The sequence below is a fragment of the Aulostomus chinensis genome, chromosome 16 (genome assembly GCF_037954235.1).
Source record: "Aulostomus chinensis isolate RoL2024-O1b breed Wild chromosome 16, RoL_Achi_v1.0, whole genome shotgun sequence".
In the NCBI taxonomy this organism is placed as follows: Eukaryota; Metazoa; Chordata; class Actinopteri; order Syngnathiformes; family Aulostomidae; genus Aulostomus; species Aulostomus chinensis.
In genome coordinates, this window is record NC_141335.1 from 22,642,229 (window position 1) to 22,930,586 (window position 288,358).

General features: G+C 43.5%; 7 protein-coding genes and 1 long non-coding RNA gene across 23 annotated transcripts; 5 read left to right on the top strand and 3 right to left on the bottom strand.

Annotated features, from left to right (window-relative positions):
- Nucleotides 1-266: 266 nt before the first annotated feature.
- Nucleotides 267-44,550, top strand: disc1 (DISC1 scaffold protein). Of its 2 annotated transcripts, none has more exons than XR_015109514.1 (14): nucleotides 267-825; nucleotides 5,849-6,741; nucleotides 8,255-8,324; nucleotides 9,479-9,635; nucleotides 10,230-10,317; nucleotides 11,290-11,522; nucleotides 14,499-14,553; nucleotides 16,397-16,499; nucleotides 16,657-16,845; nucleotides 25,498-25,558; nucleotides 32,418-32,661; nucleotides 33,645-33,680; nucleotides 35,110-35,154; nucleotides 40,437-40,532. XR_015109514.1 is itself a non-coding variant. In XM_086180830.1 (14 exons), exons 1-14 carry the CDS (start codon nucleotides 756-758, stop codon nucleotides 43,237-43,239), a joined length of 2,520 nt encoding a protein of 839 aa, XP_086036956.1. In that variant the 5' UTR covers nucleotides 267-755; the 3' UTR covers nucleotides 43,240-44,550. The 2 variants fall into 2 exon arrangements, 1 of the variants encoding a protein (XP_086036956.1); XM_086180830.1 differs by lacking the exon at nucleotides 33,645-33,680 and adding an exon at nucleotides 43,052-44,550 and having other exon boundaries at nucleotides 40,437-40,560.
- A 14,521-nt stretch (nucleotides 44,551-59,071) lies between these two features.
- Nucleotides 59,072-63,510, bottom strand: LOC147247868 (uncharacterized). Of its 2 annotated transcripts, XR_015109476.1 has the most exons (4): nucleotides 63,399-63,510; nucleotides 63,266-63,287; nucleotides 62,960-63,187; nucleotides 59,072-60,312 (listed from the first exon to the last, which is right to left on the bottom strand). It is a non-coding gene; the product is annotated as an uncharacterized LOC147247868 (long non-coding RNA). The 2 variants fall into 2 exon arrangements; XR_015109475.1 differs by having other exon boundaries at nucleotides 59,073-60,312; nucleotides 63,266-63,405.
- A 22,080-nt stretch (nucleotides 63,511-85,590) lies between these two features.
- sipa1l2a (signal-induced proliferation-associated 1like 2, genome duplicate a) lies at nucleotides 85,591-171,954 on the bottom strand. 6 transcript variants are annotated; one of them, XM_086179732.1, is made up of 22 exons: nucleotides 171,663-171,954; nucleotides 138,690-140,472; nucleotides 135,096-135,229; nucleotides 132,404-132,592; nucleotides 126,760-126,934; nucleotides 126,450-126,553; nucleotides 125,354-125,511; nucleotides 124,174-124,750; nucleotides 115,650-115,924; nucleotides 109,232-109,486; nucleotides 105,093-105,239; nucleotides 103,702-103,805; nucleotides 103,488-103,576; nucleotides 101,877-102,250; nucleotides 98,626-98,892; nucleotides 97,435-97,488; nucleotides 95,203-95,335; nucleotides 91,939-92,158; nucleotides 90,390-90,521; nucleotides 88,208-88,325; nucleotides 88,034-88,109; nucleotides 85,591-87,666 (listed from the first exon to the last, which is right to left on the bottom strand). In XM_086179732.1, the coding sequence occupies exons 2-22, from the start codon at nucleotides 140,200-140,202 to the stop codon at nucleotides 87,520-87,522; spliced, it is 5,241 nt and encodes a 1,746-aa protein (XP_086035858.1). In that variant the 5' UTR covers nucleotides 140,203-140,472; nucleotides 171,663-171,954; the 3' UTR covers nucleotides 85,591-87,519. The 6 variants fall into 6 exon arrangements, with proteins under 6 accessions (XP_086035858.1, XP_086035857.1, XP_086035861.1 ...); XM_086179731.1 differs by having other exon boundaries at nucleotides 88,034-88,112; XM_086179735.1 differs by lacking the exon at nucleotides 90,390-90,521 and having other exon boundaries at nucleotides 88,034-88,112.
- Nucleotides 171,955-172,755: 801 nt separating this feature from the next.
- map10 (microtubule associated protein 10) lies at nucleotides 172,756-175,479 on the top strand. Its single transcript, XM_086181119.1, has one exon. It carries the CDS (start codon nucleotides 173,045-173,047, stop codon nucleotides 175,346-175,348), a length of 2,304 nt encoding a protein of 767 aa, XP_086037245.1. The 5' UTR covers nucleotides 172,756-173,044; the 3' UTR covers nucleotides 175,349-175,479.
- A 1,175-nt stretch (nucleotides 175,480-176,654) lies between these two features.
- Nucleotides 176,655-179,201, top strand: ntpcr (nucleoside-triphosphatase, cancer-related). Its single transcript, XM_086181120.1, has 5 exons — nucleotides 176,655-176,782; nucleotides 177,202-177,364; nucleotides 177,444-177,546; nucleotides 177,917-178,123; nucleotides 178,560-179,201. The coding sequence occupies exons 1-5, from the start codon at nucleotides 176,749-176,751 to the stop codon at nucleotides 178,635-178,637; spliced, it is 585 nt and encodes a 194-aa protein (XP_086037246.1). The 5' UTR covers nucleotides 176,655-176,748; the 3' UTR covers nucleotides 178,638-179,201.
- A 4,631-nt stretch (nucleotides 179,202-183,832) lies between these two features.
- mymx (myomixer) lies at nucleotides 183,833-213,781 on the bottom strand. 8 transcript variants are annotated; one of them, XM_086180785.1, is made up of 35 exons: nucleotides 213,534-213,781; nucleotides 212,928-213,450; nucleotides 212,195-212,284; nucleotides 210,853-210,990; nucleotides 208,050-208,196; nucleotides 207,355-207,546; nucleotides 206,016-206,099; nucleotides 205,777-205,895; nucleotides 205,556-205,670; nucleotides 205,393-205,470; nucleotides 205,177-205,292; nucleotides 203,861-204,023; nucleotides 199,139-199,275; nucleotides 198,943-199,039; nucleotides 198,483-198,632; nucleotides 198,118-198,267; nucleotides 197,373-197,629; nucleotides 196,277-196,412; nucleotides 195,351-195,548; nucleotides 194,797-194,949; nucleotides 193,632-193,849; nucleotides 193,151-193,334; nucleotides 192,898-193,053; nucleotides 192,197-192,562; nucleotides 191,299-191,409; nucleotides 187,108-189,009; nucleotides 186,458-186,577; nucleotides 186,311-186,364; nucleotides 186,130-186,216; nucleotides 185,959-186,050; nucleotides 185,779-185,864; nucleotides 185,634-185,691; nucleotides 185,338-185,555; nucleotides 184,927-185,085; nucleotides 183,833-184,822 (listed from the first exon to the last, which is right to left on the bottom strand). In XM_086180785.1, exons 1-35 carry the CDS (start codon nucleotides 213,635-213,637, stop codon nucleotides 184,563-184,565), a joined length of 7,218 nt encoding a protein of 2,405 aa, XP_086036911.1. In that variant the 5' UTR covers nucleotides 213,638-213,781; the 3' UTR covers nucleotides 183,833-184,562. The 8 variants fall into 8 exon arrangements, with proteins under 8 accessions (XP_086036911.1, XP_086036909.1, XP_086036908.1 ...); XM_086180783.1 differs by lacking the exon at nucleotides 191,299-191,409 and having other exon boundaries at nucleotides 198,943-199,036; nucleotides 212,928-213,583; XM_086180782.1 differs by lacking the exon at nucleotides 191,299-191,409 and having other exon boundaries at nucleotides 212,928-213,583.
- An 18,015-nt stretch (nucleotides 213,782-231,796) lies between these two features.
- On the top strand, nucleotides 231,797-264,621 carry klhdc3 (kelch domain containing 3). 2 transcript variants are annotated; one of them, XM_086180681.1, is made up of 11 exons: nucleotides 231,797-231,960; nucleotides 233,639-233,884; nucleotides 235,248-235,424; nucleotides 236,518-236,633; nucleotides 236,715-236,786; nucleotides 237,992-238,205; nucleotides 238,663-238,749; nucleotides 240,027-240,135; nucleotides 255,473-255,546; nucleotides 256,686-256,764; nucleotides 261,035-264,621. In XM_086180681.1, the coding sequence occupies exons 2-11, from the start codon at nucleotides 233,731-233,733 to the stop codon at nucleotides 261,099-261,101; spliced, it is 1,149 nt and encodes a 382-aa protein (XP_086036807.1). In that variant the 5' UTR covers nucleotides 231,797-231,960; nucleotides 233,639-233,730; the 3' UTR covers nucleotides 261,102-264,621. The 2 variants fall into 2 exon arrangements, with proteins under 2 accessions (XP_086036807.1, XP_086036808.1); XM_086180682.1 differs by lacking the exon at nucleotides 231,797-231,960 and adding an exon at nucleotides 231,996-232,636.
- A 3,341-nt stretch (nucleotides 264,622-267,962) lies between these two features.
- npas4l (neuronal PAS domain protein 4 like) lies at nucleotides 267,963-273,410 on the top strand. The gene is made up of 10 exons (XM_086180657.1): nucleotides 267,963-268,383; nucleotides 269,174-269,337; nucleotides 269,530-269,675; nucleotides 269,760-269,865; nucleotides 270,385-270,643; nucleotides 270,732-270,841; nucleotides 271,172-271,301; nucleotides 271,397-272,382; nucleotides 272,497-272,634; nucleotides 272,733-273,410. The coding sequence occupies exons 1-10, from the start codon at nucleotides 268,250-268,252 to the stop codon at nucleotides 272,759-272,761; spliced, it is 2,202 nt and encodes a 733-aa protein (XP_086036783.1). The 5' UTR covers nucleotides 267,963-268,249; the 3' UTR covers nucleotides 272,762-273,410.
- Nucleotides 273,411-288,358: the final 14,948 nt, after the last annotated feature.

Consider the following 288,358-nt stretch of genomic DNA (forward strand, 5'->3'; position numbering starts at 1 on the left):
CAACAAATGACGTTGAACGCGAATAATACGCACGACTGCGGATCTCTTTAGGCGTGATGTTGACTTAATCTACTCGTGAAAACTCCCAAAACGACAACAACTACAATAATCCTACATTTCATGCTGGATTAAATCGATCCGGTTGAGCGTGAAATCGTGTTTGTGTGACTTTAACAAAGAAAAGAGCGTTGCGGTCACGGCAGATGAAAGCGTGCGTGATGGCAGCAGCGGCGGCGGCGCAGTGATGTGTCGAGGCGGTGCTGAAGAAGTCTGGAGTCAAATTCCTCAACGCGGAGGACGCGACGCGTGACGCAGGCAGGACGCAACCGGGGCCGAGTAACGGACCGCTGATCAACTCTTCGATCCCATCTTCCACCTCGGCCGTTACTTCTTGTCAACACAGTGCAACCACCGGATGTTTTACCGTTTATTATCCCGCTGGTGAAGACGCGGTGTTTTCCTCTCCGGACCCGCCGTTCGGGGCGAGCGCACTTATTTGCCGCACCGAAGACTTAGATCGATACCGCTATCGGGAAATATTGAGGACAAACGAGTGCCGGTAGTCACCGGGCACACGGGCTATTCCGTTGAGTGGAGAGTAAAAGGAAGGGGGGAAAAAATCCGAGTTCACTTTTCCACAACGGAAATGAGATCAGTGTTGCCTGGCTCCACTTCTACTGAGAACATGGTCGGTGGGAGTCCGGGGAGGATCTGACATCGTTCGACTGCTGGAAAGCTTGTCGGTGAATGGGAAGATGTTTGCGGGGCTGATGGGGCTCGAGTCTCGGAGCAGTGCTCGGCTTCTCCACCGAGAAGTCCCGGAAGGTAAAGTACTGATTCTCCTCATGAAGCCATAGACAGCAGTGATGATCAGCAGATGTTTTCCAGTTTGGTGGAAGGACAGAAACCGCACACACACACACACACACACACACACACACACACACACACACACACACACACACACACACACACACACACACACACACACATATCGGTGTACAGTTATGCGTTGGGACGTCTAGCGTCAGGGTCTCTGGGTTTCTGTTATCAACCTCGTTGCCTCAGTTGGTGTGAGTGTGTGTGTGTGTGTCTGTGTGTGAGGAATCCAGGTCACCTAGGTCATAGAGGTCAGACAAGTCCTCCAAGTCTTTTCCTATTGACTCCTGCTTTCTGTCTGCTTTTCAGACCTTCTCCTCTGCAGGGACAGACGATGACCCGTCACCCGGGACATTAGAATTTATATTCTTATCAAACAGGTTGTTGGTATGCAGTTGTGCAGCTGTAAACATGCACTGCTGCTACTAATAAGATTCAGTCGCTGCTGACTGAATGTGTTGGACAATGGTTGTTAAATATTTGTTAATTAGGCCTTTGTCATATCATATCGTCCATAAAATATCATTAAAAAATCCTCCTTGTGATGAAAATGACTACAATAGTCACTACTGGCATTTACATGTCCACTATTTTAACATGACCTGCAGTTTTAGAGAAGAAAATTGTTGTTGTTTTTTTTCGTTTTTGCAACATTTCTAACCTGTAACGTTGTGTTAAATTATGAATCCACTCAGCATTTGTAGTTTTACCAGAACTTTGATTTGTGAGTCAGATTCATGCTCAAAATCTTTCGCTACAGTCATGGATGTTGCGCTTTAATCGGTGTATTGGTGAACATGTTCAGGAAGAAAGGGCCATGGTGTGATTCACAATTATTAGATTGTGGGCGAACTATTTTAGTACGCTGGTGTAATTTTGGATGAACATTTATTGTTAAACTCTTCATTAGCCTCCATCGCATGTCTCCGTCAAAAATGTTTGATTTCCATATTTGGTCATAATCGGAAAAAAGGGGTCACATTTATATTTAGGCCAATATTGTGGTGTCGTAGTTTTCTTCATTTCTCATATTGGCATCCTCCCCAAAAGTCCTCGTATTTTCTCTCATGTCATCTATTAGCTACCACAAATAATACCTCTAAATATGAATAACATTTTTATCTTCCTCCTCTAGTTTGAACATATATTTTAACACAACTTTAATAATATTACACACAGACATTACATGGCTCATGCACACGTTCACTGTCAAGAAATAAATACGTTTAAAATGAATCCCTAAACAGAGCTAGCGATGAAAGAAAAGCGATGTCTGCAGTTTATCGTCTTTGGTCCTCCATATATTTTGTGAGTAGTTTTTAATTGCAGTTCAAAACCATGAAATAATATTTTAGTCGCATTTGTGAGGAGTTTCAAGCTTTTCTCACAGCTGAACCTCCAGAACACTAACGCAGCCTCATTCAGCTGGATTATGATCCCCATGTGACCACACAGGAAGTCTGGAGCCGATCTGGGACAAAAACTTCACAACGCTCCATAGCAGAGAGGGGACGTCCCAAGTTAAGGGTCGTCAATGCTTGGAGTCATTAAAGATCGATGGATAGCTTCAGTTCCAGAGAAGAAATGCATTTAGAATCAGAGAAACACTTTCAACACTCAGCGCTGACTTTCACTTCCTAAACTCAGTCGCAAGTGGTGAGGTGTTGCACATCTGCTGAGCAGCACTGCTTCTCAGGAGGCTGCTGACATGTGGATCGGCTGATTCGTGTGTGTGTGTGTGTGTGTGTGTGTGTGCTGAGTGCGTGTGTGTGTGTGTGTGCTGAGTGTGTTGCTCAAACGGTTGTGTTTTTATGAGATCCTCCACATTCCTCCCCTCCTCAGTTGAAGCGCTGTCAGCAGCCAATGGGATACGATGTTTAACCTAAGTAGGGCCTCCTTAATCTCCGAAGATAAATAATCTGGCCTCGTCTGGTTTAAATACTTCATTTTCCCAGGCCACAGCACTGTCAGATGCTACAGCGGTGACCAGTTAGTTACACTCGAGACATCTGGTCACGGAGCAGTGGTCAGTGGCGGGTCTCCCCTTCCTCATTCTGACGGAATTCCTGCAACTATATTTTTTGCACAAAGCCTGACAGGAAGCAGCACATAACAAACCAGTGCAGAGATGAAGTGTGTGCCCATAACACACACACACACACACACACACACACACACACACACACACACACACACACACACGCATAGATACACACACACAGACACACACAGGGGCCCTGAGGCATTTCCTTCCCCTTTCCTAGGAGTCGTCTTTGTGTAATTGAAGCGGGGCCAGAATAACAGTAACAAACCCTATCAACCACCCAGCCCTCCATATAATACGAACCCCTCCAGATGGTGGGCGCTTGTCTGTGCTACCTGAGAGTGCTGGCTTTCTTTCACGGGTTATGGACTAGAGGCCACCTTTATCAAAGACACACTCATCGAGCTGTATGTAATCTGAGAGTGGCGGTCCCAGTGGTACACACACACCACCACTTGCACTCCAAAGCCAGCCTAGAATCCTAAGTCTCCCTTAAGTGCTCCCTCTTCCTCTCCAGTCACATGAGATGGTTAAGAGGTGACATCATCGGAGGTCATCACTTGGGGGGAGGGGGGGGTTTGAGCAGTGGGTGGTGGTCGCGGTTTAATTGTTGCCCTGCATTCCTCTTTAACATGCAGAAGTCGTGTGATGCACAAAGGAAATATCAGAAATGCTACCAGTCTAGCATGTTAATGCTAGCCTGTCCGACTACATGCAGCTATGATAAAAACCCCTGTGTCTGACGGGGTCCCACAATGACAGACTATGAATGCTCCCACTGTCTTTAGTGTGTGTTTGTGTGTGAACGAGTGTTTGAGTGGGGAGAGAAATTTGAGAGACAGAGGTGAAAGAGAGAGCAGCACAGCTGTACACAAAGGGCCTGTTGATCCTCAACATTTCAGCTCGTCTCCTCTGAATCCTACACGTTATGTGTGTATAAATCATGTAGCAGGTGTCAGTTCTGACCACTCAACAGCGTTCTGCCGCTTCTCTTTACACTCTTTTATCATGTCTGCGTGCTTGTGCTGCTTATGAACATTTACCAACATTTCAAGCTCATGAAATTGAATCAATTCTTAAAGGAATGTCGCGGCTTTATGGCCTCTTTGGTGGTGATAATAAGTTATCGTCCATCCAGTTCTGAAAGTACAGTCATTATCTACTCGCCCTCATGCTGGTGGAGGGGGAGGTGAAGCCTTTTAGGCCACCAAACACCGCTGGAGCAACAAAAGAAAAACTGTGACTGTGACCTGAAGTAAATGTTGACCAATTTCAAACTTACAAAACAAAAAAACCCCAAATAAAAGCCTGAAATGCCTCCACACTGCTTGTCTGAAGTAATCTGAGTGTTCTGAAGCGTCGATATTTTGAAAAACAATGACTGACACCGTGTTTCTCGTGCATATTGAGGCTTCAGGATGGAGCCATTTTATAGTTTTTAAATGGTTGAAAAATCAGCATGAGGGTGAGAAGACAATCACTAACCTTTCATTATTGGGTGAACTGGCCCTTTAATCATAAACTTTTTTTTTTTAATATACCAATATTGGATCCGATAACCACACGTGACATGAAAAGTTGCGGCTCATCCGAAGTTCTTCCGAGTGTTTGAGTGTCCTGCAGCTGAAGGTTTCTCTGTTTATGGTCACAACTCCACTGTTTAGGGTCACGTCTGCGTTTTGGCAGGGAAAAACAAACTTAAACCCTGTAAAACCTGAACCATCAAATAACTGACTTTCTTTTTTTTTCTTTTTTTCTAACTTGAGTATTCAATGGCAGATTAGAAAGCAAAAATACAAACTGACTAACATTTAAGCAAATACGAGTTTGGTTTTGTATCCTTTCTCTGACAGCTGGATTTTTGGTGCAATTTATTGCTCATAGTATGTTGTTTTTTATTATTTAAAAAAAAAAACAAAAGAAAAACTAAAACATCACAATTTCACAAAAAAAACGCCCACAAAAAACAAACAAACAGATCTTGCAGAAACCCCAAAGTGCGCTATCAGCTCAATATTTAGCAGATAAATCGTGATATTTGAATGTTTTCTTGTCATTCGTCTGAAACAACAACTCCATTGATAAACCGCTGCTAGCAAAGACGATGAGGTCAGCAACACCTGTTACTCATCATTCGGGTTAAATTAACCTCTGATTGTCCTTCAGTATTTGGGTCTCTTACTTGCCCGATGTGCTCACGACAGAAACTGCAAATAAATACAAGCAGCCTTTTTCTGAAAGGGTGACACGAAGTGAATTTCAGGCCCTGAAACGGCGAGCGATATTATCTGAACCTTTAAGAAAAGTGAAAAATTGGAAGAAATGTGATGAGAGTGGATGTGGCCTCAGGTGTCAGAGCTGATAGTAGCATCGGAGCTCCACATCACTGCTTATTTTGCCAGACACAGAAACTAGAGAACAAAATAAGCATCTTAAAAAAATTGGAATCCGAGCAGCTCGGCAAGAATCAAAGCGTTTTTTTCTTGTTTATGCTTCAAGGGAATCGTATTTATGTTTCATTCACAATGTTTCAGGGGAGGGGGAGCGCGCCACAGCTTGAGAACCACGGCTCTAAAGCAACGTGGCTTTGTTTTCAAACCTAAATAAATTCACATGTAACTTAACTCTCACAGGGAGAGGCGTGTCCTAAGTGACTGTGTGGCTTTGGTATTTCCCAACAGCTGGAGCAGAACTCTGGGAAACGTCCCACCGCCGCCTGAATTGTTTTTCAACATGCGAGTTTAAAGAGCAGCAACTTATGAAGATCAGTCTTCATTTGAATATGAATATGTTTGACGTCCTTGTGTAATAAGCACAGCTAACGCCTCATGATGGAGTGTGACTGTCCTGCCAGCTCTGTGAGTCATTCTCTATCCTCCTCATGGTCTTGTTCTCCAGCTTAATGGTTAATCTGTGCATCGACAGGTGGCAGAGCTTCAGGGACAGCTGGCAGCTCCGGCCGTAAAAGGCTGCACCGGAGGCCTGGCTACATGAGAGGAGAGCAGTCCCGACTACAGAGCAGTACTGGTGGCCAGGAGGAGGAGGGGGAGGAGGAGGAGGAGAAGGAAGAGGAAGAGGGAGGGGCCATTTGCATAAGGAACATTAAACCAGGACGTCACGCTGACCCACCCAGTTGTCAGAGGATGAGTCTATCGCCTGCTGTCAAAGTGTCTGTAGTGAACATGCAACAGTCTGGTCAGCTCACACGGCACAATAAGAACTTAATGTCCATTAACGGTCCTGAGTGCCTCCTGAACAGAACATCCAGCCAGCTGTCATCACTACCAGGGGGTGAACTCGAGTCAAGCCCCAGTAAAGCACACCAGCCCGCTCCTCCTCCCAGGCCGACCAGCCCGGAGGAGTCCTTCAACTCCAGCTTCAGTTTTATACAACAGTCTCTCACCTCCAGTCAGAGGACAGTTTCTAAACCCTCACAGGAAGCAGAACCACTAGCTCGGATACCTAGTTCACCTCAAATTAAACCAGCCACCTCATCTGTCACGAAGCAGTCGATGCCAGTCGCCTCTGGCCCGTGTAGTCAGGCAGAGAGGGAAGAGATTTCATTAGGGGGACGGTTTTGGCAGGAGTGTGCGTGCGGCAGGGACGTAACATCGTACCTGCCTGACTGCGACTCTCGATCTCTGGATACTGAGGGGACTTCCTCCCTGTCAGTGGATTCAGACACCGCCTCTGCATCGTCCATCACCTCTGGGTACGAGAGCGCCACGCCTGCCTCGGACCAAGGTTGGGACAGTCTGGTGAAGAAGTATGAGGGAGTGCTGCAAGACTGTCTCCAAAACAACCGAACACACACAAAGGTGGGCATGACTGACCAAAGTACATCAAGGAATTGTCTATCACATTGGGAAATTTTATTATTTGCTTTCTTGTTGAAGGAACATGCCTACATTTTGAGAAATATACTTATTTGCTATCCCCCTTGGAGCCAGTTAGATTCCAGCTAACAACAGGTCAAGTTAGCTTAGCGCAAGTAATGGCAGCGGAGTGGCAGGTTAGCATACCTCCGTCTTGAGAATGAAGTTCAGGACCTTTATTTGTCCAGAAATAATCATCCTACTTCTTTTTATCATAACTGGCCATTATTATCAGCAAAAGTTTGTTTCTTCCCTGTCAATAACTGTTTTCGTGGCTTCTCGGTGCCATGTCCAATCACCAGTCAAGCAATTTCGGTTATGTGTCAGATTGTAAAATTGTAAAAATCTTTTGTTATTACATTTTTTTTATTTTGTTACAATCCATGATTTATCAATGCAACTAAAGACAGTTTCGGAGAAAACAGAGGGAATCTGATGACTCTTGCCAGATGTATTCTAACTGGCCCGCCATTAATATTTATTGCACTAAGCTAATTAGTAGTCTGTGGGTTGCCACCTAATTTATTGACTCTGAGGAGGATGGCAAATAAGTTTATTTCTCAAAAAGTGGGCGTGTTCCTTTAGAAAAAACTGATGCCACTGGTAAATTGGTGAATTAAATGCTAGGTCAGCCTTACTTTGCAAGTCTTGAAACAGTAGCAACTCGCTAGCTCGGCTGTTGGTCCAAAGCTACAAAATCCCTCCCAGACTAGCTAACCGATTAAGATGTTGTCCTTTTTTTCCCCCTCCTTAACCTGCAGTGGGGTATTTAAACCGTTTAAATCTATAACAGTGGGTGACTATTTAAACGCAACCAAAAGAGAGAGATTTTGAGCTAATTAACAGCTAGTGGTAGGTTCTGTAGAAACCTTTTCATCTAGTACTGCTAGTCCCCCCCTTAAAGGATGAGCGGTATAGAAAATGGAGGGGGGGGGGCTGCACGGTGGTGCAGTGGTCAGCACTGTCGCCTCACAGCAAGAAGGTTCCAGGTTGGAGCCCCGGCTGGAGCACAGGATCTTTCTGGGTGGAGTCTCCATGTTCTCCCTGTGCCTGCGTGGGTTCTCTCTGGTACTCCAGCTTCCTCAGGGTGAACCCCACTTCACGCCCGAATGCCGGTGGGAGAGGCTCCAGCCCCCCTGCGACCCTTAACAGGATAAGCGGTAGAAAATGCATGGATGGATTCTAATGAAGTATTATGCTGAATTTCAGGGAAGAAAATGTTCTTTTTTCATGTTTTTTTAATGCACAAGATCCCTTTTTGAGATTCTGAATCTGAGTTGAGTAATAAATGCTTTTACCGTCATCTCCACTCTCAACCTCCTGACCCGGTATCGCTTTGACACGGCGGTCATTATCCTCTGCAGGTTTTTTTCTTTTTTTGAAAGCAGCGTTTGCTGTATAAAGATCATCGCCATCTAGATCGCTTGGTCATCATTTCCTCTGTCTCTCCTCTCAGATCGAGTCCATGATGCTGAAGCTGCAGAGACTCCAGCAGAAAGCCATTTTGGATGACGACTATGACGCAGGTGAGCTTTCAGCTTAAACAAAGTAGGTCGGCTTCTTGTTGTTGTGAAACTGTCAAAGATATTTCCAGTTAATTTAATAATGCAACATTAATGTGCTTGGATGGCAAATGAATGCATTTCCAACAAACGTCGAGATCATGAAACACATGCAGTTCCACATGTTCAGTGCAAATTTTCACATAAAATGACGTGTTCACTTGGGATCCAGATATTTACCAGCTTGACGTGTGAGCTCAAGATATTTGAAGCCACCCAGCCGCCTTGATTGGATTTCATACTAACTGGATTAGTTCAGGATTAAACTGACATATTTGATAACGCACGTGAGAACTGAAGGCCTCACATTAACTGTAGCTGAAGAATTTTTTTAAAAATTCATCCTGACATACATTTCACATCAAATTTAACACGGAATATAGACGCTTCAGTTTAAAAAATAAGCCAGTTTGTGTGGTGTGGATGAAAAACGTTACACAGACAATAAGAGAGAATGAAATCTGAAAGTTTATTCACGGGACGACCTGGTTCCTCTCAGGTTTATGAGTGCTAATGTGGGTTTTGGCATCAGTGTCCTCAAATCGAACAAGACTGATCTTGATTTTATTTTAAATGTGATTTCAAAAGAGTCTGCGTTTACTGCAGACCCTGCTTGACCTAGTTAAAGCCCCAGGGAAAGTACAGAGGGAAGGACAGTTTCTGACCCATTTCTTGAACCTTGTCACAGAAATGAATACCAACATCTGCTGCTGGTGTCCTGCAGACTTTGAACTATTGAAGTGTGGTGATTATTTCGGACAGTGTGTCTTTTTTAGATGTTCTGTTTGTCTTTTGATCCTCTGCAACACAAACCTCTCTGACATTTCAGACTTTAACTCACTTTCCAGACTGTAAGCAGGATGCCTGGAAATCTCAACGGGTTTCCCTGAAACTAAAGATAAAGACACTTGATAAGATTTTCTTGCTGTTGACATTTTACTGGCTCTCATTTTTTTCTCAATGTTGAGTCATCAGATAGCGACATGTCCTTATATAACAGGTTTGTTTACTGGTAGAGCTGTTTAATTGAGGAATAATGTGTGATCTTATGTCAATGAATGTACGCTGCATGATGCTGAAATCCCCAGAGGCTGAATCGTATTCATGTGTGTTTTCAGCTGAGCGTTTTGGGAAGAAGCTGGAGGAGCTCTGCAGGGAGCGAGGAGCTCTGAAGCTGGGTTTGCCCTCCAGACAGCCCAGCGTGGCTCTGTTCCTCGAGAGGCTCCGACAGGTGGTGCACAGCGCCCTCCAGAGGGCAGACGTCAGCCAGCACAGGTCAGTCAAGCAACAGTCACAGAAAGGATTGGTCACGTCCACTCGCAGAAGAACGCTGAGATTCAGAGTTAGCTGTTATTGTATGTATTAATATAAGTACAGCCATGTATGAACCAAGCAGAATCACAAGTAGAGTGAGAAGACATCAGAAAATTAGCATTTTCCCATCAGGATCGCATTCTCTTCTCAGTTAAAGTGTTTTCAGCCAGGGCAGAGAAGAAGAGATGTCAAAAATAGCTCTGTAACAGGAAGGAAATCCAGAGGGGGCTCTGCTGTGCGTATCCTGCAAAAAGTAGCCTAACGCTCAAAAACAATAGTTGCGTGTTTTTTTTCCCTCTAACTCAGAGATACTGTTTTAAAATGCGGATGAGGAACCAAGGCAAGACATGCCCAGTCAAGATTCTGACCTCTGTGCTAGTTGACCCCTGAATGATGCAGGCTGGTACAATCAGTATTAACTGTCTCCTCAGAGAAGTTTACTCCTTGAGAATCTATAATTAGATGCTGCTGCAAAGTAGTGACTGTGCGTGTGTGTGTGTGTGTGTGTGTACATGTGTGCGTGTGTGTGTGTGTCTCTTTGTGGCTGGTGGGCAGGGAGGCTGATGCAGTGGAGCAATCAGCTTCATCCCAGGATCCACTACATTGCAGAGATCGTCTGGTCCAAGAAAGACGGATAGTGGAGGTAAATCAACTCATCACTCATGGTGTAGTGTGTGTGTGTGTGTGTGTGTGTGTGTGCGCAATTGACATCTGTCCCCTGGACTTAAGGAGTAACTTGGAAGATTTTGGTGTGTTAAGGTCACATGACATGTTTATGGCCATAACTCAAAAATCCACACGTTGATGTGACAAAATTTCATACTGTTGTCTGATGGAATGAGGATGAAGTGATGATATTTTATCCCAAAGGTCAACTTCAACATGACAGCAATACGGTTATATATATATATATATATATATATATATATATATATATATATATATATATATATATATATATATATTTTTTTTTTTAGGACTGGTCAATGTAATAATCTATCACCATCATTAAAAACAGAAGTATTTGATTTGTTTTTACTCTCATAACAGTATCATTAATGTCATTGCATGCAGGATCAGAATCAATGATGATGCAAGTCGGTGCAAACACTGCATGATTGTTCAGCTCAGAAACGGGACTCTGCTCCTTCCCAGTTAGCTCAATTATTGCTGACTAACATCAGACACTTCCACTGTATGGTTTTAGACTGATGAAGAACAATTGATCTGCAACAGGAGTGATCAGCACATGCAGGATGTCAAAAATGTTTCAGTGTTTTGCAGTGGATTTGTTATGTAACAGCGATGACATCTTGCAAGCTAAGTAGTGTACTAGTTATTCTTTGTTACTCGCTGGTGTCAGCCAATAAAAAAACCCAGGTATCAGAATCAGTGTGTGCATTAAACGTGTGTATGGTAATGGATATAAAACTCATGTCGCTAAAAAGTGATGGATAGAGAAGATGCTAAGAACTGAAAGAGAGGTCTCTGACTCATGCAGCGGCTCCAACAGCGGCAAAATACACTTTAGTTGTCAAGACAAAAAAGATAAAAGTCCTACTGCTGGAGGTCTTGTCATGCTGCGTCCATTATACAGGTTGATGTTTCAAAACAGGATGAGATCGAGGCGCTGCAGAGGAGGCTGATGGAGCTGAGGGACCGTAGTCGGTGTTTGGAGCAGCAGATCCAGCAGGCGGAGCAGCAGGTGGAGGCTGAGGAGCTGGAGGGCTCCGTACTGAGGACCTGCACCGTGGCCCAGCTCAGCGACATGAGCCGAACCCTGCAGGACCTCGTCACATCCGAAAACCGCATGCAGATCTCCGTCTCTCCTCCACCCTCCATGCTGAGGTGAGAGCCAAAACATGTATGAATGTGAAAAGACAAGGAATCAGGCAAGATGAGGGGCAGTTTACAGACTCTCCTGGACACGTTAGGTATTTACTGCAGATTTTCTGTGAGAGTTGATGTATTCCAGACTCATAAAATATATTTAAAAAGTAAATCAAACTGAAAAACCTGTTCACTCATGATACTTTAATGATCCAAGATGCTTACATGCCTTTTCGTGCAGTCTGGAGAAAATGCAAATGCACAAGGAAAAAAAATGTAAAAATGTACTTTGAAGTGCTCCGTTATGAGGGTTCTCACACATTGCACATTTGCATTTGACACCGTCTTGTTACTGTTCTTGCTAATTGTCGTCGGACTCTGGTTGCACTTGACATTTGCGTCACGCCAACGTGGTGAACATGATGTGCCGACTCGACCATTGGGAGCATTTCTTTTACTCACAGGTGATCTGATTGAATGCAGGCTAGACTCACCCTTTGAAAAACCAATCAAAGCTCCCTATAAAACGAATAAACCCACACCAGTACATGTTGTTCACACAAAAAAAATCATGATTAAAAGTAAAATAATAATAAAATCTGACAAATGAATCCTTTTTGTTGTTAACACATTGGAATTATATATCTAAAAAAAAATAGCCATTTTATGGAATGCTAATAATTCATCCCAGGAATGGTTTCACAGTTTGAAATTTATAGAAATTACACAACAGCAAAATAGTGCAACAGAAAAATAAATAACAGCAGTGACAAGGAATTCAGGAAAAAAACAATCCACCAGCTGTGCGTCTATCGGTGCAACAGCCACCAGTCCCCAGCCTGTATCAGGTGAAATATACTGTATCCGTACGGTTACTAATGTCCTATATAATTACAACACTCGCTAGTAGTGGCAGACATGTTGGAGGAATATAATGACCATAAACTCTTCGGAGTAGTCTCACACTCACATGAAAGTTTATGGAGAGGATTTATCGACCTTGTGTTTCCCTGTATCTCAATACCTGCAGTACCGTCAGTGGCCAGGTGGAGCTGCTGGAGAGCTGCAGTGATGCTCCATTCGTTTTTATAATGTATCTTCTCTTCATCAAATTAGCCAGTTTCGGTGTCAGTGTAGATCTTGAATACCATTAGATCTTTGCCTCTGAGTGCCACTCATCCACTGTCAAACAAACATTTTGAAAAAACTCCTCACTGCCTTCTCCGCTGCCAAGAAACTGGGTCTAATTCGCATTGTCGTATTTCAGCCATGGCAAATAAAAGCACAGACGAGCTGCACAAGTGAGAAAGAACAGATGACACTTTCACTTTCCATCTCAGGGTTTTTTGTTTTTTTTTTAAACATACAAAATAGCTAAAACCTCATACACTATCAGTTCTTTCTTAAACTGAAAGATTTAGCCTAGCTGTTCCAACAGGGGAGGGTAGATGCGCAGACAGTGACTAGCATTTGATAAACGCATCTGAAGCACAGATTTTTAGGATCTTAAGAATGCATATTTGATTGGTTATTTATTTCCCAGATTGCGAGTCTGTATCCAGCAGCTACTTCATGTTCCCCGAGCTCTCTGTCTCTCACACCTGCTTGAACCTGCTTTGAATTTTAATGTTTTTTTCTCAGATGCTAATGATTACTTTGCATCATATCCTCAGATGTTAATAGCTTGCGAGGGAGCCCTGTGGAAAGCCTCTCTGTCTCGCCACTCGTTAGACAGACATGTAAATTGTACTTTTCGCCTCTGCGGCGGAGTGACCCACCGTCTCTGGCGTAATTTGATACCTGACATACTCTCATGCCAACTGGAATACATTTATTCTCCCTGCTGATTGAAATTGTGACCTCAGATTGGATATCGCTGCATATCTCCAGGTGGCGGGTGCCGGGTCAGCATGATGATTGTATTGCAGTTGCATTTCCAAAGAAATATCAAGGTATATTTTCTTCTTGGATTTTTGGGATAAAAGAAATTCCCTCCAGTCGCTGCACCCTTCAAAAATAGTGCCGCAACTCACCCTGAACGTCAGCTTGAATCGCATTTGAAGGCAGGACTGATTCTTATGATACCAGACATTTGGGACGGTTTCAAGGTGACTATCGTGTAAAGTAGATTTTATGCTCCTTTATCCTCATCTACTAATTGATTTTTTTTCTCTGCCACCAGATCATGTGACCTTAATGGGTTGTCCTGTCTATTTATTTACACTCATTACATCTTCTTAACACTGGTATGACGTTCACATCTGATATCCGGAGCACTGTTTGTGACACCGACAGTTTGTGAATCTGTGGGTTCTCTTCGTGGAAGCGGTGTTACAGCTTGCAGTGAACCGTCTAAACAATAATGTGTCCAGAATTTTCATTTAAGGTTCGTGAAGTGCTCATCGCCCATCAGACCTCAAATCAAAGGCCTTTCATTTTTGTATAATCTTTATACCTGTGCACCAGCGAACACCGTGGGCCCGAGGCATGGTGTTTTCAGGTTGTCCATCCGCATGACCAAATTTTCCTCAACAGGATATCTTAGGAATCCCTTGAGGAAATTTCTTCAAATTGGCCACAAATGCCCACTGGGTCTCAAGGATGAGCTGAAAAAATTTTGGAGGTCAGAGGTCAGGGTCATGTTGACAGGCACGCATCGCAGAGGAGTACAGCCACGGCGCTGGTTTTCTATTCAATTTTAAGTCTCAACTAGCATTATGTCTATTCTTTTATTGGATATTTTCAATTTTTACTTGAAATATTTTCAGATTCAGTGACGTGACATTATCTGTGAATAATATGCGCCAACTCTTGCATGACCTTCGGAGACAACTTGTCATAGAAGTTATAAAACATTCAGCACCTCTCTTAAAAGATAATGTCGTGTGTAGCAGCCAGACGAGCAGATGCATGCTCACCCATGCATTTGCATCACTTGACGCATTCAAAGGAAAGAAGCGACCAAATCTATAACTATTTTTTTTCCTTTTACAGACTCCAGGAACAGGAGCAGGCATTGAATCTGTCCATCAAGGAAGCCACCGCTAAAGTAAGGCACTGATTTCTCTCTGGCTCTCAGTCAGCATGCCAACAATGACTGAATGTGTATGAATATCTAATGAGTAGCAAGTCAAAATAGAACGTCTGTGCTGTGTGCCAGCTTCAGTGTGCCAGCTCAGTATAATAAACGCCGAAGTCTGTATTCATGTTCTTATTTCTATTTGACAAGGCGGTGAACTCTCCATAGTAGTGTCTGAAGATTCAGGAGCAGCAGGAGACGTCATTTGGAGTAAATCCTCTATGACTCAGTGCAACAGCAAAAAAATACAGCTGTCTGGCTCTTTCTCTCCTTCCTGATGAGAAACCCAATAAGTGAATTTGCCAACTTTAGTTGTTTAATTACCTCCGCCAAGGAGATTATGTTTTCACCCGCATCTGTCAGTTTGTTTGTCTGTCTGACGGCAGGATTACGCAAAAACTAGCAGGCTGATTTTCATGAAACCAAGTGGAGGGGTGGAGCATGCTCGGGCAGCCACTGAGCAACAGTTTTTAAAAATGTGTTGGCCTTGACGGAGGTCTCTATCGTCCAAACGCTCTTGCAGTTTTTGTTGTTTTTTGTTTTTTGTTTTATTTCATAGATGCATCATGTGATATGTCTGTTCAGCTAGCATGTTTTGTACATGGTGCCTCGTCTCTGCCTCTCGAGTTCCCGCGGTTTGTTCACTGATCTCTACTGACTGTCGATCTCTGAGAAGCAGCAGTAAAACGTTGTGGTTCAAGGATGGAGGGAGTGGAGCACAGCAGGCAGCGGGGAGGTCTGTAAAGACCTTTTCATTCTCACTGAGTTCTTTAGAAAGCTGCCATTAAATGGTTGGTGGTGCTGCAACAGCACCTCAAAAGAATATATGGTTTTTTCCATGAAGAGCCACTTTCACCACAATTGTTCATTGTCAAGTTCAAATGAAAAGTTTTGTTCCTAAATGAGATATCCGCCATGTGGAAAATGGCACACCCTGCTGTGACAAAATGATTGCCGGCATGAAAGTAACTCTGGCTTTCTCTATTCGCTTTTTCAATTCCCTCAAATTGACAAGTAGCCTGATGTTTTGAAATTAAATCACCAATGTCAGAATTCCAGTTTGAGTGCAGTTTCCAATTCATGTGTTGCATGAAATAGAATTATGCAAGGCTGTATGAAGTGTTTCTGTGGGAAGAAATGTCCCCGGAGATGTTCTGCCTCAGAAATACCAACCTATTTGACAGCCTTTTCAAAGTGTTGCACAAAACTGTGTCAGATTCAAGAAGAAAATGCGTCAGAAAATCCGGCTCCGTATCCCTTTGAGCAGTGAAAATAGTTCCTCAAAAGAAGAGAGTGCATCATGGGGATTGTCTGGCTGTAACTCAAAGTGAATGCACTGGAAAAAACAGAGGTTTAAAGGGCAGAGTTGGGGCAGATGGGGCCAGACAGGCGCTATCTGAAGCCATCAACTCCTCTGTGAATCCTGGCGAGTGGAGGTGCTGCATCCCCATCAGACCCATGACATTCATGGCCTTTTTTCCTCTCTGACATTCTAATGGCATCTTTTATGGAGATTTCACATTTCCCTGTCTGTCCAGATGAAAGAAGCAGTCCTCTCTTTCATTTTAAAGGTTATAGACAAGGTAGCACCTGGGCGTTGATGCTCTGCTGTGTATTCAAAGCAGGGAGAGTGCCGAAGGATGGAAATGAATCTGTAAGGTCTTGTAAGAATGAGTGTCAGAGAGAAAATGAAAGCGGAATTGGAAATGAGCAGTGCATCCTGTGGGATCCATGTGTCTGCAAAGGTTTTGTTAGTTACCACCCTTTCCTCCTGCTCCCCCCCTCCACCTCCTCGTCTCTTTCTTTTCCCCAGGTGGTCATGAGTCAGAGGCTGGGCAGCAGCCTGAGGAGGAAAGTAAGCGAGACCGAAACTCAGCTTTTGGCACTGCATGAAGCCAAACTGGCAGCCATCTCAGGTGACTTTGAGCCCCACCTTCCTCACTTCACCTCATTTCACATCTTTTATTTTGCTCATTTACTTGAATCTTGTACCATTAGTCTCACTTAATTACGCCATTAATGGTAGAGTCAGTCATTAAAAAAGTAATGTCGTCCTGTGGTGCACCGCTGCAGGTAATGACTTCAGTAGTGCCAAGGAGCTGAAGGCTGAGATGAAGGCGGTGTACCTGGAGCGCGACCGGCTGGAGGCGCTGGCCAAGAGGCTGCACAGTCTCAGCTCGGGGAGCAGCCAGGAGCTGGCCCGGATGAAGGAGCAGCGGCAGCAGCTCCGGCAGGAGCTGGAGCAGAGGGAGGCGCAGCATGGTGAGACAATTGAGTCCCGTCTGAACTGAGATCCATTTTAGATTTTCTTGTTAACAGAGAACTCAATATTACAAGTAACTAGAGGAAGAAGATTTAGCCGTCTCATTACTGGAGAAACATTTCCAAGGGCAACAAAAAATTTTTACTCATGGCAACCAACATGACCACTAGCTGTTGATTAGCTTAGCATAAATACTGGAAACTAGAGAAAGTGTTTTTGGCTTCGTCCAAAAGGGAAAGAACCCACCCACCAGCACCTCTGCAGCTCAACAACTCACACAACAGTGAAGCTCTTGATGTTGCCGTGAGGTTGCTAGGCAACCAGCAGGGACAACAGAAAGTGGTTGGTCCTCGCCAATAAACAGTTCTTCCCATAATTCCCCATAAAACCACAATATGTTTTTTTTTACATATCGGCGTGTGTATGGCTTAAACAAACAAGAAACAACATGCGGGTAAAATTTACAGGAGCTGTGGATTCATGTTTTTATTTCCAGACAGAGCCAGGTGAGCTGTTTCTCCCAGTTTGTTGTCTTTACGCTATGCTATGCTAAGCTTAGCGGCTTCTGGCTGCAGCTTGATATTTCATACCTCTTCTTTTATATCTTTCTTGAACCAGGTCCATCCTGGTTTACATCCATGTTGTTGTATTTGCTGGGTTACTTGGCCATACCCCAGACAAATGTTATATCTCAGCTTACTAAACTGAAGTTCTCAAATACTTTATTAAAAGGAAATATATTGATTCATATTTTATGTCCCCTTTTCTAAAAAATAATTTCCTCTACAAAAGTGAGCTTCAGCTTGAAAGCATTTCGCTGCCCATTAGAGCATGCTCATGGCCCTCCCGTGGTCCCCCGGCCCAGTGTTGAGAAACACTTTATTAAGAGGTTTACAAAAATACTCTGAACTAATAAAGTGTCTGTGTGGCATTGTTCGTGCACAAAACAAAAATTAACCCACTGAAATCTGTAAAACGCCACCTACTCTCCTCCCTTATTAAAAATCCCAGATGACATGAAGATATAGATATTTTTTTATTTCATCTGTTCATCACAGGGTGTTTCTCACGTCCCTCCTCAGTCCATTCTCGCGTTTCTTCTTCAGAGTTCCACATTATCCTGGACCAGGATCAGCTTCCAAAGGATTTATGGTGTCACGATTCATACCTGTAGGACTCTCACAGTCAGGTTGTCAGTGAACACAGAGAAATGTTCTCGTTCAAAAATCTGGGAATGAAAAGACTTGCAACTGGTGGGGGGGGGGGGGGGGGGGGCTTTAGTGGCTGTAAGCTGTGATGCAGGTCACTGGCTTTAAAGTGTCATTTTTTAATCCAACTCTGAGCTAGAATGTGTCACACTATCTTTTTAACCATCTGAATTCCTTCTCCGGACCAAATTTCACTCAAAATTGTAAAAACTTTCATATTTAGAAGACATCTAGTGACAAAAATAACTTGCGTGCTGTTATGTGATCGTCCCTCACAGAAACTGCAGATAATGTTTTGTTTTCTGCACATTTATGGTGCAAAAACTTACTTTTTTTTTTTTTTTTTTTTAAATAAAACGCTTTCATCTGACAGCAGCAGGTTTTCACCTGCCCACTGAGACAAAACCACATCTGATGTACTTTTAAAAAGGTAACCCTCTCTTTTCATCAAAATACCCTTTAAAATATCAATGTAGATGTGACTCATCGGGACTCTTTGAAAAAGAGGTTCTCTCTTGATGTTGCTCCACGCTGGGATGGCATCAATGGACCACCTCTTTTCTCCCAAATGAAGGAGAAGTGATCGGCTGTCAGTCGGGACTCGGCATCAAATGAGTTCGCAGCAGGATTGGCAGTTGTTCAAAGGAGGAGGGGTGGCGGGGTGTTAGGGGGAAATGAGCTTTAGATTGTGTTAAGTAGCCAATTACCTCCGAGCCACTCTCTGCAGACGTGATGTATCAGCGCTCACACACTCTCCGACTAGACCAGATGTGAATGCTGCTTAAGGAAGGGCCTTGCTTTTTTTGGGGGGGGGGGGGGGGGGGGTGGATCACTTTGGCCTCCTGGCACTGGCAGAGAGATGAATGGATTTGGACGGTACCACCTGCAGTGCAACTCCACTCCATCAGTCACAGGCTGATTTCTAAAAAAGGTCACTTCCCTGTATGAGGCGCTTAGACACGAGCATTAAGAGGGGGAGGGAAATGGTGAGGGTAGTTCTTGAAGGACCAGACCAGAGGGACCTCAAGGCGTGAAATAAGCCGTCTAGCATCTTCTAATATTTAGATCATGACGGCCCTTGGCTACAGCATAAATTTAGAGTTGAGCCATTGTCTTGTCTTGAAAGCAGCATACCCTCTCGTCACTAGGGGGCACCCTTTCCTTTTCCCAATCAGACTCAGCTTTTACTGGTTATTGAATGTACATGCACTGACCTGGTCTTTTTGGTCACATAATGTTCTTAGGTGACATTATTCCCTTGACCTTTGTTGTGTTAACATGTGGCTATTAAACTCTGTCACCTCCCTGGTTTCATACACTGAGACACACTTGCACACACTGACTTGCTCCACAAAAAGGAGAGATTGCATGTTCAGATTCACCTCAGTTTGCTGCCTCCTTGCAGGATAATGCAGCTCTCTCACACAGTGACATGCAAAAGCTGCGGCTACACAAAAGAACAGGAATCAGGTGGGTAACACGTCACTATGTGGGAAGAGACGGCAAGTTAATGATTGGTTGTGTGCCTTCCTCAAATGCTCAAGTGGGCGCACACAATATGGCAGCAGGCACAATTTCACAATGTGTTGCTGACACCAAGAAAGGGGCTCATTAAACTGTCATCCTATTTGGTAATCAGGGGCTGGCACACACTAGCTGGAAACTGATAGCCCACAAACAGCACATTACCATTTCTTTAGCTGGAGGGAATTAGAAATTACTGTCTACTTCAAAGTCAAGATGGCCATCTCTATGGTTACTGAGGCGTTTCTAGCACATGCTTATGATACTAGAGTCAAACCATATATATGCATGCTCTTATAAAAGCCTGATTGTCATGGTGGGAGCTTTAAAGTTCAGCCGATACCTTGAAAAAAAGTCATCTCACACACACACACACACACACACACACACACACACACACACTGCTGAGCATCCCCCCCCTCAGCGTCCTCTGGAGCCTTACGTCCCTAATTGCCATTGGCACGATTGCTGATGAATACCAAACCCATTATAGCCAGAGGTTTGTTTCCCAGCTGAGAGTATAATTCTGCCCCCCGGAGAGATTTCGAGTGATGCTAAATTTACAAATAAATAATTGAAGAGCTGAATAAGATGAGTAAATGACCCCCAGGAGTGAGGACATTCAAAAACGTGGAGGCGGTGTCAGTGTGTGTTCCTCTTGATTTATCCGAGTCTTCTGCTGAGGCTTATTTAAGTCTACTGTTAGTATGCAGGCAGTATATTCAGAATTAGTCAGGTAATTTGTCTTTCGGTGATGGAGACAGTGAGTTGTCTGCTCTGCATGGCTCCAACGTTTAATTAGTCTGTCTATTAATGGATCGTCATATTCTTTCTGCCATGACTCCACCTTTGGACTTTGTGTCCAAACTGGAGTGCACATCTAAACACTGCCACCCTCCATGACTAAACAAATGTGATTTCCCCTCTAATGGGGTGCTGATAGTAACACGTGTATGATTTATTCATCATCCTGCCTCTTTTAGGGTGCTTCTGTTGAGAACATGATGGAACGTATGACAGCTCTTCTCCTGAGGAGTGTCTGAATGATTGAGAGCGGTGTAGTGGTTAAGTGGACCCGCGAGTATTGTTTCCTGGTTTTTGTTTCGGAGGTTTTGGCGTTACTCATTTGTACTTTGATTAAGTACAGGACGCTGTTCCATTGTGAATATGTCAGATGTATCACATACCCATAGGAATGATTAGAAAAACAAATGTGTGTTCCCGCCACAGGGGCTCCAACCACAGCATCAATCAACCTCTTTACTTTCAATCACACAGCAAACGAAGCCCAAAATTGGATGGGAGGTATGGGATCGACAGCCATGAAATCAAACATCCAGAGAATTCATCATTATCACTTTGGTGATGCTCTGATTTGTCATCTAGCGCCACTTGCAGGTTCTCAACATCTATTTGATCGACTGACATTGAAATTGTACAGACGTTCATGATCCCAAGAGGATGAAAGATAATGGGGTTGAGTTGAGAGGGATTGAGGATCGATTGCTATAAAGAATTGTCCGGACATTCACTTCCCCTTCAGGATGAATTGTAATTAAAACTGCAATGATTTCATTTCGTGAATCTTGACAACAACAGGCAACAAAGACATTTAGCTCAAAGCACAACTGAGCCCAAATGGAGAGCAAGAGAGCCACGACCATGCCTGCAGCCTCACTCGCCTGAGGGTTTTGGGCCACTCAGCGATGTGCGAGTATTTACAGCAACAGCCCCCGAATGAGCTGTTTTCAGTTGGCATTCTGGAGTTTCATTATGATAAATTTGCAACAGCTTTGATCACATCATATATGCGACGGTGTTTACTTCCTAAAACAAGGACAAAATAAAAAGAAGAACAACCCCCCCCCACCTTTTATTTAAAAAATGTACAGAAATGTGTCACAAATCAGTCAGGCTGCATTTACGAACTGTAACCACATCCTAAATTACAACATGTGAACAAAAATAGAAAACAGTAAACGGTATGGAAAATGGATGGGGGCGGCATGGTGGTGCAGTGGTCAGCACTGTCCCCTCACAGAAAGAAGGTTCCGGTTACGAGCCCCGGCTCAGATATGGGGTCTTTCTGTGTGGAGTCTCCATGTTCTCCCTGTTCCTGCGTGGGTTCTCTCTGGTACTCCAGCTTCCTCCCACAGTCCAAAGACATCAAGACGGGACGAGGCTGATTGATACTCTAAATTGACCGTAGGTGTGAGTGTGAATGGTTGTCTGTCTCTATGTTTTGGCCCTAAAAAGGGACTGGTGACCCGTCCAGGGTGAACCCCGCCCCTCTCCGGAAGGCTGCTGGGATAGGCTCCACCCCCCTGTGACCCTTAACAGGATAAGCGGTAGAAAATGGATGGATGGATAATAACAAAAAATACATATAAATAGAGATGCATAATCATAGTGGTAAACTCTCCTGTATGCATGCACAGGAAGTACATATTTAAGCATTTTCCATTTCTGTCAATGCAAAATAGAGCAAATGGAACACACCTGATGCCACCTAGCAGACTTTCGTTGATCGGATGAATGACTTTTGAGATAATCGATCCACGGACTGACAGACAGACAGAGATTTCTCAGAGATTTTTTTTTTTTTTTTTAGACTGAGTAGCTTGGTGCTCATTACATTTCCTAAAAAGATCCAGATTAACTAATGAGATAACGGTTTCAATTGAGGGCTGGAATGTGGATTCAGGTTGTGTTGTTTGTCCATCTCTGTTGGTCTTTTTTTTTTGTGCTTCCAACAACCAATCATCATAGCAACATATCAGTATGTAACATTTCACTCAGAACTGAAATATATATATAAAATATATATATGTGTGTGTGTGTATGTATGTATGGATGTATATATATACCCTGTATATCCACCCACACACACCGTCTGTTTACACGGGCAATTTTTTTGTCAAACGATTCCCTTTGTTGTGCATCCGTGCATGGCCTCACAATATGTTCCGCTGTGCCAGCTGCAACGCTTTGTGATCCTGGAGTCTTAGACTATCACGGGTTACTGAGTGTCTGTCTGAGATACCAGCCTGTCCCTCCTCGTCCACTGTGAGCTTGGCTGCTTTTCTACATCCGTATGTTGTGAGTGTCTTCTACATATGCTGACGGTGTTTGTGTTACCTGCAGTGCTGCTGCATCCGAACAGCCCGAGCCGAGCTTAAACACATTCATCACAGTTGCTGCCTTCAACTTCATTACAAAGACACACAGTTTTTCTTCTGCCTTATTATACGCTGGCTTTTGTAAATCGCACATTTTTGGTGCTGTGTTAGCATGGAGCTGCCTCTAATTTGTTTGACAACACGGAAGCCTCGCAGATGTTGTGTGCTTTAATTGTTACAAGACAAAGAAGAAATGACACCACACATCATGCAGCCGGAAATCTTAGCATCTCGCCATGGTTAACGTTGGCATGCTCATGAAAGCTCGTCTTAGCATTTTGACCGCGTTTATCCTCTTTGCTACATCAAGTAACACATTCTCATCCTCTTTCAATAGTGTCTCAGCTTATTGTTTGTATTTTGAATCAATGGCCTCTTGATTTTTGGCCAAAGTCTGTGGTAGCAATCATCGCCTGCTGAGTTGCGAGGGGAGGCTGAGCTCATGAATTTTTCCAGTGAATGCTCTGTGAAGGCCTTTGTGATGTTCCCTCAACTCCAACGCCAAAATACACAGCCACGTTTATCACACACTACAACCACTCTCCTCTTTATTGGCTTTTTAGTGCTGATTTGACTCGCATGGCCTGCCAATGACAGCCGCCTCCTGCAGACTGACAGGAAGTGGTAATATTGCCGTGGTTCCAACAGGCACAGGAGGAGGCTCTGCTGCTTGTCTTGTCCCATTCAGTAAAGATGAGATTATTTTCATCTGTCATGCCTGAAAAAGCCTCACTAGGCCTGCCACTGGTTGGCATAGCGACAGGATGGCTTATATCAGCATAGGTGGAAATATTAGGTCAATACATCTTCATCTTCCCCTCCTGTTGACTGTTCCTGGCTTTATAACGTTTCTAAATCTGGCTCTTGTTTAAACCTACTTTGTCATCTTGTATCTGTACGTGCTCCCCGCCACACAAAGTCAGGTTTAATGCCCGCCATGTATAATTCAGTGGCTATCTCCTTGCACGCTGCGTAATGGAGCCGGCATAAATGAAAGTTGACAAGGGAGACTGTGTCAGGTGGGAGAGCAATTAGAGGGATGGTAAGTGAGCTGCCGGGTCCACGCACACCTGATCTGCTCAGCAGGTACGTGACCACGCGTCCCCCTGATTGAACAGATTTGGCCTCTTTGTAAGGCAGCGACTCTCAGGCAAGATCCCTCTGTTTTATCTGTCTCACACACACACACACACACACACACACACACACACACACACACACACACACACACACACACACACACACACGAAATAGCCTCCATCATCCAAACACTATCGACAAGAATAAGTGTGTGTCACAGCTTCTCTCTCTCAACCATTTTTCTTTTGTCCCCACTGTGCCAGCTTGTCTCGTCCTGGAGCTGGCGCTGTCTAATAACGAGACAATGAGAGAAAATTATATTTCAAACCTCAGCGTGATTCAGAAAACCCAATTAGGTTACTGATGAGTTCCAGTCTGTGGCTAGGGGACGGGGATCTACTCAGCCATGATTATTGGCTCTCTTGTTGGGACTTCGATGCTCTGATGTCTGTCTGTTGAATGTAAAGCTTTACCTGGTTAGCTTAGCTTAGCATAAGGGCGGGAAACAGATTGCCTGGTTTTGTCTAAAGACATCAAAGCAAAACCTGACTACTTGCAGAAGTAAAGCCACTTTTCTACAACCGTTCTGGGATATCACTATAGAAATGACCTGCTGTTACGACGCTTTTCCAGGGTGTGAATTTGTCTTTGTAAAATAGAGATGCGACATGTAAACTCAACTCGACATCACGCCTGTCGTTTGAACAAAGATGCTGACAGATAACGGAACAGTTCCAACATGAACAGGCTGTTTGTTTATCTGTTCAAAAATTGGAGGTGTTTTTGTGAATGTGAGCTTAAATGCTGTAGGCTGTAGCTTCTTTTTTTATTTTTATTTTTTTTTTTTTGACGACATGAGAGCATGGTATCAATTTTCTCATCTTACTCTCGGCTAGAGTAAGCATACAGTATTTTCCCTGTAAGAATTGCTATTGTTTCATCAGAATATTTTTATTTTTGTCTTTACTTGATTGAAAAAACGTTGACTCTGTCTTATTATTGCATACGCGTACAAATGGGACTGTGTGTTTATATGCGTATGCAGGATTAGATTGAACATAAGTGTGTGCTTGTGTATACATGGAGTGTATATATATATACAGTGCAGTGCAATTGGACATAAGTGCAGCCAATTGTGTTTCAAAGATGTGCTGCTGCGGGGGGCATATTCTCATGTTTCATACATGAGCTCATTAACGGCGCTCGGATTGCCCTCCTCTCCATCCTGACTAACGCTCAGCCAGCCTGCGTCTGCCTCCTCAGGCGCAGCTCACTGCTGGCAGGAGGGCACAGGAAGCAACTCAAGCTATCCATCCAACTTTATGCCCCTAAGAAAATCTGGCATGATATGAGGGCCTCTGCATTAGAAAATCCTCTCGTATCCTCAGGCCCTTCTCGGAGGAGTGGAAGTGATCTTTACTCGATTGTGTTTTACGAGAGAGACTCAACTGTGCGATTGCTGTTTCTCAACACAATACCATCACTAACTGTGATGGTTGCTGTCTCTCCTAATAGGGCCCATGTACAATATAGCTAATGACAAGTCCCTTTTAATGGTATTAGAGCTGCGATTTGTTGCTAGGATACCCCATCATGCTTAATAAAAGTAGTAAATGCAGTGCGAGTAACACGCTGTTGTCTTTCTGTCCTCTCCATACAGAGAGCCGTCTGAAAGACAACACCAGCAAGTATATTGAGCTGTTGGAGGACAGACTACACAGGTAAGTGTCTTTCACATTAGCCATCAACTCAGTATTCCTCAGGAGTAAAAACAGGAGAGACATAAACAGAGTAGCGGCCTCTAAGGAAATTTCTCTCACCTCCATTATCCTCTCACCGAAGCACCGTCTCCCCAATTCCTCACCCACCCACCGCCTCATACTCTCACACCTTTTTCTTACGCTGTTGTTTCCTAGAGCCCCTTTCTCACATATCAGTCTGTCTCTCACATGTACAATTGGTCCTCCATTTCTGCCTCCTTCTCACATATTCCCTATACCTTCGCTTACATATTTACCCCTCCTCTCTGGAAGCAGACAGCAGCGTCTCTTTGTCTCTGCCCCGTGATGTGCTGAGTGGCTGACCTTTACCCGATGATGCTGACTGTCAACCTCTGTTTGCATCCTGATGGAGCTGCAATCCCATCTGCAGGGTTTTATTTTACAGGTGGATGAACAGAGCTCGTGAGGTCATGTGGTTGTTTAAATAGGACGAATGTGAGGCCTAACCAGCAATATATTGACATCATGTCTGGTTGACCCTTGCATCTATTTGTGGGGAGCTTTCATTTTTCCTTCCTGGAGGAGGCGGAGTCATCTCCTTGGCTGGGAGCCAGGAGTCACCGCGGGCTGTTTGTTGTTGTTGAGGAATGCAACGGCTGGGGTCTGCGTGGTCAAGGAGCAACATGGCAGCCGTCTCAGTGCCCAGCAGGGAGCCCCGCATCAGGACCTCGCCTGTCAATAGGGCAGATGGCTGCTTTGTGTTTGGCGTGTTTGATTTTCCGAGCGTACCTGTTGGCTCCGTGTATCTCCTGGGATAAACGTGAAGGGGGAAAAAACACTCACTTGCTGACTTACAAGAAAAATCTGCTCTGTGTTTGTCACCCAGATTGGGTTTTTTTTTTCCCCCCAAAACCCCCCGTTAAGGGCATCATAATGGATTTTTCAACCACAGACATTTTTTTTCCCCTCTTTAGATCCAATCGCTGTCAAAAGCTTAGTTACCAGCTAATAAATGCACAATAAAATATCTATTACTTTTTAATCAAGTAACTGAAAAACATTGTGAAGGTTTAACACTGAAATATTATTGAAGTTGATCTCATAATCTAACCATAAATATGTTTATGATACTTGTAACTCCTAGAATTAGGATAACATAATCAGCACCTTATAAAGCCTGACAGTGTGTTTATTACCTCCTAATTCTTTCTCACTTCCAGCAAATTAATATGAAGAATTATGAAAGTAATTTAGAAATACGAGGACATACTAGGACAACAGTCCTGTTATTCAATTAGCATTTGTGATGGGTGTGACTGATTTAGCTTTGAGGGAACATTCTCGCGACAAAGGCTAACGTTAAGTTCCAATGTTTGTTTGGAGTTTATGATGTTTTAGGGATGTTTATCATGTAATGTTCTTATTTAAATGTTTATTACAACATTTTGAGGATGAGTTTGGGTTGTTTGTAGTTGCCTCAGCAACATCCCTAAAACATCCTTACATTTGTCTTAGTAAGCATTTGAACGTCTACAACCAGTAACAGGACCAGTAGCTTCATCCAGCTCCAGTTTTGACAGAGGGACACATATTTGGATTGACCAACCAGTTGCCCCTAAACAAGCTGTGATGCGCACACACACGCACACACACACGCACATGCACCCATCATGCACTGTAAATGTTATCAGTCGGCTCTAATGTACCTTACTGCTGATTGAGTGCTGCGGTGACGGAGGTGAGGTGAGGAAAGAGGAATGGGGGAGGTTGGAGAGCGTCAGATTAGTACTGCTGAGATGTCTGGTCTCCTTGGAGACGGATGGTTTTGAAAAAACCAATTATCTCTTCCTTGCTAAAGACTAGAACAGGATGTTAGAGCAGCACAGACGCTCTAAGTGTGGCACCAGAACAAAAAACATGTTATTCAGAGTATCAGCACAGTTGTCTAATAAATAATCTTTCAGTAAGAGCAGCTGCCCATATATCATCTACATTTAGCCTTCATTTTATTCAAATTTGTTTGGGGGATGGCAAATTGCATAGAAGCCATTAAAATACTTAGACAAAACAGGCTGAAACATCCTTGGAGCATCTTAACTAGCAAACACGTAAACGCTCCGTTATCTTTTGTCGTCAAAGTGTAAATTGTGTTAGGCAGAGAAAGCCTGGGTGCTTGGATGGCTGCTTTAAAATAAGTTAAACCAACCACTTCACAAAGAGTTCATTATACCGCCCATAATCCATCATCCATCACATCCAATAGTCACCGCCTTGCTTTTCACCAGATTAGTGTCTCTGCTCAGCATTTGAAACATTCCCCCTCTTTTCCCTTTCTAATGTGTGAATTTATGTTAATGGCTATCGTGGATCCAGCCTGCATGAGGCTCGTTTGCCTTTTTTGAGGGTATTTTTTTCTTCTGTTAGATATTGTCATGTGCTGTAGAACAGGGTCCCCAACCACCAGGCCACGGACCGATACCTAGCCTTGTGATCGCGTAGAACCGGCCTGTGAAAACCCAGTTGGAAGCAACAGGGTGGATGCAAATGAGCAGAGTTTAGGGTCGAGATGAGCTTCCTGCACCTGTCAGCGCTGATGCGGGACCGCATGTGTGCACTGTCAGCGGTGTCTGAGGAACATTCCAAGAATTAAGACAACTGTATTGTGGATTTAACGCTGGCAAAAAAAAAAAAAAGTACACTTTCCTTCCGCTGGGTGTGAGCTCAATTAAATATTTGAGAAAACAACAATACATGTAATAAAATCTCAGATAAGAAGTCCACCAGTGGCAGTTAATAATCCAGTTATTAATATCAAGTGTCGTGTGCAGTGAAGTCCAGATTTCTATGGTGCTGGGTTGTGGAATGGCAGTGGGGATATATATCCCTTTACTTCTGAGCCATCACTTTTGTGTGTGAGACTGGTCCAATAGATTGGGAACCCCTGTTGCAGATATCTTTCAGTACACTGAGAATGGTTATGGTAGCCTACTTCATTAGCCACCGCAAGTCAGTAGCCTCTAGCTGTTATTCATGGTATGGACCTAAAGATGTAGCATGTGACCTATAAAAGCTGGACTTGCTAAAATATCCCGACAGTGTGTAAAATCACCATGTGCCTGTTCCCTTTGGTGAGCAGCACCAAAGCACACCTCCTCCGTTCAAGTCCTAATCCTTCCTCCGCAGCTGTCTGGACACAACGCCTTGAGCAGAAAGAGCAATCCTGTCAGTCAGCGGTCCCTCGGGGGGTTGGGCTGAGAGACGGGCGAAGGACTGTGCCTGCCCGCCTCTCTGTCTTATTACCGGGCCATCAGCGAAGTAGCACGCCCACACCCTGCCACTGGGAGATGGCAGACTGAGCAGCTGCCACCAATTAACCCCTGGGTGTAGAGTTCATGGCGACCAGGATGCCACCATCACTGGGATGCTGGGGAGATGACGCGTCTGCATTTTCATTGGCTGTTATCTGAAATGAATGGTGGCTGTCCGTTATGAGGAGAAGCTCCAGTGATAGATGTTCCCGGCTTTGACATTTTTAGAAGAATTTACAACACTGAATCCCCACGGAGGGTGATTTGTGCGTGTTCGAGTTAACACGTGTGAGTTCGACCATATCTGTGTGAGTGTCCCTCCACTCCAGAAGAGACAAATAACAATGGCATGGATGGACGGTTGCACCCCTCCCTCACCACTAGAGCACAATACAGAAACAGCAGCGTTGAGGACTGAATCGCAGGGCAGGGGGGCCAGCATGAGCAATTTTTCTATTGTCTGTGTGCCAAATGAAGGTTAGAGAAGGACTGAGAGGCATGCGCTGGCAGGGTACAGAGGTTGGCAGCCTTTTCAGATGGAGATGGGCTGGAAAACAAGTGGCATTCAATTTTCAGGAGGCCTCATCACAGTGTGAGAAGAAGGAATAGAGGGAGAGATTAAACATTATTGTCTGGCTGAGTTTGTTTGCATATAAAGAAGAATATCTTAAATGCAACTGTGGGGCAGGAAAGGCACAGAAAGATATTATAGAGGTATTGTTCATAGACTTGGCGGCACATTGGAGGAGTGGTTAGCACTGTTGCCTCACGGGTTTGAGCCCGGGGTTTTTCTGTGTGGAGTCTCCATGTTCTCCCTGTGCCCGCGTGGGTTCTTTCCTGCTACTCCAGCTTCCTCCCACAGTCCAGAGACCTGTAATTTAGGTTAATCAGATACTCTGCTGCTACTACTACTACTACTACTACTACTACTACTACTACTACTACTACGTCTCTAAACTGACCGTAGGTGTGACTGTGAGTGTGAATCGTTGTCTGTCAATGTGTGTTGGCCCTGTGATGGACTGGCGACCCGTCCAGGGTGAACCCTGCCTCTCACCTGAAGGCAGCTGGGAGAGGCTCCAGCCCCCCCCCCCCCCCCCCCCAACCCTTAATAAATAAGCGGTTGCAGGCTGGGTGATGGAGGACGTTTCTCCCTTTAAGATATTTGAAGCATCTCCAATGTCAGAAACACTCATCTTTGTCCCTGGATCTTGTCAGCTTTAGTTTGCTTTCGAGGCGAGATTCCTTGAAACAAGGTTTGTTTGTTTTTTTTTTGTTTTTTGTAGTGTATTTTTACATATAGGTTCGCTGCATTTTTTTTCTACATTGAAAATATAATCATAATTTATCAAGAATTTTAAAAACAAACTTGGCGAAGAAATCCAAATTAAAGAATTTATTGTGGTGTGCCCTAAAAATATAGACAATTACAGTATGTCTGCAAGTCATATGTGAAGGGGTTTGAATTTTAGGTGAAGCATAATCCATTAAAAAACTGCTGTCAACCTGAGCTCCTACATTTTTAAGTGCCGTCTCTTAACTGTGAAACATTGCTAGGAGGATGTGGGCTTTTCCAGTTCAGGAGAATTAGCCGATATGCTCGTAACATTGTGAAATTAGCCTTTGCTCCAGAGTAACCACTGTCAGAACAATACAGCAAAATGGCAGACATGGTGGATTTTGGTGGCTCATTCAGATCTTTTAAAAATAATTATGCACTTAAGTATTTTTAAAGGTGGTGTAAAAATAGAAGGGTGCAGTAACTCCAATTCTGTTCATAAATGTCACGAATATGTGAGTGATTTATTATCTAAAGGTCACTGAAGGACAAAGTGGAATAAAAAAAATCGAAAGGTCGCAGGTCTGAAAAATGAATCAGTCAAAAGGATTTTCATTTTTAAGAGCTAGAAAATGTTTTTTTTGAAAAGCTGAAATCCCTGACAGTAATTCAGATTTAAGGCTCTCAGGCAACCAAACCATAAAGAACAACCAGATGTGTCTGACGTTACTGTCGAGCAAATGATGAACATCCTCTGATAGAGATAAAAGGTGCTACTTATTGCGCGTCCTCCTGTTAAAGCCCTCACTCTTACAAACCAAATCACAGCAGTGGATGGGTGACTGCACTGCTCACTTTCCCTCCTTCCTTGATGTCCTGGGGTCAGGCTAACAGAGAGTAGAGATGGAGGGATGGTTGTAACTCAATGAGTGGATAAACAAAAAACAATCTCCTTGTCCTCACCCTGAACTCTTGCTCAGTGACCCCAGCAGAAGACAAACACATCCAGGGTCTCTTTGAAGGAAAGTTCACCCGACCAGGCGGAGATTCACTCTGGTTACAGTTTGCCTGTGGAATTCCCGTCTAGGAATATTTCATGTTTCCTTTTCACTCTTGGGCAGGGATTTTTTCCTGGAATGTTGTTAAAGTTTACCTTTACAGGGTTCAGTTATTGTTCACGTGTCACGTGACTTCGACACGCCTGATATGTATCGGTTCATATCACACTATACTGTACAGTATGTGAACAGCCTTGTGAATAAAGACTAAAGCCCCATTCACACATGCAGCCCTTCCCTGAAATGTTCCAGCATTTTCCTGGGAGCGGATCGTGGATGAAGGAGAGCCAGAATTGATTTTCTGGGAGATCTGCCCTGCCAGTTACACACCTGAAGACTTGCTAACATTAGATAAAACTAGAACACTACTGGGGAGAACCTTACACGGCCCTCCTCTGGCCATCTTGCCCCACCTATTGCCAGTGTAAGACCATAATATTCCTGAACAGACCAGCATTCAGGAATAGTGAATATCACGAGTGGTTCCTGTAAGGTGTTCCAGCGATCTACTGGGAACTAGAAGAGGCTTAAGTGTGTGCGGTGCCTTCGAAGGAACCTTACATATTGGCTGTGTTTACATGCACACTCATACGCCACTATTATTCTGATAATAACTCTTCTACCTGGAATACACTCCAAGTCTGCATGTCATTAAACATGTCACAACTAAGTAAAGAAACACTATAGCGTCACTCGCTTCTCTTTCATGAATGCGCATTCGGAGAAATTTGAACTGTAAAGTCCCCCAGTGTGTAATTCTTCAACTGGACTGGAAGGAAACAACAGCAGAAAACTTCAGTTCTGCCTTTCAGTCGCTTTGCTAAGTCTAGCAAATTTGTAGCTCCATGTAAACAGGCTATTAGTGGAGAATTCATTTTCGTGACCCTCATAAAGAACTTAATCTGAATATTGTCATTGTTGGAATAAAGACAAAAGAAAAACGTGATAAAGGTGGAATATCAAGTGCATGTAAATATAGAGATTATTGTGTTCACATTGCTGATAAACTTGGACCCACCTGAGCGGTCACGTTGTTGGTATGTTCCTATCTTGAAGCAGCACAAAGCATTTGAACCACTGAGTGAAGACACAAACATGTCTAAAGTCTGTGGTGGAGTATTTTTCCTGTTATTTGAAAAAAGGTTGCAGTGTTTAGACTGCGTTGTTCACCCTGGCATACATTATGGTAACACATGTGCTTGTTCCCTCCGAAGCTGTGGCTGTCCGGGCTTGGAGCGGATATGGGAGGCTGACCTGGAAGCCTGTCACCTCTTCTTGAGAGGCCTCCAGCTGCGAACTCCCAGCTGCAGCGGAGCGGACACGGAGGACCTCCCCGCCGCAGCTGCTTACCGCTCAACTCAGCTGTGCGCTAAAGACGAAGAAGACTGCGCCATGTTGACGGCGTTAGGAGGCCGCTGGTGTCCTGAAGCCAATTTGCAGAACTCTGAGTTCACCAAGGTAACTCAGCAGGACATGCCTAGTTAACAAGATAATGGATTATTCATTGGTTGGACACCCATGCATACATGCTGTAGTACATTTACATTATCATATCAGATCCATGTTACATGTATTTTTTACCTCTGAAAGGTCAAAGGAGAAGAACCAGGTTTTCAGATTTTCCTTTCTTCTTCTATGGCGTGAAACCTCAGACAAAGCCTGTCTGCTCCGTCAGTTTTACCACTTGACTGGAGAGGACATATTAATTTCGTACATTCAGCTGTTGTCAGAATAGAGAAGTCTGTCGACTACGGCGAGATGAGCAGCACACTATTAGCACGTTTGCTCAAACAAGGAAAATGTGGGCGTGAGAGTGGCGAGCATTTGGAAACAGTCTGGCGTCCTTGTGGAGTTTCATTCCACTGACTGCAGATTTAAGAGTCTGTTTCTACATGTGTTTAGAGGGAATACGTGTGTGTGTGTGTGTGTGTGAGAGAGTACTATCCCACCGTGAGTTGAGATCCACTGCCCCAGGGCAGAGCCTGGCTCATTCACTCCTCTCTCCACCCACATAGTCTGTCAGTCTCGCCTCAGATAGGAACAAAGCCAACAAAGCTAATAAAAATAAAATAGTGGACTTGCCAGACATTTTCCTGTGTAGGAATAGTTTGTTAGTTTAGCGCACAGATTGGGATTTAACCTGATAGAAGCAGTTTTTCATTTGCAGTTGATATGTATTTAAAAATGTAAATGCGTTACTTCAGCAGGGATCATCTGGACTGTCGCTGTTAGCAAATATTTGAGCTCGTTTACTGGAGGATGAGGACTTTCATTGTCATGTTTATTCGCCCGCTGTGCTCGAACCTCTTTCACCCTCTTTGCTTTGTACAACCGTAAATACACACTTTTCACTGATGTCTTCTTAACCTGCCCTCTGTAACTGCATGGATCTATTTTCTGCTTTCCCTTTGTTTCTCTCTGCTTTTGTTTCCCTCCAAAAGACCGGCCCCTCCTAACATTTCTGCGAGAACTAAAAGGTGAGAGAGCCAACAGTTTCTCTCTTCTGTCCTCATCCTGTGTTTACTCTGTCCTCCACCAACACGCCTGCATTTATGGGTTAATACGACAGTTGTCAGGAATCTAACCTATTTGAATGTTTGTGCAACAGTGGAGACAAATGATGATGCATTCAGGTGGATTACAAGCGCGGTTGCTGTCAAGTTTTAGCTCAATTTGCCTGTATTACTAGACTGCTGTTGTCCCTGTATGGAAGACCTGGGGAAGAATCAATTTATTGACCTAAGTATGTCCACCTCAAGAGCAGTAGGTGTGTGTGTGTGTGTGTGTGTGTGTGTGTGTGTGTGTGTGTGTGTGTGTGTGTGTGTGTGAGTGAGTGAGTGTGTGTGAGTGTCTGTGTGCGCTCCTTACAGCTGGTTGGTACCAGTTAGGAACAATCATTCCTGTTGAATGGTGGACATGAATTCAAAGATTCAGAAATCTTTAACTTCTGTCACGACAATAAATGTGGCACAGAACACAGAACTTACTATACTATCAACAAACACCTCTCAAACTAAAAGCAGACAGTACATAAACCCTAAAATCATAGACCACTGTGTGCGAAGTGAGACGTAAGGGGGCTTTTCTCATTATTTATCAGCCGCCTGTTTGGAGGGCAGTTTTCATCTCGTCTCTTGGTTATTACTCAGATATTTTATGGCTACTTCGTGTCACCCTGTATATCTGGGGATATACATGGAGATTGTTCATGCAGCTTTAGTGCTGATTTTGTAGATACGTTTATACTTAAAGACCACAGGCGATGAAAGACGATTTATCAGTTGGATTCCAGAAAACTGCCTGTGCTAGATTGTATGATGTTGCTGGGAGAGACGTGTCATCAGAGAGAGCAGCTGGGAGGACGAGCTGCAACCAAGGCAACCAAGGCCAATGTAAAATAAATAACAGTTTGTTTTGCTATATTAAATGGATCTGCCCCAAAATATAATGGCTTCTTCATTGACCTGTGCTGCACCCTTCCATGAAAATAGTTCTGGTTGTTGCATAATCACTCCTGAATTCATAGAGAGCTGATACACTTTATACAAATAGAAATCGAAGACTAATAATCCAACTTTGCTCGTTCTTTATTCGTGTTGCCTTCTTGTTTATGTACCCTAAAGCCACAAACAATATGTTAGTCTCCAAACAGCACAGTAATTACCTCCTTCCCCTGTGAAGAATGTACACGAACACACTTTGAATACTAACAAAGGAATGTGCAGTACAGATGAGCTAGTTAATCTATTTTCTCCTTGTCAGTTTTGGTGATGAATAATTACAACCTCCTCTCGTTGTGATGATGCTGCACACATACAGTACACAGACAACATAATTGCATTTTCAATAATTCATGAGCAGGTTTATGACTGTGTTGCCTCAACAAATGTTTCCCTTTTGTTGCAGAAACTGGAGGAGTTTTTGTTCTGCATGGAGGACAATCACCCCGAGGTTGGTAACGCTAATAATGTCACGGTGTGGTTGAACGTTATCGATGTAATTAAAGCGTCTGTGCATTTGCTGACCTCAACTTCAGCATCCCTGATCAATACTGAGCTGCGTATGAATTCTTGGTTGCAGACGGTCCGAGTTCGCTTTATTTATCCTCGGAACATTTTTACTCTGCTTGTACTCTCCTTTGTTCCTGCTTTGAATTCCTGTCCTCATTACCCCTGGCAGCTGATACAGGCACCTGTGTTTGTTAAGGGAGTGTGGCATGAAGGATTTCACACCAGAGTAAATGGTAAATGGACTCAATTTTATGTAGCGCTTTTCTACCTTCGCGGTACTCAAAGCGCTTTACAGTGTCATCTCATTCACCCATTCACACACACACTCACACACTGATGGTGGAGGCTGCCATGCAAGGCGCCAACCTACTCATCAGGAGCAATTATGGGTTCAGTATCTTGCTTAAGGACACTTCGACATGGTCACCGGGGTCGGAGATCAAATTATCGACCCTTTGGTTGCTAGACGGCCACTCTACCCCTGAGCCATGCCGCCCACAGAGTCAAGTGGTGATGGCAGCCTGATGATTGTATGTACACAGTTGGAACTGCTCTGCATGTGTTGGCCTACGCGTCACTAGAATATATTATATATTTATGATAACACCTAAAAGATTCATCATTTGACAGCTCCTCACCACTGGATCGTGCATTGACATGAAAATCTTGTCTTGTTCCAGTTGTTATTATTATTTCCTCAGGTAAACAAACCTCTCCCTGAGCAGTATATTGTCCAATCAGAGCATAGCAGCTGTGACTGGACGCAGTTGGCTGGTAAAGATTTCTCTGCATGCTGAAAAAGTTTTTTGTTATGTTCACCGATCCTAGAGAATTAAAAGTGTGGCTAAGGTGGTTAAGGTGCTAAAGTTAGCATTTCCAGCTTACTTGCTGGCCATACTAACCTCATTTTAATGGCACTGCGTTTACATTTAAGAGATTATTTTGTAAGCACCTGATCTTACAGCTGTGTTAACATGTCTACAAATTTAGAATAGTTTCGATTCTCCTGTATTTTTTGTAAACTTTGCATGTGCACTGCATGCAATACTGGCGAGAGTATGTACTGGTGGTCAGGGCGATGCAACATTACTGGATTGGCTAAAATGGCCATAAAACTAGCTAACGACTGACTGAGGAAAAACTGGATGACGTATAATGATTCAATCACGATAAAGTACAATGAGTCCATCATTATGATGGCTGCTAACTGATATTAGCATCTTTATCTTGATGGCATTGTGATAGGAGAGCTGGATCCTCAGCCCAGCAGAGTCTGACCTTGTTCTCCTTCCCATAATGACTTTAAGTAAATGATTTCCACTTAGCTGCTGCCGAGCTGCTACCCGCCTGTCACAATGGAGATTGATTGGTGTGTGTGAAAGTGTGTGTTTTAGCACTACTTTATTACTTCTAATTTCCCCTAATTGTTCTTTTATCCTCTCAAGGTTCTTGCATTCTCCTCCAAACCCTCCAAACGACAAACTAGGAACAAAATACTGAGTGTTGTATTCCTTAGTAGTTTTGATGATGGTGATGAGACGCTGGATAGAGTCGATGTCTGTCCTCCAACCGCAGCGCTGATTGAATCAGCCATTGCCTGCGTAATTGTACGAGGTTTTTTTTGTGTGTGTAACCGTAGTTTTGTCAGAGTGCCAGCAACATCCACATTTTACTTTACAAGTTGCATCCAAATTGTGTTTACGCTTTACTGAATGCAGAATGTCAATACTAATCTTTAATTATACTGGTGTAATACTCATATGCAATATTTACGTATATAACAAGAAATTACTCATCGGTACACCATGGGCCATCAGTTTATTTTGATTTATTCTGTTGTTTACCAACAACTTTTGCAGATTTTGTTCACGTTTGCAGTCGTTAGCAACCTCTCCATATAGTTTTGGACATGCCGTGTTCCCTCCCTGCTGCAGAAACCCTCCCAGGAACAGTCTTTGGAATGAGAATACATGTTTATACAAAAAGATTTAAATTTTTATAAATACAGCACAACCACAGACCTCCCCGTGAGTATATAAACGTAGAAGATCATGTAGATGGTCAGATCGTGTTTTCAAGTGTGTACCCATTGTGATAACGGTTGGAGTTGTTAATCACAATCTGCTTAATTTCCTTTCTATTTTGAAATAAATTTGGCTCTTTTATTGTTGGTAATAAGCAGTTATGACTGTGAATGTAGTGCTGACACCATATTGCTACTCTGTGTTGCCCAACTCGTGCAAAGTGTCTGGCCTAACAGCCCCCGTGGGAACACGCGCAATTACGTGCTGCCGTTCACTCATTATTGCTGAAATAACCATACCAGCACATACATGATTGTACATATTGAATTTCTGAATAATTTTCACCCTGCTTTGTTTCCTTGAGCTTCACTGACATTCACTCTAATGGGCATCAGGCGTCAACTTGCCTGCACACATGTTCTGTGTGTGTTTGCAATCCTATTATGTAAATTACATGTTGATATCTCATTCCCTGGGTCCTCTCTGGCTCGTCAAAAGCAGAAATAGCGCAGAAAGTAATTTGAAGTGATTTGATCACCACTAGGAGCAACTTAACAGCTCTAGAATGGCTTTAGTCTTGTGGTTTTTTTTTTTACAGAGTTCTGTTGAAAGTTTCCAACAAACTGTCGAGCATGTCTTCATCGGTGTCATGCTGAGCTTTTGTTTTCCCTGCTCTGGTTGTATTGACTTTACAAAGGCTGACTGGAAGCTTTAAAGTATAGAATCAATCAGTTACACAAACACGTGGCTCTTATCTACTAAAGAAGCTGCTAACCTTGACAGTGTAAAAACAAACAGCTCAGTAATTCTATAGGTCGACCAGCTTTCCTCTACACGGTTCCCAGCATCACAAAAGGCGACGCCTGAGGACGGACGTGTTCTGGTGATTGTTTGTCCTTTAAAGCATCTCAAATTCAAGCAAAATGAGGACATTGTTTTTAAATCTGATGTCCTTTGGGCTTTTAGCTTAAGTCTTCCCTGAATCCTTGATTGCATCACGGGGGAACTATACATATCGTCCCGCCTCGGGCCTATTGTTGTAGCTCACTTCTTTTGGAGAGTTGCATCACCCTGCGAAGGAGTGCTATTCCAGGACACAAACCAGAGACATGACTTTGCTTGGATTGCTGTGACACCTCTGAGCCTCAGGGAGTTGATATTTCCTACCTGCAGCTATGAGTCAGATTAGGTGCTCTTCGTGTTACTCGATAAGAACACCGTGTGAACTAGCGTGTGTCTATCTGCTTTAAGTGTATGTGTATGTGTGTTTGCTACACTCAATAAGTGTGAAGAAACTAGGACACGAGGTCTTCAACAAAGGGGCCTGTTCTAATTATGGCCAGCTCTGCTCCCTGAATGCTCTTCACTACTGCACTTTGCTCCTTCATCAAGTTGACATCCTGAGGTACACTCGGCCACGCAGCATCCCTGGGTCACCTGTAGCACGCACACCCCACGCCACCCAGTGTACCATGTATCTTTTGACCTTGGCGTCTTACCAAACACATTGCTGGCAGCTTCATGTTTGCTACTCTCCACGTCAGACTTGTTCCTAGTTCAACAGTGTGGAAGATGGATGAAATATGTCTTATTTTGAAATTTGACTTGCGGTCACAAGAGCAAATTTGTAAGCAAACTAAAAATAAGGGGAGAATAATAAATCAAGAAGTTGTGGGCTTCTTTTTTTTTTTTGCAAGAGTTGACTCTTTAACGGATGAATGCAAAAGTGTCGATCAAAAAAACATAAGAAGTCAGTCTGGAAAAATCTGTAGCAGAGTGACTGAATGACACAAGAAGCTCTGGTAACGGCAGGAGAAAGAGACACTGCAGCAAACTGAGAAGGAAGAACCACGACTAACTAAGCTGGGGAGGGAAACTAATGAGGAACAGGTGCCAGTAATCAGCGCAAATCACCCAAGTTGGGGGGAGGGGCATCTGAAAAGAGATAAGAGGAACAAAATAGGAAATTATGTGAAAGAAGTGGGGTTAAGACATGAAGTTAAGCACTGTCCTGATTGAGACCAGCTGATACTAGTTAGCTCAGCACAGTGAGTTGGAAGCGTTAGCATGCCGCAGTCAAAAATCATCAAACACACATTTATTTATTTTTTTATGTCAAGAAATAACTTGCTCAAAGTAAGAGACACTGTAATGTTTTAATCAGACGCATGATTCTACCTTCCCATCAAACTGTTTTGATTTGATGCAGCACCTCGAAACTTCGCTCAACAAAACAAAACGTTTGTTGAAGACTCGAAGTACAACTACAGCTACTAATCAAGGCTGGCTTTGTAAGAGAGGATGAGGAGGATTATATTTAAAGATCCTCAACATTTTCCATTTGAAGACTTTTGACAGAGGTATGATAACGCTTCCTGCCCTCTACCATTCATTGCGCTAAGCTAACTAGCTTTGGGCCTCAGCTCCATAAAACACACACGGCCTCTAGCCACTAGTCTGGATAAATTTGAACTTTGTCCCTGGAATATTTGATGTTGTTTTGTGATTAATTCAATGTTAATTCACATTTTCTGTCATTGTGAGTATCTTTATCTGTGTGGATGTGGAAACCTCATACCAATGGAGAGGATAACTCTCCTCTGCGAGAAATATGATCAGTACACCATAACAATGATCACGTGTCATTGAGCAGGCATTAAACATCACCATCGGCATCGTTTGTGCACGTTAAACAAGCTTTTTTCCATTGCTGTGTGCTGCTTGAGGTTGTTTCATGAGATGATGAAATCTAATCCAGGAAATCCAGATTGTGTAACAGATGCATCAGTAATAGACCTTAAATGATGCCAAAATACTGCAAATACTGTGCAACTCCTGAGCATTTTACCGCCGAGGGAATTTATCTACTAGAAATATAGATAGCATGCATATATTTGAGTTGGCCAGTGCAGCGTGCTGCTAGATTGATAATGTGTGATTAATGTAGAAGGAACCTGTTGCTTTTCATTTCTGAGTTCATTGCAAGCGATCTTGCACAACAACGACGAGAGAATTAGTGCTGACTGAACACCTGTTTTGCCAGGTGATTTCAAGCATCATATTATTCTCCTTACAACATTACCTGACACTCAGACGTTATTTATGGTAGGGCGGCTCTTTATTAGCTTCCAGTATCAGATATTTGAACCGATCCTTTCCCTCCCACATTATTTCATCCCTGGTTTCTTCTTCCTTCCAGGACGTGTGCAGCGAGGCTGAGGCTGCAGACCTGACCGAGCGCTGCCAGCTGATCAGTGACAGATTATTGACCTTAGAGGATGACTTGCAGATGGCCATACTGAACCGGGATCAGGCCCTGACTGATATCCTTTCACTGCACTCTGAATATACAAATATCAGTATATATACTGTGTGTGTGTATGTGTGTGTTTCCTACTTTCCTGGAGGCTTACCGTCTCAAAATCCAAAATACCTCGGGGTTGACTGATGTAAGCTCCCTGTGACTTTCAAGGAAAAAAATAAAACCTCAACCTGTCTTATCTGACATTATGGGTTCATTCAGGGAGGGAATTGAAGATGAGCGGGGATCAGGGGATTTCTCCTGACAGCCTGGATGTGCCACCTTGAGAATGAAATGGTAAAAGTCCAAGTGAGGTTATTAGGGGGCTGCCAGTCACCGTGGGCCGCGATCAAAGCAGGCAGGCAGGGGCAGTGCTGTGGCAGATAGAGGAATGTCGCTGTAATGACTCCTCTCCCGTCATATCTTAATGTCCATCTTCCCGCTGACCCCTCCTCCTCCTCCTCCTCCTCCTCCTCCTCCTCCCCCTCCTCCTCCTCCTCTTCAGCCACCACCGTCTGCCTGCTTCCATTTGCAGGATCTGATGTAGAGGAAATTACAATATCCATGATAATGACTCAAATGAAACTGTTGCAGCTGATTACGGGTCACAATACATCATTTTCCGCGCTAATTAGAAAGCTGATTGGAAATAGATTAGTATGATTTTCTCGCTCCACTTTTCCCCTCCACTCTGTGGGCTTGTTAAGACAGACAGAAAAGGCGATAGAGGTGATATTTGTTTATTTGTTGTCATGTTTCATTAATCTTCAGAATACAATAAATTAGGTGATTCATTCAGTGTTGGCGTCAGATCTCTTAATGCAGTGTTCTCTGTTGGCATGGCCGGATGGTTTTCATCTCTGATGTGAGGACCCCCCCCCCCCCCCCCCCACCCACTGTGATGCGGGGGTAGGGGTGGGGGGTAGCCATAGTCTTCCACTGTTTGGTAGAGACTCTGATTGGCTGCCGTCTCCTCCTCTCTGTTTGTGTCTACACACGTCATTCATCCCAGCTTTTTGAAGTAAGTGCACTCATGTGTAAGCACTGCGGACACTTGAGGAGGCTGAAGATGCTGGACAATATTGTTGTTTTGTTGCAGAAATTGAACAGAGACTGAACTCGGAGTGAGGCTACCGTTGCCATAGAGACAGGAAGATCAAAACTTCAGTCTCTGAGGGTTGTAATTGAGTTCCTTCTCTCAATAAAAGGAGGTGGATGGACGGCCGTTGAAGCTGGATAGGAAATATCCTGGAACACTGCGAGGACTGTCCGTCTGTGGAGTTAGTTTAAGTTGGAGAAGCTCCCAAGTCTTTTCTAGCAATTCTAAAACGAGGAGTTCTTCTTCCTCCTCTCTCCCCAATTTCGATAGTATCTCAATTACCTAAAATTACACCTTTCAACCTGGAAACTCATCCCTTAAAGATATTCAGAGAATCAAGTAGACATCTGACAAGCCAGTAGCAAGCTAATGTCTAGCTGATGCTGCTGGGCTAACATTCAAGATGCTAAATTCAAAGCTAAGTTTCATTTCTAAGTAACGGAACAATTTGGATTGGGAACTATAAGCCTTGATGGATTTGGCCCCTGTTTTTATTTTGACATCACAAAGGATTTGGACAGCAGCTTTTCTGTTTGCGTGAAGTTCTTACAGCCTAAAAGTTCCAATAAATGGTGCAGATGCTGCTGCTGCTGCTGCTGCTGCTGCTGCTGCTCACCGGGGTTTTGTATCTGTGGGCACACGCACGGGGAAGATGTCGAAGGATATGCACGACAAGAGGGACTGATACAGCGCCGCAGATAGTTCTTAAATGTTAATGTGCCATATAAAGATTGTTCCCAAAGCCCAGGTTCAAGTCCGGTCTTTGGAGGATGAGTTATGTTTGACTTAAGTGTGACTCAGTCTCTGCTTTAAGGGTATTTGATATAATTCTGTTCTTCATTATCTTGTTCGGACTGTGTTGGTCTAAAAATCTTATTGAACCTTCTGCAGTATTCATGCGGAGCTCTTTAATGGCTGCTTAATTATGAATGAGGACAATCTGTGTCCATTCAGACAGTAAAACGAGCCATCAGGCCCATCTGCCATCAAAGTCGTCCCTTTGATTTCCCACTTAAGCCGGACACTCACACACTTAATTTGAGTTTCTGGGCAGGTTAAACAATCTCTCTCTGATGGCAGCCTCGATCCCATTCCATCGATGGTTTATAAATAATGCAGCAGGGCAGTCGGGTCCCCACGCTGCTTCCCAGATGAGATGAGCTCATGAATAGTGAATCGCACCAATTCGCTATTCAGTCCAATGAGGTTAAATTGGGGATGATGTGATGATCGGCCCTAGTAATCCGTTTGGTGGCCAAATTGGAGATTGATGACTTCATGAGGTCGTGGCTGTCGTCTGCTATTGTCATTAACCATCGACGTCCACATGTGTCCCTCCTGCCCTGATATTTGTCTGCCTGCATGTCTTTTATTGTTTATGTGTCCACAGCATCTTCCTTAACTCAAGCTGCACAATCGTTAGAGAAAGAAGTCCAGGAAGTAAAAGCAAGTTTACAGCACATGCTCAGTCAGCTCCGAGAGGAAAAAGACGGGGAAGAGGATGCGCTAGAAGATGATGATCTCATGGAAAATGGGACTGTGGAGGAGGAGGAGGAGGAGGAGGAGGAGGACCAGTACTTCAGTGACAGCTGGGACATTTGAAATGGTAGCCTGTAGTGTTTTATGACCACTCACACACATGCTGGTTCTCTGAGAGCCCGACCCCGGCTTTTCAGTAGAGGTGACCTTGTATCCATTAACGCACAGCCGCACTCAAAGCATTCCACAAGCAGCCTGCGATGCTGATGAAAGTTTCCAACCAGACCAGAAACATTTAGTCCGTCTAGAAATGGAAAAGCACATGTGGAGGCTTTTGGTCGAAATACGCGAGACACATTCAGCAGGTAAAAAAGTGTCTAACAGTGTTTTATCGGTGCTGAGCACTGAGGTCAAATTTAGTCTTAACTGATTTTTTTTTTTTAAATATGTTTTTAAATCGTTGAAGGTTTGCCAGTTGCTGTGAGATAACAGCTATTAATATATTTTGCACACCGGATGGGTTTGAAATGATCTGCGTTAAAGAACAGCAAACAAATTAAAAGAGTGAATTAAAACGGACTAGTCGTTCAGCGCTGCGACTGTCTGGTTGGCTATTTCAAGGACCAAGAGGACAATCTCAATACCTTAACCTGGTAATAACTGTTTTGAAGATAGACTAACAGCTCCATTCCATTGTCAGTACAACTGGAGTTCATATATACTTCCATGAAATAACTGTTGTGGTGCTACAGAACGTTGCTAACTTAAACACTATTGTTTTTGTATATGTGTTGAAAATGCAATATTTTAAGAGTCCAACCTTTAAGAAGAGACTGCAGGACAAAATGTTAGAAAGCTTTTGTAATTTAAAAGACATTTTAGAGTTCCATATGCATGTGAGAAACATTGAAGGATAAAATATCAGTTGGCACAAAAAAAAATGTATCTGATACTGCTGTTTGCACATGATCTTGTATTCGATTTGATGCTAGTTCTTCATTCCACACATCTTTGGTCCTTCACCTGACAACTGTATAATTTACTGTGCAGCCTGAACCTGATGCACCATATTTCATACTTATTCTTTATGCTATCTCCCTAATTACAGCATGTACCACTCAGGCTAATGCTGCGTCCTGCTGTTCTCTTCTTTGTATGGAGTTACAGCCCCTCTAGTGAATTTCCCCTCCAAGAAAATGTGCACCAGGCAAGTGAGGGCAGTGGTGACATGTCGGAGCCATCAATACGGTAATAAAGGTCCTCTAGTGAGGTCTTTAGGGGATACATGGGCTTCCATTGTTATCTCACCTCAGCAGCGGTGGTGTGGCTAATTAGGAGACAACCTCACCGAGGACGTGGCAGGGAAGGGGCTGTTGCTTTGTCTCCGTCTGATTGGGCGGTGTGCTTCTGGAGCAAGGGGTGGGAGTGTGAATGTGTGTGTGTGTGTGTGTGTGTGTGGGTGGGTGGGTGGGGGGGGGGTCCGTCCTCAGAGGTGTGTCTGCAGCCCCACATTCAGGTTGTAAACACAGATGAGTGCTCAGGGTTTTTCCACAGCAGCACAATGGGCCTCTCTCACAGTACTGCCAGGCTCAAACCCACTTGCCAGGCCAGGAGACTCACACACACACACACACACACACACACACACACACACACACACACACACACACAGACACGCGCACACACTTTCCTGCCAAACAAGGCTACCTCATAATTGAATCTGTGCTTGCACCACACTGTGGCCCACGTGGCAGCTCTGCTCATGTGAAATGGCAACAGAGAGAAGCCCAGATGGTTTACAGCAGGCAGATACACCTTGATATGTTACCTGATGTATGATGAAACGTCACATGATGTTAGATAAGTGAACACGCACCTCCACCAAGGTGAACTCAGCCAAACCACATGTAAACAAATGCAATTTTTCACTATGAGAAACAGACCTGCACTTATTTACTTGTAAATCCTTGGCCCAGGTTGCAACCTCCTATTAAAAAATAGTTTCTGCATTATCCTGGCACAGAAAGACAAATAACAACAATAGTTATGTGATTGCTGAGGTAATAAGAGAAAATAAAGCACAATTGGATAACATCTCTCCTCTGAATCAACAAAGAGCTACATCAGGAAAAAGGTGAGATGTGCCAGCGGGCAACAAATGAACTTGTTTCCACTTGAGATGTATTTACACATGGAAAACTAATCATTTAGCATCTGAAAAGGACATGCAAATGTGTGAGATGTTGTCTCACATTGTTAGAAAGAATATTTCATGATTGAATATATGAATGAGTGATTTTTCTAAGCGGGATTTGGGATGCGGATTTGTTTATTCGAATCCCTGCTGAGCTGCTGTGTTGTCTGACAGGTACATGAACAAACTCTGTGAACCATGAGAGAATCATAGATCCTGTTAGAGGTTTTCCTTTCGCCTGGCTTCATCCAGTGTCTCACGCACACCACTAATGAATGCAAATGGAGTTTGTTATTTTCATCTCTCATCCTTAGAGAGTTCCGTATTCTGCACTAGAACTGACACATCGGTTCTGTGCGAGTGGCTGCATGTCGGTTCTGGTCATTGAACGAGTGAAGTCAAGTCTCCTGAGAGGAAACTGGACACAGAGATCACCTCTGTCTGCAAGTGGCCCTCTTATTTAACTCTTTATAGCACTTTTAGGACTTCATACATCCAGACAATCCATTTTCTTCCATTTATCCTGTTAAGGGTCACTGGGGGGTGGAGCCTATCCCAGCAGCCTGTGGGCATGAGGCGGGGTTCACCCTGGATGAGTCACCAGTCCCTCACAGGGCCAACAGATAGAGACAGACAACCATTCACACTCACAGTCACACCTACAGTCAATTTAGAGTATCAATCAGCCTCGTCCACTCTTGATGTCTTTGGACTGTGGGAGGAAGCTGGAGTACCAGAGAGAACCCACACAGGAACAGGGAGAACATGGAGACTCCACACAGAAAGATCCCGTGCTCCAGCCGGGGCTCGAACCCGGAACCTTCTTGCTGTGAGGCGACAGTGCTGACCACAGCCCCACTTTTAGGCCTCACTTTTAGGACTCAAAGTTCAAAATCACTTTGCTGAAGCGATCAGTTATTCAGGGAAGAAAATCCATGCAGAACCTATGAACATTTTAAATACTTTTCCCAAACATTTCCTGTGTGATAGCAGTGAAAAACAGAGCATTTATTCCGTCTCCTGTGGTCTGACGATGATATCAGAACAGTGCGCCGGGTTCCTCTCAGAAACAGACCTTCATTCTTCACCTCTGGCAGCAGGAAAAAAATCATTCAAGCTATTTTCATCTTCAAAATTTATTTGAGGAAACAGAACTGAACGTTCAACATGTGATCCTGCAGGAAGTGAATCAGAAATATTACCGTGTCATGTAATCATACTCAAATAGAAAAGCTAACCCACGTACAAGCTGTAAGACCGTGAGGGGACAATAATAATAGCCGTGTTTTCTAGAATATTATTAAAGCGTATTTAATGTGATATCTCATCTGCATTGTTGGAGCTGGACTGAGAGCTTGTGGACTGTGACAACAATGAGCTCTGACAGGCTAATTCCAATTTTAATATCATGCTCACAGAGAAATGCAACCCGTCCGTGTTCTGAACTCTTTCCCAGGACAACTGCTCCGTCTGAAGGTCAGAGGAGAGGAGAGAGGAGGTTTGAATACAGAAATGATGGCCGCTGTGTCGAACAGACAAGGAAGAAGGAGGGAAATACAGGCTCCTCAGAGGTCGTACGTGCATTATCCTGCAGAGGACTCAAACATCTGTGAGTCTTATCTCAATCCACCCAATAGTTGCTGTCACGCTGTTTGTGAAGCTAAAAATGTGACGATATCGTGAATTCCACGTGTTTCTTTGAAGTGATCTCGCAAACTAAACATATTTAAACAATATGTTACTCAAAAAGTGTATTTTGCCTCTCAAGTACAGGCTCATAAATGTCTTCAGCTCACTAAGACATCGTTTTTGCCTCATCCACCGCATCTCCATAACTCCAGAATGCAATGAAGAGCCAGCTATGTACATTTAGCTTGAAGCTAACAGCAACTGATGGCTAAGAACTGCTGCAGGCCAACTGCAAAACTGATCAAACACCTCTTTTTACAAACTCTCAAGTACATCGTCTGGTATCATCCGTGTCTTATGTATTTATTCTCAGTTATCAACAAAGACTTCAGAACCGCCAGAACTGGTAGTCCAGAACCAGAAGAATATTAGTTGGTCTTGTTTTTGCTCATATGAATGGAGGACAAAGAAATGGCGCAACCTCTAGATAATAAATACATGAATAAAAACTGAAACTAACATAGTCAATATAAATAAATAAATACAGAAATGTTCCTTCTTCTTAACCAAATGTATTTTCTTTTTATTCGTTTATTTTTTCTCATCCTTCATCCTCCGTTCTTGCAAGCACATCAAAAGCCAAGTAACACTTCAATGTGAAGTACTACTTTAACAAACCAGACAAAGGTGAGTGGACAAAAAATAAGGGAAAATAAAGACAGGAAGTAAAGTGCAACAGAAACGAGATGGAAGTACATTTCAAAATAAAGCAGGAACTGACAAGTAGCACTACAAAATAAAGCAAAACTCAAGAGACAGGCAGGAGGTTGAAAAAAAAAAATCACATTGAAAGGTCAAACTGAAAATTAACAGCAAAGCAAGACTTTGACCACACACTGAATAGTCTGGACCTAACTGACAGCACGTACTCATTTAAATATTTTTATTCTTGACTCTCTGAGTGAAAAATCCTGAAGATGTTTCGGATGAATCAGTTTGAGAGATTATGAATGGTGCTGCACGCTGTGTGTATCATCTGTGAAGGTTTTGTCGAAGACAGTCGCTTTAAAAGCTTAAGCTTTTCTCCCTGCCAAAAAAAACACCGGCGTAATAAAATCAAAGTCAAGTGGAACTTTATGTGACACCATCAGATCTCTGTTAAAGGTTTATAGTGTTAGAAGGGGCAGGAGAGGGTGGGTTTCTTTGGAGCAGAGAGATATTTGTGATGCTTTTTTCATGTGAGAGGAACGGCACGGACTTCCGTGTAAAGAGCAACGGAAGCAGCGGAGAAGTGATTATTTTCATGTCTGAGGAGGAAAAACATATTGTTAGTATTTCCTCCAGGGAGGAAAGATTGACAGAGGAGCACTTCCTCCACGAAGCTCAGCCACAGGTTCACCTTGTAAGATCCCGAGGGGACGTGACTGTCACTGGAAAGCTGAAATATTAGGCCAGCGCTGCCATCCTTCCCACTTAGTCTCAAAAACAGACAGGTACCACAGCGGGGAAGACAGGATCGATAGGGCTGATGGATAGACCTGGCTTGGTGGGAGAATGGGGAGCGCTGGCTGGGGGTGGGGGGGGGGAGTAATGAGAGCTCCTGTGAGCGATGGGGTGGGGGTCGCCCTCGTTCCTTTCACTTGAGTTTGGCCCAGATATGAGACTGCAGCGCCAGAGCGGAGATGTTCACTTCCTGGGTGTGGCTGTGACCCCTAGGGCTCAGCTGAGAACCTTTAGTCACTTTAAACAGTCTTGTCTCACGGGCGCAGACACACTCATCAGTAGTTATACTTCTATAGAACTTTAACATGTCAAAAACTGCAGTTCTCTTAATGTCAGGCTTCATGGCATCTGTCAGTTCAATATTTGGGATTTGTCAGCGGTTTCGGTTCCCGCCCACAGGTCTCATCACTGCAGCACCCACTGCTAGTCGTGCTGGCCCTGCATGAGTAGAAAGGTGTCTGTCTTTGTGTATTCTCTTTATAATCTGACGACATACCGGTGTTTGCTGATATTCCGCCCAAACCTGTCTGTGGAATAGCACAAGTGAACCCTTGATGACTGCTGCATGAGAAAGAGGGGTTGTGTTTTCGTTGGAATCATAGCTCACAACCATCAAAACATCCATAAACACACAGACTGGTCTATGCTTTCCAATCACCAAAAAAAAAACTAAACTCTCTGAGCGATCCACCAGATCAGGTGGTTTACGACTTGTAGGGGGTCACGTCCGGGCCGTGCTGATGTAATATGAGAATTGGAAGTTGAGTTTATGAGTGACAAACATCCTGCTACAACTTTCAGTTTTAAGTCTGCGGGATCACTGGAAGGTCATTCTTTACAAACACACACACGCGCAAAACAAAATTCAGTGTTTGTGACAAGAGCCCAACACACTATTTATACCACTTTAGCCTTGAGACGTGCAGCGTTTCGCTAAATGTGTCAAGAGCAGCTGTATTGGCCCTCTAAAACTTCCCCATCCTTTTTTTTTTTTTCAGTTCCACAAACAGATGATGAAGAGCAGCCCAAGGACATTACTGCCATTTGGAATTTCAAATGGAAGCAGGGTGAAAAAGAGAGGAGGGAATAGAGGATGACGCAGGAGGCAGATAGTGAGTGTGAGTACTCCTGTAGGGGAGGATGTACTGTATATCTATAAAAGATGCCAGCTTGCAGTTCATGTCTGAGAGAACACATCTTCCCTCCAACAACACAGAGTAATAGTGAAATGTTTTGCTCTTTCATTTGTCTGTTGATGTATTATTAATCATGTTGTACAGCTACAAATGTTTGGAATTACAGCTGCTGCGTGACAACCACCCCGCGATGAATTATCCAAATGAAATGGAAGTGGTCGATAAGCAGATTCACAGCTAAGGGAGACAAGATAAATATAAATGGAAACATCAATATTCATCACGGAGCTCGAGAGTGGATTAAAGCTGCATATTGTGTCATGACACCAGGAAAGTCAGCAGCAGAGTTAAAGAGTGTGTGTGTGTGTGTGTGTGTGTGTGTGTGTGTGTGTGTGTGTGTGTGTGATTCCTCTGCTGGACAGTTTAACTGATGCTGGAGATTTACAACCACGGACTGGAGTCAGAAGAATAGCCTGTTTTAATATTTTAATATCCTGCCCTGTCTTCGCCTCAGGCATGAGAAGACACTTGGTGTGACAAGGTGAGCCTGGTGTTAAACGAAGCGCTGCATTTTGGAGCCCGTGTAAAACTCAATTAGTGCATGACTAAAACATCCCTGAACCATATTTATTTTTTGACATGAGGAATTTAATTTCTCTACCGTGTCAGTGGTTTTGTTTGCAGTGGTTCCTCTTTATATGTTGGGTTGCACCGTTGACTGCCATTAAATAGCCACACACGGGCAACAGGTGGCACGGGCAATGGTGAGAGAATGAAGTTATAAAAATATAAAACTGTTGATTAGATTGGCACATTATAGATTACAGGGAGACTAATACATGCATCCCAGATCATCTTAATCTGAACTAACCCCTGTTTAACCTCACACACACACACACACACACACACACACACACACACATATCGCGTGTATTGTAATCATAAGCGGATTGCATGTCACACTTGAATATAATCCACATGTTTATAGATGTATTTGTCATATTGCAGATGCCGCCGCCACTCATCTGTCCGTACAACATTCATTTTAGAATTTTTGTATTTGTTAACCAGCGCTAGAATTGTATCTGCGTGTTTAAGAACTGTGGGAAGTTTAGCATCTCATGACCTGCAGTGTGACTGACATGTTTGTGTCCTAGTTGTACCTGAGACTAGTCTGGTCCCACCACTGAATCCAGCAGCACTTGGTGAAACAATGAGTTCAAATAGGAGTCGGACAGAAATATCCAAACGTGACGTCGCCGTGGTGACGATAACTGCTTAGTTTGTGCTGAGCCCAGGATTCGGCTCATAGCTGTAACTTTTATGTAGTACGTCATTAAGGCCGGGAGGCTTCCAAACTTGAAGATAAAAAATAAAAAATGATCACCTGCGGTATTTTATCTACTCAGAAAGTGAATGCTTGCAAACATTCTACACACTTTCTGGAAGCAACACACAGAGGCATTTGGTAAGTGCTTCCTTGCTAGCTGGAGGCTCGTTGCCATGGTAACCCGTGCCAAAGTCACACAAACTGCTGAGGTTTAGTCACAAATCTGTTACAATCTAATCTCAAACCCACTGCTGTTTGGGAAACTTCTACTGGCCTCATCCAGAAAGAGTGTCTTTCTAAATAATTCATACTAAGTTTTTGAACATACAAAAAAATAACCCCATGTAACTCTAAATAACACGTTGGTGTTTAATTTAAGACTCAGCCCTTGTGTGGAAAAAGATACATTTGTGCATGTGTGTGTGTGTGTGTGTGATTCTGACAAAAACTTCATGTGTGAAGAAAGAAAGTTTTTTGGAAAGCAGCAAGTTCAACTTTATTCCTCAGAAGAGCTCAAGACCTCCTCGGCCCCGCTGTCGCCTCTGAACATTCCGTCAAAAAAACTGTCTCAAATAAACGTCGCTGTGATTTTTGATCCAAAATGTAATGCGTTTGTCCTTGGCCCGAGCTCCATCCCTCCATTTTGTTCATCTGCATAATCACGCCGGAGGTCAGACGGACAAACATAATGCGGCAACCAAAACACTTCATGACGGTATCAAAAAACACCAAAAATATGGAAGAAATACTACATTTCTTTCCAAATTAGACTTTTTCTTATAAGCTTTTAAATGTGTTTGCGAGTTGGACATTTTTAATGATCAAATCTCCATGATCAGCTGGAATGAAGATGTCTCGGCACATTGCTGAAGTCAGTTTGATTCCTCCTCAAACCCTGAATACCACCGGGGACTTCCCTTTCATTTACCTCACCTCTGTGTGGAAAAACGCGTCTAAACAAGTTCTAGCCTGCCATATTTTCCTGAGATCATATTTTAATTTTATGTATCAGACATGATTACACGACTTGGGGGAAAATTGACTTCGTTGAAAAAGTTGCGAGAAGTCAAAGCCTTGAAAACATGCAAAGTGTAAGAAACATCAGTGGAAGCCTCTACAAGTGAGAATGTAGCTAAACACGCGACATTTGCCACCAAACCTTCCTGGGTGTGCACTGTTGTGAAAACAAGATGATAATTAGGGGGCTCATGCAGAGCAGATGCCTCCGCCGCAACACGTTCAGCTAATCCCAAAGCAAAAAACAAAAAGAAGCAGCCATGTTTGCTCTGAGTTAAATGGATCTGCCCCAAGACTGAGTGTCTTCCTCGCTGGCCCTGCCTACACCCCTCCATCGAGTTTGGTGAAAATTGAGTCGTCCCGCTGACAGACAAAGGCACAGCACCAAGAACATGAATGAGCCTCATTTACATATTAAAACCTATCAATGAACGTGTTTCTGCTCTCAGCGAGAGCTGAAATATCTATAGCTGTTTCCCGGTCACTTTCCCTCTTGGCTGCATCCCTACACACAAACGCACACGTCCACTTTCTCATTCTTCTCCCAAAAGTCAGTTTGTTGGTCGAACCGGCGAAGCCTCACTGAACGTCTAGTTAATCTATTTAAAATGACCTCAGTGTGACGCCCTCCAAATCTCTCTGGCAGCATGAAAAACTGCAAACTGCATTTTGTCCTCATACCTACTGACCTTGTCCCGTCTGGAACGTCATATAACAAAATGAATTAAGGCCAGGGCATTTTCAAGGGCAAAACCGGCAAACATGGAGCGCACCAAGAGTTGAGGTCTTTGAAGTTTATTAATATACAGCTGACAGATTAATAATATACAGCCTGCAGAGGGACAGCGGGCAGGGCTGCCATATCCTGCTCTGCAGCCGGTGCACTGCGGAGCCATGGCTTCACTTTGTAGTGGCTCCCCGGGAGCTTCCCAAAAGCAGCCATTGCTCCCGCGGTGTAGGAAGTGGACTTGAGGAGCCCTTTGTAAGCACCCGAGGGAATCTGTCTCCGCGTCACCCCGAGGTCACAGACGCGGTGGGAAGAGCTCAACTCTTCCTGGAACATTGGCATCCAACTTTACCATGTTCTCTTCTCACTTTTTCTTGAATTTTTTTTTTTTTGTGCTTAATTTATGAAAAAGAAGAGGGAGAGTGTATATTTGTTTTTATTGGAAAAGTGCAAAAAATAATAATAATTCCACAAGCAGTTCATCATTGTGAAACTGATTTTGAGTTCAAAAGATTAGAAAAAAAAACTTGCATAAAGAATGTGTGTTTTTCTAGTTATTCAAGTCGAACATATTGTATAGAAATCAATTGAACCCTCCAGCATGAATGAACTGTGGGCTACTGTGAGCATCTTGTTATTGGTGATAAGAGAAACCCACAAATAGAGAATGAACAGTCGCCTCGGGAGTCTTAGCTGTGCTGCCCCCCCTGCTTTGTTTTTGTTGCCATGGCGCTGCCTTCATCCATTCCCCTCATTCCTCCCCGTACATTACACAGTCCAGATAGTCTTACTATTATTCACACTCGATAAGCCCTCCCCTCAGCACATCCCTGTGCAATCTCCAGAACACCAGAGAGCCCCATCAGCACCGTCTTGCCATCTGCAGCCACGAACCGAGCTGGTTTATCAGTCACTGAGCAGACTGCAGGACAGGTGAGCTGGTGAGGTGAAAAATAACCTCCCGGCTGGTTCCTCGCTCACGAGAATGAGCCGTATTGTTCCACTTTTTGATGGGTGCTCACGTTTCACCAGCCGGCTGCTTGTGCGTGTGTTCACAAAGCGATCATTGTGTGTGTGAGGTCAGCAATTAAAGAGTGTGGTCTCAGAAATCTGCTGGAGAGAAAAACAAAACAAAACAAAACTTCTTTTTTTTCCCGGTGCATAAATACATCCATGCTATAATGTTGGGCAGCACCTGAAAAGTGAAATGTGAGGAGAAAATGGTACGTAAAACATGTCCCTACGGCGGCTTTACCAAAAATAGTCTTGTCGTCTCCTTCCATCCATCAGCGATGTGGTTGACTGCCTCGCGATAAGCAATTACCACTCCAATTGGGCTTAATGACACTGAGAGGGAGGCAGATCTGCAGCTTGGGGAGCAGCTCTGTGCTATTTATAAATCCTTAGAAAAGACACCTGACGCTGCTCCATCCAAGCTGCGGCGCTCCAGCGAGAGAACGCAATCCTGCGTGCCAGCCAGCAATTGGTTCAGGTGTGTGTCCTCCACATTGTGACCTACTTGTGGAGCTGCTGGACTCAGACCTGCGTGGAGTCAGCACTTATCATCGTCAGTCATAGCCACAGCATCTCTGTGTCACACTGACCATACAGCTCAGAGACGGATTCCTGATCCTGAACAGGACAGAAATACACATTTATCCAGTTTGCTTCCTGACTTGTATTCAGGTACTTACTCACGAGAAGGTGTCATCCATCTTTGTCACTCCAGCATGGTGTCACATGACAGCTTCAGTGTTAGATTGATATCTCCATTGACACTCCCACTCAGGGCTAATGGAAATGAATGACAGCGCGAGCAGCACGTCTCCGCATGCTACATTAGCTGCTAGGTTCTGCCAGAGGCACAGCTCCACTTCCTGCACAAGTCCCACACAACACGTCTTTAACATCATCACACTTGCGTTTTTTTTATAATCAGTGCAATTTAAGAGTGATGTTAGCATGGAGAGGGACTGGTTTAATGAAACAAAGACCTTCACCCTTCCTTCTTCTCTGTTCACCCCCTCCACTTCCTCTCTGCATGCAGTATAGCGCTCCAGGCCCCAATCCAATAGCTGACCATTTGTTAGCTTAGCTGCGATGAACACTAGCAGAGGGGCAGTAGGAAAAAATGTCTCAAAAGTCATCAAACACTCTTTTCTCCCAAACATCCTTTTTTTTTTTTTTTAACCTGCATTGGTAGAACTGTACTTGGTCCACTGGGGCTCTCGGACTCTGGAGCACCATAACGCACACAGAGAGGAGGGAAGGGTCTCCGTCTGCCTCCCTGCCTCTAAAAAAATGGTGGAAAAATAAGAATAATTCTCAAAAAAAAAAAAAAAAGTCTCAGCTGTCCTTCAACACTGAGGAATTTTAGGAATTAAAATAGCTGTTATCCAATTTTATTATCTTATTATTATATTAGTGTAATTTCTGCCATTTTGCTGGTAGTGGTGTAGCATGCAGAAACCACAGCAGTGACTCCAGCTGAAATAACCACTGATGACACGCTTAAACGAATCTGAACTTTTCACTGCTGTCACCTCTGACTGGTCTGAATTGTGTCATGTATCATTAGACTTTATGAATGTCGTGAGTATTAGGATTCCAAATTAAGATTCTGACGTTACCATTAAAACCACAACAGACTGCAGATTTTCCAATATGCTCCAGTAGGACTGTTGGTTGTCTTTCACACCTCCAGTTCACACACTCCACTTCTTCTTGCCAATAACACATTGTAATTCATCCACACACTCTATCTGGAATCAATGCCAACTATTTTTACTGCTGTGTTATTATCAGTCCAGTGTCTTGCATCTATTTCTAGTCGTGTTCGCTGGTGTCAGATTCGGAGGATCCGCTTCATCAAACACCAGCTTGATGACGCTGGCATTTAGCCAGAGAGATCAAAACAGTTCTGGAATACTTCTACCTTCAACCATGAGTCTCTCTAATTAGTTAAAATATATCAAGGCAAAAAGAGATGTTGTGACTGTTAACAAATGTTAAACTGGTCCTGCTGCACTTGTGAAAGATAATATGATAGAGAACCAAGAGACTCGACTCCTGCCGATAGCGGAAGGTAGCTTTTATGTGAAAAGGTGGCCTTTTCCCAGCGCATTTCACCAAGCGTGACTGGGGCTGTGCTGACTGGCTAAACCACTTGTGCAAGCCAGTTCCATTATTTTCTAGCTCTGGAGGTCGAAGGGTCTACCAGCAATCGTTCCAGGTACGTTAGAGGCAGAGATTTTTATAACCTGTAATGGAAATAAACCCAAAATATTTAAAATAATAACAAAACTAATATAAAATACATTTCATTCAATGTGTTTTTCAAGTAATAGGTTGATTTACATGTGGATTTGATTCAAACAATTTCTAAAACTGTGTAATGCCTTTACCATGCGCTTACAGCTGTTCCTGTTTCCTCTACAATGTGTGAATTACAAAAAATTTCCCCGGATACAAAATCTCTGTTGCTACCCAGAGAAGTCCAGCACTCTGGTCCTGACTGAAATATCACGCGTGCATGTTGACAGGGGAACCTGCTCTTGCTCACTGCAGGTTTTCAGGGATATGTCTTGGATAGATGACCTTGAACTTTGACACAGATATTTATGAAAATATTCCCCTGAAAACCACACGCCTAAAGTTTAGAAGTTTTGTCAAAAATTCGTTCATAGCGTAGCTTCTTTCTGCTTCTGACGATCATGAAAATGGTGCTCAAATGTGACAATGATGTCAAAAAACAAAAAGCATAAGTAGATATTCCTAACTAGATAGTGCTATTGATTTGTTAACCCAGTATCACGTCGGTCTGCAGGACCACGAGCAGACTTGCAAAGCTTGCTTAAAAAAAAAAAGTCATATTAGGTCCAACTTTGTTGTCTCAGCTTTCTCTACTTTGAAAATAACAGCGACTAATGCACTGACCCCTCACCCTGAATTCCAGTTGACCACTGAGAGCGAGGCTCATGCCCCCGGATAGAGCGCCAGATGGAACAAGCCTCCAAAGAGCTTGGAAGAAAGAAAAAAAACAAAAACCTTTCAGAGGAAAAACATGACTACACATAAGAGAGCTCACTTTTTTTTTTTCTTTAGCTGAGTGACTCACTTTCCATCTCGCTGGAAGCTGGTCGTTCTGTTGAGTGTGCAGTCTGCAGCTCACTGAGTCCAGATTGAATTAGAAAATAAATAGGGATTTAGTGCAATAAGCACTAAAACTGATAACTGTGGCAGTTCCTGGGACTGCCTGCTACATTATTTCCACCTCCTCTCATTGGGACGTTTAGCAGTCCGTAGGCAGGCCCTGCACTCTGTGTGACCTGCTAATATTGCAGAAGGTCAATGCACCACTGGTGGCTCTACACTGTCCCTGGGGGGGGGGGCTGAACAAAGCAGCCTGCATGATATATAGAGCATCCTGGTTCTACTGACAACTCTGCAGCTTTGTCACATTTTACTCTGAACCTGAGCGCGGTCCCACAAGGCCCGGTGTCTACCAGTGACTCTCTGGAGTGTGTGGATTTAAAGCTGCAGTGTATAAACAACACACCCTCACTATAAGCCTTTAATTCTATAGACAGTCATTAAAGAACTGCATGCCTCTTACACTTGAAAAATTAGTAATCCTAATCCTCATAATCCATATCAACAACTGTACATAACACATTTGTCAAGTAAAAGGACATTTAAGTGACAGACAGCTTGAATGAACCAGCGAGTGTCACTTCAGATGATGTTTTTTTTTTTTAATTTACATTCAATAACTTTATATTCAGTATGTCTGCAAGTCACATTTCCCGAAATGTACATTACATTAAGAGAGGCCAATGAGCATCAAGTGCAGGTTCAAATCCAGAAGTCTGTAATCTTCACAAATTAGCAATGGTCCAATAAAAGGGATTGGTTCAGTTCCCAGCGTCACCTCTGGGTCCGGCGGGCGTCTGCCAGACAGAACCGTCTGAGTGGCAAGGAGGATATGAGGTAGGAAAATGGCTGGAAAGGGCAAAAAAAGAAAAAAAAAGAAAAATGCAAGAAAAAAAATGAGAGAGAAAGAAGTCAGTGAAACACTGTTAACAGTGACACGGTGGTGCGGTGGTCAGCTGGTTGGGACCTTGCGTGGGCTCTCTGCTGGTGCTCAGACAGAGGGGTTTTCTGTCTCTCTATATCAGCCCAGTGTTAACGGAGGGGTAGGCGCCGGCTGCTTTGGCTTTTTTTCTTTTCCTTTTTTTACGTTTTTACTTATACATTTTTTTTAATATAATTTAACAAAAGAAAATATCTAAACAATACAGCATAAATGTGTCAAAACCTTTTTTGGATTAAATACTCTGATCATTGACCCTCCCTCCTCGCTCCCACTCGCCCTCCCCGGTAAACTATGTCACTAAATAGATCAGCGACCATTACATAGACTTTTGTTCCAGCTCACAACCTACACTGACAATAAATTTCCGCCAGTGTAGCCTCTATAGCTAGCCAGCAAAGTCGGCAAATGGGTTTCTTACCTGTCCAGAAGAAAGGCTGCTACTTGCACATCCGTAGCTAAACCTTTAGATTCTTTTTGACTCCTCCAGCGAGAAAATGAATCCCCAAGAATCACTCGCGTTGCACCAAGCCTTTTATCCTTCTCCCTCATATCTACTGCTTGTTCTACAAAAGACCTTTTCCTTTTTGCTGTGTTTTCTTCTGGATCCATGCTCGTCCTCCTTGATGCTGCTCACCCAACACCAATCCAACAAGGCGTTGATACCCACTTTAGGCTTCCTGGTCTCAGCCTTTCGACGGACAGCTAAGCTGCCCAATCAGGTGCAGTCTGGTTTTGGCTGTTGATGGACAGCTAAACAGGCCAACCAATCTAACTGGTAGCGGTTTTTGATTGAGTGGAGGTAAAGTTGGTCCTGCACTCCTTAGGTATCAGGGATTTCGATGCTTCCTTTTTTTTTAAACATCATAGTTTATTGATTGCCATCAAGACATCGTGACAAATTCAGGGATTATAACAAAAAGTACATCGAAATCTGGGAGGCTACCCCTCCTCTAAGTGAGATGGGCTCCAGCTCACCACAACCCTGGGTAGGATGAGCTCAAAGACGATGGATGAATAAAAGTTCAAACATGTAACATTTAACACCTTCAATCCCGGATGAAATTTGCTGAAAAAGCCTTGACAGTTATACCCAAAGTAAAATGACAGCTGTTCCTGGAGTGAATACATGATTTTTAGTCTCAAGGTAATCCTAAAGTTTAGGTAATCAAGCAGTTGAAGTCAGTCTGATAGCTACGGGCACTCAGTCGAGGAAGTTTGAACACAGGAACTGAGGGTTTTTTTCATTCTAAAATGATTTTGAAAACAAACAGGTGCCTGCAGATGAATAGAGCTCAGAGGTAAAGCTGGAACACAAAAGGAGCCAGTGCGTTAAGACTGACCTGATTAGACCAGAATAAATCCAGACATGTGTGCCAAATGTGCCATTTTGGATCTTGGGACAGTGTGCAGAAGGCTAAAGGCTGTGATACAAGGGAAGATAAGCAAGCCAATACACTCGTGCTGCTTTTAAGAGTTTAACATTTAACAAAAAGAGAGTTATGCGAGCGGCCCTTCCTGGTAAACACATCCTGCATTCATCTGTCAATCACATCAGGACGGTTGACACATATTTGAAAAGTTAAACATCATGGCACATAAATTATGTTGTAAAAAGGCCAAACATAAAAGAAAAACCCTTTTAAATTAGGGGTTCCACTTCCGTATCAGTACAAAGCCATTATTTGAACTCGCTTTAAACGACATCCACGTTGAAACTCAATGAATTGGAATAATAGATGGCATATTGGCTGAATATCATCACGCTAACTGCATATTACCTCGCCCACAAAAAAAACATTTCACTCACGTGATGTGTGAGAAACAGCTTAGTTGTGCTCGGGAGCAAGAAGGTAGTGAAAACCACATTACCACCCTAACACGGCGATACAAGCACATGGAGGCAGACAGACACTCTTCAGAGGCGTTTAGGTGTTTATTCTGCTCATTTTCATGAATGAAAAGCTTAAACTAGCTCAGATCCAACGCACTCTGCTGCCCTGGCCGTCACCGACACCAGCACTGTGGTGTGTGGAGCGTCATGGCAGGACATGCTGGTGTTTTGTGTTGGGGACCCATCTGCTCGCGGTGTTCGGCATGTGTCCGCTCTGTTAGCCATGAAACAACAAATCACAGCTGGTTCATCCTCAAAGCTGAATCAGTGTAGAATATCTCAGCTGAAGGTAACAGCACGCGGGTCTCACGAGAGACGACATGTTGAGAGATGTTGTTTATGCAGAGAATCGCAGCACCAGTCAGGATGGTGATGGGGGTGTGTTTACACCAGCAGTGGCCTTAAAATACGTTTGCGTCTGTTCTGCACTATTTATTCCCTCCATGCATGTGTATGCAAGTACAGGCTGGAAAGTGATGAACGAGGAGAGGATCAGGGAGTAGGGGTGAATTAGAGAAGAAGCAGGTGTAAGGAACAAAACTTGAAATTAAAAGACAATAAAACAGCTGACAGAGGCTGCTCAGCTTCCCCTTCAGGTTTTTCCGGCGGGTGGTGTCATCCCGGGTCTTCAGAGTTTTGGGGCAGCGTTGCTTCTGGGCCTCTGGCTGACAGGACTGCGATGGAGGAAAGCAGATGGAGGATTATAGCTGTCCTAATTGCCTGCCCTGCTAACACACCCCCATCTGCCGAAAGGGGATCCTTGAGGCTTTTTCCTCCTCGCCAGACGCCAGTGCTCCGTTGTGTCGCCATTGTGTGGATATGACTGATGCACCCATCCCGACCTTCACCTCCAACACACACAGCCAAGAACGTCTCAATTCTAAACCACAGATTTCCTTGCCATGACAGAATAATTCATCCTGATATCATAATGGAGCATGAGACATACAAAGTCAATATAAATCGTTTAATATTTTATATTCATGTTGCTGCCATGCAACGAGTTGTGATATTAAAGACTGGGAATGTTTGAATCCTCTTCTGGTGTGTGTCTGAGCTGCAGGCTCAGAGTAACTGTCAGAATGCATCAACCTAATACTTGACAGCAGCCACGTCTTTGTTAAATCCAGTGGCTTTTCAATTCTTAAAGAAATAAATGTCTTTCTCAACAAGTCCTGACCCACAGCAGTCGTCTGTTCCGTCCTTCTGGGACGTAACGTAACCACGTTGGAGCCTCGGTTACAAATCAGCATGTTAAAATAACAATGCTTTACCATGTGTTCAGGTCTGGTTCAGTTCAGCTTCAAACAACCTCGATACTGGAGGCAGAGCATCGTGGTTTGGGCTCAAATAACTATTTTTTTGTTCAGACACTCCTGGTTTAACACTACATCGATTCACTGCTGGCAGAGGGGACAACAGCGCTCCCAAGGGCCAGCGGCGATGGAGGTTGGTGTGTGAGGTAGACTCTGTCTGCAGCTCCACAGCTTCAACTTTGACTTTTTAAGAAAATAATTCAAGATGCTCATTTGCACTGATCTTTGACTGCTATTAGCATAGCTTAATCTATTTTTTGTGGCATTTGTTTGTTTGTTTGTTGTCTGTCGGCAGGATTAGACAGCAACCATGAGGCCAATCAGACCTAAGATGAAGGAGGTGAAGGAAGGATGCGTTATGTTTCAGAGCAGGTTAGTCATAGCGCCACTGGGCTGACATGATCAGTCCCAAATCTAGCCGGACACGCCTTTACTGCCATGTTGCATCAAGGTCCAAATGGAAATGATGTAATAGTTTTATGTAAATTAGGTATTTTCACCCCAGAGTCCACAAAGTAACATAAACCTTGTGATACTGAGCTCACCAAAAGAATGTACAGATGATAACACAAACTCTACGCCGTATAAAAGAAAATGTAATCAGACGGGGTCAAAGAGCGCACAGTCTAAGGACTCGTGTTAGTTACTAGAGACAGTAAACCCCAGGAACTGGACTCCACATGTTTACGTGTTTTCAAAACGTCCTGTTTGATGAGAGTCCAGGAATCTAAAAGCTGAACTGAAGCTACAGTTGTGATGTGTGACGTGTTCTCTAGCAACTGAGTTTGCTGTTAGGTGCACATAGGAGGTCTCCAAGTGTCCTCTGCTTCTTTTATCCTTTTAATAAACTGATATCTGTTTATACACATCTTTAATCTAACTGCTATACTTCTGGCTTCAGTCGTTTTAAAGAACAGGGCAAAGAGGCACCCCGACGTAAAGGTGGAGTAACCCAACTGTTGGTGCTTCAGAGAGCAGCAAGCACACCTCTCTGGTGTGAGTCAATGAAATGGCCTCTGAAGTGATGCAAACACAGCTATTTTGTGTGTGTGTGTGTGTGTGTGTGTGTGTGTTCATATTATGGAAAACTATTATCAAAAAAACCCTTATCCAAGACATATGGCGGTCCCATTCTGCTACAAATACCTCCCGCTCTTGCTCCGTATGGTGATGTGCCTCCAGGCGAGACAGCGGTGTTACGATTGTCCTGTGAAATGGCCCAAGGCATCTGATTTAGTGGTGATTAGCGGTGTCCGGGGGTGGAGGGGTGTGTGTGTGTGTGTAGGGGGGGTGCATTCATGGTGTTCTAGCCTGTGGACATACAGCCTTCACCGAGAAAAACAGCCTCCAGGGAGGATTTGGAGCCACTATTCATTCAGTGCGAGATAAAAGCAAACTGAGAGTGAGATTGACAATTATAGCCTGAAAGCATCCAGAGGAACAAAATCACACTCAGGCAGGGCAGGTTTGAATAATTATTGAATTAAAAGGCCATTGATCACTGACATTTTAGACTAAAATGAGACCTTACCTCAGTGTGGACAGCGGATTTTCTGGTGTGGGGGGGGCTCAGGGTGCATGACGGAGCATTTGACTAAAGACCCAATGATGAGAAAGTACTCAGGCGTGAATGAAGACGGATGAGGAGAGCAGAGCGCCACCTGTAGCCCCACAACCCTCCACCGCAGCCTTTCAAACACGAGAGGACAAGAACAACAGCTGCCGGCTGACCTACATCCAAAACCCTTCAGTATCTCAGTAGTTTATCTCAGTGAGGCTGAATTCCAAAACGTCAGTCAGTAAAACAAATTGAGTTAAGTGTAATTTTCAATCACGGTTAAGGCAGACATGAATACCTAATGGAAGAATATTTGAATAAAATGTCATTATTGCTACTGATGGAATGGGCTTCCTTTTTGGTGCGTCACTAATCTAAGCGTGATCGGGCTCGCCAGGACGCCGCCGATGCACTCTTCTGATTAATGCAAACACCAGCTGCACGCACCTGACTCACTCAAGCTCTAATCCATGATGCTCCATAACCCGCTACTGACAGCAGGAGTCTTCAGAGTAAACGCCACCAGACTGAGACCGGCGTTGACACACTGACACCGCGCTGCTAATCTCCATGAGTCGGCAGCATCAAAGCCCAGTGTCCAAGGTTACTTTCACATACTTCGCTCGACGTGCTGCAGTTTGTCTGTGGTTCTCTCCACGACGACACCGTGTGTTACTAAAGACAAAAAAGGATTTGTCAGTTTCATGCGTCGCTTTAAGACCAGGAGGATTAGTGTCGCGTGAGGTTACACACAGTTAACAAGCAGTTTTCACCACTGATGCACAAACGACATAAACGGCGGAGAAAAAAAACATCACATTAGTCACCAATAATTGATCTTAATAAACTGAATCAAGCAGAGCCATTAACTATTAGCAAGTGTAACCTTTGAGTATATTGGAAAAACAAACAGATGTGAGCTCCGGAGGACGGGCAGGGTCAGCGCAGGTGTAATTAATAACGTTAATTATAGCTCTGTTCCATTTAGGCGAGCCAGAGCTCTGATATTGTTCATGCTGAATGGCTGTGACACTCAATGGAACACAACCGTAATTAGTTTCACCAGTTACACCTGTGTTTACCTGCTATGTCGCGTCAGATGGGCTGCAGTGCGCATTTAATCCCCATAGATGCACAGCACCTGTGAATATTGACGCTGTAAAGCACCGACTGGGAGAACTGGGTTCTCATGCTGGGCATCAGACCAGAAGGGGTCACTCTGCCACCGTCACTGTGTCTGTATGCTTCAGCATGACAAGCACTCAAACACTCCACAAGCTTGTTTGTATTCACACACTCACACACGAGAGAAACCGTGCTCTTAAATGTAGCTTATCTTTTAGCTGGTTCTACCAATCTGCCGAGACAGACTTTCTGATTTATTCATTTTTGCGTTTGAGAACATCTGTCCAGGTGTGCTTAACCAAGACACACAGTGCAGATGAACTTTGTATTAGCACAGGTAAAAAAAAAAACCTGGAGATTTTGTGATGATATTTTGTTCCATGTCTGCTCTTGCACTGATCTCTCTCACACACATATACGTTGCCTCTCAAGCACAAAAAGCACTCACTGATATTTTAATCATCCGTCTCCGATTGCTCCGCACTCAGCTGCACCTGCTCCATCGTCCTCTCTCTGTTTTCCTACCTGGGGGGAAGGTGAGCAATGAGGCTCGGGCAGAGGAGAGGACTCTGATTTGTATTCATTTGCGGCTGATCTCTTGGGAGAGAGCAGGAAAAAGAGAGAGAGAGAGCGAGAGAAGCCTTTCTCCCCCTCCTACCATCGCTGCAGCAGAAACAAGAACCATTCAATCAATCTGACTCTCCCCCTAAGGCTTGTCCAATCAGCCCAAGATCTGAAACAGAAATTAATCACCTCACCATCTCTAACAATTGATGGCACCAACCAGTGCATGGAGCTTTCAAAGGAAACATGAGTAAAAAAGCCCCAACCACCACCACCACCACTCAACCTCACCCACATCCTCCCCTGGTTCACACCTGCACAAAGCAACACAACAGTTGCGGATCTCAGATCATTGTCTCTTACTATGATAAGCACAGAATCTATTCAAACCCAACGTGCATAAGCAGAAGAGGTCAGAGTTCAGCCATGACACCAGTAGACTGTGACAGAAGACCTCTGAAACACAGTGAGAGCATGGCAACAAGGGAGCGAATCATCTGGACCCTCAAATTTACTCTCGATACGCCTCCGACCCCCATTTGAAGTCATGTTGCCCAGTAAGGACCAGTGTTTCTCAGGATATGTGGTTTCATCAGGTGCTTTTCACAAGAATTAACCAGATTTCACCATCAAAAATATAAATTCAAACATGAGATTCAAGTTAAAAAGAGAGAAAATGTTGTTACACTCAGCTTAATGAAGCTTCCAGGCATTTGTGTTCGTTCAGCTTATATTTAGGTTGTGTGTTTTTAAGCTTCCATTTCGCTTCCAAGTAACATTTTAGCTTAGTTGGTGTTTGTTTTACATTTAGCTTATCGTTTACATTTTAGCTTAATTTTTATGCTTCCATTTAGCTTATGATTCTTTATATCTTAGCAACTTGGTGCTTGTTGTTTAGCTCGTATTTTTACCTTTGAAATCTTTTTTCATACATTTTTTGAACATTCTTACAGTTAGCATCTAGTTGTTCATTTTAGCTAAGTTAGCTAACACTTTACCTTGTAGATTTGCTATCTTACATTTAGCTTCCAGTGGTTCAAATATTAGCTTATTGTGTTTACATTTGACCGTGGAGAGTTTCAATCTCATGTTTAGCTAGTAATTGTTTCAATTTTGTTTTATTTATTAGGCTTACATTCAGCTTTTAATTGTATTATCTTTTTTAGTTTAGATGTTTCGATGTTTTAGTTTGCGTTTTTTTCAAGGTACGATGTGGCTTCTAGCTTTTAGCTTACATTTGTTTCTTTTAGTTCCTAACATTAAAAATATGAATCAATAAACGATGACGATGCCATTTAGAAATATTACTTTTTCTAGGAAGTAAAAGTGAAATTAATGACACCACTCTGGATGCATCAGACCTATTAAAGTAATGAGTTACGTCTGATATTAGAGCAAAATGGAAATACGAATGCTGAAATCACAGCATGGAGGAGCGGCGTCAGAAGACGTGACTGCTTCCACTTACAGGGGAAGTCAGTTGGCGATAAACTGATTTATTTCAGTTTGACTTGGCCAGGCTGAAAAAATCCGCCTCTATTTAAGTGCTTGTCAGATAGAAAAGCATCCTTGCCACTGTCATTTTTACAACCGGCGATCTAAATATTCATGCCGACTTCAGCAGCTGCTCAGTTGTGTGGAAGCAAGAAGGCTTTTTTTTTATTCTGTCCACAACTCTTTGTCCCACCTTACAAGTGTGTGGATGTTTGGAACAGCTGTAAACACTCTGTGCAGTCGTTTCCTTTGAACATTATACCTTCTTCAAGCATATAAGTACCAGAAATAACATGGCTGATTATTACTTGTGGCTATTTTATATATTTGGCAGATAACGGATAAGTCAGTGAGATTTCAGAGTTGCTATTTCACCTCCACAAATACAGATCTTCAAAGAGTCTTTGATCACAGTGTGGTCCGTCCAACCAGGAGACATGATAAAGGGCTCTAACGCCACACACACACACACACACACACACACACAAACACTGTCACTGGCCATTCCACACATGATTGCGATACCATGTGTTGCTGCGCTAAGGAGCATGGTAATTGTGCTTGGGAACAGCTTAAAGGGTAATTGCGCGTGGTGTGCAGGGTGTCTGCAGAAGGCCCTGCAGGCACCAAAGGGGATTTGAGGGGTTTGGGGAGGGGATGACTGATCAGAGCTTTGAGGCTGCTTCAGATCTCCCCTTCATCACCGACACACCCCGCTGGCATTTGACAGTTTGTCAATCAATACGTTGACTGCCTCCAAATCTCGCCAATGCTCTTGAGGAGGAAGTCTCTCTCACTCACCGTCATTCATCTGAGAGTTTTATCTCCGGTAACGGCAGCATCAGTGCGGCGTCGCTGCTACGGAGGCGTGAAGCCGTTTGCTATGAACGCACCTCAGTTAGGAAGGTCGGCGCGCTGGATGACATCAACCCTGGATGAGGAGCAGCAGCTAAATCTGTCACTACCAGGGATTAGCTTCCTAACAGGAGGACTCAGTTACACCTTCCCAGCAACAGCATGGAGGTGGATCCGTCCGGGTGGAGGTGTCTCCAGCAGTGCTTCTCTGACCTACTGGCCGTCATTAGTGGATGACCTACGCTCACTTTTACTCTGTGACACTGATTTGCCCTTCCTCCTACTGACTGACAGTCTGATTAGACTTGCAGTGGTTGTGTGAGAGGACATCAGTCACGACTGAAGCGGCTGTTTGCGAAATAACTGCCTTTCTCTCTACTTTCCTAAGAGTTGGAAGATTGATCGGGTGAGGATTGCTTCTGAAGAAAGCTACAAGGTTGAGTGGTTGTGTGTCTTTGATGTCCATCGACTGCAAAAAGCAAAGACGAGTTTTCTGTTGAGAATCGGCCAATAGAGGAAGAGTTGGAATTCACACGGTAAAAATGATACAGCGTTTGTGTCATTACCACACAGATCTACTGTGTAACGTGCATTAATTAAACTAAAATGTATAAAATGTACAAATCTAAAGCCAGTGTCAGGGAAAACTAAAATATCGCTTGATGCTCAAACTTATTCTAGTGCCACAGCGGTAATTTTGGAATTACCATCTTAAATGCAGTTGTAACGTTCTCATTCACTTCATTTTGTTACAGTATGGCATATAAATACACTTTCCATGTGTCCTTGAGGTAGTGTGTGGCAGTGTAACATACAGTATTGGTCATGGCTGCTAATCAATTGGTAGAGCCTGGGAATCAAACCCACTTGTCAGAGTGGATAACTGCTGATCCAACAAGCCACTGGTGTCCACCATCCCTCTCTGTCTGTCACCGAGTTGTCCAGCCAGGGGACACGCCAGTAAAACACGTCAGTCAGTCAAGACACAACAGCACACGGATCAAACCTGACATGTGCTTTTGTCATAATTACCAAAGCACATGTCACTTTTTTCCCTCGTTGTCCCTCACATGAGAGATGTCGTGCTAAGTCAGGCTGAACTAGGTAGCAAAGCAAAATCTGATAAGGAATCCAAAGATTAGAGTCTCCTGAAAAACACACATTAGCTCTCAGCCCATGAACCACTGACCTGATGACCAAACACACCCTGAAGGTAAATGGACTTTATGAACAAGCATCTACACAGTGAGAGCAAAGCAGGACGACCACAACGTGACAAGTTGGCTGTTGCTGATACAACACAGTCTTTGTGCTTACATATGGCCTATAAAACGGCACTGGTCTGAGGAAATAATGATCACGAATCACACAGATGATTTCTGAAGATGTATTTTCTCTCTTTAGTCCACAGACTTTGTGAAAACTAGAAATAAAGGCATGAAAGAATACTTTTGAAAATCCATCCATTTTCTACTGCTTATCCTGTTAAGGGACACGGGGGTTGGGGGGTGGAGCCTATCCCAGCAGCCTTCAGGTGAGAGGCGGGGTTCACCCTGGACAGGTCGCCAGTCCATCACAGGGCCAACACATAGAGACAGACAACCACTGGCTCTCCCAGCCACGCCTACTGTCAATTTAGAGTCTAGATTAACCTGGTCCTCCCTTGATGTCTTTGGACTGTGGGAGGAAGCTGGAGTACCAGAGAGAACCCACGCAGGAACAGGGAGAACATGGAGACTCACACAGAAAGACCCTGTGCTGGAGCCGGGACTCAAACCTGGAACCAGAACTTGGAACCCTCTTGCTGTGAGGCGACAGCGCTGACCACTGCACTACCGTGCCGCCCTATTTTTGAACATGTCTCTGTTATATCAAAGTCTCCCAGGCTAATGGATGTTGATAGACGTGTCCAAATACCACAGTAACACAAAATATATCAAACTGTCCAAGTAAACCGTCTACAAATATAACCCACATCATAAGACACCCATACAAACAAGAAATCACAAATAATCGTCGGCACGAGACCGTTGCCGGGCAGAACCCTGTTCTGATGGGCCTGTATATTTTCCCTGGTGAGCCACATGACAATTTTTTAAATCAAGGTACCTTTTTAACATCTTATTACATTGATTCATCAATTTTAAGGACTGTATGAACTGACACTCTTGAAATTGTTCCAGAGAGGATAAAACAAACTTTTAAGTGAAATACGAAGACAGTTTCAGCTTATAACCTTCAACTTTAGAGGTTTCAGATCTTAAAGATGATTAGAAGTAGACGATTTTAGTCCTAATTGTTCACTGATGTTTAGACTTGGCTCTGTACGGGGGAGGCTCAGTGCCGATGCTTCCAGCTCCTCTTGGGGGTCTGGGATCCTGAAGAGTTGAGAACCCCTGAACTTCCAACAAGGTCCATGTGATATTTCTAGAGAAATTAGTAGAAATGTCCAGAAACGAGAGGTGTTTCAAAACCTTCAAAACTGTGGGCATGAATGAAACTGCATGCTAGGCCTCATCGTGGTCAGCACACACACTCACGTACAATCCTATCATGTCACGGCTGAGGGAGGTAGGAGCCATTCCCGTGTTTATGGCTGGTGACCTTGCACATCGGACCTGGTTGACCCAAATGAGAAGTGACATAAAGGTGAGTGCCCCCCGGTACCTGTGGGCCTCTACCACCATTTGTATCATCAAAGTGAACCAAAGCAGAACTGACAAAGTGAAAAACAAACATTTAGGCAACAGCGTTGGTGGAATGTATCTGCTTGTTTTTAATCTGCTGCTCCAGTATGAATTATCTGACATGGTGACACACCCAGTAAAATCAGGCTATGAGGCTCCTGTGGCACCGTCTCCCAGTTTCAGTCTGGGATGCAGACACCCTCTCCATCTTTAAGAGCAGACTGAAGACCTTCCTTTTTGATCAGGCTTATAGTTAGGACTGCTTAGGCTGGCCCTTAGATATGCTGCTATAGGCTTAGACTGCTGAGGGATCTCCCATGATGCACTGGGCTCCTCTCTTCCCTCTCTGTCCTCCTGTATGTGTCATATATAAATCATACTCATATGTGTTACTAACTCGTCTTCTTATTTGGAGCCTTCAGGCTCCCCTCATCCCAGATCCCGGGTGCTGCTCGAGGAGGCTGCAGACCTGAAGAGGCTCAAGCTGCCACCCGTAGCTCCACCTGCTCACGTCCCCGTCTGTCCATCAGTCTCTTCCCTTTATCACTCTCTTTCTCTCTGTCCCACTCTTTCCTTCTGTATATCTGTCTTCCTCTATTATCCGTCTTTGTCGCTGCCTTGCTCTCCTGCTCTCTTTCCCTCCAACCGGTCAAAGCAGACGTCCGTCCTCACTGATCCTGGATCTGCTCGACGTTCCTGCCTGTTAAAAGGAAGGTTTTCGTCGCCGCTGTTGCAGGATGTGCTTGCTGATGGAGAATTGTTGGGTGTAGATTCATTGAAGGAGTGAGGGGCTGGACCTGCTCTACCTGTAAAGTGTCATAAGATATCTTGTAGATATCTAGTTGTGATTTGGCGCCGTACAAATAAAACTGACTCGACTAAAAGGCATGTTAGGATAAAATCTTTAAAGAGGCTTAAGATTCAGAAAGGAGAGCGCCAATGAGGCTGAGGTCCTGAGGTGGGGGGGGGGGGCACTCAGGACAGATGTTTGTCTTGCAGATGAGGGGCAGAGGAACATAAAGCAGCACAGTCTTCACTACTGAAGGAGCTCCAAGCCCCAAAGCTGGAGCTCTCATGAAAGAATCAGACTGTTGAGACTTGCCAAGGGTGCAGGACTGAGCATTGATCACTTTAACAGTTGAAGGGAGTTGAAGCCAACACTTTAAACAACTCACCCTTTTTACACGCTTATCTTTTTTGTCTTTGCTGTTTCAAGACCCTCGGGACACCGAATTTATGCAGACATCAGCTGATTTCTGCTGGCCTGAGGCAGCACAAGGAGCCAGGAGGAGAAGGAGAGAAACACAGAGAGCAAAGTCACCTAAAACTGTAAACTGGCACAGAGTGAGAATGTTTCCTTCCATCCAGCGTCCTTGAGTGGACGTCCACTCCCTCCCTCCTCTGCTGGGATCTCTGGGTCTTTGTAAGCTCTGGCTGTGGAAGAGAAGGCCTTCAGATGCTGGTAGGCAGCGTGACCCTGCTGAACGCCGACAGCTATTTCCAACTGTCATGAGTTGGTTCTCACTGGCTGCCGCTGCCTTGGCCTGCGACGTTTGAACGTCATTGGATCGTCGCATCAACTCGTTTGTGTTTCTGATTTATCACAAATTTTAACATTTTCAGAAAAGCTGTGTGTGGAATAGTGAGCGATTGCATTTAATGGCTTGTCGGCCACAAACGCACCTGCTAACAATTTTATGTGCCATCAGTAAAGAGATGAAGCACACGGCTGTGACTTGAAGGTGAGCTGATCCAACACTTGGTATTTTATTGAGACACCAACATCAGGAACACACCATACATACATACAATTACATACATACATCACGCACAACACAAGCAGCCAAAAAGACATCAGGACAAAACACAATCACAATGAGTAACTAGTGATCAGGGCCCTTGGTAGGGGCCCGATATCGGCATTAATCAATGAATGAGCCAAAATTCCCATATTAATGTCCAGGTAAACGTCAAGCTACATGCTGCAGAGATAGAAAAGTCATAGAAAGTGTCAAGTGCAGCATCACGAAGTCAGGCTGCATATATTTCTGCCTTTAATGAAGTTGAGGAATACGGTAGACTATTTGCTTCACATTTGTTGTTTCGATAGCAGGTTGCACAACCATGAAAATGCACTGTTAATAACTGCGTGGTTGTCTTACAGAGGGGAAACGACTGTAACAGTGTGGGACGCGACCAAGTGGTATTTATGAACCTCTGTCTCAGACAGGTTACTCCGACTAAATGATACCTCACTTGTAGAACTGAAGCGAAAGAAGAAGAAAAAACCCCAGCTCATTGTGGTTCTACCCTGGTAATAAATGTCTACAAGAAGCTGTCCAAGAAAAAGACCCTGTTTACTTCTCGTTTTTTTTGCCAGAACACTCAGGATAATACCTGTTAGCAAGTGAACTGTAGGGATGTTGGCTGGCAGCTTTAGCTGGACAGAGTCAAGCAAGCGGTTTCTGCTGTTTCCTCTCTTTAAGTTAGCTATGCTAATTGCTGACAGGAATTTCATATTTTCCATACAAACATAGGAGTGGAACCAATATTTTCATCTTAGTCTCTGCAAGAATGTGTATATTCCTAAACCTCCTTCCTTACCTCAAAAACTACCTCCAAGTTTTAACGTCTTTCATCAAACCAATCTATGTAATTGCCTTTTCAGTTACTTCAATCTTCTTTTTGTGGTCAAGTACAACCAAGATGGCCACTCTGCACTCAAATTTCACCATTTGCCTTGATCTGAAAGTTGCAATCAGATCAGTTACCCACTAATGCAGGCTAACTCTCTTAGCTTCACCACGCTTAAAATGCAACAAAGACCCCATGAGAAACATCAAGCAAATAGATAGCAAGATACGATGCTAATCAGCCAACCGGCATTAAATCAGGATTATCCTGGCAAAGCTGTATAGCTTACACAGTGATATTATTGAGGTATTTGGAAAAATGCCCAACTATGAGCAATCACGTCCACAGCCACTGCTCAGAAGTGACGTTAAGCCACCAGAAGAATTCGCTAATAGGTCTGCGTGGAAGGGCTCAGACTGGAAAGCAGCTGGCCAAGACCGAAAAGTCAAGACAACTCATATAACCATGACCACATTTAATCAGCAGCAGCCTGTACACCAAGACAATGAGCAGTTCATTAGTGCTCCTGCAGGGACGAGGACGCGAACACCCCCAGGCAGCAGAGAGACACTTCTGTTTGCTCAAGTTTTTACATTCGCCTCTCAGTTCCATCAAAGTGGCTACTCATGACAGTAAATGACCTCTTATGCCATAGAGACATGAAAGAGATAGACCTCACTCACGGCACTGACGATCATTTATTATAATAATAATAATAATAACAATTATGATTAGGATCCTCACTGAGTCTAACATAAATGATGATAATAACCCTCTTCCTACAATTTCACTGCGATAAATCCGTCACAGTCACAAACGGCCTATAAAATCGTATCAAAGCCTTTCGCAACTTCTTCAGACTCCAACCTGACAATCTCTGAATTTCGCATTCTCCATGTGACCTCAGGAAGAATAGCTGTAGCTATGCTCAGCTAATGATGGATCCTAATCAAATCAAATCAAGTCTGAATCACTCGTGACAGCCTGTGAGCGCCACATTAGTCCGCCCAGCACGCCCACATCCCCTCCCAGAGCCGTCAGTCTCCACCTGTCACGTAGCCTCCGCAACACAAAACTCCCAACAAACCAAAGACAGAAATCATTCATTCAGGACTTTCGGCGGGTTTAAAAGAGCCAGCTGACCAGCTGAGGTAGTTGGGGCATCAAGCAAAAAGCTACCCGGTTAAGAAAATACCAGATGAGGAGAGATTTGTTGTGAAGCGGAGATTTTTTATCTTTCCTGCCCTGCTTAGGATGCCTTGAGGGGTGTGTTATCAGGTCAGGGACTCGCAACAACTGTGGTGACAGGTTTTATTTGTCAAGCCTGAGAGGGAAGCCAGAGTTTTCTACTTTGCTGTAAACTGAGTGAAACTCTTGTGATTTAGAAACAAAATTAACTATTATGAATTCTATGTATGGTCGCTGCTACAGTATTTTTTTTGTGTGTGTGTGTGTGTGTGTCTTGCAAACCCATGTGAGTTTAGTTATAAAACGATTAGCAGTAAGTGCTTCTCCAGAGTCAGTTATACATCAAAAGTGTGAACAGTTAAAAACACAAAGCAGTCATTTCTGAAACTGCATTTTAAAACGTGTTTTTCAGCTCGCTTCAGCCAAGGTTGTTAACAGTTGCTCCAAACTTTTTGATGATGACCCTTCACCTCCTCATCTCCTCGCTGAAAAAGGCCTGAGGAGCTTGTGGGAATGTACAACATTCACGTGTGTGCCAGACTCTATTGATTTGTGCGCCGCTTCTAGGCACACATGCTTCTCAGAATGGACAGAAGACAAAGAAATGAGAAAGAATGGCCACTCAGACTATACAGCCTTGCTAGCGGGCACATTTTATGGCTCCGTCGCCGTGGAAACCCAACATTGGCTGAGCCTGGAGGGTGACAACAAGCCCCACATGAGAGCAGGGTTGGTTTGCACCCTGGCAGCGGTGTAGGTAGACATAAAGAGACCTTCTCTTTCCTGCCATGAGAGCAAACTCCCCCAACACTGGCTGACAGCTCTCTTTCACGTGGACGCCGTGTGAAGTCCTACTACAACAAGCATGAATAGTCTGGATCAGAAAATAGCGTGCCCCTCTCCCTGTTAGCTATTAATGACAGACGCCATCCCTCCATCTTTCAATTGCCTTTCATTTCTATGCCACACAACTCCACTCCACAACGTGCTGCCTTTGTGTGCTGAATCACACCTATTGTGTGTGCAAACCCTCATCTGTCCGATTCAGGATCTCTCATTGTGTCCCTTTCACACACGCGGTCAAATTCATTGACGCACTTTAATGACAGCACGCGTTGCCATCACCTACCCTTTTTCCTCTCTCTTTCTTTTTTTCGATACCACCAAATGCAATAAATGAGCCGCGCCATGAAAAGTTATAAACAGGTTTGAGCTCTTGATTTGAAAAACTACCAGACATAAACAGCAGACCTCGATGTTTTACAGCCTAAACGAACAACTCGACGCTGTTCTATTGTTTCAGAACTCGTTTGAGGCTGTAGTTCTGAGGTGATTGCCTGGCGTCTCAGTAGCATATTGTTACCGCTGCACATCCAAGACAGAAGTCCAACGCTCAGATTTAAACCATCGCTCTCAATCATCTTCTGAGACGTATGTGGATGCGCCCGAAGTGCCTGTTGACGTCCTTCATACGCGCGGTCCTACCAAACCACAGTCAATTAATGCATTTGATGGTGGGGGTGGGGGGTGCTTTTGGATTATTTGAGGGATTAAAGAGGGGAGTCTGTGCTCAGAGGAGGCAGAGTGAGGGAAGGCACGCAAACGATCACAAGTTCTGGATTCAGCAAAGATGAAACCAGATTGATTAGTACTCATAACTACTGGTGCTGGTTAACGCATACGCTGCTGAGCACAGTGAGCCATCGTTGTAGGATGATTTTCAACAAATGAAGCAGAAGCAGCGTATCTGTGGTGAATTTGTATTTCACTGATGGAAACCTGTGCAGGCACCCAGGTCTGCTGCAGCACCAGATGGTGCTTCATTAGATCCTGTGTGTTGTGTGTTTGATGTGAGGCGTAGGAGGAGCGAAGTGGATGTTTGTTCCCATCAACAGCCAGTCTTTACGTCTGGCTTCATCCCTCCATGAAGCTTCTGTGCCTCACAGTGTCTGGCAGGAAAAGTGATACGACAGTGAGGTGTGATCGGCAGAGACGTCGCCTCACTTTGTAGAATAATGCAACCCAGTCTATCACTGTGGAGAGCCGGAGATTTACACACACAACTACCGTGTTGTGGTATTTGTACAGAGAAAAACCAACTAGCGTCACATACAGTGGCTGCATCTGATCTCTACAGTTGTACAATCTTGCTTTAAATGGAATACATCTCTGCATATATGTAAATTTGAAGAAGTGCAACGCCAAATTTTCAAGTCGGGGTCTTCTGAGGGTCCACAGCCTGATATAACAGACTCACTGAGATGATGAAACCATTTTGAGCCAGGGACAGTCAAAGGAACAGGGGCAGTGTATGAAAGTCGGAGATTAGAGTCAGCGCCCGACTGTGTGACTCAAAATCAGAGATTTGTCAAGGAGGTTTTGTAACGGTTCTTCAAACATGCACTCTACTAGTTGTATAAATATACCAAAATTTGTTTTTTTCTTCCCTCTTTCAAAGCTTAGGACTTTGGGGAAAACCCAGAAATGCTAAACGCTGCATAAGATCAACAGCAAAGATAGAAAGCGAATGCAAAAGTCTCATTTAAGAGATAAACACAGTGAATTAGATCAACTCTCGATATCTATCAGTTGATGTTTCATTAAATCTTAACCTGATAAGCATGCAAGTTGTTATATCCAGAAGTTTTCGTAAAATTGAGAGTGTGGATAAGAAAGGCATGCCTGCCAATTATCTTCAAGTGAAAATGTTTACAGAAGTCTTGGAATAAACTGAGGAGACAGAATGTTGGCTTACTCAGAGCCAGCCACCCCTGAGGCCTTGAGACCTACTTTATTTATACTGCATCTATATATTTAGATCAGTCAGTATGTTCCTCATTCAGTCCGGGAAACGACGGTGCAACATTTACACCTCCCGGTCAGTAGAGGTGCTTGCTGTATTTATCTATTCTTCTGTTTGCCGGGTTGACACAACCAAACCCATCATGTTATACTGTGATTCCACACTTTAACTATGACAACATGAAACTGTCTGATGCCTAAGTTGCTAACTTGAGCGGTTTCTGTTGTTAGTTAGCAAATGTTAGCTTGCCGGTCCAGCAGGAAAGTGTCCACCTCTGCATGGCCCCTTTTGGTCTGTCAGCTTAGACCAGCGTAGAAATGCCGAACCAATACTGACCCTTGTCCTGCTCCTTTGCTGGTCCGACAGTATTTGGGACAGATGATGGAGACCTCAGGCCTTTACGAGTCCAACAGCATGCTGCCGTGCATCGTAGCTGGTGTGATGGAAACCTGACCTCCCTCCTCGCAGATGTTGGTATGGCTAGAGCTCCTCCAGGTGCTGGCAGACACACAACATGCTGACAAGAATACAGGTGATGCACTGGAAAAGGGTAGAAAACTGACAAAGACAGGATAGCTTCAGTGGTTTAAGGGCTTCCCTGATGTGCTTCTGTTCCCTCCCTTCTGGGCACTTTCTCCCAGAGATGTCGGCGACAAACGACTGTAAGAGTGTCACACCCATGCAGAGCCGTAAAAGCCTGCAACTCCCCGCCAGTGACTCAGAACTGAAGAAGCCTCCTGGATGAGAGGCGAAAACTGTTAAGGGAAACTTAAACAGTCCAGTTGACTATGATGCAGAATTTTACAGATATTATGGTGCATTAATAGCTCAACTACCACCCCCCCCCCCCCCCCCCCCAGAACTCTGGGTTGAATAGATGGAATGGCCTGTGTTTCTTGCCACCAGCCATGCTGATAGATTTTCGAGTGGTGCATCGTTTTAAAAGTTGCTGCTGCGACGGATGGTGGTACAGCATTATCTCCTCTCCTCTCAGAAAAGATGTGTATCTTCAGTAAAAGAGCCAAGATAGGAGGCACCACAGCTCCTTTTCCTGAGTGTTTCAGAGAATTTGAGCAGCTCTTATCATGGCGGCCACAGAGGTGCTCAGTTAGGGGCCTTCCTAAGCAAAACAAACGATTCAAATGCACCTATTGTCTTAAAGTCTCATAAAACCAAGGACAACTGGTGATTATCACCATCCTGTGGCTGTCCAGACAGGACATGTGACACTTTGACTCTTGGGAACAAGAACAGTTCTATAACCAGCATGATCTGCATTGATTTTTAAGACGAGAGCGAGAATGATGAGCGTAGAGCAGCTGGATAGAGGAGGTGTCGTGTGGAACCAAGGAACATTGATGGAGACGTAAGAATCTCTGAGGGAAGCTGAAACGCTCGTCTCTGACATATGGACCTGATGAGTTTTGCTTATTACACACATAAATTACACGGGCTGCTTGGTGAGCACTTCTAAGTTTGTTATGTCACACCGGGGAACAAAGTAAATAACACACAAGTGCACGTGCGAGGTTTGAAGTGGTTTGTTTCAGGAGATTAAAGCTCCTTCATCTTCAGATTATTGTTTTATGCAAATATGTTTGTCATGATGGTGTAGATTAGTAAAGCAGTTGATGCAAAACAATGACTCAGGTCAAAGGTTTGCGTAGCTGTTGTCAACACGTGCAGGTTGGGTTTACATTACTTTTAAATCCTTCCATTCCTGAATTGAAGTTGCAATTATAATGCATTATTTGTAATTTACTGGATTACAGGATCTGAATACTTCTGGAAACACAAGATCATACAATGTAAATAAATACGCTTGAGTGAACGTTCTTGTCCTGTCCACATGTGTAATCAGATTCACATTAATAAGCAACAAAGATGGTGGAAACTACAGTGCTGGTGCTGCTAAACTATGTCAACATTAGCATGACACCAGACTCATAAGTAGTGCCAGAAAAAAGATTTACAGAATGTAGAGATAAATGATGATGACACCATTATTTGTTATTGTTATTTTTAAAGCTACAGCACGGCGCCTTTGTCTCCATCTTCTGGCAGTGGCAGGTATTACATACATCCGCTGACATCATCTGATGTCGGACGGGGACATTGTAGGCAGGGGCAGTTTTAACCTGAAACAGGTCACCCAGAAAGGGGACTGTGGCCGGAAATCGGGGACATCATCGGATCTACCATTAACGTAGTCCGTTGTTATGGAGGACAAACTACAAAATGACTAGTTTCGCTACCGCAGTTCAGTCTATTGGGTATGATAACATTTGGAAAGTGGAAGAGTTGAATGATGAAATTAATTTATTCACATTCAAGTTAGCAGAAAGCTAGCAGGAAATAGCCCAACAGTTAGCATATATTCCTGGCAGCACAGGAATGCTGCCACATACATGAACGCCATCGAGTGTGAGATGCAGAGAGATTGGAGCAATGAGCTTAATGAGTATCACGTGAATTCATCTGCCGAGGGCCTGCGTGTCTTGGACATGTGAAAATATATTGCACTGTAGTTTTACAACAGTTTCTTCTGAGTTATCCAGGCCAAACTAATCCTTCGCTGCAACAAGCTGGGATGCTCAGGTTTCATAAATTGAGCTGTCATGCTTTGAGCAAGAACTGAACCCTTAATTTGGACTTATTGAAGCGGTTAATGAACTATTCAGGAAAATACCAATAGTGAGTGTTTGCTTCACTGCTCCTGCTGAACATAAAGCCTTGCTATTAAGCTGACTAATTAAAATCACAAATCAAAATCTTCAGAGTTTTATTGTTTTATCAAGTTGAATAAAGACTTTAAAAAGCATCTGGCATGTGAGATGCTAATCGTCTTCACTGCATGCCTCAGGATTTACAGGCTACCGAGAACGTTTGACATCACGTTAACATGGGAAATGATTTGGTGAAAGGTCTGTTGGTTCTCAGGAGAGAGGTCACGCTAAAATACCCTTATGTTAGCACGATGAGACCGTTAGCTTGCTGGTAGCATAGGACAAGCAGCAGCTGTTGATAATGATCGTCCTGTTCTTATCGGGTATGGTGTGGACAGTTGGAGCTGACGGTGGCGACCAGAGACACGCTCTACGTTTGACCTTCTGCTGTCTCTGTATCTCCTACTCTCACACACATGATCGATCAAGGCTCCGGTTAAGCTTTTATTGCTGATGATGGGTGAGTGGGGGTTGTTTGTTCTTCTCCGCTACTCGCCGCCCCAATCATCACACCTTCCATTCAACCTCCACACATCAATATTCCCATGACCCTTTACAACAACTCCACCGCACAGACTAAGCTGGACTACAGCAGCTATGTATAATCTATATCTCTAAAAAAGCAACGTAGAAATGTGGGGGCTCACAAACCCCGCCCACCTGCCCCGCTCCTTGAACGCACCTCACAGCCTGTTTGCACTGGAAGCAGCCGATAGAGAATCGATTGTGCTGCTCACAGAATGAAAAGGACAACCGACAAGGACATCTTGGCAAATGAAGATAATTCGGCAGCCCTGTCCTATCTGTTTGTTCTTGTCTCTTTATCTTGTTTGACAGAGGAATAAAACACACACACACACACACACACACAAAATCAGCACAGGAGGGTTTGTGGGCTGTTCAGCCAGCGCTGACCTTTGTTGTTCATGACTCTTTCTGATGTCTATTGAGGTCGAGCAGCCAAGCAGCTCATAAGACGCTGCCCTTCATTGGTTTGAGCTAAGAGAGTGGTCACCTGAGACTTGACTGACAGGTAGAAGCATCCCTGGGATCCTGCGGGGGGGAGGAAGAGAGGTGACTGCCAGCTGGTTTGGAGGATCTCCCCCCTTCCTCTTTTCGTTTCCTTCTTGATGCGTGTCCCCGGTGAGTGAGAGGGAATTTCAAAGTGCCTGCAGAGGAGAGATGAGCTGCACAGATAAGCAGTTCAGGTGAGAAAGCTAATCCTGCCATTACGCCTCACGGGTACACAACACAAGCTAAATGCAGGACTGCATTAGCAGTTAGCAGGACTGAAGACCGGCTTGTCTCACTGCTCAAAGTCATGCTTCACCCAGAGGTGTATTCTGCCTTTCAAATACTAACAAATACTTTTCTGGAGCCCACTAGGACTTTTTCTCTTTGCGACTCCAGAGTGCAGAACGAGACGGCCAGGTTGATTTAGCTGTAAGCTAATAGCACATAATAACATCCAGCTACAGAAAACAGCAAAATTATCACCAAAAAAATGTCCATTTTAAAGCACATCGGTGTAAACCACGTCTTCTTTATTCAGCTTCAGCTCAGTTAGTGACAAGGCTCGTCACACAGGTCACTGGAATATTTATTAGCTTGTTTTTAGCTCAAATTAAAGTATGTCTTGATTACTGAGCATACAACTGGATAAAGACCTGAATGATACTGCACTTGGTTTGAAGAGTTCTTTTTTGCTGTTTGCCATCAGTTGCTATTAGCTTCAAGTTCCTGTAGAGTTGGAGATCATTCTCTATTGCTGTCAACTGTGGGGGCCATCTCATTTTTCGTTAGCATGATTTCTCTGGAATGTAAGAATGTCTCTTAATCCACCACAAACATCTACTTGGATGTCAGGTCCTCGGTCTGCTCAGCGTCCTGCCAGCTGGATGTGCCTGGAACATCTGCAAAGGGACGCATCCAGGTGGCATCCTGACCAGGTGCCCAAACCACGTCAACTGGTTCTTTTCAACGCAAAAACCGTTGACTCTGCTCTGAGTCTCTTGTGGATAACTGAACTTATGACCCCAACCCTAAAGGAGACATCAGCCTCCCTGGCAATCCTTTTCTGCTGCTCGAATTTGCGATCTCGTTCTTTCGGTCATATTTAATGACCGTAGTTGGGAGAAGGAGCAAAGACTGACCGATAGATAGAGAGCTTTGCTTTCTGGCTCAGATAAAAATGAAATGAAAATAAAGTCACTTGTCAAAGAAGTGAAGTAAAGACAAATTCATCCAGATATGTTCTTGTAGTTATATTGTGAGAAGCATGATGGGACACACAGGAAACAGTCACACCGCATTCGTGATAATGACCAAAAAATGTGGTTTGGGCAATTTATTTTAAAAATGGGTTTATGTTCCCAACCCCAATCACATTAAAATCTCTCAGATTTCTTTTTGCAATAATGTGTTTACTCTCAGTCTCCAGGGTAGGCAGGATCCCTCCAGGTTTCATGAGTACCTGGAGGTGGGGGTGTGGGTGCCGACTCACACGGGCGATTGTCCAATTTGCACAGTTCGATTTGATGCAAGCCATGTGACCCGGAAGTGAAGATGAAGAAAAAAAAATTACCAAAAAAAGTACGAAGTTGAAGAACAAGTACAAAAACAAGAGCGAAATGGCTGGACAGGAGGATAACGCTGACTTACTTGTCAACTTTTTGAGGAGGGAAAAACAGACGCAGAAATATCCAGAGCTGCTGCGATAATGGTTGCTGCTGTTCTCTCTCGTTTCCGAGTAAAGTTCACTTCCGGGTCACATGGCTTGCGTAAAATCAAACTGTGCAAATTGGACAATCGCCCGTTATCCGTTTTGTCCATTTTTCAATTGTGCACAAAATCGGAAATCGGAAAAAACGATTCGTTATCCCTTTTCCCGTTGCGGGTCTGGAAACAAATATTGAAAAAACCGAGTCGTTATTTCATTTTTGTAGTTTTGGTTTTATTTTGAAAAATGAATGAACGAATGATACACGGATTTTGGTCCCCACAATGCAGACGTAGCAGCTGATTCTCAGGTAGTCACTCAGGGCCAGCGCCTCCTTCTGGATGTTGGCCAACTCCCTGGTGGGGGGCCACAACCAGAGCGGTTCGGTGTGTAGTGGAATGTGCCCAGTTAGACTGTGACGATCTAGAGAATCATCGCAGGATCCAGATAGAAATATCACCTGGTGACTGCTACCATCACCCCTGACCATCAATGCAAGAAATCTCTGTCCATTAGAATTTGATTCGTTCAACTCAACAACAGTTTATGCGATCAGAATCAAACTTGACCCTGTTGGATAAACTATCATTAAGTCCCCTGCCACTTGGTAGATTGTGCCCCAAGGGGGTGGGCCGCACAGTGTCTATGTCTGTCTGTATGCATGTTTGTACGTAGCCAGTTTTTACATGTTTTACATCTCTCAGGTAAAAAGGTTAATTGAAAAATTCCCCTCCCAGAATATTACTTGAGGTCTGCGCATGTTAAATCTGCAAGCAGACGTTCTCAAACTTCCGAGAACATGGGAATTATCACATCAGTTCACCCCTCTGGAGAATCCATAAGAAGACGATTTAATCTTGATCAAGATAACTGCTGCTGCTGTAATAATTGAGCTGAAACAACAGAACATTTGTTTTATGGCTGTAGGTTTGCTGTTGCCTTCCAGGAGCATTGACACTCCCGGCTGTTTCTTAATTTTGTCAATCTGCCTGAATTCAGTGAAAAAAACAAAAACACTTTTTATGGTGTTGTCATGAAGACTGAAACCCCTAAGACACGGCACTAAATGTAACTATTATTATTTTCCAACACTTTATTCACAAAATGTATATATTCCGGGTGTTTGGTAACTTCTTGTCAGCCTTTAAAAGAATAGAGAAGAAGAAGACGATGCTGTGAAACTATACAACTTTTGAGTAAAAAAACAATGACAAAATCCCCGTCTGATTCACTTTAATTTCACTTATGTTATTTTTCCCGATTTAATCAACGCATTCCTGTGGACCACCCTGAGTACTTTAATCCCAAGTACAGAAACCAGGATTAGGTTTTATCCCGGTTGTGAGAAACCAAGTTTTGCTACCTGGGTAACTCAAAAATTAAACAGAAAAGTGTAACGTGTGTTCCCCTCGCCGCAGATACTGACAGCTGCTAGTATTTACCATGTACACAAGGATACCAGTAGTGAGGTTTCTCTGTGTAAACACCAAAATCAGCGTGTCTGAAGGAGAATGATTGACAGCAAAGGTGTGAGTGAAGTTAAACGGTTTTCACCATCTGTTTGTACAGAGGTGCACTTGGCTAATTTAACGTTTCAACCAATGTTCAGTTGTTCAAATGGTTGTTGCACCAAAGGGTTTGATTAGTGAGACTTAGAAGGAAAAGCTGCTCATTCCTGCTCATCATTCTTTGTGTTCCTTGAAGGTAAGTCGCATTTACTTATATGGCACGTCTCAGCCCCACGGCACGTCAGGGTGCTTTAAGTATGGTGGAAAAGAACATGATGAAACAATACTTGAACACACGGTATTAAAAGACCGTAATAATAACTGTCCATAAAGTCTCTCTGAACAGAAGAGACAACGACTTTTATCGAAATATTTTTCAATGTTTATGAAAGCCAAAAATATTTGTGCATCTGTCGCAACTATAAGAGAAGAGAGACTTTATATATTTAATTAATAATTCATGGATAATTTATCTTTTTATTTGTTTAATTTTTATTCCACATGCAGCGTCGCCTCCCCTCAATTTACAGCACTCGTGTGGTGTGATAAATATGAATTGATGTTGATTTTGATGTCCCAGGAATGCAACAGAACTTTGTCTCTTGAGAAGCTGCAGCTGAAATGTGATTACATTACAGTCAATCACCAGCTGACCCCTGTCGACCTCCCCCGGGGTCCCTTGATGCGTTGCCAGCTGTGCCGCGGGTACCTCGCACCCTCTTCTGGGTAACAGGATCTTGACGAGGGTGCCACTGGCAGCGTGGGAGCATCTGCTGCAGGACCCTGCAAGCAGGACAGCAGTCACATGCTATTATTTGTGATGAGGAACCAATTTGTGTCGCGGCGGTTGACGCTGACTCCTGAGCGGAGAAGGTTGATTCCCTGAAAGTGCTGACATAGACAACCATCAGAAATCAATACAGCGTGCGAGAGCGAGCTCCCGCCATCTGGAGATCCTTAACCTATTGGGTTGGGTCAAACTTTACTGCTCGTCAGCATGTTTTGCAATAAGATTCCATTGTGTTATTGTAATATTGGATTGGCGCCATCCATATATTTGCAGCATCTCTTTTTCCACTTCTCCATCTTGGAGTGTGAGTGTATCTGCAGCGCTGCCTGGTGCTCCAGTCATTTGGCACCTCTCTTAGCCTCCACAACACACCCTGGAATTGTCCTCCATCTGAAACAACACTGGCAACACTTACGTCTTGTGCCAGCGTGAGCTCCCATCTGCTGTCCTGGCACTGTGCACGCGCATGTAGATTAACTACCTCATCTAGATGTACGCTGCTGCCGGCCAAGCACACAGCTCGTACACACACACACACACACACACACGCATCCAGGAATCTTTACTGGCTGCTCTGGTGTGGAGAGGCCTGATGGAGGGGTCAGACAGAGATCACGAGACTCCCAGGAGAGTCCGAGCAGGCTGCCTGGTAATATAACCTGCACGCTCAGTCGTGGAGAATATTGACCCACACAGAGACACAGGATTTGACATTAACCACGGCTGTAGCCTTCACGTCACACTCTGGCTACTATATTGTAAGCCCTTTACAGTTCTACAAACATCTCTTCTAACCGCTAACAGTGTCGTGGTATAACTGTTAATCCATCATTTTTAGAGCCTGACAAGCCGGCAGATACCCTCTAGATACCCTCAGTCCTGAGTGCAGAGCTCCGCTGCCGCTAAGCTAACTCTGCACCAGCAGTGAGACGGGAGAGAAAGTCGTCTCACAAGCCATCAAATACACTTTTCCTCCAAAATTGGCTTTGCTTACATGAATAGAACTAGGCTCGACATTTGCTGGAAATAGATTGACTAAACCTTCTCAAATTGCTACAGAGGAGCCAGAAGTAAAGGCAGAATATGCTCAAATGACAGCCTGACAGAAATGTAAAACAGACTGGGAGCAGGACTTTTCAAGTGTCTCAAAGATACCGTATGCAAAGAAATCTGCTTCACTGCTCTTCATGGTGTACATTTAGACCAGCCAGAATCTACTTGGGCCACAAACTTCAGGGGTTTGGTGGCCCATGGGACAAATACCTGACAGTTCTTGGATGGCACTGAGTCCCTCACAGGTGAGCCCGATGAAAACGGCACCCACACTCCAGCCTCACCCACAATACAGCAGCTGCTTACCCAGCAGCCCCCGGAGGACGCGATAGGCTGGGCCGCGCTCCAGCAGCTGGCCGGGACGTTTATGCAGGAAGTAGCAAACAAATTGAATTATTTTTCAAAAAAGCTTGAGATTAATTATTCAGCAGGTCCTTCAGCGTCCCCGAGGTGAAAGCAACATCTGCCATTTATTTAAAGCAACTCACAGGGAATCAAGTCGCGAACACGTTGTCGTCTCATGTTTCCATTTTAAAGCCTTAGAAAGGACTAAAAGGCTAATAGAGAGGCTTGTTACCGCTTTTTTCTCCCATCTGAGGGACACAAATGCCACAAAGTGACCAGGTCAGCCAGCATTAGCATCCACTATTAGACATTCTTGTTTTTGTGTGTCTTGGTGACAAACATCATTGCTGTATCATCGCCATAAGTGGAAAAATTCAGAGCTTTTCTCAGGCTGGTCTGGTTTTGTTTTTTGTTTTTTTTTTTAATTATTGGGGCCGACCAGAAGGAATTAACAAGACTTGGTTATTTTCTTGCTTCAACGCCCGTTTGATACATCTAAGATTCAAAAATGGGAAAGACTCGGATCCAGTAAGGAACGTAGGGCAGTTAATCTCACAATATCTCCCTCTCTGAATCAGGAACCCTGCCGTGATTGACATGAGAGATGACGTGTTACATTTATCAAACGTTTCAACGAGATTTCAGGACATTGTGTCAAAATATCTGCAGTAATAGTAGATTTATAGGGAGCTGATTACTGAAATGTGCAAGTAATTCTTCGTGTCAAGATGAGTTTAACAGCTGCAGCTTCATATCTGCAGTGAAAACGTGAGTCAGACTGTCTGAACACTGGCGCTGCCGTGCGAAACCCAGACATCGACAAGTCAAACGTCGGATGGGGGGGGGGGAAGCACAAATAGAACGTATAACTTTTACAACTACATTTATTTAAAAAAAAAAAACCCAAAAAAAGTAGAACGAAAAACAAACAACAACAAAAAAAAAGCAACCAATGTCCCACCAGGGATGAGACAGCTTACAGAGAGACATTTTAAAAGCATACAAACCAGCAAACTGTCATCTAGCAGCATCCAAATGTTGGAATCTCCAAAGTCCTCATTTATATATTTAAATATATACTTGTTGTTTTGTTTCTTGGTTGTTGTTTTTTTTTTGCCCTGGCAAGCTACACATTTTACAACATACACAGAGCTTTATTTCTCCTTAGTGCAGAAAAACAAAACAAAAACAAACAAACAAAACAAAACAAAACAAATACCCTTAATAAAATAAACAACTTTAGGTTAAATAAACTTAAATAACAGTGTTAAATACAAGACACTTCTGTGGCAGGTATGTACAGAAATAAACACATTTGGCATTGTAAGTGTGGTTCACTGGTGGCGCCTGCTCTCATGCTCTTGAAACCACTGCATAAGAACACACTTTGCTGTGATAAACTACTCTCTCTCTCTCTCTCTCTCTCTCTCACACACACACACACACACACACGCGCGCACGGGTTCATACACACAATGTGATATCAGTGAGCCACAGACAAGGCATGTGTTTATGAAAGAAAAGCAAAGAGAAACAATCCATTTACACCCAAGAGTTCGAGGCACAGTCTCTTCCTGCTTTATAAACACAACTGCTTGTCCACAGGAACTTTTGTGCTAACTTCTTTTTCAACACAGTTTTGTAACTACCACATTGTTATTGCTAAGACATTGTGACAGTAAATGGAAACTACTGACAAAGTGTGAAGGGGGGTGATGGTGTGTGTGTGTGTGTGTGTGTGGGGGGGGGGGGTGAAAGCACCTTCAAACATCATAATTACTGCTATGTGACCCTTCATTACATCACGGAGGGAAAGAAAACAGTTAAACAGCCCAAACATCCAACCTTTAGAGATCCAGAGGAGAAAATTAAAATAAAAAAGAGGGGGGGGGGGGGGTAGGCGCAGTTGAGCTACATTCATTGTTCCTCCCAGCGTATTTTTCAAGACGCCACATGTGGATTCCTCTTGGAGCAAGCAGACAGTAAGTACCACTTCATTATGTCCAGTACATTCTCTCTCTCCCCCCCTCCTCCCTTCCTCACCCTCTCGTCTTTCCTGCGTCCATGAAGGCCAGCACAGAAACAGCTGTGTGACAGTGTGCGCAGTATGATACAGTACAGCTGAGTACAGTACAGTAGACTGACGTGACATACGTAGGTAGATTATATGTTGACTACAGTAAATGAGCTTTACATTCCACTACTGTAAGAAGATCCGGGGGCCTTTCTGAATTCCTCTCCAGTGCCAGAGATGATGAGGCTCCCCAAGAGTCTCGTTTGCCGGGATAAAGAAACAAACAGCCCTGCACCGTATATTAGGGAGGATCCCCAAGCTAAAAGGTCCAGGTCAGGGATTCAAGTCTCTCCACACAGGGATGACCTGCAGGCTCTTTTTTAAAGAGTCTTGGGGCCGGTAATAGTTTGTTTTAAAGTTTGTTTGCCTGTGGATCATCTGGGAGTCTTAAGTAGGAGTTGAGAGGCTGTCAGGGAGGAGAGAGGGCTCTCTCCCTCCCCCCTCAGGGTTTCTTGTCAATGGTGTGAAAGAACCACTCAGTGAACTTCCTGAGCTGAGCCGCAGCCGTCTGGCTCTCCTCCTGCAGTCGCATGTTGTCCTGTCTCAGGTGCTGCACCTCCTCCTGTAGCATCGCCTTATCCTCTTTCTCCTGAACACAAAAACACGCACAAAGAGTCTGATGAAAGCCTCGCAGTTCCATGTACATCTGTCTTTCATCAGTTTACTGGAGATGGGAGGCATTAACATAGCAAAGCGGCCTTTTTTTCCCGTCTGATAAAAGTGCATTTCCTCTCTCTGTGTTTTAAGAGCATTAGTGGAGGTGGGGAAACGCCACACAATGTGGAAAGGAAGACGGATATTCAATTAAGTGAATGAGTGTGTATTCCACAGACCTTAGGGCTCGCATAACTCAATGTCTATTTTCTGCAACTGTGTGACACACACATGCCGTTCGCTGGCGTGAAGACGGGGCGCCACAAGAACCTGATCGAGGGGGGAAACTGACGTGAGGTTACCTTTCGGAGGTCCCGCTGCAGCTGCCTGAGGATCACCTCCAGCTGGTTAACTTTACCGGTGAGCGTGGATGGGGAGCTGCTGTTTGGCGAGAGAATATTCAGTGATTATTCGTGGTTTCTTCAAGTGTCTGTGCTTGTGTGTGTGTGTGTGTGTGTGTGTGTGTGTAAACCTACTCTGCTTCCAGTGCTGCTCCCTCTGCTTCCACCACCCGTCTGGTCAGCTCTCTGGAGATGTGCAGCGCCTCGGCCCGCTGCATGTCCGTCATGGTGCAGAAAGACGCCACACGTTGGTCTACAGGCACAACAGGTGATGTAATAGGTTATAATCTGCCCCCCACATCAACAGCAGGAAGGTGACAACATGCAACTAAAATAGAGCAGAAAAGCAGGATGGAGCGATTCATTCATGCTGGGCATGAATGAATGTTTGGCTTGAAAGCACTTGCGGAGCGTTCTTCTACATCAGCTGGCCTCCTGTACCCGGAGAGCTACAATAAGGAAGGTGAGCATTTATAGACGCCCCCACCCCTTACCTAGAGTCCCCCCTGACAGCTGTATGGCTCTTAATGGACTGGATCCCAGAGAGCTGGAAGGCACCAGTCATGCTTGTTTTACCAGATCACGCTCTTAAGCTTGCTCAAAGCCCCATGGAAAACCCAAACTCGGCATTTTACGCTCAGGGACTGCTCCGTTTCGAGGCACAATGCTCTTTTCTTTAGTAACCACCCTCTCTCTCTCTCTCTCTCTCTCTCTCGCTCTCTCTCTCTCAAGCCCTTGGTCTGAGACTAAAGATAGGAGGATCTGCATATTCATAGAGAAGATTAAGGAAACCCTTCCTTTAATTTAGCCCCCAAATGAAAGCTAATCCACTCGGAGACAAAAGCTGATGGAGCCTGGAGTTGGTTGCTCAGACGAGTCAGGAAAGAGAGACCGAGCTCTCATTTACATATGAATGAACATTTTTTCCTCATGTTCGATGGCTGCATCAGAGAGATTAAAGACTCCACGGAAAGCTGTGACAGGCGCAGAAAAGCAGTTTGTCAGGTTTGCACGACCCAGTGTCCAGATTTAGTGGACAAACAGCTGAAACAAACAAACACAGATAATACTGAAGAGGAAATGGGACGATGGCAGGAATACAGATGAGGAGAACATTTGCAGAGATTTCACTAAAAGCTTTTTGTTGCTAAATTCTAACCCTCTTTTAATTCCATCTGTGCCTGCAAACAAATGAGGGTACACACCTTTTTTTTTTTGCGGATGCTGCAAGTCTCCATGCATCATGAGTATGAGGAGCCCCTCAGGATCCACATGACCAAGGTCATAAATGCTAGGCTTTTCCTCCCGACTCCAACCAGAGCTGGATAAGTATACACGGCACGATGGCGGCCTGGAGCTACTTTCTGCTCAACAACAAGGCTCGGGTTTACACGGTGCTTTTCTGGGCCAAGCTGCCGTGTCAACTGGCTTCTTGCTGCCAGTCAGACTCTGCATCATCTCCGCTCATTCCTCCCCTCCTAAATGATATGCTGCGGGCTCTGCAGCGGAAAATGTATCATAGGAGGAACTCCAGCGAGTATTCATTAATTATGACAAACGGTCACATGCTACGTTGCCGGCTCACTGGCCTCGGGGTCAGAGGGAGTTCAGAGTTGGCGTGATATATGTGAAGTACACTGGTGTGATCAGAAACTACTTCAAGTTGTGGGAAATAAAAGGACCAAATGTGATGATGCTGACTATGAGGAGATGATGAGATGTGCAACTGAAAGTTGAACGCTTTCAGTTTTCATGTTGTTTAAGACGACAACAACGGTCTCATAAATCTGTGTGCTCGACTCTACATCAGGAAACAACCTTTACAGCTGATCGTGAGTATTTAAAAGGAGAGAATCCTCTGATTGAGGTCGATTTCACTCTTCAGATCATCTGCAAAAACCTCCCGGTGGACCTTATTCAGTTTTAATGGACAAAAGGCCACAAGAGGGACTGAAATTGCTGCAAATTATCAACCTGAGGGCCTCACACTAACTCTCCCTGAGTGGTGACCTGCTGGCTTTATGGTGTGAAAATTGTCTCCATGTCTTAGCTGAGAAATGATTGCTCATTTTTTTCTAGTTACGAAACCTGATGGGAATCACGATGGGGTTCAGAGCAGAGGCGCCTAAAGTAGAGAATCCCCTAAAGTCACCTCGGCACTTAGCAGACGCTTAAAGAAACACAAACACACGGCTAAGACAAACCTACGCATGCAGGCGAGCTACTAAGATCTGGCAGACACACAAACACACACGCTAAGCAGCTAGGAGGGAGGCCGGGGGAGGGGGGTGCCAGCAGCTTCAGCCACGCTGGTTACCTTCAAAGGCTCTCGCTGCATCAACCAGGTGGGACCAGTCCAGGCCCGTGGCAGTGTCTGGGAGGGGCATGAGGCCCGGGTCGCTGAACTTGGACCTGTCTGCCAAGGAGCCGTCAGAGAACCAAAACTCATCTGCAGAGACAGGCAGGCATGCAGGCACTCGAATCAGTGTCTGGGCCTGGTCCTGAGTTTAGAGCTGATCTCTGAGTCAACCAGTAACTTGCATCAGTGTACACAAGAAGGTTTGGGACAGGAGGGGGCGTAGAGGGGGGGAGGGTAGGGGTTTTTACTCCAGCGGACCTGGAATCTGCCTTGTCATCGCTGCCAAAAGGGATGATGTCTCGCCAACATCACGAACACCTGGCTTGAGTTTATACGCTCAGAAAAATCATCAATTAACAATCTGGACGCCTCTGACTGCAAACTCTTTGACTTTGAAATGAACAGTTTTGAGCACGACAGCCACATTTAAGCAACGAGTCTGGCGCGTGCATCGCGCTGTCTGAGGGGCGATAAATGACTTGTAAGTAAATGTCTTCATGTTTCAATCAATGTCGCCTTTTCCTCCTTCTGTCTCTCACTCTCCTGCCCCCTAAGCCCTGAAAGACAGCAGTAAACAAGCTCCCGTTCTGCAGAGGGGCATTTAGAGAAGCATGAGTTCAGAGACAGAGGCGGAGAGAAAGAGAGAGAGAGAGAGAGAGAGAGAAAGAAAGCTCGGGGTGATGCTGACACTCTCCTTTCAATTTACACAGCATCTTAGACCTTGAGTGATTCACTATTTACCAAACTGGGCTGTTTCAGAGAGGGAGAGAGAGAGAGAAAGAGAGCTTGTATCTCAACTAGCCTTCAAAACAATCAGGAATCCATCAGGATGACAGCCAGAAGAGGCTAAAGAGTGAAACATCTTCCCAAAAGCTGTTTTCTGTGAAATACAGCCAGCCGGAGATGGGTGAGGAACGGTATGGAAATGAGACAGGAGGGACAGTGAGGGGAGGCAGGCAGGGACTGATGAGTGAATGAAACATCATGTATGACAGACACTGTGGCACTCCTGATGGAGAAATAGCCATGTCCATGTCAGAGATCTTAAAGCCCCGTGGTGGTGCAGGCAGGACACATCACACCTCTCATCACTTAATACATATTCAGAGGGAGCTGACGGACCCCTCGCCAGCAGTGACAGGTGTCTGCTTAATGCAGACGGAGCAGCAAGCCTCTCGCAAGTTGAACGCCGCCTCACCCGCTTTCAATTAGTTGGCTGTAGTGAGGAGTATCTCTGAAGTGTGCAGCGGTTGTGTTAATGAAATTGATGGGACACAAGTAGCTCCTCAAAGAAATATATCTCATCTGGTGCCAGATGGGGGGTGGGGATGAGACACACAAGGCTCCCAGTCTCTGAGAGGCTTGTTAAAAAGACGGTTCAGAGTTGTGTTTGTGTTTTTGAGCACCCTCACTGTACTCAAGTGTGTACTGTGAGTCAGTGAGTTGGTTCTTTTGCCCCAAACTTCTGCAGCAAACAGGAGCCCTGGACTGGACTGTGGGTACTTACTCCTCAGGTTGGACGCTCCCTGGTTGTGGATCATGCGGGGGGGCAGTGTGCTGTGGTATGGTGGGGTGGTGCTGAAGAGGATGTCGTTAGGCATAGCTTGGTCCAGCATGGAGCTGTGGGAGCTGGTGTAGGACGAGCCCTTACGGTTGCTACACACGCTCTCGTCGGATAGCGTCCGGTACAGGGAGCGCCGTGGTGATAAACTGCCCATCGCCATCACCTGACAGAGGAAAGATTAGGCCATTGCCAGGGTTAATTAGCACCATGTCTCTGGACATGACACAGCATGAATTTTGATCACAATTCTTGAGTCCGTGACAGAAAGAAAATTCCAGATATCATGTTCAGAATCGCTGAAAAATTTGAAAATATCTTAGATGAAATTTATATTATTATTTATTTAACTACAAAGACAAGTAGTAAGCTCCTAGAGCTGGTGTGGGAATGTAAACTGAACCACCTAAAATCCTCATTTGTCCATTCAGGTGCTGAGCAATACCCGTGCCATCAACACAGAACCACACACGCACTTCATTGTAGCATCGCCTCTTAAATTCACAGAACTGAATGCTACGTTGCTGACAATTTTTCTTGTATGCTCGTATGTTCTTAATGTATGATATAATCACATGTTCTCTTTTAATGAAGCTAAATTTCCCCTCAGGGTCAATAAAGTTTAACCTAACCAAAGATTGTGTTCTAGATTGGTGATCCAGAAAATGGATTTTAGCAAGAGGAAAATGTATGCAGATGTTTGGATGATGGAGCGCTCGGATATGCATTAAGGTAGACAAGAAGAAGAAATGTGAGTACTGGACTCCAGCGTGTATTGTCCTTGAATTTTCCATACATAATAGAGGAACTAACGCAGTTCTCTATTTAAATATCAGTTTGTTAAAAACCCAGATACTGCCTTCTCTTCTCCTGAGTACAAACCAGCTCTTTGTGGCTAAGTGAGTGGATCTAAGGGAATACTGTAGCATGGGAACATAAAAGTGCACAAGTTGCTGTGTGTGAACTCTCTAGAACAGGGCTCATATTACAGAGTATCTAAAGACTTACAGAGGCCAATTCTGGGTCAAAAGTGAACCTAAGGTCATGAACAATCAAAAGCAATAAAGCACCGGAAGAGCAGCATGGCCCTGAGGGGATGTTCATTGAGCACGAATGAGGAATCTACCGTTGGAGTGTCATAACCGTGACTGGGATCTCCTGTTTAAACACACTAAACCACAGAGTCCGATCCAATCCATCACTGCCCTGTTCAGCTTACAGAAATATGGCAGGAGTGACATCAAAAGTGGCCACAAATGATATGCGGGGCAGCCGTCCAGATGGGTAAATGTCTGCCTTCGGCTTCCCAGCTGTAACCACCACTAGACGGGCATCTATGCAAGCCAACACCCAGGCATCTCCATTTCAAAGACAGATCTCCCGCAAATCCCACGGTGAGAATTTAACATCTAGTACATCTTTAAAGTGCTATTCAAAGGAGCCTACATACACACGCTGCCTCCGAAGAACATCTCAGAGGCTTTAGCTCAACAAGGTTGTCTGTTATTGCAACTTCTCCCACCCAACTTTACAAGATTAGACCCCATAAGGTTCCCACTCATTAAAGCAGCTTTAAACAGGATCGACTGCGCGCTCGTATAAAGCAGAAATAGCTCAGATTAGAGCTAACATAAATGGAGTCATGGCAAATGAAGCCATTTGCAGTAGAGCTTAATGTTTTTCAGAAGCTGTCTATTTATTGCATCTACGACATCAAACATGGCTGTCTGAATACATCCTGGCAGCGAACGTGCCACGCACATTAGGCAGAAAATATTAATCAGACTCTCAGCTGGCAACTATTCTCTGTTTGACTTGGGTAATAGTGTATTGTAGGAATTCTTTGGTCTTATCGGTGAAGGCAGCAGTGACACATCCACCTAGATTTCCCTGATTTGTTCCTCACTGCCTGCACTTAACAAAGACAACAACCAGCCGAGATGACGTGCCACTCGGGAGGATGTGTCGGACAACCACCTATTCATTAGCCTTTTCTTTCCCACAAGACGTTCAAAGGAGGAACATTATGGGAGAATAAAGCTGCGAGCGGCCTTTCCATTTACGTCAGCCACACAATAGCCTGCCTGTCTATGGAAGAGACGTCCCAGTGGACAATGTGGCTGCCAAGGCAAATCTCTCAGCACCTGTTCACCCACTCAGTGAACGGCATCGGGTGACTGGTGGAAGTGACACACGCTACATCAACCTTTACCGTATACCCTGATCACTTAAGGGATTAAACACGTCAGACTGCATTGAATGTTAATTTAGAAATGAATCCATGATTATTCCCACATTACTTTGATTTCTTTACATGCCAGCTGATGATTGAAAACATTCAGTCCCAGAAAAGAGCAGTTTGTTGGGATCAGATGTGTGTAAGGGCTCTGGCTCAGATTAGTCCTCCATACACGGTTTTTATCAGAATGTGATTATGCACAACTTCTCTTCGAATCCACTACCGCTGTGTTGCAGAGCTCTTCATCTCAGCTGAAACAAAATAGAATCAAATGGAAGGAGGTCCCAGTGCAGCCCTGACACAACTGTCACCATCTTTATCCTGAAAGATTTTACATACAGTGTGAGCCCAGTGCACAAGAGCGAGACAGAACAATCAGTGCACCGAGCTGTCTCATGTGAGGGACGCGGCCTCCCTTTGCCAGAGGACATGGCTGCCTCTCTTCTCTAGGGATGAAGTGCATTTGTATTAGAATTGAGCAGCATCCAAAAATAACCCATTTGTGTGTCTCCAGGGTCCCTTCCAAGTACATAATGGATGGGGGATGGCAGGGGGGAATCAAGATGCAATTAATAGAGTCTGCAGGACCCAGGAACATCAAACGTCGATGCACTCTCTGCAACTTCCTGCCTTTAATCCATGACATCCCAACCGAGCAAACTCAGCCCCCATTAGAAATTGAATTAAGCAAACACTCAATGCCAGTCAATGGGGACTAAAGGGTGTTGTGTTGGTGAGAGGAGCAGATGAGCAGCAGGGCCAGCTGATATGCAGTTGTCTGTCCTGCTTCCCAGCAGAAGGTTATCTGCTCTGGTTCAAGCTTTGTATGTACAAGTCAGCATGATAGCAGAGAGTCTGGTTGGTTACACACATCTGTCCTGAATGCTGACAAAGTCGTGTTGTCCTCGATTCAACAGGCTTTATTTGTCTGCATGCCACAAAGAAAAATCGTGACTCAGAGGATACATCACCTTTCGACACCTGTCTTCTCCTGGAGGACTGTCAGGCAGCATCATTTTGAGGTATTCCTCCTTAGAAAGTCTCTGCAGTGATTTTTCTTCGGCGGCCTGGAGCCGGCAGGCAGCCTCCTGTGCGTAAAGCTGCCTGTAGACAACAAGAGGGCATAGGACAGCAGAGCTCGTCAGAAGGGTTATATGAGCCACATGCGAGGGAGGCTTTGGGCCGTCACAGCTTTAGGGTCAGAGGCAACCCAGTTATTTCAGAAATAATGTCAGTATCACATAAAGGGTTCAAGTGGATCCGTTTTAGCATGCCAACCTCAGGTGCCTCCCTCATTCAAGTTAGTCAGGTGAATTAAGGAGACTGAGTTGGACAGGGAGTAATGGGGGGATTTGTTTTCCCTCTCTCTCTCCTTGTCCCATCTCACTGCCAAACCACGATCAAAGAGAGTGTGAAGAACATAGCCAAGAACCGTGAGAGGTAGAACGGAAGGGGGGGGGGGGGGTTTGAACAGAAATTACATCCACAGACAAGTGCAATCAATGGACTCAAGAGAAGTGTACAGACAATAGAGGAAGACACAAGAGCTGTTAGCGGTGGTAGGATGTGGTTACCAGGGTGGTGTTTTCAGAGGACGGCGCCTGGACATGAGCGACCTGGCTGGTGAAGTCATGTGGCTGTGAGACCTCTGCTGTAAGTGAGCAGCCTGTCAGGGTGACACACCGAGTGCTGTTGGCAGGGTGCTAGAAAGCCGCAGGGGGATATTCTACATGGCTGGCTGCAGTGGTTACCTAGAGACACTTCAGATGAGCATTGTCCTGTTTTAAGATGCTGGCACCATGACAACCAAGCCCCCCAAAAAAGGCCCTCTTCAAACCTGGCATTAGAAAGCGTCTCCACATGCACTTTGAGCGGCTTCTGATCAGATCTTGCTTCCTTCAATCATTGTTTCTCATTGACCAGACGCGCAGTTGCTTTTAAACTGGCAGGATGCCGACCAGGCACGTATGGAAATTCAAATAATAATAACACTACAAATAACACAGCAAATTCACATTATACAAGAGAAGAAATAATCTGTATTCAAATATAAAATATATGAATATATCAGAGTATAATGTACTTGTCAATTCATAAGCCATGTAATAATGATGTTTAATGGTTACCAGGATATGTATTTCACAGACGACCAGGTCACATTTTGTCTGAGAAGAATGTTAGCCACACGCGGCCCAGGGTGTCCCGAGTTGATCTTCAGGGGATTCACGCCTGTACTGAGAGCTGTCCACACGTACCAGATCGCATAGGACACAAGTGTGCGTGTGAATGCCATGTGTGCTCTGACTGATCCATGACATGTCTGCTTCCAAAACAAAAGGCTTCTCAGGGGAAAAGTCAAATTTGTGCTGCACAATGTCTTTCATTTAATGCCAAGAATGTGTGGCAAACTTCATCTTCACACTACAACCTGCACACGTGTGGGACAAATAAATTACACTTCCTCTATCCATCTGTTTAAAAGGGTTTTGTTCTGAACTGACGTCAACACAATCGATAATGAAATTCAACAAAACACCATTATATTGTACCTCTTTTCCTTTTGCAGTAGTTAAATTCATAATTTCCTGCTTCCAGCCACAGTGACAGGCCTCCTCTCCACCAGAAAGACCAAAACATAAAGAATACAAAGAGTAGGGGTGGTCTGCTGGGGTCTAAGCAGGGCTGCTTGTTGCATGTCACTCCCCAAGCGCCCACCCACCCGTCAGGAGCAAAGCTGATACAATCACCGAGGGGTATTTGTGGGTCAGGAGATAATAAGGGAGAAGCAGCATGAAATGCCAGGATTCATCAGGTGTTGATGCTTGAGTAATTACGCGATGATATCAAATCCTCATGAATATAAGCGTATACTTGGACGCGTATATTGATTCACAGTTTACTTTGCAGGGATTACAGCTCATCTCACATGCTAGTGGCATTAGAGCCTGAGCATGTGATGGATGAAGGGCTGACATGACACAAGTCTGTATGAGATACAGCAGAAATGTCACAGCCACCGATGCACAGCTCTTTGTCCTCCGCTCCCCGCACACACCACATTGAGGGAAAATCAGTTTAGACCTGCAGTGAGAGGGGGTGGGGTGTGAGGGTGTTGGTCTGGGACACAGAGGTGAGGGCGTGTAGGGGGGGGGGACGGGACGATAGGTCAGATCAGGGCCACAGGGTTAACTCTGACTGTGTACCTTGAACGCTCAGACAGCATTTTGAGCAGGAATGCTAACAAGCTCTCGGCTCCACTGGAACAAGAAGGAGGAGTAGCAAGAGAAAACATCCCAGAGGTTAGCATCATCCTCACGCACACAAAATTACAAACAGTGTCAGAGCAAATGAGGAAACTTTTTAGAAAGTTATTATGTTAGAACAATATCTGAGAGTAATATTAGACCATTCATCATGAGACACAGTTATGTAAGACAATGAAACAGCAAGAATATACGCACAAACAATGGGGAGGCTAACTGAATTACTGAGCTTCTTCATAAGTCGGCAGAAGATGACTTCAGTGCATGCGATCAATCACACGGCCCTCAAGTAGCAACTTTCTCACTCTAATGCAATTACTGCCGAGCGAGAGCAAAGGGGTTCTTCCGGGCCAGAGCTCGCATACTCTACTCCATGATACATACGCCCTGAGCTCCAACACAAACACCTTCCAACACACTCACACAGTGCTGGCTGTGTTTCAGTTTTGCTCTCAGTGGCTCTCTGTCCTTTACAGAAAACCATTTCATCATCAGACAGATACCGGCAGTCATGACTGCTTATTTAACGTGTGTGAGGAGAATAGCATCGCAACCTGGCTAAGCAACATCGATCTTAGTCTGATACGTTTCTAGAGGCTATTCTGCGGCTGCCTTCTTCAAGCTGTGTGTGTGTGTGTGTGTGTGTGTGTGTGTGTGTGTGTGTGTGTGTGTGTGTGTGTGTGTGTGTGTGTGAGACAGCAGAAATTTGCAGCGAGTGTATCTCGGCTCCCGGCAGAGATGCTGATCTGGTAGAGGCTCAGCCTGCCACAGTCTGGCAATCCACAGGGACCCGACTTCACAGGAACGATCAATAACCACAAGTGACATGTGCCAAGTGTATTATGTCCATGGCTTCATTGAGCTTATTTATTTTGTGGCTGTCTGCTTCAATCAAGGCTAGTTTATGCACACTGTGAGGTCAATGAGGGGGAGGAGCGTGCACTTGTATTGGAATGAGACTGACTGGAGTGCAACAGTGTGTGTGGGGATATGCAGCTCTTTAGCGAGAGATATGAAGCTGGCGAGGTCAGTTAGCATTGTTACCTGAAGCTGTTTGATGTTGGAGTGATTCATGACAAACTCAAACATGGTCACTACTGTTTTCTTCATCTCGTTCACACACCCACTCACCCACACTCTGAAATGTTGGGAGGTCCCTCAGTGCTCTGGGCATCATCATCATCGTCATCATTGCCCACTGGTTGTTTGCCGACTTGTTGCGTGCGTGTTTGTCCACAGGCCTCTGAGCTGGGACTCGGACCCAGCCCCGGTCCTGGCCCCAGCTCCGGCCCTGAACCTGAGCTGCTGGTCTGGGGGATGGTGTACACCCTGGAGGAGTCAGCAGATATACAGTATCTGGCACCACGTGCCAGCGGACTGCCAGAATGATGTGAGCCGCTGACCAGACAGCAGAAAATAAAGGAGAATGTAACTCAAAACATGACCACAAAATGAATGGATGTAAAAACAGAAAAAACTTGACCGCATAAACAAACAAACATGAGAGAAAATGATTCTTGATGTTGGCTTTGACAGGATGACATCATGCCCACCATACATGGTACTTTCGAGCTCGTTCCACTCTAACCTAGATTGGACGATGACTCAACTCCACTCTATAACGTGCTTATTCCTGTTGACCTTTGTCCTTTCAATATGTCAACAAATATCAAGTGACAAACCGTATTAAAGGTTCAGTGCATTCACAAACCCAATACACCCATTTCCCCACATACTGTGAGTGGTAGCCAGCCAGCTGTTTGTTGAGACATCTGCTGCTTTTTATCAAAGACATGAAATAAACAGCAACTGTGTGGATTTCTTTTTTTTTTTTTGGTGATGATTCAGACCTTTTCTCTGGTTGATTTCTGTCGTTTCCTTGTTTGTGATCATTGTTTGAGCTCGCAGAGCTCGAATGTGTTTCAATCTTTCACATTTTCAGTAATATGACAGAGAATGAAACACATTTCCTTTCTTTTCTCTTGTTTGCAGTAATTTTACAATTCAAGGACGACCCTATTGTCATTTCCTGTTGATCAGAATGAGGGTGGACATCTTGTCTTTTACATCTCCAGCCTGAAAGATTTAGCTGTGAGCTTGAATTGCCAGTATTTCTGAAACATCTCTAAAATATGCATTTGAGTTTTTGTAAGATTATATCAACATATTGAAGTGTTGTAGACTGTCGCACTTAAAATACTAAAATACATCCGCAACACTTTCTGCACAATGTTGCTGCATCTGAATGTGGTCTGCTGGAAATAAAATGTGCTGACTGATGTGCATAAAAAGCAGCCAATAAAGGTGAAGGACTGGTGAAATATCTTGCCTGGCATATTTTTACTGAATCATGCAAAAGCTGTTGTGTGTGTAAATGCAAGGTAGTCGCCTTAAAAAGCCCCGTTATCATTTTAGCAGAGTGCTGAGGCTGGTTTTCCCTCAAAGCTAACATTCGCATTGATCTTTTAGTTGCTGTAAAGGAGGGATGATTCTATGGGCCCTCAGTAACTCTAAGAACATATACTGCTTTTCACGGGCTGCAAAATCTCAAGTGTAATCATGGCAAACCCGGGGTACGTCAAGACAATGACAAAGACATCTGGTCTGATTTAAAAACGTTCCTTGTTAAACAACCATGTTGGAGGAGCTTTGATACGTTAAGTCATGCAGTTTGAATATATCTTTATATATGCTGTATTTTAGCATTTCTTTGGATGCACTGATTGGGGTATTTATATCTTATTTATATTTATATCTTATATCAGAGTACATTTTGGTTCATCTTTTTCTGTCTCTTGCGATTAGTGGCCAACTGGACGAAGACTTTGTTTCCAGGTTTTGATCCAAACATCTTGTTTGCTGGACAACTCGCAGACTCAGATTTGGCATTAGCCGAGGGCTCTACATTCACCGTTTCCATATTCATGACCATCTGGGCCACACCCTGCAGAATGTGCTCCTGCTGCTTCGCCGTTTGTTCAGATGACACTCTGGTGTCAAAAATCGTTAGACAGAAGGTGGGACGCATCGGAGTGGTCAAGGTGATAGCACAGGCTTTTACATCAATTCTGAATGATGTCCTGAAGTGGAAAGTTGTGACGCCTCCCAAACAGGTCAATGATCAGAGCAGATGCTGTTAACATAATCCTGAGTGGCACAAGACAAGTATGATACCCTTTCTATTTCATGAAGACAGACTGTGAGTGGCTGCAGGGCCAACCCTCTTTGACACCCTTCTCTTTCCCAGATGGGTCCCAATCTGGTGAGAAGTACATGGGTGACGGTGTGATGAAGCCCTCCCCTAAATTGCTGCAGCCTGACAGCCGCTCCACCCACCAGCATCAGCACAGCTGGATGAGTCAAGCTGTGGTTTAGGAGTACGGGAGCACAGGCGGGTGAAAAGGTCAGCCAATATCCAGCAACCATCCTTGGGTGCATCTGTTTGTCTCTGTGTGTGTTAAACAGACCTGATGACAGGCTGAACAGGGAAGTGGAGGTGGTGTGTGTGTGTGAGTGTGTGTGTGTGTGTGTGTGTGTGTGTGTGTGAGTGTGTGTGTGTGTGTGTCTGCACATGCACGCGTGTGAGAGAATGGAACACACTGGATTGTGCTGTGTGCCATATGCCAATGATGAGGGCGTGATTTTCCTCAGCGGGCAAATCAATAACCCGACACGCTAGAATTAAGCCATAACACAATCAAGTAATTGCCCATACAAGAGAAAAAATAGACCTCAGTGGGTATCAGTAGGAGTACACGGATGGGCGATGGATAAACAAGGTGCAGAGTCACAGACTAGACAGTTTTGTTTCAAGTTTCACCAAGTTCCTGAAACTCTGGAGGGATGGACACTTCTCTTCCACAAGATATTTGCTCATTTTGAATGTTTTAAAGAGCTCCGCCTGACGCATCACTCCAGAACTTTCCAGCATATGATTCACTTTGTTTTCATACTCACCACACAGTGACCCCATCATGCCCTGCAGCCAGGAGTATGAACCCTTCATGTGTTGTTGTTTTTTTTTTTTCAGATTCTTAAGGCTTATGGAGGAAGTCATGGTGAAGTGAAATATGATTTAAAAAAAATTGCTTTTGAGATGCCCGTGGCAGAGGCTGCCTGACGTGTATTTTAAGCTTTTCATCTGGCTTCTATCAGATAGCGGCTGAACTGTCACTTCAGCACTTTTTGACGTCTGTTTCATGATTGAGTCTTGAAAATAAAGTGTCCGAAACTGAGACAGTGTCAATCAGTAATTCAGCGTTTGCTTGGTGCGTGAACACTTTAATTTGCCAACTATCTGACCAAAGATCCACTTTTTTGAAACAGTAGATGTTGCAGCTACAAATAAATGAAAATCTAGTTGATTGGATGAGTCATGCTACCTTGAGTGGGAGGAGATCTCGCTCAGGTCCCCGATGCTGCCCTCTGTCACATTGCTAGCCATTATGGCGGAGGCATATCCCTGTGGCAGGTACAATTTCCCATGATCCTCTTCTGAAGCCCCGTCCTCATGGTGTTCTGACACCCAGGGGTGTCCCTGCTCCCCCACTCTGCTCTGCAGCAATACCCGGGCCCCCGGGGCCACACAAGGATTAGTGTCAATGCCACTGTCTGTGGATGCCCCTTTGATGTAAGTGAGACCCAACATCTCTGGGTCCATCAAGTCTCCCGAGCCAAAGTGCTTATCGTCACTGTTGCTGGAGGCGTTGCTGGAGAGAGTGTTGCTACTTGAGTGGCTCGAGTTCTTATCACCCGTCTGGAACAGAGAGAAAGTGAGGGAGAGGTGAAGGAGACAGAAATACAGTGAGTCAGATAAGGTCAAAAGCAGCTGCAAATAACTCTTACAGCTGTTTTCTCACATTAGAAACATGACAAAGCAGGCAATCGGGCTACATGTGTCCCTGACGGGGGTAGCAGCAGGTTTTCTACAGGCAGGTGAAACTGTTAGGCTACCTGACAGAAACAGGAAGGATTATTAACACAATATGCTGAATGTCACATGTGACCTCTAAGTTTAGAAAGTGTGATTAAGGGGTTCATGGTATATGTTATATAAAATGAGTTATGATCAGAAAACCAAATGCAGAACTGATAATGCAAGTGATGCAAGTTCAAGCAAACTCCTAGTCGTACAAGATCAAGGGAGGATAGATGCTAAATTTGTGATCATATATTCTCCTTTATGCTACATTAAACACTGTGAAGTCATGGAACCTAAATCTGATCACATTAAAAACAGCAACCCACAAACACGGTTATTAGGAACATTCAACGCCAAGAGAACAGTTTATACTTTTATCGGCAGGTCTGCGTTAATGCAACACTAGCTGAAAGATGTTCTTAACCAAATGCACCAGCCTTCAGCATGAGAGTAATAAGCAAAGCAGGAAGGAAGGAATGAGAAAAAAAAACATAAAGGAGAATCTGGAGATGAGGAGGGAGGGGGGGGGGGCAAGAGGCGGAGACATTTAATATATTCAACCTTCTAGGAAAATGTGTCCTAGAAAAGTGTGAGACATCCCGAAATGGTGATGAGATGAGACGCCCATGAGCATGCTGATGAGGGGAAAGTGATAAGTGCAAAGAGCAGCTAGAGGGGACAACATGAGGTTTAACACGCCAATTGAGCTTCTGATTGCTGCAAAGCCCATAAACAAGGGCAACCTGACCTCACCCTGATTCAAACACTGATTTGAGGTGAAACCAGGTATGACAGTGCAGAGCTGGGCAATGGGGAATGAACACACATGCACACACGCACGCACGCAGGCAGGCAGGCAGGTAGGCAAGCAGGCAGGCAGGCAGGCAGGCAGGCAGGCAGGCAGGCAGGCAGGCAGGCAGGCAGGCAGGCAGGCAGACAGACAGACAGACAGACAGAAACACACACAGGATATTAAAAGCCTGCACTCTAAAACACGGTGCCCTTCAAAACCAATGAGGTCCAAAAGCACTTCCACTAAATGTCATGTCAGCAGAGACATTTAGACTTTTACCCTGGAGAGCTTGTTGGGCGAGTCTTTGCTTCCTTCTCTCTGCTTCAGAGGGTTCAAGATCTTGGTGGAGGGGATGTGCCATTTGGCCTCTGTGGGTCAAGAGGAAGAAGGTGAGTGTGGAGAAGCAACAGAAGAAGTGAAACTGATGTAAGTCAGTGCTGTTTTATCTGCCTCTGGGCCAGCTGAGTCATGGCAGCTTGGATGAAACACTGACCTGCCGACCTGGTCCTCTCCAGGGTGGGCTCTCTTTCCCTGTGGATCTCTCCATCACCCCCTTGGATGTCCCCTGCACGCTCATGGAGGATAGGGGAAGGACATCTGCAGAGAGGAAGAGGAGGAGGGCGTGAGTCTCTTCTGCCTAGAGAGTTTTCTCTGTCTTCTACGAGGAGGAAGACTTCAAAAGATGTACAGCAGTTAGCTCCAGATCAGTCGAGGTCAAATAACTTGAGCTCCTCACAGAAGAAAGAGGCTGCTAGAAGACACTGACAAGAGGCCGTCTTTCATCGCCATGCCAGGAACTCTATTGCTCCTGACGAGGAAAAGGGGAGCACATTTTTAACAGAGGTCTTAATTAAACCCTAAAGAGCTAATTCAGGTTGTGAACTGGGACAAGAGCGTCTCGTGATCTTGAAGAGAGACTAACTGGAGATCAATTGGAAAGTCGACACGTCTTGTTCTGCATGGTGGCAGCTCTGACAGGCCGCGGCGATCCCTGCCAGTTCAGCGCTCTTTTGAGGCCTCTGACAGAAAGGCAGCAGCGTGGGGCTAAGCCTCTTGTCATGGTCTGTAACCACTTACAGACAGACTTCGGTCTCCGATGGGATTCTGCTCATGTGAGAGCCTGACATGTTACGCCTGCATAGTCTGCAACACTCATCGCCCTGCAAAACCTTTAGATGATTGAAAATAATGAGAGGTCAGAAAAGAATCAGGCTATAGTGCATATAATTAACCAGTAAATGGCACAGTAATGGAAACAGCAAAGAAGAAACTGCTGCAGCAACACTTAAGTGTGAGAGCAAACAAAGTCTCTATGTCCTGATCCTCTTGCCGTCTCCAGATTTTTGTAAAAAACAAAACAAAACCTTTTTTTTCCGCCTAAAGTGGCTGAAGTGCTAAAGTGGCACTTCAGTCGCAGTAGGGGAAGGATTTTTCATAATCACTTCCTATTATACCTAAGTGTTCATTTTTAATCTCTGAACGGCAAAAAAAAGTGCTCATTTAGAGCTCTAATCGCTATAAAGTGCTATAGATTAATTTTCTGTTTCAGGTAACTCTTCTGAATAAAATCACTAAATCAATGATTCAGGATAATTAAATGGAAACTTAAGTGTCGAATGTATCGTTCTGACCACAGCAGTCAAAGATTTAATTATGTTGTTTGATGGCTTTCTGCAAACAACACTGACAATTGTTGCACTAATGGGCTCCAGGAGGGGGGGGGGAGCTGGTTTTTTTTGTTGTTGTTTTTTTTTTTTTTTTGCAAAATTGCAAGTTCTCAGAAATAGTGTCGGGACTGAATTTAGCTACATCCGTTATTCTAAGAACACATATTCCAATAGGTGCGACATAGTGGCAGTGAAAGGTAGTGCGATAGTTACACACCCCTCATATCCAGGCTGCTGGGACCAGGTGCTGCTTCCACAGGGTCCTGGATCACTGGAGGAGGACTGGTTACTGGGGGAGCTGCGATAATGTGGGTCTCCCTTGTTACATGAGGTGACCTGGGGATTCTCCAAGTCCTGCATTGTCCTGCAGACAGCCAACAAGAAAACATCACCTTAGACATTGTCAAACATGGACCTCATCACAAACTCATTCTCGGTATTTCATTTTTTTGGGGCTGCAGTGAACAAAAACATTAGTTCCTAACTAATCTGCCAATGATTTTTATATGACAAGGAATCCATTTTCAAAAGAGAAGAAAAGAAGAAAAGATAGGCATCAAAACTTCTCAAATCCTGGCATGAAATCTTTGTCCAACCAACAGCTTCAAACCAGATGGTGTTCAGGTTAAATCGACATGAAACAGTGAAAAGCAGTGAAAAACAGGAAAATCAAAATAATTTACATTTTTGCCTGTTAAATGACTTTGAAGATCATACAATTGTCTGAAAAAAAATATAATTCAAAATATTTAGTTGATCAATTGACGACTGATGAATTGATTTTCTGATTATTTCTACCCAACTCTGCTGTTATTAGCAGCCATGACTGCGTGTGGCTCGTGTGTTTTTTCAGTGTGTCATCATCCCAGAGACTTTGGCAGGTGTTTGCATCTGTCTGTGGATAGATTACGTGACTGCTGGAGCACAGCAACTGCGTAGGGGGTGACATCCAAACAAAGGATTCAGAAGATGGGAGCGGTTCAAGTAAATAAGGCCACTGGAAGTAGGGGGGTCATTAGAAAAGGCCAAAGGATCCAACTGCAGACCAGGTCCGAGGTCTCTAGTTCTGTGACCCGATGGGGTTTGAGCTCGAGGAGCATCGTAGTACGAGAGCTCCATTATATGAAGTAAACCCTCCCTTCACCTTCATCTGCATGTCAGATCTATGAGAACCTCCTCGTGTGTTCTGATCTACTTACGCCAAGGGCACTACTAGCCTGTTAGCAAGTGGAAAGCAGAAATGCTAACTTGACTCCTCAAAAGAAAAGTCTGTGCTTCCCTCCGTGTGTAAATCTAAAATACAATGCGCTGTTAATAATGCAGCACAACAAAATAACACTGCAAATGGACAAGGAGACTTGCATAATATCTAGCTCTATACATATAAAATAATCATAAGCATTAGGAAAATAAAACAGAAAACTGCAAGCTAAGGTTTTATAATTTTGTTGACAATGGGAATTTCTGATGGTGAAATTTACGGCCCCTGGCCCACATTTGTTTTAAGTCATGATTCCATAGAGCTGAATTAAAAAATAAATGGAACTCGTGAGTGTTGAGTCTTCAAGTAATAAAATAGTAATGGCTGGGCTCTGGCTCACGGGCCAGAATGTTGACTAGCGTAGCAGCTGGCATGATCGTTGCTATGTTTCAGTTGCGTCTTCTAATCTCTTTAGAAGCTTCAAATACGAACAAAACAAGAGCAGAAATGTTCTTTCTCTGGTTGTCCTGCGTTAATGACATTATTCAAGTGTTTGACTCCAGAGAATAGAACCCGACTGGAGAGCGCTGTGATAACGGTCGGTGAGGGAGGTGGTGTCTTGTTCTCCAAAGACAAACTGAAAAGCAGATTAGTTATGGTAATAAGCTTCAGTGAGTAATCCAGATGGCGTAGACAAAAGTACATTCAGGGTGTATGAGGAGTGCTTTGAAATACAAACCTGAGTCTGCACTTGAACTCTCTCTGCAGTCACTTGAACTGTATTCCTCGGCCCTGCAATAAGCCCTGAGCCGACTTAATATCTACAGATAAGAGGTTTCTTTGCTTACTTTTTTCTGGATGGGAAAAAAAGAGTGAAAAATAAACAGTAGGCTGGAGTTATGTCTGCTGCCTCAAGGCCTTCCTTTGAACCAACACACCAAAGTAGTCGAGATGACTTGGCGGAAATAGGACCTCAATAACATAGAAGGATGGCTTTCACTTTGAGTCTGAATCCAGCTGCCTCGTCTATTCTGCTTCTTTCTGGATCAAAATCGTTTGCAGAATGAGTTTAGGGTTGACTCCATAATAGGATATCCTGCAAGCTACAGAAAAGCATGCTTTTAAAGAGACTTACATCAGATATATGTTGACATGTTCCATAGAAATGTTTAGGAGGTGACAAATTGTGAGTAAAACCCTTTCTGCTTTGTCATCAGGTTTCCTTTGTCTAGACCTCCTTGGGAAACTCAGTAAAGTGTCAGTAACTCAATCGCAGCACACATCATTGAACGCTTTAGCCAGATTTCTTCAATTCCTACCCGCTGAAGTCTCAGTGTCTTCAGCTGGGATGCTTTAATGTGAAACAGCAGCAGGCGAGTTTTCTTCTCCTCCTCTTCCTTCCTTGACATAATGTCACGTTCTAGGGGGATATTGGACGTAATTTTTCTCTCTGCGCTGCAATAATATTTGAGGCTCCTGAGATTTGTGGTCGGTCCCAGTTGCTTGCATAGTAGGTGTCGTATTTTATAGTGTGGAATCTGGTTTGGGCTTAGTGTGGATGGGCTGATGCTCGATCTCAGATATCAGATTCATATGTTTCCTGTCTCTCCAGTTTCTCTCCCGTACATTACATGAAATGTTAATAACAAGCAGTTGTTCTGAGGGATAGGGGGGGAAAAAAACACCAGAAAAGATTGACAATGTTGATTTATATTTCTAGAATGTGTAACTGCACAATATTCTCCCCTCTTCCTCCCTTCCTCTTCAGCGTATGACTCCTTCCTCCCCCTCCTCTACACCCACTGGAGCGCTACATATCGCGGTCCAGAGAAGAGCACTCTCTTTGTTTCTGCAGTAATTGGATGAGATGAGCCGAGCCATGTCAGTGTCCCCATCACCTCCTCCTCAGCAGGGTGTGTGGAAAAGGAGGGAGCTTGGAGTAAGAGGGATTCAGGAAGAATGGAGTGCTTCCACTGCCAGGGACTCTGATTAGGTAGAGAAGGGGGCCATTATCCCAGTATAGTCAGAACAGGCAACACCAGGGGGGGTGGTTGTGACACACTGGAAAGGTTATCGTGACTGTAGGGGTTTCATTAGAATGAACAAATCACCGCTTTACAAGGCGCGATGAAGATGTCCAAAAGAGACACCGTCTAGGACAGGAACAAAGTGTGAGTGTGGTCTTATCATCTGAAGGAAGATGAAAGGGAGGCCATGAATTAATTCCACTAAATGCTCCATTTAAATGCATGCAAATAAGGCAACACAATGGCAAGTACTTAAAAAGCTGGTGTTTTTTTTTTTTTTTTTTTTTTACTAAATATAAAAGGGCTGAGGGTTCAAAGATTTCATCTCAAAAGGATTGGCTCTTTGAGCGTCGGGATGTTTGATCGAAAACATCGCTTCTATCCAGCTGTCTCACAAACCCTAAGTGGAATGCCTGATGACTTCCAAGGAAAAAAAAAAGGTCTAGTTCATTTTGACATTCATTCTTTTTTCTTCTTCCATGATTAATGTCACTGTCCCTGCAATTGAATCTTGATACAGTTCAATGTTGGGGAAAATTTAATGACTTAAAAGCGTTCTTTGTTGTTGTTGTTGTTGGTTTAAATATTGTCCTTAATCGTATGAAAGTGTACTTCTATTTTGGAAATCTAAATCTACACACGTACGTCTACCAAGGTCAGTAAAAACTTCTTTGCTTTGCCATGTTACACGCATCTTTTGTGTTTTTTCCTCCAACAAGTTTTGTGATAATTGGCTTTTACGTAATCCTGCCGACAGATAAACACACCAGCAACAGGGGCAAGGGAGAACCTACCTCTAGGTGGTAGTAAAAATCCAAAGTGTTGGACTCCGATGTAGTATTTGCTCAGAGAGAGAGAGAGAGAGCGAGATCATGGAAGTCTTGCTTTTATGCACAGTAATTAGTCCTAAAATCTGGAAATAAGTTAGAATTGAACATCTGGATCCCTTGTTTTGAGTTAAGGGGGGTTTTTGAATGCGTTTTCCAATAAATTCCTGAAATAATCTGGCTAACAATCGTCAGCTAACTGTTTTAAAGACCTATTTTTAGTTACAAGATGTCATTTAACCAACTCTGGATGGAAGGAAAAGAGAGGAAAGGCAGTGGAGGCCCAAGTCAATGAGTGTACCTGGACCCATCTGGCAGCTTCCGATCGAAGGACGTGCTCCGTGGGATGGCTGCCTGGTGCTGCTGGAGGATCTGCTGGCACTGTAGGCGGTCGGGGCCCTGCGTGGGCGATCCTCGGGATAAAGGTGGTCCAGCAGCTGTGGGCACCCGATGCCAGGTGGTGTTTCTCCTGAAGGGTGTCTTGTACTCGCAGGGTGTACCCTCGCTGTCGACTTTGTACTCTACCATGGGTATGCGGTAGAGCTCAGAGCAGCCCCTGAGAGGAGAGGAGGGAGGTTCAAGGTCAGTCATGAGCCTGTAACAGAATAGCAAAAAAAACGGTAACGTCCTGGTAGATTTGCTGGTATTATTCATGTTCCTAGCGCCTCAAAATCTGTGAATATTTTTTTATTTAAGAGCTTATCCTTATTTTTGGAAGTTGTTATGCAGAACATCTTAGGATGCAGTTGCCCACCATCTGGCGTATTGGACAATACACTGTCAATGACGCCCTGCACAAAATTTTGGAGGAGGGGAAGCATTGGGTCTGTTGCCATGACGACACAAAAACACACTAACGCTGTCAGAAATATCTAGCAACAGACATGGAGATGTGGTGTATCCATGTTCTGGCACACACCTGCCTGCAAACTGTGAACACAAAAACACTCATATAACCACACTTTATATTAATAGAGCTGAAAACATCATGGACCGCTGCACCCCCCCCCCCCCCCCCCCACCCCCACACACACACACACACACCCCGTCTCTATCCCATTACTGTGAACAACACTGAAGATCTCAACGATGGACAGAGCCTGTGATGCTGTTTCATGCAACATTAATCTCCGAGGGTGGGAACACACTTGGTGTGTGAGTGTGTGAGAGAGAGAGAGAGAGAGAGACAGAGAGAGAGAGAGAGAGAGGCAGTTTACAGGATGATGGGTCAGGGTTAAACAGCCTGGATGCTCCTCTACCTCTCCAGAATCATCTCAAGCATGACCCTAATGATTACATTGGCCTCCCACTCCAAAGTCTATTTTCCAGAACTCACTGGCCGGTGGAAATCTATGTATACTTTGCTGGGGTCATACATGTACACACAGTTGGGCTTGAGGAGAGTGTGTTGACTGATTGTGAAGGCTGAGGCGGAGGGGACAAGTAATCCCCCTCAGAGAGGCCCTTTCATCAAACTGGGCCACGGCTTGCTGGGCGGTTTACAGCCAGCATCTCACTGGAGCTGCGGGTGTTATAAGATCTAACTAGATCATCCTTTGCTTCCCATGTCTCCCCGATGTCACCCATCTTGCACATCTGGTCAATGTCAACATCAAACCGCTTCATTCATGATGGAGAGACTGTCAATGGCACGAGCTACACACTTTAGATCTTTCAGTGTACATAATTTATTTACCGTATGCATGTAGCATGCATCACTGGTTTGATATATGGGGCAGTGAGAGTAATGAGAAGCATCAGAAGATCAGGTATGCCCATTCATCTGAAATGCTATCTTATTGGGTTAAACAGGGGACAAACCATGAGTCAATGCTAGCATATACATTTCTTATTCCATGAGGTTTCATCTTGTTTTACTATCACTTTCATCCGGCTCCTAAAGCCAGTTGGTCAACAGCTTTTTTCTGCAGGGATGCAAACCCACTCATTACCTTGATTAACTGTGTGTGATAATGTCAGGTTGCCACACACGATTAGCCACTGGACAGGCTAACCCTGGCTAACAGCTTGTCAACAGGAGCGGTCTCACTTGATGTCTCTCGCTGTGCTTTTTACACCAGAATGATCAAGAACTGACAGTCCAGATTTCTCTCATGATCCTAATATTCCACCTCGGTGCCTGCTAGCTAGACTGCAGGTGGACATAACCATCACGTACTGGCCTGATGTGTGAGGAATGTGTTTGTAATGTATAGGGGGACTTTGTCTCTCTGTGTAAATCATGGAGAAACAGCAGGAAACTGGTGTTAAACCTGAGCTGGAGGCTGGTGGTGGAGGAAAGGCTGTTAGACCCATCTAGCCAGCAATGAGGAGAGCAACTGGTGCGAAAAAAATCCTCTATTTCCTCTTGATTCCACAAAGAACTGCTGCAACATTTGTCCAGCTCAACGTGAATAGCTATAAATTATAGACAGTATATAAGCTTGTGGAGAAAGAGGACATCTATGGTAGCGCTTTCATTGGATCAAAAAAAATCAAACCTGAACTGGGCAACAGTTTTAGGTCAGAGCTCAACTTGAACCTGGATTTAAACTGTTTAACACTCTTGGTTTAGCGATGCAAAGAACAAGCATGAACGAAAGTAAACAAGTGCTGTAGTTTGTCAAACAACTCAAATCAAAATGTCTGTGGATTACTGAGCGTATGGCTGGACAAAGAAGACATGGATTTGAGTTGCTGGAGTTTAATGTATGTTTCTGGACAGTTTTGTTGTTCGCCATCAGTCACCACTTGCTTCAAGCTAAATGTATGTATGTGGCTGGCTCTTTCTGCATTCCGGGGTCACAAAGAAGTGATGCAGGAAGGAAAAGACAACTTTGTGGAGTCAAAGACACCTATTTTTGAGTACATGAAAGAGAAACTTTGTATGTGTTATTAAAAACACAAACTCTTTCTCTCAAAATCCAACCTGTAACCATGGTAGCAAGTTGGAGCCCCGGTGAGACAGACACGGATACAATTTGAACTGGAGAGAGAAAATTAAATCTCTAATCTACATCTGAAAACTACATTCAAGTTGACTAAAGTTTTGTTAAAATAAGTAGCTAGCCGTTTGGTGCGTCATTAGAAAATAGAACCAATAAGTAAAAAAGACCTTAGCAGTCTTTGTAGCCTGCTTGAGGTGAACAATCAGCTCCTTCAGCTATCGGCCCTCAACAAAGTAGAACAGGTCAGTGTGAAAGCAGGACCTTGGACCTCAGTCTGAGAGCTGTCACTGCAATGACATAGCCAGCGACTGAAGGACATGCTAATCCATTCCCACAGTCCATGTCACAGCAAAGAGCCACAGAGGTGGTGACCTTCACCAGCCGTTCGCAGGCTATTGTCAAGAGGTTCATTAAAAAAAAGGGGAGGTGAAAAGTGTTTATGTTGGCAAAAAAAAAGGACACTTTTCCAATGCCTCCTCTGCCAGCTGATCAAGAGGGAAGAATAGCTCCTGTGCAGACAGTGAGGGGGATTAAGCAGAGCAATTTGTGATGTGGGCTCTCTTGAGTTTTGGTTTAGCGGTGCTCTCTTTCACAGGGAGTCGGCATGGGAAGTAAGAAATCCGGCTTAACTTCAGTCCAGATGAGAATCCATGATGACGAGTGTGATGACACTTCAAAGGAAAGGTCACAAGTGACCATCTGAATGTCGCTGGCGATACTCATTCTCAGCAGGGGTCTGCAGCAGCAGGAACCAAGTTTTACTCAGTTTAGCCGCCATCCCAAACATGAATGTGCATTCTGTTAAAATAAAAAGCTTTAATGGAGAGATTTTATTTCCCCTTGTGTGTGTTTGTGCATCTTGTTGTCATCATCCATGTTGGCCCACATTGGACTGATCCACTTGTTTACCCTAACATCTCTGATGACCATATACCAAAACACAGGCTACATACACAACCATGGCAACGTTCTGTACATTACATTCCAGTTTCAAAGAGCTAATCTTTTTCATCTTTTTCTCATTAGTTTGATCCCACACTAGCATGTTGAACTTGTTTAAAGCTTTGTAGAGTGATGATGGAAAAGCCTCTGGTATTGCACGGGGCTAAAACCACATCCTGCCTCCAGTGTAAATAAATATAGTACAAGGTAAGACTAATATTAGAGCCCCATCTCCTCTGGCTTCAGACCGAGGGGGATATAACCGTTAAAGGCATGAACAGCTATAGGGGGTCTGCCACAAAGCAATGCTATACATAGTTCAGTTCAGAATATCAATTTTTCTACAAATAAAAAAAAAGAAGAAGAAGAAGAAAGAATTCAAAATTATTTTAGCAGTGAGATGGTCACATCAGTTTTGCTTTAACGGGGAGAAATTGCAGATCAAGAGGCCTAATTGCTATTCTGACAATATGCAAGCAGTGAAAAGGAAACTTCTAGCCTCTTTAAGCGCTTATAAAAACATTCTTCCTCGTAATGGTGGCAGTGTGGAGCCAGGGAGCATTGTCTGGAGGTCATGAGACTCTCGTCCATTGTTGTTACTCTTGCCCCCATCTCTCTGGCCACAGGGGACTGACTGGGGCCGAGGAGCCCCCGCTGAATTCCTTTCCTTTGAGATAATAGTGGAGAAACTGGAGCACTTATTGTTGACTGCAAGACTTTAGCAACTCAAAGATGCAGCCAGCGAAAAGAGATGAGGACCCTCAAGATTCTTCAACCGACCTCTCACCTCTTGATTTGTTAGAGCCCTGGGAGAAAATTTACAGGGGCTGAGAACTTGTCATGAGTTGATGATGAAAAAATGGTCTTTTCATTGAGCGAACGTCCCAGAAGAGATTGACAGCACAGACCAGGACTGTCTTCGACTGTAATACCAACTAATCTGCCACATGCATCTGTTAGCACACACCACATACGGGTCAAGCTCACTCCAACGTGCCTCACACTGCATGATTTCATGAACACAATTGGACATCACTATGTGGCATGGTGTATGTTCCTAAAACCACATCCTAACAAGCATCAACAGTCACTCACATCAAACCCGATGTCTTACACTGACTCAGAGACCATGCCAAAAGCTTTATTCATCAAATCCTCCATCCTGTAACCACAGCGCTTCAGAGCTGGACTTAACGTTTGCTGACACAGAAACACTTTTGGAGGATGTTAGTTTTGTCTGCTTTCTGCTTCCCTGAACTGTGATTATGATTGTATCATCATGTATCATCGCAGATCGTGGTAAGAGGATTAGATGTTGGTTCTGCCAACGACGCTGCTGCTGTGTTGGATTCACAGATGAGGCATGTTAGTCCACCATCTGGGGGAGAAAATATGTCGCTCCTTGCCTTCCAGACCAGAAGACAAAGTTGAAAAACAGTTAAATGAGTCACTCGTTGACATAACAACTCACATATACAAACATGCACACACACACACACACACACACACACACACACACACACACACACACACACACACACACACAGTTCAACATAGTAGCTGTCCCCCACAAACTAGTTGACATGGCTGCTATTAATATCACGTTTCAAAAATATACATCAAACTTAATCAAAAATTCTTTAAATTTTTGTTCAGTTTAGAATTCCCTGAGCTACAAATATGCACACTGAATAAACACACGCCTAATTCACCACCCCTCTTTGGTATAATTAAAATGCCTTCGTTGCACCGGTGTGGTCATGTGTGACCTTAAAACACAAACTCTGATACGTTTCAGCATTTGTCAGGGAGTCAAACACATCGTAGTAGCTTAAGGTCACACATGGCTGCGCGGGTACAATAAAGGCATTTTAATGATACAAAAGAGAGTAAAACAGAGAGTTTTTTTCTGGATTTGATCTCTCCACATGTCCCTGTCAAAAGACCACCTCTATGGAGTCCAGGGAACATTTCTACCTTTTCCTTTTTCATAATAAATTTACAACTTGATTTGCTAATTGTTTATTAGCTAACAACATTAGCATGACCTCCAGCCTCATAAACAATCGAGTGCAGTGCAGACTTGGCAGTGTCTTGTCACTCTGCTGTGGTTATTTGTGTGCTGGGAACAGCATTTGCCAGCAAATCTGCTGCAGCCTGAAACACACTCAAAACAAAGATGTTGAACATCAGAGTGTGAACCAGTGATGGATATGTCTCTCGCAGACAAAGCATTTTATACAGACCTTCATCTATTCTCATCATATCCTTTGAAATATGCTCCTCTCTTTTTATTACAGGAGTGACAGAGTCTCCCCGTGGGTGTGTGTCCCCAAAAAGCCAAACACTCCCACACTAATTGCTGAATAGAAGATTGGGCGAGGACAGGGGGAAAAAAAGCAATCTGCAAATGTGAGCAGTCAGACAATGGCAGGGAGAGTTGAGCCATTAATCAAAATGTTCCTCTCATTATCATTAGTGAGAAACGCTGACGGTCCACGTCTGCGTGACTCTACAGCTCTGCTGGAGCTTTCTCTCGTAACAAAGCCACATCCATACAAAGGAATCGGTAGACAACATCAGGCCTGGTGCAAAAAACCTCAATGCAAGCATTTCTCTATGCTAATTATCTAATAGATGAGAGCAAACGTCAAGCTAATTTTCCCCGAGTGCATGCAAAAACAAGAAAACCATGAGACTTCTCATCTGGTATGACTTCCTTCATGCCTGAGCAGTATCTGCCTCTCCCTTTCCCAGAAAATCTGCACATGTTCCTCATCTTATGATTGTGGTGTCATTTTAATCTGGACAACAAGTTGTGTTAATTACCTTCGAGGGGTGCCGTCTTCATGAGGTTGGATTATAACGACTTTGACAGTAACAGAGGTGCGCAGTAGGTCAATCATCTGCTCGTGGGTAAGAGTAGCAACTGCAACCTTGCAGATCTCCACCAGCCGGCTGCCCTGCCTCAGTCCCGCCTTCCAGGCGAAGCCAAAGGGCTCGACGTCGGCCACAATGCCCTCAAAGTTGACATGGAAACCCAGCTGACCAAGGCCATTCCGACGTAAAGTCATCTCTGATGTCTCACAGCCTCTGGTGGTGATCTGGAACCAGAAACAAAATTGAATTTGATTATCACGTGCGGTTCATATGTGCAACGATCTGCTCTTGAAATTGGAGCTTTACTAGACGCACTCCAGACAACAAACAGCAAGACCTGAAAGCGACGAGAGAGGCGAGAATGATTTTTTATAAAAGGGTCAGACTGAGATTGTTGCTTTCTCTCAGCTCAAACATACAAAGCTACACTAGCATAAAATAAATACAAAAATAAGCAACTGTGCTGCTCAGAAATGAATCTGGGGTGATATAATTGCACAGGCTGACATGGTGCTAGTGATTCTATTAATCATGCAGCACGAGATCATACTGAGACAGGCAGAGCACAAAATCCTAACGTCTTATTAAAGCTTTATAAATCAGTATATTCTTACAGTCAACTTCAATGTAGCACAGTTGGCATCGTACCTAATAATTCACATAAAAATACAACTATTTCGGGCAGCATGGTGGTGCAGTGGTCAGCACTGTCGCTTCACAGCAAGAAGGTTCTGGGTTCGAGTTCTGGCTCAGGCATGGGATCTTTCTGGGTGAGTCTCCATGTTCTCCCTGTTCCTGTGTGGGTTCTCTCCGGTACTCCAGCTTCCTCCCACAGTCCAAAGACATCAAGAGGGGATGAGGCTGATTGATACTCTAAATTGACCGTAGGTGTGACTGTGAGTGTGAATGGTTGTCTGTCTACATGTGTTGGCCCTGCCATGGACTGGTGAGCTGTCCAGGGTGAACGCCGCTTCATGCCTGAAAGCTGCTGGGATAGGCTCCAACCCTTAACAGGATAAGCGGAAGAAAATGGATGGATGGATGGACAGAACTATTTCAAGAACTTCCATGTTACACAACAGAACTGGTTAGAGCTGAGCCTTGCACAGAGATGGCTAAAAAGATGTGCACCACACACACAAAGACCCACCTCTCTCTCTGGATGTTAACTGCAGTGGTGAGTGCAGCATTGGGAATTAGGTTCAAATTAAGTCCTGAAGCGTGGACACGGCTGAGTCAATGAAACAAGATTCAAGTCTTTGTCATAGTTACATGTTTTACAAATGTGTTATCTGCATCCACTTAAAATGGTAGCGAAGAAAACAAACAAACAAACAAAAAAATCCCATTTCTCCAGCGGCTGCAGACTACAGGCAGAGTCTGCTTGCTCAACTGTGTGCTTGGATGAAACTTGAAGGATACACTTGCATGCAACTTTAAGCTGCTCACTTTGCCCAGTTGTGGTTGATTGCCTAATCCTCTGCTTTAATGCAGGTTCACACGAAGTTCAGGAAACCCATTTCAGTTCAGAAGCAACATGCGAGTAAAAACAGCGTGTGAAGATGACAACATGCAATCTATTTTCAGCCCGATGACATAAAGTGATCGTGCTCATTCAGAGGTTAAACTGTGGAGGAGGTGAACTGTGTTACTGGATGGTTTTGGGGGACGACCACTGCAGAAGAATTCTGACTGCACCCAACAAGCTTTAATCACCCGTCAGATTAGTCTTGGTTCAGTTGTGCTTGACTGCCTCGATTTGCCAGAGTGGCAGCTGGCTTCAGGGACACATTAACTCAGACTTTGGCCTGTCAACACTTCACCAGATTCTCACACAGGCAGAAATCCTAACCTCCTGTGTGAGAGAACCCCAGACAACCCTGATGGACCATAACGCATCTGCCGTGTCTTCAAAGTGAGACGGGGAGTTCCTAAGGTACGTTGGTGGGCTTCTTTGTCACTTCGCTCCATGTGGCATCTCATCCTCAACTTGCTCAATCTGACTCTTTAATAAGTAATAATTTAAAAAAAGGCACACCTTGGAAAATGACCCACAAACTAAAGGATCATTCTGCTTCGAGGGAAAAAGAAAGTGGAAGACCAGAAACCCTCTGGGGGCTAAGCCTGGAGCTAAATGGTCTGTGTGAGGAAGACATTGGTCTGGGTAGTGGGACCATGAATCAAACTGGCCGTTGTCAGAAATTCATTAGGCCTAAATAATTGCTTTCTAAATGCCTTCATCTGGGCTTTTTATTCAGTCCATCCAGAAAATTAATGTGCCCAGGATCTCCTTTAGCAGGACGCTCATTATCTATGAAGGATTTGTGGTCTGTAAAGTTGTTGTTTTTTTTAAGAATGGTGAGGTGCAGTCTGGCAGTGTGGATGTGCCCTGCTGGCTAAAGCGTCTGGGTTCAGATAACATGAAACCTACATTACCACCCTAAAGAAGCAGACAGCCTCCAATCTGCTGTCAAGCAGCGACTGGCAGAGATCCTCAGTGAGAAGTCTGACAGCCACAAGTACATGTGACATTGATGTCCTCCTCTGCGGTAGCGCGTCACACAGAGTTTGACAAACCCTGTCGGCCCTCTTAACTTCAAAGCACAGAAGCAGAGATCGGTGCAGGGCTGCTGGCTTCCTCTGGGCTGTTTATTTGTCTCGTAGGAAACAATAGGAATATCTGGGACAGTGGCCCCTAATGTGATTAAGCATATTCTTGCTTGGAGGGGGGAAACTGGAGCAAACAACCAGCAGTTAGCTGTGCTACTGATGAGTGAAAAAAACAAACAAATAACAGCTATTAAGTAATTTATCAAGAGCAATATAAAACGCTGATGACAAATTTGCTGCTTTTCTCTCCGATACTCAACTTGGGATCTGAAAAACAACTTAAAAATCTCACCTTTTAATCATTTGTAAAACAATGAATAGATTGATCAAATTTGATTAGGAGAACAAGAAAGTCATTGCTTGCTGAACTAGGGAGTGATGCATCATTTTGTATAAAAAAAAGGAGAAAATCTGAAAATGGTGAAAAATACTATCTCTAGATCTAGAATCTACAAATAAAGATCACGAATTTGGCAGAACTCAACCCCATCAAGCGGTCCAAATGCAAAAGATATACCTCCAAAAAAATGCAATGTTTTCATTAAGTTCCATGAATGTTAATTTAGCTTCATAGATTCTTGTGTGTTATTGCTAGCAGGCAGACGGACAAAGACCTTCAAAAGCTTCCCATCCTCCACAGGTAATGTCCTCACTGACTCTTGGCAGAGGCACATGTTCATTTTACCACAAGGTTAGGGTTCATCACGACTTCATCATGATCTGATCCAACTGCTCCTTTAGCCAAAAACTGCTGCGATGCAATTCAATCCAATACTCCAGTGTACATGAAATATGATGAAATACAACACAGTCTGTTAATGACATGTAACATTTTATTCATAATTATCACTGGAGTTGTCCGGTCTGGGTGGAAAGGGTGAATACAGTTGTACGTCCATAACACAAGTACTTGGAGTGATGTGAAGGAAGCCAGGCTTTGCTTGGAAGCCTGCTGCAACCTAGAACCCCTCCGTCGTTAGCAGAAGCTGCCCATAGCATTGTGGCTAGTGTGAAAACGGTATTTATGCCTCAGGCGGATGCCTCAGGATCATCTATCATTTACCTGATGCATCATGCACATAAACTGAGGATCGACAACAAAATAGTAACAGGTTATTTTTTCGCTCCGACGACCAACCATTCATTTCAGCTGACCTGAGTTACGCTTCCTTATCAAACTATTTAATCTGAGGCTGCCACTAACACTTACTATCATCAGCAATTAATCTGCCGATTAGCTTGACAATTATTCAGTTTATTGTTTGGTTTTTAAAATTTCAAGAAAGTAAAAAAAAACAAAAAAAACAACCCTCATCACAATTTCCCAAAGTGATGTGTTCAAGTTGCTTTTGTCCATCCGATAGCCTGGAACCCACAAAAGCAGCACAATTCTTACATCCAAGCGTTTGGAGCCAGCAAATTATTGAATTTTGACTCTTTTTTTGGGGGGTTAGAGAAAAAGGCTGAAAGAATTAATTGATTAGCAAATGATTGCCTGTCCTGTAAACTGACTGATGGATTAGCTGTTGCAGCTCTAATTGATCCACAGGTTCTCTCTTCATTTGCAGACATGCGGACGCAGCCGCACCAATACAACTTGTCTAATACCCCCCACCGCCACGCCATCCCCGTCCAGCGATGCCCCGGAGAGAGCAGGATGTTATCACAAAGCTATCGCTGCTCTTACACTGGCCTCCTCTGTGAGTTACTGTTCACTCTTCCTGTCTGGGTTTGCATGACATCACAGGTCCGGCAGGTTGTAAATCCTACCAATGAAACACGATTCGGCTCAACCTCTGCGAGTCTTAGGAAAACACAGACACCTTTGGGACCGGGTTTACAGGGTCAGCTCAAACCCAAATATGCCCACTGCAGCACAGCCGCCTGCTTCTTCGCACTTATTCAGCTTCTTCTGTGAAATATCTCTCTCGAGTCTCGTGGGTACGTGGACCGCAAATGTGAGAGGAGATTAGCATAGTGAATGAGGAAGTGATGTCCTTTGGCTAATCAAAAATGCTAATAAATCCTGCTCTGTCCTTCCTTATGATGAGTGGAGTAGATACTCAATGACTCCCATGTCCTTTTAGATTAATTATGCTATGCTTGTTCATAATCTTGTGTTTTTAAAGTGGTTATGATATGCAGAATCTTTGTCCTCATGCTCATCTAGTTTTTCATTTTACTTATCATAATTTCTTAAGTCGCAGGGACTGTAGAATTCAAATAAATTTAGAGGGGGTCAAAAGGGAAGAGGGTTGAGCATTTTTCCGTTGAAGGCAGGGGAGTCAAATTCTTTAAACTTTTTAAAATCAGAACTTATCAGTGATCAAGTTTGTTTAAAATCATGAGGCATTTGCCCAGCAGCAGCCTGGCATCCAATAATTTGATTATGACAGACGGATATGAAGAGTCAAATATTTCATGTAGAAAAGACGATTTCATTTATGTTTATTCTGTTATTTGGAATCTGGGGTGAGGCGACGGTGTCATCCTACTGGGTGTTGGAAGTTAAAAAGGCAAAAATCACGATCCCCAGACAACAATCGTCCTTCAATGATCCACAAGTGTACGGCAACATGGATCGCGATCGTCTAAGAGAAAATAAAACGCGCACAAACCTCCTTAAAATGATGAAAGCAAATATTTTTAAGGCTGAACAGCTTTACATGTCACCACGCTGGGTGAGAAGCTGCTGCATTCAGATCAAAAAGTCTCTGGGTAGAAATGAAAGCTTGAAGGAAAGTCTCTTATTTAGAAGCAGAGGGGACAAAAGGGTGTTTCCTCAGTCGGTCAAGAACCAGAACATTAACAAGGATGAGAAGAAAACCCTGAAGGACATTGAGACCTTCTTTCACACCACCGTCCAGAAGACGCTGATCTAAGAGGGTCCACACACACGTGGTCACCCGCCATTTTGGAAGTCAACACAATTGATTTGGCTCAATGATCACGACGGGGCCTCTAGTCACATGTGGTGCATGGAGAATCCAGCGGTTAGCTTGTGATGTCAGGGGCAGGGAGACGTATGCTTCTACAGCCGCTGAGTCCGGGAGGAGGGACCCAATTTGAACAACTGTTGAGTTTACAATTTGCCTTTACCCATCTAATGGCTTCTACCTTGAAAGATACCTTGGCGTGTATCTCTGATGGCACGACATGACCCAATCTTACTATATGTGAACATTTCACAGCAAAATTCTGTGTGCTTTTTATAGATTTTTGTTGTTTTTTTTTTAAATCAAGCAATTCTGTATGTATGCGTGTTTCTGAGACGCTCATCTCAGGAACTGTTCAATCAGTCCACATCAAGCCTGGCATGGGTATGGCTGATGGCTCCAGGAAGGCCAGTGTCAAATGTGTTTTTCATGTTTTCATGTGGCGTGAAATCAACATTTTCTTTTCTTTTTTCCCCCCAAGTTGTGTGACCTCGGGATCTAAACAAGCAGCAGATATTAGTACTAAACTGGAAATATTCATTTTAGCATGTCCCATATATAAAAGAATATCATCTATCTATCACTATTCATCAATACATCTAAATTCAATTAAATCTTAAAATGGAATATTGTAGTTTGGTTCTTGAAAAGCCCCAAAAGATGTATTACAAGTCTCTCTCTCTCTCTCTCTCTCTCATTAAAAGTCAATTAAACTCACCTGCTGATTTTTTACTCTCTGCAATCAGTTTAAACAAAGAAAGATAGATAATAAATAAGATATTTATGTTCCATGTGCTATGTCATTTTATGTAAAAAAATAATGATTATTAAATGCTGACATTTCAGCTTCATTATGTCGCTCTTTTGATTTTGGCACAACAGTTTTTTCGTGGTTCTGAACCATTCGTCTGGTTTCAGTGAGGTACTGTTGATGGAGGCTGGTGGCACCGCGCTGGGTAAACCCTATATTAAAATGACATATTAACATCTTAAACTCATTAAAGAACTGGAAGTCAAAGGGGATCAAATGGTTTGTTGTCTGTTGTTAACTGAAGCAGTGGGTTAGTTAGGACAAACCCTAACACAATTTCAGACAGCAGTATCTGGGCTGAGAGACCAGAGATTTTGAAATAACCTTTCCACAAGACCTGAACCTTCCTGAACCCAAAATCAGCCAGTGTAGCCAGGTCTGGAGTGTTGCAGACGGTCGAGGCTGAGAGGACTTAGACTAAGTGGGCAGCTCTCAACAGGAGTGAAGCAGTCTGGGGCCAAGTGTCCTCTATTCTTAGTCTTTCAAACCCAAAAATGTGCTTCCTCTCCTCCCCCTTTTCAAAACTGGGTTAGTGTCCTGTTTAAGTTGCCTCCCTCTTTATGTCTACCCTGATATAAACCAATTCCAAAATGGCCCCAAAATCTCATCAACACTAATCTTTCCTTCCAATAAATCAGCAGCTACAGGGTGTGGTTCCAGCATTGTTATTTGAGGAATACGCTGCAAAGTTTCATCCTGGTTTATCCCCGTCAACAGCAGGGCAGCATCTGTTAATGTGTGACCTAAATAGTTGGCTGTGCACACCTCTGCTGATCCTGTGTGATGAGCCAAAAAAAACTATCAACAGGAGGTCTCCAATCCTCTCTGGAATCTGTTGATTTCACTCTACAGTTTCACGTTCAAATAACACTCACATGTCTGGACAGCACCGTGTGGAGCAGGTGGATACAGGAGGCAGGAGGGGGTAAAGCCAGGAAAACAAACACGTTTTGGGTTCATTCTGGAAGCTGTACTTGAACACTGTTACTAACACAAGGAAAGAAAATAACGAAGCGGAAGCTCAGCACAGAAAAGAATGCGACGGCCCTGCTGACATGATGAAAATGGAAGAAGGGTTGTGGGAGGTGGAAAAGCTACATTGGCAGGAGTGATGTTAGCAGAATGCATTTTATCACCGCACACGCTAATATCCAAACATTCTTCAATCCACTTTCTTATACACATCAATGCGTGAAAATGTATCAGCAAATGTACTGGTCAACTCCTTTATAAACAGCGGGCTCCAACAACTTTGAGGATGTTCTTTTTTTTTTTGAGACAAACAAGCTGCACAAGCGAGCTGAGAGATGAGGTAATCACGACACCAAACAACACACATCAATAATACATGGACTCCCACCTTTACGACACTCACAGTGCTTTACAATGTTGCCTCATTCCACCATTCTCACACACGCACACACACAACTGATGGTGGAGGCAGCAATACCAGGCAAGGCGCCAAGCTACTCATCAGGAGAAATTAGGAGATCAGTGTCTTGCTCAAGGACACGTCATCAAAGCCTTGGGAGCATCAAATCTGCGGACGTAGAACCCTCTACATCGTTTCACACAATCATGACCAACCACAGTCACCTATTAGGAAATGTTGAGCTGTCTCTCCATCATAATGTGGTTCACCAGCTACTCAGGAGTTCAAGTGCTGAGCAAAGGTGTCATCAGGCTAACATAGCTACGCTAAAGTTAGATTTTCCTTAATCCTGCTTCAGGTTTGTGTATTTTAGGGGCTCCATGTTGGCTAATCCATTTAAAAATGTTTTCAAACACACAATTGGAATGACAACTTAATCACATAAGTCATACTTTCAAAATATCAGAAACTGGTACCTGGAAACCAAACAGACGAAACCCTAAATTAACCACAGAGAATGCAAGCAGAGGTGAGCTCGTCCTGCTCTAATGGTAGTGCCATTTTTTTTTCCCCCAGCTGATTACAGGACAAGTAAAAAGTATTTGTATGAGATGGTATGATGTGTTTTTCAGACTGCTCCTCAAGACATAAAATACCACGCACTCATCTGGTCTCTCCAGCAGTCTAATCCATCAGAACTCTACAATAGAAAGATTATTATAGATGAGTCTTTAAGGGGCTTACCTCTAATCTTTGCACCATCTCCCGGATGTCCTCTCCGCAGTTATCGTGGGCAGACAGCATGATACACTCCCCACGCTCGTAGAAGATCTTAATGCTCATAATCCCTGAGGTCCATCCAATGACATCGCGACAAGAGCAGTTGAACACTACATTTTTGGACTCCTCCTCAATTAGCACAATGAACTCATTGGATATGCCGAGCAAGCAGTCCACGTCCATGGACTGGCCAAAGTCCCGGGCGCGGACGCTCCATGTGATGGCTCCCACACTGAGCAGATGTGCGTCCTTCCTGGGTTTCACCTTCTCTTTCTTCTTGGCCCCAAGGGTGATGAAGCTGAATTTGACAGCAGAGTCGATAGTGGCAGTGCTAACAAAGTTTTCCGCCAGGTCTTTGAGGTACTCCTGCCGTGTACGAGTCGCCATGGCTCGGAACTTCTCGGACTTGTGTGCTGCATTTTCTCCGTTAATGACCTTGGCAAGCAGGAAGTCCCTGAATACCGCTGACTTTGGGAAAGTCACAGACTTGGGAATAGGTGGGCCAAATGGAGGCACGTCTTTAGATCTGGACACGGCCACGCTGGAAAGCAGGATGGAATAAATGAGTCAAGTGATACACTGCACTGCTGACAAGGAGAGAAAGTACTGAACTGCACATGTGCAGACCAGCCATTTGAAGAGTGCTGATAATGATATGACTTGATATGAAGTAAATTATTTCTGTTGGAGAGTTGGAGTCCTGCAAAGAAGACTCCTGCTCTGTTCCACAAATGCTATATCATTAACAAGCGTCAGAACCTCTCAAGGAGAGAGCTGCAGTCGTAATTTCCAGGTGTCTCTGAAGATAATCTGTATCATCACTGTGCAGATCAAAAGAGTCTTGTGATTTCCGAACTTACTATGAAGTACCACAGAGTCTTGACAGAAACCACAGAAAGCACTCAGCAGGCTATCATTATTATCGTTCCAAATTAACTCCTCTAAAAAGTTCATGTAGAGCCATTTGGTATGAAGACGTCGATGCAAAGCACTTCAAAAGATAAACACGTTCCTCTAAATTGTCTTGAGGATGTTAATTTGCCTCTCATCCCATAGCGAAGTGCTGTCATATTTGGTGTTTCGACTCTGTCCTCTGATGTTTAGTAAAATAGCTTCAGGCGGGATGCATGCTTGTGCTGTTTACCTGTAGCAGACGTTATCAGTGCAGGGGTTGTGGACTTTGACGATGACAAACACATGCTGGAAATGAGAGCGGATGTTTTTGGGAGTAAAAGGAAGGGCCCCGGGCTCCTGGAATACTATAGTGACAATATCATTTCCGATGTGCCTCTTCCGTAATAACTGCAAAAGACAGAGAAATAAGTTAAATCAGAAGAGAAGGCGAGACAAGAGCACTGAAGAAGAGTCATCTTTTTATTGTGTGTTTCAAAAGTCTTAGATGTCTTCCTGATCCCCGTAACATTTCAATCTCAATGTAAAACTTTTAAAAGCAGAAGCAGGCTTAAGGGATTTTAAGGGGAAGCTGATTTATTCCCCCAAACCTAATTTATTTTGGACTCCCTCTATTGTTACCCTTTGCAGCAGACAGATACTGAATGGCTGTCAACCGGCGTCTGAAACAAGCAGGAACAGACGGTGCAGAGGTGAAACAGAGAGGATGAAGGGTGAGATCTGACGGGAGATTACGACCAGGGATTATATTAATCAATCCCACTGTGTAAAATACAATAGGAGGAGGAAAAGAAAAGATGGCCATTTAAGATGCACATGACAGATTAGGTCTCTGCTGTGTTCCACTTGGCCTCACTCACTCACCACCTCCTCCAGTTTATTCACCCTTGACACCGCTGCAGGTTTGCACCCACAGGGCTGGAGAGAGTACTTCCATTACAGCAGTGTAAATACTAGCGTGGTGATCCAACCGTTCGCCAGTCCACCACTACATCCACTTAATTCCACTTGTTAGCGTAGACCGACATGGAGGCACGTCTAATACAACGGCAGGTTCGGCCCCCGGGGATGCATTGATTAAAATCCTACTTTGGAGGTACCGTCTCCATGGCAATGCTCATACTTTCAACTGATGGGTCATTACTGTGGCAAAATGAGCCTCTAGGGGGAGATTGACAGGATCTGGATTGAAGATATCATAAAAGGAAGCTGCTTGGGGACTTATTACCTCTATTAGATACTGGTTCAGCACACAGTCGGGCAGACATGGTGGTCTGGTGGAAGAGATAGAACTGTGGGACGGATCGTGACGTGTGGTGTTTACTGACCTGCTGTCTGTTGTTTGGCGTGTAAGGGAGCATGGTGGATACGTGGAACATCAGCTCGTAGTCCTTATATGTGGTGTAGAGAGAGTGCGTACCGGTGGAGTCGGCTGCAACGCAGGACAGTCAAGATCTCAGGGCTCAAGACAAATGAGCATTGTTTAAGATAAGCTAATCAAACAGGAATCTTTAATTAAAGATACAAAAGCTACAGGAAGCCTCCAGGAAAGAAACAGAACATCAGCACTCAGCAGGATTAGAAGTATGTTGGCTTGTGCTGTTGAGTTTGGGGTGTGTTGTGTGTGTTTTATCTTACTTTTGTTATCTAGCTGAGCTCTGTACTTGGTGAAGCCTTTGAGCCGCACTCTCTGCCCGAGCAGATCCAAGAACTCATCCAGGGCTGGTCCAGCGCTCTCATTATTGTACATCTCCTCCTCCGTGCTCTGACCCGCCTTACAGTAAAGCACCCCCACCTTGTGCTGGAAACTTAGCTGGAATGAGGATCATGCAGACACTCAGTGAGTAAGTATCATTTCCTGTAGTCCGGATAGAGCACACGCTACACTCATGCATTCTGTACAATATGCACTCAAAGCATGTGAGTGCCCACTTTCCATCATGTCACAGCTAATGTGTAGGCCTTCATAACCCTTCCAGGAGAGAGCTGAAATCCCCTTTTGTAAAGCCAGGCTATGAACTCTCATGAGCCCGGAGCAGAACATAAATCAAGACAAGCTAATAGCTGCTACTTAAGAGCAGCTGTGGAGCAACAAGCAGTGAATTAGAAACATTTATCAGGTTCACCCAGGAAAACAAACAGTAGTCGCATTTTAATCCTTTCCGAAAAAGGAAACGATAAGCGATACTTTTGTTTTGTGGCAGCGGAATACAAGCAACAGCTTTAGTTGTTGTTCAATTACCAAAGCTTTAATGAAGAGTGTTCAGGTACGCAGGTTTTTAACCACCCATCCCCTTCAAAATGACTCCCTTCCCGATCTGAATTTGATACCTTTGGTCCAATAAAATTTGGAAAGTCAACAAGAGCAGCACACATTACATAATGAATCCACGTTCAAGTTAGCAGAATGCTAACCAGAAATAGCTAGCTCCTGACAGCACTGGAGTGGTGCCACATACATGAACAACATCTAGCGTAAGTTACCTGGTTGTCATGAGCTTCATAAGCATTGTGTGAACTCGTTTGGTGATGGCCAAAATCCAAGGGACATTCAATTAGTTAAAGTTTTTAATGCACTATAACTTTAATATTAACCAGGAATGACAGGCTGGTTATGTTCTTGTCTCATGAAGAGACACTGATTCTCCCTTCACAGTGCAGGTGAGAGCCCTCTTCACCCACGTGAATCTTTTATAGCTCGCAGCTCCCTGAGGCCGACCAAGAAATGGAGTCAAAGGGGAAACGAAAGGAGAGGAAAGCCCCCTGTTTGGCACCTGTTGCCCAATATTCACAGCTGAGGACAGCACCTTGATCTTGACTCAGGGGTCAATGTGCCAATACAGCAAAGGCATCCTTCCAACTGATAGATGATCCGTGTACTGAAACGAGCTGAAATTGTCTTTTTCTCTCCCTCACAGGTCATCAGTTCCCAGGGTGCTGCTGACACTGTTGTCATGGTGACTTCCTCTATCAGGCAGTCTGCTCGGTGCTAAAGCTCCTGCGGTGACGGAAAGCTATTATACCATCAAGCCCAGTGGAAATGGCATGATGTGCTATGATGGAGTCCTCCTTTTTTTTTAATCCTGCGTTATATGGGGTCACTTAACCTCGTGCTCCTCTTAACGGACTGGACTATGCGAGGTCAATCACACGGCCCCTTGGTGGGAATTTGTCACTGCCAGCAAAGTGCAAACAACACATAACACAAGCCTGGGTAAGACTCGCTGTGTGGCTGCATGTCCTTTTAGTGGCATCACCATCTAATAAATTAGAGCATCCAGAGACAAACAGCTTTATTCACTCATATAAAATGAGATGGACAACATAATAGGAATACCTCTCCGTAGTTCAACAAATTGAACAGTATAATCCTTATAAAGGGTGGATTTATTGCAGGGATCCTCATAGCCTATGAACAGGGGCATTGTCTCCCTCTTTTACACGTCACCCTTTCAATCTCCTCAACAACAACAAAAAAAAAAACCCTCCTGAAAACACAAAGAAGGAACACATTTAATAAGTGTAGAAAGAAATGAGAACACCGTCTCCCTGGAGAGCCCTGAGGAATACATCAGTGTCCTAACAAAACACGACTGTGACATCTGCCTGCGCTGCCGTGTCCCCGTGCAACCGAAAAACTAAAATATAGCTCCCCGGACCTGGCTACTAAAATCATCATCCACCTCTACACAAACAGGGCACATGAGGCCACAGCAACAAAATGTGAAAAGAGGAACAGGTAGTGTCGAATGCTGGTAAAAATGAGGGAGGAAGCAATTCTGGTCTCTACATAATTTTAAACTAATCCCCAAGTTTGGTTATCATGACAGGGGATTGATTTCCATAAGGGAGAGAGGAGTTATGGAGCTGCAATACCAGCCTCAGTAGGAGGTAGATTACTCTCTTGAACCCGTGGAACAAATCTCACTCAAGCCTGAAATATACTCCAGAGTAGAGGTGTCGCTGCATGCATAACTAGATTTATGGTTATTTTTCTGTCAAATATCATGTGATCATTGTAAAAAATTTGAAATCAGGTACCGACTTTCTCAGCTCATGTTCTGATGAATGTATTTTGCTCAGTTTTATTGAGCGAGAAAGATCGTCAGCCTTTCTGTAACCTCATTCATGTGTTTTTGAGCAGACACCTTCAGATTGGTGGCATTTACCAAGAGGCCTGCAAGCTGGCTTTTACCATGTTCTGATCCTTTTGTTTTTAAGAACTAGAAACTAAGGATTAGAAACTGTGAGAGTAAATGTAGCTGATACAGATTTTCCTTTAAAAAAAAAAAAACAAAACAAAACTTTGTGAAGCTATCATCTAAAATCACATCTTGTTTTGATGAACAGCCGAATGCGTTTCCCAGCCCATCTGTCCGTCCACTGTGATCCAAAATACATCCACATATGCTCTCTTCTCTTCTTACATCCAGGGCCATTACAGCAGTCTACGGTGCAGCTTTCAGGGATTTTCTCTCTGAACAACTGATGGCAAGGATATTGCGAAGGCCATCTTGCTCCAGAATACTCTCACTCACCAGATTGATGGCGCCAAAAAAAGCCTTTTGATACACAGAGACTTACTGTACATCTCCACAGCCCTGTGCAGACAGAAAAAAAATGAAGCTGTCCAAACAGAGTAGAACTAATTATTCATACTAATGAAACAGGTCTGGCGGTCCACTCTTGTTTTCTCAGTTGCAGTTCTTCCTGTTCAATATGGAGCTCCACAGTAACCACACACCTTCAGGACGTCTTCTGTTCCAGAAGTAAATACCCGTTTCGATTCCTCCACTGATGTTTCAGCGGATTATAATAGCGAGCAGATGAAACGTGACCACAGAATATTTGATGTGTTGCAAAAAGATAACATAGAAAAAGTCAGGAGTAAAAGACTCGTTGGTTACTTATCATAATTACATTTTGTGAAGAGTTGCTAGTAAATATGTGACTGACGTTAATGAATATACAAAATAAAAACATTTCTTGTGAGAAAGGCAAATCATGTTTCTGTAGCCAGATCCCTACCCAACGATCACAGGTTGTTCCTACATGGCTATAACACGCCCTTTTCCCAGTTTCATATTTGCATTTTGGTGGCGCATTTACCAACATCAGCATGCATTTATGGTCAAAAGTGTCTGAGTTGTCACTCCGTCAGAAAAAGGCCGTTTGGGCGTCTGCTTCCCCTCTGAAAAACTCACTCTGTTGTCACTGACCAGTTGCTGAGTGTGTTGGAAAGGTCACGCCCTTGACCATAGCTCAACTTGCATGACACCCTGAGATGAAAACACCATAAAATAAAGGTGAGGTGGCAGATCCCATTCAAACGAAGCCCCTTGTGATGCGTTAAGAGGGATCGAATATTCTACTGAGAATATGATGGTGTTTTCACACTTTAACCTCGCTGATGAGGTCTAGTAGCTCCCCCACATTAGCCCATCCAACGGGTGGTCGATGTCCAGCTTCTCTAAAATCTAGATTAGGGGTGCTGGACATTAAAAATTTGCACTGCAAGCATAACATTAATGATTAAACCAGCAGTGAACGAAAATACTGATGTTCAAATATAAAACTGGCCTCCGCTTGGCGTTTGGTTTGAGGTCTGTGAGGATGAGGCGTGCCAGTTGGACGAGTTTTAAGTCCCACTTAGTCTGGGCTCTCCTCCACTCAAAGTAGAGCGTAGAGGGTTTCTCGGATGACTTTTTTCCTCGAATGTGTTTCAGCATATTATCAAAGTGTGTATCTGCTGAAGATCTCTCACAAACACCAAAAACCTGGAAGCTGTAAACCAGGTGTGATATCAGGTCCTTAAGATTTGGCAGGAAGAACTTCCTCGAGCACTTACATAAATTACTCTACAAGAATTCAAAACACAAAGTCTGTTATTATCTTAAGTGCACTGAACCTACTACAGAAGACACTACACTGCTCTTGTTTGTGTTTGGAACAAAATCTTAATATACAAGAGGGCCATGGCAGACACATTCTATTACAAGAGCCTATCCCCTGTCAGACGGAAGGATAGGCTTCTGCTAACAAATGTGATTACACTAATAAGCAGACAATTCTCTGATAGTCAGATAAGCAGCGCACCACTGGTGACTCTCCCCGCGCTTCTACACGTTGTGCAGTTTCATTATAACGAGAAATTAAAGGCCTTTAGATCACGCAATGAATCCATCTCTGACACCTGCGAATATAAAGGACCCATATCACTGATAGACGTTTAATTCAAACAGAGATAATGGAAGATGGCATCCTTAGCTACTCAAACGGAATACCAAATCACCAGCTCTCAGACAAAGTAAGATATTAAAAGTGTCCTGTCGACAGAGGTGTGATAAGAGTGTGGGATGCATAGTGATTCTATTTCAGTCAGGCATTGGCTGCCTTTACTCATCCATCCGAGGGCACCTATTCATCTATAATAAGTGCGCACACATGAGACAAATGCTCTTGATATCTTAAGTTAATACCAAAATATCCCTCTATATGAGAGAAAAGCCTAGAATAAAATGTAGTAAAATAGCCACTTGGAATGTCTGGGTAAGAGGGGATAGGTAATGGTTATATAATAGTAGTTTTGGATATATAGACGTTATTTTTTTAAGGACAGACATCACAAAAATAAACAGAATCATTGAAAAAAACAGTTTCACATTGTCTGATATGATGAGGATCCAAGTAGGATCAATATGCTGTCGAGCTTTTGTAGCTGTGAGTGAGTGTGAAGGGTGTCAAGATAACAAAACTGATACCCCTCACATGTCTGAATGCCAAATATGAAGCTACGGGCAGCCCAAGCCCCATCCAACCCTGTCCAAAGGTAACATAATCCATCTAACACAGACTGTATTTGTTTAAAACATGAAGAAACAGAGTGTAAAAATGTCAGCGATTCCAAAAGTGGCTTCCAGCTCAGAGCCCCGCAGAAAACACCAAAGTTGTAATTTCTTAAAATTCATTTAATGGAAAATACACAAATTTATTTCCCCAAATCTCTAACTAATTCTTTTAAAAAGCTTCTATTCATATAGCTGCAACAAATAGTCGATGGAAAGAAAATTAATCACCAAATATTTTGATAATCCATTCATCTATTCATTCTTTTTTTTCAAGCAAAAGTGTTTTCTGGTTCCATCATGAATGACAGAAGTGCTTGGGTTTATATGGACAAAAGGAGCATTCCCAACACGTCACTAGGAGCTCCGGGGAAACAGAGAGGAGTATTTGCTTTTGCTCCAGTGCAGCTGCATCATCAACAGACGTTGGTACTCACCCCCTGTTCATCCAGCTTGAGGAGCTGCTCCGGGACTTTGGGGGAGTTGAGGGCCAGCCTCAAGCACTGGATGTTGAGCTCAGGGATAACGTATTCAAGCACTTCCTTGAGCGGCAAGCCGCGGGCCGTCCCATGTCTCGCCGTGGAGGGAATGGCATCCTCCAGGATCGCTCCACGGAGTGTGGTGAGCTGAGAGAACACATGGATGACAAAGAATCATTCAGTTAATCAATAAATGTTCTGGTGTAAATTGTCTGAGTCTGTAAGTCTGAGATTTGATCTGTTATATTGGATTTCCAAAATGTTAGAAATGAGAAATAGCAGGATCAGGGAACCAGTTATAATAAGCTTTTATGTTATGCTATGTTATTTGGGGCAATGACTCCATTACAGCTCCATTGGACGGCATTAGGATGTCACTTTCTAAATAATTAAGATGGGTTAAATGAACGCGAGATGTTAAGTGGTATTTTACTGTTAAGACCATTAATGTGCCAGTAAACGTTGAACCAAACAGCTTCAAAACACCCACGCTGTAACCCTGTGTTGTTATATTGAGATCAGACACATTTATGCCTCTAAATCCCATTTCCATCTGCACAGCCCGGGGACATGGATGTCAGCAGTCAATGGTGGGTCGACAGATATTTCTGAAAAGCAGATTACTTAACAGCGAGAGGAAAGGAGAGCGAGAGTGGGACAGAGAGCACTGAGGCTGAATGATGGGAGTATATGCAAATAGACGCTCCAGCGGTTGGGGAGTTAAAACATTGTCTGCGTGCTACTTGCAGGACGAGCGTGACCCAGATACATTGTTTTATCGTGGGAGTGGTGCTTCAAACTAAGAATGGCACTGGATATCAGTGACATTTCCCTGCCTGACACATCTGTTGCACCTGAATTATTTAGTGGATGAGACCACCCAGCATCTATCAGGGAGAGGTTTCTGTACCACCAGGGACTGTGAAATAGAGCATCCCAGTTTGTGGATTAATCATATTGTGTGTGCACGCATATTTGTCTGCGCGTGGGTGTGTGAGAGAGCAAGTGAGGCCGATCACACACTGATTCTGGTAAACCACACCGGTGTCTGCATGACTGACTGACTGGGTCAAAACTGGCACCCAGTCAGTGGACAGATTTGGGTGTTTGGATTTAGGAAGAGAGAGCCGTGAGGCTTGCTCTTCTTTTCAGAGGTACTGAGGCATTCCTGCACTCTTTTCAGATGGGGTGGGGGCAACATCCGCTAGTATTTGATTTCAATGAGTAGTGGGCAGGCAGGAGATGGATGCAAGCAGGGTGGCGGTTCACTGCGGTCCAGCAGAAAGAGAACAAGAACACGCCCTTCTTCTCCATAATGAAGATATTTAACTTCTGAGGCAGCGTGGGGACCATAATTACTTTGAGGTGAGAAGATGGAGGACTATTTGGAGCTGTATAACACATTAAAATTTATCCAAGCTCATCAGGGTGAGGCTCAGAGTGACATGTTATACTCATTCACCTTAGTAAGTGGCTGTATACGCATCTGGCGCCTCCTTCCAGTACTGAACTAGCTAAAAGAACACTTTAAGAAGCAATAAAACACTTCCTGCCTGAAGTGGCAGAATATGTTACAAGTCGTTTGACTGTACATATAAATAACTATATAATATTTATATGAACCCAACTTGTTTCCAGATCGCTGAAAAGATTTACTGTCTTTTGCCAGACGACACGCTTTTCCGGTAATCAGTGTTATTACTGTCGAATGGTAGAAGCACTGTGGTGCTCCTTGAGACAGAATACTGCACATTCAGGTCCAAAAACGTGCAAAAACACAAATGTTCTGGAAACCAGCAGACCGGTCCGTGTTGTGGTTCTCCTGGAGTCCTGTGGTGCTGCGCCAGCCTGACTTTTGTCGTGCACGGGTAGATGGATGCACTGGTTGTCCAGGTGGGTGTGCAGCTTCACCAGGCTGGTCACTATTATTTGTTATGGTATACAATAAAAGTAACCAAATTGCAGTCTGAAAAAACTCCAAATCAGGCAATACAAATATCAAATTAATCTTATGCTTGACCATTACTTCTTTTACTGAAAATCGTTTCGTTTTTGTTGGAAAACAAAAGTTCTTCATGAACCAACTCTCATTCAACAGTTAATAAAAAAGAAAGGATGCAATTATTTGTAAATGAAAATGGCGGCTTTACCCTTTTTTTTTTTTGGATGTGTTCTTCTTTTCTTTTTTTCCCCCCAAAATCATAGCGCCAAATATTCAGGGTATCTTGAAAATTTAATGAATGCCAGTGGGGAAGGAGTTAAACGGTTACAAATTACAGGTAGCCTGATCATACGTGGTTGTTCCCATGGTAACCTCCCCGAGGTGGAGCAGGAGGGTGTGGGATGGAGAGCAGTTTTCTCTTCCAATCCAAAAGTACCTTTTTACTGCTTAACTGAGCCCAGACCCGGCTGACCTTAATGTGTCTCACTGAACGCAACGTATGAGAAGGAGCCTTTCAAAATATGTTGTGGGTGAATGTCGGCACTAATACGGGGAACACAAGTCAAGCAGGTGTCTTCTACCTGGCATCTGTCATAGCTGTAGTGTCATTTACAGTAAAAAGCAGAGCAGAGCAAGAGAGAGAGCGAGAGCGAGAGAGAGAGAGAGAGAGAGAGAGAGAGAGAGAGAGAACATCATCGTTTAATTTACCTGACTTGTTCTGAAGGTGACCCGGTAGTTGTACTGCATTCCGTCTTTCTCCTTCCCTTCGTCAAGTCTCTCCCGGCGGATGCTGACGGCTACAGGCCCCAGATTGTCATCTACCCCGAAATAGTTTTGATGCTCTGGAGACGAATCGAGAAAGATCAGAATTACAGACACGTGAAACATCGCATCCTCGTCTGGGGTGACACTGATTTCAGTTTGTGAAAGATTTTGTGGAAATTGTTACAGATAAACTTGTTGAAATCTCTATCAAATTACTACTTTTGTTTGAACAGTATATAAGTATTCAACATGGCATCCATATGTTTTTATAAAAAAAAAAAAAGTTTAAGCTTTTCATTCCAGATGGACAGGAGAAGTCTAATAGAGATTTGAAATTGATTCGCTCATAATTAGAAATAGCATGGACGCGACTAGAAAAAACAACAACCCCACAGTAAATCTACTTTTAAGTACAGCTGTGAGAATTTGAGCCCCTGTGACCCATCACGAACCCAGACACTCTCAGATCATGCTGCCTCTCATGGTATAGAGACCACAGTAGCATAATGGATGCATTTATTGCTGTAGATTCTAGGACATTTGCCATTTAAAAAAAAAACAAAAACCTTTTTGTTCTGCACTAAAGAGGATGAATTTGTGATCCAACCAAGTGCTCGCCGATACAAAACCAACCAAAACATGCACGTTTTATTTGTTTTTGAGATTCACAAACCAGGGGACTGATTTATCTAGATTACTAGTCACAAAAGAGGAAGGTCTATAAGCAATGTAAAAATCTTTACTTTTGCAGCACAATCCTCATATGTTGAGGAACATTTTGATCGTTACAGGTCACACTGGTAGACATTTTGCATGAATATTCATAAGGGAGGATTGGTGATCCCGCCATGACCTTTTATCCTTTTAACTCGCTCTGGTTCTGAAGTTTGCCTTTGATCAAATATCCAACAAATTATTTCCAATAGCGATTTTCCTGAATCCATCATAGCTCCCAGACAAAGCCATCTAATGGATTTAGTCACCTCTACACCTTTCCAATAGAGACACGACAAATTTGAATGGGCAGATTCACATTTAATTTCCTGGGCACCTTCATGCTCCCTTGAGGACAGATATCTTTTAATTTGTGGACAGTCACTGAACTTTCCTCTTCATCTTTGGGTCGGTTCATTTTAATTTTGTCCATTTTGATAAGAAAATGTAGGAAAAGGTTGGGGCTGCCACAAATGATTATTACATTCGATTTATGCTTTTTATCAATCGATGAATCGTTTGCTCTGTAAACTGACAGAAAATGTTAATTCTACGAATCTCAAACTGCTGTTGCGTTTTGATTAACTGAATGTCCATTTATTAAATGAATATAAATAAATCCTGTCAAAATATTTTTCTTTGAAAACGATTAATTATATTTAGCCAATTATTTTCTCTCAATTGAGTTTGTCATCAATTATTTCAACAATGAATAAGCCTTCCGTGAAATCCTAACAATGCTCTGAAAGGGCATTCGCCGTCTGAAACGTACATTTTTACCTCAAATATCTTCTTCAAATGGAGAAGTTGTGTCTATAATGTCTGTCCCTCTCTGGTGTTGGGGGCCGTAATGAACACCAGAGGTGAACTGTCGTCTTTTGCAGCACTTTTAAGTATTGTATCCACTATTATACGCTGCTAACCTTAGCTATCAAAATGAATATTATTGGGTCACAGAGTAGTTACATAAATATACATGAGTCTAGTTAAAGAGGTTCGACACTGTGTGTGTGTTTAGGAGATTGACGAGGGCAGATTTTTGCACCTGCACGGTGATGCCTTGAACACACACTTCCTAATCCAGGCTAAAGCCGGTGAGACTGAGCAGGATTCAGCAGACAACAAAAGAAAACCCTCAGTGGGGACTCAAAGCACCGACGTTCGTAACAAGATCTCAACAGAAAGTTTAGATATTCCATCCAAGCCATGTCGAGCATGCCACGGATCTTGTCATTGTGGAATTGACTATGGGGCAAAGTGCATATCAGCGTGTATAATAAATGAACTTTATGGAGGTACTGCAGGGTTAAACATCTGAGGAATGCGTGGCTTGTCAGGGACAGTGGACTGAGGGGGAATGCTCTGTGAGCCATAAGGTCAAATGCTGGTAGGAGGCTTGTCTACGCATTTGAGCCCACCAGACATCTGAATACCAACGGCAGACTGAGGGGAGACGGTGTCGACTGCTGCTGAGGAGAGATTTTTGTCGACACTTTTCTGCAACATGTCACTTGCTCACATCACTTGGTTCTGACAATATGCCAACGGTTGCAAAATGAATGACTTTGAATGTCACATCGAATTATGTCTCATCTCGGTCTTTCCTGTCACTCTTCGCCGCAGATGTGACTTCAAAATCTTCCTACAATAAAAGTTGAAACTCCATATCTGACACAGTCTATTGGGTATTAGCCTCAGTGTCTTCCCTCAAATAGCTGTGACCTATATGTATCCAGGCTTGACCGGGGGACGTGTCCACAACAGCAGCCATAGCAGAAACACTCCCATTGCTGAGGGAAGGATGGCTTTACTGTAGGCATTCTATGGGATCAATGTGCAGCCCAGGTTGATAAAAGCTTGCCCTACGGTGGTGACACTTGGTCGTGTGTGTGTGTGTGTGTGTGATGAAACAGAGGTGATGACAGACTTGTCTCTCCAATAAAACACCTCATAAAAAAGGGCAAGAGCCGCATTCACATACTGGGAAAAAGGCCTCTTTCGTAGAAACGCTGGAACATCTAAATGAACCTCACAGCAACACGAGGTGCTTGAGTTCTCCCAGCAATATCTGTGACCTGCGTTACCAGAAAGGTTAAATAGACAGACAAATAGACACTAAGTAGCATAACTGGTTCCCTCCAACATACTTTGATGAGCGTCTTCATTTTCACAGGAAACACAGAGTACTGAGTGAGGTTATGTACTGAAGCTCATTTAAAGGTGTTTTTGAGACATTCAGGCATCTATCAGTGTTAAAGGTGAAGCAGCTGTTTTCTGGGGGGGCTTAAGAATGAGTAATCTAATCTGCTGAGAGCAGCGAACACTAGGACAGTGGGAAAAACAGATAAGTATAATACTGGGATGGGCTGGGTTGGCATGGTATTTCCAGCCATGCTGATATAGGTGTTTTAATGAGGAGATTTGGGACCTTGACCAGGTTTTGCTGACCCCATCGTTTCACAAGCAGGGGTCTTCACACCCCTCTGGCTCTCACGGGGAACAGCTGCAACACACCCTCTCACTCACCTCTCTCTTCTCACATGACTAATCACAGCTTCTCCGCAGGGTTCAGGGCAATATCACAGGGAGGACATGACCACTCCTCTCCGAGGAAGTGAAACACACACCCTCACACCCAGCACAAGCCTGCTATTGTTCTGGCCCCAAATTCATCTGGTCTTGCAAAAATAACTGGGCCGTTGAGATATCTGACTCTACGAGCGGAGGCTGTTTGTTCCATTTAGGGAACTTTCTCTCATGACACTAGCATTTTTGATAGAAAAGAAAAAGTATTCCTAAAAAAATGTGTTTCTATATTCTTACCCTTTCCATAGAAGAACTTGTGGTAGTAGTATGCTCCAAGGTCAATATGCTCGATAATGTAGCGTTTCACCTTCTCTCTGTGGATAGGCTGGTTTTCTCGTGGCACCTCCAGTACAGAGACGCCTGCATTGGTGCAGTGGGAGCTCAGAGACGACTCAAAAGAGCAGCTCTCTGACATACCACTGTAGTTGGCACTGTTGGCTCTGGAGAGCGAGATCTTCCTCTCGCCTTCTCCACCGATCTCGTTACGAAAGTGCGGGCAGCTCAGCACAAGGCTGTTGCTCTTTCCGTCTCCCTCATCAACATCCAAGTTCTCCTTTGGGTTCAAGTCCTCCCTGCTGCCTAGAGGAGACTCAAACATGGGGGCGTTTCCGCTGCTACATCCTATTGCTCCACTATCTGGACCTGGTCCAGGTCCAACCCCAGCCCCAATGCTGGACACCCCACCAGCCCCAGTGCCTGCTGAGGCTGCTGAAGCCCCAGTCGTGGTGTTCTTTCTCTGGCTCAGATTAGCTCTGCTGGCTACGGCCTCGCTGATGTTAAAAAGAACGCTCTGGACGTCATAATGGGCAAAGCATTTCTGGAAACTGAGTGGTCGTCTGTCGTCTTCCATAGAAAGCCGCAGGGCGTCACTTTCACTCTTTATGGTCCGCAATTTCCTGAACAGAGATGTTTCTGATGACTCCGACTTGAGACGTCTCATGAAGGATTTCTCCCGTTCCCGACTATAAAGCAGAGAGTTGTCTATGTAGTCATAGCCTGGAATGTGGACTATCTCACCCCTGGCAATCTGGGCTGCTGTCTGCAAGCTGGGGGAGAGGGAGGCGTCACAGCGCAACAACTCAGGAAAACCTAGAGGAGGTATGCTGCGGTGGTCCAGAGTGTCCACCCGGTAGCCCCTAAGCATGGTGAAGAAGCCATCCCCGCTCAGGCCCTGGCGATCAATAGAGGATGTACTTCCATATTCACGGTGCAGTGAGGCGCCAGTGTTTGGATTGACAGCGTTCTGGTCCATTATGTCTTCAGAGTCAATGTCACTAATTGTGACATCGCTGTTACTGCGCTGGCGGATAGGGTGGAGACCTTTGAGCGGGGAGTGGCTGAGGAGGTCACTCAGTGTGTACTTTGCATCTGTGTAGTCTACCTCCAAACAGACTGCTTCACCTTGCTCCACTATTTCTACCGTGTTGTCCTGCTGGCCGTTCTGGAACACAGGTATCACACTTTGATAGTTGGGAGAAGGCCTTCCATCCCATGCATCTTTTCTTGGTGGCCATTCTGTAACCCTGGCACGGACACCCATTTTAGGCATGGCTGGAGTACCGTTTGTTTTTCCTGCACCTTCAGGTTTCCCCTGCATGTTGGAGGCTGGTGGTCCCATGCTACCATTGAGGGCTTTGAGTTTCCTGTTGAATAGCTCCTCTGACTGCATGGCTCTGGAGTATTCTTCTGGGCCTCCCACAAATCCCACAAGGTTTGATTTATTATCCGTTACAGGGCTGAAAATACTCATATCCTGCTGGCGGAGTCCTTGAAGAGCAAACTTCCAGGACCTTTCTTCATCATACCATGAGATCCGCTCACTGGCGAGCGGAGGAGGAGCCTCTTTCCTGAGTCAATGAAGCAGCCGTCATCATAACTCACAGGAGGCGGCGGGCACAATGATCGACACACAGCATTTGGATGTCAAGGACAAGTGTCTGAGGAGCGCTGAGGCGCGGCAGAGTGGAGTCTTGTCTCACAGCGTGCCGCCAATGCAGAACGACAGCTGGAAGAGTTGGATCTATGGCACAGAGACAAAAATACAGAAGAAAATGTTAGCGCACAGCGAGTGGGATAGGATACCTAACTGAGACATCTTCAAGCAAAACATAGGGAAAAACAGTTTGTGTTCCTGCAAATGGCTCCAAAACACAGAACACTCAGTTCATATTGCTGACCTAAATTGTTTGCACACTGTTACCCAGAAAAAATCCCACCAAGAGGTATTGGGGCTGTTTTAGTTTTGGAGCTAAGTAGAGCATAGCACCAAATACATCTAATTAGCATATCTGGAGAAAGGAGTTGTTGCCATTACCAGTCCATAACCAGACACAAACAGGTGATGACTTAAAGGAAAACCCAGTATACGGTCTTATTAATGCCACATTTTGGCAAAGGTTCTGCTCGTCTCGTGAACTCAACTGAAGGGAGGGAGCGTCATTCTTCCAAAATTGTTCTGTTTAGATTGTTGGTGGAGGTGGTCCTTGAGATTCTGCTGATTATGAAGGCAACAGCATAGCATTTTCAGGGACTCCTCTTCCATACATATGAAGGCACTGTCACCCCCGTTTCTCCACGCAGGTTTTTCCTTTAATTTGTCATTCGTCTGCATGTCCTTGTTGGTGCTTCCAGCCAGTGTCTAACAGATGGCAGTGAGGCAAATTACAGCAACAAGAGGCAGATGTTCAGCTAAATGTTCACATGTACAAATATCTGATCCAACCGCTTGCAGCATCATCAAGCCTGCAAATTATGCAGGAGAGATAGTTTTGCATATTCAATGGCAATTCCACTTCGCCTTTTTATCTGATGTTGTTGGTTAGAGGGGAAATTAACAAGGAGGTAAATTGACTGTGACAAATTTAAAAAAAAAAGAGATCTTATAATAGCCAAAAGTCCCTGAAATATTAGGCTCTAGCGGTGTAGCAGACTGCTGCTTCATAAATGCACGTTTATAAGTTCCTTTCACCTCGTTCAGCTCTGTTCAGCGAAACGATTAACACACAGACAAAAGGCTAGACCCAGCAGCTGCATTCAGCCTGAATGTTATGTTGCTGCACTGGCAGCAAACCCACACGAAGTCCACTGAAGTGACGTCGCTGTACATCAGCACATGTAGCCTTTCGTGAAAAAGGGCAGCAGTGTGGTCACAAGATGAGTTTCCATGTCATTGTCTGAAGAATTGTTGGTGAAATTGATAAATGTCGCAAAAAACGGAAATAAAAATCGGCTAGTTTTCGATTACACTAGGCTACGTCGTGTGTTTTTGACAAAAGATGGCAGTATTGAAAATGTACCAGCCAGCATCAGCTGCTTTCCAGGGACAACGTTTGGGAATATACATGAGGAGACAGGCGGTTGGTCACATAGGTTAAAGCTTTAACTGTTTTCTGAAAATGCAAAACCCACCAATTTTTTAATTTTATTTTACGGTTTTGAACTTTTCCAGCACGACATTTCAAAATACGCTGATTAAATAAGACAGTAACCTTGTTCAACTGCAGCAACTATTGTGACAGGTACAGCGTAAAACAGATGTGGATAAAATGCTAAATTAAAAGTACAGCTTTCCAAAAAAGAAATAAGAAACACAAGCAGCTTCCCCTCCTATCAACTATGTCCTGAGCTGTTTAGGTGTGTGGTAGATCCACTGGGGGTCAGCGATTGAACTGGATTCATTCCAGTTCCCAGACGCTGGTGCTGCATGGACAATCACGCCACACCTTGTTGCAGTCGTGACTGCAAGCCTTTCATAACACATTTTAAATGTTCTTTTCTTGTTCCTAGCAGGTGGAGTCGCTTATTTCTCCTGGTACAGCAATTATCTTAAAAACCTCAGGGGTTATCATCATGTGAACCCTCCCTCGAGTTACAACCGCAAGCAGACATTCACATCACAGATTGCTGCCTTGCAAGTTTTCGGCTTCAGTGAAAATGATAAGCCCCATTAAAGCTATTCTCCTTTTCCATGCGTCAGTGCAAACGTGATAAAAGACCAGAGCTGGGATCTCTCGCTCAGGTTTTGCTTCGGCTCTGTCCACAGGCCTTCAGCCTGATAGCCTCAGTTTCCAGACACTTTTTTTAACAATGTTGTGTCTTAAAAAAAAATGTATCTTAAACTATTAGCAAATGTTTCAGAATGAAAATAGGCCACATCGTGATTAATAACCATTCAAAACAGACAAAATAGTCTCCTGACTAGAAAGAAAAATCGTAACAATGAAATATGAGGTTTGGCTCGGGACAAATAAAAGGTTCACACATGCTCCAAATGTGTAAACAGAGATTGATAATGGTACCTGCTCAGTTTCTAAACCATCTGCAGCCCTCTCTCCTGTGAGGTAACAGCCTCCTGTAGGAGTGTGGTGTCACTGAGTTTAACAGCAGGCCGAGACAGGGTGACTAGATACTGTACTGTGTCGTATGAATGCATATAATAGCAGAAAAGACCAATCTGGGAAATATATTTGTTCATTACAGTCAGAAAATGTTGCATAATGGAATATGCAACAGGCGGCACGGTGGTGCAGTGGTCAGCACTGTACGAGCCCCGACTGGAGCACAGGATCTTTCTGTGTGGAGTCTCCATGTTCTCCCTGTTCCTGCGTGGGTTCTCTCTGGTACTCCAGCTTCCTCCCACAGTCCAAAGACATCAAGAGGGGACGAGGCTGATTGATACTCTAAATTGACTGTAGGTGTGACTGTGAGTGTGAATGGTTGTCTGTCTCTATGTGTTGGCCCTGCGATGGACTGGCGACCTGTCCAGGGTGAACCCCGCCTCGAAGGCTGCTGGGATAGGCTCCACCCCCCTGCAACCCTTAACAGGATAAGCAGTAGAAAATGGATGGATAGATGGATAGAATATGCCACTGGCAGCCATGTTGTAAACAACGCAGACTATCTGAAAAACAAGAGCAGCAAAGGACTACAAAAACCTTTATGTATTTCAGCATCTTGTATTACTAACGCATCACAAACTCATTGACGGTTGAAACTATCTCACCTGTCTTTAAGTAATTTAAGTATCAAAGAATTTACCTGAATGTTGAAAACAACAAAACAAAACAACAAAGCCAATATAAAAAGCATTTCTTCAATTTATGGGTTTTACACATTTGCGGTTCGGCCTGGTAGTTTTTGTGCTGACATACGAACATAGGAACCAATAATATAACCAGGCAAAGTACTGAATTCAGCAGTGAATGCAGTGCTATAAATCATAAACATCCATGAGATATTCTGCAGAACAACTCCCCCTTCAACAAATCTTCTGGAGGTTCCCTGGACCTTTTACTCTGGCTGAAGGGGCTTCATTATAGTTTTCTCCTGTCAAACTAAATCCATCTAAGGTCAATTTCAAGTCACGTCAGGGTGAAGAAGTGACTGTGGCTGCTGACCGACAGCATATGTCAAGCGGCGACTGAACTCTGCCTTTTCACACTCACAACTGGAGCAAGTGACAGCAAAATGTGCCACCTGTGCAAATACCTCCATCATTGCTGACACTCAGGAGGCTTTTACGGATGACTGCGAACGGGAAGAACAAAGAAAGTGACACTGTAATCTCAGCGCATGACAACACAACACCATGAATGACTTCTCACACTCCTCTGTGCTGAGCAGCAGAGTGAGGGATCTAATACCGCTCGACTTAACACTGCACATCACTGTGGCACAGAGAGCTACAAATCACTGGCAGTAGACAAGAATACTATAAACTCGAGGCAAAGACTTTCTCCTTTAAACCCTCTATAGTTTAGAATCACAAAGCAGTTTCACATTTTAGAGCTTCTTCTGAAATTTCTCCCCCTGCAAGGAAATTAATTTTTTTTTCTTCTAGCCAGCCTTCCCTTGTTTATGTTGCAACAAAAGGTCAGGAAGAGGTGAGCTGGCCTTTATTTCATGTGGAGGACAGGACAGGATAAACTAGTGAACATGGTGGTCTGTGTTTCCTTTTCCATCATTCTATTACCTTCTTTCCCACTGACAGTGATTCATGAACACAGTTGTCTCGTCTCTTCCCACCCCCCCTCAAACCAATGGCGAGTGTCACAAGCGACGTGGTCAGCAGAATCCGTGTGTGACCTGAAGGAGGCTGTTTTCTGTTCTTTCCCTTTGTGGCCCTGTGAACTTCTGAGGAGGCAAATGGAGGGTGGGCGGTCTGCTTGGCAAACCGCTATTTATTACAGGGGTAATGCATCTCTGTAGTGGGTGTTAAGGACACAAAGAAGGAGAGTGAGAGAAGTAGATTCACAGTTTATTCCAAATGGTATGATGCATCAACTCAGGAGGAAATAAAACAACAACTTTTCATCAACACAGCATAACAGCGATTCGGGGTAATGTTATTCACAGCCTCAGCCAAGTTTCTGTCACATTGTCACAAAACACCACACTCCTGCTTGAGCTCATCATCGTTGATAGGAAAACAGTTTGACTGTCAGAGAATTTATCAAAAAAGAGGACGTCTTCTGTCATATTTTAGCTATAACAGCTAAGCGCAATGCGGAATGTTTCTCCTGTGTGGCAGGCTATCAAAGCTGAGTTTAAATCATTGTACGGTGACGCAGATTTTGAAGTCACGTCGGCATTGACTGATGGAAAGGATAAAATTACAAAACAATCAGCTGTACCTTTATCTTTAACTCAGTGACCAGAGATTCATCAGATTTTTTTTCTCCAAGTTCATCTGACATTTAAATGGAGCGACTCGCACAGGGCACCCCAGGAGGTTGTACCGGCGCCTGGTTTAAAGTAGTAGTTAGTAGCAGACAGCATCTGACTATTATCCATCGCTCCTCTCTGACTCCATCATTATGTACTGAGTAAACATTAACAGACAAATCACGAGTCGAATCACCGCAGTTATTTATTATCAACATAAGAGCACAAGCCTAACAGAGTAATGAACTCATCAGGAGTCTGAGATGTCAGGTATTCTGCGTTTTATCTCGGTTCAGCCAGAGATGAGTGGCCCACCGCCTCTGCCAGCTATTAAAATAATCCTCCGACATCACGGCCTGGCAGATACTGATGCGCTGTGCGGCCAGTGGACATGTTCAGTCCACCATCCTGAGATTAACACTCCACTATTATTGATAGGCCTTTTCACCAGAGCAGGACACACAACATGATGTCAGCCAGCTCTGACAGACTCACCAGACTGACCTCTCATTAGTCACTTCCTTCTGAACAAAGCCCCCTGACTTCTTATCATTTTGCTGCGTTTTAGTTTCTGTTCTTTCCAGTTCACCAGATGATTATCTTCTGTGCCTGATCTTTAGTTTTTGGCCAAATTCACTTAAACAGAAAGTAGAGGTGGTGGAAAAAAAAGACAAAAGTCCCTTCCGGACATGTATGATATATAAAAAAGCTTGGAGGATGTGTCGAATTTACACAGACAATAACTAAAAATCCTTTCAATCAAAATAATACATTGAATATGCTGTTAATTTTAAAACTTGGCTGTCTCCCTGTTGATAAGTGGCAGAAGACATTTATTTTACATTTACATTCATCCACACAGCGAGGTAGAAATCACAAATGTAAACTGGCTATACTGCTGGGCTAATTTTTTTCCCCCCTCTACTAAAAAAGCCTCTGTGGTGCTGGCTAATTGCACAAGTTGAAAAATAGTGTGACAGGCAAGGAACACCAACAGTTGTAAAACTAAAAAAAAAAAAAGGTTCAGAAGCGTTTGTCTTGTTTTAAGTATCCTTGATAATGCACTTTAAAATGGAAATGTGTTCTTGTGGATTTAGCCTTAATCATTTCCTACTGGAGACCAGGTGCTGGACTGAGATTAGCTTCGAAACGGACTGTGACTTGATACATCACGTGCGTAAATTCAGTTTTTTGAACACTCAAACTTTCCCCTGAAGCAGGAGAGTGAGAAAACAGTAATCAGTGATTCTTCAGCATCCAGTAAAAATAAGAAAAATCTCAATGCTGATTAAACAGTACAACAACAATAATAACAATGCAGCCCTATTTGATTGTCAGTGACAAAAACATTATGAAGACAAGTGCATTCATAGCTGCAACACTTCAGTAAATCTAGCAAACAGCGAGTAGTGGATGCTCAAAAAGCGCCGAGTTATTATTATACAGCTTTAGAAAGATTTGACAGTAATTCAGGTCTCCCTTGATTTGTTAACAAGCTCATTTCATGTAGCGGTGATGACATCTTCAATTCTGAGTTTCTGCAGGTACTGAGAAACATTATGGACTTACATTATGATTAAAGACACAGCTGACACATTGAGGTAACAGCTGAATTGGACCTCTACACTCGATAACTTAAGGTTGCCTTTGGAATAAACCATGCTGCAGAAACTAAAAGAACTCCTGTCACAAAATATTAGTAAATTAGTTGTTAAAATTGCTTAAACTCACAAAAAGTCACAATTATGGGAGCAAAAATTTTTAAAAAAATCACTCTTTGCGATGTATGGCCATCACAGCTATAATTTGCCTCTTTGTTTCTGTCAGTGCACTCAAAGTGCAGGTCTACTGAAGAATATAGGAACACAGCGATGTTGAGCACAACGGCAAAGCTAAAGTGAGAACATCTCACCATTAAAGGCCGTGAATGAGGTAACAGTCCCCCAACCATCCTTCACACTCCCTTGAAGTTTTACATTCCTACACAAATGTGGCATCCTCTGATGTCCAGCCTCCTGGCCCAAAGATCAAGGTCAAACGTGTTTATTTAGTTTTGTGCAACTCTGGGCCTCGGGGTGAACACAGACCTGTGATTATGGCCAATTATCTTTAATAAAGCCTGGTGTAATTGAGCTATATTAATGCTCCTCTGTTCTCGGCGAGCAGGAAGTAGTAGCTGGCCTCGTCCCCAAGACGCCTCGACCTCCAGAGCTGAGGCCAAGCCTTGATGCAGCCCTTGTCTCCTCCCACAGCCAAATTAGGGTGCAGTGTGGGTTAGAGGCCAAGATGATTACACCAATTTTCCAGCTCATGGACTTCATCATATAGTGAGTCAGGCAGCATTGCTTTGTGAAGCCAAGTCCCTCTCACTGCATTCATAACATCATTTATCTTAGTCTCTTGCTACCTGTCTTGCTATGTTGACAGGCTGCAGTCTGTCAGACATTCATATGTCATAGTGTGTTTATCATTATCACACAGGAAGCCAAAACTTCAAGCAAACGAACCAGAGGGCATGTTGCCTATGCTTCGCTGGCTGTCATTTGATTCTTCAGTAAACTCAAAGTTAAAACAATGATGCGCACACTCCAATACCACCAAATGTGCCCTGCTTGGGTCTAAAATCAGCATTCTTTATTTTAAGCAGCGTTTATTTTAAATGTGGGTAAAGTTTAAGATAGTGGGTACAACTATGTAAAAGTATATGAGCAGAAAGTGCAGGCTTCAGTCTTCTCTGAGCACTTTGTTTACAATGTCTGTTTTTTCTTTTCTGTTTCTGTGTTGAGCAGCTCATCATCGAGTCCATCCACTGCCAAAGACTGGGACCCACACGTGGGTTGCAGGTTGAATTTCATTCGGGTCACCAAATCACTGTTAAAATGGGAACCACAGAGGAGAATGATGCTCTGCTCCTCTTTAACACCACACTGGGGGAAATTCTGAAAAGCAAGTCTGAGATGAGGACTATTAAGACTTGGGTTGTGATCTTTTATCATTCTGAAAAAGTGGGACTTTAAACAAAAAATAAATACCGACACTCCAGGCACGGAGTGCTAATAACATGCAGGAACACTTCCTCTCAGCAGGCCACAAAGGCAAAACAGAAGTGTGGATAGAAAGGGGGACTTGAAGATGAGCTAGAACTGTGGGGCTGCAAGACGGGCCAGAATTAAAAAGGGTTATTGTACCTGTGAGTCATGCGAAGGTAGTCTTGTGGAGTCCCTGAATAAAATATCGCGCTGGTAATGAGCACGATATGAGAAATGAGCTTTAAATTCCTCACACAGGCAGACTAAAGGAGGGGTATGCAGGCGTGTATGACTGCAACCAGACACGGGCATCTCCAGTCTGATCAGAACACTTTTATTTCTGCTTCACTGGAGCGATTCTTTACCTAACTGGGTTACTGCAAAGAAGAGTGTGAGGTTAAGAAGAGAAATGAAAGTGGTGGAGCGGAAGGAAAAAATGAGAGTGGGCCTTTTGCCAAAACTTTGCTCAAAGAAATCTGCGCAATTAAACCACAAACCTAATTAATTGGCAAATCTTATCCTGGAGAGTTTGTAACTGGGGCCTGGGAAACCACCACCACCACCACCTTCCCAAGTGTTTCCATAACTGCAAAGAACACTTTTATATAATCGCTTCACACACCAACCGTGGATATAAAAGTATAGACCAAAGAAGCACAAATGCATCATTCATCATCATTTGCTTTCATCTGATGGTCCCAAACCACAACCTCACAACAGGGAGGAATTGACCACCAGCTGACACTCGAATTAGCACCGATGCAAAAGCCCTGCCATTAAAGGCTGAACCCACCCTGTCCTGAACACTATATCTGAGCTGGTAATCATCTGACTCCACCTTCTCTTTTTGTGGCCAGACCACCAACCGGACACCCTGATGTGCCAATATTGCCTGTGGTGACTAATGCTGAGATTTTAATGGCAACTGTGAATGGAGAGTCACACCCTCAAGGGAGGTAAGGAAGCCAGCGAAATGAGTTTCAGCCAGCTGCCTTATCGAGCCTTACATGTGGGCTCAGCAGAGCGTCATACGCTGCCTTCAAAAGGGCTCGCATGGATGTGACTTTGGGAAGACTAAAAGATGCTCAATATGCATTTAGGCTAAGCAGGTTTGCGTTAGTAATAAGCTACAGCCTTACAAAAAAACAAGTGATTCATGCTAAACTGACAGCATCATCCACTAGAGATGTGACATTGTGACTTACACTCCTTCTGCATTCCATCTCTCCTTCACATCCCTCCTTTTCTATCATTTTAAGCTGGAGCTGGATACTTGATTTGAAATTAAATTTCATCATTTTTTTCATAGAAAGCTGACAGACACACAGATCCTTGGATCTCAAAGCAAAGAAAAGCAAAAACCTGTGTATAAAAAGTGGAAAAATACAGGAGGAGGAAGGAGGATTTAGATGCAGCTCTGGCATCATTTAACCAACAAAATATAGACCAGTGTGTTTGTTTTTCCCCCTGAACAAAGACACAGAATGGAGAGATCAGCCTCTTTAGAACAGCAGAGGAACGTGTGGATTAGGTGGGAATGTGTTCCAGCTACTTTGATGGTTTGCCAGAGTGAGTGACCCCATTCATTAAAGAACTTCTATTTATCACATTCAAAAGCAGCACACACTCCTCCTCGTAAGTTCCCTTTGCAACCGCTACATTCTGATTTTATGTTTGGACACTGAATCATGATCCAGATGTAATAAAGTACAGCTTCTGTACTTGTAGTAGATCTTTGTGCATTCAGGGAGCTCATTAAAAGGACATATTTTTCCTCAAGAAGCCAAGAAATGGCTAATAATTGTGCTACATTTAAGTCATTTAACCAGTGAGGAAATAAATAACAAGTTAACTTAATAATAAGTTCTTTGCAAACTTAGAATGTTTTGTGGTCTGTTTTCCTTGAGTAATGGTGTCTTGTAAGCCTTTTAGAGCAGGGCATAGTATTTGTGCATGATGACACGATAATAAAATACTTATTTGTTCATTCTTTAGCTCAACGCATTGACAGCGCACTTCTTGACAGTGATTTTAAACATTATAAGGGCCTTTGTACTGCTGTATGAAGTGAAAAGCTTTCTCTTTTTTTTGTTAAAAATCTTCCGTGTCCTTCAAAAACTCAAACTGAACATCCATGTCTTTCGCAACCTACCTCATCTGTCTCAGGCGGCGTGCATGCGTTCTGAGACCCTCTTCACTTTACTGGTTAAAATGAGACCAATCTGACAGGATCCTACTGGTGATGCCCGTAAACAAGATGGGCTCAAACAGAATAGTGGAGGAATGTGTGTACAAATGAGAACGTGCTTCCAGACAGAGAGAGGAGGAAGTCAGAGACGATTAGAGACTTTTTGTTTACATCTCAGCGCACACAGACCTTGAGTGACCCAACAGCAGAATAAGAACAATCAGTAGAAGAGATAAAAAAAAGGAGGTCAGACAGCGCAGAGTAAACATAGACCCTCACTGTCTCATCATTCCCCCGGCGCTGGGCTTCACAATGTACTGTGGGAAATACCCACGTTCGCTAGTATATACTCAGTTCACCAGGTGCACACACTGATGGAGAACACAGGAGTCATCCACAAACACGGCAGTGTGTGCAGGAGTCGACACTCTGGCTCCAAAAGAGCCCGTGTTCAATCTACTGAACATTCTTGAATCTGGTATTCTAGACAGGAATCTGAGTGGAGAGGAAGTGGATTCATACCCAAATCATGCTTCCAAAAAAAAACAAACTAGAAAACTGACAAAGTGAATTCCACAGATATACAACATACAACAGCTGGAAAACATGAAGCCTGAGAAATGTGTTACAAGCTGCACTATCAGATACCTGCCTCTGCTGGCTGCAGGGCTGAGCCCAGGTCACTACCGTCCACCAGTCCTCTCGCCACACCTCATCTGTCAACAGTTCTGCTCTCATGCGTAAAATTCAACACAAGATAGCCGTTTGCTTTGCCATGGACTTTTCTGTCTGGACTTGTGGTTATATCTTGATGTGGTCATATAATAGAGGCAGTTTTCCTACATAGCAAACTCCTTTGGACTTGCAGTAGCTCCATCTGGAACGTGCTGGCTACGTTTGAGTCTGCAGTGCATGGGTCACCCACGATTTGACTCTATTTTGCTTAGTTCATGGAGCAGTAAGTATTTATCAGAACAGAAAGTGCCAATTTCTTTAATTTCCCGCACACTTTTAAATGTCATAATATCTACCACATGTTTTGTTAGAAAGAGCAAAGTAAGCCAGAGAAAAGTTGTATGTATAATCCAGCGAAACAGAATGAAAGGAGAGTCATAACAAATCAAATTATGTGCACAGACAACATAATTGTACACCTTTTCTCTCTGTCTAGTCTTTCGAAGTAATCGATTGCTCTGTGAAACACCACAACAAACGATTCCAATCGATGCGCGTGAAAGGCAGCTTCGGTGCTTCAAACACAATCATGGTTTAGTGTTTTGTCACGCTCATTACACACCCAGAGCAGTTTTAAAGGGTTTTAAGAGATCTTATCACTTGGTGGCGATTAAGCTGTTTGTTCAGATTTTCATTCATTGTATCAACTGTCGCAGTATCTCTAATATAAACACGACACCCTGTGTAGCATCTTCAGTTTCAAAATTCCACAACTGGATAACGTATTAATGTGACAGGCGCTGATAAAATTACCGCATAAAACTGGGATGACAATCTTTACACGCCAAGATTAAGATAATTACCAACAGCAATCCATCAAGTGGCATCTTAACCACAGTCCTGGTAGCTTCAAATAACCACGCTGACGAGGTGCGGAGCTGAGTTGCAAAACAAAGTTCTGTTTTTAAAAGAAAAGAGGCTGTGGTTTGTCTCAGAGCAGCACCACAGCGGCAGTGCTGGCTGTAGTTAGTGCAGGGGAGCGGCAGGCCTCCTCCTGGCTCCACTGAAAATGGGAGTCTCCTACCCTGCTGCCCTGCCAGCTGGCTATGCGCCCAGCGCCTGCCAGGCAGCACATTGCCATTGTCCTTTGGTTGTTTCAGGGTGATCTGGGAATTAAAATAGACAGGACAACAGATTTTCCCTGTTTATTCACATGAGAACAAAGCACAACTGCTGCCTTGACAGAGACCCTCAATCCACCACGATAAAAGATTAAGCAACATGAACTTGGCCAAGGATTAAGTCGAGAGAGTTATTCTTTTACAAAATTAATCAAAACCGACGAACATAACTAATAGAAAAACAACTTATAATAAATGCGACAAGCACAGACTGCAGTTGCACGCCCTAGATACACATCCACAGTTTTAAAAGTCCCTCCCAGTCCGTTCAGGTCCATCAGCCTGACGCTCCTGTATGTTCCCAACAGAAGGAGATCATGTTAGGTCCTGGCTGCTCCAGCAGAGCCCCACTAACAGAGAGCGCTGCGCTGTGGCTCGACGCCAAAAGGGACCATCTGTCCCCCGAACTGGGCCTGGCCACACCGGCCTTTGCTGCAATGGTAAGACAGAAAGGGATGATGTGGCCCAGCAGGTCTCCAGAATAAACCAACTACCTAGTTTTATCAGCTCACATCCACCTTCTGCTCTCCATTAAACCAACGACAGCATGTCAGCGGAGTGCACTCACAGGGAAGGTGTGGAAATGGTGTGAGAGGAGCGCTCTAATTTCAGAAGTAAGGCAAGCTTTTAGCAGAGAAGTTGAGTTGAAAGCTGTGATAACATTGCTGTTTCTCTGCTCAGGTCAGTCAGAGTCCACATTGTCACATTATCACTGACAGACAGTGCGACACAGGAGGGAAGTTAAGTTGTGTGACACTGTAACGATTGAGACCAGTGATGCAAAACACATTCACTCACTTCACTCAGGAAGCTGAGCACACCAGTGACCTCAGAGCGTGCCGTGGAACATTTCTCCCTCCACTCACTTCAGTGGTACTCATTTTCTTTTCAAAGTTTGTTTTTCACACTGGTGTTGCTGACATAATTCTGGCATAATCCAGCGAATTTAGACCTCAGGGCAGCAGCTGGGAGCTCCACGGCTGACACACAGTAAAGTTTGGTCAACCAGAGGATGTGAACGGGGGATAACTGCTGGGCGGGTTAGCACAGACACATGGATGAATCACATTTATTCACCTTGCAAGAACCCTCAGTGCTGCCTCTACCAAAAACACTCACCAGTTCTTCCTCTGACATACCACTAGCTAAACCCAAAATGCTGTATTCTAAAAATATCCCTGCGCACATAAAAGCAAGTAAACTGCAGGCTATGCATTATTTAATCTGAACACATTTTCATGAGAGCACCACAAACTGTACCAGAGCAATATCAAATATTACAAGTGGCTGTGCTTACCTGAATAGGAATTAAGAATCCTTTCATTAGAGCCATAAATCCTGAGAGGAGAGGACACAGAGCTCCATAAGCCACTGAGATAATGAGCCCACTGTGGAGATCCTATCTATCTGCATTAAATCCATCAGCCACTTGTTGAGTCCAAGCCATCCAAAAACACACACGTGAGAGAAAAATCTGCCTCACTTGACAGCAGAAAGGCCTTAAAATAGACAGAAGCAGCGCAACTCCCCTCTCTGCTCCTTCATTTGATGGAATATCCCAAAAAATGGAGAAAGATGGTGGAATAAAAAAGGAGAAAGTAAGATGAAGACAAGTCTGGCAACCATCAGGGAGTCAATTTGGTGAACTGCATACAGCTGCCCCTTAATGCATACAACCCTCGCCCTCCCCCTGTGACAAAGCCACCAACAGCTGAATGAGACTGCAGCATTAGCATATGTAAGGGAAAGTAGGTGGCTGTGGGGGGAGAAAGGCTGCAGGGTGTTGGAGCTTGGAGGGAGGGGGGTGGACCGTGACATTCACAGCTCCTCTGCCTGACAGGAAGGACAAGAAAAAAGAGAGGAGGCAGAGGGGGGTTATTGTTTCTGGGTAAAGATGCCCAGGTCAAGCCTGTGACCTTAAAACTTCCTTGTCATGGCTGACATTTGGAGTGGAAGATGGAGGCATTCACGTATCCATACGCTGTCCTGTCAACAACAGATGGGTTCAGAGGCCTCAAACAGACAAACGTAACCAGAGCGGACATGACCACATCAAACAATGAGATAAGAAACACACACATGTTGAGTGAGGGAATGCCCTTTTTCTCATAACAGATAATTCCTCTGCCCAAATGCCACACAATGCATTTCAATATTTTTTACTTCGGCTGCAAACCTTAGCAACAGACAGGTGGGGGCAGGGAGGGCAGACGCTGTGATGGTCCTGAAGTTCACACTGCATCGCCGTCAAAGATCATTGTCATTTTCACACTCCACAACTTACTGTCTCCTATCTGGAATCTTAACGTCCTCTGAGTACTACTGTGCGTTTACATGATGTTGGAAAAAGTCAATTTATGGTGTTAGTCATGTAAACGTATCCTCCTCACTGAAATCATTCTTTTTGAGTTTGGTAGGTAATGCCATTCGGGATCCATGTACACAGGCATATGTACGCTTCAATCAGCCCTAAGCTGTGGCTCGGCATTCTACGTGTGTTAGTCCATCTGTGCTATTTAACCTGAGAGTGACAATAACGTTGCTTGCTAACTTGTTTCGTACGTGACAAAAGGCAAAAGGTCAACTGGACAAAGGCCAGATTGCAAACAGCAATATTTTTTCAGAGGCAGCCAAGCCTCTGTCAATCGATCCTTCCGTGGTTCCTGGTTCCAATTAAATGTCCTAAGTGAGCTGTAGTATGGATTATTACAGCTGTGCATGTAAACCCACTGATTGGTCCATGTTGCAAATGCACAAACCAAATCCCCTCTTGATGAAAATTGCACTTAAAAAAAACTCCAGCAAGGATTTGACCAGTTGGTGTTGGGTAGTAGTGATTACAGGCCAGCTTGTTGAAAATCAGGGCCTCAGCTAGGAGGTTGGGAAAACATACCTGAGAATGGAGAAGTTACACTTGGTTGAGGGCCAGGATTAACAGCAACCTCAACAAACATTCCTGCACACATTTTTAACCACTAACCGCTGGAGCGGAGCAGTTGGATGGCCATAGATCTCAGCAACAATGTGAGTAAGCCTGATTAAGGTTTGAGAAAATAACTGCAACTTAATGTCCAACCACAACAAAAGTGTTTGAAGCAAAACTCCTCTTCCCTTGCGGTGAAATGCCACCCTACATAGATAAGTAAAAGATACAGTACACATTTTCAGGCATTGGTGGTCTCCTGGAAGACATTCGTATTCGAAAACATGCAGTGAGTTGTTCACACGGAGTGACAGCAACTGAGCAAGGAATGAAGAGAGAAGTTTAAATCCTGCTAATGTTTTCATCTCAGCTCAACTGGCTGCCAGGAGAAGCGGGTGGGACTGTGGGTTGTGGGTTTGTTGGCTTTGCAAAGTTACAGAAATTGTTGGATCAAGCTCTTTCCCCTAATGTGACAGTAGAAAGGTTTGAGGCCACGAGGCGCTTCACTCTGAAGTGTGTTTACTGTATGTGAAGCAAGTCATTTCCGAGGAAGTCAGGCTTCCTCAGACCCATAAGGCCATGAAAAATAACAACACTGTGACGTAAGTGAGTTTTGATGATATATTTCTCCTCCTGTCTGGTGAAACATAATTGAGTTTCAGTGAATTTAATTGGAAAACACCAACACTGTCTCAGTCTCACCACTTCCTGATGACTGCTTTGCTCTATCTGTTGGAGGTAGGCGCATGTTAATAGCAGGAAATGACAGACTTTAATCAAGCTGAATGAATGGCAGCAAGTACAGGTCTTTGTGCCACACACTGCTTTGATCCAGCCTCTGCAGGCAGCCTCTCAGCTTTGATTTGTGTTAAGGGGAAGGAACAGGTTTTATTTGAAGAATGAGAAGCCCCAGGAGGTAACACTTACAATTTCTTGTCACTGCATCCCAGCAAACAGACAAACTATTCATCAGCCAACACACATGTGCTGCAGACCCTGTGGAGAAACACACAAGCCCACTAACACTGCTTGTTTACACATGAACAACTGGGTCCGATGGGTAATTTACATACCGAGGGTAGTCATTACACATACACAGCGACCTACATTCACAAACTCTAAAAACATATCTTTTAACAGCTCGTCTTTCAAAGGCTTCACAAGGAGTTTGAGGATTTGAGGAAATACGAAGACGTTTGGGGAATTTGGTGAATAGTCACTGAGCCCAAATGCTTGGAGAAAAAAAATAAATAATGCACTAAAGAGAAGGTTTCTTTTGTGACACTTGAACGGTTATTTGCCTCATTCACATAAACGTTTCATCTGATTTAAAATGGATTTCTCTGTGATGACCAGAAACGAAACACTCAACATACTACATTCTGAAAGGAATTGCTCAAAATTTGGGCAAATGCACAGTTGTGCCAAGAGTTGGCTGAGAAGAGAATGATGTTGGCATATTTCTTGGCTGGGCATAATCTATCCCAGTAAACACAGACAGAGGAAACTGGAGTAAACAATATAGACTCCTACAAACAAACAATCGCCACTATCATGTGTAAAATATCCAGCTTCAGACCTGCTGGTGGTGAGGTTTTATTACCTTACAGAGTCAAGCTAACTGTTCCCCTGTTTCCAGAATATACTGAGCTAAGATAGCCTGGCTCCATCATTCTCCCCCTTATAAACACTGTCCTCTCTGTTGCATCAACTTTAAATGTGGGCTTCATCGAGCAGACTGAAATGGGTGCAGATCTTTACACTAGACAGCTTTTACCACCTGCTGTAGGTTCCTCCGTTCTCACTTTATCTACCAGCATGATTCATGGCATCGAAACTATTTGGGAGCAGAACGTAGTCCAATGTATGCAACTTGCTCTCCATACAAGATTTCAGCTCTGATTTTCACTCACCAGCAGGTTTAGGAGCTCACTGACAAAAGCCCAAGATCAGAGGCAAATCAGCGGTTGAGTGCTGCTGCAAGTGAACTTCGATGTCACTTTAAAGATTTCATTCGTGGAGAAAACCTGAGTCACAGCACTGTATTTTAGACGCCTTCAAGTGTGTCTTGAGGGGATCTTTAATGGACAGATAAGAGCCTGGTATTGATCTTTTCATCTCATGACCACAGCAAAATGAGGACATATTTCCAGAAATGTCAACCCATTTCTTTAAGTACTGCTGAAGCATTAGTACCTCACAGAGCCTGGAGACGCTTAAGTGCTGCCATTTTGTATACTTTTACCTTATATTGTGTAAGACCAATAATAGGACAATTTAGTTCCCTTTGCACACAATCTGAAATAAGTCTAATTATCCAATATTTACACTAAACACAGTCTAGGCTGATCTACTCATTTATTATCTCTGTTCTTGGAGTACGTAGTTTCGCTTTTACAAGAAAAAAAAATGGCTTGAAGGTGATTCTTGCCATCCTTGTGTCAGAGTGCAAATACAACCAAATGCACCAGGGTAGTGTGGTAGTCATTGAGTCTTTCCACATAATTACAGTACTAAACAAGTTAAACAACATAATGTGGAAGGGAACAAAGGTTTCTGCCTGATTACTTCCAGCAGGGGACATTTAAAAATCCATAGAGAATGAACGACACCTGTATCCGCTTAGATTGAGCTCTCTTTCAAGAGCGTGTGACGATAGCCAGGCATGTGATGCATTTGCCGTCCAGTATTTTTAGTCCTGCTGATAACGGCACGCTGAGGAAGGACATGTTTCTCCTTAGTTATGCAGAGCGGGAGAGGAGCTTTTTAAGGAAATGGCTTGTTCCTCCTGCAGAGAGGAGGGGAGGAATAGCAGCTGGCAGGCAACAGGCAGACCCAGCACCTACGAATGTCACTTATCCCTCATCTGTCCCCCATCTTCCCTCTATCTCCCTCTCTCCCCACCTTCTCTCCTCCTCTCAGTTTGTTCTATATCTGTTATCTAAATTCATCTAAGAGCAGGAGGCTGAGCTGCCTCCTCTACCCTCCCATGCCACTCCATCTTCCCAAAAGAGAGAAAAGGAAGGGGGTAGTGGGCACATGAGGTTGAGGGGGTGGAGAGTAAACAGTGGCTTGCATCCCTCTAGGTTGTTGCTAGGCAACTTTTTCTGCATATGACAGCAATGAGTGACAGCAGACCTCCCTTCAGAACAAAGACAGAAAAGTTGAGGGAGGGAAAGGAGAGAGGAGCAGAGAGCAGAGCAGAGATGAGCAGTATTCCAGTGAATATAGGGACAGAAGCATTGTCAGGAGTTTTTAGGCGATACAAAGCCAAATAATTTAAAAAGAAAAAAGGATACAGCCAGTAATCATTGAGGAATCTCCCATGTGCAAGTGGAGATTACATGCCAAGGGGTTGCAAGACAAGCAGAAGAATTTTAATATTCAAAAAAATGAAACTGAAGCGAAATTTACTCCAAATTCAAGGATAAAAGTTACCATGGCTAACCGGATCTCAACCCACGGACAGACACAATATAGATGTGGTCTTGTTTGAAGTTGTGTTTTAACATACGCGGGCTTGGAAACTTTGCGTGTTCATATCTGATAAAATAATCAGAATTCATCATCCTGTTAAAACATTGCTACTGGCACACTTACTTGATTCAAGGTTTACTTATATTTTGAAGTATTGCACATGGTCTTTCATTACAAAAGAACATATGATTAAGACCTGTAAGAAACCCCTGAGGCAGAGCACCAGCATTACCACAACAACCTATAAACTATATTTTGGCAAAAGTTGGCACACACCAATGGTTCCGGCTCAGCACATTTGTGCTGAGCAGATGTTGTGCTTCATCCATAAGGCAGATAATAAGCGTTTTTGACAATTGCGGGGGCTAAAATTAGCATGTGAGTAATAATCACCGACCAGGGAGTTTGCTGCAAGTTTGGCAGGGGCGAGGGAGTTGAATGCCAGATCTGGGGTGCTGCACTGCGGATGTGTGCAGAGGTAGCAGGCAGCCAGAAAGCTATGGAAACTTGACACTGGAAGCCATATTGTTAACAGCAGATCAGGCAGTGTTGCCAGTATTTTTGATGACCACAGAGGATTCCGGATGCCTGCAACAAGGCTGACGAGTGAAGTGGTAGACATCTCCACAAACATGCGGTCGGACAAGAGGTACATTCCTAAATCTATCAACCTGTTGACACAGGTATTCCCAATGAGAATTTGACACTTATAAAGATGCAAGAAAATGCAGCTCAGTGGCTACCAGGAGCGCATGTTTCAGCGGAGCAATTCCTCCTGTAATTAATTAAATTCTCCAAAGGGAAGTCTGATTAAGTGAAAACTCCTCTTATTCTCCACAGGCTGTGTTTGCAGAGTGCAGAGAGATCGCTCCAGTACAGATCCTGAGAACGAGGCGGCCTTGGTTTGGCATACAGCTGGCATCTCTTTTGTGGAGTCACTTTCAAAGCTTCTTCTCTGCAAGTGGCATCAAAAACATCTGTTCCCAAGGCAGCCACCCACATGAGAGATTGCCCAGTCATAGCAGGACGGCCTGCAGATGTATGGAACAACCAACATGCAAATGTAGATGTTAAACGCCAGACAGCCACAATGTGACAGTTAGACAACATGCCAAAAGTCACAAAGGGGAAAGACGAGGAAAAGACAAACAGAGAGTGGCTACAAAATGATTGAGGAGACGAATGAAAGGAGGGGGGAGCTAAGTGGAGATGATAGGTTGTAGAGGAGGAGGCGTATAATAGCTAGTAATTCTGAGTCAATGTCTCCAGGCCATGTTGAAGGATGTGCAGCGGTAGTGGCAGTGGCTTTAAATCCCAGCCAGCAGACCAATTTGACCCGTTCAAAGCAGTTTCCCTGTCCTGTTCAAAGCACTCCTAGCACGGCTATATTGAGACTGGCGTGTTTAGGGTGTATGAGAAGCCTTAAATGTGCATTCTGCTGGTGCACAGAGCAGCGTAGAACACTGCGTCATTAAGGCCAGTGCGTAGTGTCCACAGACCAGTAAAAAGACTGATAGTAGGGGGAGAGCGTATAGAGGGAAGCAATGGGAAATGGTCCAAGTTATTTCCATTCCCTCAGCCCGTTTATGGAAACATTATGGGAGTAAGGTTCAGTTCTCACGGAGGAGGAAAAGATTGGGGAAGCAAGTAAGAAAGAGAGAGAGACAGGACAAAGTGAAGGAGGAGGGACTGAAGAAATGCTGCTTTTAGCCGTTTTCTCTGGATAAGACCGTGCTCCCTGTGTGTCCTGCATTGTGTAGTTTTCCCTCTGGCAAAGGGCACAAAAGCCTCTATTTATCTATCCTGAGCATCTAGCCTTCTTGAGAAAAGACCCTGAAAAGCAGGCAGCCATCACATGTGCCAAGGTGACATGGCTTTTCCCTTGTTAACACTTTAGTCCTGCACCCGGAGTGCACCCAGCACAATCTCCACTGGAGTGAGGGATTACTCCTGCCGACAAACAGGCAAAAAGAACATAGTACATCTGTTCAATATATTTGCATTTCTTTGGTTGAGATCACAATGCAGCACTTGACTCGATGGAAGGCGAACATTCTCAGTCAGGCGTGAGAAACCCACCCCATCAATGAGGCCTTTTTCCACCCTTTGGTGTCTTTAACCAGGGTAACAGCACATCACAAGAAACAGCCTGCACAAAACACAATCTGTCAACTTGGAGACAGACCGGGCCCATTTATTCATGATTCGCTCTCATCAATTTCTATTTACTCAGTGTTCTTGGGAGTAGAAAGGGGTCCAAGTGCAATTTTAGGACATAGCAATGTGTGCTATTCAGCAATCTGCAGCTCTAATTGCAGAGTGTGAGGAATTTTCTACGTCTCTAGCATTGAGGCACAACAGCTGCAGCTGGCATGGCATGTGGTGGGTGTGTTTCAGGGAGGTTTGGCGTCTAAAAGGGTGTCAAAGACTAATCTCCCACTGAGAGCCACCCACACATGTGCACCTACGCAACAACACTCACACATGCTGACAGTCTTGCATGCACTGACAAGGTCCCAATCATGCAGCGTAAGGAAGTATATTTGCATTAATAGGATGCCAAAGCAACAGGGGGAAGACTGCACGCCCTTCACTCCCTCTCTGCTGCTGCTTATCAACTTGATCACACGGATTTTGTGGTGAGTCAGCTGCCACGAAAAAAACAACAACAAAGATAAACACATGCCGTTCATACCATCATCAAGTTGTTGTTACTTCCTGCCGTACATTTGGGTATATACACACATACTGTACATCATATAATTAAAAGATAGATGCATGTGGATTTTTTACTCATTTCCTCCTTCATCTCTCTCTCTCTCTCTCTTTTTTCTGGTAGCCACCTTGTCACACCATCCTACCATCCCCCCGCCAACACAGTAAAATGGGTAGAGTGTCCAGGGAGATGAGCGCGGATGAATTCCTCCCCTCCACCAGGAGCCAAGTGCACTGATGCGACCTGACGTGAGGGCCCCTTGTGATCAAGTGACCTTTGACCTTCAGAACTGATCGAGGCCACGGATCTGATGAGGGGGTCTTATGAAAGGGGGGAGGGTAGTCACAGGAATGGAGGGTGGATAAACAAAAACAAATGCACCATCACTTACGAGGAGTATGGCTTCACACAGCAGCGTTACTCCAGGCGAACATGGATGCTCCTCTGCATTAATATTTATACATTTTAGAATGACATTAAAACAGTCAGAGTGAGATTGTTGAATAGGCTAAGAAAGACTCACAGAAGCCCTTTCTCACAAAAAAATGTGTAGACTTTACCAAAGCCTTCAAGCACAGATTTTAGGGGTGGGACAAAATATTGATACTGCAATATATTCCTCATGCGATCCAGTATTATTGTACTGGCTCAAATATCAGTATTTTTAATGCAGCAAGCTGTTTATTTTGTGTGTGTGTGTGTGTGTGTGTGTGTGTGTGTGTGTGTGTGTCTATGTTTGCATGTGTGTATTCCAGAGGCTCTAAACTAAAGCTGCACTTTGATGGACATCTCACATCATTCATTTTTTTTCCACTGACACCACAATACTGAATATAAATACATGATTCCTACTTCTTTTTTTTTCGGGGTAATTCTTCTTCAGTTACACATATATCATGATGTTTTATAAAGGTATTGTCTTGCTGTAGAATCACCTATTGTGACACTATTATCAGCAAAACACTGTAATAATATGGTACCGTGATTTAGTAGGAGATTCCCCAGCCTAATACATTTCCTTATTCCCCACTTCACTGGAGAAAAAAACTATTTGGAGAAAACTCTTGGTACTTGGCAGCAGTACAACTTGCTCCCAGGTCAGCAGCATGGTGGAAAGCCTTGTTTCTACTTTGGAAGCTTGCAGATGTAGCGTTAAATCCAGAAGGGTCTGATGAGGTGAATGATGTTCTAAATTGTGTGCCTGTTTGTAAGAGATATGAACTTTAACACTTAGTTGGCATCTATCAGGTAATAATTGCATCAGACCTGGAAACACTACCTCAGAAATATGAACTATTACATTTCCCAACATTACTATCGCTCCTGAAATATTGCAGGTGATAATCTAATTCATTGCCCAAATCAATAACAGCTACAGTTATTCAGGGTTGGGCTGAATCCTGGGGCGGAATCTTATCAGGCACAGGCTCATAGCTCACTGTTGTCTGTTTCTGGTTCTATGAAAAGCAAATGTTTGCAAACCCATCATATCATAAATTATAAACATAGCCATGGGCATGTTGTTGATTTTGCAGCACAAAAACAAAAACAGAGCGAGAAGACAAATTTATGGTGCAGCTGCAATTCATGAAGATCAACAAACGGAGCAACGCAGGCTAAGCGGGTCTGAGCAGAGTCTGGGGAAAACGCTGGAGGTCTCCTCAGGGACCCCATCCTCAGACTGCCTTTTAGTGAAAATTAAACAAAATGATAGGAAACAATTAACCTCCATTCATTCCTCTCTTTACCCCCCCCCCTTCACACACACACACACACACACACACACACACACACACACACACACACACACACACGAAGGCTGTCAGATGTCACCACCTACGAGTGGGAACCTTCGTATTTGACCTAAGGAGAACTGGTTTGTTTACATAGACTTCAGTAACCTTCTGACAGAAAATAAACCACCCTTAGAGAAAACTAGATCTGATTTATTCAACCAAAGAAATATCAGTGATTAAGTTTAATGTAGTAGCATTGTGGGAGAAATAAAAGTGCTCACATTCCCGCAAGTATGTAGAAGTTAATTCGCATTAGTAAGTAAATCCATCAACAAGCTGAAAGCTTACTCTGAGCTCTGAACGTTGGTGTTTGTGTGCTCCGCCTAAACACACATCATCTGGAGACAGATGAGAGGGGTGTAATTATACAGCTGCTCCTGTGGTCAGATATCCAGCACCTGGCTGTGCTTCCAGCAGTTAGTCCGAACCCATGCAACTCAGGCCTGAACTGTATGTGGCCCTGCAGTCCTGTTTACATTTGAGAGAGCTTCCACAGACTTCCAGTAAACAGAGCCAGCCTGGGGAAGGTAAGCACTGCATGGGCACACGACATAACTGCCAGGCATTGTAAGAGTTACTATACAAAGACCTCTTGTTAGGATCCTACCAAAGTGTCTGGGACAGTGTTTGACTGAATGTATTATGCAATCTCCTTTTCATTGCTCACTCTTCTTTTAAGGCATTAAAGCCATATAAAGTCTAGCATTCAGCGTCAAATGTGCCGGCCCTCTGGCTCTGGATCCCACTGTGTCCCACCCCCTGTGGCTAACATCCAAACACAACAGCTTTTCAATACACTTCAGTGGAGGGAAGCAGTTGATCTCGCCCCCAAACTGACAGACAGCAAGATTACAGATGAAGGAGAAAAGAACAAAAAAAAAAAAAATCAGGCCACTGTCACTCCAGATCATTATCCTCAGTCAACAGTCTTTATAGATCATATAGAAGGACGGCTAGTCAAAATGATGTCACAAATAGAGAGGAAGAATCAAGTGAGATAGCTTTGAATTAGCTCTGCTTGGCTGAGTCGGCGCTCCTAAAACGCGTCGTGCTGCTGCACCAAGTAGACGAGAGTCCCGGCCAGCCCCGCACAGTTCAACTCTCCACTTTAGCTTTCCCCTCCACTTTGTGTAAAAGGGTTTCCCCACACGCACACACCAGTAAGCCCAGTATATCAAGCTTGTCTAAAATAGTCTGACTATGTCTTTGCTAACAGCAAGTTACAAGAATAGGCCAAAGGCAACTTCATGTAGAGGCAGTTTTGTGCTTCACTAAGTACACACAAATGTCCTGGTTTAATGGTGTGCATAATTCAGAAGTACCATCTGAACTACAAGAGAAAAAAATATTTATATTTCTACGGCACTGTGTTTATTTTAATGAGATGAAGGTCCAGAAAACGAAAGAAGACTTGGAGGGAGGCTGTGACTCCTGTGATTTCTCCTTCCAAACACAAATTAAAAAGTGACACAGTCAGAATAATATCGCTCCCTACACAACTCTGAGAGACACAGTGAACAACCAACTGGTACAGGTTTTATAACACTGCTGGGATTGACAGGATAAACCACGTACAATGAGTAAAGTAAATTCATTGCCATTTGATTTATGGGCCAGTGGATACACAAACAAGAATAACACCCTTCCATCGATGCGTTTCGCCAAAACACAATGACCCAATGACACAATGCAGGCTGTGACTAGACTGTCTCATTTGTCTCATATCAGAGAACAGGCAACATGAAAGCTCCCGACAGAAAACAGACACTTTCTCACAATTGATAAAGGACTGTTTAGGAGAAAGTTCCTTCCTGTGAAAAAGGCTTGTGCACAGAAAGCGTTCACATTCACATTCCCGCTGGTGCTGCACACAAAGCGGGAGAGAACGACTGAAAACTACACACAACTGCCTCACAAACTAAACACGGCAGGATTATTTAGCCAAGAGCACGTAAACACAGTGCCATACGAGGTGGGGTTTAGTTGTCGTGTAAAACATCTAAGGGTTTTTAAATTATTTCAAAATATTTAATTCCATTGATTGGGGAAGCGCAATATTGGATGACTTGCTGATATCAGATATGCTGATATTTTACAACCGATTGGGTTGTTTACTGACATAAATATTATCCGTTTAAAAGTGTTGATTTTATAATGAGAACATTCGGTCACTTAAGCCCATAAAATCATAAACTTATTGTTGTTTCTTCATCATTACCAAGATGAACTTCTGGAACTTGGACCGACACACATATTAAATATGTCAGTATTATTGTGGATCCCTAGAGTTAATCTATTCTTCACAATTAATCACACATTTCTTATGTGTTAAAAAGGGCTGTATCTAACTTCCTGTGGCAGGCGTTTTGGATAATTAATTCCTACATAATGTCTTATATGACTACATGGATTTATTTTGGTAAATTATTCAATGAAGTAAGGCGATTTATTTGAGGAACATACGATCTGACATCTGTCCTTCCTGTGGCAGCCATATTGGAAGATTTACACAATCTTTAATGCCTTGATAGGTTTTGTGTTTATTCTTTTCGGCGAGGGATTGTGGTTGAATAATGGTGCGAGGACGAGCAGGCAAATACCCATGTCTGGCTTTCTTATATTCTTTAATGTTCTACTCATTACAGCAGTTTAGAGTGTAATATCCATTATCGCACCTCATGCTCAACAAGAGTGCGCAAGCCTTGCAGCTCACTGGTGGGGTTAAGTGAAGGATACTGGCGGTAATGCCTCAGTGGTTCAAACACACACGCACACGCACACGCACGCGCACACACACACACACACACACACACACAAGCTGCATTTTTATGGCACATCAGTCACACCTCTGCTCCATTTGCCTCGTTAATTACAATCAACCTCTATCAGAAATAAGTCAGCGCATTTTTTACGCTTTACAACTCATCCGATGGCTATTTGCTCCTTGGCTTACCTGGTTCGGGTCAATTTGAGACTCAAGGGCACAGATTTTTGTATGGGATGGTGTGTGAGTGTCCATGCGTGTGTGTGTGTGTGTGTGTTAATAGCAATTGCGTAATAAATACCAATTAACTGATTGTTTCAATATGATTGACAGAAAGAAGACAGCATGGACACCAGTGTTACCACAGGTCAAAGGAACACAATATTACATGATGATGGCTTGTGTTGAGTTATCAGGTCAATTAAATGTCATGGGAGTTTATTCAATCTCATATCTCATAGAGGGTTCCATAACTGCCATCAAGGTGACTGAATAGGCAGAGAAGCGAAGCGGCCTGCTTTCTGGTGTGTCACCTCCACCCAAGCCCCTCTGTCTCCGCTTATTGAGACAGACCCTTTCTTTTTCGCTACAGTAGGGAGGAGGTATGCACACCAAATCCCTTCTTATCTCTCATTGGAGGCTGGCTGCGACCAGAGAGGTCAGTTGTGCCAATTGTCTGTGCCCGTTCGGGGGAACACACAACGGGTTAACCCCACGGGTCACGACTGGTCCTTGGACTCGCTGGCTGTGGGGGTTAATGATCAGAGATAGACACACAGACAAAACACGCTGGGAGGGTCAGCAACTTTCAGTACTGACCACCCCCCCAAACATTCCTGATATGGAGACTAATGAGTCCCTAAGGGAACAGGAAGTGCAGAGATAATTCATCTTGGCAGGACACATTTTCCTATATGCTTGACGATTGCTAATCCATAATGCATGAGCATGATGGTTTTTGGAGTGATGCTTGAAAAATGGTGAGCAAGGAGTGATCGTCCAATGCTCCTGACTCTCGCGGTTGGTCACTGCTGACCAGTGGACAGCATGATGATGATGATGATGATGATGACCCAATTTTCACCATTGTTTCCAAAGATCACAAGGATTATCTTTGAGGATTATTGATTTTCTGTCAGCTCGAGAAATATCTTGCAGTTGCATCTGTTATGGTTACATCTGTTCACCATCTCGATACAGTGAGGATCATATGCAGTTCCGTCTGTCGGCTGTATGTGCAGGATGGAGCTTAGTGCAGAAAATCATGTGGAGGCTTCGAAAGGTCACGCTTTAAACACAGTAAAGTTCAAGCTGATTTAAAGTGGTGGAATGAGGGTGTTTTCATGACCAGTGGTGTAAAGTCAAATGAACGGACAGAATGCAATATGTCTTTCCTTATTCAGCGTCTGCACTGAAACAGAGCTGACTGTAATGGAGCAAAGCATAAATCATCCATTGCCCTGGCTCCAGTTATTAGATGCCTAATCTCATTCTATCTCCTTCCATTAACAGTCTCGCTGTGTATGAGCAGGCAGTGATGGCAAAGTCAGCCATCAGAGGTCTCAAACCTTTACCCTCCCCCTTGCTCCCACATCCACCTCCACCTCCGTTTTAAGAATCGTGGCTGTGTGTTGCCAGAGGTTGACAGGGTCCTCACCAGCAGTGGCACAATCAGCATTTGACTTCTGTCATTATACCATCTGCTCCAATGAGCAGCGTCCCCTCCAGCCACGGCACTGCTATGTCACTCGAATCGTGCCCGGCATGACAGCGAGAGAGGGCCGCAGAGTGGAAATTAGATGCAGAGCAGAAACATGAAGACACAGGGGCTGGTATTAGAACTATTTTAGTCATTTTTTGCTAAAACTATTCAGTGAGCGCCAAAAAAAAAAAAACAGACCATAAGTAAATTCTCCTAAAAACATGGAAAAGCACAGTACAAAAAGCCCTTACTAAGATGCCTTAAATTGTGGGTATTACATCAAACCAAATACTGCATCCATCTGCATCTAATCTACCTACACTCCAGTTTACCAGCATAAGTAAAGTAAGATTAACGGACGATATATCTACCAGACACAAATAAATAAACAATCAGGGGAGCATACGAGGGAACATATGTCCTCAAGAAACACGCCACAGGCCATAATGTCTCATTTCTGCATCGACAGAATGGTAATATGGCGCTTTGAATGTCTGCTCGCATCTTACTGTGGTTCCCTGAGATGCTTACTGACATTTGCCAGCATGAGCTGTTGAACATGCTCATCTTAATGTTGTCACACATGAGAGGCCAGGTCACACACTAACCTTGGAGAGCTTATAGCGTCAAGATTGTTTGGTAAATTGGTAAAGCTGGAATTGATAAGCCAGATAATTCTGGGATTTGGATTAATCATCAACATTGAATTTGAGGGAACGTCAGCTGTCTTTTTCTGTACTGAACACTTTATAAACATTGCTCCATGAACCTCCCATACCACATCCTTCACAGTGGAGCACGGGATCAATTAAAAAAAAACATCAACCTAATGATGGCATCTGTGCTTTCCCTGGCAGTGATGAGGAGGCTTAAAACCTTCCATAAATCCAGACTGCAATCAAAACAAAGGCAGGAAAAAAAAAACCAAGAGCAAGTCTGGCTCTCACAACAGGAGCAGGCAGCATGTGATCCGTTGTCTGCTGGTTGGTTGGTTTTGAAGCAACAGGATTTGGTTGGAGAGGCCCTATTGTGACTCCTGACCAGCCAGCCGGTCAGCCAGGCCAGACCAGACAAGGTTGCCTGATCCTCATCACATGCACAGAGTGAAAAATCTGTTCGTACTGGAGTGCACTAAATGTTTTGACAAGTTTCTCTGGTACATAGGGAAAATGCATCGTGCATTGTTTTTGTTTTGTTTTTTGCCGCGGTGCCTGAGGTCGGGGCTGGGAGTGCAGGAATTGGGCTTCTCAGTCAGTCAGTGTGTCACTGGGGATACAATTGGAGCATTGTAATGTGGGTGATGTCATTGATGATGCAACATGTAGTCAGATGAAGCAATCTGACTGGATCAGAATGACAGACTGAGATGCCAGTCAGCATTCTGCCTGGATACCTTCTTGACACACTAACCGTGACATCATTTGGGAGATCAAACAGAGATTTAATTCATATCAAGTTTAAAGTTTTGAGATCAAAAATAAGAGCAGTTGAAAGTCGGGGCTCTGAGACCAAATGTACAGATTAGTCAGAGAGGTTTCGTGATATCACACAACCACGTGCTCCCTCGAATTCCTATCAACTCTCCAGCAGGACACCTCGTGCAGACCACAGTACCTATCAGGGGGCTTTTACAACACCAAACACATTTCCTGCAGGGTTCCACAATCTGAGAATGTCCCATTATACATGTGCTGGGTTCATGAGCGCACTAAGCTCAGACAATAGAGACACTTCACCCTTATTGGTGCATTATCCCAGACAATAACTTTGAGTCATCGTTTTTTTAGCAACAGCTAGACATCAAAACACTCGCTGGCATTTCAACTTCCTGACTAGTTAGCACACTGGCAGGGAAGCACCGTATGGCAGAGGACAAACAACAGGAAAGACCAGGTGCTGCAAGGTGCTGCAGGTGGATAAGTGTGAAGAAGGCTGTGAGGTGATGTCCCCAACGGCCAAACAGTTCTGTGTTATGGTAACATCTTTGCAGGCAGAACCCAAATATGTAACCAGTGTAACCCTAGTAGGGTGTCTCCAAGCCCACAAGGCCAGAAGCCATCCTAAACAGCTCTGCAATGACAACAACTGGTTATGTCCTGTGGGCAAGTCACAGGAAACTGTTTCTCTGCCAAACCTGGCAGGTGCCTTATTGTTTAGCAGAGCACACATTTCACACACTGAGCACATAACTTAATTTTGAAAGACATATCTATCTGGCTCAATTACCCATTGTCTGGCTATTCATGCAGAAGGTGCTGTTAGAAATAGATGAGAACATATTTCTTCTTGGAGGGCCCTCTCAGCACCTACTGATGGCAGAATGCAACAGATCTCTATTCAAACCAGGGCTGAAAGACACTTCTTCGCTGGCACTGTCATTATCCCGTCTGCTGAATGGGTCTCCTGAGTGGTATCTGCAGGGTATCCAGGCAGCCTCGTTTTCATCTACGAGGAAGATTTTGTTTTTAATCTTTCATCTGCTTGGAAAACGGCCCGCCTCCCCTCCAGCAATGTTAAAAAGAAAAAAAACTTGAAGACCGAAAAGTTCACCATCAAGTTAATCACTTGTGTGCATTTACATAATGCAGGAAAGGACTCGAACCACCTTCAATGGGAAAAATAGGTTAAGTAGAAAAATGAACACAGTGACAGAGCAGATTACAAAGATTGTTTTTTCCGCTTTTGTGCACAATAACAGCACATTATTCACACATCCATACAGATGTGCTAATGCCCGCTGAGGAGAGTGGTCAGTTGAAAAATTACCTCCCTGATGTGCAGACCAGAGCTGAAGTATAAAAAAAAACAAAAAAACATTAAATGCTTTACCAGGCCATGAAAATACTGGGGCCTACTTAGTTCAGCAGCATGGAAGAACAGTCTTTCCCAGACATTAAACCTTGTGAAAATGTATTGATTTTAATACTCTGGGAGCTGGAAGAAAAAACAACCCTTCTGCTCGATCGGCTGAAGATGGAGGCTGAGAAACCAAAAGGATATAAAACCAGTGTACTGAAAATTAAGCAATGGAAACTTGCATTTCCACTCAAGAGTACCTTGTTGTTGTGTCTGCAGTCAGCTATCAACAGAGGAATGGGCCTATTTATTTCCTTTTATTTAATGAGAATCCAGCTATTGTTAGGGCTAAACTTCCTACAGGAAGACAACAAAGGATATGGTGCTGGAAGACAAACAATGTTTCACTTGTTTACCTTCCCAGGGAAGTATACAGTAGCCTCCATATGTGAAAGGCCATAGCTACAGCCTGCTATGAGGCCACGCTTTGGGAAGATATTATTTATGAGCAGCAGGCAAATCAGATATGAATTTGTCTGGTCAAATATCCTGACAGGCTCCTAATACTACCAAAAAAAGACAAGATAAATAAATAAATCACACATGAACAGAGGCTGAGTAGTAGCTTTGGGTACAAACTGTACAATAAATTCAGATTCCGTTCTGAACTCCTGTGAAACCTCGAGAATGCTTCACTTACAGTGGGCAAGTGAGGGCTTCATTAACCGGCTGGACAATGATGCTTTTATCGCCCCCTATCGTTACATGGACGCACTGACTCCACGGAACCAATTCATTCAAAAAATATTTCACTGCAAATCCAGTCCAATTACCCTCAGCGCACACACACTATACACACACAAACACACACACACACCATACCACTCAAAACATGACGCAATATAAAACTGTTAAAATATTTAAAAGAAACACCAAAGTCTGCCTCCGGGCACGGGAAAGTGAAACGGAGAGCGTGTATTTCGGTCTGTAGGTCAAACGGTTTTGCAGCACATAAACAAACAAAAATGAGCTTCAGCGCTCGTGCCAAATCACTGTTTTTAGTGGGGGGGGAAAGCGGGGTAAAGACAAAGTAGTCCTCAAACATTCCTCGTGTGTTCTTTCTTTGGTCATTTTTGTCCTCCACAGTGCCCGAAAGTAACTTCAAGCTTTGTGTTCACTAGTAGCACTAATATACTAAACGCCTCGCGCTCCTCACTTTTTAGCTCCTACTTTTTTTCTTTTTTTCTTTATTTGTTTCTATTCAAACACATCTCGTGCAGGAGTGAACAGTCGCCCTTACCTTACAACCGGGTGTCTGCGCGACTGCTCAGGTTGTTAGTTATCCTTGTTAAGAGTGTAAGCGGCTGTAGCTGTGCGGTGGCCGGGCTCACACCCCTCTCTTTCAGCCTCAGCCTCCAGACTGAAGCGGCTCAGGCATCCAGCACCTATCTCCGTGATGACAGCACGCAGGGAGAGAGTCCCCGCCCACCGGTGCTGCTGCTGCCGCCGCTGCTGCCGCTGCTGCCGCTCCTTCTCACCCCGGCCTGCCCCGCTCCGCTCGGAGGAGCTATTATTTCCAGCGAGTGGCTCGATATTGAAGGGGGCACTGACAAAATAAATATCTAGGCTAAATAAAGACCTACAGCCTGTCATGTAAGTAGCCGTGGTGGCCTGGTTATCATCAGACTATTTTAGTCTCTAAGCCCAATAAGCCCTGCAGTGGCACCATCTGGTGAACTGAAGGAAAGTGTCTCTTCCATCCTGAATATATTATAATCCTCATATTGATTCTATCTGTACACGTGCTCAGAAGTGGAGAGGAACTAAGTCCTTTTTTACCCCCCCCCCCCCAACATTGTATTTAATTGCAGTGTATCTGTATCTGAATATTGTGGGACTTGTACTTTACTTCTGCTCAGTGGAAGTATTGTATATTTTACACCGCTACTGGAGTGTAAAGCCATTAGATACTTTGAAGAGAAAGACTGGATGAGAGCACATAAAATATGGGCAAATCTGACTACAATTATGTACTTTCATATTTGAAACCCGCCTACTTCAAGAGAACACAACCAAGGCAGGACATCTGGAACACGAACCACAAGGATTGAACACTTCCGCAAGCACAAGAGTACACAAAAGTCACGCAGAGTGGGCTCTTATTTGTTTCGTATTTGAGTAAACTCAATATCAAACACCCCTTTACATTTAATGAAGTATTATTTTGAATGAACGTTTTCATTTTAAACACAGTACTATTTCTTTCTGGGTATTTGTACATTTACTTAATTAAAGGACAAATGCACTTCTGACATAATTGCTGGTTTGTGCGACAATAACAGCTGGAACTACATTACCCAGATGGTAGTGGCGCCTTAAGTGACGTAAAACTATCGCGACAATTGTGTGTTACCATGGAATCAGAAGAAGCCAAGGATGGGGATTTGTATTATCAACTCTGGAAAGTCGGGTTTAACGTTTGTTTTAACCTTTCTACATGACACAGGACTGACAATAACATAATAGGGACAATGTAACACGACAATTTTTGGCGATGATACACCGCCTGGCTTTCATTCGCTCGTAGAATTGAAGGCGAAGCTAACAGCTAAGCTAACGTTGGATTAGCTAACAACTACCTAGCAGGTCAGCTCGCCGTGTATTTGTGGCCACACAACTTTCATGATGTCAGCAGGACACCGCGGCAGCCAGAATCTAGAGACTATGTTATCGTTCGAGTTTCTTGTGGACTTCATCCGAGTGGGCAGAGAGGCGAATGTCTCCGACGAGCTGGCTGTTGGAGTGCGACTGCTGGATTTCCCGACGCTGCTCATCTATCAGCCTGAGCGGAGGACTGGTGAGGTCATCAACGTGGAACTGGATGGAAAGCTAGGAGAATACCGCTTTAATAGAGGCAAGTCGTGTGTTTTCAAAATGAACCTGGACTTACTGCATATGCGCCTAGCCCACACGCCTCTCTATGCCATGGTTCTCGATGTGAAAGAAGACATCCCCAAACTAGTTGGAACCTCCCTCATTTCGCTGGCTAAAGTCATGGGGAGAATCAGACAGGAAGTGGCAGAGCTGGGGGTTTCTACTCAGTCTGCTCATGGAGAGAGGGGGCTTGTTAACATCAGCAACCTGTCAGGGGAGAAAGTTGGATCTATTTCTGTCAGTTATAAACTGATAACTCTAGGTGTAAGTTTGCTGCCGGGCATGATGGAAAACAGGGGTCTTGAAGACATCATGGTCCACAGAGGACAAAACGCTCAAGAGGACAGCAAGAAGATTAACGTCACTACAAAGTCAATATGTTCTGAGTGTGAGGATGTTCAGGGGTCCACACAGGATGAGCCTCATGTACAGTCGCATGAGAACCTTAATGTGGAAAAGCAGGACGATTCAGTTTGTATTTCCACCCAGAAACCAAGATGCCAAACCCCTCAGACACCACAAGAAAATAAACACTGTCTTGATGAGGACTTAACTGTATTTTGCCCTCCCCACCTTTACTACAGGAACTCAGGGGAGGAAGAGCGCATGCATAAAAGAGGGGGTTACAAATTATTAATACCAGAGGCTTTTACAGTTGAGGACAAATTCTCTGATGATGAGGGTTCCTCAGTGAGAGACCACCAGACTGTGGAACACACGCCCAAAAAATCAAGCAACCAAGAAGCAAATGCGGTGATTCCAAATGTGCTTGGGGAAGCCGTGAGACAGTTGCCTCTCCTAAATGCCCTTCTTGTTGAGCTGTCACAGCTAAACACCCAGAACCCACACCAGCCCTTGTCAATTCATCCCAATTTAGCGTGGCTTTACCGGACGGCTGCTGCCACGGATCCTTCAGCTGGGCAGGACACTCAAAACTTGCAGAACATCAGACAGGGAGCTAGCCCCGGTCCAACACGTTTACATTCCCCCAGAAACTCTCCTCAGATCATGGGGCCTGCATCGAAGGAACTGATGAAAAACAAACACAAAGAGGCTTTGATTCAGAATTCAACATCCAGCAAATGTCCCAAGAAAACGAAGTTAGTATATGGAACAACTAGAACATTTAACCTAAGGCTAAAGAAAAATTCCTCTGTAGTTAAACGTCGTGAGTGTGTGGAGACTGAAACACAGTCAAGTGTGACCACAGGGAAGACAAAATGTTCTGCTAAGATCAGTAAATTCAGCTCCAGTCTGAGAGAAAACACCAAAGCAAGGACACAAAAAGTGGACGATGTTCTGCAACGCACAGTCACACTGAAGCAGGGGAGCGTGCATGCCAGTGAATGTAGAGACTCTCCACAACTGTCTAATAAGTCTTCCAGCTCAGGGAGAGATGCTGACAGTGTAACCAAAGAGCATGACCGCGAATCAAATCAGTCACTGCCTGATAATGACATCGGCAGAGAGAAAATAGGATCTGTAGGATGCAGCAGCCTGAAATCTGCGTATTCAGGCTCCAGCAGCGAGGATGAAGGCGAGGTGGTAGACTATGCAGATGACTTCAACAGTCTTGAGTCTAGTGATGCATTCTCTCCTGAGCTCGTCAGCAGTCCTGAGGCTGCTCCAGTCAGGAGTCCAAAGGCCCCTGCTGGGAAGAGCTCTGTCCTCCCTGCTCCCATCCAGGCTCCTGGGTCTCCACAGCGGGTCCTTCGAGGTACGCACGTCATTCAACCAGGAACCCAGGCCTCGGCGCTCAGCTTCTCCTCTGAAGATGGAGAGAGAGCAGCCTCCGTACAAAATGCACGCTCCAGAGGATACGTCACGGAGAGGAGCTCAGGAGCCGAGAGCTTAAGATCATCACGAGGAGGATGGAGTGCGTCGAGCAAGAGCAGCAGTTCAGCCCCAGGATGTTCTAACGAGTCTGTGTCCTCCTTAGAACCTCAGGAGTTAGGGGAGCTGGAGGACCAGCTCGGATCCCTGGATTTCAGAAAAGAGTACCAGCACGTATCTGAGCTTGTGGCTAACAAACTCCCTGGTTACACCATGTAAACATATTGTAACAACAACAGGCCGTAAAGTTTAACAACTTTTTTTAATAAAGAGGAATTATGCTTTAATGTTACCTCTCTGTCATTGGATATCATAATAACACCAGAATTTGGTCATTTGCATAATGTGTTGGAGTCTTTTAGTAACCTAATAAGGGTGGAAACTCTGCCTCTCCACATCACTTATGGAAATCATGTAACTTTAACACTCTCATTTCCATTGTCACACATTGGAAAGTATGCCGGCGGTGGTAGAACAGCTGCTGATTTGGAAGTATTTACTTTGTCTACTACTTTGCATTTTTCCTGTGATATTATTTGATAATCAAAGCAGAGACCGTTAGTTCTTTCATCTTTGGTGGGTTTTGCACGACACAGCAGACGTCTTTGAGGTTCAGAGTAATTTGATTATATACATTTTCCTTAGTTCTGTGCCGTTTGTGACAAAGCAACTTTAGGTGAATATTTCCCATGCAAAAGAATACAGTAGTATTTGTTTGTCATGATTAACCTGAAGGATGAAGTTCTGCCTTGATCACCTCTGTGGAACTGCTGCTTACACCTAAATCAATCAATAATCAATATAATAAGAGGGTTTTTTTTCTCCCCAGCAGTCCCAATATATTAATACATTCACCACAGCTCATTTAAAACATATGATTAAATGGTCTGAAGTGCTGTACTCCTGAGGTACTTGTACCTGAGTACTTTCCTTTCTCTATGTTCTACACGAGGCAAAGCCGGTACATTTCTGTTGTACCACTTGTACACAAGGCGACACAAGTGCTTACATGTAAACATGACACAAAGTAAAAGGAACTATTTCGATTCCATACATAGAAGACAAGCTAGCAAAAAGGGAAAACATGGGCAGAGCAAATACATGACAGACAGTTCCATTGCACTTGAAAGCGATTTTAAAAGGGAGGTAAGATATCAGATGGAATTTCTTATCAATAAAATAAATCAAAAGCTCAATGAGAGAAAACAACACCATTAGCATATAAAAACAAGAAGCCAGTCCCGAGATTCGAGTGGTGGCTCTGAATGAGTTACAGCTGCCAGTACAATGACATTAATTATATACCATTAATAATACAGGTTTCCAGTCATGAAAAGGGCTGCATTTGATTCATTTTGAGGTGTTTGCTCCTCCTGTTCTCCGAGATCAAACTTCCACTCCACTTGTCTCCGACAGCTTTGTGAGTCTGCTAAAACTTGTCCACCTCCCACTGTTACCAGCAGCGCTGACGGTGCCTCTGCATCGCCGCGCTCAACCCCGGATCAAATGTTTTCTGCTGTCTTAAACTCGGATCAAACGAGATCCCGCGTGTAGTTCTGCGCATGCGCCATCTCTGTGTGTACGGAAGCGCAGCAGCGTGGTGAAGACTGCAGTCTGAGATGATCAGACACGTTTTCCTGACCGGACCTCCAGGTACACGCTAACACACACGGACTGTGTGAATGTATTCGACCCCACTCACCTTTAGCCAGCAAGCTATCATGAAACCTTCGATAAATCAGCTAATTTAGCCATTTTTCTCCAGGTAAAAGAAGATAAAGACGTTAGCTTTATTTTAGACACCCTAGCTTTACTTATACACTTTATTGCTGTAGACTACTAAACAAATTGAAGAGCTTTTTTTTAAAATGAACAATACAATACATCTGTTTCTGATAACTGGCATGAATTTGTCAGCATGTTGCCCGTGAATGAACCTTTACAGAGAAACTCTTCCGCGTCATTGCAGCTTGAACGCAGGCGTAAAAACGGACATTAGTTATGACCCTGTTCCGCCTGATATTTCGATATTGTAATGGAATGTAACACAACAATGTCATTGTGTGTTGCAGGTGTGGGGAAAACCACCCTGGTCCAGAGGGCCTGTGATGCTCTGGTGTCATCGGGACAGGCTGTTGAGGGGTTTTACACGGAGGAGGTCAGGGAGGGGGGCCGCAGAGTGGGCTTTGATGTGGTCACTGTGAGCGGAGAGCGAGGCCACCTGTCCAGAATCAGGTATCCAGGGCTGTCACATGATCTCGGATCTTTGTCGTCTTCCATGTGTCTAACACCCCCCCCCCCCCCCAAACTCTAGAGATGCTGCTGGTGCATCCCACGGCAGACGAGAATACACGGTTGGGCAGTATGTGGTGGACTTGCCTTCATTTGAAGGCCTGGCGCTCCCCCTCTTCCGGAAGGTGAGACACAAGCGTGTCTTTTAAAAATCAGCCATCATCAGAGAACCAAACACCCCCCCCCCCACGCAACAAATCATCAGGCCTTTGATTCTCTATAAACTGATGGAATAATTGGAAGCTTGCAAAGCCATAAATTCCAGAGTGACGTTTTTAGTGCAGCTGGTGCCGTCTGGCTGTCACTGACCCTGATTAATCCGCCGTGTAAAGTAACGCCCACATATTTGCAGTAAAGGAAGCCTTGATGGTGAACATTGCAGTACTTTTTCATATGTAAGAATCACCAACACACGTCATTCATCAGTCATTAACATGATGAGCTTCTTCCTCCTGTCAGATGAACTTGGTTCTGATTATGATCCCTCGTCTCCAGGTGGGCCCCGCAGATGGCAGCAGGAAGGTGTTTGTCATCGACGAGATCGGTAAAATGGAGCTTTTCAGCCAGTCGTTCATCAGGGCGGTGAGGCAGACGTTAGACGGCTCTTCCTGCACAGTTTTGGGCACCATCCCCATCCCGAAGGGTAAACCCCTGGCTCTGGTTGAGGAGGTGCGGATTAGGAGCGACGTCAAGGTCTTCACTGTGAGTACGAACACACTCACTGGAGATATTTAGGTCAGCATAGGAGCTGAAGGACACTGTTTACACTTGGTCTTAGAGAGCAGTCATTCTGCTCTCTTACACAGAAGGGACGTGGCCTGCATTATCCCTCTCCTATGGCGGGATTAACTCTAAATCATGCGTGACTGATTAAACAACAAAGGGGTGGTCTCAAATGTCGGAATAATTTATCACGGAAGGCTCAGTTCTGGTTATTGTCATGCAAAGTACTCACCAGACCAGGGTGTAATAAACAAGGCTATGAGGCAGTGTAAATATTTGGAGGAAACATATGATTGTTCATATCACTGGAGAGACAGCAGGGCAGATTTGGGGGTTTGATGATCTCATGGTGGACACTGAACTCTCTGAAGTTTGGAGAGGAGATCTGAGTGGCGTCATGTTTACTTCTTTGTAGGTGTCAAAGGAAAACAGAAACTCCATTCTAGCGGATATTCTCTCAGCGCTTCAGGAGAGTCTAAAGCTTCCCAGCTAATGTGGAGATTCAGAGGCACGGAAAGGGAAAAACCCCTGTTTCTATGTGTAAACAGCCAAACTATTGAGCGGCGCAGCTTCATGACAGGGTCACGACCCAACCTGAAGGGCTTCCCCCAGCTGCCGGAAGGGTTAGTGTGTCACATGCATGCATTTATGTACACAATTCATTTGATTCTTTCTCACACTGCCTCAAAATGGATTGCATGCTGAATAATTGATCATGAGATGGGGCACAGCGGGGGAGTCGGTGCGTAAATACCCCCGTGCTCTCCAAGTCAAACGGCTGCAGGTCCCAGAACAGCTCTGCTTTATTCACTAATTGAGCTGTTGTCAATGGCAACGTACTTCCAGAAGGCATTTCTTGTGCATTGGTGTGTAATTTTGATTTGTTAATGCAGACAAAAGCAGCTTTCTTTTGAGATACAAGAAGCTCTGTGCACGATTCAACCTGAGGATGAGCTGGTGAAAATCAATCAATATTTAACTCTGCCGCTGTGTTCAAACTTTCATGGTTTATTCATTGTTTATCAAATAGAAAAATAAAATAAAAAAAATCTTGGAACAAGAAGACCATTTGTCTTTTCCTCTCTCCCGCTTTAAATACGGAAGTGTTACAGATGTTGTGATCAACAGCAGTGTTGTTTTCGTATTTCAGTGCAAGTAAATATGCTTCACATGGTTTTGATTTCAGGGATTTTCCGCTCCGTCCTGAGATAATGTATCCTCTATCCGCGCGGACTCAGATTACTGTAAAGGATAAAAGGTATCGCTGAGTGTAGGATTTTTCAGTTGTCAGAGTGCATTTATGTAGGATTTAGTCTGCAGCGGGAACGTGAGACGTGCCGAACCTGCAGACGGTCAGAGAGCTCCGGTCTGGCAACAAACACCAAACCAAATCTGGAAATGAATTTTCCTGATGTCCATTTATGAAAGTTAGAGGTTTTTATTGCTAAAATTGCTTAAATAACACACACACACACACACACACGGACACACACACACACAGCAGTCAAATATGAAGCTCCTCGGCTCATCAGGGGTATCTACGCATCCTTCGTTTTTCCCTTAGACTTTTTTCTCTTGGTTTTTTTATTTTTAATGCTCCACATATTTAAAACATGCATCAGCAGTGTGGAAGCTTATAAAAGTCAACTTTTTATCACCAACCTAAAAGATTTTCGTATTTGCGTGGCCACGATGATGATGATGTGTGTGTGTGTGTGAGAGAGAGAGAGAGAGAGAGAAAAGAAGGGCGATATAATTCAATTTGCCATTCCTGCAGCTCTCAGGTCTGAATAGATTTCATTCACCCATTTTATAAAAACTTCACCCAAACCATGTTTTTAGGCCCCCCCCCCCTTAAAACATGGTAAAACAGGTTTGAGTGTCTGAGCCAAAGTTTGTGTCAGAACATTTTCTTTTAGCACAAAATATTCTGGAGTGAAAATATTCAAAAACGCTCCGTGGCTTTCAACTAAAAGAAAAAAAATGCTGGCGAGGAAAGAGTTAAACTGTTGAAAAGGCTGACATTTGAATGTTCTCTCATAAAAAAATATCTCCAGAATATTTGGGGGGATGTTCAAGTCAGACAGAGTTTTTCTTTTGTTTTTACTCTCTCTCTCTCTGAGCTCCCAAGTCTGGCAGTTGTCTGAAAGTTTCTCCCAGGAACCTTCTGGCCAAGTACTCGTCTCAGCGCCGAAGCATCTTCAGGTCATTTCAAAGTGAAAATCATATTTTGCCATGTTTTTAAACACCGCTTGTATAACTGATACAACCTGTCAGGCTGGCTGCGGCGAGAGCCGCCAGCTGTGATCTGCGTCAGACGCGCTGCTGCGCCGGCATCTGCCCGCTGGCCACCTCTGGATTAACTGGCACCTCCAGTCGCTGAATTGGCTTCAAAGTCCATCTCTGAACCGACGTGGAAATGTGACATTGCATTGTCATTGTGTTAACGGGACGACCGCAGCTGACGGCTCGTCGTAGAGGGAGCGCAGCGGTGCTGTGGAGGGAGGCGGCTCTCCTGATTGGCAGGTGATTCACAGGACCCTGCAGCTCGGTAGCAGATGGGTTATGTAACAGTGAGACACACACACACACACACTGCCACTTTTATCATGTAAAGGGATGCATTCGAGGGGTCATGATGTAATTAGCAGCCATGTTGTCCATATGGTGACATTATGGCCATCATTACAGTATCATCATCCACATCATCAACAATATCTGACAGCGTGCCAGAGATTGAAATCAAGGAGACACAAACACACTGACTCATTCCGCTCCAGCCTGTTCCCTGACATCGTCAACGCCACTCAACCATTGTGTCACTGTGACAGTCGGACGCACTGTTGGGGGACTCGGAGGTGTGGATGTGGAAAGCCGTGTAGAATAGCTTGAATAAATATGAAGCGAATTAATATCCATATCGCAGAGATGCATTCGCACCATATCTGCAGGACAGATGTCTGTCTGGCACCCTGTGTCCTTTATCCTCCACACATGGAGGACACAGAAATGCAAGGAGCTTACTGACAATCCAGGACAAAAGGGAGCTTGCTGCTGGGAAGGAGGGGTGGGGGTGGGGGTGGGTTTTCTCTCCAGTTATTGGACTTTGTATTACCAGTGCAGGAGACACAATGACAACTCAAGAGTGGGGGTCATATAATGTATTGTCCAAGAAGCTCTGGGACAAAATGCCAAACCAGCTGATGAAAATCTGACATATTGTTCAAAGGCCACGTGGAACAAAAGCCTGCTCCGTCTCTCCAAAATCCAGACTTTAGATTCCCGTTTGTCTTCTCCCTCAACACCATTGTAGTTTTTATTGTAGGACGTGGAGCTAAAGCTTCTTAGCATCGGCAATGATTTCTCAGGGCTTTGCAATCCTCCCTTAAATCGTGTCTCAGTAGCTATCTAGCGGGCATGTGAGGCTTCACACTCTCTGGTGCAGGGACACATAAAACGCCAGCCAGCCACTGGGCTCTCACGTCTATTCCCCCAAAGCTATAATTGAGCTTTAATTCAGCTCATTGTGCTAATGGGCTGAACTAAGGTCCGCTGGCCTTGACAGGTGGGCAGTTAACGTCAAATGGGATCCAACGGCTGTGGAAATTAAGCCATTCGATCTGGGTTCTTAACCACTATTCCGCCCTGCTGCCCACCTTGATGATTCCTAAACCACTCTTCCCATTACATCATTTTCATGGGCTCCCCGGGGGGTGTGGGAGGCCGACCGTGTTGGGTTTCAAAGCTTGGGTCCGGTCCACCAGCAACTGCACTTTTATGGGATCAAAGAATCAAGTGAATCAAGAGACTGATTTCAGCATTGACAGTTGTTAATGTACTCTTTAGCTAAAATACTGACATGATTCTTCACTTTGGTGCTGAAGAGCAGCCATTTACATTTCCCCTGAAGGAATCTATGTAAAAAAAAAAAAAAAAAAAAACCCACAACAAACCACGCATCCTTCTCTCATCGGCAGGGGAGGGGTTGAGCCCGAGGACATCCCTCTCCAGTTACACCAGCTCCACGGTTCCTGTGATCCTGTCGAATGGTTCACTCAGCTGTGGAGCACTACCTGGGTTTAGCTCTGGGAGCTGATGTCATGTGGGCTGTTGTCAGTAATTAGACAGGGGAGATGCAGCAATCTAAGTGCGTCAGCCCTCGCCTCACCATCAGAAAGAAGCTGCGGAGACACGCAAGTAGTGTGCATTACTGTCACTGCAGGGGAGCGGTGAGGGAAGCAGTGGGAGCTGTCAGCAGATGATATGGAGGTCAGAGTTCGCAGGGAGGACAAAGCTCAGGGCCATGGCGATCAATCGATGGGCCGGTCCTGTGTCCCTGGGGGCTGCAGAGGATGTGGCTGTCATTCCAATATTGACAGATAGAACAAGCGCACAAAATCATCTTTATTGTTGAGGGCATGAAAAACATTTCAGGTCTGTAAACAAAGAAAATGGCTTCTCCAATAAATACCATGTGTGCAGGCTGCAGCTATTAACTTGTCTACGCTAATGACAGCTAGATCGCTGCCGTGGCACATGAACATGACTTGTGCGGGGAATTTGTGTATACGCTCAACAAACACTGGGTGTGTTTCACCGTGCTGCGAGAGGTTGAGTCATGCAGCCTTCAGCTCCAGAGTCTTGATAATGATTCACAGATTGCCAACCTGCCATGATTAATGCCTCCGCTGGATGCTTTTGACAAATTTGCACCACGAATGCAGAGCTTTTCCATTCCATGCACTCCTGTAGCTGCAGCGTGCATGTGCATAGGCTCATGTCAAGACCTCACCAGGACTTTGGGGAGAGCCATATATTTGGAGAGGGGAAGCAGTAGTGTTTCCTTTTTAAGAACAATTTTTACACCAGTTGAACTGAGTCACTTAGTTTTTGCAGAGATCACATATGTGTCGTCTTCATGCTGTTTCACTTTAATCTTCAACTGGAAATACCACATTGCAACTGCGAGCTGTAATTGTGAGGTGTGCCCGTGACCTCTGACCACAAATTTTTTTTCAGTTCATCCTCGATTCCCGAAGATTTGTGCCAAGTTTGAAGACACATCCTCCAGGCATTCCTGAGCTATCAGGTTAAAGTGAAGTGACAGTGGCCTTGACCTCTGATCACCAACATTTTTTCAGTGTGGACTTTTGTGCCAAATTTGAACTAATACCTTCAAGATGTTCCACATTCATGTGATGTGACATCGAAATTGGACCACCATTTTTTTTAGTCATCCTTTTGAGTCCCGGTGGACGTTTGTGTCAAATGGAAGGAATTCCATGGAGCTGTTCCTTCAGGGAGATGTTTTGTCAATGGGGATGGGATGTATGGAGGAAGAGGCCGACAACACAGAGCCTCTGACTCAGGGCGGAGGCAGAAAAAGTCTCTTTTCTCTGCTCTTAACAGAATGCTAAACAGAAGCATTTCTTAATGCGTACGACTAATTATGCAGAGTTCATCAGCATAAGTACAATGTTGATTATGGTGTTTAAATGGAAAAAGATTTTAAAATATAAAAATAAGTTGATGCTAATGAAGTGAAGATGTACTTAGCGAGGCCTGGCCTTTTATCTCTCCGCACATGTCATCTCCTTCAAAGCCTCCACCAACCACAACCGAGCCTGAATAACAAACATCGTCACTCCGGTCGTGAAGAAAATCTCAGTCACAGCGATTCATTGTTGTTGTTTTTTTTTTTAATGTTTTATTAAGAATAGCCTTTGTTATAATTAATAATTAAAAAGTTGATATCAAACAAGCAGTATCAAACTGCTGATTTACGTGTAAGTCAGAAAAGGTGCACCACACACACACATACACACACAGTCCAGGTGAGGGAGGGGCTGGAAGGATATACTGCAGTAGGGAGTCCAGTATACTATTAGTGATCACTATGCAAATGTCATTTCTGCTCTGAATGTGTGTTGTTCTTGTACGCAGACTGTTAACCCAGTAACATAACAATCTAGAGGATACAAAGACTGATATGAAAATAAAGACTACAACTACACACTCACACACTAGTGTTCCTTTCACATTAACAACTACCAACGCGCAAATAAAATACACACAAAAGGATTTATTGAAGAGAATTCTCAATCCATGGATTGATTGTACGGAATCCCAGAGTGGTCACTGGGAGAGAGACCAAAACATTTTGACGCAGTAACACAACTGAGCCAGATCTGACTTGTGGTGCATCTGTGTGTGGGGACGACTTATATCTTGTGGCCACATCATTTTTTGTCTCTCTCCATGGCTGCTCTGGCGCTCCGTAGACTTCTATAAAGCACATCAAAAATAAAACTGTGGTAGCTCGGATCATAAATATAGTCAGTAGTTGCAGTTTTTGCTCTTCAACAAATATGTGCACTGCACATTAGAAGCTATTTGTAAAAGTATCATTTTAAAAACCTCAGACGTCCTTTTTCCCAAAGAACTTTTTAAAGACAGACTTGTTACGTGGCCTCGGGAGGCTGGCGTAGCTCCTGTGAGCAGCGTCCTGGCAGGTGTCCTGCTGCCAGCCAGCCACGGTCAGCAGCGGCGGCTCAGAGCTCCGGCTGATGGATGTGCTGTCTAACGACTTGTCTCCTAGCACCAGAGTCACACAGTAATTAGGGCCCCTCTCCAGGCCCCCAGAGGTGTGCGACGTAGGTTTGATCTTCTGATAAGTTGCTGAAAGAAAATAAAGAGAGAGATGATCAGGTGACAGGGGAATCTGGCACATTCGCATGAAAAGGTTTTTTTTGTTTTTCTTTTTTTATGACTGTAAAACTAACCTGATGTGAAGGAGTAGGAGCGGCGTTTGTTGCTGAGCCAGTCCTCACTTCTGGGTACGGGGGGGAGAGGGGAGGACGAGGTGTTGTCTCTGTTTCCTCCAGACAGTCTGTGAGAGGCTGTTGGCTTCAAACTGACATCATCATCATCATCATCATCATCTGGAGAAACAAAAACAAGGGGAGATGAAGCAGAGCGCAACTGAGAATGAACACAAACTGAGTCGAACAGTCAAAAAGGCAGGGGGGGGGGGCAGGGGGAGTTGTGAGATAATCCATTGGCTCCCCCTAGTGGTTCAAAGCCCTCCTGCACCAGGTGCTCGCTGGTCTGTTTTCATGGCAGCAGTCTGAAACAGTGCTAATCTACATTACTGGAGCAAACCAGATTTTTGTCTATGCAGCAGAAGGCCTCACCGCAGTCGTGCCGATGTGACGATGAAACAGCCGAGTGCTGATTCAGACTTCTCAGGCGACTCTGTGGCATGTGACTGAACTCTCGGGTGAGGACAACAATCTCTTTGGCTTGGGTGGTGCCCGACGGTTTGCGTCTGGGGAACGTGGAGGTGACGTCATTCCGGGAGTTGCAGTAGCATTTGGTCAGACCAGTGCACTGGGAGCAGAGAGGAGGGCTTCTGAAGGGAGGAATGTTTTGGAGGGTCAGAGGTGTTCAGAGGGCATTTAGAGAGGTTATATAAGCTGCACTGTCTTACAAGGAGACGGAGAACTCGTGATCAACGCTTGATGTCAAAGACGCCGCCTCACTGGGACCTTTTAAAACAAAACAAGCAAATAAATGACACATCAGCTTAACCTGAATGCTTGTTTTTGTTTTTTTTAATCAGAACTATCTTGTACCTGTGTTTGCTTGTATTTTCATCATCCATTTCTTCATCATGAAGCGGGACGAGGCATTGAGCAGATACTCAGAACCATCACGCAGCCTGAAGGCCAGAAGCAGCCGCATTTATAACCTCAGAATACCACAAGGGTCAAAGGTTGACCACCGTTGTCATGTCATGCTGGTTAGAATCTTACCGCAGGCGAAAGCAGTTGGGTTTTTTGGTGTAATCTGGTGCAGCTGAACACTCAGCTCCAGCGAGGTTCAGAGGGAGGCCGCATGCAGAGCTCTGTGGCGGCACAGCACACGCTGATCATCACGGTCCCGCCACTTCAGGTGTTTACTGATGATGTACCATTTCTACTTACCCTCAGTGTATCCTTCCTTTCCTGATAGAAGCATAAGGTGTGTCTGTATAGGACGGCGTGGTAAGAGTTCCATCCTCTGGAGGCTGCCTGTGAGCGGAAGATAAGCGTGAGTGCTGCTGACTGTGGGCTCTACACCTGCTGACCCTGCTGACTTCAACAATCAACCAGGAGCCTTTCTTACTTTCTTTCCTCCGAGCTGCAGCTTGTGCTTCCTCTCCAATGATCCTTCCATAGACTGCGGTTCATAAAATCAAATAAACAACATTGAATCAGTTCAATCTTAACAGCCCAGTTTATAAAAATGAAAAGAACTGCTGTCCTGTCTCACCATGGTGACACAGCGCCCTCCTGTGGCTACTGACTCTTTCTGCATCTCCATTACATCCCGGCTTTGACTGGCTTCTCCGTCTGAGCCCATATGAACGGACAGTAGACTCATGGACTGGTCCTGTTTAGAGAGAGGGGCAGCCACCGTCATTACTGATGACCCAAAACCTGTGGAGCCCCAACTACATGCTCACTGTAACGCTAATAACTAGTAAGACAACATAACGCATCATTTCACTGAACTTGCTTAGTATTTTGGTTTTATTTTCCTTTCCCTTGCTGAGAGGCCGACTGGGGGCTTCAGGTGAAAGATGCTCCAGGACTTGACTTAGTAAACTGGGCAGAAAAAGAAGGAACAGTCTCACTTCTGACCCAGAGCTGAGTTTGTATTTGAAAGGATTTATCAAATTTAAATGTTTCATTGAATAAAGGAGGATGCTGACTCTGGGTCTGGGTAAGACGAGATGGTTCTTGATGTTAGACCAGTAACTACCCTTTTTCCACAGCCTTGAGATACGGCTCTTTCTCTTTGTGTGTCAAGCAAAATCAAATCTAAACAGGCTCCATATCAGTAACAGTAAGTTAGCCGAGCTGAGAAATCTAACAGATCAGGCTCATGGGTGTGGACAGTTTACCAAACGTGGACCTCACCTTTGTGTAACCTGGGTGCTCGTCCACCTCCTCCCCCACCTTAGACTCCTCCTCCTCCTCCTCCTCTCTGTACTGGTAAACGTATCTCTGATTGTCCGCTACATCCGGCAGCTTCAGTGGATCTGATGCCGTCTCATTCACCACCACTGAGGTCTTGCTAACTTGGTCCCTGTTAGGAAAAGCCGCCCAGGACCTCCTGTCTCCTATGGTGAAGGGGGGACATTTAGGACTCTGCTCCTTGTCGTAACCCAGGAGGCTCTGGATGTGGGAGGGTAGTCTGAACTCGGCCACCAGGAGGTTGGGGGCTGAGGCTGTGGCCTGGTTCCGATAGAGCACGGTTGGAGCTTTGGTGGAAGGGGAGCAGGACTGATCCGAGGATCGGGCCTCTTCCTGGTTGGACTGATACATGATGTCTGAGCAGATGCTCTGCCTGTAGTTGGTAGTTTGGTTCCAGATGTCTTCCAGTTCTTCTTCTTCCTCTTCAAACTGTTGGTGGTCGAGGTGGACTGGCTCTTTTTCTAGCTCCTCTGTGTGTTTTGATGAACCTGCACATGCTACAGTGTTTTCTCTTTTTTTGGTGCAGTCGATCCGGCCCACCTCGAGGGACATGAGCCTCCGCACTACTCCGATGGGCTGGGGGTTATCTGGACATGGTGCATCTGAGCAAAGCTTGATGCTGCTGGAACTGGAGACGCCAGAGTCCACTGAGTCTTGGCGAACGTTCACGGTTGACTTCAGGTTCACCACCATGTGAGAGGCTTGGCTCAGACACTGTGCTGGGCTGTCCTCATGCACACCTCTATGGTACAGGTGTCCATTTAGGTCTCGAATGAGCGTATGGACACTGGGGCACTCGTGTTTATGAGGAGCCGTGGCCGATGTGGGGGCTTGGTTGACATAAATTGGGGGCTGGGAAGGCTTGACGGTCCCAAACTTCCCTCCTGAAGCGACTTTAACATCTGTCGGTATTCTCTCCCACTCCTGCTCCTCATCCTCCTGCAGGTTGACCTGCGTTTTCAATATGTCACTACATGTCACAGTCAGATCTGCATCTCCTTCCAGGGAAGGAGGAGGTGGTTGGAAACTGTTTGCTACATCAGGTAAATCTTTTACTTTTGAAGTCTGTGTGGGAGAAAAGATGATTTCTGCTGCATTGTGTGTGTTGGCAAGAGTGGCTCTGGTCTGTTTGAAAGAGCTCAGGGCTGTTTGTCTCTGGGAGTGGGGGTCTGGATCCGTCCCGGCTGTCTTCTTGGACTCTGGGGGGGCAATAGTGATGATGTCCTGAATGCTGGGGATGAGTGTCATTTCCTTAGGTAGGTCGAAGCTCAGCACAGAGCCTAAAGAGAGGAATCTGCAGTGGCCCCTCACCTGGCTTGTGGAGGGCAGAGTGGTTCGCCCCTCAGAAACAGCGTACGGGGTGATACTGTACTCTCCTGCAGACTCTGTCTCAATGTCCCTCAGCAGGGGGTTCTTCATGTAGGCTGTAGCCTCCTTTCCGTCCCCACACTTCGGTGAACTCTTTTTCCTTCGACCTTCCTTCAGAGGCCATGTATGCGTGTCATATGTGATGGTCTCGCAGGCATAATGAGGCTCATCTGCCTCCTCCTCCACTCCCATGATTTTCTGAATGGTGTGTCTGCGAGCATCTCTCTTCCTCTTTCTTTTCTTGCCCATTCTCTTGAGGCTGCTGAAGATAGAGTTGCTGCTGCTCCTCGTCAAAGGGTGGAAGGATACGTTGGAGGTCAGTGGTGCAGGCGACGTGGAGGATGGCGAGGAGGAGCATGGCGAGATGGTAGGGGAGGTTGAGGCTGCAGAGCGGTTCTTTAGGCGGGGCAGAGTGATACTCTCATACACAGGAGCCCCAGCCAAGTTGTTATCCTTGACATGTAAGTAGGTACTTACCTAAAAGACACAGAGAAGAATATCAGGCATTTGAGGGGCTCACTGAAGTTGTAAGTGCTTTATCACAAATGGTTAACCCTGAGACGGACTCATGCGTGCTGCAGGCTGGAGCCTAGTTGCCTGGGAAACCTGTTTAATGTGTTACAGATGAATAATGACAAGACAGCAAGAACGACCTCGGCAATCAGCTACTTTCAGAGAAAAACATCAGCCCCCTTTCTCCTGTAGAGATGTAGAAACCACACACAGCAATGCAAATATGTAAGCTAACATGAAAAGAAAAGAACATGATTGCAAACTAATCAAACTCACATGTGCATGCCGTCATATGCAGCTGTAATGGCTTGACCTTTCAACTCTGTGACTAATCTCTTGTTTCTGTGGAAGCCCCAGACTATAAATCATGGCGTACAGTCTGGGGGCAGCAAATGACCGCACATGTACTGGCGTTGGGGCCACACTCCTACTGGGAGTTGTTCTGGAGCGCAGCTTTCATAGGAAGTGAGAGTGAAGTCACTTGTTTTACACAATTGTGGCGAAACCTGACGAGAGCAGGTTTACATGAGGCCTGGGGTGAGATAGCAGGAGGCAGACACATCAGCCTCATTCTGTCTCTGTCCTCCATGTTTTCCAGTTTAGAGTTCTGGCTCACTGAACAAACTGAGCTCCAAAGAAAAGTTTGGATTTTTTAAACCTTTCATTGTCATAGAGTCTGCTGGGAATATTTTATTCATTAAAGTTTACATAAGACAAGATGGATGGGCAAAATGACTACTGACAGATTATAGCGGAGATGGAATCACATTTAGCAAATCCAAAATATACAGGTTTATTTTCAGTGCCATTACCACATTAAATATCTATAATGTCTAACATGTTCTTGGCATTGCAGTGGCTGGAACACAGGGGCGGTCTGGTAATCTGGACAAGCTGTCAGAGTCCAGAACGTAACATTCTGTGGCCGTCCATGACTCAGATTGAGCCGACAAACCAAATACTAATCAGTCCAGTTTCACAGAGTTTCAAAAATTTAGCCTGGATAATTAGCACCCTTCTGGACTGCAGAGTGGAAGAGAAGGGTGGGACGATATTTCAAAGCCACCTCCACACCAGTTAACCCAAAGCTTGTGGGTAACTTCATTCAAAAGAAACGAGTTAGCCTGTTTTCAGGAGTGAGAATGATATCAGGGACCTGACTCCTAATCTCACAGCATCAGAGGGTGGATTTGAGGAATTGTGGTAGAAAAATAACCCCCCAAAAAACAAAGCAAGCAAAACAATAATCGAACAGCTCTGAAACTGTCACGAGGAGGACGTGACCGTTGTCAGATCAAGAAGACGGACTCAAATGTGTTGCTGGTAAAGTAATAATATCATTTAGTTCCTTCCATATAGAATCATACCTTAGGGATATTTGTAATTCTTAAATTGCACACTTACTTTTTTTTAAAAATCATGACTTTAATGTTATCAAGCTTCTGTTGATATGCATATTTTATCATGAGGTAAAAAAGATGTCCTGCCTACAGTGACATAATCACAAAACTGGATTTTGTCTTTTAACTTTTTTTCTCCACCTAAATGAAAATATACAATTAGCAATAGTTTTGACATCTGTTTTCATTTACAGAAGAATTAATGTGAGCACTAAGTGTCTTGATCAAACTCAACTTGCAAAAACAGAATATAATCAATATTTTTCAAGGGAGTGTGATTTTGAATATGAAAATATTATACATAAAATATAAAATAAAATGGTCATGTATTTATATTACAGAGTGGTACGACTGCATGCTGGTTAGATAAGACAAGGTATTAAATTGTTTGCTTTTTGGTGTTTTACTGCATCTCGTGAATTACTTCATTCATTAAACTACCTCTCCATTCCCATCCCTTTCACTATTAATATCATTATTATTATCATTATTATTATCATTATTATTACTATCGCAGGGTTTTGTATTTGCATTTATGGCTGCAGTTAACTGGGAAATTCTGAGTTTGACAGTAACATGGTTTGTTGTCTTTTCTTTCTGTTTTTTTCTTTTTTGTAAATTTCCAACCCAAGAGGTTCTGGAGATGAGAGAGAAGAAATATGATACTGGCAACATTTCATTTTCTAGACTCAACGTTTCCTCTTGCTCTTCCATGAGGCTTACAGACAGGAGCGCTACCTTGGAACACGGTTTAGTAGAACATGCTCTCTCCAGAAAACACCTCCACACAGCATGCAGTCCCAGCACACTTGGAGCCACAGCATGCGATACCAATTCACACCGCGCAATTTACCTCGTTTGCACTCTGCTGATAAATCTTTCTCTTTCGCTTTAAACTACCCAAAGTATTTTCCAAAAGCCCCTGGCAGCGCTTCCAAAAGTTTTTACAGGCAGGCAGAGTGGGCTGAGGGAGAAGAAGGGGAAAAGGAAGACATGAAGGCCAAAGTAGATGGAGGAAATGACCAGCAGTAGATTATCAAGGAGGGAGATCCCATGCAGACTCGCTGCTGGGAATTACTCAACATACCACTGATGTCCTTCAGCAACAGCAACAAATACTTCTTCATATTTTCCTCGACTCTGTATCAACAGTGGGGTATTTAACCGACCCTCTGGTGGTTCTGATTTTTTTCTTTCCTATGAGGCAAAAACTAACTTTTCCTTTAAGTCAAATTCGTACAATTATTCAGATTTTTTTCATGTGAAATTGTCGTACAAATTGACATTATCTGCTGCATGTGTAATTTAGAATGCAGTAAAGCAGAAAGCTTTCTAGTCTAATATGTGAAGAGATCATGAGTGCCACTCTGTCAATACTTTAAGAAACATAGAGCAACTATATAAAACACAATATGAAAGACAGACATAGGTCGCTGAACTAGTAAAAATGGAGGATAATTGCAGTATAATGGTGGATAATTTTGGGAGGGGCTTGAAACTGTTTCAAACAGGAAGTGGCAGTGACTCTGCAGTGCTTTGATGATCCCTCATGTCCTGAGTCAGTGTTAAAGCACCCTGTATTTACAGAGGTATATCATTCACTCAACACACGGCTAGGAGACAACGTTCCAGTATGAAGGTTCAAAACTACATTGTTCTACTGTAATGACACAGTCACGGCTACAGAACCCAACATGAGCCAAGGTGTGAGGGCTCACTCGATGCTGCTTGCAACTTTTGTGTGTTCTCACCCTGTGCACAGGCTCAGCGGTCTCCTCCTCAGCCTGCTCCATCCCATGCACCTGAAGTTCGCTCTCGCCTGTCTTACCAAAGCTGAGGATGAGGTTGACCGTCCCTCCTAAAGAGGGACTGCTGGGCTCTTTGAGGACCATGATGGCGGGTTTGGGAGACTCAGAGGAAGAGGGTTCACTATCTCGGGGTCCAATGCTGTTCATGACCTCGTAGCTGTCCTCTGTCGGCTTCTCATCCTGCTGCTCAGGCAGGCGAGGTGACAGGTTTGACAGCTGGCAGTCTGCTTCTGCCTTTATTTTGCTTTCATTTGATGTGGTGACTGGAGAATGATGGGCCTGATAAGACTCTCGCTCAGGAACCAAAGTCTAAAAGAGAGAACCATTAACAACTTAACACAAATACTTATCTGCACAAGAGTTTTTTAAACCTTTCTGCAGAAAACATATTCACTATTTCATTGGTTCTGATACTGTCGGTGGATGTCTTGGTCTTCGTGTGCTACCTCCCTCAGCAACGGTCTGTATGATGCCAAAATCATCTACATCTTTCTTACATTGTCACTTAAAAGGTTTGTGTTTTCATAAAGGAATACTGAACAAGAGCAGGATTGTAATCTGATTTTCCATCCGTCCATTTATTTTCAGATATATCATTTTGTCCTCAGACCCTGAGTCTGCAGCTGACAGCTCTGCACATTTACCTCTATTAACAGGCAGCAAGTTGTGGCTTCAGAGTAAATGTTGTCCTGCGAAAGCTCGTGTTCACCCTTCTTGTGAAGCCACTCTTGTTTCTTTGCTCTCCAGTGCACTGAAATCCACCCAAGCATACTCCGCAGTTCCTCCATGCGCTCTCTAACCTGCAAGACATGACTCAGGGTCATTAAAGAAGTAAGTATGATTCCAATAACATTTTCAAAAATCACACTGAGTCATATGCGTGTAACCTTCACTCACCATCTGGGTGAGGTGATGTTCTTTGTCTAAAATGTTTCTCCCCGTAGCTGCCAGCTCATCAAACTCGTCAAACTTCTGCTCGATCTGGATGTCAAGCTCTGCTGCCAGGGGCCTCTGCCCGTCTTTCCCAGGATGCAAGGCGGTATCAGAGAAAATGCATGACCTAGTGTCTTCTGTCCATGAGCTAAGCAGAGGAGGAGGTGGAGGTGCAGGAGACAAGGAACAGGCAGTGAGAAAAGCCAAGCATTCACTACAGATGAGAATGAGCAGACTCTCTCTGATAGGACGGACATTCATCGCCTTGTCACTCGGCCCAGGAAACTTGCACCGACCTCTTCAGCACCTTTTAAATCATACATTTCACAAGAGGCTTGTGCCTGACAACAAGAACATCCTGTTCTTTACAGATGTTCTCGCAAAATGGATCATGAACAAACGTCTCGCCCTGAAAAGGGTCACACCATCCCCACGCCCTGCTTACATCATGGAGAGGTAGCTCCTGAAGAAGTCTTGGAGCTGCACAAACTCTTGCAGACGAGATTTGTTCTCCATCACACTGGTTGCCAGCTCTGTCCCGGCCTGCAGCGTTGCTCGGATCTTGGCCTCCGCTACATGTACTCTCTCCGGGCACAGCTCCTTCAACCGGGACGCCTGGTTCTCCAGCTCCTTCACCTCCTCCCTGATGACTTCATAGTCAATCTGTGGAGAATCAAAGTAAAAATGTATCATCTCTCTTCATCCCTGGTGCTGCTCAGACAGCCTGCGCAAATTTTATCTCTGCTTATGACTTCATCCCCACAGCTTTATGCATATTATTCAGCGAAAGACCCATATGGTTGACACATGGTCCGCCACGCCATAGCAAGCTAGCAATCTTGACTACTTTTTTCTCCCTTTGACAAGGCAGTAATTAATAGTGTTAAGAGTTCTCTGGGAGCAATACTTCATAGCGTCTGTCAGCTACAGTGAGCCTCAAGAACACTAAAAGTGGATGCCTGTGTCCTGACGCCACAGTTATTTCAGTTTGTGAGTTTAGGTCATTCCTGTTCTTCAATGGTATCAAGTCCAGACAGCTGTGTGTGTGTGTGTGTGTGTGTGTGTGTGTGTGTGTGTGTGTGTGTGTGATATAAACATAACAGTGCCCAAAATTACTCACACAGATTTTTACCATTCCCAGCTTCAAATCTCTCTACACACACACACACACACACACACACACACACACACACACACACACACACACACACCCTAACAGATTTACTCACAAACACACATACGCTTGAGAGCAAACAGAACAGTGAGTCACTAAACCATAAATAAATATCCTGTGTGAATGATAAACTTTTGCACGCTCTGTGTGTGTGCACATTTGATCGCACTCTGCAGTTTATATAATAATAAATGAATCACAGCACAAAGTGAGGTGGGTTGTTTTCTGGATGTGAGAGACTCTGGCACAACAGGAAACAGACTATGGAACAAAGTGTTGGAGGTGGGGGTGGGGAGGTGGGGGGGCTTCCCCTTTTTTAATGGCAGGACCATAACCCAACGTCAGTGGAAACAAATACGGGATTGAATAAGCACCAGTGAATCATTTGAAAATGTTTACACCACAATCACAACATGAGCGGACATCTTCCTCTCACCTCCAGGTGGTCCTGCTTCTCCTGTAGAGCCTCCAGGCCACAGCGGTCTGGCTCACACTGGACGGCCATGTCTGTCTCTTTCTCTAGGATGTCCAGGCTGAGCTCCTTGCAGCAGCACAGACACTCCTCCACATACACAGCCAGCCTGCCGTGCTAGTGGGGCGTAAAGTCTTCATGAGAACTTGTAGGATGTCATTAACTCATTATGCTTTGCTATGTATTATTTGTTTTCTCATGAGAGCCACATTAATGTTTCAGATGGTGTCAGGGAGTTGCCCCCCGGGGCCTGTATATGTGCAATTTAAACATGTGCACCCAGAATAAATCAAATCAACGTAAAAAACACTCCTGCAGTGGGGAGTGGCGGCTCATTTGGGGCCTATTAAAGCCCACAGCCACAAACAAAACCAAACCAGATGTGTCTGCATTGGTTTGTGCAGCTGTTTGTGACGAACATAAAGACTTTTCAACATCACAGCAGCAACCACCTGACCTAACAATATCATAAAATATTAATAAATTAAAGAGACGTGGAGCAGGTCTCTTCTTCTTACCTTGCACAGAAGCTCCTGGATAGCCTGGTCATGGTTCTGTGACCGGCCTCGTTCCCTCACAGTGTCGTTCAGCATCTCTACAGCCTCTCGTAGTTCCTCCACAGGGTCACCCATGCTTTCCATCAGGGGCTCTCCACTGCCAGTGCTGCTTTGGAGTCCCAGTAAGGCGGGAGCGGAGGAAATGTCACCATGGAGAGGCTGTATGTAAGGTAAATGTACAAATGTATCATAAAACAAAAAACCAACATCTCGTGTCCCAACTACCAATGATCTATTAAGATTAATTCATCCAAAGCATACTGTCACACCACCTTGAGTGCTATGTAGCAATTGTACGTATCTTTGTAACAAAGAAGAGAGAATAAGAATCTACTTGCAATGGAATCATAGAAATAGTTTCTATCACTTAGAATAATCTCCACTATCAAGCAGGAGCAGACCAGGAGAAAGTAGTTTCCCATTTAACGTAGCCATCCATTCATTCATCCATCCATCCATCCATCCATTCATTTTCCTCTGCTTATCCTGTTCAGGGGAGGGGGGGGTGGAGCCTATCCCAGCAGCTTTTGGTTGTGAGGTGGGGTTCACCCTGGACGGGTCACCAGTCCATTTCAGGGCCAACACTTATAGACAGACAACCATTCACACTCACAGTCACACCTACAGTCAGTTTAGAGTATCCAATTAACCTGGTCCCTTCTTGATGTCTTTGGAGGAAGCAGGAGTACCAGAGAGAACCCACACAGGAACATGGAGAACATGCAGACTCCACACAGAAAGATCCTGTGCTCCAGCCGGGGCTCGAACCCAGAACCTTCTTGCTGTGAGGCAACAGTGCTGACCAGTGTACCACCGTGCTGCCTAAATGTAGTCAGTAAAAGGTAAAACATATACAGTTTTTGTAAGTTAGGTGACTCCAGTCTCACCTGGCCCAGGCTGTACTGAGGAGCATTGAGCTCCTGACTCTCCTCCAGCTCCACACGCTCCAGGAACTCAGTCAGCATCCGCGTGTCCTGCAGCTTGGAGCTCTGCTGGGTCAGGGCACTTAGAACGTGGTGGTACCTGTGAAAAATGGGACCCTTGAAACCAAACCAGAACTGTTCTGTTCATACACAGTGCTGCATCCTCTAGAGAAAACCACATTACACATGAATGAAGCACAGTGAGTCTCATAGAGTTTATGTAACCATACATCATGTGTCACATAAACACATCCTGTACTTCAGAGCATGGAGGTCCCCCGTCTGTGCAGAGTTTATATTTCAGAAGGTAAATTGAAAGCGTATTTTTCCCAGAATAAATGAGCCTTAAGTTGCTTGCATGCAGCGCTAAATAATGACATCATCCCAACTGTCTTCCAGCTGCTTAGTGAGAGCTCCGACCTGCATCAATGGTCCCTCAGATGGCAGAAGTGTCCATCCCTGCCCCATCTAACACCCCCCGCCCTGGAAACACTTAAACGGAGCCCCTTTCCGTTCCTTTATTTCCTTTAGTCAGCGCGGTGTTCTTTACAGAGTCTGACCTTGTGTTTATGGGCATAGGTACGGCCCGTAAAACGGCCAACACCATAAGGTCTCTCTGAGAGTCTTTGGAGAGCCAAGCGAAGAGCGAGGCGTCATGTTGAAAACAAGGAATGGGTGACACACTGACAAGCTGTGGGTGAAGTGCATGTCAGGACTGCTGGGTTGACCTGGTTAAGTGCTGCATGAATCACAAATGAAAGAGCTTTAAAAGAATGAGCACATGGAGAGAATGAGAAAAAAAGCAACAAGAAGATCTATTGATATATATTTTTGTGGTTTATGGGCTGAAATTGTTTAACTAGGGATTTCTTTGAATAAACTCTTCCATGTTGCAGAGAGCAAGTGCAAACCTGTGACCTCTCGGAAACAGTGACAAACTTCTGACTTTATTTCCTAAACCACCAGGGTCTGATTGTTAAATCCATAACAGGAGTCTTCCATTATGAGAGACGTCCAGGGGCTACCCCTGACCTCTCCTTCTCATGCTCTAAAAACTCACTTTCTTTCCACCTCCTCCATACGCGCCGGCAGGCCTTGTGTGTGCGGGTGACTGTGGCTGTGGAGACGGTCCACCTCCTGTCTGAGAGAACTGAGCTCCAGGCTGCGTGATGCCACCTCTTTCTCCAGCAGACAGTTCTCCCTCTCAGCTACAGTCATGGTTTCAGGGTCACCGGGTAGTGAGGACGCCCTCATGGAAAGCTCCACAGACTCCAGCCAGGCCTCCAGGCTACCCAGGGCCTGGAGCACTTTAACAGCCTTTACAGTTGAGAAGGAAGGACACAAAGGGCGGTCATTTGTGAGTGGTTAAAGGCACAGAAACATCCAGAGGTGATGGACTGTGCAGCAGAGACAGTAACGTCTGATCTGGCAGGTCTTGTGAACACTCTTTGACGTCCATCTGTCTTAACTAAGTCATCATTCTGGAGACATTTGCAAGTGCTTTCCCTCCTATAATCAAATTATATGGAGTGCAATTTATACTCTTTGGATTTGTCTCTGCGCATTTCAGAGATATATTTTTCAGATTCCCAATTAAAATGGTGAAGATGAAAGTAAATGCCTTTAAACATGTGTTAATGTGGACACCTCATGCTCTGGGCAAGCACGAAGCTTTTAACAATGGGAGAACTCGTCCAGAATCAGCTGTCATAACCATAAATTCGTCCTATAAATCCAGAGGTAAGTAACTCGCCTCTGTATGACTTCAGAGGAGCACTGGCTGTGAGATATTTTATGAATCGTACCCTAAAACCCAGCTCCTCCGAGGCCTGCAGAAACACAGCGTTCCTCTGGTGCCTCCTCTGCAGCTCTTCCCACAGCACCTCCAGTTGGCGGAGGAACTCCTCTATCTTGGCGCCGCCTGGGTGCTGTGCACGGACCAGTCCATGGCCCTCCTGGGGACGGGGCGTTAAAGTGATGAGAGCATGTGGTTATTAAGGATGGAAGTTTTATGTTGTGAAATGTAAACCTGATCTTAGGCTCTGAAATGTTAGCTCATGATGTGATTCATACACAAACCAGGCTTGACAACAGGCCCAGTTTGCAAAAACGATTGAAGGCTTTTGTCCAGAGACTGGGTTAGGAGAGAGACAAGATGGCCTCCGCATACCCTTTTGACCACCTCGATCCTGGCTCGATTTGTGAGGATTTCTTGTTCCAAGGTATGTTGGCACTTCCTGGCTGCCTCCAGTCCCTCAAAACTGGCTACAGAGCAGATCCGTGTGGCCATGGACACGTTGTCTTTTAGCCAGGACAGAGTCTGACAGGGAGAAGGTTAAAAAGACAAATGGTTAGAAAATCGTGATGATCGCTCAGCAAGAGAGTCTACATTTAGCTGAGTAAAGTATGAGGAATCAGGTGATGTCTCCGATCCGGACCTTTAAACCCACCCAAAGACACTTATTAAGCTTAACAGGTCACATTTGTGAATTTGATGTCAAGTCTTTGGCTGGCTACAAGAAAAAGGTGTAATCACTGCTGTCTTGACAATTAAATATTCTGTCAAATGTGAAAGGTTCATTCTGGTGTAGAATGAAATGCAGGTGTGGCCAGCAGGGATCTTCAGTCACCTTGTCAGCAGACATGGTGAACTTCTGGAGTTGTATGTGAAGCTGCGGGTGGCTCCGCGGGGCAGTGGCCAGCTTGGGCTCAACTCTGGGCTTCCTACTGCAAAGAAAACACAGATACGTAACTCCAATTATGACTTACATAATGAACTCTCATTATGTAAGTCAGGGGGGGGGGGGGGGCAGGCTGAAATGTCACCTTTCCCCCCTCAACTGATGTCTGACGATGACATCATTTGCACAGGCAGGGCCGTCTCCCGTGGGTGAAGAGGTGTGGTTCACAGATTGCTGCGCCTGGCTATGCGCCTGGCTACCACCCCCACATTCAAGGGTAGTCTGTGGACAAAAGAACAATAATAAGTCTGTATTAAAAGCTCATGACTATATTTGACTTTTATTAATGTTGACTTGATACACAAACATCTCAGATGGAGGATTTCATGCTTTAAGAAGCGACGAGACAGTGACTCAGTTGCTAGGATTGTAATAAACCAACGATTGACCTAATTCTTCATAAGACAATATTTTCATTAAGGTGTTTAGGTGAGCCATTAATACCGCAGGGTTGCAACCGTCCTGTAACCCAGACAGAATCCATGATACAAACATCCCTGTAAAAATGAATAATCCAATATGGCTGCCACAGCAGGTTAGCAGCATCAACCAACACAAACTGTAGACATCCAGCTGCGGCCATATTATCGATGTGTGTAAAGTTTCCGAGGATTTGACCCTCTTACAGTCGTGAACAGCAGTGGCGGTGGCGGTAAAAGAGAGAGACATAGTAACCCAGAAAGACTTTTTAGTGGTTAGAACAAATTCAGGTAATTTGCTAAGAGCTGCACTTTAATGGGTGTTTAATGATCTCTGCCAATGAGGCACTTGTTTATCGGGAGGATTACTCAAAAACTATGAAGCCAATTTTTACCAAACATGTTGGACAAGGAACAATCCCTAAAGTTTATAATCGTATCAGTCATAACACCACCTGGTGGACACAGGACACAGCGCGGTTTTTACACTTCGACATCAAAACCAAAGTACATTCCCAACCATGACTTTTCTGTGCAGCCCACATATTCCTGTTTACTTGCTACACAACGTAGTACGTCTGTTGGACTTCATTTTATATTTTATATCAAATGAAGTGCAAACAAGTTTCAATTATTAGTCGGACTATTACTATTATTTTTACTCTTACTACTAGTCAGAGAATGCGCTCGCGTGGCAGTGTCTTTTTATCAGGTTAATATAAACGTCGTCTTGGAGGCGTTACTGCAACTAATGGGAATGTTACAATGTGGCTGGATGCTGGATAACATGGACGACTGCCCGGCAGTAAGTATATTCACTCCTTACTGACAAAGGTTGCTTATTCTCAGTGAAACTCCCCAGACTACACCAAAGATAGAAACTGTTTCTTCTATTAAAGAACATCAGCAGTTATAATAGAAATAGCAAAGAAGGAGGAAAACCTTTAAATAAATTATAATTACTTCAAGAATGCGAATGAATACAGAAAAAGGTTGCCAACATGTGTTATATCACTCAGCCGTTAGAAACATAACCCTCTTTTTCAATCTCCTATCCCCAACCCTCATTAAATGGCAGGTGTGTTTTGTCAGCGTCAGATACTGATTTCCACGGCTGTCTGTCCGGCTCCTCTTGGACTCTGTTTAGGACCATGAGCTGGAGTTTTTAATGAGGTCAGCACCAGAGCTGTAGACCTTGTCTATGTGCAGCCATATAATACAGATGTCAACAGCCACTGAGCCTCTTTTACAACCACCTGAGGAACTCAAAGGTTGGCCAAAAGACTCCAAAGATGGCCGAGGGGGGATCACCTGACAGCGGTTCCGCACTGTCAACGCACTGATGCAGTTGAACATTTAAAAATTTGGGGTTGTTTTTGCCCACCAACATGTAGGGGACAGATTTACCTCTGGTTTCTAATGGAGCTCACTGTGGTTCCATATCTTAGAACTGCGGGGCTCCTGTTACATCCACTGACCCAGTGGGTCACTGGCACCAGTGAACCTGACAGGAGGCAGGGGTCGAAGCAATGACAGCCATTTTCAAGACTTCTGCTTGCATTTCTCCCTGACTTAATTCATCATAATCTCTTTATGACTTTCATCATGATAGAAATGATTAAAGACCGAAAAAGTTATGTGCACTGTCTGTTAGGTGCCTGTCTGTTAAAATATATTCCTGCTCCTAAAAAAACTGTTTATTTTCTTAAATTGTTTATTATTTAATATAATTTTTTTGAATATCATTTTTAGATGTTGCATTTTAATTCTAGATAAAACACATTCAAATATATTTTGAAAGTATTTAATCTCACATAACATCAACACTTATTCATGGTCCACAGCCCTCCAGCCAGACGAAGTTCCGCCCCTTAGAATGAAGGAATTTGGAAGCCTTGAATGTTAATATTTCATTATAAAATAATGCAGACCCTGCTGCTTTAATTGTCCCGCGTAATAAAAGCAAGTGTGTTTAACATAATCCACAGTGCTGGCAGAAGTAGGCGCCCTGTAACAATCAGCTAGGCAAATATGTCAGTGCTTTTATTTGAATAAATCTAAAATGCTGAGTTTACACGGCTGCCGAAAAGTACAAAACTGCCATTAATACTGTAAATATGTTTTATGGAGCTTGCTATTTTCTGACTGGCCTTGTAGAAGAAGTGAGTCACACAGAAAAGGTGTCGTCAAAATTATGCGAGAGATGCAGTAAATTAAAAGTCTGGAGCATCATTTACTAACTCGTCAGTCTTTTTATAGGCTGAGTTTTACAGAGGCCCATTATCGGCCCATTTCTGAGTTAAAACTGCGTAACGAACAAACCACTGTGATTCATTTGACAAAGTTGCTAACCATCCCTGACATCAACTCCCCAGACATTTGCTTCTGTCCTTCATTCCTCACAGTGTAAACAACTCCTGTAGCGCTCGCAATACCTCGCTGTCCAAAAAAATATTATGAAAAAGACTTACGTCAGCCAGAGCATGAAGTAAAGATTTAAAGATTTGTTTTCTTATTCACTTTCGTTCTGTAGTTTTAGACCTCATCCAATGTGTTTCAGCGTAGTTGATTCTTATCTGTTTCATCTCTCCTTCTCTTGTGTGTCTTTCTGCAATGTCCACTGAAGTGATGTCAGCCAAGAACTATCACTTAGCTCTCAGCCCATCTGGTCTGCAGCCCCGGCATCTGGCTACAATTAACCAGAGAAACAAATGATAGCCATGTTTAGCTCCGGCAACAAAAAGCAGCACTACTGCTAACATCTCCCCTACAACACAGATGTATGGATGATCTTTAGACATGCATCAAGGTGCCACTAACTTCACGTTTTGCTTTAGTCAAGTGAATTCAACTGCAGCAGAGGGAAAGAGACGGGGAGACCAAATGTGTGTGTCTACACACTCTCAAAATGATGTCTGCGAGCACATATGCAAATATGTCAAAGTCGCTGCCAGCCGCCAGACCTGTGCAGCGGCATCTGGCACCCCTAAAACTACTGTAATCAATTCAACACACCCTTGAGCTAAAGTTAAAGTGCTGGAAAAGTATGTGACAAATTACTTTTACTGTTTGACTGGTGGTTGTGCCTGGCATTGACCTTAGCCTCCGGGCTCCAGGGTTTTGCTAGAATTGTCTTATTAATCCTTCCATAAAGAGTAACGAGGACTGCTCCCACAGAAGTGCACCACGGTAACTCCCAGCTCCCAGTGCAATAAAGACAGCTAACTGCAGTAGGAGAGCTCAGGAGGGGAGAGCTCTGAGCCTCTCATGAGAAACCTGGCTCGCAGGCCTGATGGCCCCTGTCACTGGTGGCGAGGCCCCAAGGCCTGTAAGAGCCTAGAAACAAGAAATAAACTGACCCAGAAAACAGGGAGAATGGAAAGAGTGAAGTTTACACTTCTCCAGCACTTTCTCCCTGGGCATAACCAGGCCAAAGGCTCACCAGCGGGCCGACAAGAGGAGAGAAGCAATGCATCATGGGATGGCCCTGAACATAAACAGCCACTGTGCATTCACTTACAGATTGAATCTACCTTAAAAGGCTAAATATAAACATAATTACACTTTTTAACATCCGGAACACCTCCTCCTCCAACTAACAGTATTTCTTTGTATGTTTATGAGCAGTGAGGCGACTATAGGAGCACCCACGTGTTCAATAATGGGCCTCCAAGATGAAGAATCCACATGCTCTGCAAATTATCCACTCACCCTGGACTGACCCACCATCTTTCTACCAAGTATTAATCCAATGACTGCACTTTTGTTAGTGAGCTTGAAAGACAAGATATTATTCCACCATTAAGCGTAAGGATATGAAAACTATTAGGATTTTGAGTTGGAGGGAAAGACGTATTTGCTCTGGCCCACCATACAGAGATGTTGTACAGTCACCGCTTGACATTTTAAATGGAAACTCATAGAATTCTTCTGCCAGGGTAAATAACACCTCTAAAAGCTCTTCCTGAGACTCCTGCAGGGCAGTATCCAAATTATTTTTCGGACAGAGATTCTTCACAGGAGATAGAAGAGAGAGGCAGGAAAATAAGTTATAAATGTCAAACGCAAGGTGATATTAAGTGCAACTAACCAGCTAGTAGGATGGAAAACCAGCAATGTGTTGGGTGCCAAAACTAAACCGCTGCTCTACAGCACATCTGACTGACTCCAAAAATACTGTTATTTAGGAAAAACCTTCTCAAATTGTAAGTCAGGCATTTTCCAAACCAGAGGACAAAGTGCGTCACTTTCTGTAGCCACAGCTGTTGGAGGAAGCACCGAAAGAGGCTGAACTCATCTTTTGCCAGCACTGATGCCGTTGCCGTCTCCCAGTCGACGGCCACAGTGTGGTCACTCTAGTTATAGAATGAAATACCAAAGCTGCTTACCACATAGCCTTTAAGACGATTCTGCCCTTCTTTCACCTCCTTTCCCATGATCCTTTGCATCTCTGTTCCCATGCCGCACTGAAGCTCTCGTGCTGGTGTCAGGGGGTCAGAGTCTTCCCTGGTGAATGTTGAGGCAGTGGGAGAGAGCGGGGTCCTCTCACCCCTGCAGGACAAGCAGAGCAGGAGGTCAGTGTGGAGCTGTCAGCAGGGCTTCAGCGGCCCAGGATGAAGTCCAATTATGGGTCTGAAGTTTTCTACCAGTGTTTGCTTTATTTGGTTTAAACAGCCTTGAAACACAGCTGATAACACAGAGCAGATGATGTAACATTCAGGGCTAAAGATAGCTCTCCAACATGAGAAATGTTTAGAGAGACGGAGACGGTGAAGATGGATGTCAGAACTGGCAATGTGAGTTACTTTGAACTTTAATGACTTCACCCATGTTTGTTTGTCTATTAGAAGCATAACACAAAAAGCTGTGGAAGGATTTTGATGAAAGTTGCTGGGATGACTGAATGTAGGTTGAGGAACAGTTGGTTCAGTTTTGAACACACAAATATTCATGATTCCTTTGGGATGCCGTTTTACTGTCTGGATAGTATGAAAGAATCTCCAGAAGTCCAAACTGAAACTACGACAGCCTTCACCCTGTAATATCTAGCGAATCGTGTTTGTTACACGAGTTTCTACGACCTTTATGTCACCGGCGATATCATTTTTGTGTGAAGTTGTGATGTTTTCTTTTGTCTGAAAAAAAAACATACTGTGAGCAACAATGGATTCACAACAAAACTCGCTTTCAAAATTGTTATTCCATTTTTTTTTAAACTTTCAATTTGTCAGTATATCGAATAAACAAAATTTACAGCTTCCTGTCAACTATCCGAGGGTTCAGGATTCACAGGGTTAAGAGGGAGAAGAAGGGAACCGACCACATCTCCCAGCAGAAATCAAATACACAGTGAACTTCATAAGCAGCGATCCAAACTAAAAATTATAAACTAAAAAGAGTGTGGTGAGGCGATGCTGTGTGGTCAGACAGGCAGGTCTTCGACTTTGCTTCTAATTATTCATTGACTCAAACCCATTTTAAACAACTCTAATCAAGAGAGAGGGGGCGAATCTTTACACACTCAGTTGGAAAATGTCTAGGTTTCACCAGTGTGGACTTAATGCAGAACACCAGGAGAGTAAAAACAGACAAATACAGTTCCAGCTCAGTGGAAACCTTTGATGCACCAATTACTGGGTGAAATGGTGCTTGTTTTCACAAGGCCACCATAGTTGTCTTTGCTATTCTTGGCCTTCCATCTCACCTGAAAACCTTCTGAAGAAGCGCCCAGGAGTCCTTCACCTCGCTCTGCTTCTGTGTGACACCGGCAGCCAGGCCAGGATGGAGATTAGACAGCTGGGACACACTCACATCTAGCATCTACCACACACAGACCTGCAGGTTAGGTAGAGAAGGCCTCTGCAACATACTTTCAGGATCTGACCATGCGGTGGTCTTTTAGTGGGAAGAAGTTTCCTACCATGATTTGACTGGCAATGTCACGTATTTCTCTCTCTCCGAAGAGCTCCAGGTTTTTAGAAGTTGACAAGCTTTTCCTCTGGAAGAAAGGATGGAATATCAATGTGAATACCTGATCTGGACTGAACTAAAAAATAAACAACCAAGCCACATGGAAACTTTACCATATTATTGATAGCAAACAAGGTATTATCAGCCTGCTGGTAGAATGAGGAGACCTCCAGAGCGAGCTGAAGGTTTTCATGGCAGGTCTTCAGATGAGACTGGACCTTTAGCCACCTGCTCACACAGTTGAAGACAACACAAATAAGTTCAGTTTCAGTTGAAGTCTGGATTCAGGATGTTTCATGAAGCATACCAGTTGCCCTTAAAGGACGCAGTGTACATTTTATTGATGCTTTTCCTCCTGCTGGAGATGCTCTTGCCGTCTGTCTTCCCTTGTTTCTCCAGTTTGAGGGCCAAGTGGTTGATCTCCTCGTGGAGGTTTCTGTATAGCTGCTCATCCTGCAGCGAAGGAACAGTAAGCCATTGATAATCTACCTCACAAAGCCACAGTTATGTGGAAGAATTTTGTTGCAAATGTGAATTTTTGAATCAATCATCTTTTGCACTTGTTTGGCTCACCTGTTTCAGGTCTAAAATTCTTCTGGCGAGCTGCATTTTGTCAGCATTGGCCCCCAGGACACTAACCAGAGACTGCTCCTCTTCCTGCTGGCACATGTAAAAGACCCCCGCTCCACATTAGTCAGGAAACCAACCATTATTTCTATTTACAGGCAGCAGCATTACACCGCTGCCACCAAGGAAGATGGTAAACAGAAGCTTCAGTATGAGGAGCCTAAGATGATACTAATGGATGAGGAGGAAGAAACAATGAGTCCCATCTCCTCCAGGGATGGCTGTTCTATTAACTTCTTCCCCAATTACATTCCCACGGGTCCATCATCAACCATCAGTACAAAAAAATGCAGACTTACACATGAACGTAGAAATAAACACAAGCCTTGAATGCTCTAGATGAAGGATTTTTTTGATAACGACAGGCACTGGATCGTATACACAAACAAGCTCCTGCTAGCAAGTGCTGCGCTGTGCCAGTGATTTTAACGGCTTTATATTAGAGCTGTCAAATTTGCCTCCAGGGCAGCTCTGGTTAGTTTTACATCCTGAGAACCGACTGATGGTTGCTCCATTAAGGGAAAAGGAGGAGGGGAAGACGATTTGGTAGATGACAGTGGATGACGGGATAAAATATATGACAAAAAGCACAGGAGTGCAACTTCATAATCTGAGTTTCAGCCTGATACACATTAGGGCTTGATTGATTCAAAGCCCGACCCGTCCAGGGTGAACCCCGCCTCTCGTCTACTGGGATAGGCTCCAGCTCCCCCCCCCGCGCAACCCTTATCAGGATAAGCGGTAGAAATGGATGGCTGGATCATTCACAGCCCGGTCAGGTGCAGTATGAAGCATTTTAATGATTTTTTTTTATCTAACCAATGATAAAATGTATACATTTAAATATGTGCTGCTATTGGTCTGTTGCAGCTGTCAGTAATTATCACAATGTCCTGCCCACTGCATCGTCTGATTGGTTGCATTTCCCAAGCAGAAGTCTTTCAACACTGAAGGATCCTGTGCTACAGACCCCTAAAATGCATAAAAGCGTCTCAAAGTCTGTTGAAGTTTAACACCAAAATTACTGCAGAAGTGCACTGGTTCCAATTATGTTTTATGTGTCACTGTTTTCAAATAATCTGTATTTCTATTGTTCTTAGAAAATTGGATGAATTCTTAGATCCCAACAGGCACAACAATACTTGTGAAGGTTCAGTACGACAGTGTGAACCTTCACAAGGATGAAATGGCATGAAATGAGAGAGAGAGAGAGAGAGAGAGAGAGACAGACAGACAGACAGACAGACAGACAGAGTGAGCAGAAGAGATGAAGTATGAACGCGACCTTCTCTTTGATCCATGCCTCCAGCTGGTCCACTTTCCTGTTGAACTCCTGTAGGTTCTTGGCTCCTCCCAGAGCTCTGGTTTGATTGGCAGCTGTCTGCTTCAGAGTCTGCCACTGTTCTCTGAGCTGGCCGAGCTGCTTCTCCACAAGTTCGGAGGCAGGGTTCAATTTGCAGATCAGCTGATCGCCCATCTTTTTAAACAAAATGGAACAAAAAAGACATTGTCTATCGTAGGAGTAGCGCAAATGCAGCGACCAGCAACAGTTCATTTGTGCCAGCCGCCTACACACTACACTGTTGAAAAATTGCCATTAATTTCTTGGATATACCCTTAAGAAAATCTGCGGGTGCCTTCCTGGGCTGTCAGATGGAGGTTAATTATCAGTAATGTACCATTTCCAAACATTTTCGCCTGAGGAAGAAAGTATAAACTGGCTTGACAGAGCCGTCTGGAACACAGAGGGTCTGCTTTTCTTTCTGCTCCACTGAAAATGCCTATGAGACCATGTTCTGTGTTATGCGATCTGACAGACTCTTTTAACACCGATGACAGTGATTAATGATTGTATTCAGATCTCCATTACCTGGGGAAAAAAAATTAAATAAATATTGAACTTTTGGACTTGGTTTGCCAGGCTGTGCTTGCTCTGCTAACATGTTAGTGGATCAGTCTTGTTTGGAATAATTTTCTTACCTGGTTGAGCTGAATGAGGGTGTTCTCAAAGTCTTTGAGGTCCCTCTGAAGTGTCTGGGAGGCCTCCTCACAATCCTGCAGGGGGCAGCGCTGAATTTTACGGCTGTCCTTCAGCCCCTGCAGTTTACTTTTGATCCATGCCTCAGCCTGCATGACAAATACACACCTCAGACTTACAGGACCATTCGTGTCTGCGTGTAGTTGTGTCTCATTCATATGAAGTCATATCTGTCTCCACTCCAGAGATAGGATGTGGGTGTGGGGGAGTCCTCATTTGTTATGTATAAACAGCTCAGGGATCACTTTACTGAGGAGGTGCTGCGATATGAAGTACTGCTGCAGTAAAATTCATGTCTGACAAACATTCAGACTTTTGCATTGTTCTCAATATCCAGTGCGTTGATGCTGTAGAAAGGCCTGCAGCATCTCGTACTGTGTGATGTCACACAAGATGTGGCGGTAATACAGAGGTCATAGAGTCATATTCCAGCTGATCAATGGAGCCGCATTTCACTGACTGAAAGTAATGTTCTGTTCAGAAACATCAAGAACAGGCCTTTGTTCTCCCGTGTCATGTTATGTCGAGCAGACGTTTCTCTTGGCAAGTCCCTGGACTCTGTTGCATAAGGCTTTGTCTTGCACAGCGGCCTTATCTGGTAAATGTTAAATGGAGTCCGATCCAGGTGGCCACGGTCAGGAACTGTAGGACAGTGCGGGTTTGTTTGCTCTGAAGGGACCGGTGATGGAACCAGTGCTTATATGTGGGGTGTATACCTCAGGGGCACTCTGGGCGTGTCACAGTGCTAAAAAAACACCACTCCAAAATAAACCCAATATGCAAATTACCCCCAAATGCTATAAACAAATAAATAATAAATATATGTATGTAATTTTATAAAGACCTTCTGCTATTTTTTGTCATGTCTACCCACCCACTATGTCTTCCAGTTCAATAATGATGAAAAGGGCACCAAATAGGTGGAAGAGCAACCGGGGGCAATGCTGGTGATCATGAAATTAAAACCGGCATCAATCAGTAAGATGCTCATTTAGAATAATAAAGAACCAGGGGAATCCTGGGTAATAAGATGGTTCATAAATCAGGTCAGGTTCTTCCATCTTGATTCTGAAAGGTCAGCCTGAGGACCCTGTTTAGTTCCTGTTGGCGCTGCTGTTTTCTGCCTAATTTTAATTACACTCAAACACACAGACAAGTCATGATAATTCAACATCAACACATTAAATGCTAAAGTGTGTAACCGACATGAAATAACCAAGCCTACAGAAACTCCCCCTTCTCGACTAATAAAACTTCAAGACCACACCGCACAGCCGCTAAACGACGCTTTGCTCGAGATTGAAATGTGATGTCACTTCTCCTCAGTGAAGCAGAGAGGCATTAACTTTACGAGCCCCCCGGGGGTAGCGGAGGTATTTCTGGGGTAGAACAGAAGGAAAATAGCTTGACAAAACAGGCCTATCTCCTCAAACTGGCTCCCGTGGCATATAATGACCTCATACAGGAAGTCTATGATTCCCTTGTTTCTTCCTGTTCGCTCTCCACAACAATGGTGTGTTTATCAAAATGTACAGTCAGGCCTTAGTCTGGCCACGAAGAATAGCCGGCTCATGAATCCAGATTGTATCGCTTCTTCTGATTTGAAATTCTGTGTGACCTGTAGTGAAAGGAGGCTAATTTTAGCATTTTAACTTGAAAAACAAGCTCGAGGGAGCACATTTCTACACATCATAAAAAGCTGACCATGAAGCCACATTTTTAACCGCTCTGCTAACACAACTTGGCCCTGAAATGAGTGAAAGTTTCTAGACTTTCTATCACTACAATGAGATGGTGAAAGGTGAGATGTTTTGCAGAGCGGCCTCATCGACAGATGGTGTGTTTCTCCATGTGCTGACCTGCTTTGCTCCCTGAGCTAAAAACATGAGGGACCCTTAAAAGCCCCTCACTTCCACTTGGATGTATTGTAATACTGTAATAACACATTTTCATCAGTCGTTGCAGTCAACCAGATCTCTTTAAAACAAGCATGTCCTTGTGCATCAAAAAAAAAAAGAAAACCTCAGACATTCTCAATTTACAGCACCTTGTCAAAGAGGAACAGGCGGAGGAAAGGGCTGTGATGCTTGTTAACATTTAAAAAGTGCTACAGAGCGGTTCTCTACACATAAATACATCATCTGCTTCCTCTAACAGACACATACACAATTAATTTCTTATTACTGGAAATAAACTGTCCATCACTTTAATGGTTTGCCGGACAAAATGTCCCTCCGCCAATCTGCCTTGTAGGACGGGGTGGAAGCAGCGATGAGATAAAACAACCAGTTGTGCTGCTTGGCTGAGTCTCTCTGGGCCATAGGCGTGAAGAGATGGAGCCAAACAATGATCTCATCCCTAAATAATTGCTTCACTTGTGGCGGTTTTCCCTCCCTCGCGCTCCCTCTTAGCTGAACACTTGGGACAAAATAAGAACCAGTACATATTTTGTTCTAGTCAGAGGGTCATGCGACGGGGGCAGCTTCCATTCTGAATTCATCTGACTTCAGTTGTTGCTTTTGAGATGAACCCAAAACAGCTTCTTATGAGAGATTATGATTCTAAGGCGTCTCTACAAGAATCTGTATCTTCCAAGAGAAAGGAAAGAGTGAAAGTACACCTTTCGCACACATATCACCCATTTCCAATTACTTAGGGGGAGAGAGGAGGAAAGGGAATTGGGGAAAGGATACAGAAATATATACAACATCTGTCCTCTTAAGGGTTAAGACAGCTACATTTTACCTGCAGTACTTCCTTGTTGAAGAGAGACGTGCGCTGAGTGAAGCAGTCACTCTGGGATGTAACAGCTGCTGACCTCTCCTTCTGGAGGTGACTTTCTTTCCTTTGAGCCGCTTTCTCCTGCGATTCAGGCGCTGAGATCTGAGTAAAAAAAAAACAGCAACACACTGATGAGATGGCTTTTTTACCAAAAGATTAGTTATTGAAAAAAATAATAATAATTCTATGAGAGCTGGCTAAACTCCACATCACTTTACAGACAGAGAGTGTTGAAATATCCATTCCTGTTGATTACGCCGGGCTACCATTAAAAACAGGCGTGAAACCGGCAAGAGGTCCATCTCTACAAAAAACTACTGTCAGCACTACGTGAGATAAAGTGACTGGCACAACTTCCCTAATGGACAAGCATTCCTGCAACATCCAGTCAGGAAACATCTGGGCACATGAAGGAAGCAGGAGTGGACAGATCCTTGGATGTCTGGCGTTTTTTTTTTTAACTGTCAGCCATACATGTAAATGTACCACCTTTAAAGGATTTCAGCCCACTGTGACATACCTGGACAGGTAAAGGCCTCATGATACTCTCAAATGCAGCCATTTTTTTTATCCGTTTGCGTCAATAGGAAGTGATAAGAGGACAGAATGTGAAGTATTGTTGTAGAGTAAAAGAAGGAGTATTTGAGTGGGTTTTTTTTTTATTTCCTACTAGGAGGCTGTGTTATTATTCCCAGTTTCAATGAGGACTTCAGCAAACCTTTTCTTTTGTTAACATCTTCCCTGACCTCATGTTTTCCAGTGAGCCCTGCCTCTGCAAGGGCTGCTGTAACACACACACACACACACACACACACACACACACACACACACACACACACACACACACACACACACACACACAGATGACTTCAACAAGGAGCAGGCCAAATCCAACAGGCTGCTTTAAACAATATCCATAGCAGTACACTACATACAGTGTGCTGGATACATGCTGCTTACGTACTGCAGCCAAACAAAGGGAAACAAACGTTCATCAGGCTTTCACAAGACACGTGAACCCTCCCACTAACGTTTGCTCCAAATTTATAACATAATAAACTGTTGAAGTCAGGCAAAAACACCACACGACTCCACTTATTCATCAACTCCACTCCTGGCTCCAAGAACAAAGTGCGTCACAACAACAGTGTAACAGAAAAATGAGGAAACAAAAATATCATTATCATTTTTTTTAATTAAACGCCTTTTGTTGTTGTTGACGTTTTTCAGTTTTGTTCTATTTTTCTGAAGGTGCCTTATATATTTGTTGGCTTTAGCTAAGCTAACGTTTAGCATCTCATGTTACCTGCTGGACAGATTTCTCTCCGTTGAGCTTCAGTCTGGTTAGTCCCTGCATCACCTCGTAATCATTGCTGCTTTCCGTCTTTAGTAAAACCTATGGCGATAAAGGGAAATTAAGTTACCCATAATTTGCCATAAACTGTAATGAGCTAGCAAGGCAAGCGAGAAGAATCCTCTGATTAGCAAGCTAGCAACATTATACACATTGATCTGAACATCCACCTGTATATAATTTTTTTTTTAATCTAGTATAAAAATATAATTCATTTTACATTCAGCCTTCTCATAATGCTGACATATAAAGGTGATATCATTTTAGGAAAAGTGTGTCAAGCAATATGAAAAATATAAACAAATTTATACTGAAACATCAATGCTTCACATGCTATCTTAGCCTTAAGTGGAGAAACAGTTTTTGATATTCAGGTAAGCAGCTGTAAATAATTGCACTGAATATTGAGGGAAAATTAAACAGAAAGATTATTTAAATTAGCACTAGATTAATTTTGACTTTGCGGCTAATGTAAATATATTTTTAAAAGCGATAAAAGTAAGTGATTTATCATGTTAAATTTTGTCAAACTCGAACAAATGCACTTCTATGGAAAAGTCTACATTTTGTCTAAAATCCTCTCATTCTATTACAGGTTCTTCTTTTAGTTTGTTTTTTAACATAACTTAAAATTTTGCCTTTTTCAGAATTTGTCTTCGCACATTCTTTTAAGTTAATTGTTTACCTCGAAGTGAGAGTTGGGTTTATTCTCACAGTTCACCCCCACGATCCGGGGCAGATGTGGATCTGATGTGCTCGTTGTGATGTTGTTGTTGTTATTGTTGTTTTCTGTTGAAGACCCCGCGGTTGATAGCAGCGCTGGTCCCACTGACGTTTTCTTCTCTGACCTGTCTTTACTCCCAGAGATTGTGATCTTTCTGATGGATCTGGAGACAGCAGAGGAAGAAGAAGAAGCAGCGACGTTCTGGTTCAAGTGGTCCTCAGCTGCCATGTCCTCCTGGTTGCGTTTCACGGGGGCTACCTGCTTGACGATGGGTGAGACGAGGCAGGGGCCATGTGCACAGACCTGCGACCGACTGAGGTAGAGCGAGTTCAGGTTGTGCTGTAACGTGCAGTTATCTAGATTCTGGCTCTGTAGATAACTTTGTGTAAACTCCTCGCATTTTGGCACAGTGGGGACTGACAGCCTGGTCCCAATAGTAAAGGGCTGTACCTTCCTTACAATACTTTCAGACATGGCCAGTGTCCTGGTACAAAAACAAAATATTCTGGAGTCCAAATGAGCATCGAAAAAGTCTGTTACATCCCTTTGTACACTTTCCTCACTCACCAGTTCTGATCGTCCAGTCTCTGTTCAGCAGACAAGTGGAGAGTTGAAGGGAAAGTGCAGGGTGAGCTCAGTTCTCCACCTTCTTGTGCATGTTGAGAATGCATAGCACGCAGCCTAGGACGGCTTCTTTGGACTCTTGGGATCGGACACGGTCCCAGATGTAACGCAGCGCCGTGCCAATGTGGGCAACACCTGAAGAGAGGCTTCTCCTGAGGAACTGTGCCACTGAGCCTGCCAGTCTGCTACTGAGGAGCCTGATAACCAGGGACCGCAGCAAGATGAAAACTGCTGGCATGCTGCCTGGCTGTGCTGCGCAAAAAAGCCCTGAAAAAAAGAGGGTTGGTTCAAGAGAGGGGATGAAGTCACCACTTCTCCGCTCTCTCTCCCTCTCTCTCCCTCTCTCTCTCTCTCTCTTTCTGTCTGTCAGGAGCAATGGAGCAGAGAAGGGGGTTGTAAAGCCTGGATGTCAAAACTTCCCTTCTGAACCCAGACAGAAAACCTGTCTAGATAAGAGGCAAAGAGTAATGGAGGGAGAGAACTCTTCACAGCGTATCCGCTATGAGGTAATATCCTCAGCTGAAGCGCACTCTTCCATACACTCGCTCTATCTACCCCTGCTTTGCTTCTATCCCGGAAGAATGACAAAAATGTCTACTAGAGGCAGCAAATCCAAAACTACAATCAGAGCTAGCCTCAGGTGCTCACAGGAGCTCCGTCTATCCAGGAATGAGAGCCCCGTCCCCAACGTTTAGCTTTCTCTTTTCCCCCGTGTCAGCATGGAACAGTTGTCACACAGGTTACAGCTGAATGGAACAAAGCCGCCTGTCACTCTGCCCCTTAAACCTCAGAGCTGCTGGCATGGCAAGTGTGGACAGTCAAACAGATGATGACCCCTACCACTCCTTGGTGGCTAGGGTTCAACAGAGCACATGTTGGGGGTGACTGATTGGAATGGCAGGGGTGGCGTGGGTATGTCAAAGCAGCGGGGGATTACTGAGGAGGGCAGACAGCAGAGAAAATATTTGCAGGGAGGAGAGGGCAGAATCTACTTCCACTGGTGAAAGCTTTCCCTAAAAAGGAACTCTCACCCTCTGACCGGAGCACCTGGTCAAAGGCCTCAGCACGTCAGCCTCTTACAACAAAACCCTCTTCAACTTTCTCTGTGCATTATAGTAACACACTCTGAAGAGATATGAAACACACGTCTCCAGCGTACCTGCGCTGTAAGGCTAACACAGACAGTACCTCAGCACGGCCCATGTGATGACGTAACCCCAGATTGGACTCGTTTGATGCTTTGAAATGATGCTTTTAAAAGAGCTCTGGTTTCATGATGAAGTCATCTGAGGAAGAGGTTGACTGTTTGGAATCAGAGATAAATTCTGCACATGCTGGGTGCTGTTCATAGAATTCTGGTTGGGTGGAGCACAAGGGGTTTGGCTAACTTTAAAATGCCATTTCCACATATTGCAGGGTGAGCGGCTCTTGAAGTGTGTGATTTATGTGTAGTTGGTAAACTGACTGTGACACCATCATACGCTGAAATGATGATCCAGTTTAGAGGGAACATTTGGAAATGTTGGTGATTGTTACCTCCACCAGGGATGGTAGCATGATCACCAATGCTGATTTGCTAGCAGGATGCAACTCTAAAAGTTGTGCATGGATTTGGATGAAATTTGCAGGGATGATAGAACTTCGGATGAGGCACATTGGATTTGATTTTAGAGTTGATCCAAACCGCTTGTGATGATGTTAGATCACCTTGGCTATAGTTTTGAATTCCGCACCTTTACCTAACGGAAAGCATCTAAATACACATTCTTCTGACAGGATTATGTAAAACCTGAGGCTGTTTTTCACCAAACTTGGTGAAGGGCTGTAGCACGCACCACAATGAACTCATTAAATTTAATGGCAGATCAATTTAACTAAAAAAAGAAGGGAAAGCCTTTTTTGTTTTGTTTTGGGTTTTTTTACATCGGGTTCGGTTGAGGTTGTCTTGGCAGATCTACGTGCTCTTTGGGTGCCCTCTTGTTGGAGATACGTTTCCACAGCTTAGTTTGTATTTCCTCTATACATTAAGTCCTTTCTATAAACTGATTCTACAAATAAATTCAGAATCTGTAGGCAAAGGAGAAACTGTTAGGACAGGGAAGCCTCTGGTGTCTGTTTGCAGTATGGGCAGCGTTGACCAATCATGTTTGAGTGGGCCTCGGCTGTGTCCGTGTAAACAGTCCGTGTGGCGTGCAGAAGAGAGAACGCATTGGTCAGACTGTGAAAAATGGCTGTAGTCGAACCATTTAATAGAGCCCCTGCAGAGGTTTTAAACACTGAACTGAGTGTAAACTGGCTATTTTTGAAAAAAATCTGCTCACGGTTGTCATCTTTCAACTCCATACAAATGCCTGAAGTTGTTATTGGACTGTAAAAAATAAGCGGCAGAGGAAACGAGGACGTCTTGGACCGGATATTCACTGGTTACACCTGAAACCTCCAAATACCGAGTCTTATTCCCAGAGGCTAAACTGTTAAACATAGCTGATGGGTCGTGATGTTGTACGTTACTAAACCCGAGAGCAATTTAATTTTTTTTTTATAAATACCTGAAACCTTTCTTCTGGACACAAGCGTAGGTCTGTGTCATTACAAAATACAACAATCTTAAAGTAATGAATCTCAAGACTGTGACTCATAGATATGCATATATATATATATACAGTACAGTATACACATACATATACAAATATAAATACACACAAAAACACATGCAAACACGAGTTACAACATTCCCAAAAACAGGAAAAAAATGCCTTGTGCCGCTCGGTGTGGGTTGGGATAATACTATTGTGAGTTCATTTTAAAACCATTTAAGCAACACATACATTTGAACATACATTTCCTGAGCGCTGCACTCAGGTTGGGAATATTACGAGACACAAATATATCACGTGCACTTGTCCAGCTTGACAGCTTAAGCAAGATTTTCAATTATAGTTTGTTACCTGCAGTTTCTTCATTTGTTGCCGTGCTTTAGCTACACTGAAGGTGGCCTGTACGGAGGGGAGTGCTGTAAGCTTTCAAACACAGAGGTTTTTACATCATCTGTATCCATGTGAAATGTGCGTGCAAGCATTTTGGCCTGTGGATACATTTTGTAGCACTGGCGCTGCACATCGTCATCATCATAAGTCATCCCTGACGATGTGACTGAAATATTTTACTCACCACATTTAGCACTTGACGTGCCATGAAGGAAGAGGGAACGTTTTATCTCGGATCCTCCTTGGTTTTGCAGTCATCAATCATACAGCACTTTTAATCAGTGATATTTCAACAGTTTTCAAACTGCAAGCAAGAACTACTCCTATAATGTGTGCGGTTTTTGAATCGGAAGGGACGTACATGTTTAGTAATAATTCATTTCAACTAAAATAGCATGAAAGGCAGCAGGAAGTTGACATTTTGGAAAATACTGGCTTTCTTGCTGTAAGATAGTTTGAAGATGTGCCCCATGTTAGCTGCCAGGCTGACTGAGGATCAACGTTGATGTTGTCTGTGAGCGTCTGCTTTGACCTGAAAGCCTCATGTGACTAGACCCTGTTTTAGCCTAACATGTACAAAGGATGGAAAGTTTACCCAGAGTCACTGTCAGATTAGATTTGAACCAGGTGTCCCACCTCTGCTAACCAAGTCAGATTAGGCTACTGTAACACCTTCCTTATGTTGTTTACCCTGGAAGTCCTCCCTCCCTCCCCGCCCACCGCTCCCATTCTTGTGCATAACTGTGGTGTCCACATCCGTTGCAAATCAGTTAAACCTCCTCCTTGATGTCAAAGCTCTTTATTTGTGCCATTTTCCTTTATTGGCATCTTTGAGGATAGATATAAAAGCCAATCTGCTTCCAGGCTGATGGCTGAAATCATCGCCTCCCAAGATGATAATACAAACCTGATGCCGTTTCACCACAGGCCTGCTCGGTGATCACCCTTGTGAGATGTCCTCCATTTTCTTAGAGCCACTAAGTACAACATGGAAGATTTGTTCAAGGATGATGTCACCAAGACTGCCCGCATGAAAGCAGAGTGATAGCTGTGGTGGAGGAGAGAATATGCATGGAGCTAGAGGGGGTCTGTACTTTTCCACTCCGTCTATGTCATCACAAAGGCATGATTGGCCTGCTGGTCAAGTTTCAGTACAGATAAGAGTAAGTTTTTTACTCTGGATCAAGATCAGAAAAGATGAAGTTTTAAAATTGGTTGGAATGGAAAGGAACCCAAATTGATGTCAGGCCTGCTTGTCCTCAGCTATTGTTACTTAGAGAGATGTAACCTCGGTCAACACTCCATTGTATTGATCGTGCGAAAAAGTAGGACTCTAAAAAAACTAAATCAAGTCTGTGTTACCTCTCTGGTCAGCAGCGTGTGTCTGTCAGTTTGATGGATGGATTTTGATGCAATTTAGTGGAAACACAGGCAACATTGTAAGGATCTAGTGACACCTTTTGCAGATGATCTGGATCAGATTATGGATCCTGGATCCTGAAGACTGTTCATCGGGTGGATACACAGCAACTATTCATGGTATTTCTTTGGACTTGTCATGGACGAATTTCAATTAAGTCCATGTGAAATAGTTGAAAGAAAAACATTTTGGTATCTTGTATTCTGGATATGTATGTGTATATTTATATATATATATATATATATATATATATATATATATATATATATATATATATATATATGTATGTATATATCATTGGATGCAGCCATGAATTATTTGTCCCTCAACACAAAACCTCCAAAGTATAGAGGTCACTATATTTACTGGAGACACAAACTACAAGGCAGTAGGTCATCTAGATTGTGAAGTCATTTGTTCGAGTTTGTGTCTGTGGATCTAAAAAGCTTAAAATTCTTTTGTTCTTAGCTCACGTGTCTGAACCCACATCTTGACAATGACCTAGCTTCTCTCACATGGGTTGCCTGTGGGCTTTTGTATCCCATCTCAAACACAGAGTTAGCAATGAAATAATTTGTTGTTTGAATACACAGATGGACTTCATGAAAGCCACTTCTTGTCCTGCACCAAACTTGCTCCTTGCCCACCCTGAAACTCTTTGGTGGGGTCTAGAAAACCTTGCAATTAATGACATAACTTCAATCAAACCCCGAAAAACATAAATGCTGCAGCCTACAAACCTGTCAGCTAGAATCCAAACCCTTTCATCATTGATTTAAGACTGAGATAATTGTGATGCCCTGTTTTTGATGCTCACCCGAGGCTGTTTGACCTAATGAGACTGCATGTTTATCAACTGACGTTCTCTCTCTCTCTCTCTCTCTCTCTCTCTCTCTCTCTCTCTCTCTCTCTCTCTCTCTCTCTCTCTCACACACACACACGCACACACACACACACACACACCTGTGGTTCTCCATCCCGGGAGTCCTGTTTCACACGTTTCTTTCCGAACATGTCCACTCTTATCACAGCCATGAAGACTCTAGTGTTAGATGACATCACATGCAATAAAATGCCACGTTAGTCATTGTTAGGAGAGACAGTGCCAGGTTTGTCTCAAGGCAGGAGGAGGCAAGCAGAGACGGCCATGACACATACATCTTATTTGTTCTACTATGGTGTTCTTTGTTTTAAACCAGTTGAATGAGTGTGTTCTCTGGAACATGCATCAGGTGAACTGAAATGTTTATTCTGTGTGGGAGCTTTTTTTCCCCTACTAATACAACTATCTCTTATATGAATGGATGTGAAAACTGCTCCTCCAGAAATGTGATTCATTTTAGTGTGAACAATGCCTCCTCACATTTTTTTTCTTGAAAGGCCTAATCTTAAAGGGATAGTTCACCTAAAAATGCAAAACTTTTACACGATTAAAGTGACCAAATATATGAAAATACATATATGTGTGTGTATTTGCTCATTTGAAGTAATCCCAGTGTCCTGAAGCTTCATTTTGCTAAACTGATTTTTTTTAAAAAGTCGCTGACTCATCATATTGAGCGCGGCGCTGCAGTGAGGCTAGATAATAACTGAATTTTCATTTTTGGGGGAATTACCCCTTTATACATCCAACTGCACCTATGATATTACGCTGTGTGTAAATATTCTGATGTGACATTAGTAATACCAAGATCTATGGCTTCCTCTTACAGCATTCCTCCATGTAGCCACAGACTGTAATATTTGTTCTTTTCAGTCTGTAACTTTGGCAGCAGGGTGGTGAGGTGAGGAGAAACAGTGTCTAGATCCTCGTGTCAGAAAGAATGTTAAATAAGGGCAGGAGTCAGACATGGCTGGTAGACAAAGAGAGGCTTTGTTCGGACTCCTAAATGGGTTTTTTTGTCCCTGGTTAACAATTGGCAATGACATTATGAAATTCAGAATGCAGTTAAATTAGAAAATACTATGATTTGGAGTTGACATCTTTGGAGTAATCCAGCTATTCAATGAACAGGTCACTAAGGAACATTGTAGATCATCTTTACAGTTCTGGGCCAGAATGAACTGATTCTTGCTTTGCTGTGAAAAGATTTTGTGATTCTCTAAAAAATATTCAGTTAATGCAAGATGTAATTTAAATCTGTAGGCTTGCTGATGAAATCTTGCATTGGAATGAGGTCATATGAAACTAGAACATAATCAGAGAACGCATACCTCCACCAACCAGTAGCGATGAGCACAACTCCCCCAGGACTCTCATCAAATGCGAAGTTTGGAAAAAATCTGACCATGAGGAGTCCATCTACAGCTGTTTCCTGTTCTGCGGTGAAATATAAAACATGGCCGCCTCGCCACGGTGACGCTGTTTAATGTAAACTCACAGCCTTTGCAGTAATTCATCACCAAGTTCTTGAGAAATTTATGATCAAATTTAAGATGGATCTAATTGACCCACTAAACATGTGATATCAGCAGGTGGCGCTGTGACTAATCTGCACCAAACAACACCTGTCAACCGTGACAGACACCAGTGAAAGAAAATCTCCATAGTGGAGGCAGTAACGCTGTGGAGGCAAGCTGGGACACACTGTTTCACACACTTTTGAAGCCATTTACCCTCAGGTGGCTGTCAGGCGGAGTGATGCGATGAGGTCACTTCATCATGCAACATCATCGGGTCACATGGTAACTAAAGGTGCACAAGCAGCAGGAAGCAATTTCCCCATATCAAAGGCTGGGTAACAGAAAAAGCCTGCACCTTATTTTTGCCCTCTCGAAAAGTATCAATCACCCTGAGAAAGCTTAACATTTGACCTGTGATGTCATTCCAGCGGCAGGTTGGGCGCCTCAAGGCTTTATTTGGAAGCTACGTTGACCTGGTAGTGTGATTTATTAATCACATAAAGGAACTCCAATCAAGAGCTGAACCCTGCCTGGGGTGCAGTGCTCGACTGTGTGCTTGACATCTGCATGGCCAACTGTTGCCAGAAAGAGAGGATTGTTACACATTTTTAAAGCAGAAATATAGAAAGACCTCCAGTATTTACATCGCAACTTTTATCCATCCAGACACTTGATGAATTTGCCCTGCAATCACGACGGACCTAGAACACTTCACAAAGGAAAGAGCAAAAGAAAAAGTGTTTCATGTGAGTTTGCTTCAGGCAAGTGGAAAAACATAGGCAAGCCAAAGTACATCTTGAGTCATTTTTGAACACCACTATTCAGTTACAGATTGGTTTAATGTTTTGGTTGAGGTAATTCTTCTTCGTCATTTTCTAAATAAAGGTAAATACGAATATACCAATAAATACACAGACAAGTTGGAAAAACTTTCACAGATGTTCTGTAACTGTTGAAAAGCAGTGGGGTCGACACTCATTTTATCTCACTATGAAGACATCATTACACTTCACCTCAAAAGAGTCTGGATTTAATTCAGGACAGGCGCGTGTTTTTTTTTTGTTCCAGCTTTGACATACAAGTTGGCCTCGAGGGCTTTACATAACAAGCTGGACCTACCTGAAAGTTCTGCTTTATTGTTTGCCTCTCTCATGTCACCTCCCATTAGTGGAATGGATGAGCTCATCGCTGACACCAGTCTGAGTTATGCATGGCTTGTTGATGCTAAACGTCAGCTGACATCCTAACAAACGCACTAACACCAGTGTGCTGCGCAGACACTCTTAGATCTGAAGGGATTGGTGAAATATTACTTGTCTCTTAAAGAAGAGCTACATGTTAAGAGAGGAAAATCACATTTCAGGCAGGAAGTTCACTCGCCATTTGGATGAAAGTCCGTCACTTCGAATCCGTCACTTCTTTTCAAACATCCATTCATTCAGGAAAATCATTTTTTTTCTGTTTATCCATTATATTTTCCTGCAGATTTGGATATTATCATCTCATGAAATGACCATTATCAATCATAATCGGGAATGTGTATTTGAGGTAGTGCACTATCTACTGTACTCACGGAGTGGGTGGCTTCAGTGGTTCAGTCAAAAAAAGCAGTTTGTAGTGAGAGAAGAGTGTCTGACACAAACTTTAAGAAGAGAGTGACAATATAATGCCACCATTTATCACCATTTCATAACTGGTTCCTTTGTTTTGGAAGGTAATGCACATCCATAAATGGAATTTATATAAGATGAAATGCACCTTCTTGCTTTATAAGTCAGTATTGCCCCGTGTGAAGTCGTCTAATGGTAGTGAAAGGTGTCATCTGAAAACGTTCCACTTGAAAATAATCCCATAATGACAACATACAGGGAACACCATTGCCGCCAGCGTGTCTGCTCCTTGTCAATCAAGGTCACAAAAAAATCTTACAACACGACAAAACTCACAAGGAATATACGCTAACATTATTGGATTTCATTACAATTCTTTAACAGAACAACACACATTATTCAGCCAATTTTGCAAAATTACTGAGCATAACCATCCGTAGCATGCAGCCATGCAGAGCCACATGATAAATACAACTCCTGTGCTAATGAGTGCCGACCAAGGCAACAGTAGAGTCATTTATTAGTACATTAACCCTGATCTCATCTTTCACTTCAAACACTGGATGTTTTTCCACCTCAGTCATTGTATCTTTCCTCTATCCCAGTTGCTCATGAACGCATCACAACAAGTCCAATATCATTTTGATGGCGCAATGAAAGGTTCTATTTTCATTTTTTACTTCATCGCATGCTAAAATACTAACTTGCTGTGCTTTCAAATTGTTTAAACTTTCTCAGTAAAGCACAATTTGGGGAATTCATGGGAGGAGCTAAGATGCTAAGAAGAAGAGAAAAGCAAGACCCATCGCTGCTGGTGACTCAGCCAGTGCAACACTGTTCGTTGTAACACAACTGATGTGGGTCTGATCATCTTATCATCACATTTTCAAATCATGCTACAATTTCAGCTGTTCATATCCTCATACGTCAATGTGATGTTTCCAGTATTTTTTGATCACTTATTTGCATTTTTTCAACCTCTCCTTCGCTGGTTAGCTTGAGTGCATTCTCAAGTGCATCATCATCCACTGACTCACGTGGAACTGATATTTGATCAACATCCCTTCCACTTCCAGCCCGGCAAAAAATATGCGCGTACACGTCAGGGTCATGAAAAACATTTTATTTTAGGTGAAGTGGTAAGACACAGCCTGAGAGACCAGTGCATCAAACATCATTTCATCTGAGAATCATATGGGGCGATAAGATCAGGGTTGAAAACAGGTGCCATGCAATCCAAGAAACAACTGACCCAACTGTGTCGGGGGAGGACGGGTGAGGTGGGGCTGTCTCAGGGCCAAAATAGAAAGTGAACCACATAATTAAAGAGATTCAGAGGGGGAAAAAAACTCATGATGCCAGTTGTCTCCTTTTGCAGTCAATCTGAAAGAACCCGTGGAATGTTAATTATTATATTTTGTATATATCCTGTTTCTGAAAACAAAATAGGACCTGAAAAGTGAAAAAAAAAGTATGTCAACATCAAAGAGTGACAATTTTAGCTGCAAAATAAAAGCTACTCAGGCTTTAGTGCATTTTCACACCTGCCCCACTGTGTGCCGCTGTAACCAGAAGCATTTCCTCCCCTTAATTTGGGTTTATTTTGGGAGGTCGAATAACCACAAACAAACAAACACACCACATGTACTAAACAACTGCTCCCTGGTGGTCTTCTGGAGGTACTTTGAACCGAATCCAAAGACAACAACAAGCCTGCACAAACACACACACACACATCTTTGTGTTAAACTGATCATAAAATGTAATCATTTATTGATTTCAAAATCATAATTCAGTATTTAATCGATAGTCCATCCCCCCTGACCTCCAGGCCAGGGGTCGGTGCAGAGATGAAAAGGTTGAAACTTTCTTTCTCTCTATTTAAAACTACTGAATGACTTAATGCCCAGAGTGGAAGTTATACATAAAATCACTCATCTGTTCAGGATTTCTGTCCAATAACTCTTAGGAGCACATGACTTTGTTTATAAAGCATGGCTTTTGGTTGATTTGTAATTGGAAACATAGTCCATCCAATAAAAAGCTGCTACAAAGTGCTACTCCTAATTCTGGGCCATTCAAATGGACCATAAGTGAGAAAATAAGGGCGCACACTAATCCTCACAGAGAGTAGCTCTGTTCGGCTAATAACCCTGAAATTAAAGGAAAATGTATGATTCAATCATCTGGCCACAAAGTTAGATCATGGTCTATGACATCATTCTGGACTGCCTAATGCTGCTGACCTAATCCAGCTACAGCGGAAGTCAAATCAGCGTGTTAAACATCCTGGGAATATCTCTACAAAGTCATAGGAAAGGCAATGACCACAACAATGCCATGACTGTGCTCTAAAGCAGCTTAGTCTTGTGTGACAGAAACATGGCGCAAATTATGGAAGAATATCAGGTGCGAGTCTATCATGGTGCGTATCCTGATAAGGACATTTTGCCACAAGTTTTATGTGGTGGTTGAGGGAGCAGAACATTTATTTTGATTTATCTAAACATTTCTCTCATGTTTAATTTTGGGTTTATTTTGCCCAAATCTGGTTTTACTGTTCGTAATAACATTACGCTTAGAGGTTTTAATGTGCCATGAGTAAAAAGAGGGTTAACCAAATGAGGCATTTCTAAGTGAAGGCTGTATTTTTCTCAGCCGCAGAGCATTGCAAAGCTCTTCCATCATAGGTTTTGTCCAAGAATACTGAACAACAGTTGCTTTCCGCAGTTGTTGTTGACTTGCAGAGCTATTTTGCAGTTGGGGCGACTCCTGTTCTCCGTGTCAGGCATAACAACAGACAGACAACACATGTGCTGGCTATAAAGTTTGTAAAACACACCACTAAGCAAATGTGTCAGAGAGTGGCTCAGCAGGGTCAGATGGGTGACGCAATACGTGCAAATGCTGACAGGTGGGGCAGCAGGATCGACAGGGTCAAACAAAGACTTTCACTGGGCAGTGATAGACTTTCCTTTCCTGTGAGACAGCAAACACGCAGCTACCACTTCCACCTGAGGCAGTAAAGGAGTGTTGTTTCTTTATAGAAGTCCACTGAAAGAATGATTTTAAAGTTAGGCCTCGTTACAGAAATGTCCTAAATCTGAAATCCTTATCTAAATTCAGGATGACACTTTGGATTACATACAAACATCTTATTTTTGGATAAAGATTTGAGTATTGCAAACGGAGGAATTTCCCAAGATTGGAATTCAAAATTGGGATGGCGCAGGCACAAAATAATTCAACTGTCAGGATTTGCATTGCTTGCTTGGTCTGTATGACAGTGAAGATGCAGAACAACATGGACAGTGGAATATGAAACTTTGAAGGGAAATAAAAGAGTATTGCTCTTATCTTGTGTATGGCTAGCTGCTAACTATCTGCACTAGACTTACATGTCATTTTCCTTTGGAATTATAAGATATAACTAATGAAAATGTTGATATTACGTATGGACTCATCTTTTCATTCGCCTCTATCATTCATTACATTTACATTGCCACCTTGTTAATACTGATAATAGCGTGAGCCATTTTAGCTAAAATAACATCAGGCAACTTGGCTCAATGAGTGCGAAGTGTAAAACCATGTTACAACAACATTACGAGGTCATGCAGATGAAATGTTATCTTTGGCCTCATATAATTTATTTAAAGCCAGGAGAAGCGCAAACCGTATTATGTCCTGTTGTCATAGCCTAACCTTGGGCGCTCTCACGTGGTTACCTGAATGCCAATCGTTTACTGTACGCAATTTAATTGTCCTTTTTAATCCCCTACTGTTGTGAGGCGATGGTCTCTGTCTTGACCCTACCAGGCCAGCTGCTCCTCCTCCATTGCTACAGTTCTAGATGCCAACCAAATCTCTGTTTGGAGAATGCTACGAAATCTCCGAAAACATTGGAGCAGATTTCCATCCAAGAGTTTGGATAAACTGACCACATGTGGGATCAAAATGTTTGATAGCAGCTGTCGATGCTGCAGGCAGTCTTGTGTAGGTTCCAGACACAGATACAGGAATGACAGGACGACAGCTGATTAAAGATTCCAGTTTACAGCTGTAGTTCAGATGTCTTAAGTTAAGATACAAAATCTGAGACAGGATGGACAGAGTCACGAGTGTACAATTTACTTCTGCTATAGGAAGATGTGATTTTTCAGATCTTTCAACCACAGTTAAGTTTTTTTCTGTATTGAGGCAACTCTACTTAATAACCCTTTGCGGTGTAATTTGCCTTATGCAACATGAGGTTTGCATGCACTGGGTCAAAAACAAAACAATTGCATATTCTGTGTCTCAGGCTTGTGTTCAGTACACAAGTCATATCCAGAAATTCTTGGGCCTGCTTCCAGAGCATAACATCATCTTTCTGCAATTGTGTAATATCAGTGGAGCAGGAGAGGACTGCTTGTTGACAGCTTAGCTGCTGCAATACACAGTTCAAGCTGTGTATGGTGGGTGTACTCATGTGTATCTAAGAGTTCAAGTTAAGAAAACACAATGTAACTGACTTCATTAAAATTTTGAATCTAATCTCACTGTGTTTTTTTTGGAGTGTGTCCTTCACTGGTGTGTAATCACCTATGAGAGCTCTGAGGGGCAGCAATTGGCAGCTGTTGTTTTGGCAGTTTTATGTACAATCTCACCATTGTGCATGGCATGCAGCTGGCCGAGGGATGGAATGCCTACACGAATCAATCGAAGCCCCTCCTAACCTGGGCAGTGATACACACAGACCCATGGCAGCTGAAAAAGCGGTCCTCGGTACCATAATCCTTTTACAAGTCTCTACTTTTGGGGGCGGCATGGCTCAGAGGTAGAGTGGCTGTCTAGCAACTGAAAGGGTCACTGGTTTGATCCTCACTTCTCCCGGTGACCATGTCTAAGTATCCTTGAGCAAGATACTGAGCCCCTAATTGACCCTGATGGTCCTTAGATGCACTGCCGACCCGGCCAGAGTGAACCACGCCTCTCTCCCAGTGTCAGCTGGGATAGGCTCCCCCCCCCCACCCACACACACACACACACCCACGACCCTGAACGGATAAGCTGTATAGAAAACGGATGGATGGATGGATGGATGTCTCTACTTTCTCTTCAAGCTGAACATTTGGGAACAGGGTTGATTACAAAAAAACCTTTTGTAAACATACAAAAATCTAAAAATGTCTCTAAAGGGTTCTATGAAGATTCACACAGTGCCATAGGTTCCACAGGAGGAGAAAACAAATGAATAAAACAAAGTTTGAAAAATAAGCTCCTGTTATTTTATACAATGATTGCAACCAAAAACATATGTTGCAGCAATTCATTTTTGATTTGTGAAACTGTATCCATCCATTCATTCATCCATCCATCCATCCAGTTTGAGCAGAGAACCTCAAACTTCCCTTTCCCTTATCACATTGACCAGCTCTCACTGGAGAACCATGAGGCATTTCCAGGCCAGCGAGGAGATACAGGACCTCCACCTGGACCTTGGTCTGCCCTGTGGTCTCCTCCCGTCTGGACCTGCCAGGAACCCCAGGGAGTATCCCAACTAGATGCCCCGAACAACCTCAGCTGGGTACCTTCAATGCATAAAAGCACCACGTCCCTCACTGATGGCATTTTGATATCTGCCTGTGTCAGCGGTACTGATGGTTAAAAAAGTACCCTGCTCCAAAAATAACTCATGATCATTGCTTAAATCTACAGAAGGAAATTAAAGCTTTCATAACCTAAGAGACACGTCAACCCAAGAATAAATACTTCAATCAAATTCAAGTCAAGTCAAGCCAATTTTATTTGCACGGCGCCAAATCACAACAAAAGTTATCTCATGACACTTTACAGGTAGAGCAGGTCCAACACCTCACTCCGTCAATGAATCTACACCCAACAATTCTCCATCAGCAGCACATCCTGCAACAGTGGCGACGAAAACCTTCCTTTTAACAGGCAGGAACGTCGAGCAGATCCAGGATCAGTGAGGACGGACGTCTGCTTTGACCGGTTGGGGGGAAAGAGAGCAGGAGAGCAGGGTAGAGACAAAGACAGATAATAGAGGAAGACAGATATGCAGAAGGAAAGAGTGGGACAGAGATAAAGAGAGAGAGAAAGGGAAGAGACTGATGGACAGACGGGGACGTGAGCAGGTGGAGCTACGGGTGGCAGCTTGAGCCTCTTCAGGTCTGCAGCCTCCTCCAGCAGCACCCGGGATCTGGGATGAGGGGAGCCTGAAGGCTCCGGAGAAGAAGATGAGTTAGTAACACATATGAGTATGATTTATATATGACACGTGTGGTGCAGCCTTAGAGGAGGGAACTGCAGTAATCCAGCCAGGAAGTGACAAAGGCATGGACTAGTTTTTCTGCATCCTTTTGAGACAGGATGTGTCTGATCTTAGCAATGTTTCATAAATGACAGAAAGCAGTCCTAGAAATTTGTTTAATGTGGGCATTAAAGGACAGATCCTGATCAAAGAGAACTCCTAGGTGCCTTACGGTCATGCTGGGGGCCAAGGTAATGCCTTCCAGGGTACCTATCTCATCAGGGCCCAGGACAATGACTTCAATTTTGTCAGAGTTTAATAAAAGGAAATTATGGATCATCCAAATTTTCATCTCCTTTAGACAGGCCTCCAGTTTAGTCAGCTGATTTATTTCATGTGGATGCATTGATAAGTACAGCTGTGTGTCGTCAGCATAGCAGTGAAAATTAGTTGAGTGTTTCCTAATAATGTGACCAACAGGAAGCAGATAAAGGGTGAAGAGGATTGGTCCAAGCACAGAGCCTTGTGGAGCACCATAAGTGACTACAGTGGTTTCTGAGGGTTTATCATTCGTCAGCACAAACTGAGATCAGCCTAGTAAATATGACCTAAACCAGTTTAGTGCAGTTCCTTCATTGCCAATGACATGTTCCAGTCTCTGTAGAAGGATATGGTGGTCAATGGTATCAAAAGCTGCACTAAGTTCTAATAAGACCAGCACAGAGACCAGCCCCTCATCTGATGCTAGTAGGAGGTCCCTGGTAACTTTGACTAGTGCTGTTTCTGTGCTATGATGAACTTGAAACCTGACTGGAAATCCTCTAATAGGCTGTTGCTGTGGAGAAGTCACAGAGTTGTTTAGCAACTGCTTTCTCCAGAATTTTGGAGAGAAATGGAAGTTTTTGATACAAAACTTCTGGACCCAGGGTTGCTTTTTTGAGAAGAGCTTTAATTATTGCTACTTTAAAGGACTGTGGGACGTAACCAGATAACAGCGACACAAATTCACACAAAATAAATTTTGTACGTGATTTTACACACACATGCACACACACACACACACACACACACACACACACACACATATATATATATATATATATATATATATATATATATATATATATATATATATATATATATATATATATATATATATAAGTTTATGGAGTTAAGACAAAAAAAATCCCAAATCCCTTTCATGAATGTTGCTGAAGTATTTGAAGTAATCTATCTCAAGAGCTCAGCAACTTGGATATTAAAAAATATAGAGTATAAACCTTTATAAATAGACTTAAATTAACTTTTTAAAAAGTGTATTCTTCAAGTATGCCTCTTTTAAGTATTGGTGCCAATACTCAGTTTGAGACTCTTCCTACTCAGGCTAAGCAGTCATTAATGTGAGTCAGTGGTTCCTTGTTGGGGCTGGCGGTGCCCTGTTCTTCACATTCTTGGCACTGGAGGAAACTTTCTTCCAGCTGGAGGGTGACTTTAGATGGGGATGTAAGGCATTGCGTTCATCAGTAGTCAGAGGTTGGCAGCTGGGCCCAGAGAAATAGATGCTTGGCTGTTTCTCAAATACCTATGAGACCAAAGAAAAAAAAAGACATTTAACTTAAACAACATCACAATAAAGTCTGCAACACAATGGGTGAAAAGCACCTAAAAAGACAGTAACATTCATTTAGAACATGAACCGACAGTCTAGAGTATCAGCAGTCTGCTGGTATGCAGTGAAATTGTTACTGTAGACATTTGCTCAGAAAATAGGGCTGTCAAGAAATATTTTTGATTTAATTAATTATTTTTAAAATATTTGAAAATGGGTTTTCTCATCTGCTGCACTTTGCCTGACAAGGGTCATGCCTGACTCACATTGATAAACTACAAAAACCCCACTGTGGTTGCCGCGGTGATGTACGCTTGTCACAGTAACTTTGACCACCAAACTCTTTTCAGTGCAGTCCTGGAGTCCCAGTGGAGGTTTGCGCCAAATTCGAAGAAACTCCCTGAAGGAGATCTTAATGTTTCAAGGACATAATGTCCAAAAAACAGTTCCAACAATATTTTTAAATGTTGTTTATCTTGGTAAGTGATATAAATAACATAAATAACAGAAAAATGGTCAAAAAAAATGTTTCCAACTTTGCTTCATCTGTATTTCAGTGTCCGTCAGGCAGACTGTTGGCCCGATACTGGCCCTCATGTTAAAATAAACCCTCGCTTTTATTCACAAAATATGACCCTCCAATCATTAAAGGGTCATATTTTGTGGGCCCTGTGATTCAAGCAACTATGTCACGTGTTGGCTACCCTGGTTATCAAGTTATCAGGCCAAAAGTCATTTGCTGTTACATTTGTTGGTTTAATTATTGTCTTGTAAGGCCTTGGCAGGCTTTTATTGCCATGGACCAGACTAAACATATGTGAGGGCGCCATCTACTGTTATAATTGTGTTATAGTACGTGTTTGTGTATGATAGAGAGATGCTTAAATATAATGAATAATAGGGACTGGGGTTTAAGCTGTGTTTTACTTACTTTCACTCATTATGAAACAGTGATTGAGAAACTTATTACCCCTCATGTTATTACCTGTCAACTCTTAATGTGAATTTTAGATTTAAAAAAATACAAAACAAAAAAACACACATATTGTGTGGAACAAACATGAATGCCCATGAATTCCAGAGGTCATCAGTCCCTGTCAAATCAATTTTATACACCGTATTTGCTCAGAAAGTGTTTTTAGGTGATGTTCAGCTGCTATGAAATCTACGATTCAAAATCAGTATCTTTACACTTTTAAATGAAAAAATCAGAAGAAAAAACAAACAAAAGCAAAAAAAAAAAAAAACATGATTAAAATAATAATGATAAGAAAAGGTTATAACCTACAGGTTGGATATCACACACCTCTATAATGTATATACTGTACAAGCATACAGTATACATTCCCATAGTTACATACCACACATAAATACATGCACACATACATGTCTTTTCTGGTGTGGATGTATTCGCAACAAGTATATACTGTATGTTATGTACATACTGTATACATGTATGCATATGCTTGAGTGTACAGGTTGGTCAGATATTCAATAACACAGCCAGTGTATGAAAATGAGTGGATTGACTGATGTTCTAATACATTTCATAAAATAATCCACCTTTTTGAAACACATCTTCCATGTTCCTTATTTTATGACTCACTTTCTCCATTCGTTGCAATTCTTAAAATCACGATTTCCCATTTTATTTCATCTATGTGTATGTGCGTGTGTGTGCGTGTGCTTGTGTGCGCACATTTCTTCTGGACAGGGACTATTTGAAAGATTTTTTCAGCGTTATGTCGTCTGCGTTCATTTACAAGCAGACTATTTGAAACCCCTGTCGAAACAAACGACCAGTTCACGCGAGGCCAGGTAGTGTCATGCTGTTTTTCCTCAGGCTCGTGAACAAGTTCATCCGGCCGTGCAAGTAACAAACGAACAAAACCACTTTCCCCAAGGAAATTAGGCAGATCGTTCAAGCATGAATACGAACCAGTTACACGTTTTTAAGTCTCGGGAATGTGACAGGATTTTCCAGTATGGAGGAGTCGACAGGGGGCGCGAGCTCCCTTCCCTAAACGTCACGAGGGAGTCGGTACTGTCTAAACATCATTTAACCACCACCGGCCAGACTGTAAGGTAGCTAAACCCTACCCCTATTCTCATATTAATCTTTATTTGATAGCCACAACTAACTTGGTTTTAGTAGACCACGAGTGTCGCTGCTTTAACTTTTTTTCCCCCCCGTTTCTTTTTATTCAATTCACGGTGGCTAGCTAACAGCTAACGCTACATTAGTTAGCAACTGAAGACTAGCCTTAGCCTAGCTAAATTGACAACGGCTTATCATCCCGTCCGGCAAATTGACAGATATGTGAACGCCGTTAGCGTCCCATAAAGTTTACTGTGGGTTTTAATAGTTTATGACGTGAGACATGACAGGCAGTTACTTGCAGACTTAATGTTATCCCTATATGCTAACCAACGTGGCTAGCTCTTGAATGGGGCTTTTACAGAGGCTGTAGTTACCGTGAGAAAGCTCAATGTCACTGGGTCTTGATTAGCTGTACCAGTTATCTCTTGTTTGTCACCATTGCACAAGGCTAAAGGAGATTACAAATATACTATGAGCTTGCATTGTGGTCAGTGCCATGACTGATCATCTGATAGCCTGTTCAGTTAGTCAAACCAGGACGGTGTTGAATCTGCTCTCAAAGATGTCCCTGTTTTCACATTTTACCTGTGACAACATGGAGAGAAGCTATGCTGTTAAATCGATCGGACCCCTGCAACTCATGACTGGCTTGACGTTTAGGTAATTTTCACTGTGACAGAATGGATGTTTAGTTTACATGCCAGCTTGCATCTGCTCCTAAAACAATAACGACTAACTGAGAGAAAACTCATATTTGCTCGTTGCCTACATCTGGCCTGAGTTACTCCTCAGGGACATGTAGGCTTGAAATAGAAATGTCTATGGTCAATGGCCTTGGGATTTATTTTTAAAAGCAAACAAAGGTTGGAGGTCAGTGAGAAAGTGAGTCATTGACACAGAATAAGTAGGGGCTCAAGGTTTTGCATGAAGGGGTTTCACTTGGTTCTCGTATATCACAGGCTTTTCCTGCAAGACATATGAGAAGGGAGTAAAAAATAACTTGTTAATTATCTTTGTCTTTGTTTATTTAAAACTTAAGTTATATACATAATTTAGAGTTCACAGCTGTCCTTGATAAAATGTTTCAGTGTAAGTTGTCAGTTAAACAGAAGACCTTTTGTTCTGATATTTTATTTTGGTGTTCTCACTTCCATCATATATTTTTGGTTTGTATGACTGTCCTCAAATGCGAGAGCAGCTGCCAAGATCGCTTAGTAGCAGTTAGACAGTTGCTAGGTTTGCCACAGATTATAAATCCACCCGCTTAATAACATCTCAGTAGCCCAACAGGAATCCACTTTTAAGATCAGTGAAGAAGATTGTATGCAATTATATTAATAGCACTTAAATTGTTGTGGGACTACCCAATAGTGGTGCATATTTATATTATTTTCTGTTTAAAATTTTTGTAATGCAATGGGAGGGCACATAAGAGAGAACACAAACAAAGAGGTGTGGTAGGTGTGGGTCTAATCACCTCTTAAAATACTCTACAGGCTTAGATAATACAGGAGCTTGTGAGCTTTTCAGCAACAGCAGAGCTGTGCAACCCTTAGTCCAAGAGGAAAAACAGGTCTCCTTTGTGATTTCTAAAATTGCCCCTCCCGGCTAGCCTCGCTGTTCTCTGAAGCAGAGTGCATTCTCCTTTACTTGTGATCACAGGTTTTGATGGTGGATGTTGGCTTGATGGGGTCCAAGCAGGCGACAGAGTGATGGTCTAAGGACTCACTGTCGCAGAGGTGCTTGCGCGTGGAATGTTGCGCTGGTCAGTGCACCTTGAAGGAGGGCCACGGAGAGTCAACCATGCTGCTGTGGCGGTGGGGCACAAGGTGTACTCCTTTGGAGGCTACTGCTCTGGGGAGGACTACGAAACACTTCGCCAGATTGATGTACATGTTTTCAACACAGGTAGGGAGTGACTATACATATACTCAGGGTCCCAACAATTGTGACTTTGGTCAAGAATCTTGGAATACAGATCTATTTATTCCAGAACCAAAGGCCTTGTGGTTTAGATTTTCCTCACAGAAAGCACAGCTGTTGCTCTAAATACTGTACTTTGCAGTTGAAGGTGACTTGCTAAACAACTTTTTACAAGTTACAAGCTCTATGTCTCAAGTATGTTGTCAGAGATAGGAGGATGGAAGTGGAATGTATACCTGTCTACGTTGAAGTTGTTTTTTGTAACTGAACTTATTTTTGAAAATGTCTTCTCCTCTTGCACCTTATTTCATATAAGGAAAAAAGAGATAAGCCAATGGTCTGTGGTGTGTTGGAACTCCTTCCCTTCACAACTGTATCTCATTACTGCTGACCTCAGCTTTCCATTGTGGTTTGTGCAGAGCGCTGCTAGTTGCATCTCTGTTGCTAGGTATTAATCTCACAAACCCAGATGTTTTCTTTAACTTGGTGATGCACCACTTTTGTGTTTATAAAATTGCCCCCTTTTTGTCTTGTAATCCTTTTTATGTCACCTTTCCCTGGTGTGGTCAACCACCTGCTTAAGGGTTTCACAACTTCCTGAAGTAGCTTAAGCCTACATGCTATAGCTCCACCATGAAAAGGTCTGTGGAACCAAACTTTGATAACAGATGCCTTTGGCTGATTGAAATGGAAACGAGACCCTCTTAGCTATTGTTTCTATATTTCATCATGTCTCTTTCTTTGTGCTTCTCCTCTTTGATGTCTTTTTTACAGCAGAGCCTGATGTCCTTTGATTCTTTCCATTTACTCTTCTATTTACTTTTCTACCTTCTGTTTAAAGCCCCTCAAAATAAGAAAATTGTAAAATACATAAACCATAAGAATGATATACAAATAAGCGCAACCTACCTCTTGTCATGTGGTAATTATGTCAAAAGAATTTAAGCTAGATCTAATGGTTTGAAGCACTTTATGAAATGTCACAGTTCTGCCTTATCTTGAGATGCCATTTCATCTATTTGCTTCTGTATTTCCTAGTTGTTTCCTTTTTAAACATTGCCATCTAATTAAAATGTGATTTTAGTGTCATAGAATGTTGTTTGTATTTACTTAAAATTTGTTTGAGAATTAATGCATACGGTATTTATTTTTATTATCAAAGTTACAAACAGTATTGCTTGTTTTTCTGATAAAATTCTTGATAAATGTTTATTTGTTCAACATGGCGAATGTTTTTTTGTTGTTGTTATTGTTTTTTTCAAATTCAGAATCTCTGTATATGTTGACAATGCACATTTTCCACAGCATGTTGAATAATTCTACCTTTCTTGACTGTTTTGTACCTCAGTGTCTCTGCGCTGGATGAAATTACCTCCAGTGAGGACCGGGGGACATGAACCTGCCCGTGAAGTGCCATATATGCGTTATGGCCACACAGCTGTGCTGTTGGATGATATTATCTACCTCTGGGGTGGGCGTAATGACACAGAGGGGGCCTGCAATGTGCTTTATGCCTTTGATGTCAGTAAGTAGACCTGAATCTACCCCATTCGAATAAGTGACAGTTTTAGGGCTGTGTTCTATTTGATATGCAGGTGTTTGATGTTAGAATGTGAAAGGAAAATGGTAGAAAACCTGTCAGGGAGATGTTCTGTATTTTTCGATTGCTGTAGATGCTCCAGTTTATGTTCTTAAACCCCAATTTCTCTCTGAGTCCTTTGACATTGGACATGTATGTAGATACTACAAGAGTACTATGATTTGAAACACCATTTTATGAACTGTTTGATCAAAACCTTGAAGGTTATGGTTAAAAAGATAAAAATTTTATAAGTTAAACTTATTGTTACAAATGAATGAATGTTCATTTAGAGGTAGCAACTCCTTGAACATAATGTAATGTGGTCAGCATACACCTATGGTGCACAATCTGAGTTTTTGTTTTAACTTCTTCTGTTACTAGTGGTTCTATGTTGAGGGCAATAATGTTTATATCAAACCTTTTTTTTCTGTGTCCATTGACATTATCAAGGTTTTCAAGTCATAGATTTTCATCCTTAGATTGTTTATGAACACCATCAGTGTTCTCGTAGTAGATGGTCCACTGCTTTTGAGATTTCATTAGTTCTAATGGTTTCTTTCAAATCCTGTGGTAATCCAGGCTGATATATTTGATTCAAAAATGACTGAGAAATGGCTGTATTTGATCCTCCCACAGATTTGTGGAAGTAGTGATTAGAATTTGTTAAATTCTTCTCTTCTGATTTATACACTGTATTCTTTTCTATATTTTAGAATGGATTATATTAATGAATCTGTTGGCTGTTTTCACAGTAGTAATATTGAGTTATTGGCTCTGCCTTTGCTCATTTGGTTGATTTCAGTTTGATGAATTTTCCCCTGTAGTTTGTCATGATGAAATAATCAATAAATTATTGATTTGTTTATTTACTTGCTCTGAACATTGTAGTCTCTTGTACCACCAAGTCATTTAGTCACAGTATGAAATACAAAAATGGTGAGGCAAGCGAAGTCAGTGGCTCTATCACCATTTCAAGTGATATTGGGCATAAAGCTGGAAGTGCACCATATCAATGCCAACTGTTCCTGTGCCATAGATACCCACAGATGGTTCACACCCAAAATTTCAGGGGCAGTTCCTGGAGCAAGGGATGGCCACTCGGCCTGCGTTCTGGGGAAGGCGATGTACATATTTGGAGGATATGAACAGCTAGTGAGTCTTTGTCACTCTTCACTTTGGTCTTGCCCTGGTGAACATGTACACATTTAATTCATCTCCTCTGCTGCTCTCTAGGCTGACTGCTTCTCCAATGACATCCACAAGCTTGACACCACCACCATGGTTTGGACATTGATTAATGCCAGAGTGAGTAGAAAACCACTTGGCAATTCTGTGTTCAATTTGTTCCTGGGAGTAAAATGTCACACTTAAACTGTCAGAAATGGACAAAAACACTCAAAAAGATAGAATGGACTGGCAAGCACTGTTAAAAATCAACACTGTGTTGGTTATTATTTGTTGGCAGCACTCTTACACAAGTGCCCAGTGGTCAGATTGGTCAGATACAATGGCACAGCTCTGTAATGCAGCTCTCTGGTTGGTGGCCAAGTACGGAGAGCCTCAGAGAGGATTTTATACCCTCCCCCTTTAGGAAATGCCATTTGTGTTTGTGTGCAGTCAAGCTGCTCATGTGATAAAGGCTTGCAAATTATACTTTGCACATATTTAAATGAATGAGGGACTGCTGTAGAAGGGTCAGACTGTGTTACAGTGTGGAGCTTATAGACTTAGTTCTGCTTGTGACTGAATTATACATTTTCATGGATTCTTAGACTTGGGTTTTACTTTTGGAGAGCAAGCCTACCTACTGCTTCACAGTTTGAATTCTCTGTAGAATGTTGCTCTTGTTGAGTGGGTTCCAGAGCGAGAGCCCGCTCTTCTCTTAAGCCTCAGTTTTCCTGCTTCCAGGACAGTGATTTTATACATTAAAAATGTGGCGTTTTTTTTCATTGGACTGTTCATTGTTAATTATAGCATAATTTGAATAATTTATCCATTTGTTTTATAAGACTTCATTTTTTTCTGCATTGACATTAGCATTTAAAGAGCCTGCTTGCCCTCATAAAATTCCAGGAGTACAATGGCACATTCTGGAAGTGGAGGCATGTGAAAGGCTTTACCTTGGCTGAAGGCCAGCAAAATGCAAAGAGGGTCGAGGCTTGTCTTTGTTTAGCGGTTCCAGTCACACTCATTTCTCATACACAGTATTTTAGATCTCGTATACCTTGGGTTTTAATTGTTCATTGATTGATGATGTAACTTTCTGTTCTATTAATTTCTCTAAACATAATTTTTTAAAAGCCTTTAGTGTAATTCAGTGTTCTTTGTAGTTCATATCTGGGTACACTAGATGGCAATATTTAGCTTTGAAGGTGGAAAAACCCCTCTTCTGCCAGTATGAAGATGAGGCTTGATTTCTCGAATTATGAGGAACTTTGCTTATTATGAAGGTTAATATATCAAACTGCGTAGCTTGTGTAAGACTGCTGCACTAAAATGTCTCTTTACAGGGCACCCCAGCACGCTGGAGGGACTTCCATTCAGCAACCATCATCGGGACAAAGATGTTTGTTTTTGGAGGTCGAGCAGACCGCTTCGGTCCCTTCCACTCCAACAATGAGGTCTACTGCAACAAGATCAAAGTGTTTGACACAGAGACCAACTGTTGGCTGAGCACGCCATCAACGCAACCGTCGCCTGAGGGACGCAGGAGTCATTCAGCCTGTAAGAAAATCACAATATGCCACCCACGTACTGAACCATTGGTGCTAATTAATAAAATTAGTAGACTCATATTCCTAAATGCCAGACCATTATCTCTGATGTTCTTAAAGAAGATCACTGCCTGTAACTGATGGTGGAAGGATTTGGGGATTTGTAAAAGGTAGAAACTGAAGGTATGCACAAATGTCATTCTTGAAGTCTGAACTTTTGGACTGCAGTCATTTTCTAGTGTGGCATTTCTTCTCCTTTCTGTCAAGCACAATTTGTGTGTGAGTCACTGGTGTTATCCACTCGGTATTTCTTCACTTTAGGATTGCCCTTTTTACCCACATTTTTGTATCAAAAAAAAAACCTCAACCACTGCAACAGACGTACTTGTCTTAATATGACATTAATCTACATTGTCAATCACAGTTCGTTGATGATTCGCTTCTGTGTATTCCATCCTCCTTTGTAGTTTCCTATAATGGAGAGCTGTACATATTTGGAGGATACAATGCCCGTTTGGACCGTCACTTCAATGATCTCTGGAAGTTCAGCCCAGGTGAGTCACCATTTGTGTTTGCTAGATGGAAAGATGTGTGCTGCATCTGCGCTGATGACTATTTAACCTCTTTAGACAAAAATACAGTAGTGGCTCGCTCTACTTTCCTTCACTTGTGCTGTGGAGAGCAATGCAGACAATCTTTTCCCCTTTCATTGTATTGTCTGGCTGCTCTCTTTTCACTATACCAAATGTAAATTGCAGATGGTGTGTCCATTTTTTTATTTAAACCAGATGCTGTCAAATGAAAGGGGGATGATAAATTGATCTTCAAGGTCTTTGTTTCTACTTTCAATTTTGACCATATTGATTCTCAAATTAGTCAAAGTGCTTTCTTAAAGATGCTCTGGTTCGTTCCATACAATGTTGCAGGATGACCACTCTTCGTGGGGCTGAGTCTTTGTAAGGAACTGTAGTAATCAATGAGTCCAGACCTGATGAAGGTGATTTTTGCAAACATAGATCAATGTAGTTATACAACAAAGGAAATGCATTTAGACCACAAGACCTGGTTTTTAAGTCCATTTGATACATTAATTGCTAGTTTTCTCTGTGCACCCATCTACTTTTCTACCCCTATCATTTTGTGCCACACTGCCAGAGAACTTTCACATTGTGGCACTAGTTGTACAGTGCAGTATCATAACATGCAACCACGGCTTGCAGTCTGTAGCACATGACAGTATAATAATCGTTGAAACACTTGGTAGCAGGTGTGTCCCACTAAAGTGGCTTTTGCTAGTACCCGAACCTGACATCCACTGTTAAATATGTGGACATGTTGCTGTCCACTAGAGGGTAGCACTGCAGCTGTAGTACTAATTATCAAAACCTGTTGCCATAGAGATGCAATGATGCTGGTGTCTCTAAGAGTGTGAGGCTGCACAGTTCATCCTTATATGGACCAGCTGACAGCTGCACTATTGTCAGGTATAATGCACTTCAGCAGTTTGTTCAAATAGGGTTGCTTTTTGCTTTCCCCTTTGTGTTTCCATATCCTTGGGTCTTGTGTTTGTGGTTAAATTGCAGAAAGCTAAATGAACTCCTGGCATGTTGTCCATTTAGAGTTGGATTTCTCTGACTGGATAAAACTTGAACTATAATGAAGCCATATAGATCAATATTTTTTTAACACTTCAGGTGATATTTTATGAAGAGCTTGTGTCAGAGAAGGTCAGCGGAGTCTTTATAGGTATAGCTAGTTATTACTTAATTTTACCAATATTATGTCCTGCTGCTGTTTTCATTGTCATTCATTTGTGTGCGTGAATCTACAGAAGCCTTCTCCTGGAAGAAAGTAGAACCAAAGGGGAAAGGGCCATGTCCACGGAGACGCCAATGCTGTTGCATGGTTGGAGATCGAATCATCCTCTTTGGAGGAACCAGGTGAGCTAAAAAATGTTAACACTTGATAATCCCTTTTTGTATGTTACTGGTTTATTTGTACATTAAACCTAAGATAGCTTCTACGTTTAATACTCTTGCAAGTTTCCTTTTTTACTGTCCTAATGGTGAATGTCTTGTGTTGCATTTTTATTTAATTTCTATTACAGGCATGGTAAATTTTCCCTACAAAAATGAGAACACACCATGTTCCTTCAAGACAATTCATTTGTTCCACTTTATTGTTGACACAGTGTTACAGATGACTTATTCAATGACTTCCTTATTTGACCCAATTACTTTCTTTCCTTTACACTTTGGAAAAGGCATAAAGAATACATCTATGCATAAAGCTACAGTGGCCACATCCAAATTCATGCTAGCAAGCCTAAAGTTTGAGATAAAGGTAATGTGCAGTACATTGACATGCACATATACAAAATATCTCAGTAACTACTCATATGCACGAGCGCAGTTGGGATTCTTAATGTTTTTATCATCCATCCATTCATTTTCTATCCTGTTAAGGGTCGCGGGGGGGCTGGAGCCTATCCCAGCAGTTTTCGGGTGAGAGGCAGGGTTCTCCCTGGACGGTTCACCAGTCCTTTGCAGGGCCAACACATGTAGACAGACAACCATTCACACTCACAGTCACATCTACGGTCAATTTAGAGTCTGGATTAACCTCGTCCCCTCTTGCATGTCTTTGGACTGTGGGAGGAAGCTGGAGTACCAGAGAGAACCCACACAGGCACAGGGAGAACATGCAGACTCCACACCGAAAGAGCCTTTGCCCGAGCCAGGGCTTGAACCCGGAACCTTCTTGCTGTGAGGTGTCAGTGCTAACCACTGCACCACTATGCTGCCCTATTTTTATCATAGATTCCAATATTCTGCTGTTGTTTTGCCTTGTGTATGATAAGATCTTCAGCTGTCACTGCAGGATGTGAAAACCTGTGTTTGTCAGCTGAGCTGCAGTGCCTCTCAGCCAAAGTGAATTAATGCAGCTGGCAACACTGATTTTGCTTTGTCAGCTTTCAGCATCAAAGTTGTGAAGCTGTTGTATTCCAAATGTCTTACTTTTAAAAGTTTGATTGCAGCTAGACTTCAGAGACGACTTGAGGCAGTCTGTTTATGAAACATACTGTAGATTGTTAGAGTGAAGGTTGTGTTTGTCATCCATCCCAGTTTTCATTCAGTCTTAGGTTTATTTGTTTTTCAGTGAGCATCAGCATGACCTTTTTGTGTGTGTTGTATATTTAAGAAACATCCGGAACTATCATTACACACTGAGTTTTATTCACATCACTGCTAGAAATAGAGTTGCCAAAAAGTGCACTGTTGTGCCATTTATGTCTAAGATCTGTCTGCGTGATTACACAGTCTTTGTGCTGAGTTGAAAATCTGTTTGGCTCAGTAGCCGAGGTACAAAAGGCTGAACTACAAATGACAGATCTGTTTTCAAAGATGCATACAACTGAGTGGTGTATTACAGAAATTTACAATCAGCATATTATTATTAAAGTTCATAATAATTAATTAAATTTTTTGTCTCTGCTAAATTTCTACAACAATTCTACTGCTCATCTGTCAGCTTGTAAATATTGAGGTCATTCTACAGTGTTTGATAAGGCCACATTTAATCATGTTAGACCTGTCAGACTTCTAACAATTACAGCATACACAGAAGACATTGCCTCTAAATGGAGAGGTTGAAATGTTGGACTCTTGTTCTAATTTATTTTTAAATTTATTCTTAAGTTCTCGAGTATTATTCTCAATTTTTAGATTTAGGTATCAGTTCTAATTCATGTGAAGTACAGCCTCAGAGGCTGCAACAAAGCAGTCTGTGAAGTTAAACTGTCCTGTTCTCTTTATGTGCCAAATTGAGGATCTGGCATCTGTAGACAGCAGTCTGCGATGATTCTCTCATTGGCCGTAAGACAGTAGTGATTGCCGGGGGTTTGTACTTGATAAGGTGCCACTGGGCTTGTGACGGGCTTCTGATAGGCCAGTAGCCAGTGGAGTAATGAGGTAGCTAACGGCATTAGAATGGTTCAGAGTGGTCCGGGACCTGGACTGCAGTTATCTACCAGGCTGTGTTATCAGCCGGGCTGTGCTATCAGCCAAACCCCACTGGGATAACCTGATAGTGGTGATCAGAAAACTGTGGATAAGAGTGCTCTCAGCCCCACTACGTCTACAGGCCCATAGGTCCTTGAGACTTCAAATCATTGGCTGTATTATAATCTCCATCAATTCTTGTATATAGACTTTTATACACGTATATGTCATCTGCAAAAAAAACCCAAACATTTTAAGGAAACAGGAAATTGCAGCCTCTTGTTCCCTTACATCTATTTTGAGATATTTACTTTTTTCTAATTTTAAAAGCAGCTCATGTAATGTAAAGAAACACTTAATTGATTGCTTAACAGTTGCAGTGATTGTTAACAAATTTAAGTCTACACTTGAAGCTTACGTTAGTAATCACTAGTTATTTTGCACCGACTATATTATGGAAAACGTGACTAGTAGAATTCACAATCTTAATTATTGTTACCAAACCATGCTGCTAATCTAGCAACTTGTAGCCTTGCCTCTGAAATTCCAGGCATCCCACCATGCATTCTGCACAGTCTATATTACTGATCAAGAACCAGCAGGAAATAACTGAACATATTAATGCCTTTTTCAAATGTTTACATTGGCCAAAAAGGGCAATACTAACTGCTCCAAATGGCGGCCTTATAATTAGAAGTGTCCAGTGTTCACCACCACATCTGTATACTGTCATGAAAGTGTAGTGTCTTGGTGTCAGGCGGCTCCTCTGGTTATTATGAATTGGACTCTAATATAGACAAGCCGAAGAGAAATATATTGTTAGTCACTGCATCACAGAAGTGGCGGTTATTTGTGGAATGGTGCTCGAATCTCAAAGTTGGCATATGGTAATTTCAATGCAATGATATTGTGTGTGGAAATATACAAAAAAATTAAATGCCATACACAAAACAGCAAATCAACAATTTGGCTGTGTGCTCATAAGGCTTTTATTGTGGTTGATGGGTATGATTGTGCATGGTAATGCAGTCAGTTGTAACAAATTGTGTTCTGTTGTGAAGAGTAGTCTGTCTTAATTATAGTTGCCTGTGGCAGGGGTAACACTAAACTGATTTTTGTAGTACTCAGTCTCCCAAGGCTAGCTTCAAGAATTTGAAATACATTAATAATTAGTGATAACATAAAATTTCATCCTTCAGCTGCCACATGTACATAGTAACCAAAGCAGAGCACTTACCAGTGATTCATGTTACGTGGTACGTAGTGAGTGGCTGCTGTTAGCCATGGCAATGGAGTATGCCATTGGTGTTTCAGCTTTGTCTACACCTAGTTGCTTGGGAACACAGATATTGTGCTAGACAGCAGTCGTACCTGACAATGTTCGATGGGTGTGCCATACATTGCTTTATTTTCATAATACTATATTGAAATTCCAGCCCTAGTATTGAAGTAGTATTGCAATATATCATAATAAAATCCTGTCATGATCCATAGATGTTGTAGCAGCTATATTTCAATGTGTTACTGCTGTCTGAGTTACACAAAAAGTTATATGCACTTAATTTTACAGAATGACGTTATAACAGTTCAATTTAGCGTGTTCAGCAACAATGTACAACAGTGCAACTTTGCAAATATTATACTAATAAATTAGAATGGACATGTTGAATGAAATGGTTTTGACTTACTATGTCTGATGAGTTATCAATAGTAAGGTATGTGATGTACATATTATGGAAATACCCAGATGATACACATCAAGTTGTATTTTCAGCTTTATTTTGAAATTGATGTGATTAAAAATCACACTGAGGTCCTTTCCAGTACCCTAGCTGTTGGAAATGTGATGCATTATTTTTATTGCCTAGTTTTAAATTGCTGAGAATGATGGTACTTTGTGAGGGTTTTTTTGTTTTGTTTTTTTGCCTCTTTTACATTATGTCACTTTAAGCCAATACATGTTTTTCAAGAAGTTTAAGCTTTGCTTTGTTTCTCACTGGGATTAGCCCAGGATGAGCTTTAGGGAGTCATGATTTCCTGTTGTGAGCAGATAGGGCTGGGGTTGGGAACTGGAGTGTCATTTGAATCACTGGAATGATGGAGTGCGTTAGCTTTGCAGAGGAAGAAATAGAACACCACCCAATATCTCAATTATCCTTTTAAAAAGTGTTATAGCAGATTTTTTGAGGAAAACTGGTCCCATTCATCTTTTATTGTCAAGTTAATGCATCTTTGTGGTCCTTGTGATGGAGGGTTTTCATGTTGCACAGCATCTCTTATGTTTTGAGTCTGGACAAACATGTTGTCTCCTGTTACTGCACAAATAAGGGCATGATGCTGACAGGCCCTAAGCAAGGTGGCCACACAAGTTCCCTCTACAGAACTGAATGTTTGTTATTTACACGAGCAGACTTAAGCTTCTTAAACTCCCATAAGTGTGTGCACACAAGATACACAAACACATTTTGTCGCTTCCTGTCTCACTTTTCTGTATGCTTTTAGGTCTTCAGATGTTTCATAACTAAGATTATGTGTTTTGACTGTCACAGTTTTGCTCTGATGCTGATCAAATGTATTTGATTGTGCTATCTACTTAATGTGAATGTTGTCTTTTAAACCAACCATGACTGTGTGTTTACTTTTACATGACCTCACAAAATGAGGGCAGGTAACTGGGCTAAAAAGTTATTGGTATCTGTCTCAGTGCAGTTGACAAATGCCTGCACAGACCACCATGAATTATTTGTTGGACACCTTGCTTGTGTTTTTTGCGAGGCTCCTCATTCTCATCGGTCTACTAAGGAAATTGTGTTGAAATTTATGGTTACATCTTGTTTTCCTGGGTTGGTTGTCCTTCAAACTGATCCAAAACAGAACCCCTCTGTTGATATTTCTTCCCACTGCGGGAATAATTTATTACTTTAGAGAAGCACAATAAAACTATTAAGTCCCAAATCCCGCTGCTTTCAAAGGGATTTTCACTGACTTGTGTTTATATGCGGTGTTGGAACTTAGACATCAGCAATGACAATGTAGATTCTAAGGAACAAAACAATATTGTGGGTGATTTAGATTAAATGAGCATTGATGCTTGCATGGGATTTAACTGTGTCATTGGTTTTCATGGCAGGGGATTAGTTTGTGCAGGATATCTTTTGGGAACATGTCGATTTGTTTTTAGTACACACTTGGGGTGCACACGATTCTTAAACGAGCAGCGTGTCTGTGTGAGTGAATGACAGGCTGGGCATTAGTGGCAGTCTGTTGAGTGCCACTTACGTCAGTGTAAACAGGCCTGCTGAGCTTCAGAGGGGCGTGAAATTCTGCCCCATCTCTGATTTATTACCTTAGGGAGCATTCTTTCTCACGGAGTGCAATTTGATATGCCCTCAGCACCTCTGCTACTCTCATTTACTGAGACCTGCTCGCTGCCCCACGAAGGACGACCTATGCATGACTAACTCCACCTGCACTGACCTTCAACTACGCACACAATCAATGAGTAGCGCACTTTGCTAAGCCCTCTACTTAAACCTTTTTTCTCACCATCCAAAGAACTGAAAAAGTTGAGATGCATATGACGAACATGCCTCATGGATTATGGACTTCTAGCCAAGCTTATGTTGTCACTGTTGGCAGCCTTCACATTCTGTGTATAGTAGCTTACAACTAGCACAGGTTGGGCTAAATCAGGAAGTATTTTAAGGGAGGGAACAGGGCATCCTATGAGGGGCAGGATGTGAAAAAGGACGTGACAGATTGGCATGCTGGGAGCAGACAGCTTGGAATCTGTGAAGGGGAATCTGGCACTGGCCCTGAGACTACTTGGGCATGACGAGTTGTATTCATACGTCATTATATTTTGGGGGTATATGTTTTATCATGAATATTTATGACAGATGATGGATTTAAACCATAGCTTTGAATTAAGCTGTGACTTTGTGATTGAAGGCTCATTACTGTTTGAAAAGTGATCCAAAACATTGCAGATTTTGGGCTTTTCTGGTTTTTCGACACCTTTGTGGGGTCTGTTGTTCTTCAAAGAGGCATTGAATTGCCTTTCACTAAGGACAGGAGGGAGCAATGGCTGTGGCGTTTTAGGCACCGAACGATCCTCTTTGATGTCTTCACTTCATTTCAACAAACCAAGTTAAGGTCTGTGACCTGCATGCACTCCAATAACATTAAAAATCTAATTATCATAGAAATTTATGGGCGCAGAGACAATAATTAGGGGGATAATGGAAGAAAAAAAAATTATGAATTTTTCTTTAAAAGGGACAGTATTCTGTGGGCTGGAAACCTCCTCCACTGTTACATTTCTGATGTATGGCCATCAGCAGGGAGCAAGTATTAGACTGACTGTTGTCTGTGTGTATTATTTCAGATTTATCATGTAAAAATATCTATAAAAATATAGAATGTATACTGTAAAAGAATTATATATTATACTATGATTATACATCCATTATTCGCATTCACTGGTTCAGTCCTTCAGTCAAATTGGTGATGGGTGCCGAGGTGTCCTGCACTCAGTTTCATTCCGTCATTGTCCATGTTTTCTGGGAGAGCATGCCAGTTATGTGTATTTTCCTTTGAGTGCATGTATTCACATGACTTAATGAGTCACAGCTGATGTCAGTGGTACACAAATACACGCACTTGCTTTGCTCTGCCAGCATTAATGCACGTGCTCCATTTGGCAGTTCATTCATATTCTCACTGGGTGTATTTTGTGATGACATTCCTAAAATATATACAGAAGGTTAGAGATCTCAGTTATTAATTTTCCTGACTTCTTATCTAGTTTGAAGATCTTGTTTTGCTCCCTTGAAGTGGATAATGCTGAGTGTAAGAGTACATATATTTTAGAGGTATAAACCCCAATCTGTATTAGTTTTAAAATAAAATTGAAAACAAATGTACTTGTAAGATTTCCTGCCACTATTGCATTTTCAGCTACAGAGAGTGTGTGTGTGTGTGAGAGAGAGAGAGAGAGTGTGTGTGTGTGTGTGTGTGGCTATTAAAGACTCTGAACAAGAGGAAGACCACATAGCAGGTAATCTCATGTGTAGCCAAAACATTCCAGCCCAAAACCTCTTGTTTAATCCACCAAAATCTCACCATGATATTTAATCTGTGAGGAATTTCACAAGTGATTTCCAAACAACAATTTGCTGAACCAGAGACCTTCTGCTATGTCCCAAGCTTGTTAAGTTGGTCTGGAAGGTCAAAAGGCTGGTGCCGGAATATCACATATAATGCCATTCTGCATCTTATCAATGGCTGAAAGGGCTGCTGTTATGATAGTCCAGCTGGCTAAAGTGTGGCTTATCATTGCTGGACCTGATAGTTCAAATGTTAGTGTAAACACAACATGAGGGTGAGGCAGAACAATTTTGAAAACACTTCATGCTTTAAAATCCCCATTTTATATTCTTCTTTATGTTAATTGCAAAACTAAAATGACAAACATTATGGCAACAGCCGGAGAGACTCTTTGCTCCATGGATACATGCTTATCATGACACCATACACATGTTGTTATTTGCCCTTCAGTGTCAAAGGCTAGGCTGCAGAAGTTTCCTCTATTAATTATCTGTGTGCATGTGTGTGTGTTCTTAGTCTGAGATAAAACCTGTCAAACAGTGAAGGTGACCTCAACAGGATGTGGGGCATCTCGCGCGTGCAGTAGAGGACCTTCGGGCAGCACAGCGCCACTGTGATTTACTCTTCAAAGACAAGCACATGATAGTATTTCATCTGCGTCTTAACCCTCCTTAACCCACAAACAGCCTGTATACATTATGGTGTCGTAGTGGTGAGTGTTACACAGCAGCTCAAATAAACAGCCTGCATAGGTGGCATTTTGTTATGTTGTTCTCCAAGTGAATTGACATGTCTAAATAATAGTACTTCAGCCTTTTATTTACGACCATCATTGCAACCAATGAACATCAGGTGTTTGTGTGCCCCTCACATCCAACAATGCGTTACTGTGCAAGCACCTGATACAACACAAACATAGCTATTTATTCTTTGTGGTGAAAAAGGTTCGAATAGCACTGTTTGTTTGAAATATGGATAAAATATGACCATGTGAAACGTAAAATAAACAACAAAGCTTTTGTTGATTGAATGAACTGAATGTTTGATTTTGCATGAGAGGGAAACTGGAAGAAATATTAACTTCGTATGAAAAAGTATTCTGATGGAAGGCGTTAAACACTTGTCTGTAGCTTGTCTACACTTTTCATTGTTTTCTTTTCTGAGCGTCGCTTTAAAAGTAACTGACCTTTACTGCAGTTTTACAAGTCACAGTTGAAGAGTTGGGCTATCAAGGAAGTAACTTATTTTCATAAAATGAATCTACAAGGTGTTTTGGAGAATTGGACTAACCAAGCCTTCATCTTGACCAGCTGTGTTCAAGGTCCATACACATGGTATTTGATGTTCTCCTCCTTGTTTTAGAGGCATCAACCCATCCTGATAAACCGGGCTAAATTTGTCCAAATTAAAGAGATAAAATGCGTACCTGTGTACAGACTTTGCATGTCCAGCTTGCGCTTCAATACCATGACCAAGTCCAGCTATAAACTGCACAAGGGCTGCAATTTGAGACAGGTATATCGTTAAGGACGGGTGTTGCCTCAGTCTAATCTGAAGCCAGCTATCAATGGGAGCCAGCTGTAGTTGAGGCCTCACCCTCTGCATGGGGCTTAGGTTTGGACAGCTACAGGTCTTAATCCACTGTCCAGCCACAACCCAGGAGGGGGCACAGATACCTAGGTGAGACGGTGGAGATTAAGGCAGGAGAAATGCATGGGAATCTGTTGTGCGGGGTTCAAGCCAATTAGATTTGTTTCGGGAAGTTTGCTTCCAACCTTTCACTATTACCATTTCTCCAACTGCTTCTATGACTGTCCTTGCTTGATTCTTATAGGGGCAGTGTAGTGTTAGATTTTTGCTCAAGATTTTAAAATGAAAATTTGAAATTGATAATTTATAAATGCTTTGCTGCATTTATTTATCTGCATACAGATAAAAAAGCAAGAATTGAAATACAGTCTAATATGAAAAGATACTGTATGTTCTGCTATGACCAAGAATACGTGGGCAGTCTAGCCACTGTCCAGCTTCAGTTTTACTAGCCAAGTCTGCTAAAAAAAATTATTCCATCATGGTTTGCTGAATGTTTTGCCCATTGAATCAGAAGTAATTTAAAGATTGCAATTTTTTTTGTAGCTCAATAAATACCCATACTTGTTCCCAGCATTTTAATGGAATTTTAACTCAAATATAAAGTGTAACTGAAATCCCTTGATGCATGTCTGGCCATCCTGATAAGGTGCTTTGCAGGAAGTTGTAGTGCGTGATGAGTTCCTGTGAACTAGATGGTTCTGAAAGACCAGAGTTCAGTAGGATGTAGAGAAAGGAAAAGGATGCAGATCATATCACCCCGAGAATGAGGACATGGCCAATGAAGCCACTGACAACAAGGGTTCCAGCTATACTGTAAACATCATTGTTTGTATTTAAAGAGCAGAGGTGTAACTTAATGTTTTTTTTCTGGACACTTTATCTGCATTGCTAGTAAAAGCAGACTTTTTAGCTTTTAAATTCCTGGACACTCAATTGGGATGCTTCCCATGCTCTGTGTTGTTCCCTCATTAGTTTTAGGACAGTAGTTCAGCTCTTTCTTCTACTGTTTTGGAGACCAAGGTTGGAGAGATAATGAGGTGTGGTAGGCAGTGCATTGCTAGAAAGGGCAGGCAATTGGGTGATTAGACACCCTCATTGAGTGTTGTTTGAAATAGCAACCTGTGTTTTTTTAGTGGGGGAGCTGCATCACTCAGGCCTCATCCAGACTGGGAACCACTGCTGCTGAAGGGGGAGGAGCACTTTCACACATACTGATACTTTGCTGATCGAGTAACAAAGTGAACCATCAAACACCAGGATGCCACATAAAGTCGAACACTTTCCCGCTTCCAACTCCTGCCAGTCTATCAGACACCTCTTACCACCCCTTGTTCCTACCCCTGCTTCTGTGATCCTCTAAAGCCTTTTCCTTTTTGTGATGACCAATAAACTATTACCATTCCCTAATGTTCTGCCAAATTTCACACCCAGGCTAACATTATCCATGAGCAAGCAAGAAAGCCCTGTCCCACGGATGCAATTGTCAATTCTCTTGTTGCTCCTATAATAGCGTCCTCTTATCTGTACCCTTTCACGCGTCAACATTCAAGGCCTAATACCCTCTCCATTTGAGTAGTTGACAGTTACAGTACTGCAGTGTACTCTTCAGATAAAGGTGGTACATTTTGTAATGTCTGCTTTGTTTATGCTATTGTCATTCCCACACATGCAATAGCTAATGAAATTCTGGAAGGATGGACCTGAGCCACTGGTGACATATAATACAAACGCTGCAGCTGCATGCTCAACAACAGCCTTGTATCCAGTGCCTGACTGTCTGGTTGTGTCTTCTTTTCAATATTGTCCTAACAGATACACTGTTGGGTTCAATGCCACTAATGATGACTGTTGAGGTTTCTAGACAAATGTATGGCAAATTTTACACACATTTTCACAAAGTCAGCTGAAGAAAATGCGAATTAAGGCATGTTTCTAATCCACTTTCCTTAAGTGACTATTCAGAGTTGGTTGATGTAGAGGATCAGTACTTGATTCTCTAGTCAGGTATCTTTTCAGAAGAAGAAACCAGGCAAAGTGGGGGCTTTTGCTTTTCCTCTCAAACCACTGACAGACATTCAATGCTTCCACATCTTTAACTTGCACATAATATGCAAAGCAGGTGCATGTTCTGACATTAAAGCAGTTGTCACTCTGAAATATCCAAAAAGCGGCTGATGGCTTATGAATTTAACCAGTTGCATTTAATGTGTGTATTTAAAAGTCAGCACAAACATCTAGCCTGAGTTAAAGCAAAAGAACACAAGAAAGAGTATTTTAGCACTAGCTGGGTTCCCCCACCCACCAACAGGGATGTGTGTCTGCCATTATTGCTTGAAGACTCTGAAAATCCTTTGTAGATAATCACACTTAACAAATACACAAGCATGCACATTTTGATGTCTGTGTCCATCATACATGGAAACATGTATATTTTAGGAACATTGTACTCTTTCAGGGGTGTTGAAATCTCATAATTTTCATGAAATAACATTATAAGTGGCGACCTGTCCAGGGTGTACCCCGCCTCTCGCCTCTAGCCGCTGGGATAGGCTCCAGCCCCCCCCCCCCGCAATCCTTAACAGGAATAAGCGGAAGACGATGGATGGATGGAACATTATAAGTGGATGTTAACCAAAATGTAGCATAGTCCACAAAATAATAAGCCAAAAAGCTTGTGGAGTGTGTCAGGTGGTACTCCAGGGCTTTCTCATGGAGTGGAAGATACACTACACCTTCTTGTTTCATGTTTTTTCTTTATTTTTACTACTTTCTGCATGATAGATGCATATTGAAGACATCAGATATATGAATCAAGAAATATGGAATTATGTATAAAGGAAAAATTGCTAAATAACTGTAAATATGTTTTATATTTTAGACTCCTCAAAGTAGCCGCCCTTTGCTTTGTTGACAGCGCTGCAAAACCTTGGCCTTCTCTCAATGAGCTTCATGATCACCTGAAATGGTTTTCATTTCACAGGTTTGCCTTGTTAGGGTTCACTTGTGGGATTTCTTGCCTTCTTAATGGGGTTGGGACCATCAGTTGTGTTGTGGAGAAGTCAGGTTGGTACACAGCTGACAGCCCTATTTGACAACTGTTAGGTTCTTTCCTTCGTATGAATTCTATCAGCTAAGTAAAGAGAAACGTCAGTCCATCATTACTTTAAGAATTGAAGGTCAGTCAATCTGGAAAATTGCAAAAACTTTGAGTGTGTCCCCAAGTGCAGTCACAAAAACCATCAAGCTCAACAGTGAAACCGGCTCACATGAGGACGGCCCCAGGAAAGGAAGACCAAGAGTCTCCTCTGCTGAGGATAAGTTCATCAAGTCACCAGCCTCAGAAATCACAAGTTAACAGCACCTCAGATGAGAGCCCAGATAAATGCCACCCAGAGTTCTAGTAGCAGACGCATCTCTACATCAAGTGTTCAGAGGAGACTGCTCCAATCAGGCCTTAATGGTTGGATAGCTGCTAAGAAACCACTACTAAGGAAAAGCAACCAGAAGAAGAGATTTGTGTGGGCCAAGGAACACAAGACAGGGACATCAGACCAGTGGACATCTGGGCTTTGGTCTTTATGAGTCCAAATTTGGGATCTTTGGTTCCACCTGCCGTGTCTTTGTGTGACACAGAAAAGGTGAACGGATGCTCTCTACATGCGTGGTTCCCACCGTGGAGCATGGAGGAGGAGGTGTGATGGTGTCGGGGGTGCTTTGCTGGTGTCACTGTTGGGGATTTATTCAAAATTGAAGGCCCACTGAACCAGCATGGCTGCCACAGCATCCTGCAGCGACACGCCATCACATCCGGTTTGCGTTTAGTTGGACCATCATTGATTTTTCAACAGGACTTTTCCAGACTGTGTAAGGGCGATTGACCAAGAAGGACAGTGATGGAGGGCTGCGCCAAAGGACCTGGCCTCCAGTCACCTGACCTGAACCCAATCCAGATGGTTTGTGATGAGATGGACTGCAGAGTGAAGGCAAAAGAGCCAACAAGTGATCAGCACCTCTGGGAACTCCTTCAAGACTGTTGGAAAACCATTTCAGGTGACGACCTCATGGAGAGAATGCCAAGAGTGTGCAAAGCAGTAATCAAAGCAAAGGATGGCTGTTTTGAAGAATCTAAAATATAAAACATTTTTGAGTTATTCCACACTGTTTTTGTTTACTACATAATTCCATATGTGTTCATTCATAGTTTTGATGCCTTCAGTGAGAATCTACAATATAAATGGTCATGAAAATACAGAAAAAACATTAAATGGGAAGGAGTGTCAAAATTTTTGACCAGTACTGTATGTGCTCACTTGTAAGCGTTTTAAGATATTGTTGCTTCTCTGAATTTATCATGGGGGCGGTATGGCTCAGAGGTCGATTGACCGTCTAGCAAACAAAGGGTTGCTGGTTTGAGCCTCTTTCCCCAGTGACCATTTCCAAGTATCCCTGAGCAAGATACTGACCCCCTAATTGCTCCTGATGGCCCTGTGACGGACTGGCGGCTAGTCCAGAATGAACCCTGGCTCTCACCCAATGTCAGCTAGGATAGGCTCCAGCCCCCCCACGACCCTTAACAGATAAGCGGTATAGAATATGGATGGATGGATGGATTAATTTATCATGTCGTGTCAGTAACTTTTTATAAGATTTGTGAAACATGGAATGTCTTTGTTGCTATCAAGAAATGTTTTCCCTTTAGATTTCAGATAGGAAATCTCTACACTTTAATTTACCACAGTTATGGTGGAGCCAACAGTAAATGGAGGTCTGGGTACAGAGCCCCTTTTGATGATGATGATGATGACGATGGGACTCGGGTGGTTGAGGTTATCCTGATGAAGGCTCCTGCGATAAGCCTCGGTGGATCACCTCCTGGGGGGCAGGGGGCGTAATGACTTCCCCAGCTGGCCCCCTGGGACGACTGTGCTCGTGCTCCGTACCTCTCCTGGCTGCTTTAAACCACAAGCATGTTTGTGTAGGGAAGATTAGCAACGTAAACCCCTTACAACATCCTGAACATGCAGCGAAAGGGAGATGCGATGGAGGGGACAGCAGGAAAGAGGAATAGAGATTGATGAGAGCTCAGCAACAGGATGCTTTGAGGCAAGATTGAAAAATGGAAGTGGATGGAGGTTAAAGGGCAATAAAATACATTTAAATTCAGAACAAGTTGTTTCTAATGGATTGCTTCAACCATATAGGAGTGGTTTTCCGATGGTGACTTTGAATGAATATCAGTCCTTCACCAATTCATGCATAGCAGAGAGCAGAACGACATGCCTGCAATTACCTCAGTTATTCTCCACCATAGATACTTCTACTGCTCTCTGGATGCACCCGTTTGCCTCCAGCTGTCCTCTGCTATGACAGCAACGATGGCTACTTAATTAGGTACACCTGTACAATGCAAACTGCTCTGTCATGAGTTTTGCTTTGTTAATAGGGTGGCTGAAATATTTGAAACCGTTCCTAGCATCATGCAGTCTTTTTCAGTGCTGAAGCAAAATCCTGTACAACCTCAATTATGCATGTGTAGTTAAATGAATACCTCTCAGACAGTCTCTATAAAAGTCGCAGATGAATATCTTTGTTAAGGCACAATTTATTTCGGAGTTGTTGTATAGAATGTACAAGTAGCTGGGAGAAAATACTTTAGTCCTCTAATCTTGACAGATTAATGTGCTTTCTGTAAATATTAATTCAGCTCCCTATTACTTTCAGTTGTGTTTTTATGCTACTCTGGTATCCTTCAACCTCCTCCTGGTTCTGATTGTAAATAAAGGAAGAATTGTGGTGGAAATTAATGAAAAGATAATGATGAAAGAAATTAGATAAAATAGTCTAGATGCTGTGCACCAGGTGTGTCACACACAGGTGTGTTCAGCCGTGGCAGGAAACAGATGTGCCGTGATATTAACAGCAGTGCAGCTCTGGGGAACTATCTGTATGGGCCAGCCTGTCTCACTACGCTGGTCCACTTCCTGTGGGCTTAAATCACGCCTAACCCATGATAAGGAGAGCAGAACGCTGCGTGACCTGCGCGCTACTCTTTTTGAGGATAATCTATGACTTCCTGATTATCAACCTTGGTGAGAAAAGAAAGATGCTAAGAGGTTGGATGACAAATTAGATATCTGGAAGTCTGTTGGAAACTAAGTCAGTATTCTATGAATAACGTACTATCAGAAGCAGTTAAATTGTCCAGTCAGCCAATGAAGTCTGAGGATTTTGTATGGCTCAAGATTAGGAAGACAAGAAGCTGAAAGAGTTACCGACATAGTTTCATGTGTCAAGTCAAGTCAGTTTTATTTTTATAGTGTCAGATCTCAACAAAAGTTATCTCATGACACTTTACCAGTAGAATAGGTCTAGAACTTCGCACCTTCAATTAATTTACACCCAACGATTCTCCATGAACAAGCACATCTTGCATCAGTGGTGATGAAAATCTTCCATACAACAGGTAGGAATGTCGAGCAGACCGAGGCTCAGTAAGAACGGACATCTGCTCTTACTGGTTGTCAATTTCACTATATTCTGACCCGAGTAATCCGTGTCTTTGCTTTCTTTACAGCCCCTGTCCAGAGCAAGGAATGGGTGATGAATTTAATCTCATGGATCACTCAGACCTGTACATCTTAGATTTCAGTGAGTATCCCTGGCATCATCCCTGTCTCTTCTTTTAGCTCAGAAAAGTTTCTAGTCAAGCTCCTTCCACCACCATGATGTAATGTTGTAAATAATTTTAACCATGTTGCCGCTTTAAAAAACATACATGATTGTCTATAGATGCAACACACTCCTTACCTCACCTCCTTGCCTCTTTCCTCTCCCTGCCCTAATGTGTGTGGCCTTGGCCCAGCTTCGTGCTCTCACATGGTCCACTTCCGTCTCACGGATTACCAAATATAGCCATATCCTACTTGCACTGGGCTAGCCTTTATTGCTGTCAGGTCACAGGTAGGGTTTGTGTAGGTGGGCTTAACACAGGGACACAGGCACCGTCTGGGACTGGCAGTGCTCAGTGGTATCCCCTGTGGTTGACGCCTCCATGTGTCACTTGTGCCTTCCTTTGCACGTTTTAATGCTGAACAGATGGTGAAAGAGCCACGACAGAGATTGGAATTGGGAGGAAGTTTGTCATGACTCTGAGGTTGTACGATTCAGGGATTTCAGGCATCATCATGTTTTGTTCACATGAATGTGAAAAATGTAGTTTCAGCTGATGTAGATGAAAGGGGGTACAATTTTCTCTTTGTGTCATTAAAAAATGTCAACTTGTTACAAATCAATTAAAGATATTTTGTACATGGACACAATATCAGTTATCAGACCTGAACAGTCCTGGACTGCAGAGTTTTGGTCGAGAAGATGCTGTTGTGATACAGGGCTGTTAACTTTATCTAATTTCTAATATTAATCAGACCATTTACCTCTCATAAAGGCCTGATCTAAAGAGGAAGGAACAGGTTTAAAAAAAAGTGATATTTTTCTCATTAATTCTCTCATTCACTATCAAGTCAGTTTCTCCACGTTATCAAAAATGGTCTGATATTTTTTTGAAAATATTCATGGTATATCAGATAGTATGGTGACAGCACTATCTCTTCATGGGAGGGGGGTTCTACAACATAGGGTGCAAACCTAACCATTTTTTTAACCGTCAAATGCCTACATCTGATTTGCTTGGCTCCTTCATTTCCCACAGCTGAGATGGATATACAGAGACCAAGTGTGACAAGTTCCTGCAACGAGTTCCTGTGACTCATTCCACCTTCTCTTTTCAGGCCCCAATTTGAAGACGTTATGCAAAATAGCTGTAATTCAGTACAGTCTGGAGCAGTCAGGACTCCCGCATGATATCAGGTCAGATAACTCATGTCTTTTCAAACAGAATGTGGTCATAAAATTGACATATTGCTGCTCATGCTCGTCATTGTTGCCACCATGCTTTCTCTCACTCTCTCTTTCTCTTGTTGTTTTTAAAAATAATGATGCTGTTTTTCAAAGAGGAAGAATTACGACTCATTATCCATTATTTTCTTGCTAAAGGTTTTTCACAGGCTTTGGGATGATATTACTCAAAAGTTCTTAAAGCTGCAATTTGGATGTAATTATATCCTGAAAATTAAGGAAACATCCGTCCAGTTGGGCTGCTTTCCGTCTATCTATTGTTGGTGTACCCAGACTTGATTTTCACAGAAGAAGCCACATTGTAGCTGAAAGTAATAGTGGTTTCCACCAATAAAAGAAGGTGATTAGACATGTGAAGTCTAAATAGTGTGAGCCACGATGGTACCAAGAAAGTCACAATCTCCAAATCAGGCTCACACCAATGGCAGCATTTTGAAAATCAAAGAGAAGACTGATAATTGTTGCTCCTATGCTGATATTAAGGGGATTTTTATTACCTTCAATCAGTCAAATAGAATCTGCATCTTACTGTGCATTTAAAGTTGATTCTGGTGGCATGGCCAGTTTGTCTCACAATAATTTGATATACTGAGTTTATTCCTGATGAATAAATGTTGTGGCATCAGAAACAACATCGTTTAGAATGTGTGGCGGGATGCATGATAATATTGGTACATCATCGGTATCAGCAGATATCAGTCAGCTTATTAATGATTTAATGTCTGTATCACTCCAATAGCTGATATTTGTCTTGTCCCAGGTTTATACAAACTCTTTTCTTCTTTGCTCATCAGTGAGTAGGGAAGAACGCAAGATGTACACCCTACTATAACTGTACAACTATACAAAATGTGAATGCCATGCAAAATTGTTTTTATACTGATAATATTGACATGTTAATATTGGCTAATCATTTGTAAGAAGTATCCACTCTCATGCATGCCTTTTCAGAAGGATGAAGAGATTATTTGAATGATCTACTCGGGCCTCTGCACAGTTTGTGTTTTATTTCACTTTCCAGAAAACATACAAGCAATAAAACCATGTCCCGCATATTTTCTGGTCCAGGCCTCCCTCTGTAGGTGATCATATTGTTAATGCAGATGATCATATCTGTATCTGGCCAGCATACACACACATGCCCTCTGTCTTGTATTATACATGAGATCAGCTGTTTTGTTTTTTTAATTACTCTTCAAATTGAATACATGCAAATATTCATGCACTCACAGATAGATCCATGCCTGCCTAGATCCATGCACACGTAGATCCATGCCTGCCTAGATCCATGCACACGTAGATCCATGCCTGCCTAGATCCATGCACACGTAGATCCATGCCTGCCTAGATCCATGCACAAGTAGATCCATGCCTGCCTAGATCCATGCACACGTAGATCCATGCCTGCCTAGATCCATGCACACGTAGATCCATGCCTGCCTAGATCCATGCACAAGTAGATCCATGCACACATAGATCCATGCCTGCCTAGATCCATGCACACGTAGATCCATGCCTGCCTAGATCCATGCACAAGTAGATCCATGCACACGTAGATCCATGCCTGCCTAGATCCATGCACAAGTAGATCCATGCACACGTAGATCCATGCACACGCAGATCCATGCACGCGCAGATCCATGCACACACAGATCCATGCACACGCAGATCCATGCACACGTAGATCCATGCACGCACAGATCCATGCACGCACAGATACATGCACGCACAGATCCATGCACACGCAGATCCATGCACACGCAGATCCATGCACGCACAGATCCATGCACACACAGATCCATGCACGCACAGATCCATGCACGCACAGATCCATGCACACGCACAGATCCATGCACACGCACATCCATGCACGCACAGATCCATGCACACGCACACGCACATCCATGCACGCACAGATCCATGCATGCACATATCCATGCATGCACAGATCCATCCACATGTAGATCATGCACACGTAGATCCATGCACACCTGATCCATGCACGCACAGATCCATCCACACGTAGATCATGCACACGTAGATCCATGCACACACAGATCCATGCACACGTAGATCCATGCACATGTACAGTAGATCCATGCACACACAGATCCATGCACACACAGATCCATGCACACACAGATCCATGCACACGTAGATCCATGCACACACAGATCCATGCACACGTAGATCCATGCACACACAAATCCATGCACGCACAGATCCATGCACACACAGATCCATGCACACGTAGATCCATGCACACGTAGATCCATGCACAAGCAGATCCATGCACACAAAGATCCATGCACACACAGATCCATGCACACACAGATCCATGCACACACACAGCCACAAAAGCTTTCTCATAGATTCATGAATTGATTCAGAATAAATGCGAGTATCTGATCATTTGCACATGTATGAGGCAGAAAACTAAGTTTTTAAGAAAACATTAGAAAGGAGGTGCTTTAACGCTCTCATTGTGATTAATGGAAATAATAATACCTGGTTTTCACCTGATAGCTTTGGAACTGATTTTGTCACAACTTATTAGAGAGACTGAAATGGTTAGAGCACCAGTTAGCTGTAATTAGTGCTCGTCTTTGTTTTATTTTGTATGTAATGTCATTTTTGACTGTGCTGGTGATGGGTTGATGTATTTTGTATCCATGTCTTCTGTGTTCTTCAGGTGTATGGAAATTGGAAACAAGTTTCCGTAGGGGGGCCAATAAATCGAAATCTAAAATCTAATTACTGGTTATGAGATTAGGTGATAACTGTGTTGAATGGTTTTAAAAGATGTAAACTATCCACCCATCTATTTTCTATTTTCTATTTTCGCTTAATGGTCATGGGGGGCGAGAGGAGGGGCTGGAGCCTATCCCAGCTGATATTGGGCGAGAGGCTGGGTTCACCCTGGGCAGATCGCCAGTAAGATGTAGAATAGAACTTAAAAAAAAATTAAAATACAGTTCATCATCATGCTCCCTACTTGCATAGTAAGCAGAAGTTTACAATCACTGTGTTGTACCCATTGTGAGCAGTTATATTTTCTTTATGAGAAAGAATTGCTATGAAATCGAGTCCATGAATCTGACTGTGTGCGTCTGAAATTGAGGGATCACACTAAAGTGTTATGTTTATCACGAGGTTCCTGTGTAACAAGATTCAAATTAGTCCTCCTACTTGTTTTGCACCACCACTGCCGCCTTACACAAGCTCCACTTTGGTGTTTGCAGTTGTGTTTCTAACCCTTCAAGGTTTTTCATCGGGGTCACACGAGTTTGGTTAACTCCCTTTGCCCCTCACTGCCACCTCCAGCTCCAATGCCAATCTCTCCTCTTAAACACACGCGCATGCAACAAAAAAACGAACAAAGCAATTGAGAAGGAGTGAGTGTGAAACCAGAGCCAGTGATAACAATCTGGAGCTCAACCTCTGACCTGTCATCAGGTCAGCACTAGACCCCTTGTCAGCCCCTGCTCCTGGTTCTCATGTTACAACCTGGCCTTTCCTCATCCCTGCCCAGACTCCCAGTGCCCCCCACCCACCCCCGTCCAAATAAAAGGGTGAGAACAAATGTCACACAATTGCTTGATTGAGTGTGAGTGCAGGTAGGTTTTAGTGTCTTCCAACTATTCCCTCAACTTTTTATTGAAATGATTGACACAAGGTCTGTGGTTGTGTTCTCTGGTATAAAATACATCAGTGATAAATACCACACTTGTGAATTTGGATTTTTATGTGTCTTGAAAAACAGTCACTTGCTAACAAAAACAACATCTTGCTTAAGTGGGAATAACGCAGCGCCTCAAGTTAGCCTGTGACTACTAGTGATCACATCTAAGCTTCAAAAGTCATGAAAGGGTGATCACGGGAAGATGATCTCACTGAACGTGACATGTGAGTATCAGACGTGTGTTCCCAACAGAGATCATTTTGAGCCATAATCTAAATTCCTCCTCCAAAAATCACGTTGGCATGTTGTCAACTGAACCCATAGTGATGCTAATGTCTGGGTTGGCTGACAAAAAAAAGACGTCATTCCTTCTGCACTGTATAGTCAGCGTAAAGACATCAGGAGTTCCAGTGGTAAATTTCAAATGAAATGAATTGTGGTGAGCAAACTGACATAAATGACAGCTGGCTGTCACTTAAATCATAGTAAAAGTCATTTGTTGGACTTCTGGCCTTCAATTCATCTCGTTGTTCATTCCAGGTGGGAACTGGCAGCCATGACCACCAACAGCAACATCAGCAGGCCAATCTTCTCCTCCCACGGCTGACGTAGCTGAATGTGAAGCAGAACCAGAACTCTTTGCTTGGTTTCAGCTGAGATCCAAGGGAATCCTGGTGCAGAGTTTGGATCCGCGTTAGACTTCTTCACCACCTTCCCCCAGTGAAAACTCTCAGAACTGACCGAAATATCCTGCACCTGACCACAATGGACTCCATGGGCTGTCTCATGTCTGCGGACATAAACGTTTGATCACATGAAAAAGAAATAGTTGGTGCTTGCTCACCTTTCCTTTTTAGTCCCTCTAGAAATCCAATCAGCCTATGATAATCATAGACTTCTAATCTTAAGCACAGGAAGAACTTCAGCCAAAGGTCTTGAGAGCTAATTGCTTTGTTGGGGACGTCACACTCAACAGAGAACACGAACAATACCTTCTCAAAATAAAGAGATGATCATGAGTATGTATATCTTGTATTCTACCTTGCCACCATGTGAAACTTCCAGGTCCATTTGCGGCTGAAGACGTTATGTACACAAACTATGGGGCTTATTAGACTAAATTCATTTGATTTTGGCGTAGAATGCAGGGAGAGGTTACTGAGGTGCAATGCTTGTGAAAACTTTAGGTGTGACTGTCTTTCAGTGCTTAGCTTTTCCTTCATCATCACCTGGCTGGCACCCGCTGCTCTTAAAAGGTGATTTGCAAGGCTGTTGAGGCTGGCGTTCTGCCTTGTAATATAATCAAGTCCATCTACCTCCCTCAATAGCATGTATCATAGTCTTCAAAACCACCGCCCTTACATCTGGTCTACTTAACCCAAGAAAAAAGGCCTTGGAAGTTCCTGTTTGTGTCATATTCTTCCAAGAAATGCCCCCCCCCACCCCCCCCCCACAGCTGCAGTTTGTTTTTACCAGTGCCAAATGTGGAAGGGACTCATGATGCAAATATATACTGTGTATGTGTGTAAGCACGTGGTCCCGTCGACATATAATCCAGCCCGCCCGCATCGCTAATATGCATAATGTTTCTCTGGTAGACAATCCTGCTGTGTCCAAACAGCGCTCCTGCGTCCATGCGAGGCTACAGGGCCTGCACGTGTTGGTGTGCACGACGACACCTGAGCAGATGAATTCAATGCATAAGGGCTGCTGTAAGATGACACTCACCACACAGTTTGGAAATTTCGGGGATTTTTATTCAGCTTTTGTTTTATTTGCTCAATTTTATGATTAATTTTAGAACAAAACTGTAAAAACGCAAAAATGGTGGTTTTACTTTTCTTATCCATCTATGTTATTTAAAGGATTAGGTTGGCAGTATTCTAATATTTTTGATATTGTTAACGAATCCTGTAAAAAAAACAAAAAAAAAACTAAAACCACTAGTGTGTCAATCCACTTTTGTGTATTTCCTGGTGTTTGTAGTCGCAAATTGGTTTGTTCTGCTGAAAATCTAAATAATTGCTGCATTGCAGTTTTTAACAATACTCCCCCAAAAAACGGAGTTTTTAAGAAAAGGGGTACTTCAGTTTGGGACTATTTGCACTCTGTTGGTGCTCACGTTCGTATGTACCACCGCACAGGTGGGCCTCGTTCAGACTGCAGGTGAATCTGATTAGTTCTCAAGTCGGCTTCTTTATTTGGACATGGCCAACCACCGATCTATCACGGGGCAGACTTGAAGGGAAACATCACCCAAAATTCAGTCATTGTCTGCTCAGCCTGGTGCCAGCGGCGGGGCAGGCGACGACATCATGGTGGGCTGTCCTTGTAAGGCAAATACGAACGACTCAAAAGACTCTTGGACATCTCAAGCGAGCCTCCAGATTGAGACGCAAACCACCTCCAAAGGTGGTTCCTATCACATTTACAGAAATCAGACTTTAATGTGTTTTTTTGGCTCTCAATGCGGTTCAAAATCAATCTGGATTTGCCAAAGATCTGATATGGGCTGGGTAGTCTGAACAGGGCCTTCGTGAGGTGCGTTTTAACTGCTCAACGATGAGTTTTTAATTGTTTTTCGGACAACAGCGGAACACACAAGACGGAACAATAGGTTCTATGAGGCTTTGTTTGCACAGGAACCATTTGGTAGTGGAGTTGAAACACTTTTGGTTTTGGTAATTGTATAGTCTTGAAGAAATAAGTAAAAAAAATAAATAAACAGACCTGCCTTATTCTTAATATTTGATAAATAATCGTAACATGACGTCGGAGTTAAGAGGTGGTGAGATACAAAGTAAACAGGCGGTTTAGTTATTCATCCTGCCTTTAATTCAAAACTCTCACTGGTTATTATTGGAGTGGTTCAAAGCTCCAAACTTTACAGATAAGGAACTGTGTTGCCACACACTTGTGAGTTGCATTCATGTTTTTCAGTCGTGGTCTTTGGGATCAGCTGTGCTGTTGTTGATTAGCTGACTAGATAAAAAACCCCATCAGGGCTCCGGGTCCCAAATATCTGAACTGAACACCACTGCCTGGCTACATCCTAAATGTTTACAAATGTGTGTATTTCATGTGTAAAACAATCTTAAATGCAGGTTGAAGTCACCAGGTTACTGCACTAAAGCCAATAGTAGCATGTCAGGCCTTAGACAGGAGACATGTCGATGCTGCTTTCTGCTCAAGTGGACTCCAGTGTTTGAGACGTTGGCTTGCCAAGTCTGAATATCGATGTTTTTATTATTTACAGACCGGTGGTGCCAATGTGACTCAGTGAGTTCTTATGCCCTCTGCACTGCACACACACACACACACACACACACACACACTCTATTGATATTCCTCAGTTGGACTGTACAGCAGCTAATGCAGTGAAACCACAGGGAAGTGTTTCACTCGCGCATGCACACACACACACACACACACACGCTAAAATACTTTCTGGCAAATGAATCAAATTGTTGATATGACACAAATGACTGTCAGAGAGACTGATGTTTATTTTATTTCCTTTTCTAATGTGCTGTGGGAGTCATTTTTATCTTTTGAATTCTGGTCCTTCTCCTGCATGTGAGGATTCTGGGTGATGGTTAGAACTCTTCAGGAATATGACAGGAAGCAAGCGCTCGCTAAACGACAGCGGAAAAACCCTGAGCGACAACTTTGCTCCTCAGACGGTGACTGGCCTTCATCTAATAAGGGAACGTTATTGACAAGCGTTGTGTCGTGGGATATTTTCACAGATATTCTGGCATTACATTTTTAACGACTGTGGTGAAAATGGAGGGGGGAAAAAAAGATGTCCCGGGCTGAACGTGGTGTGTCTTGCTCTACTGAATCTGCAGTTGTTATGGTTGGAATATAACACACACTCATGGAGTTGCTGAGCGTGAGCAGCGAGTATATGTCACTGAGGTGATCCGATCAGAAACACGCAGGATGCTTAGAAATAACAGAACAAAAATGTTTGGCCCCCTTTTGCTTCTTTTTTTTTATGTTTTTGCTCTATTTTTTCATTTTTTTACAGTTTTGAGGGGACTCTTATCTGTCAACATTGGTCAGGACTTCCTGTGCAATATGCTTTATAATTATATCAACAATAAATCTGAGACTATTTGAGTTGCTAACACATGTATCTGTGTCTGTGTGATAGACAATTTCTCGGTGTGTGTGTGTGTGTTTTATATGCAGTGTTGTCCTAAAGTGGTGGAAAAAAGTCCCCGTCGTTAAAAGTAGCAGTGTTGCACTCTAAAAGTACCACTTTCCACTTAAAAACCCTGAATTGAAAAAGTCCACCACTTTTTTTAAGATTTGATTTACTTATGGTTCAAAATTAAAAATGCAGATGAAGTCAACTGCATGCATGCGTGAACCAAACTCCTCTACCAGACTGCCAGCAACAGTCCTTCACTCAAGATCATGGGTTTTCCCAGAGACGAGCGCACGCACAGAACGTCTGTCTGGAAAATAGTGATTATTTCAACTTCCCGAAATTGCGAGCGCAACCTAGCGACACGAGGCTTAACTCCGCCGGCCTGCGTGACGCATTGACGAGGGGAAAAAGGCCCAACAGCAGAACGGATGCAGTACCTGTTCTGATTACGCTGCATTTGTCAGGGTTCATAGAAAATAGACCGTCATTTCCTGTCCTGGAAGAGCTTTTGAAAAAGTCATAGACTAAATTTTCGAAAGGAAATCGTGGAAATGCGAGTCAAACACCTACATATTAGACCGCGTGGTTCCCTGAAGAATGATTGAAGAAAGTGTCTTTTTGGTTAATTCTGATTTACTTGAATAAACGTTTACATTGTATCAAACTTTGTACAGTAGCCAATGAATGTAAATGTAAATTTTAACATGGATTTGAGAACGTTTAGTCATGGACGTTTCCTCCCAGATGCAGAAAAGTTACACAGAAATGTTTTTTTTTTTTAAAATGCATGAGAACCTGATTCCCGTTCTCTTGGTTGACCTGCGGCTGCAGCAGCATCGGGAGAACGCGTTCACAAGTTCCCCTTCTGGAAAGCGAACACAAACACATCTGAGGTCCTCTTTTAGCTTGCGATGCCTGAGTTTTTCACATTTTCGCAAAGAAGAAAAGCTTAAGTTTATCACACGGGAGATTGTTGTAATTCAATCTACTGGATCACTCCTTAAGGGGAAAGAGTGTCAGGTAAACAAGATCATTTTTGAGTAAATTTGTGGGTGAAGGTTGCACTGAGCACATTGAGTCTCAGCATCCCACTCAATAAAATAGGTTGATTATGAAAATCTGGACTTGCGTTCATCAGTTGAATGAAGTCGTTGCAGCTTCAGTTTGTGGCCCTTCATAGTAGTCAGGTCATTTTCTGCTTCCTGTTGATATCCAGAGTTCTATCTGGCCTAGTCGGCCTGTCTGACAGCCCCCACAACGGCGGGTACCGTCCCCCCACAAATTGACCTTCAATGAGGACGTGTGCGGCTGCTGTGGGTGTCCCATCATTAGTGTCTGAACCCCAGATTGGTCCTGGGGTTCAGACACCAGCCTCCTCCAGCAGGGCTGTAGCAGTTTGTTCCTGTCTGTCACCAGCCCTGTGCAATAAAGTCGTTGTTATCTGTGGCGTTAAGTGCAGGCCACAGACGGAGGGTCAGCTCAAAGTGAGCCAGCAGAGACACCCTGTCCCGCCTGGCTCCACGGGACACAGGAAACAACAGCGCTGGGTCCCTCTGTCTGGCCCCGGAGCCCAGCTCGCTCAGCAACACAGGCGCTAATGCAGGGAGACACTCAGCCAAATTACTCTCTAATTTCCCTCCTGGACTCAGACGATCCCACCGGCCCTTGAGAATCACACTGAGGATTTGTTAAGACTGATTTGTTTTGTCTTGTCCCCCCATCACAGTCCAATACCCTCACTCAAGTTCTAGTTTTCTGCTCGCGGCACTGTGGAGGCCTCCAAATTAGGGATTCGAGAGAAGAGGCATTAAAGTAGTCTCCAGGGAAGCTGTGGCTCTATAACTTCAATTTAAAAAGAAAAGATGGAAGAAATACACACAAAAAAGTTTTCTTTAATAAAAGAAAGGTGTTCATTGAGTCTCAGCTTCACGTTTAAGGCGTCATGCTTGTGTAGGTGCCTCCTCTGGTGTCGTGGAAATCTCAGCGATGGGTCTAGAGTGCATTAGTCATGTTTTGTGATGCTCATAATCTATTCATCTGGTAAAGAATCTAATTTTGTGTGTATGACTGAGCCTCTGAGCCTGAGTGCGTCACATTTTGCAGACCTGTAGCTTAATTCTCTTCCAGCAGGGGTTTAATTGAGTGACTAATGCACACGCCGTTAAACCTTTGAAGGCAAACCGCCGTCGCTGACTGGCTCTGAGGTCTCTGCAGAAATCAAACAAGGATGCATCCAGCTGGTGCACTGCTGAGACTTGAATACTGACAACATTACGTTTACACTCCGACGCTGTGATCAAGCTGTCAAACAAGTTTGTGCTCAATTTAAAAATCACTTAAGTTTTCCCGCTCCCTTTACTGACGATGTCATCAACTGAATCCTTCCTTCTTGGGCTTATTTTTAACAGCTGATCAGTTAAAAGCGGTCTCAAAACCTCTACCTTACAGAACCACTTGGTTGGTTATTAACAAGCAGGTCATGGTCATGATGATGGCAGCCATCTACATACAGGAAGCAAAAAAATGTAGTGACACAAAATGTCTGATGCTGCCACAAAGTAAATAATCATTTTAGTGTGATTTATCAAAAATTAAAAAAATGAGCGACTGAATAGTTGTGATACATTCTTTTTAGTTAATGCATTATTAAAAATCATCTATTTTTCTATGATGGTCTGTGTTACTCTGCTTCCTATTACCCCCCCCCCTTAAAAAAGAAATTAAATTTCATGTTATTGTAAATAAAAGTGGATAAATCAACCTCAGCTTAGCTCTCCTTGTCTGCAAGCCAACAAACTCACTGTGAAACACCCTCCATAATCTGGGGGAAACGAAAAGAATCGTTCCATCTGCTCATAAGAGACAGCGGCCCTCAAAACACTCGCCAACACGTCATCAGTGGTGCAAAACCTCCAGTGTGTGGATGAGCAGCTTATAATCTAAGGTTTGTTAAACCCGTACAAAACAAAATATGTTACTATTTGATGCATCAGCAGTGATTCACGTTGGCTCTCAGCTTGTCATCAAAGCAGTTTACGACGGAGAAGTTTTATCCCAGTCCAGCTGCTGCTGCCCGACATGTATTTTACTGCTCTCTCCCTTTCATTCAAAGGTGTTTAAAGCACAAAGACGTCACTGATTCCAGCACTTCAACATTTCAATTTTTAATTCTCAGAATCAAACACATCACCATCAGTCCGTGTCGACAGAAACCCTTCCTCGCCTGAGTGGGTGAGCCGGATCATGCGTCTATTAACGGGATATTTTTAGGGCTCTCGTCTCCAAATAGAACCCGCCTCGATCGTTTATCATCGCGTCACAACAAGTAACTCTATCCATTACGCTTTTTCTGTTTTGTTTTTTTCTTTTTTCTTCCCCTGCGTCCCCATCGGCTGGACTGGATGCGAGCTATCGGGTTTGGGGCTATAAAAGGAGGGGCGCACACCACATCCTGGCACTCACCATCCTGGCTTCAGGCGGTGAAGGTAGGAGATCAGCTTCAGAGTGGAGGCTCACCCCTATAGAGGCAATTATTTGCAAAATTATGAATACTCTTTTGCTCCGTGGGCCATTTGTTTTCAAACCAAAACTAAAGGATGTGTGTTTTATTCCCAGGTGGCTTCTACAGCGTCAAAATGACAATGTGGTGCAACACCTGTAGGAGTCACGTCAACACTCCGTGCGTCTCTCATCATCAGGATCACCGTCGCTCCTTCTGCAGGAGGTTCAGGTCAGTGCAAACACTCGCTGCCCTCTGAATCGCGCACTCTAGTGGCCGCGGAGAGCTGGACACCCAACTACCCCAGGTGTGGCGTACCTGCTTCGTCACTGGGAGATTTGACCTCATTTTTTCTGCATCAAAAATAAATATCAGAAGCAGCCTGCATCTCCAGAACTGATCAAACTATGGTGTAACCCTGTTAGATGAACCCTTCACTTCCATAAACGTACGGTTTCCTAGAGAGAAAAAGCGGTTGAGTGACATAATTGTATGGGTCTTTATTGTTTCAATTCTGGGGGATAATTCTCCTTTTGTGGTGCTCTGTGTGTCCCTGTGACGTGTGGCGCCCCCGCTCCCAGGACACCCACTTTATAAGGCAATGAAGGGAGAAGAAGAAGCCCCGCCCCCTCTTGTGTGTGACGCCCACACTGAAGCCCCGGCAGCTATAAAGGCTGGGGGCTCTTGGTGAATGGGCCCAGACAGATACATCACAAAGACAAAGTCCACTGAGAGCCCTCATCACTACTGCAGACTCGACCGCCTCTCATAGCTGCAGTTTCCATAGGAACACTTCATATTTAGAGGCGGTTTGCACTGAAGAGGCGCCAGGGCTCTCTTAACAAGGCGTGAAGGCTAAATCAGTGCAGGCCAATCACGTGCCTTTGTTTGATTTTCATTTCAGTCCAGCCACTTGTTGGAGTATGGATAAGTTTGAAATGCTTGTGAGGCAGCAGTGATCAGCTCAGCTTCCTCGCTTTAGTTTCCAAACCATCAACTTAGCAATCATGGTCTCTCACAGATCCACCAAAGGAGCATCCAAAGCCCGGCGGGACCACATCAATCATGAGATCAGGAATATGCGAGCGCTGCTGCCCATCTCCCGAGAGGACCAGGAGCGCCTCTCCTACCTGCACTCCATGGCCGCTATCTGCACCTTCATAAGGAAGTCTGTCCTCCTCCAGGGTGAGTCTCCACGCTGCAGCCGGAGTGAATCTTTACTCTCTTTGAATTTCTACTCTACATTCAGCCTGCGTCTCTTGTCAAATTGTCACACAAAATGTGACAAATTTTGCAGTAGGAGGGGATGTACGCTAAATCAAAGATGTGAGTACCTGCAGGGTAACTAAAGCTGAACTGGCTCTTTCCTCCCTGAAGAGCTGGTGGCGGTGGACCGATCCCCCAGCCCTCTGCCGTACCAGGCCTTCCTTCAAGCCCTGCATGGCTTCATCCTGGTCAGCACCGCCCAGGGGAGACTGGTCTACGTGTCGGAGAACGTGACGGACTACCTGGGTCTATCCATGGTGGGTCTGTTGTTTCAACCAAGCAGAACGAGTCGCATCTTTAATCTGCTGCAACTGATGGTGAAACCTCTGTAACATTTCCAGGTTGATGTGCTTCAAGGGGACACCGTCTACGATATGGTGGAGTGCTCCGACATTGATACTGTCAAATCAAACCTGGAAAAACAGAGTGAAAAGAACTCTTCATCAGGTAATATAAGATACTACCTGTTCTAAAGTTCAATCTGTCATGGCTGCAAATAATCTCTCATGATCTCTATGGACTTCAGCTCCTTTGTTTCCAAAACTAAGGCTTTTCTTTTATCACGAGCTCTTTGATTCACAAAGAATGTATGAATAATTTTTTTTTTTTTTGCCTCTCCACAAAGTGTGTGCACACTGCTGTTTCATAAGGAAGTAGGGCAGCTGTGTGTTGCTTTGCTTTGCAAATATTATTCTAATGAACTTGCATGGAAATGCTGAATGAAATAGAATTTAGCAATTGTTAGAAGGTTGTCAGTACGGCGCGATGTATTAGAGCTCCCAGCTGCTACACAGCAACTTGAATTTTCAACTTTCTTTTGAAAATTTCAATAAATGATTTATCTTGCCGATATCCATCCGTAGGGAAGATGCTGCTCTCGATCAAAACTCTGCTACGGTTCAGCTTTGATACTCAAGAACTGGTTCTATAAGTTTGACCCTATACTTCCATGTCTCCTGTCTTCAGAGAGGAGCTTTATATGCTGTATGCAAACCTCCCGAGCCTTCAAGCTGCAGCACGGCAGCTGCTCCATGCTGGTCAGAGGGACCTTCCAGTCCCTCCCTCTGCCTCACCCCTCCTCCTCGGACCGTCCCACCACCGAGCCTCTGTTCATTGCCCTCTGCACCCCCACAGTGAACCGCTTGAGAAGCGTTGACTCCCACTTCTGTCGCAGCTTCAGCAGCGTCCACGGACTGGACATGAGCTTCACTCACCTGTCAGAAAGGTGGATGCGGCAGCTCAGATCAGGTCACGATGAAGTGACATAATCGACACCATTTATTCACTGACTAACTTGCTTTTTTTGTTTGCAGTGTTTTGTATTTTTTGGGGCACTCAGCCGAAGAGCTGGCCGGTCGCTCCTGGTACAGTCTGGTCCACCCTGAAGATCTTTCTTTGAGTTCAAATTCTCACAAAAGTATAAGTAAGTGATCTTTTTAACATTCTTTAAGCACATTAAATGACTTAACATGAGTTAATTATACACGACTTGAACTTGCAGTTATTATACGCCTCAGGAAATTACATTTGATCATTTTGGTACATCAGCCTTTCTCTAATGAAGCAGGCAACGTTCTGTTTCCTCTTCAACAAGGTCAATTTTTAACATTTTTCTTAATTCAACATAATTTCAGAGAAGTTGCTCCGCAGTGACACTGAAAAGCTGCTTTGATTTAACATGTATTTTCTGTCATTTTTCATTAATTTGCAAGCTTCCACTAATAACCACGAGTGTCTCTCCTGTCCTGTTCAGCGCAGGCAGACGAGGACCATCAGGTGGAGATGGTGCTCAGACTCCAGTGCAAGGATCTGTCCTGGACCTGGATCTACGTCCGTGCTACCAAAGAGCACCTGAGTGTCGTCTGCGCCAACTATATCATCAGGTTTGACAAACCTCTTGAGGAACTTATAGGACAGTGTCGTGTGTTTATATGGGTTTCAGAAGAAAAGCACTGATATACGTTTTCTTCTCTGGTAGTGAAACTGAGGCCAGATTTCTGCAGACGAAAGTCAGCAACGAGGCCTTCAGCCCCACGTCTCTGATGTGTTCCTCGCTCGTAACATCTCAACAGGCGTCTCAGAGCTACAACAATAAATGCTGTAAAAGACAGAGGACGTCTGACAGCCAGAGCGAGGAGCCACGTTCTAGAGTGAGGAGGGAGTCTGAGCAAGACATTCACTATATGTCATCTGCCTCCTCCCTGGGTGATAGCCCCCCTGCTCCCTTGGGTGACAGCCCTGCTCTCTTCACCCCTCCCTACAGCCCAGCCTCCTCCAGCTCCCCTCTGCAGCAGGAGGAGCTGAGCCATGACCTGCTGATGGATGTGCATGGGTACACAGATGAGCTGCTGTCCTCCCCCGAGGGCTCTCCATCCTATTACTCCTACCCGGAGGCTGCACTCACCTGTCACCTGTCACCCCCCGAGTCGCTCCCTGCAGCTGCAGAGCAAATCCCAGACCAGGGAGCCTTCGGCCCACTCGGTTCTCACTCTCCAGCCTCGTCCTCATCTCCCACCTATGATTTCCAAGCATCCGATGCTCGATTAGTTCCTGACTGCTTGTCTGACATGTGTGAGAGCCCGGTAGACTTTGCTCTGCATCAAGATGACTTCAACCTTCTGGAGCAGCCACAGGAGGGCAGCCTCCACCCAGTCCATCTTGTTCCTCAACATATGATGCCCTTGCATTCCAGTCTTCTGACCCCCAACCAGTCTCCCGCCGCCATGGTGTCTAACCAGTACAGCGAGATAGAGCAGGCAGAGATCAGTATTCTGGCCCAGCAGATCTCCTCCCTGGCCAGCAGCTTTGACATATATCACACCAGGAGCCCACTTCAGATCACCAACACCCTGCCCTCCGTCTCTGACTGGTCCCATCACCCTCCTCCCTCCTCCGTCCCTCCACTGAAACGTGACCAGCCTCTTGATGATGGTATGTTTGACAGCATCCTCAAGGACTTGGACATCGTCACATGGAGAACCAGCTCCTCTGGCTCTGTTGCTGCTCACTTCAGCTACCAGCAGGACCTGGACTGCGGCAGGAGAGGTGTCCAGCAGTCGGGCCATGAACCATATGGTCTGTCCTTGACCGTTCCAGGGGACACGCTGCCTGCAGGTGGTGTCAGCATGGGTCCCTTCAGTTTGCAGCTGGGATGCCATGACCAAAACACTGGGTTGCATCAACTCAACCACTACATGCAGAGTAGCCTTCAGCAAGGTAATTCCTGCATGCGCAAACTGTCACTTCCTGCTTGGACACATGCAGGCGACATATATATTTAATTCACTCATGTTATTTTCCATCTTCTCTTTCAGATGGACTCACTGAAGAAATCCTGTACTAAAATAAGTCTGTGACTTACTTGTATGACATATTGTCAGGCCAAAGCTCCTTCGCTGGGTTCAAAGAAGAGTACAAGCAAAGACATCTTTGTTAACACACGGATTCCCCTAAATAAGTATTTCTGAATGTAGAAGCGAATCTTAAGTAGAGTCAGAGTTGCCTTCATTTCTTTAGACTGCCATCATCGGTCTTTCGTGTTCCCGCTAATGTCTTACATTTTATGGTAAAAGGTACTTTAAAAATACAAATTGAAGCCGAAGTCTTGTGAGCGACCACAGTTTACTCTTGAGCACTTTAAGTCATCGCCATGAGAATTTTATAAAGGAAGAGATGCTGATTTAAAGGAATATTTCTTACCGTAGATTTCAAAACTACCTTGATGAGCTGTGTTGCAGAGCACGCTGCTCGTGACAAGAAGCCATTTCTAGTGACGGTTTTAGGTGCCTTAAGATGAGCAGGGAGGACACATATTTAAAGCAAATAATATCGCCACTCCTTATTTGATTGTACGCTTTTACTGCCGCGACAGTTTTCATGCTGGTTTGAAAACTTTGGTGATGACGATTGTTCCTTAAACGCCTACCTCAGCGGTACATCTGAATACATTCCAAGACTGAATTACTGCTATTATTGTGGTTTTGATCAGACTGAACTGCTCTCACTTTGTGGTATTGAAATACTTCTCCTTTACTGTGTTATGTCATTTCATTCCAGATATGTTTTCTTATGGTACTGATATCTTCGGTGTTGTTTGAAATGTAAATAAAGCTAATTGTTTTGTTGATTTATTGATGAGAGTATTTGATTTGTCTTCTTCCCCAAAAACTCATTACGAGACTATAATACACACAACTGCTCTCTTTATAGTGTTCATAATTAATGAAGCAACTGCTGAACGTTATAGGACTCATTAATATCTTTAAACACAACTTTCATTTTTACCTCATTAATGCCAAGCTGGTGGGTGTTTGCACCTGAATAAAAAACTAAGCAGCGAGTCGGTCGGGAGCTTCTACAAAAAAATGCCGACGCGACCGTCCAATCGCACAGCACATGCACGCAGCAGTGCCACCTTCTAAAACCAGAGCTGTGACCTGTCGGCACGCAGATTCAGAAGCCACAGAGCAACATTCATCTTCGTCTGAGCAACATTTGAAGTAATCTACTTCAAAAGGGGCCTTTACAATCGGCGGATGTACGTGACACATGAAACCTGACCCAGCAGCACTGATCTGACCTCGAAAAGATCAACTTGTCGTTAAACAAACGTTTAACATAATTTGATCTATTTCATTTAGCAAAAATTGATGAAAAAAAATAAACCTCAAAAACTCAAACCTAAAGCCAGAGTTAAAGTTAATTGTTATGTAGGTTAGTTAGATGATACCTGGAAATTAACAAAAAAGTATGTAATAATTAGCAGAAAGCAACTGGAAAGCAAGTGTCATATTATGATCGGATTTTTTTGTGTTTGGATGCATTTTTACACCATCCAGAATCATTTTAAGACAAAACAAATAAATGTATTGACTCTGGTATTAACCCTTGCATCAACTCTTGATAGTTCACACAAACCACCTTTTTATTTTTGCCATTTTCTATCTGCTTTTTTGAGGTCACGTTGAGCTCATGAGACTTTTGCTGGAAGCAACAATGGTGAGGATCGGGAGAGACCAAAACCAAAATAATGATTTAAGGTGCAGAAATGTGTTTCCAGTGGAGGGAAACTGCAAAGTCAGGTAATAAATCTCACAGCAACATCACATTACACTAAGTAGAATTTGAGCAACTGCTGATGTAAAATACTGATTTATTGCAGCTTTGAATGCTCCTTTTGTCAGAAGGGATGCTTATTTCAAATGAGTCTATTGTGTATTTTATACTTCCTATACAACTGATCCAATGTGATGCAGCATAGAAATCACATGCTTGGACGTACTACTGTGAACAGAAAGACCCCGGCGTGAAGTGGTGAGTAGATGATGGATCATGTACATAATTATTACTCTCAATTAAGTTTCTTTGAATAGATAAAGGGTCAAATCATCGTGGTTAAACTGCCGCTGGTGCAGTGAGAGCAATGCAGAGCCCTGCGTCCCCTCCTCATCATGCTAAAACAGCCACTAGATGGAGTATATGCTCCAGTGGCTTCCCACTAACACAGATATCTGCATGCCATTAGTGTGTGACTAGTTTTACATGTATGGAATTAAATGGAGTGTGTATATGTGTAGGTAAAAGTACACTGCAAAAAAGAAAAAAATAACCTCATTCAGGCCATTCAGGAGTGAACAGTCCAGATGCCTGCTGTTTCCCGTGGAGACCTAATTAAGAGTGATGCCTGTTGAAGGGTAAAATGGCAAATAAAGTTCCTAACAAGTCCCCACATCTGCTGCGCTCGATTCTTTATGCATCACTCAGAGTTACCAGGAACCATAATGATTTTCCCCAAGGCTCCGTGACACCAAGTCTGTGCTATCGACGCATTTGTCCAAACCGAGAAGTCACCTTTTCACTAGACACACACACACACACACACACACACACACACACACACACACACACACACACACACACACACACACACACACACACACACACACACAGACACAGAGGTTTGGACAGCTAGCATAATGTCTTAACTCCCAAATTTCCATTTAGAGGTCTCTCTTTCTCTCTCTCTCTCTCTCTCTCTCTCTCTCTCTCGCTCTCTCTCTCTCTGTCTTTCTCTCTCTCTCACTTACACACACACACACACACACAGATGCTAAATGCTGTCTCTTTTACACATTACAGACCAGACAGACGGACGGACAGATTGGTCAAACATTTCCCACTGAGAAATGGTGAAGATGGCTCTAACTTTCTGTTTATTGGTGTTGTTTCTCTTGTTGTGGCCGGTGTCTTAGATCTCAGGCCGCCACGTTAAATACTGACAGCAGGAGCTTGACGTGTCTTCTGCAAGGATCAATGTTCCAGAATCCTGGTGAGAGAAAATATTCAGAGACGAAAGTCACAACATGTTTAATATTTCATGGGGAATTATATCATCTGATTGATCGGCATATCTATCTGTGGTCGATGTCTTCAAGCAGAAGGTGGACTAGTTCCATTATTGATGTTGGAGGAAAGCAAGACAGACACCACAGACATAAGAGAAGTATTGGAATCAGCTCAAGCTGCAATGAAATGTTGCCGTGGCGATGCTAACTGCTTAGCCTCGACCAGCAGTTCTCTGCTCCACTTCGTATGGCGAGAGGCTGCTGAACACAGCGATGGACGTCCTCTAGTTGTTGTGTCCTCCCTAAAATTATAATCCCACTTAAAATGTGAGTCTTCCTGCTTAGAAAGTGGCATTGTGTGGGACAGGATGTTTGGTTAGCCCTAACCCGTCACAACCGTGATGTCATCCACTCCAGCCCGCAAAAAATAAAAAGATGTCCCCAGATCTGTCCCATGATTCAGATCCAGAAATACATCGTGGGTTCTTCTTCAGCTCAGGACCCACCTCTCCACACTTCTCAAAATGAACCGGCCAGCATCCTGCAACAAACCGCACTGAAAACATATCATCTTTTGGTGTCATAACAGATTTTAGACTTCAAGGTAAAGATGAGACATGGATTCAACAAATGAAAACACACAAACATGTAATTATAAACAGGGACACACACACACACACACACATAAACACATTTTGCTTCATCTCAATAACTTGAGTTAATGTATCACTTAATTGCGCAGGCGGCCCTCTTGTCTCCCCGATATTAAATTAAGATGAGCGATTAAATGAACAAATCTCAGCCTCCCAGGGCTGGTGGAGTCTGCCAGTGAAGGTGGGTGATGCGTTTGGAGGATGCTGTGACTCATATCTGGGATCTGAGGTCCGCATTGAGGCTGTAGATGATAAAGAGAAGAGTAGTCGGTGCTACTTCACTAGCTGCAAAAGTACTTTCTCGGCTGGATGTTGAGTGAAAAGTGCAGCGGTGCAGTTAAACACAGCGGCTCATGGATGGGATTCCTCACAAAGCCCTGCCTCCCACAAGCAGACGGGTTTTCACATCCTGGCTCACCGGTGGCTTCTCACAAATGATCACCTAATTTATTTGCAAAGAAAACCAGCCTAGATTGAAAATCTGACTGATTACAGACAACTGCGCCTCAGGTAGCGCCGTTGTTTGTTTATGCTCTTATTGTTGCTGCACCCAAGCTTGAGTGCTCCACTGGAAGCTTATCTAGCGGGTAAACCTTTATTCTGAAATAGATGAAATGTGGAAGCTGTGCTGCGACGGTGTTGCAGGCTGACACCTGAGTGGTTATTGCATGTTAACCCGCTGAACCTGCCCTCATACCACAGCTGTCCGTCTGCATGTAGTTTTCTTCGGGTCTCAACCAGTAAACAATCCTCTTTTGTTTCATCTGGATCACATTTCCATGTCTATTATGTTTCTGTCCCACTTTTCAAAGGAGGCGAGTCACTGGCTGCTGTTGGTTCACTCAGCGCACACTGACACTGTAATTGGGTTAAACAAAAAGACCTAAAATAGGCCACAGCCAGCTCTGTCAGGGACCCTCCTCCTCATCCCGGTGCCTTGCCTGAAACCACAGCTTCTCCACGTCTGATCCTGGTCATCCAGGAGTCAACATTTCCCGTTGATATTGACGGGAGAGAAGCCAAGCAGGCTGGCTGAAGAACACTTAACAGCCTAACACTGCTGCTTACCTGCGTAGGAACGTTTGATTTATTTTCTGCTGTTCTGGGTTCATCGCTCAAGGCAAGGCGCCTGTCCACAGAAGACACACACACACACACACACACACACACACACACACACACACACACACACACACACGTCCCACTGTGTTGGTGTTTGATAACCACGTTATCCTTTGTTGATGAGAATCCTTCAGTACAGAAAAACAAAGTTACATGAGGGACTTAAGAATTCGATCCTGGATGTAGTATTGCGCTTTACAGCAATCTCAGACAAGATTTACACTTTTTTTTTTCTAACAGAGGCAATCCTGCTAGTTTTAGGGGAAGAAAATCTCCCAATATATTGTGTATTTACCCCCCCCCCCCGCACCCCTACCCCAAATAAGGTCAACCTGTAACATACAGAAAATCAATGATCTTTTCTAGAATTCTGCAACACAGCAGCACAAACTGTGAGTGGATCTCAGCAAGATAGTTTGACTCTTCACGCGGTGCTGTTGTGTGAGGCGGTAATACGAGGGGATTGATAGTAACCTTTGTAAATGGCGCCAGCATGAGGCAGAAATGTAGAGAGCGCCTGTGTACACACACACACACACACACACACACACACACACACGCACACGCACACACACACATACACACAACCTCCCTTTACAGAACAGCAAGCACGAACAAAGACAAACTCGCAGTTCTGAATTTATGAATAAATTGCAAAAGAAGCAATTAAATCTTTAAAAAAAATGCAACTAATTTTTTAAATGAATGAATCGTATTTGCAAGGGCTCATAAATGACAAAATAATTGACACGACGGCGGCTGAATAACTGGTGGGATTTGAAAACCCATGGCCTGAGTCCATTTGCAATGAGGAGAGGAACATGACTTCCATCTGTATGGGCGATATTCCAGACCAATCAGTTGCTTCAATAACAATAACATTAACAAGAACAAGAACAATGATGATAACTACAATAACAATACTAACATGAATCCTTACACAGCACCAGTTAAAACTCAGGCGCAGGTACTTTTCATCAGCAATACATCAAATATAAAAGTCCATACTACCAACTAGCATGCAGCTCATGTGCGATGGAGAAAATATCAAAAACAATTTATAACAATATCGATAAAGACAAACAGAAAACTTGAAGAAAGAACCCTACATATACTCAGAAAATACCACCAATTTACTGCAAATGGCACAGAGAAAAGAGAACAAAGACCAAAAAAAAAGAAAAAAAAAAAGACAGTTTTTCAGAAAATCCTCCAAAAACTCGGATTATACCTCAAACGCTGCCTAAACCAATATGGCAGCCAGACCTCAAATTGGGCACATATTTTGTTGATAAAGTACATTTTGTTTCTGCTCCTCCATCTTTTTTCTTACTTCACTTGTGTTAAATTGCTCACCAGCAAAAGGTCATTTTGCTGCATTATCAAATTAGGAAAAAAATATTAATTACGAGCAATCGAAACAGTACAAACATTATTTGCATTATTTACTAATTCACATCTGGTGTGCCTCGTCCTCCCAGCTCCACTTTTGGCAACCCTGCATAAGATTTAACAGCAAGGAAACAATCTGTTTTGGGCTTTTCAGCAACCAAAAATATCTGAAAAGATCATCTGTGCTCATTTTTGCACGCTGATCTTGCCACAGACAGAAGCTAGCGAGGAGACTCGACCCCCCGTCTCCTGTAATTTTCACCCATGTACAGTAGTTTCACACTTGTGTGTGTTGCAACACACTTGGTTTTGCTGCGCTGGTGAATCTGTTCATTTGTTTTTCATTGTTTGGACTTAAGTGTGTTGAGCTCTTAATGCTGAGCTAATATTTACCTTTTGATTATCGATGTGGGATTTTGATTTCAGTTGTGGCAACATTTTGGTCGGCCACCGTGGGCTGCGATTGGCTGCTATTAGGAATATCTTGACACTCAGTGACCAATAAATCTGCATTTTAATATTTGACAGATGACTCTTTGCTGCCTTTTCTCTCATAAATGTGTGTGTAGCTGTTTTAAAGCACATCTGGTATTTCATAACTCATAACTAATGAGAGTATGCATTGAGTGTGCGTGCATCTGTGTGTGTGTGTGTGTGTGTGTGTGTGTGGGGGGGGGTTCTTTAAAATTCATCACAAATAATCAGACCCTTTCAAAGCTCGGTTAGCTTGTGTTTAGCCCTCATTTCTTATTCTGATGGTGCAACTGCAAAGGGCACAAGCTCATGCATAGCAGGGACAATATTACGTCACTTTTTTTTCCCTTCCCCCATTCATCTTATACTGAAAAGAAATCTTAAGCAAAATGATTCAACTTTAATTCGATTCCTCTCAGGAGAAGGGGATCTACACATCCTGATTCCCCCCCCCCCCCCCCCCCCCCCCCCTCTGATCTGCTGATTTCAGCTGGCGGTTCTGAATAATGCATTCTCTGCGATATATTTCACAGGATTGACATATGTGTTATCCTGGTCTTAATCTTCGGAATGATGCCGCGCTGTGTTGATGAGGTGGGATGACAGTGAAAGCAGCAGGAGCAGGAGAGAGTGTCCTCTCTGAGGTCACTCAGTGTGGATAAGTATACTGCTGGGGGTCAGTGTGTGGGAGTGATCCCAGGTGCTGCTTCAAGGATGAGGAAATAAAACGAGTGCGGTGAGGATGACGGGGAGAAAGAGCGCCGCCGTTCTCTTCAGTTACCTTAGAAACAACAAATAGAGTAACCTCCTCTGCTTAAGTTTCCCTTCTCTGGTGTGATTTTAATCTTATTTTTTTACTTTGTTAGTGTGTCTCAGAAACACATGCTGAGTAACGCTGCATGAAACAATCTAAGCGCCTTTGTAAATGTACAAAGTGTGCCAGATAAAAAGACCATTGCACAATAAGATTTATTCATGATGAGATATTTCGTTTTCACAGTGCAATCACAAGTGTTCAAGCAAAAATATTGCCATGGAAACAGTGCAATAGACCATGCCAATAAACAAGTTATAGGAATATGAATACACAGTAACTCCCACCTTTGTAAAGCAACATGTGTTTTGTTATAATATTATAATGTTATGATAGATATGTGGAGATGCTCATTTGATTTTATTCTGGGCAGAAACTGGTGACAACCTTGCCAGTAAAAGAAAAAAGAAAACAATTTTGGATTTTGCCTTTGACCCTTTGATTCTTAACTTTTTATTCACATGGAACTGGAACGAATTGTGGAAAACATTCTTCATGAAATGCACAGTGCTGTTTCTGTCACAGCGAATATCCTTGTCTGCTTTTAGTTCACCCCTTCATCCATCGTCGGAGCTTCCTGTAGGACCTGCACCCCTTGAAACATTCAACCCCCTCTCCCTGACACAGAGGGTGCTAATGTAGCGCCACCGGCTAGGCTAGGCTAGGCTAACACTGAAGCCTATCAGATAAAATAACAACTATCAAAATGTTTTACTTGTTTTATAGCAAAAGTTAAGCACAACCATTGTTGTATTAATGCAGGTGAAGATCAATTTGGGGAAAAAAAACTGTATTTGATTAATTTTGGAGCATGTTTCTCTTGTACCTCACTGCTAGCAATCATTGCATCCAAGATAATAAGCATTCAGTCGTCCAGTGGGTCCCTGGAGCTCTGTAAGGCTCACAGAGAGGTGAGAAGCATCTCTATCTTCTTGTCTTGGACAATAAATGTATTTCCAAAGTTGTTGACAGGTTTCTTTAAAACTACTCTGTCAGACATGGTAGCAGAAGCCACGGAGCAGATGGTTTGGTCAGGTAGAACTCTGCCTTCAGCTGTTCTACTGTATCCACTGACAGTTTCTTCCATGTTTGAGAAATACAACCTAGCAGGACCTTGTGTTTTCCTCTGCATGTGGAAATGCTCATAGTTGTGTGCACATACTGTTGCTCAGGCAAGTGTTAAAAGTGGAGACAAGACCTATCCATATTTCCACTACTACTTAGCTCCTTCCAGCCCTCACTAATGGCAGTAATTGAGGACAGTGCTGCCCGGGTGACAATTTGGCATTAGCTGCTCATTAATCTACTCATTTTACACTCAGATTAATGTGCTGGCTTCCATGCTGGTGACCCAGTGCCTGCAGGGAAGCCAGTGTTTTGTGCAAGTCAGGTCATGCAGGCCTCCTCCTCTCCAAATAATACTGCTAGACATGCATCGAGGCTATGTGGGGGAAAAGCAGAGTGACTGATAATGTAGCTCGGGCTGACCGCCAAATGGAAAATAAAGATGTAATTACAAAGTAAAATGAACACAGATTTGCTTCTGTGTGCATATTTTATTGTACATTTCCAGGGTATATGCAACCAAACATACAGTACTAACACAAATACACACACACACACACACACACACACACACACACACACACACACACACACACACACACACACACACGAGCTCCAACAAACAAAAATCAATAATGATTTCATGCAGCTAATCAAACATGATCTCCTTGGATTTTGGACAGAAAAGCACTTGATTGGAATTGAATAAACCCTATTCAGCGTTAAAACAGTCACTTTGCCCTCTCAGCAAGCCCAGTTTTATTGAATTGATCTGAGCTCCACAAAAGTACCTTAAAATCCTGAACCAGAGCCAAAAACACAGATCCTTCTTCACATTTTTTTTTCTCTCTCGTAGTCGTGTGTGTTTTGGCCTCATGACTGTATTCATAGTCTAATCCCAGAGCTTATGAGTCGGGTTGTCTAATGGGAGCTCTGATGATGAATTCTGAGACTTTGACACGAGGGTGATTTATAGTACAGTGGTCACTGGAGGTGTTCTCGGGCTGAGCCACCCGGGGAGATGCCCTCCATCACAGCACATTTGCATTCACTCAATTTCTGCACCGACAATGATTCACACCACTAATGAGGCACCCGCAGGACAGATGAGCGCGGCTCACAGCCACACTATTGTTTTATCCCCTCGACAGTGTCTCCACACACATGCCGCCTGTGTTTGATTTACCAGGTCACATGACACATTTTGTTCTTATTAGGCATATTAATGAGCAAACTGTGCACTCTGAGAAGGTCCAGTATGAAAATATAGTTGAGTCTTCCAAAAGTTTTAACTATGCTGCTGTTTCTAGACTTTTTCCAGATGCGTACTTAACTCCAGCACAAGAAGTTATAATGATGACTACGATGTGATATCTGACCCTGAAAAGTTGCACCTCAGGGTGACTGATCAGCTTGAGGGCTCTCTGAATTGAAAAACTACGGCAGCAATGTTCAAAGAATCACAGCAGCATTCCTTCATTTAAAAGTGCTGAAGTGGTTTTTGGGTCAATGTCTGTTCTTGACACCCGCTTGAGATATTCCAACGTCTTATTCTGTGTCACGTGAGTAAATGCTACACTTTGAAACATTTATGTATCTTAAAAAAAAAAACAAAAAACGTCTGTTGCAAAAAATGAAAAACAAAAGAGGCGTGAAGCTATATCAATATCAAGCACAGGTCAATTATTTATCCTACTGATTGAGCAAGATATTCAATAAAAACTTATCAAATGGAAAGGCCATGCATAATTTTGCATGAATGCACAACGAAGCGACTATCTCTTCAGATGCTATGCTATGGGTGGGGATTCTTCCCTCGTGACCCGCCGCACAGGTTCAGATGGTTCCTCAGGTTCTCAGGTTCATGGACAGCACCAGCAGTTCTAGGAGGCTGGTCTTGTGTTTTAATATCAAGGTTTTGATAGAGGCCAGAGAGAAGCCACACACACGTGTTTCCAACAGGCACTGCTCCTGATGTAAGTGTGTGTGTGTGTGTGTGTGTGTGTGTGTGTGTGTGTGTGTGAGAGAGAGAGAGAGAGAGAGAGAGAGAGAGAGAGAGAGAGAGAGAGAGAGAGAGAACATCATGTATAAGTCTGTCACAATCACCGCCTGGTGTTCAATTAGTAATATCTGGTAGGATGAGTCATAGTACAGAAAATAGTTTTAGAGTACTTTAAAAGTCTCAGGCTGATTAATGTACTATTTGACACCTGTGTTGTTGCTATGGTGACCAGGCGCCCTGCACCTGAGGAGGCAGGCAGTGAAGTGAAGTGTTTATTCAGGTTTTCTTAAAGAATTCATCCATGACATCTTCCTTACTTACAGAATAAGAGTTGTGGTGTTTTGTGACGCTTCAGTGACTCTGACGTCCCAACTCTGGTCAGTGCATCCTTGAGTGGAAGTGGGCGTGTGGGCCCTGGCGAGATACACAACCTAAAAAAAACAACAAAAAGCACACAAAAAGGATGCACTGAACGCTGTAACTCAAATCTGTTCTGTGTGAAAGTAAGAAGAAAAGTTTATCCGCAGTGTCAGTCCTGATGTTGTTCCACTCCTGCACCAAACACGGGAGACAAAACCACTGTTGTCATTGTTATTATGAGCAGAAATAGCTTAGCTCTGCCAATTTTGGTGGGGCTGAGATCCTAATTTAGACATCACATAGTGTATCTAAAGTGGGCTCTGCTCTTGTATGGCCTTTCAATCACACTGACATTACTGGAGGAGGGCGGGCTGTGACTGGCAGCTTTAGTGGGTGGTAAAGATGTGTGTGTTCCCCCGAGCTAAAGTACACCAGTCCTCTCCGCTTGGTGCCTTTTCCTCTGCTATCGATCAGAGGCAGTTAGAGCGTGTCTGTCCGTATGAAAGGTCACGGGCTCCTTTTATATCTACATTGTTACAGTGAAGGGATGCTAGCGGCTGCTTACACACAAGCCTCAGTGAGCAGGAAGCGAACTACAATTCTTTATAGTCCACCGTAGGGACTTTGAATCGCCTCACATATCTCCACCACCAGAGACGTATAAAAACGGAATGGCTCCAATAAGGAAGACAGTACAGAGGAGTTCATTTTCCTCCTGTTTCAAACTAAAGTTGATGAAATTACCTTGCCCCCCCCCCCCTCACTTGGCAGGAAGTATTAATTACAGTTAATCAAACTTTGCAGATTATAAAAGGACTGTAGAAAGGGTCAAAAATTGGACGAGTGCACTCCGAGTGGCCCCAGGCTTCATTCAAAGCCTGCTGGTGCTTTTAAAGTGCTGAGCGGCCTTTTGCTGAGGTTGAAACTTCAAAGTATTAGCAAGTTATTAACTCCTCCTAATAGGAAAATCCTGCTCCTGGAATACAAACGAGGTGAGAGAGAGCAGTTAGGTGACAATGAGAGCGTCGCTTAGCCGCTCATGGGATAATAATGATGTGTTCATTCACGCCGGGGGTGAAACGGCCTCTACGTCATTAAGAGCCGCTCTAACATGGACATGTCAAAAGTCTATCGGAGTTTTCTTTAAGTGTCTGCTCGTGATTTTGAATGCCAGGGGTCATAAAAAGGTTTGTCAGGAAAGCACCGGGGGATTCCATTTGTGGAGGTAATGTGAGGTCTTGATGAGGATGGCCGTTTAATGATCATTGCTGGCTCATCACAGCGGGCCATCTTTATTCATGTCTTCATTGATTCTAAAGGAATAATTTTGTAATTGTGAAAACATGCAGAGTCAGGTGCATTAATCACGTAACAGAATAGGGCCGCTGCAGTCTTATAAAGGTACTTGGAAAGATTAATAAAAAGCAAGATGAGCTCCTCTCCCTGTATTTCCTGTATTAGAATTATTGTCCATAAGGAGGATGTTGCTCTGTTTGCTAAGCAGTCAGTCTCACACATCTCGGCCTCTTGATTACGACATTTCTCTGCAACAGCTGTTAATAAATGTGGAGGCAGTCAAATGTATGACCTTATCTCATTGAAATCAATCAGAAGATCCACGACAGCAAATTAAATCAATTAGGCAATTAAAGCGATCTCGTATGCAAACCAGAGTAATTAACTTGAGTAAAACACGTGGTGAGTCAATAAACGTCTGCGTCAAATATTTGGGAAATGAGGTGTGGGACAAGAACAGTGTGAGGTAAAGAACAGACACAATACAGATGGAGGTGGGGACGGGGGCTCAATTAGCAGACGTGTTCCACTTTGCGTGTTACTGTGTTTTTGTTGTGTGTGGTGGAGGGCTTGTCATGCACCAGTTGGCCCCGACACAAAACCTCTCAGAAATGTCACTGAAATCAGTGACCTTTCAAAAAACAAGCAGCACACTCCCACACGCTGCAGCAGAGGCCTCAGAATTCACAGTTTATCTGCCAATACTGCATGTTTCTCATCGGGAAACACACACTTTTTGTTTTGGTGAATTTGTCTGATTATGTAGTGAGAGAGAAACAACTTGATCTCTCACCAGATGTAACCGCTTTAACTCATTTGTGGGAAGGATCTCTAACTTATTCCCACAAATTAATCAAAATGAGGGAACAAGTTATATCTTTTCGGCCACAAAATTTTTTTTTTTTTCCCCCTTAATTGAATTAATTGGTGTCAACAAGATGTTCTTTGTTCCTTCCGGTTTGTTAATTGGTGGCCACAAGATATAACGTGTTACCCTAAATTAATCAAAGCGTTGGAACAAGATCTCATATTATCTTGTGACTCCAAATTCATGAAGTCGAGGGAACACGTTATATCATGTGGCCACAAATATAACTTGTTCATTCAATTAAATGAATTTGTGCCCATGAGATATAACCCTTTCCTTTAGGTTGATTAATATGTGGCAACAAGATCTAAGTGAGGGAACAGGTTAACTAATTATTTGGTGACTGCAAATTAATGTAACTGGGGGAACAAGTTGTTGTTCCGATCAGAAAGTATAATTTGTTCCCTCAATTACATTAGCGGTGTCAACAAGATGAATCTTGTTCTCTTAATTTAGATGTGATTTGTGGTCATAAGATGTACCTTTTCACCATCTCTCTCTCTCTCTCTCTCTCTCTCTCTCTCTCTCTCTCTGTGTCATGTTTTTGGGGATCAGGCAGTAATTTTGAGAAATCCTCGTGTCTAAAGGCTATCAACACATCACTCCCTCCTGGAGAAATTTACATTCTGTTATTAATTTCAAGCCGACTGGTTGACAATGTTTGTGTCCTCAGATGAATCTCAGCAGCGTGACAGTGAGGCGCTCCGTCCTCATTCAAACTGGTCCAGAGTGCAGCCGACTGGTTTTACTAATCAGGTCACATCACGACTTCAGAGGCATTAGCAGGCATGAGAGCAGCCTGAGCCATCTTATTAGAGATAAAACGTCCCCTTCTTCAGTTATTCTGCACACTGGACATCAATTTCACATGTATAGTTCAGTGCTGTCGACTTTAATTAACCTTTAGTGAAAACGCATGACACCTTTCAGCCTTAAAGCTATATTGTGGAACGTTACATCATATTCCGCTGTAGCCCTCTCTGTGGTTACTGTTTCAGCTGTCAAACGCTGGATAAATCGTTGTGGACATCACACAATCCCCGTCTGGTCTCGCTGTCGCTAGTTGATCCATTTGGTATGATGAGGCCAAGGAGAGCTGCATTAAAAAAAGTATTTATGCACATTGGCGTGAGTGGGGGGGGTTAAGCAGCAGCCTCCAGTGTGGCTCTAAAACGGTTGATAAATCCTCTTGCGCTTTACAGCAGAAGGCCACCGGTTCGAGTCCTAGTTGTTCATAAATTTGGCTTTATTCCCTTTTTCAGGCAGTCTCTTGGTTTGCTCCGAGTTTTGCCTCGGCCAGAGCGCTCTTGACTCCAACCGTAGGACCGTCCCTTCAGATCATTATAGACCACAACTGTTTTTTTTTTTTTATTTTAACCCCTCCCTTTCTACCCTCAGTCTTGGATTTCAACCCACGTGAATCCAACCAGGTTCTTACCACATATTATTGACTGTTCCCAAATTTGCTGTAGAATATTTAAACAAACAAACATAAACTTGGTTTATGTGTCGACTCTTAACGTCGTCTCCTTCGCCATCCCTATAAATTCGTTGTGTTGCTCTTCTCTAACAAGCATTTTCTTTATAAAGTAGATTTAAAGTCCTCAGATGAACTGTGTTGCCCCGTTTTCAGTGCATTTGATCAAGATTCTGAGTCTCTACCAGCTCCAGGGATTCTACCATGTTGCCAATTTCATTTTAAATATGAATGTAGAATTTTAATGTAAGCGAACACCCCACAGTGAAGAAGATACCCTCAGTCGCAACGCTACAACTCAGAGTCACTCTCACTCAGGCAGCTGCACGATGATGGGAATCTTGAAGCAGATCCACACATTCCCGATCTCTGATATTGCAATTTGTCTCCACCAAAATCCCCCCCAAAAGTAAATAAAGAGGTAATAATGGGCAGCCTTTGTGTTAATGGCACATTTCATCCTGATAAATCGATAGAGATTGGCTTGTAATTTTCCCTCTTAGCATGACACAGACAGACTAAAACAGTGGGGAGAGCCTCGTAATTTGCTCTGAGTGGCTCCGACGGAGCCGATGTGTCTCTAATTGATTTCCATGCCATTCTCAGATCAACCGTCTGCAAAAAGAAGAGTAATAACAGTCAGCACGCTACAACTTCTCACGTTACCAGGAGTAGCTCGAGTACTGTCATGAGAAGAGTACCTCTAAATCATCCTGGATTCATGGACAAAAGTGGAATCCCATCACATACAAACACATGAGATGTGATAGGAAAGGACTGATCTAGAGGGAAAGAAAGACAGAGAGAAAAAGGGAAGAAAGAAAGAAAGAAAGAAAGAACGGAACAAATTTGTTTTATTTAAATGAACGACTGGCATCAAATAATTTTCTTCAATGTGAGACTGAAATCCAAACCTTTGGGTGAGTCGGAGTTTCCTCTTTAATACCACACACACACACACACACACACACACACGCGCGCGCGCGCGCACACACACAAACACGCACAGAATTTATCCTCATGTAGTGAACTGACTGCTGAAGGATTTAGTAGACCTTCTCTTAATCTATCAA

Coding starts and splice junctions, on each gene's coding strand:
- disc1 (XM_086180830.1), top strand. CDS start 756: ATGTTTGCGGGGCTGATGGGGCTCGAGTCTCGGAGCAGTGCTCGGCTT. Junction 14,554..16,396: donor TCAAGGAAGCCACCGCTAAA/GTAAGGCACTGA, acceptor TCTTTTCCCCAG/GTGGTCATGAGTCAGAGGCT. Junction 25,559..32,417: donor TTGGAGGACAGACTACACAG/GTAAGTGTCTTT, acceptor TTCCCTCCGAAG/CTGTGGCTGTCCGGGCTTGG.
- sipa1l2a (XM_086179731.1), bottom strand. CDS start 140,202: ATGAGTATTTTCAGCCCTGTAACGGATAATAAATCAAACCTTGTGGGA. Junction 135,230..138,689: donor CAAGTTCTTCTATGGAAAGG/GTAAGAATATAG, acceptor ATTCGTCTCCAG/AGCATCAAAACTATTTCGGG. Junction 87,667..88,033: donor TGCAGCGGGACCTCCGAAAG/GTAACCTCACGT, acceptor TTTTGTGTTCAG/GAGAAAGAGGATAAGGCGAT.
- map10 (XM_086181119.1), top strand. CDS start 173,045: ATGATGTCAGCAGGACACCGCGGCAGCCAGAATCTAGAGACTATGTTA.
- ntpcr (XM_086181120.1), top strand. CDS start 176,749: ATGATCAGACACGTTTTCCTGACCGGACCTCCAG. Junction 176,783..177,201: donor TTTCCTGACCGGACCTCCAG/GTACACGCTAAC, acceptor TGTGTGTTGCAG/GTGTGGGGAAAACCACCCTG. Junction 177,365..177,443: donor GGCCACCTGTCCAGAATCAG/GTATCCAGGGCT, acceptor CCCAAACTCTAG/AGATGCTGCTGGTGCATCCC.
- mymx (XM_086180785.1), bottom strand. CDS start 213,637: ATGCATTCTCAACATGCACAAGAAGGTGGAGAACTGAGCTCACCCTGC. Junction 208,197..210,852: donor TCAACAAGGAAGTACTGCAG/GTAAAATGTAGC, acceptor TTTGTCATGCAG/GCTGAGGCATGGATCAAAAG. Junction 193,850..194,796: donor AGAAGCAGGACCACCTGGAG/GTGAGAGGAAGA, acceptor GATTCTCCACAG/ATTGACTATGAAGTCATCAG.
- klhdc3 (XM_086180681.1), top strand. CDS start 233,731: ATGTTGCGCTGGTCAGTGCACCTTGAAGGAGGGCCACGGAGAGTCAAC. Junction 236,787..237,991: donor GGACATTGATTAATGCCAGA/GTGAGTAGAAAA, acceptor GTCTCTTTACAG/GGCACCCCAGCACGCTGGAG. Junction 256,765..261,034: donor GGACTCCCGCATGATATCAG/GTCAGATAACTC, acceptor TGTTCATTCCAG/GTGGGAACTGGCAGCCATGA.
- npas4l (XM_086180657.1), top strand. CDS start 268,250: ATGTGTGTTTTATTCCCAGGTGGCTTCTACAGCGTCAAAATGACAATG. Junction 269,676..269,759: donor ACTACCTGGGTCTATCCATG/GTGGGTCTGTTG, acceptor TAACATTTCCAG/GTTGATGTGCTTCAAGGGGA. Junction 270,644..270,731: donor TTCACTCACCTGTCAGAAAG/GTGGATGCGGCA, acceptor TTTTGTTTGCAG/TGTTTTGTATTTTTTGGGGC.